At 40.8% G+C, this 288,358-nt stretch overlaps 13 protein-coding genes and 1 non-coding gene across 18 annotated transcripts in view; all 14 read right to left on the bottom strand.

Moving 5' to 3' along the window:
* cacna2d3a (calcium channel, voltage-dependent, alpha 2/delta subunit 3a) overlaps nucleotides 1-97,393 on the bottom strand; it is a 159,149-nt gene extending 61,756 nt beyond the window's left edge. The window contains exons 1-10 of one of the 2 annotated variants that reach the window (XM_074680877.1): nucleotides 96,691-97,393; nucleotides 96,304-96,385; nucleotides 63,334-63,450; nucleotides 47,068-47,127; nucleotides 25,589-25,751; nucleotides 19,147-19,278; nucleotides 17,240-17,451; nucleotides 16,142-16,216; nucleotides 8,509-8,598; nucleotides 7,885-7,998 (exon numbers count right to left, since the gene is read on the bottom strand). In XM_074680877.1, coding sequence (XP_074536978.1) covers nucleotides 7,885-7,998; nucleotides 8,509-8,598; nucleotides 16,142-16,216; nucleotides 17,240-17,451; nucleotides 19,147-19,278; nucleotides 25,589-25,751; nucleotides 47,068-47,127; nucleotides 63,334-63,450; nucleotides 96,304-96,385; nucleotides 96,691-96,806 — 1,161 coding nt within the window. In that variant the 5' untranslated portion in view covers nucleotides 96,807-97,393. The remainder of the gene's footprint in view (nucleotides 1-7,884; nucleotides 7,999-8,508; nucleotides 8,599-16,141; nucleotides 16,217-17,239; nucleotides 17,452-19,146; nucleotides 19,279-25,588; nucleotides 25,752-47,067; nucleotides 47,128-63,333; nucleotides 63,451-96,303; nucleotides 96,386-96,690) is intronic. The other variant, XM_074680879.1, reaches the window with a different exon arrangement.
* An 18,050-nt stretch (nucleotides 97,394-115,443) lies between these two features.
* atp6ap1lb (ATPase H+ transporting accessory protein 1 like b) lies at nucleotides 115,444-129,930 on the bottom strand. Its single transcript, XM_074681978.1, has 7 exons — nucleotides 129,700-129,930; nucleotides 120,644-120,681; nucleotides 119,934-120,016; nucleotides 118,499-118,737; nucleotides 118,297-118,347; nucleotides 117,898-118,141; nucleotides 115,444-117,559 (listed from the first exon to the last, which is right to left on the bottom strand). The coding sequence occupies exons 1-7, from the start codon at nucleotides 129,831-129,833 to the stop codon at nucleotides 117,323-117,325; spliced, it is 1,026 nt and encodes a 341-aa protein (XP_074538079.1). The 5' UTR covers nucleotides 129,834-129,930; the 3' UTR covers nucleotides 115,444-117,322.
* A 4,227-nt stretch (nucleotides 129,931-134,157) lies between these two features.
* On the bottom strand, nucleotides 134,158-141,853 carry b4galt3 (UDP-Gal:betaGlcNAc beta 1,4- galactosyltransferase, polypeptide 3). Its single transcript, XM_074681801.1, has 8 exons — nucleotides 141,543-141,853; nucleotides 140,858-140,950; nucleotides 140,237-140,767; nucleotides 139,921-140,156; nucleotides 139,428-139,618; nucleotides 139,122-139,244; nucleotides 138,241-138,345; nucleotides 134,158-137,317 (listed from the first exon to the last, which is right to left on the bottom strand). Exons 3-8 carry the CDS (start codon nucleotides 140,517-140,519, stop codon nucleotides 136,918-136,920), a joined length of 1,338 nt encoding a protein of 445 aa, XP_074537902.1. The 5' UTR covers nucleotides 140,520-140,767; nucleotides 140,858-140,950; nucleotides 141,543-141,853; the 3' UTR covers nucleotides 134,158-136,917.
* Nucleotides 141,854-143,293: 1,440 nt separating this feature from the next.
* On the bottom strand, nucleotides 143,294-158,027 carry bgnb (biglycan b). Its single transcript, XM_074681457.1, has 8 exons — nucleotides 157,709-158,027; nucleotides 150,233-150,492; nucleotides 147,594-147,706; nucleotides 146,805-147,018; nucleotides 146,536-146,646; nucleotides 145,648-145,741; nucleotides 144,943-145,081; nucleotides 143,294-144,846 (listed from the first exon to the last, which is right to left on the bottom strand). Exons 2-8 carry the CDS (start codon nucleotides 150,477-150,479, stop codon nucleotides 144,649-144,651), a joined length of 1,116 nt encoding a protein of 371 aa, XP_074537558.1. The 5' UTR covers nucleotides 150,480-150,492; nucleotides 157,709-158,027; the 3' UTR covers nucleotides 143,294-144,648.
* Nucleotides 158,028-163,276: 5,249 nt separating this feature from the next.
* Nucleotides 163,277-180,035, bottom strand: LOC141798816 (extracellular matrix protein 2). Its single transcript, XM_074680674.1, has 12 exons — nucleotides 180,025-180,035; nucleotides 179,010-179,042; nucleotides 178,817-178,899; nucleotides 178,150-178,307; nucleotides 177,819-178,049; nucleotides 177,502-177,733; nucleotides 177,206-177,321; nucleotides 174,687-174,819; nucleotides 174,450-174,607; nucleotides 174,178-174,317; nucleotides 166,099-166,425; nucleotides 163,277-164,730 (listed from the first exon to the last, which is right to left on the bottom strand). The coding sequence occupies exons 1-12, from the start codon at nucleotides 180,033-180,035 to the stop codon at nucleotides 164,568-164,570; spliced, it is 1,785 nt and encodes a 594-aa protein (XP_074536775.1). The 3' UTR covers nucleotides 163,277-164,567.
* A 1,314-nt stretch (nucleotides 180,036-181,349) lies between these two features.
* Nucleotides 181,350-188,900, bottom strand: tktb (transketolase b). The gene is made up of 14 exons (XM_074681898.1): nucleotides 188,583-188,900; nucleotides 186,567-186,684; nucleotides 186,364-186,477; nucleotides 186,158-186,255; nucleotides 184,938-185,129; nucleotides 184,546-184,673; nucleotides 184,245-184,441; nucleotides 183,908-184,072; nucleotides 183,496-183,652; nucleotides 183,284-183,414; nucleotides 183,106-183,189; nucleotides 182,914-183,010; nucleotides 182,634-182,753; nucleotides 181,350-182,257 (listed from the first exon to the last, which is right to left on the bottom strand). Exons 1-14 carry the CDS (start codon nucleotides 188,687-188,689, stop codon nucleotides 182,085-182,087), a joined length of 1,881 nt encoding a protein of 626 aa, XP_074537999.1. The 5' UTR covers nucleotides 188,690-188,900; the 3' UTR covers nucleotides 181,350-182,084.
* A 684-nt stretch (nucleotides 188,901-189,584) lies between these two features.
* Nucleotides 189,585-192,288, bottom strand: lrrc23 (leucine rich repeat containing 23). The gene is made up of 8 exons (XM_074681534.1): nucleotides 191,894-192,288; nucleotides 191,193-191,302; nucleotides 190,973-191,093; nucleotides 190,735-190,876; nucleotides 190,364-190,494; nucleotides 190,140-190,276; nucleotides 189,817-190,021; nucleotides 189,585-189,720 (listed from the first exon to the last, which is right to left on the bottom strand). Exons 1-8 carry the CDS (start codon nucleotides 191,978-191,980, stop codon nucleotides 189,688-189,690), a joined length of 966 nt encoding a protein of 321 aa, XP_074537635.1. The 5' UTR covers nucleotides 191,981-192,288; the 3' UTR covers nucleotides 189,585-189,687.
* A 145-nt stretch (nucleotides 192,289-192,433) lies between these two features.
* Nucleotides 192,434-201,880, bottom strand: rbm10 (RNA binding motif protein 10). 2 transcript variants are annotated; one of them, XM_074681532.1, is made up of 23 exons: nucleotides 201,744-201,880; nucleotides 201,176-201,251; nucleotides 200,556-201,087; nucleotides 200,292-200,462; nucleotides 200,137-200,206; nucleotides 198,645-198,718; nucleotides 197,632-197,718; nucleotides 197,441-197,501; nucleotides 196,804-196,962; nucleotides 196,505-196,665; nucleotides 196,214-196,311; nucleotides 195,879-195,966; nucleotides 195,569-195,770; nucleotides 195,361-195,461; nucleotides 195,182-195,263; nucleotides 194,903-194,994; nucleotides 194,624-194,815; nucleotides 194,263-194,457; nucleotides 194,051-194,107; nucleotides 193,768-193,962; nucleotides 193,574-193,621; nucleotides 193,428-193,483; nucleotides 192,434-193,206 (listed from the first exon to the last, which is right to left on the bottom strand). In XM_074681532.1, the coding sequence occupies exons 2-23, from the start codon at nucleotides 201,190-201,192 to the stop codon at nucleotides 193,116-193,118; spliced, it is 2,829 nt and encodes a 942-aa protein (XP_074537633.1). In that variant the 5' UTR covers nucleotides 201,193-201,251; nucleotides 201,744-201,880; the 3' UTR covers nucleotides 192,434-193,115. The 2 variants fall into 2 exon arrangements, with proteins under 2 accessions (XP_074537633.1, XP_074537634.1); XM_074681533.1 differs by having other exon boundaries at nucleotides 200,556-201,084.
* Nucleotides 201,881-202,088: 208 nt separating this feature from the next.
* On the bottom strand, nucleotides 202,089-205,805 carry LOC141799118 (rho-related GTP-binding protein RhoA-C-like). The gene is made up of 5 exons (XM_074681227.1): nucleotides 205,726-205,805; nucleotides 205,002-205,157; nucleotides 204,224-204,344; nucleotides 204,000-204,130; nucleotides 202,089-203,915 (listed from the first exon to the last, which is right to left on the bottom strand). The coding sequence occupies exons 2-5, from the start codon at nucleotides 205,155-205,157 to the stop codon at nucleotides 203,742-203,744; spliced, it is 582 nt and encodes a 193-aa protein (XP_074537328.1). The 5' UTR covers nucleotides 205,726-205,805; the 3' UTR covers nucleotides 202,089-203,741.
* A 311-nt stretch (nucleotides 205,806-206,116) lies between these two features.
* Nucleotides 206,117-210,831, bottom strand: usp21 (ubiquitin specific peptidase 21). The gene is made up of 12 exons (XM_074682039.1): nucleotides 210,797-210,831; nucleotides 210,010-210,390; nucleotides 209,497-209,553; nucleotides 209,281-209,398; nucleotides 209,088-209,202; nucleotides 208,800-208,919; nucleotides 208,390-208,454; nucleotides 208,118-208,305; nucleotides 207,354-207,432; nucleotides 207,154-207,261; nucleotides 206,896-207,010; nucleotides 206,117-206,736 (listed from the first exon to the last, which is right to left on the bottom strand). The coding sequence occupies exons 2-12, from the start codon at nucleotides 210,163-210,165 to the stop codon at nucleotides 206,637-206,639; spliced, it is 1,221 nt and encodes a 406-aa protein (XP_074538140.1). The 5' UTR covers nucleotides 210,166-210,390; nucleotides 210,797-210,831; the 3' UTR covers nucleotides 206,117-206,636.
* Nucleotides 210,832-211,127: 296 nt separating this feature from the next.
* Nucleotides 211,128-216,966, bottom strand: arhgef3l (Rho guanine nucleotide exchange factor (GEF) 3, like). Of its 2 annotated transcripts, none has more exons than XM_074681626.1 (13): nucleotides 216,751-216,966; nucleotides 216,475-216,520; nucleotides 216,325-216,375; nucleotides 215,721-215,777; nucleotides 215,464-215,571; nucleotides 215,223-215,381; nucleotides 214,872-214,934; nucleotides 214,682-214,778; nucleotides 214,199-214,275; nucleotides 213,755-214,012; nucleotides 212,741-212,911; nucleotides 211,972-212,161; nucleotides 211,128-211,627 (listed from the first exon to the last, which is right to left on the bottom strand). In XM_074681626.1, exons 1-13 carry the CDS (start codon nucleotides 216,786-216,788, stop codon nucleotides 211,380-211,382), a joined length of 1,563 nt encoding a protein of 520 aa, XP_074537727.1. In that variant the 5' UTR covers nucleotides 216,789-216,966; the 3' UTR covers nucleotides 211,128-211,379. The 2 variants fall into 2 exon arrangements, with proteins under 2 accessions (XP_074537727.1, XP_074537728.1); XM_074681627.1 differs by having other exon boundaries at nucleotides 216,325-216,372.
* A 444-nt stretch (nucleotides 216,967-217,410) lies between these two features.
* Nucleotides 217,411-231,874, bottom strand: uba1 (ubiquitin-like modifier activating enzyme 1). Of its 2 annotated transcripts, none has more exons than XM_074681455.1 (26): nucleotides 231,657-231,874; nucleotides 228,467-228,583; nucleotides 228,308-228,366; nucleotides 228,014-228,182; nucleotides 226,070-226,204; nucleotides 225,877-225,983; nucleotides 225,680-225,770; nucleotides 225,426-225,558; nucleotides 225,238-225,335; nucleotides 224,891-225,037; nucleotides 224,374-224,550; nucleotides 224,059-224,166; nucleotides 223,891-223,971; nucleotides 223,353-223,505; nucleotides 222,689-222,854; nucleotides 222,360-222,556; nucleotides 222,034-222,098; nucleotides 221,488-221,683; nucleotides 220,316-220,390; nucleotides 220,048-220,237; nucleotides 219,862-219,947; nucleotides 219,644-219,736; nucleotides 219,324-219,515; nucleotides 218,832-218,933; nucleotides 218,652-218,752; nucleotides 217,411-218,561 (listed from the first exon to the last, which is right to left on the bottom strand). In XM_074681455.1, exons 2-26 carry the CDS (start codon nucleotides 228,581-228,583, stop codon nucleotides 218,426-218,428), a joined length of 3,174 nt encoding a protein of 1,057 aa, XP_074537556.1. In that variant the 5' UTR covers nucleotides 231,657-231,874; the 3' UTR covers nucleotides 217,411-218,425. The 2 variants fall into 2 exon arrangements, with proteins under 2 accessions (XP_074537556.1, XP_074537557.1); XM_074681456.1 differs by lacking the exon at nucleotides 231,657-231,874 and adding an exon at nucleotides 230,014-230,232.
* On the bottom strand, nucleotides 219,046-219,164 carry LOC141800087 (small nucleolar RNA U6-53/MBII-28). Its single transcript, XR_012599292.1, has one exon. It is a non-coding gene; the product is annotated as a small nucleolar RNA U6-53/MBII-28 (small nucleolar RNA).
* A 469-nt stretch (nucleotides 231,875-232,343) lies between the features above and the next one.
* Nucleotides 232,344-283,218, bottom strand: camkvl (CaM kinase-like vesicle-associated, like). The gene is made up of 11 exons (XM_074682408.1): nucleotides 282,956-283,218; nucleotides 243,657-243,763; nucleotides 240,620-240,751; nucleotides 240,323-240,397; nucleotides 239,300-239,438; nucleotides 238,169-238,289; nucleotides 237,471-237,546; nucleotides 236,976-237,112; nucleotides 236,447-236,525; nucleotides 236,267-236,354; nucleotides 232,344-234,839 (listed from the first exon to the last, which is right to left on the bottom strand). The coding sequence occupies exons 2-11, from the start codon at nucleotides 243,749-243,751 to the stop codon at nucleotides 233,397-233,399; spliced, it is 2,385 nt and encodes a 794-aa protein (XP_074538509.1). The 5' UTR covers nucleotides 243,752-243,763; nucleotides 282,956-283,218; the 3' UTR covers nucleotides 232,344-233,396.
* Between the last annotated feature and the right edge of the window lie 5,140 nt (nucleotides 283,219-288,358).

Raw genomic sequence — 288,358 nt, 5'->3', positions numbered from 1 at the left:
AACCGCTATACGCCACAGCTGTTTCTTTGAAAAACTTTTCTTTTTTTAAAACGGAGTTATCTGCTTTTGCAAATGAACTCTTCAAATGTTAAATCGGTGCAGCTAAAGTTGAGAGCCTGAACTTGCTCACAGGCATTGCACCATAGATGTAGAAATGTCTTAACCATAGGCTGTAAAAAAAATAACTGACGTCATCTTGCTCGGCTCAACAGTGAAGTCTCCACAAAAACTGCTCCCCCTGGTGGCTGGCTGCAGTATAGGTCAAAAAATCAGGCTCTGCAGCCATTCCAGATAGGCTGTGGTCAAACTTTAAAAAATTAATACATCTCATAGAAATGTTTCTCACGTCCGATTGTTGAGGTGATTTGAAGATATTATTTGGCTGTCTTGTATTCAACTCCTCTTTTTTCTGAAAAGTTTCGTTTTCATTAGTTATAGGAGGTTAAAAACAAGGTTTTACCATGTTTAACGGTGAGTGACAGCTGCCGTTCTCGTGTATTTTTTCGGGTATTGTAAAATATGTCAGGGGGTAGAGTCAAGAAGTGATTAGACTCTTGAAAGGAAAAAAAACAATTATCATTTTTGTCAACCAGCTCCATTCAGATTCTCCCAGAATCCCTAACAGTCTCTACTGCGCAGACTCTGGCTGCACAACTGCTATAATGGCTGCGCCTGTGATGTGGGTATTTTGGCGTCAAAAGCGTACAATGGTAAATGGCCTAGCCACGCTGTCCACTTTGTATACAGTCTATGGTCTTAAAACTCCTACATAATGTATTTAGTACTTCAGCAGTTGTTGCGTTCTCCGTTGTAAGCATTATGCCTGTAAACTTACATGTGCTTTAACATCTGGAACACACATGTACATCCACGCCGCAGTGGCAGCACACTCATCGTGCTCATGTTCACATACAATATGCAGCTCCAGCCAGGTGCAGGAAAACACACTGCCTGTTATACAACCTCAGCTGATTTCAAATGTAGGTCAGCTCGAGGATTTGACCTGACGCTGCAACCACAGTATGTACTGAAGCTCTTTTAATGAATCACATTTCTCTGTGAGGACTAGGCTTCTTATTTTCCCACACAGGTCACAGCAAAGAATCCATGTTTGGGATCCTTTCATCAGCAAATATAAAAAAAAAAATCCTTTTGTTTTAACAAGAAAGCCTGAAGCTAAAGGAGAAGGCAGGATCAAATAAAATGTTTTTGAAGAGTGTGTTTGGGTGTTTTTTTGGAGGGCGATACTGTGATGAATAAGAGTCATTCTTAATGTAAATTCAAAGCAGATAACTGAAGCCTCTCTGATAACCTTGTGCCACACTCCTTGAAACTCACGGCTCATTTTATGTCTCCTCCATTAACAATTCTTTTAATCCATCTTTTGCCTTTAATGAAATTCCTTATCTTGAAGTCGGCCTCAGTTCCACTACGAGGAGGTGACCCAAAACTTTTAAATGACTAGAGCCAAGCTCTAAATTTGTCATGACAAATATTCAGCATTGGATCATTTCTAATCACTTTCTTTATACTCTAATAATAATAATTATCTGAAAATTAACTTAGTATTTTTCAACCTTGAAAGAAAATCTTATGAATGTGTAAAAATGGTGTCAGGTTCCATTAGTGATCTAACATGAAAAAGGCGGATCAGGCTCAATAAGTACCTCTGACAGTTCATGTTAGGATATTGGACAGGAGCACACTTGTAAAACCAGAATTTGCTTTTTAGCATATTCACATGGTATCCAGTCTAATTTCAGAAATTCTGGACAGCAAAAACACACATGTAATGCGATTTTTGCTAATCCAATCCACATTTATTGGTAACGAAAGGCTGATCCAATCACATTTCTACTGATGTGTCTCAGCTCTAATGTTTCACTGCTTAACCGGATTTCAAAGAGTCTTTTTCACAGCTCACAATGAGGACTTCAAACTCAGAGTGAGAATAAGAAGTGCATCAGTTTCAACAGATCTGCAGTGCGTACCATCTTCACGACACAAGCTCTGTACCACTAATGACATAATGATTTGTGATGAAGCTAAACTTCTGTTTTCTTCTTTCACTGGAACCTTTTGCCATGTTTTCGGGTACTGATGCTTACATCTAAGCCACCACCAGCAACTTCAGTGTAGCCTCACAAGTCTTATAACTTTAAGGATAGACACTCTGTCTAAAAGATTCTTTCAGCCTTAGTGCAGTTGCTTACTATGCAACTGTGCCTCAGTATGTGACGCCTTATCCCCTTTATGGGCTGAAGTACGGCAGTGTATTCTCAAGTCATCTCAAGGCAGCAATGGGAAGAGATTTCCTCCTGGTTAAACAGACACACTAATAGAAAATGACATTTAGGACAGAAAAGGTGAGAAATACCATATATACAGTGTAGAAAGTAGGTGTGAACAAGGCTGTGTGTTACCTTACATATCAATCTCCTTCAGCTGAGGGACATACATGGAGCACAGCTTGAGCTTTTTACAAACCTCCTGGTTCAAGGTAAGTCTCCTTGACAAAGACAGATGGCGATTGGCAAACCGCAAGTCCAAACATTAGTTCACACAGCAGAATTACATGATTTACACTGGCTCTAACTGCTGCTCAGTTAATGAGAACATTTGTTAACATATTGAAAAAAGTGCTACAATCAAAGTGAATCCTCAGATGTTTAAAGTTTGAACCATGAAAAGCAGTAAACCTCTGCTGGCTTTGGGGGAGAAAAAGGGATAAAACTTCTCTTTTGAATGACAGCGACAGGAGAAGATAACCATCATGCAATAGGGCTGAAGAACTTTTTCAGTGCATGTGCAGAATGAATCTGAATCTCACTGTTATGAATCTGAGCCATCCTACAAAACAGCAGCCAGATTTATCAAAATAGAAGGATACTGCATCACATGTTTCTGTCCCTGAGGCAGCTCCATGCGCCAAACGCAGACAATCTGTGAGAAGATCAAATGTCTGGGGACAGTCCAGGAGGCTGCACTCTCAGGTGGCTGAAGGAATTTGGCGCCACCACAGACAGGAAATGGTCAGCATTTTGCGTAAGGGGAGACTGCTGATTTATCTATTTATATTTGCCTTTGTTAAAAAAGGAATATTCCTACTGACGTACAAAATCTGTTTTACAAGGCAGTCCTGGAAGAGACATCAGCAAAAAAGTTTTACAAAGAGAATGCAGAACAAAAATTTAAAAAGACAAATAACCTAAAAACAAGTCTCTCACTTACACTGTTATATATACAGGGCTGAACACATTTATTGGACCACCACCTGGTGTAAGGTGTTTGACACCACTGTCCTAAATTAACAGCTTACAGTTGACTAACAAAACACTTTTTATGTTTCTGTAATGTTTAATCAACCAGGATGTTCCAGCTCTTTAATCAAAATTATAGGTTTAATGCGAAATTATAACTATTGTTGTTATCCATTGATTCTCTAATGCACTGTTCTACAAAAAAGCAGAAAAAATTAAAGAAAACTAATGTTTTTTAATGACAAACTACAGTTATTTACTTTTGTTCCTGATCAGAAAAATATGTTTGAGTTGTTGTTATTTTTGATAAATTTCTGACTTCTAAGAGAATTCTAGTTTTCTGGCTCAAATTGGGATATAGAAACATAAAATCATTAAAAAACTCCCTGCTACAGTTCTAAATGCTTGAGTTTTTGAGCACAGGGGGTTTAGTGGTCTAGGCCGTGCTCCATGGGGTTTGCCCTTGTGCAGGTAGCCTGAGTTCAAATCCAACCTGTGGCTTCTTTTTCACATGTCACTGCCCACTCTTGTAGGGATGGGTACTGAATTGGGTACTTTATCGGTACCGACCGAATTCTGTCAAAAGTGCCAGGTACCGATTCAAGTAAAATCATAAGGTACCATATTTAGGTACCTAAATGCATCTTTGTGACTGTGAGGGAGTAAAAGAGCAGGGGATTATTAATGCTGGTCATGAAAACAGCATTGGAAGGTTATATTAAAGAATAAATATGTTAAATTGAAAATATATATTTCTTTTATTATTAAACAAACTCTTATCTCATAAACACAAAAAAGTACAAAAAAAATGCCATCGTTGAGTACCAGTACCGACTGCCAGGTAACAAGCATCGGTAACGAATCGTTTCAGATGTGAAAGGTACCCATCCCTACCCTCTTGCCCTGTTTCCTACTCTATTCACTGTCCTCATATATCTGATTATATACTTAAGTAGCCCAAAAACTTAATTTAAAAAAAATAGCTGACAGGTGTTCTATATATATAAACCATACATAAACCAACAGCGATACAAGTTAGAGAACCGTTGATGAGAAGACAGGCACAACCTCACAACCCAGAAGTTTTAAAAAACACCACTGCGGACAAAAAGTGTGCCTACCCCATAGTGCGCATGGGTGGGGCACGCCACAATGTAATGTTAATTACTGAAATGTGACTTTTCCATAGTTGGCCAAGGTTCATATGGTAAAAAGTTTGGAGAGGAACATCTGTCATATAGATAATACTGACAATGAGGACTCTACCTAAACTCAGGTAATAGGGACTACAATCCTTTGTTACGGACTCAGGTTTGAACAGTGACGACTCAAGACTGGACTTGGACTTGAGTTTTGGTGATGCACACACAGGATCAAATGCCAAGTGTTCTATCAATCATTATTCCCTGCATGTTTTTGTATTATAGCTTTTTCTGTTTCACCATATCGTGCGTTGCATTATGTTTATAGCTCTGTGCTGTTCTGTTATCAAAACAACAGCCTAAATTAATAATTTGACAGCAAATAGGACCTGGAAAAAACCTGGCATAAAACCATTTTAACAAACCCTCAGACGTGAAAATAACTGACAGCTGAGCAGCCACAGTTGTTAAGCAATCTGACTGTATATTAAGACGAGTATGAAAAGGACAGTGATGAATCATGAATGCGACACAATGTGAACAACAGTAGACGACATGCTGGGCTGAACATCATTACCCGTAATTCAAGCACAGCGGGCTATGATTATAGTCTACATGTATTTGGATGCATGTGTGCGCGGAAGTATGCAATAAGTCTGTGAAGAATGTGTTTGTAGATGCATGCACTTATGAGCTGGCATGTTTATGTAGACATTAATGCAAAAGTGAAAATTTGGATGTGATGTGTAATGTGTGTCTGATAATTTCTTTGTTTTTTTGACTCAATTATTCAGATGAATTTTACACAACCTTTAGTTAGACTGAATGTTAGGGAGTTCAGGTTTATAAAAAATAAAAAAGGGGGGTTTAGGAGTTCAAAAATTCATCTCTCTGGTTTGTGTTACATTAAGTACATTACGTGTTTGAAGGTAACACTTCTACAGTTAAGACAATAAACTTCAAAAATGTTTTTTTTTCTTTCCGCAAAGTAAATTAACAGAACTCTGAGGCAATATCTCTTTGGAAACAATCACTGGTGTAACATGAAAGGCAGTCATTATGCATTTGAAGTTTTTTTTATATATATTTGTTTTAAACTTTTAACATATAGACTTGATTTCTAATGGCAGTATTTTCTTAATTGTTTCATGATTTTTTCAGCGTCAAGCTTTTTGGAAACACTTCCATCAACACAGAAATATTCTGTTACTAATTTACATTCAGTTATTCCAAAGCGTGCGTGCATTCTCAGCGGTGAAGCTCCACCGCTGTTTGGAAGGGAGGCATTACAACCCAACAGAGAAGAGAAAGAGGAACAGAGGGAGAAAGAAGGAGACTGGAGAGTGACAGAGACCGAAGACTTCTATTATCAGCAGGGTTTCTACTAAATGGAACTTTCTAGCAGCCTTGTCCCCTCTCCGCTCACTGCTGTTCAGCCTTGAGGCAGGAGTGGGGAAGGCGGTGGTGTGGGTGTGTGAGCAGTTTCAATGGGGGTCTCCAGACACACAAACACACGACAAAACAAGTGAAGCACTTATGGTGACAAATCGGCACCTATATAAAAGCATAAAAACATACACACACACTGCACATTTAAATTGGCTAATAATTCAAACCAGGAGGCAAAGTTTGTACCTAATGTGTGCTATAAGAATCACATTAACATGTATGTGTATACTGTACATGTTTAGGTTGAATGCCTCTGCTTTTACCTTTAATACGGCACTTCAATCCACAAGCTATTAAGGGTAAAGACCCTGTGGGCTTTCTTTTACAAGAGAAAATAACCCGAGAATAACCCGTTTTCTTCCCCTTCTCCTTCTCTCTCCATCTCCCCTCCCTTTTCATTTCATGCCCCTGTCAAAAGAGCACCTCAATTACCTTGCAGGACAGCAGAAGACGGCTGGGTCCTCAGAGACAGAGCCCTACTTAACTCTGTTTTAAAGCCCTCTGAAAGGACCCCCATAGTGAGTCTGTTCAATACCTTCTTCTTGTCAAAAAACGTCTTGAAAGACTCAGACAAATACATAAATCAAAACAGGTTTCTGACATGTGACAGCAAAACAAAGTATTTGAGGAAAAGCTTTTCCTTTCCAAGAGGATCTTCTTTATAAATCCACATATTTAAAAGGAGCATATCCACCACAAAAACCAAGATCCAAGAAAAAAACAGTATTATCAAACTGAATATGAAACCTCTTCAACAGACTAGTTCAGGAAATTTTCTTTCTGCATTTCTATTTCAAGATGTTACAAGATATAAAGGGTGCCTGAATTAAAAAAATTCCGCCTTTGTGGTGAGAAAAGTTTGCTCGACAAATTTCTCAGTTAATTTTTCTCACTTTATTGACTGTTTTTTTCTCTCTTCAGAAGCACATCAGGCATCAACTTTGCCTTTCAATGACTTGAAATAAGACAATTTTTCAGGTTTATCTGGCTCATATGAGGTCTAACAAAATTTTTACGAAAAGTAATAAGTCATATACAGTTCAGAAAGTGGAATAGCCGTCTTACCAAGTGCAATATCTGTTCAACATAGTCTTGCCTCGCCTTTTATTACCTCTTTATGTAAAAAGTTTTTATCTGTATCTCTGCCAAGGAGGTTATGTTTTTGGGAGAGTTTCTCTGTCTTTTTATTTGTTTGTTAGTTTGTCTGTGAACAACGAAGCTCAAAAAGTTAAAAACAGAGCTTGATGAAATTTTCTGGTAATGTCCAAAACAGAATAAGGAAAAAGTGAAAAATTTTGGAGGTGATCTGGATCACTGTTTGCATCCAGGATTTTTTAAAGGACTCTTTATCATTGTGAGATAGGGCTGTTTTCACTATATGTGTATATAACTCCACGATAAATGGTGGGATTGCTTTGTAAAACAATAAAAGACAAGGTCACCATAATTTCTGACAGATGTAAAAGTACGATCAAGATCCTGCAAATATTCTGGATACTAAGATCAGGAGTATGACATATGTACTGTGTCATCATAATTTTCAACACTGTCAGGAAACAAATTATTGTACAAACCTGCCACTAACACCAAATTGTAGCAGACAGTCTGCTGAAAGGGAGTATAACATTAAAGAAGGACTAAAGTGTTGGTGACAATCACAATGTGCTTGGTGGAGGTTTGCGCTCTCTGTTTGCCTTTCTAGTTTTATCTATTGTTATCTGGTTTAGTACTTATGGCTTATTTTGGTACCTACTGCAACTTGAGCACTTTTTCATTATATATCTATAACTTATTTTTTTTTATGACCCTTTTACACCTTATTTTCCAACTGCTGTACTATGGGAAGAGCAGTGGTAATACCAAATTTCCCCCTAGGAATAATAAAGTATTTCTGATTTTTGATGAAAAATAATAAAAGCATAAGCAATAAAGTGCATAAGCACTTGTGTGGATTACAGTTTATCCCCTCGTCTCTCGTAATGCATGAAACTACAATGAAGAAAAAATATGGTGTTTTTTTTTCAATACATTACCTTCCTTTCTGGCCAGTTGTACTTGGCAAAGATGGCATCGTACGTGTCCACTGCCCCATCCGTCACCAACATGATGGCCTGGCTGCATTCACTGCCTCTGCCAGTCTCATTGAACTGAAGAGGGAAAAAATAGGGAATTGGAGGGAAGTCAATGAAGGCGAAAAATAGTTAGAAGTTTACTTTTTTCAAAGAAAAGCACAACTGTTTATTTTCCAGTGGAGAATGTAACACATTTATATGACTCATTTGCAAATCATAAAAGGTAGCTGTGTTTTAAAAGCTAATGGAATAATAATAAACACGCATGAACACCTTCAGAGTGCATTACGCTCCCCAGAGATTACAAAGAAGAATCATTAAGCAAGATGGAGACACGTGTCATTGTAGTCAACACTTTGATGCATGTGTTGAATGTTTGATTAATTGCTCGCTCATAATGAGGAGATGTTGAACCGGTAACCTGAGTCATCAAGTGCCTTGTTTACTTGTTTCTGTGCATGATTCTGTTGATTTAGCTATTAATTACTGCAGGGCTGATTAATTTTTGTGCACGAAACGGTTTCTTTTATGTATGTGTGTATGTGGCTGTGCCTGTGTGTGTTCATGCCTGAGGGCAGCACTCACGTCACTGAGGAGATTGAAGGCTTCAGTCAGAGCTATGTCCAACATGCCGATGCCTTGAGCAAACAGCTTGTCGAGATGCTCCCTGAAATGCTGGAAAAATAAAGTAAGGGATGAAGAGAAAGGGTTAGGATCACGGTGACAGAACTGGAGGTTGTAATTGATTTTTGGAGAGAAAAAAGATAACAGTGACATCAACAATATAAAGACAATAATACAAATACCACATACACTCACTGGCCACTTGATTAGGCACACCTGTCCAACTGCTCGTTAACACAAATTTCTAATCAGCCAATCACATGGCAGCAACTCAATGCATTTAGGCTTGTAGACATGGTCAAGATGTGCTGCAGTTCAAACCGAGCATCAGAATGGGGAAGAAAGGTGATTTAAGTGACTTTGAACATGATATGGTTGTTGGTGCCAGACGGGCTGGTCTGAGTATTTCAGAAACTGCTGATCTACTGGGATTTTAACCCACAACCATCTCTAGGGTTTACAGAGAATGGTCCCAAAAAGAGAAAATATCCAGTGAGCAGCAGTTCTGTGGGTAAAAATGCCTTGTTGATACCAGAGGTCAGAGGAGAATGGACAGACTGGTTGGAGCTGATAGAAAGGCAACAGTAACTCAAATAACCACTGGTTACAACCGAGGTCTGCAGAAGAGCATCTCTGAACGCACAACGCGTCCAACCTTGAGGCAGATGGGCTACAGCAGCAGAAGACCACACCGGGTGACCCTCCTGTCAGCTAAGAACAGGAAACTGAGGCTACAATTCACACAGCAACACCAAAACTGGACAATAGAAGATTGAAAAAATGTTGCCTGGTCTGATGAGTCTGGATTTCTGCTCCACATTCGGATGGTAGGGTCAGAATTTGGCGTCAACAACATGAAAGCATGGATCCATCCTGCCTTGTATCAACACTTCAGGCTGCTGGTGGTGGTGTAATGGTGTAGGGGATATTTTCTTGGCTCACTTTGAGCCCCTTGGTACCACCTGAGCATGGTTTAAAGTCAACAACCTACCTGAGTATTGTTGCTGACCATGTCCATCCCTTTATGAGCACAGTGTACCCATCTTCTGATGGCTACTTCCAGCAGGATAACACTCCATGTCATAAAGCTGGAATCATCTCAGACTGGTTTCTTCAACATGACAATGAGTTCACTGTCCTCAAACGGCCTCCACAGTCCCCAGATCTCAATCCAATAGAGCACCTTTGGGATGTGGTGGAGTACCTTGTTGAATCAATGCCACTAAGAATTATGGCAGAGAGGGGGTCAAAACCGGGACTAGCAAGGTGTACCTAATAAAGTGGCCGGCGAGTGTATTCTATGCTTCTTTTTTTGCCAACAAATGTATGGCTATGTATGCTTATGCTTAAGTGAATCTGTTTTTAAATGTGATCATGTCACAGGGGGTATATTATCTCTGTGGCATTTAATGAAGGTTTAATGTTGTCAGCAACTTAACAGGTCTCATGTGCATGTGTCATTTATTCCAACAGCCTTGAGGGAAAACTCATTTACACACACACACACACACACACACACACACACACACACACACACACACACACACACACACACACACACACACACACACACACAGCTGGACTCTGCCCATCAAGCTATATATAGTTTCCTCGATCCAGTTGTTGGATTTTCGACCATTCTCGCTCAGCTTTGCTTCTTTTTAACTACCTTTTTACACCACTGAGGGGAATCACTGAAACCCTTAAGTCAACCTTCATCGTCACCGGCCATGCTTCTTATTTTTTGAGCACTTCTCTTGCCTCACTCGGCATTCATCTCCTCCAGTCTTGTGCTCTTTACTGATGGGAGGAGAAAAGTCTCTCAACACACAGCAGGGAGCCAAAGCAGCAGAAGGCCGTATCAAAGCTTGCTCACTTGGGGGCAAGCGCACACACACAAACTCATACACACACACGCACACACAGTGGCGTGCGCACCAGCAAAATACAAATAAATTTGTTCAAAAAACAACCTCCAGCACCCTGACAACCCCACCAAACAGTAAAAAGACACAACCTTTCCTTTGATGTGGATAAAAAGGTTAATCGGTTCCAACAAAAGGCCGTACCCTGGAGCACAGCAAACTTTACCCAGTGTGTGTGTGCGTGCGTGTGTGAGAAACCTTGTGTGTGTGTTAAGATGAAAGTGATTTGTCTCAGCACAGCAGGCTGCGATCAATCCCTGGTGCAGCTGTGTACTTAAATGGCACAATTCAGAAAGTGTGCACATGTGTGAGTGTGGGTGCAGCGCTAAATTTGGCCAACTTTTAACCTTTTGTTCTGTACCACAACTCTCTGATATGTACCCCTGACATCAGACTTTTTATTGCTGAAGATACCTTTTATACTTGGAAATTATCAGAGCAGCCAGCTTAATGAAACTCAAACTGCAGCTTTTTGAAGCCTGAGGTTTTGATTTTATGGTGGGTTTTTAATCGCAGCACGGAACCAGGTGCAATTCTGATAAATGCACTAAAGAGAGAAAGGGAGAAAAAAGTTTGTTTTCTAAGACGACTAATGAGTACTGTGTAAGGACGTTAGTGTGTTTGGCTTGATTCAGCATAAAATTAACAGATATTTGGAGAATCCCATGTTTCTAAGTGAGATCTAAGCCTCTGTGTTGCACATACTAAAAGTCCTTAATCATTGAATGAACGCCACTCTAGTTTGAATGGATTTAGAAAATTCTTGTTAAAAGTTCATCAAGGTTAGAAATGAGCATAATAAATTGAAAACTAAGTGCAGTTAGAACTTAGAAATACCTGTAACAATATTTACACCAGCATTAATGATCAGATTTAGTGTGTTCCTATGTACGTAGCTGTTGCCTGAATTATTGAATGTCAGTTAATTCTTTCTGCCTGGTCTGAGGCTAGGCTTACATTAGAAAACTTTCAGAGCTTTATGAGGTTTAAAATTGTGGGAGACCACACATATTAAGACTGTTGGCACTGATTTTTGACATTGGATCACACACACTGAACCTATCCTAAAGAGCAGCTGTCCACACTCAGCATCTGGAGCACCAATCCCATGGAAATAAATCTCAAAGGAGCTCATGTGAGAAAACATGACTCAAGAAGTTAATCTTAGATATCAAAAAAATATGTATAAACATCAGCAAGGCTTCTACACAGTTGAATGCTTGGATAAATAATCAGTTATGACCAAGCAGCAACCTCTGGTCTGAAGAATAATGACTGTGTGAAAGCGTACAAGCTGTACTTCTTCCAGATTACAGCTTGGGTCTGAATAGAAAAAACAGCTTGGATTTTATTAACAATTTCTCTATCTATAAAAGAGTTTTGACTACATGAGGACACAGCTGACTTGATTGACAGAAGGGCAAACTGTAGCTTTCTCATCCAAACTCAAATAAAACTAGTTTGCAGTTTTGCATTTCAAATGTAGCTCCTATCGACAATAGGCTTCAAAACTCTACTTCAGAAACAAATGGGTGATGTCACAGAAACAACATCCCATTATTATACAGTCTATGGTTACCCCAAATCAGGTCATGCATCCATGAACACTTAAAGCAAATTGAGACCTAAACTTGGCTCAAAGTTCTAGTGTATAGCCCAGGGGTGGGCAAACTTTTTGTTTCGGGCACCACAATGGGTTCTAACATTTGACAAAGGGGCCGGACCAGGAGTAGATGGATGGAGTGCTTTAGTAACTATCAGGGTATCATTCATTCATTCCATATTCGTTTTAGAATCCAAAATCGGAAAACGGATAACGACTTGTTGTTCAATTTTTTATTTTCAAATCAAAAATCAGAAAACACATAACAGTCTATTTTTTGCTGTTTTGATTTTGTTTTGAAATTAAAATTAGAATATGAGTGAGAGAATGGAATTATAATGGGATTTTTAATCCATGTATGGTTCGTTCTTTTGTTATTCTGTTTCAAAACAAAATCTAAAAAAATAAAAAAAACTGACTTGTTTTTTTGTTTTTCTGTTTTAAAACCAAAATGGAAAAATGGAACTACAGAAAAACAGAAAAACAGAAAAATGTGTTTTTTCTGTCCTGGTTTTAAAGTGAAAGAAAAAAACAAAAAATAATTAAAGATTGTGTCAAAATTCTTTGTGTGATATTTTGATATTAAATGTGAACTCTCTATATAGAAAACATCAGAATTACAGGGAAAATAAAACATTAACAAGGTTTATTCATTTAAATTTTTCAAGTTCGGCGGGCCGGATTAAAATGTTTAATGGGCCACATGTGGCACCCGGGCCATAATTTGCCCATGCCTGGTATAGCCAGTCTAATCTTGTTTGATGGAGATAATGTTAAAATTATACTTTTTTTCTTGTTTTTCAAGATCTAAGATAAGTGTATCCTAGGTCTGCTTCCTCCTTATCTCCTCACCTATACTGTAAGGAAAAGTGAAGGAACTCATGGTCTTGGCAAAAAAGATCTTTCAAGTTTGCTGCCCCCTCTAGCAGTAACAATCTACAGAAAGACCTAAAACTTTGCAAACTGGGCTCTCTGGATGCTTTTCAACAGATCCTTAATGATTTGGTGGCAGATTCATCTGTCTGCAGATGTCCTTTCTGATGTAAGATGTTTTGAATTCTGGAGGTATTTGTCATATTTCCTTGTGGTGTTGGGTGTAGGAGGTAAAAATTGAACTGTGCTACTTCTGTCTTGGCCAGGACACACTTGGAAAATAAATTTTAATCTCCATTAGTCTTATTCCAGGTTAAATAAAGGTTAAATAAAAATAAATAAGTAAAAACTCAAAGGGTAGCTTGGAACTGCTGCACATGCAGGTAAGACTTAGACAAGATGAATTACATTTCCTCTATCGTTTGAGAATTAACCTGGTGTTGTAAAAGACCCTGGCTTCATTTACAAGTGCAGACTACCTAACCGTCTTACACTGTCTGACCTACACAACATTTAACTACCATCTAAAATGAAACACAAAGCTACACATGTGCACACACACTTAGAAATAAACACATATTAAAGTGAGCACAGACAAGTGCACACTTAGATCTCCAGCACTTACATGTGCTGAATGGAAAGTACTCCATTCACTCACAGAGAAATAGCTATGTCCCAACTGTGGCCTGGATTAGAGATAATAGTGGTTATTGAATTTAAAATTGAAATCTTTGATGAGACTGTGAGGAACTCGGATGAGATGGAAATCTAATTGGGTACCTGGAAATGAACTGTTCCCTCACACAGGTGACTCAGAGAGCAAGATGAGGATCAAACACACACAGCATGAGCAAGAATAAGCCATTCTTTAAAAAAAGAGACTTGAATAATAACCTATGATGTATTCAAGCATATAAACAAAGTCAAAAGTGCAAACACTACCACATTTAGAAAAATCCAAACTTTAAAAAAGAGCTTCACAAAATTAGCATAAAAGAGGGGGAATAATGTTTTTATGATACTTTAACGTACGCAGAGTAATGCGTGATGTCCACATTTAAGTGCCTGACCTCTACAAGTTTTACAAACTGTCTCAACTGGTGACCAACTGGCAAGGAATTTGGCAGACAGTCTGAAGGCAGGACCTCGGTGAAGAAAAGGACTACAAAGGTCTGGAAGGGTCATTTCACTCCATGCTACTGGAGTTTCATCATTTACATTCATTATCAAAAACAAATTGTGGAGCACAGTAGGGCTAGACAATTAATTGGATTTTAATCGTGATTTCAATTTTGCCATCTGACAATCATAAAAACAATATAATTGAAGAAAAACAATTAATATGCCACACAGTGTAGATGTATGCAAGTTTCTGTGCTTCATAGCTCTTTTGTGTTCCATGTGCAGCCACAGCGAGTGTGTGTAACTTCTGTGTATCAATAATACTGTATGTGCCACTTGCTGGTTCTTTAAAGTTGTGTTTAAATCAGTACTAAAGTTTTTGAATAAATGAATGATTGTGTATATTAATCATGATTTCAATATCACTTAAAATAATCGGGATTCTTATTTTTACCATAATCGCCCAGCCGCAGAGCACAGGTGACACAACTTTGGAAGGAAGTGATGCCAAAACTCTAAGAGCTCCCCCCGGTGAGAGGCAACCTACCAGTATTAAGTGAAAATGCCTTCCCCCACTGTTAATACAGATTAAACATAGGGCAATCTAGAAGAGTAAAATACATTTTTGTTGAGAGGTTTAGTTTTGATATGTTATTCCTCAGATCTGTTAAACTCTGTACAATCTGTAGAGTTATTTTCTTCTTTCCAGAGATGTCTGGAGACTTATCTGTTCAGGGAACACTTAGGCCCTTAATCTGACCCTTCTCCTCCTAGCTGGTTGCTAGGCGCCGCCCTGTTGGCTATAGCTGCCTTTTGCAGTAGCTCTCTCTTCTTTATCCATTTGTTGTAATTTTTTCGTCGCTTTTTTCGTCATCATTGTATTTGGAGTGGATCATTACTTTGTATGGCTCATTTGTTGGTCATGGACACCAAACTTTTTTTGGCTTCAGTGATATTTTTACTACTTTTTTTCCTGTGTTTGTCTGGAGATCCTACATGTAACCATGGCTGCATTGTTTACATGTGAACTCAGCTGTTAGCAGCCTGTAGCATGTCACTGCTAACCTGTGTAAGCCCTGATGTCTTCCCACAAGGTGAGGAGAAGGAGGTGAGGACGACGTGCTGGTTCTCAGGTGTGAGCTATGAAGTGACGACATGGTCCTGTATTTCCATCCATTGTTATTGGGAGCGAAAGATCTCTCTCCAATAAGATGGACGAGCTAGCTGTGCTACCTCAGCAACAGAGGGAATACCAGAATGCAGAGTAGCATCATGCTATTCACAGACATGGCTAACGCTGCTGCTGTCACTTCATTTTCGTTGTACTTGTTACAATGACAATTAAGTTCTATTCTATTCTATTCTATTCTATTCTATTCTATTCTATTCTATTCTATTCTATTCTATTCTATTCTTTGTCTTCAGGGGTAGAATGAGTCAGAAGTTCTCAGACCTATGTCTTATTGAATATTTGTCACTGATCACTGAATGTTGTTGAAGGTTGAGCTATATTTTAGCAACGATTAATTGTGGTTAGTTATGGCTTCATTATTCTACATCCACACAATAAAATCTTCTTGCACGTAACGGCAGCACATGCAGCCAAATAATTTGTTGTTTGTTGCACAAACCAAGATTTTCCATTCTGTTTATGCTTGTGTTGTACGCCACTTTGGACCAAAGTGTGTGAAACTGTAGAACTGTTGAGCTGTGGTAAAGCCCCGGCTCCTGCAGCAATCTTAACTGTATAACCACCATCCATTGTTTTTTTCTCTTTCAAACTAACAGCAACAAAAGCCTCTGTAGAAACTGTAGCAATCTGGAATAGAGTTTCCAGACACCCTTTACAGTCTTTGATGTGAATGTTGATGTAGTGTCCCAGAATCAGCTCCTTCCCTGAGTTTTCTGCCTAAACACACATTCCTCAGTTTTTTCCCCCTTACAACAACCTTTCCTTTGCAACCTCTGAACCTGACCATAATGTCCATTACGTACATTATATACAGTATCTCAGTGTTTGTAAGAGGAGAAACACAAACAGGCAGATAGAGACAGGACTGGGGAAACTTACATCTTTGTTGGTAACATCTGCTTGGACCAGCGTTCCATTGAGACATGGCTCCACATAATGCAGCTCCTCATTGTACTGAAAAAATACAAATCAAATAATTAAGTCTGTCCCTTTATTTGGGCTTGGATGTCTGATCTTATGTTTGTGAATGCTAAACTGAATATTTTAGAGACTTCACTCATCTTGATGAAAAGCACACATGCACATTGCTCACACTACGCGGCACACAATGTACCCGCTGCCTGCTATTTTGTGATAATACTCGCTTCGCTTTTTAATGCATGAGTTCGAATTAGACTTCAAAGTTCAAGAAAAAGAATGGAAGTGTGTTCCTCCAGAGGCAGCATTTTTTTTTTATGTGCAAGTTTTTACCCAAGCAGACATGTGCACTAACTGTGAAAGAGTTTTCTTAGACTTCCTCGAGTTTGCTCTCCTTGCAGATTCTCGAGACACATTTAATGACAACTTTACACAACTGTGTGTCTTTTATCGGAAAAACTCCTTCATGAATATAGACGGTGAAGCAGAGAAGTTGTACAAATTAACAGAAGAAAGAAGAAACAGTTGAGTCAAAGTGACACATCTGCTGAAAGAGTGTTTGGTGAAAACAATATGTTTCCGCCTGATTGCTTAAATCCTCCTTTTCTTTACTTTTCAAAAGAATAATTTTCAAAATAACATGATTAGGGTATCAAATGATAATGAAGACTTTGTTGTGTAGAGAAAGAGGATGGAGGCTGGCAAAGTGACTAGCTACGTTTTGATGTGAAATATCATCAGACACACACAAATCTGAGCACGCACACACAAGCTTGTGGAGTTTCATCAGACTGAGTTGCGATAACAATGGTTTTGGTGCCTGAGGCGGGCTCCAATCACAACTGTCGCTTTTGCAATTCAAATCTTCATTCAGCTAAGTGCTAATTGGTTGTGAGCGTGACAGGAGAGAAAGCTGATTCGTTTCAGCGTTTCCTCTGATCTGAGGAGGCGAGGATGTGGAAGTGTGTGTTTGTGTTTGTGTGTGTGTGGAAGTGTGTGCGTGTGAGGTTAAGTATGTTATGTACCCCCCCAGCTGTGTTCACATCTGCACGGACTCACAGCGATTATGTTAAAAAAGTCGTCGTCTCCAAGAGTGTCCAGTATGGAGGAGACAGTCTGCCTGGCGATGGTCAGCCTGAGGCCTTTCATGCTGCCACTCACATCCACCAGGATGACCACGTCCTTTGGAGAGGTGGCAGCCTGGATGTACCACTTCCTGTTACGGCAGTCAAAAGCAATGACCCCATGTTCATCTGGCTTCCATTTGATCCCTTGAGAAGAGAAATTTTGTAGCAAAAGTCAAGAAAAATGGTTGAATTAAAGGAAAACATTCTTTAACTTGAAAAAATATGTGAAGTTTTAGGTGATAATTCTCCTTGAAGGGGCTGTGAGGAGTTTTCTAAATGATCATGCAAAAGTCTCTATTGTACATATATGCCTGATTGTAATTCACACTTTAAAATGAAATTATCAGCACCAATATTACAGGCTACAGGTTATTTCAAAATGTTTTTTAGCCTCCCCATAGGGTCGAGCAGGACCAGATTGATTTACAGTGCATCTAAGTCTCCATGACAACACTATGCCAACTGATGCAGTTTAGAAGTGAGAAGATAGATCTGGGGTTTTCTCTGCTGAAAACAATTTATATGACTAATTTTGTAGTGATGGTGGACACAGGATGAACTGTCAGACAGAAAAAGGGCGGAAGGGCAGAAGAAAGTTAAACAAGACAGTGATACAGCCTGAGCTAAAGGCTAATTAGATTTTAGCTCGAGCTGTATCACTCTATAACACAGAGGCTAAAATGTTTGTGATAACTTTCATTCCAACCCGCAGTCAGCAGTTATTCTGCAGTGGTCTGTTCAAACTTGAGAGTCTATCAATAAAATGAAGAGTGAGGTTTCGTTAGCTCTGCTTGGTAGATGACTGGCAGAACATAGATAACTAGGGTTCACTAACGTTACACATTATGGGCATGTCTCAGAGCACTGGGCTGCTGATAGCACTACATATAGCTGGCTACTACAACATTTGCTTCATGTCACATTTCAAACCATGTCGCTACTTAACTGTTCTTGAACAAAAAATATTGTTTCAATCCCATCTCAAGAACAAACACACACCTCACTAAAAGTAATTTACGAAAGTGTGTGTGAGACTCCATGCCAGGAGGTGGCGAGGCAGTCCAATTGAAACGGATCCTCCTCAAAGCATCTTTAATTACAACAAAGCTAACTTCTGCACCTAGTTCTTGTAGATTCAAGTTTTGTGCTGTCAACCAAGTAAAGTTTAAGAGGTGTGCTCAGAGGAGGAATTCTAAATATTAAACGGGATCCTCCTTGTCTAGACACTTTGCATTAATCCAATTGATACTGAATAATTCTTGAGACTCTGTTTTCATGTGGGATATTTCTTTCGAAATGTGGTTAACTTGGAGGTATACAAAAGAAGGAATTTAGTTTTAATCTTAAAGTCTTTATGCTGCAATAACTTTGGAGGTGCCCAGGTCAGAAAATATACAATGGACAGTGGAGCAGGACTTATGATAGGCAGAGCTGCACAGACTCTCATGTCCAGAGGACGACTGAGAATTTTGATATCAAACACAAAATTAAAACACCACTATGCAGGTTCAAGAGGCCAAAGATAAAAATATGAAAGGGAAAAAGTCTTTTAATTTATTTTCTTGTGATATATAGAGTATGTAACCCATTCCCTACATTACTTTACCCTCTGTAATTATAGATCGTCTGTTCTCATTCACTCCTCTCCACCTGAAAATGTGATTTTTATCCATACACCTTTCACTCTCACTCACCTTGTTCCCCTCTAACACCCACCTTTCTCTTCTTCTCCTGCGTCACCCTGTTAGCCACCAGTAGCCAACTGTCAGCGACTCAAAATAACCATACACCCCTCTCTCTGCTTTATGAAGAAGACCTCCTCATGAGAAACACACTCACCTGGATACTGCCTGAAGAAGCCTTTAGCACTGCCGAAGTACTGCCATATGAGTGATGGGTCTCTCTCAAAGTTGTCCACGAACACTTTGTTCAAGGCCTCTGACCAGTAAACTCCATTGACTATGGCGGAGTCTGTAAGTTCAAAGTAAAAGAAGGGAAGACAAGCATGAAAAAGAAAGAAAAACAACACAGAGACAAAAAAACATGATTAAAATAAAATGTTAAATTGTGAACTGTAAAGACTGGGATGTATGCCACTGTTTGTAAATTATTTTTATTAAATGTCTTATTAGACTTTTTATGAGCCATGTTCACCTGACAAAAAACATCTTAATTACAGTGGTTTCTTCTGTCTGCCTTTGCATTATTATTTTGTTATCATGTGTCAAACAACACCCATATGCTCTTAGCTTCAGCTTACACTTTCATCCAGTGTGATATGATAAACTAAAAACTGGTTCCCATGATATCCACTCACTTTAGATTCATCTTCGATTTATAGACTGAGAGCATCATGAATGTAAGTGGTTAGCCACCAGACAGCTTAGCTCATTTTAGCTGCCAGCTACCTCGATTTGGTTTTGTTAAGAAGCAGGGCGGGGGGGAGCTGGAAGCAGAAAGAGATGAACCGGCAGACAGACACTTTGTACAGTAAGACACGTACACAAAAGCCTTTAGGGAGAGATAAAAAAGAGAGCCAGGAAGGCAGGCTGAAAATGACTGCAGGACAGTCAGACAGACAAGTACCTAATGGACAGAGAGAAAGAAAAGCAGATAACAGATTTCCCATCATCCCCTATGCTGGCATCATTGTTCTGCTGTCAACAGCCATGCCAATAAGCCATGATTGAATTAGCCTCTGGAAGCTAGCACACTAAAGCCCCCTCTCGATAGTAAACACCCATCCACCTCGATGGAGTAGAAGCTGGATTTGATCCAGCCTCCATTTACACAACAATACGGTCACTTCTGGAGCAGTTTGAGAGTCTATTACAGTCTCAACTCGTCATGATGAGGGAGAGAGTACGGGCGCTACTTTCCCCCTAAGCTGTCATTTCAATTCATCTCAACTAATGCACTCCATGATTCAATCTGATCAAAAGAGCTCACATGGTTCTATAAATGCACACATGAGTGTGGACTCAGATTAAGAAGTGGAGCTGTAGGTTCCCCTCTGCACCCTTCAATGAGAGGGGATTTCAATGAGAGCAGAGAGGAGGCTTCCCCTTTCTCAGAGAGCACTAGAGAGCACATCATAAGTGTGCGGACATTAGAGTGTATCGACTTGCTGTGAATGAGTACATGGCTTCACTGCATCCCTGTTACATGTTTCTGTCATGTAGTCTTATTAAGTGTGATGGTGTGGCTTGTGTTGTGAGTTTGGAAGATGGATGTTTGGCGTGGTGAGTTCCTCCTGCGATTAATCTCCACAGGCATGCGGCTCTCTGCTATCATGGACTTAGCCCCTAATTCATCACTGCTGCCACCAAACCATTTATGAAGTGCACAGGAAACAGCCAGCTCTTCAGCAGCATGACAAACAGGTTCAGGTGACAGCACCCAGCTCGTAGTGGAAGCTGAAGGGTGCATAGGGTGAGCCCAATGGAGATAAAAAAAACACCATGGGAATGAACACCTTCAAAAAAAGGATGAACCATTCCTTTATTTCGTTGGCAAGCAACGCAATATTAAAAGGGCTGTGAGGACTGGACTGGAAAAGCTAGTGTTTTTCAAGGGTAAAGACTCCGTTTCCCATGAGCATTTGCATCCACTGTTGCGAGGAAGTGACTCGTACCAAGGCGTGCATTTGTTTTAAAGAAAATTAATAGAGAGCAGATCTTTTTATTAGGGCTGGGCAACGATTAAAACTTTTAATTGTAATTAATCGCATGATTTCCCTGATTAATCATAATTAATCGCATTGTAAAAGTGCCATAATGTCTGTCATGCAAACACCAAATCAGTACTTGTTGTACAGTAATAGTTAAATCACATATTTACAAAATGTAAATACAAAATTAAAGCTTATTGCCACTGTCAGGACGTTAAAGTGATACTCCAGGATGGAACAAGTTGGGTCCTATCACAAGGTTTAGGGCAGAAATTACCCCTACAGTAGTGTTTTTGTGCAGCAGAAGCCCAGGGCGCTCACACCAAACACCCCTCCCTGCTCCTCTGCCGGTTTTCTATGCATTCAGAAGGGGCCATATTTTACTTGACCAAAATCACAAATAAATGGACTCCCACCGAAAAACTCTGATATCGGTCTGCATTCACGCTTTATTTAGAGAATTTTCAGCACGTTACTTTCACACAAAAACACCGCTAAATAAGGCTCTAGTTCTCATCGTGTCTCTTCGTCCTGGCAGACTACCTGCGTTTGTTTATATCTGGCACGCCGCACGCACGGACTGATACACCAAGCGGCGAGCGCCTTTAAGTTCCATGGCGTTGCCCCTCTTTTCCATGCTTGTTTTGGTTACTCATCGTGTTTTTTCGCCAATTTCACTTCCGGTTCCACCGCGGTCAGCAACAGACATTTACAAAATAAAAGCATGTGAGCAACATGCACTAATGTGCGATAAAATATTCAACGGCGTTAATAGATTGACAGGTTAACGCGAAAATAACGCGTTAACTTGCCCAGCACTACTTTTTATCACTTCTTGTCTTCTTATTCGAAACAACTTTTAACCAGATACAAAGTGAAGGGGAAAATGTATTTATCAGTTATGTAGAGCTATTGTTTGAAATGTGGCGACAAGCAAATTTTGTAAACTTTGTGTATACCAGAGATTAGTGGTATGCCATAGCTAATGCAACTCACAGCCCACTGCTGTAGGACGTGGCAATAACTTGTGACATTAGTGAATCCTGTCTATATCCTACCAAAGCTCATCTACCAACTCCAACCTCACCCAACAGAGCTAGCATAACTTCACTCTTCATTTAACTGATAGACTCACAAGTTTCAGCCCACTGCAGGATAACTGCTGACTGTGGGTTGGAATTAACATCATCACAAACTGCTTAGCCTGTATTTTAGCATTTAGGCTGTATTTTAGCATTTAGGCTGTATTTTAGCAATTTAGCCCAAATTTTAGCCTTTAGCCTGCATTTTAGCATTTAGCCCATGTTTTAGCCTTCAGCCTGTATTTTAGCATTTAGCCTGTATTTTAGCATCTAGCCCGTAGATAAGCCTTTAGCCTGTTTTCAAACATTTAGCCTGTATTTTAGCCTTTAGCCTTTGCACTATCACTCTCCTGTTTTGCTTTAATCTGCTCTTCTGTCCTTTACTGTCAGACAGCTCAGTTCCAGTGTCCTCCATCAGCAGAGAAAAACACAGATCACTCTTCTCACTGCTAAACTTTGCCAGCCGGTGTGGTGTTGTTATGGGGACCTTTGACGTGCAGTAAATTAATTCAGCCCTGTCCAACCTGAACAGGAAGCTGAGGAATATTATTTAGAAAAAAAACTTTTTTGGTGCCAATATTCCATTATAAGTTGTGGATTATGATAAGGCAAATGTTTAAAGATGATACTATTTTTCAGGATCCCTTAAAAAGTCCTTACTGTCCCTTTAATACATCGGTTTACCGTCTTGATATAACTGAATGTTTTAACAGCAGCAAATTGTTGCTCATCCAACACTCTTAAGATATGACCAACAAACTTTATTTTAACATCTATCTAGAATTTCAAATCAAAGCATAGCATGTCTGTCCACCTTTGCCCTTTATCTAAAGATGAATCTTTTAATTTCTATTTTTTTTCTGTTTATGGGGCTTTTTTTAACCTCTTAATAATCCCAGATCTGGCTAATTTTTAGATTGTGAAAAGGCTTATTTTAAAATCCAGTTCTATAATAATATTTAACCTGAGCACAAAGCCCTGCAGGAGTCAGAGAGATGCAAGAGGAGCACATTGATTAACAAGTCAAGAGTGAGAAAATGTTGTTTTAATCGTATCACCTACACCTGAAGCAACACACTCACACACAAACAAGCTGCACACTCTTGTTTCTGATTTAGCAGAACAGGTTTTGTTTTCTGAACACCTGCAAACCTCTCGGCTGATTGTGCTCTATTAAAAGGCATACAAACTCAATGCAAATTCATTACTAAGAGAGCGATTTTAAAATGTCCCCAAAAGTCTTTGAAAGAACCATTCACAAACTGTTTTCTTCCCCTTAAGCCTCTCTCTCAGTCTCCTCTCACTGAACTGTGATTCTTTGCCCACCAACGAGCTGCCTGCGGTCCCAGCCGACACATCAACGTTATCAGTAGCAGCGAACAAAGCCTGCAGATCTAAAACCCTTACAGTGCTCTCCCTCTCTCATCCCCCAGCCTTTCTCTATGTGTGTGTGTGTGTGAGTAGGAGTGTATGTGTGTGTAATTCTACTCATTTGCCTGTGAATCAAATCAAAATTACTCTTCCTCTCCGTGTATCGGCCTGCCAGTCTGCCAGCCTCACTCTCCTGGCTCTTCCATTCAATTTCTTCCCATTTCAATCTCTCTCCTCCTGTCACTCTCACTTGCTTCTTCTCCTTTTTTCCACCTCACTGTAATTAATCTGTTGCTCAGACCTTCCATCAGTCTGACTTAACCTACTTTCTTTCTCATTTACTCCCTCCCTCCTCTTCTCTCCTCTCCCCTCTCTCCCTCCATATAATTTCTTTGCCTGTGGTAGATGGACTAAGCCGACATGACATTCCCTGTGTCCACTGAGCTTTGTACAAGGCCATGGCTTCACTGGGTTGGACTTGAGTGGATGTAAAATTGGCTAAATGTCTTATTATTTAACAGCTAATTAAGCCAGTGTGTAGTGGGGATGGTGGAGAGGGGTACAGTTAATGAAGTCAAATCCTGTGTGTGTGTGTGGTGTGTGTGTGTGTGTGTGTGTGTGTGTGTGTGTGTGTGTGTGTGTGTGTGTGTGTGTGTGTGTGTGTGTGTGTGTGTGTGTGTGGATGCAGCTGGACATCCATGTGGTCACATGTACTTAATCTGCATCTTAAAAAGCAGGGCTCCAATTAACAAAATAATTGAGCGGTGTAAACAAGACTTTTTTATCCTTCTGGTATTTTTCAAATCATGTTTAGCAATATGCAGCTTTAACATAACTGTAACATATTAAAGACACTGAGTGTGATAAAAACTCTGTTTCCAATGAGCACCATCACCCACTATCCACTTCAGGAAGTGAATCTTGGTGAGGCGTGCATTTGTTTTGGAAGTAAATCCATTCCAATGATTGCCCCTTTTTAAGTTATTTCTTATCTTATTTTATTTTTTATTTTTTTTTAGCCTTTACCAGAGAGGATAGGATGGTAGATAGAGTCAGAAACAGGGTGACAGTGGGAAATGACGTGCGGGAAACAGGCTGCAGACCGACTCTAACCTGGGCCACTCTCTTGAGGGTGAACCTCATGGGGCGCAACCTAGACCACTAGCATCTGCACCCCTGATGATCATTTTTTTAAAACTACTTTTCTTCAAATATATAAAAGAAGAACTATTTCAACTACTCCTCAACTCCTCACAGAGCCTTAAAGCTATTTCATTCAAGACACACAGTTAATTCGGTTGGTCATCTAAAGAATTGCTGTTACGTAAATTCAAGTCTTTGTTTATGCTTTGAAAATAAATTGGCAGTTTTTCAATGTGTGATTGGAAAGTATCCAATCACATCTTCAGCTGTGTCTGGGCTAGCAAAATGGTAGGATTTTTTTTTTCAAGGGGAAGAAACAAAAAACAAATAATCTTTGTTTTTTCACTCCTAGAATTGCTGATAAACACAAAAGAATGTCACTGTTTCCTGGCCTTTTTTCTATCTTGCTGAAGAATTTCTGACCAGGTAATCAAGAAAAAGCTTCTCTTTTTGTCTTTGTGGCCAGTCAAACCTTTGTGACAGGGATCTTGATCACAACGGGTTACTATCTAAAAAAACACCTGACTGTTTAAAAATGGATGACACGGCAGCTCTCCAAAAGTGACGCCAATTATTAAGCTCTCCTAGAGGCTGGCAGCAGTTCATTTCAGTCGTTAACTGATGGGTCATTGGTTGAAGAGGAAAAAGTTTTGTCAATCAAGTTTTCTAATATCAAAAGCTAATATTTTATGCTTATTTAGTTGTCTGTGTGATCTGTTGGGAAACGTAGCCCTTTGCTGAGAGAAAACATTACAAAAAAACAAAAGTCTTGAATTTTTCAAGCCTACTGAAGAATGTGCTAAGCTAGGGAGGGTGCCAATATGAGGTACCTTTGATGTTTTATCAGTAATTCAAACATGTGGTTAGCAATAGGAGCAGAATGTCCCAGCTGGAAATCATTCAATCATTCTGAACTTGCTTTTTTACAACTTGAGGACGTGTACAGTCTTTCTTTCATGAGAAAACAAGACTTTTTTCCCACTGTTTTTGGCCATAGGATAATGAGGAAACTCACCTTTGTTGTACATGTTGGTTGGCACCTGCACCACGCTGAGGCTCAGGTTGACTGACAGGTTGTTAAAGTGGTCGTTTGGCTGCAGAAGGAATTCTCCTCCCAGCTCCACACTGTTCCCTTCCTCATCCACCTCATTGATCAGCACTGCATTGAAGTATTCATACTGGATATAAAAAGAAAGAGACAAAGGGATGGAAAAAAGACAGAGATGCGGTTTTATGTACAATTAAACACACTTTTGTTTCATTCAGAGTCCTTCGCCTCAGTCTCCATGTGTTTGGCTTGCTGATTTATTGCTGAATAGAACGACTGGGTCACTTAAGTGCTGAGTCAGAGTTGAGTTGGCGTACTGAGGTAACCTGAATCCCTGGATCATCCTGGTCGTGCATGTTGTTACAGTGGAAAGCTGCTGAGTTGACAAATCCGCCCCTTAGCTCCAGCTCTGCCTTCCTAGCTCGATGCTGCATGTGGTGCTCTGCCACTACTGTATTTTTAGTGCTGCGCATACTGGGGAGACTATTAATAAATCATAGAGCTAGATAAATATAGAGCACATGGCTCACTGCAACACAAAGGGCCTGTAGTCTGAGGAACCACACAGCGGCAGCAGACCCTGCAAAGGCTGATGCGGACTCCACAACAAAGATGTTTTTGAAGCAACTGAAAAGCAAACTTATCTAGAAATAAAGCCATCCTATTTTGTAAGTTTAAATGTTTAATTACAACAAATACCTAAAAATGTGAGTGATTTTTATTCAAGCTTCACCAGAGGAACTTAGGACTTTTAACCCTCTGGCCTCCAACCTGGCATTTTGTGGCCACGTCACGTTCTCTTTTACGACCATTTTAGCTGCTGGGCTGAAATGTTTCCAAGAATCTGTATTGATGTTCCAATTCTATTTTTTCAACTTCAGTGCCAAAAATATGTTCAAAAAAATATAGTACATTTGAAATACTACCTTTTTTCATGAATGTGTCCACTTGTGCCCCATGTATGCTCATTAAAAACCATGTTTCCATTTCTTGTTTTTGCGGTACAAAATCATAAAATTTAGATGAATTTGCTTTTGTTATAAACTCAACACTTAAAAATTGTAGTTTCTACTTTATTTAACCAACTCATGTCATTAATTCATTTTTGGTCAAAGGAGCAATTTCATGTAATGTTGTTAGTTTTCAGCTGGGGGGTTCGATGGCTTGCTGCACTTCAATGGGGAAAATCAATGGCACAATTTTGACCGAGGTGTGAACTGATGGATGCCAAGCAAATATTTGTGTATGTTTTTTTGTATGAAATTGCAATACATGCTGCATTACAATGCAGACTGACTTCATTTTATTTTTTTATTTTTTTTGTTTCTGAGATAAAATTGGCTTTGATGTACATGTTGAAAGAAGAGAAGATGCTTTGTTCTTTTGTCAAAGATCGAGAAACTGAGGAGAGAGAAAAAAAACTCTGGTCCTGTTTATAAACATGTTTATTCAGGTGCAGCCAGTGTTTAGGTTATAAAGAGGTCTGGCAGCTACTAGATCACTTCTTTCACTCACAAGACCACAAGAAGGTTGTATTCACTGCATCAATCACTAGAAAAAGTGATGTGAAGATGAACACGAAGGAACGATATCCTCTCCTGACGATTGAATTAATGCTTTTCTCCTTTCATACAAACAGCTTTGTGTGATCTAACATGGGTTTAAAGGGTTACAATTCTGGATTCAAATGAAATTTTAGTTTTAATGACAAAGACTGGAACATATTTTTAAAAAATCAAGTGGTGAAAGTGAACAAATATTTTGAAATTTAATTTTGTGCATTTTTACTGCACAAAAGATGAAAATTCATTTTAATCAGTGTTGCTGTTAATTACAGATTATTTACACAAGAATTAATGGTGGCATTGAGAATATATAAAAATCTGAACTTTGAGGGGTTTTGTCCAACAGGTGCGTTGTGCAAACTAAGTGGCATTTGAATAGTTAAAAAATGAAAAGTTGTGGATATTTCATACTTTATGACAAGCACAGATGTTGGTTCAAAAATTATGCAGTAAAGGTAGCAAAACAACATTAAAAAAATCCCCAAAATATTCTGGGTCTCTCTGTAGGCAGTCATTTTTTTGCCAGAATCATAAAGAACAGGTGGTGTTATTTTAAAGGGCCAGTGGGTTCAAAGGTCACCCTCTGATTTTTGTCAAAAGTGGAGATGTTTTCTCATGTACAATCTCTCCATTCATTTGTACTGTTACGGCCTGGTCTCTTATGTGTGCTGCTGAGTGTGTTTTTGCGTGTGTGTGTGCGCGCCAGGGGTGTGGGGGTTTTTTCCCCCTCTTTCGAGGCTGCCAGGTGGTGCGGGTGATTTGGGTTTACTTGGCATCCACCAATAAGGAGCAGAGCTCGAACAGAGGGAGAAGATTTCTAAAAGCTGGCTGGTGTTTCAGTCGGGGGCGGCTGACCTGCTGTGGCCTGTCACCCGAAAGTCTCGCCTGTGCTCGGCTCTTTAGTGGAGACCGTTGTGGTTTTGTTAGAGAGGTTATCCCAAAGATCAGTTGTTAGTAAAGTTTGATTTGTTACAAAGTTGTAAACCTTAGTTGTATTCTTCCTTCAACCATTTATTTCATTAAGCATTCCTAATTTACCTTTAACACCTGGTTTATGTTACTTCCTGTACCGCCATAAGAGCTGTGGTTGTAACATGTTCATACTTGAGCTTTAATATAGTTTGCAGCTACATCACAAACTAAGTCGACAGATTTTAACTTGAACTAAAAACCTCCCTTTAATTTAATTTTAAATTGGTGATGTAATTTCTAACTTAAACACTATTTCAATCATGTTGGCAGTTAAAATACCTGATGTTAAGAATTATTGAAAAAAAGGGAAAAAAAACACCTTAACTTCTATCTTAAATAGAAATATATTTTACTGGTTGTACTGTTACTGGCAGAGGCAGCAGCAGCAGCAGTGGTTCAATGCCTTGCACAGGTGAGCGTTGGTGATTACATGGCTTAAGGCCACATTGATTTCTCTTGTAATGGCCAAGAGAATAGGATTTGAAAAAGGCCTCTGAGGAGAATGAATTGCCATTCTCAAGAGTCCAATACAAAGCCTTGGTACATGTGTTATCATTCAGAGAGGGACACACTGTCTGGACCCTTTTTTAAGAGACTGACAAGACTGTGGGAGAAAGTAAAGGGTTGATCTGCACCGAGAGAAAAGCAGACGCATTTAAAAGACATCACATCTTAAATATGCATTATCAAACCCAAACACAGCTCTCAGATGTTGGGCATATCTCATTGTCTATTCAAGCAACAGTAACCTTCATGTGGGCAAAATCTTTCCAGTTTCTCCCGAGGAACATCATCATTCCCTCAGCCCAGTGCAGAACACAGATAAAGCCATCAATTAGGCTGGCAAACACACAGCCTATCTGTGTAATTAATCAGCCCTGATTAGGCCTATTAGCCCTTTATCAAGGGGAACACTGCCATTTCAAGGTGAGCCGTATTGCATATTTCTACCTTTATTTTCCCTTCTCTTGTTCTCCTGACTCTGTTTACTTCTGTTGGGCCACAAAACTTCAGACATGTTTTCAAAAGGAGAGTCCTTTAAGCTTTTTGAGAAGTGTGATAAAAGCAAGCTACTTTAAATTCTTAAAACTCAGCAGGTTCGGGGAAGCCAAAGGGTGCTGAGCCCTGGTGGAGCCACTATTCAAACAACTGAAAACCTTTCATATTATGCCACTCGGGGTAGGACAGGGTTTCTTCAGTCAGCATTTAGCTGCCAGTGCCACTACATTAGTATGCCACTCACTCTTAGGTCTTGACCCACAAATTGTGAAAATCAGATCTACATTGACCTTTACAATGTTTGGGATATAGCAGCCATTGTCTGCGAGCTGTGCGGTACTTATTTGTCCAGTGTAACAGGATGAACAGAATCCAAATGAGCTGACTTTGACAAGGACTTTTTTATTTGAGTTATGCTGTGATGCTTTATGGAATAATATTAACCTTGTGCTTTTAAAGATGGATGGAAAAATGAGCAACAAAGAAAAGCCTTTACGAAACAAACCTGTAAGGTCAGCTCTGAGAAGAAAACTCAGTGGAAGGACGTGAGCATTTATTTATGCCTCTTTTTAAAAACAAAAAGTTAGTGCTGGATGTTTGAATGGCATAAAGCAGGAAATTCACAACAGACAGAAACAAATAGAAGTGACAGAAAGCATCAAGATGAGGGTGAGAAATCTCTTCTGTTGATGTGACCGATCTTTAATTCTACCGTATAAAGATCAAATAAAGACTCAGCTATATCTTTAAGCCAAAATACAGCACTTTATGATTTTTTTGTGTAGTTCTTTCAACATTTGTTTTGGATAAATGGCTCCAAGTGACATTATTCAGCCCTTGTCTAGCACCATGCATTAGATGAAAATACTCAGCCCATCCAAAATAAAAGTTGCCACCGGAAAAAAAGTCACACTCTGATACTTTGTTGGACTTCTTTTAGCTTTGATTACAGCACACATTTGCTGTAGCATTGTTTGGATTAGCTTCTGCAATGTCACAAGATTTATTTTCATCCAGTGTTGCATTAATTTTTCACCGAGATCTTTCATTGATGATGGTAGAGTTTAACCACTGTCAGTCTGCAGTCAGTGAAGCTAACTGGAAAAAAAAGCTTTTAATTTTCTAGGGAGCATAAAGACTGGACTCTGGAGCAATGGAAGAAGGTCATGTGGTCTGATGAGTCCAGACTGACCCTGTTCTAGAGTGATGGGCCATCAGGGTAAGAAGAGAGGCAGATGAAGTGATCTCCCATCATGCCTAGTGTCTACTGTCCAAGCCTGTGAGGGCAGTGCTATGATCTGGGGTTGCTGCAGTTGGTCAGGTCTAGGTTCAGCAACAGTCTGAGCTCAAAGAATGAGGTCAGCTAACTACAGCTGTGTCCCAATTCAGGGACTGCAGCCTACGGAGGCTGTAGCCTTCGGAGGACCGGCCTTTGTAGGCTGTGTAGACCGCAAAGGCTGAACTGAATTGAGACGGTCTGGACTACAAAGCATTTCCTGTTTGTCACCCTTGACGTCACACAGCGCCTCCCTTACCTGTCAGGCTTACATTACTTTTGAACACGTAAACCAAAACCTAACATTTAAAACAGGATGATTTTTACTATCTTTTTATCACTTTGCATTATTTTTATTATTATTATTATTATTATTATTATTATTATCCCTATTGATAGAGTATAGAACCACCATTTACATGAGAATAAGGCAACAACGTACATTTTCAACATTTGATCAAGTGCTGGGGGGATGATAAATAAAAAAGCATAAAATACAAGCTGCTGAAATAATTTAATGTCTTTTTTTGAATTCCCTGTAAAAAAAAATAATAATAATAATAAAAAAACTCCAAGTAAGTTTTTTTCTAAAGAGAATTTACATTCAAGAACATATTTTTATATAATAATGAGAAGATTTATAAAAAAACTCTTTTTCCTCAGTATATTACTTGGAAAGAGCCCAAACAGCCGTTTTCACACAGAAAAACAAAATATTCTTTGATGTTTTAGAAACACAATCACATAGTTGTTGCCGGATATCCCTCATATCCTTTTGGAGTTCGGCCGTGTCCATCATGTTCAGCGTTCATGCGCAATAAATCTTGGGATATGTGAGGCTATGAAGGATTCACCGAACCTGTCCTTCGCGGCCCCCGAAATGGAGGACGGATTCGTCGGCCGCATTTGGAGGAGCCTCCGTAGTGGGACAGACTCCGACGCACCGTTGTGACGTAATCGGTCTTCAAATCCAGCCTGCATGGGCTGCAGCCCCTGAATTGGGACACAGCTTACATGAATATACTGAATGACCAGGTTATTCCATCAATGGACTTTTTCTTCCCTGATGGCACGGCCATATTCCAAGATGACAACGTCAGGATTCATCGGGCTCAAACTGTGAAAAAGTGGTTCAGGGAGCATAAGACATCATTTTCACACATGGATTGGCCTCCACAGAGTCCAGACCTTAACCCCATTGAGAATCTTTGGGATGCGCTAGAGAAGGCTTTTTGCAGTGGTCAGACTCTATCATCATCAATGCAACATCTTGGTGAAACATTATTGCAACATTGGATGTAAATAAATCTTCTGACGTTGCAGAAGCTTATCGAAACAATGCCACAGGAAATGTGTGTGAGGTGAGACTTAAAGAAGGCCGAAAGATGGTTCAGGAGATCAGAAGTGGTGCTGATCTGTATGAGCTCAATATTAAAACAGGCAGGTATCAGTTTAAAGTAAATAATATTCCAGGGTTTTGTTTGAAGCTTTTACTCTTTGAGCCTAAGCCTTAAGCAATTTCTGTAATACTCTTGTCAGATTAGACAAACACCTTGAGATTTCACAGATCCTGTTTGCTGTTCTGTTAAAACGGTGATCAAACCACTGTTTCCACTGACGTGAGAGACTGCCACATAAAATCTGGTGAATCTGCAGGATCAAAGACCTTTTCAATGCAAAGGTTTGCTTACGCCTGCCTCTGTTCACCTATCTGACCTCCCTCCCTCTGCCAAATACACCTCCACTTCTTGCCAAGGAGGAGCGTCTTGTCCAGAGACAGACACCTGATTATCACCTTCACAGCCACTGCAGGGCTTCGCCAGTGTGTTGTTCTGCAGGCCGAAGTCGGGAATACAAACCACACATGCAAAAAAACAAATGACAAGCTTCTGAAAACTCATCTTGTGTTTTTAACTTCTTGTGTGGATGATATTTCCTACCAATGAAATTTGAGTGAGCTGATGTGAGGGAAAAGTTCAGGAAAATTCAATGTGAGGAAGTGGAGAGGAAGGCAGGAGGATGACAGATCATGTGACTGGTGCAAACCTTGAAAAGCAAAACACAACAGGATGGATGAAAATAACTGAGGTTGAGGAAGAAGGAGCATCATTTCCGAACTTGGGGGCAAAGGTGTGTGCACATCTGTGATTTTACACAAAACACCGATAAGAATAAAAAACACTGTTGTTAGAGCTTAGATATGTGTCTACCAAGATGCATTTAACCTTCCACTGCAGATTTTACAGCTTGCTTCTGATATTATGTCTGAAGAAATATCGTGCTCCCTCCTATGATGGGAAAAACTTTACGCTCTGCAGCAACTTTGGGAAATTTTGAGCATATTTAGAAGAGGCTATGGATCCTGTTTTATTTTTCTCAGTTCATTTTTTTGCCAAAATATTGGTTGTATTTTAATCAATGAGTTCCCCGTTTCAATGAACAAAAATTACCTCCCTGTTAATGGTGTAATGAGGATAATGGAGCAACAGGAATCTGTAAAGAGCCACAAATCAGATTACCTTTGCTGTCATAGCTTAACAAATTTGAGAGCTTAAAAAAGCAAAGTCTTTCCAGAGAGTCACAGTAAATGACACTGGTCTAACATCTTGAGTGTCTCAGACCAAAGCATCTTTAAAAGCTAAGCTTAGCACAGAGTGTATGCGCTGACAAAGAACCAAACATGTGACAAAGAGGCAGAGCAAGCTGCCCCTGCTGCAGACGAGGCCTCACCGTGTCCCCTGTTCCCTTTCTGCTGTTGCCTCATTAATACCTGTCCTATCATCCCAACTCTCACTTCTCCACTCTCTCTCTTCCAGCCTGATTCATCTCTTCCCTGTTTCTGGCTCAGCCTCTCTGCTTTCATCCATTGTTCACTGTCTGTTTGCAAACCTCATCAAGCCCCTCACCACCCGCTGTCTCCTGCTGGTATTCAACTCAAATCTACACACAGCTCTCATTGGCTACCTTCAGCTCTATCTGTGAGACCAACGTTGGAGTTGCCAGGTTGTCACCATCTAGTTCTTGTTTGTATCCCACTGGCTGTGCTCCATATTTTTTTTTCCTGTCTCTTCAAAGCTGGGACACAAAATTAAACAGGTCTTAATTTTTTAACTCATCTCCCAAAACTGAAACTCTTTTTTTTTTCAAACGGAACTAAAATGTACGGTGCCCCTAAGGTGCCATGGAGGAAAAGTTATATAAAATGTGCGCACAATAAACATATTTGTGGGCATGATTTAGCTAAAATGTGTGCATGAGATACTAAAACGTGCGCACGTTTTAAGATAAAATGTGCACTCAAAATAAAGTTATTTACCACGTTTTGACTTGTCCTTGTCCTCGTCCACTACAGCTTTCATAATGACGTCAGGTGATTACAAGCACACGCAGTGGAGAGAGGAAGTGAGCTTCTTAACTTTTACTTCCACCTTGGTATGTCATACAATGGCACCTTGCTGCTCTTGCCATGAGAGATGGAATAATCCTAAGTAGGAGAACTTTGCTGCGCCTACTGAAAGATAACAGGCTCAGCTGGCAGAAGGAATACTCAGATTTGGGCCGTGTCATTGATTTCATACGGGAACAATAACAAGGTCCAGGGAAGATGCATGGATATCGGTGGATGATCACTAAGTGCCGAGAAAATGGCCTAAAAGTCAAGAAAGAAAAATTCTGACTCATACTGGCCGAGCTGGATCCAGAGGGGTCAACAATCAGACAGCGACAGAGACTGTACAGCAGACAGTACTTCTCAAAGGGACCCAATCACACTGGAACCTTTTGGTGTGTGTATTAATGGGTGTATCAGCGGCTTCTCTTGTAAAATAATTTGGCTGAATGCCTGCAAAACAAGCAGTGATCCGAGAGTGATTGGAGGCTATTTTGTCGAAGCTTCAGAGACATTAGCTAAATGTCCCAAACTTGTGCGCACTGACCGTGGCACAGAAAACGGTCTTGTGCAAGACCTGCAAATAGATTTACACACAACTCAAGGAGGCGATTTGTCCGGAGAGCGAAGCTTCTTTGCTGGGGCGAGTGCAGCAAACCAACGCATCGAGAGTTGGTGGGGCATCCTCCGCAAAGAAGGTGTCGAATATTGGATCCAGCTTCTTGGGGACTTCCGGGATAAAGGAAGCTTTGATGGAGGTTTAGTGGACAAGGCCATACTCCAGCTGTGCGTAACTCTCACCCTGTTTCCATCCCTATCCACTGTCCTATCCACTCCAATTAAAGGCATGAAAAGTCAAAAGAAAAAAAAACAAACTTAATTTGTACATGTGTGTATATTGGGCAAACACCAGTGGGGAGACACACAAACACGCACACACTAAGAGCCAAATTGTACAATGACAAAACCAAAGCAGGAACCCACAGAGACTAATGACTCGATGCACAGAAACAATTAGAGCTGTGCAGATGCTGTGGCTCTGTGCTCCGAGCAAGTATCTAAAAGAGAGTTAAAGAAAAGGAGAAACGCCACCGGAGGCACGAGCTGTTAAAAGTACACTGAGTATAAAGTCAAATGAAAAAAAAAAGCAAAACAAACAACAGTTAATGAGTCTGCTAATAGACTTATTTAAATTCACAGCATGTGGGCTTTAATTTTGATTAAAATCGCACCCATCAGCTTTTGAGTTTGAACAGTGTGGGAGTGAGAGTGGGAGCGTGAGGAGATGCAGGGGGCAGATCGTGGAGTGCGTGTGTGTTTGTGTGTGCAGCTGTGCATCCTCCCAAGCGTTATTTTGTGGCTGTCTGTGTGTGTGTGAGTGTACAGTACTGTGTGGAAATGTGTGTGTTGAGTAAGTCAATTATGGCGCTCCAGCATTACAGTGAAGGAGTGCCCGGTGCCACTAATGCAGTCCCTGATCATGATGTTAACAACCTGATCTTTAACGCTGCAGTGCATTACGCTGAGAGATCGCACATGTTCTATCAGCACCCACTCACTCAGTGTGCTGCAGACAGAGAGGAGAGGGTGAGGACGGGTTACAGGAGGTAAACACTGGAGCATGTTTCAGTTCCCTGTTGCAAAACAGAAACTAGACAGGTTTATCTCAGCACGATGCACCAATCAGTCATCATAGGTTCTGTTTTGTTAGTACCATTTTAATAACACCCTGTGCTTTGGTTTGTTTATGGAATTAGTAATTACTGTGAGGACAACAAATTAATTTACACAGTTATCACATGGAAGCAGCTAAGGTCACAGAAAGGTGCTTTTTACTTGTTGTAAATTGATTTACATGTTGTCTAAATGACTTACAGCGGAAACAAAGACTTATTATTTCGGGTGAAGTTTTTGTATGCATAAGTTCAACTGCAAAATAGTAACATGGTACATGCTAAATATCTATATAGAAAAAATAAACTGATAACTTTGGGGGGAAAAAAAGATAAATACTTTTATTTGTTTTCTTTTCCAAGCAAAATTCAAATATTTCCCATAGTTCTGCTTTTGACAAGCCTCCAGAGGGCTGGCCAATGAGAAGGAAGGGGGTTTGTGGAGTAGAGAGCCTTAAAGGGACAGCAACATTGTTTCAGACAGAGGCTTACATGAGGTTTTTCTAACACATCAGTGTGGACAAAGTAGGTTTTTGTTTCTGTTTGAGTTGATTTCAGAGCCCACTGTGAAAAAAGGGCACCTGCTACCTGCTATTCCCTTGTTGATCTTATATGTGTAAGTAATGTTTTCTTATTAAAGGAAAAAAAAAGTCCTGTTGTTTTTGTTTAACAGTTAAATACATTGTTATATTAGAATATTTGCTGCAGAAAAAGTTGTATGTATGTTGTAAGTATGTGTTTTCTGGTTGACTGGAAATATCTACGACATAGACATTGCATGTGTGTTTGCTAATGGTCTTGTTTTTTTCTGTTTGGGGTTCTACAGTAAATTTCAGTCTGTTTTAAAACCACCCTAAAAAATCATCATAGCAGCTTTACTACAGCTGCTTTCTCCTTTTTTTGAACTTAAACTTGTTTAAAGTTCTGTTCAATGAACTAAGTCTTTATAAGTTCATCTCTATAAGTTTAAGAGTAACAGTAATTTAAAATGTTGATTTCTTATCCTTACTGTGCTTTTGATTTTTCAACCCACCTGTTTTTTTATTGTTTTATTTTACTGCCTTTTGTAAAGAACTTTGTTGAATTATTTTGAAATTTATTAAAATGTGAATTATTTTGTGTTATTTGTTTCAAAGTTGAACTGCTGATTAATCCATTCTATCCCCAGTAGCTATTTCTTTGTGTAGGAGTGTTGAGTAAAATGGGTGAAGTAGTGTATTAAACTGAGGCACATGTTTAACTCTTCTGTTCCCTGCAATCACTATTTGAGTGGCTGTTTTTCTCCACACTGATTTCAAGCCCTTGTAAAAACTGACTAAGAGACAATTATTGAAAGAGTTCCATAATATAATCGACTGAAGTGTGTCTCATTTAAGAAAGTTATTTTAAGTGTTTGTGTCTGTGTGTGTTCACTGCCATCGCCTACATAAAGTAGTTCGAACGGTGATTTAGTAACAACACGCTTTGAAGACGCACAACACATTACCCCATAAATCAAGACAAGAATAGAGAAAGATTCAAATTTGCCCTTTGAGGAGGTACTTATACGCACACATGCTTACACACAAACATCCACAATCCTCCTGTTGATTTTCATAAAGACTCTCATTGCAAAGAACACAACAGTGAGTCAACGTCCTCCAGGGGAAAGAGAGAGAACGAGGAGTCAGAGAGGAGGCCAAATGTGATGCAGTGGGTTGACCGTGACGCTCCACCCTCCGGTGTTCACTTTTAACTCTCATCGCCACTTCAGCCCCCCTTTTTTCCTTTTTTTATTCAGCATCCTCCCCACGCTCTTTCTCCATGGTGGGGGGAAAAAGCAAGGAAGGGGAGCACTTCCAGAGAGTGGAAATGTGACTGGAAAACATCCGCGGGGCACGGATACAGGTAATCAGTGAGCAAATATGACGGTACATTGAGTAAATAACTGGGAGGACAGGCCAAGTTGGGGTTCATAAACCGCACTTAAAATCCTTCGTCATACATTTCATACTTCATGCACACCCACTCTGAGGAAAACACGACTAAAATCTATAGCAGCAACCCAAGGCTATAACGCTCACACCTTTGAACAATTCTGAGGCAGCAGTGAAGAAAATTGAATTAAACCGTTTCATTACAGGGTTGTTTTTAACATATCGCAATTAATACCTCGTTGATACTTAATGGAATTAAAATGTGAGTGTGCAGAAAGTAACACTACATATGCTAGTTAAAAGTTAAATGCTGTTTAGGCGCTGGTGCTTACTGTCCAGGAGTAATTAATAATTCATTTGATAATCAGGTATTTGTATTTTCAGGCTCTCTGTAGACACATGACTGAGTTGTGATGACACTGGGTTGAGACTAACTTGCTCCCTCAGTTGTCTTATTGGAGCTTATGCATTGATTGTGTAAAATTCACGAGTTCAGGCTCAACAGTTTGTTTGCTGTTGAACCTTTTGAAGTTAAAGTAATATCTGCTTGTCTTCCCACTTTTCTTAAAAGTGCAGTGTTTGTTCTCTAGGTTTGCAGCAGTGAGAGGAACTTCTACTACTTTCTTTCATCCACAAACTATTGATTTTAGTTTGCTTTGATACTGTTAGGGCGAATTTAAAGGCTAGACATACAGCTACTCATTTCATATGATATTTGTGAGATTCTAGTTGAGGTATTTTCAGCCAGACCTGCAGCAGGCTTGTTCTCGGAAAAGGTGCTTGTGAGAGAGGTCAGAGGTGAGTTTGTCAGCAGCGAAAAACAATACTCCAAACCTTTGCCAAAACGTTCCACCCTGATAGGAGAGTACAGGAAATCTCATGCCGTGACCAGTGGTACTTTGGCTGGAGCCAAACTATCCCCATAGTGACGAGTTGGCAAAAACAGACACATGATGACGTCACTGAAACCTTCCATAAAGATACATGTTTGAAGCTGAGGGGAGTCTGTCCGTCCATCTACCATGATTGCTGTGTTTCGAGCTGTGTGACTTCAATAAAACCCGCAAAGGCTGCCAAGTTGATTCTGTCGTCTCGTCATTAATATATGTGTATTTGCATCTGGGAAATCCTTAACAATACACGCTCATCAAGAATTCTATAGGCATGGTGCATTAAAAATAATAAATGAGTGTTTGGGGACCTGTTTCTTTTTCTTCAAAGAATTCTTTCATTCTGAAACTATTTCTTTCAAAGAAGCTTCACAGAGGCTTGTCGCCACACTGTTTGGAGGCGACACCCTATCTCTCTGTTGGAAACCTTTTTGAGGCCTTTACCGTGAAATGCTTTGAGTCTGGAGATGTAATGCAGGTGAGACGTCCTATGCATTTGGAGAAGGTAGAAGTGGTGTGGACTGTCTAAGACATCTGAGCATTATACGTTGGTCGGTCAAGGCCAACTTTTGAAGAAATGACTTTTGAAATATAAATCCCATCTCTGCATGGAAGGCTCTAGATGTGATGGGCAGTAAAGCAGAGGATGCCTTGGCTCACATGCTTAAGGTCAAATAAATTTTGCAGGTTATACAAGAGGCAAATTGGCAAATCAACAAGCATGCCGACACCTCTTTGCACTCTATGATATTACCTTAGAGAGAGGGGTACAAGAACAAAAGAGGGGGAGGAAAAAAAGATTAGGCCTTTCTCTCTCGTTGCTCCCTTCAGACTGGGGCTACAAATTTAGTCAAAATCAAGCCTGGCAATTGCTGGTTTGTCTCCAACCTCCAAGGAAGGATTTGGCTGCAGAGGGCATGGGAGACTGCTCTCCGCTTTCCTATTTACAGTACGCGAGCATTGCGGGTAAAAGAGCAAGGGAGGAAAATCGCAGCAGATTACTGTGCCAATTTCACATGGAAGCAGAGGAGCTCTGGAAAGGATAGATAAGGAAATTCCTATCAAACTGCTGCCAGCCAAATATGTATCCGGTGGCAAAAAAAAACACACAAACATTTTATAATAAACCCCGAATACTGATGGAGGAGGTTTCACCCTACAGCACAGATGTGGTATTTTTAGCACAGCCGCCGATAATTACCATCTATTCGGCATGTTCTGCAGTAAAGGGCGCCATTAGAAATGCCACCAAAGCAGCAGTATAAACACAAACACATGCACACAGGTGGAAAAGTGCCCACACACATTTATCTGAACATTAATATTTATGCCCGGAAACATCAACAAGAAATCAACAGCAGTTCGTGATCATGACAGAACAATGGTATTTTATGCTCAGGGAACTCCAAATACAAAAGGACCAGGAAAATTAATGACGGCAACAAAATTTATCAAGAGGTCCTGAAAAACCTGCCTGGCTAAGGATGAATACTAACTCACAAACATGACAACAAATTTGGTACTCATTGGTAGCAGAAGTTGGAAAAGGTTCGTGAGAGTTAACAGGGAGGATCCCTTACTAAAAATCTGATGGAGATCCTGATGTCACTCATTTGTCTCCCAGTGTTTTCATCTCTGGGAGACCCAGTGTCCACATATGTGAACATAACATTTCTGCCTCTCAGACTCGTGGTACTTCATTGTTTAAAACTTTGACCAATTAGCCACATTTAGGAACACTGCCCACATCATCTTTTGGTGAAATCACAACATTACACTCATTTTAGCGAAAAAAAAACCAAAAACAATCTGTTTAGGTACAATAACACTACTGCTCATTAACACAAAATTCTAATCAGCCAATCACATGGTAGCAACTTCAGCAACTTTGCATTTAGGCTTGTAGACATGGCCGAGACTGCAGTTCAAACCGAGCATCAGAATGAGGAAGAAAGGTGATTTAAGAGACTTTGAATGTGGCATGGTTGTTGGTGCCAGATGGGCTGGTCTGAGCATTTCAGAAACTGCTGATCTACTGGGATTTTAACGCACAACCATCTCTAGGGTTTACAGAGAATGGTCCAAAAGAGAAAATATCCAGTGAGCGGCAGTTCAGTGGGCAAAAATACCTTGTTGATGCCAGAGGTTAGGTTCTTTGGTGGTGGTGTAATGGTGGGGGGATATTTTCTTGGCACACTTTGGGCCCCTTGGTACCAACTGAGTATGGTTTAAAGTCCACAGCCTACCTGAGTATTGTTGCTGACCATGTCCATCCCTTTATGAGCACAGTGTACCCATCTTCTGATGGCTACTTCCAGCAGGATAACGCCCCATGTCATAAAGCTGGAATCATCTCAGACTGCTTTCTTCAACATGACAATGAGTTCAATGTACTCAATGGCCTCCACAGTCCCCAGATCTCAATCCTATAGAGCACCTTTGGGATGTGGTGGAACAGGAGATTCTCATCATGGATGTTCAGCCGATAAATCTGCAGCAACTGTGTGATGCTGTCATGTCAATATGGACCAAACTCTCTGAGGAATGTTTCCAGTACCTTGTTGAATCTATGCCACAAAGGATTAAGGCAGGTCTGAAGGCTAAAGGGGGTCCAACCTGGTACTAGCAAGGTGTACCTAGTAAAGTGGTCAGTGAGTGTATTTTTTATTTTATTTTTTTTATATTCCTCAAAGACCTTGAACAAAGAAAGTGTGAATTTTCTAAGAGAAACTTGTGGATGTGTGGCCTGCATCATTCACAGCTTAAATCCCTCATTATATTAATTTATGGTTAAAGCAGATGCCAAAACCATTTAATGCAAGCTAGAATCTACATGTCACAAGCATATCACACTATTTCTCCCTCTCTCTACTCCTTTTCCTAACCTTGCCCTCTGTCTTCTGTGTATTCAAACCCACACTTTAGTGCAATACACTTCTAGGTGTGCTAATATAATGATAGTTTGATATGAACCATGTCCTGGACATCATGAAACTCTACATTACATCCTCACAATCAGTCATCATCACTTCTGTGCTGCAGCTGTCATTAAAGCTGAAACAAAAGGACACCAACTTCACTGGGCTCATCTCGTCGCCGCCAAGTAATTACTGGCATAAAGTACCGCTGAGAGCCCACACAGTGTGGCTGCCCCTCAAGCAGCATATGAGAAATCACAGATACACACAGACAAGCATCTACAAGTGATACACTGATGCAGATACACAAACATATGTCCACAGTAATATGACAAACTGCTGTAATACATATACCCTTTCTCAATACAAGTAGGTATCTTTAAAGGGTGATTCGTTAATACGCGACTCGAGGAATTTTGCCATGAAATCTTGCACTTCTCTGCATTGGCTGATCTCCTGGTGTATCTGTTGCTTCAGCTGTGTGTGCTGGATTTCAGTCTAAATTTGGAGCTCTTACTGTTCAGGCAGAGCTGTGAGTTTTGACAGGCACACTTGATGATTCACCGGAGCTTGATCTGTATGAAAAGTACTGCAGCTTCAAAACATCAAAAACAACTATGACTACACAAAATGTTCTCAGAGGATTAAACTGCTCATCATTTGATGAGCCCATCACTCCCTGATTGATAGGTTTAGTATTTAGTATTTAGTCAAAATAAAAATCATAAAATCACATCACAAGCAATGTGAAAATGAAATAATTAAAGTATTGGGTTTCAAGTTGTGCCTTAGATTTTATTATAACTTTACTCTAGATCTGTACATACAGAAACACAAACACATTAGCTCAACGTGGGCTCACACTGCAGTACATCCCAACACTTCAGTTGGCATCAAATCATCTTTAGTTCACATTCATACTTTATAGGGGTGGGTTCCTTTCACAATCAAAGTCATACGGTATCAATGCCCAGTACCTGGCGACTGGTATCAGTACTCAGCAGTACCAATTTTCAGAACTCTTTTGTGTTAATAAATATCAGTTTGTTATCTCGACCTAGAAGGTTATGTTTTTGTGAGAGTTTGTCTGTTTGTCTGTGAACAACATAACTCAACTAATGACTGGATCTTGGTAAAGTTTTCAGGAAATGTTCAAAATGGGATAAGAAAAAAATGATTAAATTTTGGAGGAGATCTGGATCACCATCTGGATCCAGGATTTTTTTAAGGATTCTCTATCATTGTGAGATAGGGCCGTTTTCACCATATGTGTATATAATTCCACGATAAATGGTCGGATTGCTTTGCAAAACAATACAAGACAAGGTCATCGTAATTTCTGACAGATGTAAGAGTACAATCTGGATCCTGGCAATATTCTGGATACTAAGATCGGGAATATGAAATATGTACTACGTCAACATAATTTTCAACACTGTCAGGTAACAAATTATCATACAAACCTGCAACTAACACCAAATTGTAGCAGACAGTCTGCTGAAAGGGAGTATAACATTAAAGTAGGACTAAAGTGTTGGTGAAAATCACAATACGCTTGGTGGAGGTCTGAGCTCTCTGAGTGCTCTTCTAGTTTAATGATGAATCTCAAAGTTTTCAATTAAACATAGAAATTTCTCATTGTCCAACCTTCAATGTTGTGTTCATGTCCAGCATGGAAAATGGTCCGCTCTTCCACTCCCACACAGTCACAAGGAAGCATTTAGGTAATTGAAACATGGTACCGTTTGATTTACGTGTATCCGTACTCGGTACTACAGACGGTATTTGGCCTGTACCTTTAAAAGTACCTAATTCATTACCCATCCCTAATACGTTACAATATTCTGCACACTCACACAGCAAATATTCAAGCACACCATTGGTGGTTAGACCACGTATTTCCTGGACAGCAAATGTGACAAGTAGGGCACTTCCAAGACGACCAATAAACTTCTAAAACTTTGACATGAAGTGACTGATTTGCACATAGGAAAAGTCATACACATCATCAGTCTGAGTCATTGTGTTTCATCACTGTTGCTCACCTGTATACAGAAACAAAAGCACATCCGTTTAACGTGGCTGCATACTGCAGTACATCACGGTCTACTGAATGACGAATGTGCACCCACACATACTCAAGACGTCTGAGCTGCCACAGAATGCCTGTGTGAGCACTGCTCATTTTAACCACCAATAAACCACTGAAATGTTACTGATGTCTTAGTACATGAATAATTGTCATTTAACAAGTAAAAGAGATGATATACATAAAATAACAAAAACAAGAGAGTGAAGGGGTGTCTGTGTACAGGTACGTGTTTTACTTTATGCGCCGCACATTGGCAATGTTTGATTATTTGGTTTTTTTTTTTTTTTCATACAAAAGGTGAAACACAATTTTTTTTCTGATCATAGACAGTTCAGGTTATCTAGTGTATGTTTATAAAATTGAAGCATGTGGAGTGTTGAGTGGTTTGCCAAAAAAATAGAAAAGAAGCTAAGAGGTTCAATGAGAGGCAGATCCAGAGCCAGACAGCAGCCAGTGGTTGAATTTAGTAATTGATCCTTTCTTAATGATCCATGACAGCAGAAAACGTCTGGGCATTCACTGTAATGCCTTTGAGAGCTGACAGAGTAAACACACACACATTGCCACAGGCAGAGACACAGGCACATATAACACACATACATGTAACACACACCACAGAGTTTATAAGTAGTTTAGCAGCAAATACTTCCAAGTCGGCTTAGCATCATATTTCCTCTTTAAAACTCAACTTTCTGTTGCTGCTCCTCCTACTTCCATAAACTCTGTTCTGAGATGTGCACGATGTGCAGCAGACTTAGACGGAGCATCACAAGTGCACTCTCCCTCTCTGTCTTTCTCGTTGGCACACACACACACACACACACACACACACACACACACACACACACACACACACACACACACACACACACACACACACACACACACACACACACACACACACACACAAACGCAGATACACACCATATAAAGCTGCACTCTAAAAATTAAAGCTGCTCAAATGGATTTGAGGCAGAACCAGCGAGCAGAGGCTGGGTTTGGGGGTGTGTATGCAGATATGATTAGCTGAATGCATTTCCTGAAGTCTGCAGAACTGAAGTGGAAGTCACAGGGAATAGTTTAGAATTTGTTTACTTCTCAGTAGGAATTTGACGGCAATATAATCCCTTAAATAATTCATGATTTATAATTCAGACTTGAATGTGGAGTCAAAAGTTTAACCCAAACTGTTAAAGAGCGGTTTAGTTTTATTTCACATGGAAAACACTAACACCAGCGACTTTTATTAAAAATATTATATACAACACTGGCATCTGTCAATGAGAAAAGGTGGGAAAAAAACAAATTTTACCATCTCTTACACATATCAGAGGGGACAACAGCAGAGCTCAAACTGATCTGAGCTATTTGAAATGATAAATGTGGCCTCTGTGATTATTTCTTCACCCTTTGTTGGCTCCGTCTTTCCTTTAATGCATGAATTGCTTTGTCATACTTTGTGTTTGTTCTAATTTTGTGTAATAAGTTGAATGTCTTTTCCTTTTGTTTTAGGCCTTTTGTAACTATACATGTTATGTATTTTCTTTTGTATTAACTGTATTTTAAAACTTAATGATTACATTTTAGTCTGCCTATTTGACAACTGGCCAGGGATACAGCTGGAAATTAGCCGTTAAGGCAAAATCTGCCTCTTTTACTGTATAGTGAATTAAAGGGAACTGTCCATAAAACAATGAACAAATAAACTAAACTAAATAAATGATAAATAATAGCTGATTAATAGCAGCACTTCCAATTTCTTGAGGAAGGTCTATCAGTGGGCTTGCAGCAGATCCTGTATTTCTATATTAGTGGGTGGATCCCATACCTGTTCAGATCACACAAAACTGCGCGAAAGCTGAATACACTGAGAACTCATCGCTGCTCATCGGGTTCTGCAGGAACCAGATGTACTACATGTAAACCATAGACTGCATAAAATATGGATGTTGTCTCGCCGACGTCACCGGTCTGTTTCTGAAGTGAAAAACGGCCGTGGCAAGGGCTTCGTGTACAGCTATAGGGCACCTGTCAGTCACGTGACCCTGAGCTGTGCCTCTGGTTGGGCGAGCTCATGATCTTATAATATCCTCTGAACAGCCAAGTCAGAAAACAATTTACCCCCGTACAGTGTGTGTGGATAGTAAAGTTAGCGAGTCAGACGAGAGACATTTTTTGAACCAGGCTGTAAAAGGTTAACTTCTGCTGTAAAAACAGCTTTTTTTGGCTTGGTGTGTATGTGACTTCTGGTACTGAAGCCAGCCTCAAGCAGACACTTGAGAAGCAGCAGATTTGAGCACTTCAGCATTGTCTCATATTCTTAGACCAGAAGTTGCAGCTTGATGTAAACACTGTATTGTCTGTGTTGTCCCGGTGATAGAAGTGAAATTTGAAGGTTTTCTAAATAATGGCCACTGAATTTTAGATTTAACACATTTTAGTGAAGAGTTTTACAAAGCATATGATTCAAGTAAAAAAAACTTCTTTGCACCATTTAAAATCCAGTATCTGTAGAAAAGGTATCATTCATTTCATTGATTTTGTTAAGATTGCAGAAATCTCTCAACAATCTGAGTCTTTATGTCTCCCATTGTTGCTAGTTTTATTTGGGGAAAAGGTATGTATAGAGATATGGCATTGCTTTTGGTATTTTCTTGACCTTTACCCAAAAGTCTTTAAACTGACCTGACTTGACCACAACATAAAGTCTTCTTTTATCACCTCTTTTACTTATTTGATTCTTTTATTCTTGAGATTTCAGCCAATATATGTATGGATTATTTTATCTTTCAGTATTGCTTTTTTGTACTGTGTAAAAAGCTCAGTGTAATAATCACAGCAGCAAGATGACTTTACCAGAGCAGCAGCAAATGCCAAAGTTAAACTTCCTTCAACTTGAAGTCAGTGGAAAGTGCTGCATTTTGGATAATTTGAGGCCGATCTTGATGTGACTGACTGTTTAAGTTGTCACTCCCTTTTCATAAGAAGTAGCATCTTGCTTCCTCTTTACTTTCAGCTTTGGTAAAACTCTTCTTCTTATATTTGAACAGCTGCTGGAAAACTCAAACAATTTTTGAAAATTTCAAACTGTGGTCCGTCTTGAGCTAAGAAATGATATTATGTTCCAAGACCTTCAAAAACTCTCTGTTGTGCTATGTGCTAAAAGCTACTTAAACACTCTGAGTAAGAAACCATTTTTCCAACAACAATTTATTATTATTTGTCAACATTTTCGTATGAATGTGAATTTATATCAGTGAAACATTTGCAGACAAATACACACATCGATGAATGAATTCCAAGAAAAGTGGAGTTACACACTTTTAAAGGACTGCAGGCTGAGTTGAGTGGTACAAAACTCCTTTTCCTTCTCTACAGTGGTTCACAAAAGGAAAGGTTCTTCGCACATCTTTTTTTTTAGGACAGGTGCGTTGGAGGTCCAGGTATACTGTAAAACAATTTTAAAGAAAACACCCGCACACCGTCCGACTTGCAAAAAATAAATATAGTTTAATTCTATAATTTGTTTTGCCTGATGAAGGTCTAGGACCCAAATGTTGCAGAATTAGACTATATTCATTTTTTGCAAGTCAGACGGTGTGCGGGTGTTTCCTTCTCTACAGTGGAGCATGGGTATCTCAGGGATAAATTGTTTTCATCAGGATTTCTTTAACCCCAGGGAAAAAGCATGCTGATTGTGATTGTGTTTGTGTGCTTAAAGTAAAATGTAGGCAGGACGTAGAGGTGTGACACATACCTGTAGGTTTGGGTCCTCCTCATGCTGTAGGTGAGCCTCCTCTGCTGCCTCCACCAGCCTCTAGAGGAGGAGACGAAAGGGACAGGGAGGGGACAAGTGAATCGATTAGTGGGCGATAAATAACAGGCAGAAAAACGTCTATCCACACACACACAGAACACACACAGACCATTGACAGTAGGAAAAATGGACGTCATCTCGTTTGGCCTGAAGTGAGGTCCCCACAAAAACTGCCCCCTCCTGGTGGCTCGCTGCAGTCTAGGTAAAAACTCTGTCTCCCCAGTCATTCCAGATGAGTGGTAGTCAAACTTTACATATTAAATACACCTTGTATAAATGTTTCTCACGTCCATATTCTGTTGGGATATGAAGATTTTATTTTGCTACATTATAATCCATTCCTTTTTTTCTGAAAAAGTTTCTTTTTCATTAGTTGTAAGATGTCAAAACTGAGATTTTAACCACATTTAAGGATGATTGACAGCTGCCAATCTTGCGTGTTTTTCACAGGAATAGTAAAATACTTCAGAAAGTAGAGCCAAGAAAAGATTGGACTTCCAAAAGAAAAGAAAATTCAACCGACTCCACTTAGATACTCTACAGCGCAGACTCTGGCTGCACAATGACGGTGCCTCTGACGGGGGTTAGAGCCAGAGCCATGCCGTCCACTCTACATACAGTCTATGACACAAACGCAGACAGAGAACACAGACAGACATGTAGCTATCTCATGAAAAGAGGCTGATTTCCTAAATGGTTCAGCAGCAGAGGTAATGATTGCCTCAGGTTTTTTGGACACGACCACAACAAACTCTATCATCACTTCATGCTGTTTCACACATGCACACTGACTGACACACAAAAAGAAACATACACACACTGCCATCACCCACTCACTGGTTTTGTCTGCAGTGTGTGCCCGGAGGGTGGGAAGAAATCGCTTTTTATACAAAGCGGGCAGCATGCCACTGTCTGCATTCGAAGATCATCATGATGAAATGGAACTTGCGTAGTCCTTATTTGATTATTTAAGGCTATTGTCATTAATTTACAATGTATGGATGATTTCCTTGAGACATGCCATTTATCAACTGGATTATCATAACTATGAGACATTTTTCAAGAAGTCTTTTTATATAAAGGAATATAAAGTAAAAGGTTTCTTTTGGTGTGCACAGAACATTTTTTTCATCTGTTGCTTGAAGGGACTGGCAGATCTGAAATTATTATCAGCTCTAATTCAAACCAATCATTTATGACATTATAGACTACAACAATAAAATGGACAAACTAGATCAAAAATTGATTTATTGTAAAAGCAAGTCAGAAATAAGTTGGTAACAATCGTTCAGTTATTCAAAATTCCCAGTAGTCATTACATGAGTATCAGTATATCATCAGCAGACCAATCAAGTTGTCATTGATGATCTTTCTTACTTGTGGTTTAAGAAATTTATAGAGTGATAAGAATAAAATATCTGCATTGTACAAGACATCATCCTTCAAGTGCTTCTCACTAAGGTTATCACATGCACCGAGTGCTCCATATGAAATGATTGTAAAAACAGCAAACTGTGATGTGCTGTGTGATGTGCTGGGTGTGTTAATAAGTGAGAGTGCATATGTATCAGACACAGTTGATAGTCTTTTGTCCTAAGGGGAGATTTGTTTTCTCCGCTCGTACATTTCCACACAGAAACATAAAGATTTACGTAACACACTGTGCATACACATGGTCACACACACACTTAACCCCCTCGCTCGAGGCCATCTTTACTTATATATGCACTTACACAGATAATACAAGAGTCAACAATGCCATTAAAGCGACCACGCCAGAGGGAGAAAAGCTCCTCTCATTGTGAGCTCTGCTCTATTTTCAAGTTTTCTATTTGCAACCAGAAAGAAGACCGTGAAGACTGGAATGAATTGATCAGCGTCATGTATTTGTAAAGCACTTTTAATGAGGAATGTCCCGATCCAGTTATTCTATTTAATATCTGCTGTTATCAAGCCCTGATCCTAAACTTTGGTTTGCAGAGATAAACTTTCCTAAAGAGGTAAGAAAGTAAAGCTGCAGACTTTTTGTTTTGTGTTTTGACAAGAGTGGATTAAGATAATAATAGCTAAAATATGTCTAGAGCTTATTAATTCCCCTCCAGCTAAGTCCATTTATTTTACATGCTCTCTTGTATGAGGCCCTGTAAACTTGTGTGCATGCACCATGTTTGAATCTGAGGCTGCACTAAACCCAACTCTCACGAGACGGTGCAGGACCATGAAACCCAAATATGAGACGCAAACTATCTCATGTGCTTTTACCCTTTCACTGAAATGTTTATTATGCCTCAAACAGGATTACAACTTTGTCTGACTTGAATCGTCTGAAACTCAAAAATAAAGGAATCTGTCTCAGCAAAGCCAGGGGACAAACATCCGTGTGTGAAACTAAGTGTCAGAACGGCAAGACATAGCATGGTTAATGAAGAAGGCATAAACCTGTGTCTCACCTTCTTCTGAGAACTTTTGGACGCTGTCTCTGTGGATTTTTATCTGTACCTTTAAAGGCAAGAAACAGCGTCGCAGCCTTTCCTCTTTTTTCACTTCCTAGTTTGATCATAGACTGTATCATAAAAGGATGTAGTCTCCCGGTTGTCGCCCGTCTTTTTCTAAGACGGACTTTTGAAGCGAAATGGTTAGCATGGCCATATTGGAAGGGATGTGGGCTTTGAGTTTCCACACTAAGAGCTAAAGGGTGCCCAAGCTATGTCTCTGATTGGATGGACTTGCAATCTTAATATCTTCTAAACTGCTGGGTTTAAAAAAAGTTCCCCCCGAACATTGTGTGCTGATCGTGATTTTTTTTGTTTTGTTTTTGCTTTCTTAAACTGTACATCCTTGGAGAGCTAGGATGCTGTAAAGCAGATGTTGTTGCTGTAATGTGTCTGGTTGTGCATGTGTTCTGTAATAAAGCTAAGTGTGACTGTACTGAACTTGTTAATATTGTCTCATCCACTTTACAATGTTGGGCAAACTCAGAGTACGTGGTTACACTGACACGTTAGTGTTAGGTGGCAAATTCTGCTAAATGACAACCGATGTGATTTGTCTAAAATGCCAATCACCTAACAGTTAGATGATGCAAAGATCTAATGTGATGGGATACTTGGGATTGGGATTGGGACATCCCTACCACCCACAATAAAGTAGCCTAAATCGCTGTGCTTAGGGAAATAAATAAATAATGAAAACAAAGTAAAATAAAGTAAGTCACAACAAAATGAATGTAAAATGAAGGGGCCGAGTACACAGCCCTGAGGGGCTCCAATGTTGGTGATAATGGCTGAAGACGCAGCTGAAGACACAGGTCTGCCTGTGGTGTCACAGGAAGAATTGGGAACTTGCTCAATAAATTACAGTTAAAGCGCTGACTGAATAAAACTTGGATGAAATGTCTCCTGTTCCAGATGCACTATTGACGTTGGTTGGAGCCAGAGTCTGTACAGTTTCTAGTATCACAGTGACACTTTGCCTGTACAGCCATTAAACATTAAAAAACCCTCCGCACGCAGAGCCCCTAGATTATCATTTGTCAACAGACCTGTCAATCATGGCATTATACTTCCTTTATAATAGCTTTAAAGAACTACTTTAAACCAACTTCTTACCCCATCCTTTTAAAGATAAAGACAAAACATAAATCAGAATTTTAAGAACTAGCATTACTGACTGAAACAGTGTTTTAATAAAAAAAACGATTTGATCTATTTTTGTTTTTTGTTAGAATGTTTGACTCATGTTTTATCTGTTAACTTAAATTAGGTGACCTTTATGACAGATACTACAGTCAGCCAGAAGGAGGAAATCCAAACATTTTGGCTGCCTTTTTATATTTCTGTGATGTCAATCCAGCTTTTTTAAACATTATTTTTTTTAATTAATAATGACTCACCACAGAAGCTTTCAATCGAGGCCAGAGGTGAGGAATGTGATAAAGGTTTCTGAGCATTGAATATCAGCCCTAGTCTCAGAAATCACTCACTCAAACACACAAACACAAACACTCCTTTCGTCTTCCAGCTGCGATGCCTACGATACGTTCTCACAGCGAGTCACTCCTCTCATTCACAGCTGGCCCTGGTGGCTATAAGTTTTGGTAATGCACTTCCATTTCCATTCAAATGGCTTTACCTGTAAACTACAGCAATCAGCCAGCTTATTTCAGCTGAGCCCTGTGTGTGGTTGTGTGTGTGTGTGTGTCACTGCTGCTGCTGTGTGTGCAGTCAGGCTGTTTTGGAAGTGAGCACTGTAATCTAGAGCCTGGACAATCATTTTCTTCACCATAGCAACACACCTGGCCACTGCATATTGTTGCATATCATTCTGTGCTTTATTCCTTTCAGCTATCAATTCTTGTGGACAATCTTTCTTCCTCAGACGGACAGATCCTCCAGTGTTCTTGCTGCTATGGACTTCTCTGTAATTTTTTTTCCTATTTATTTATTTTTTAATCATAATAAGCAACCTTTATGTAAATGTGAGAGCACATTGCTCAGTGCATCAGGGCATCCTGATGTTGCCCCTGAAAAAAAAATGCTGGGTGAACCTGCTGAAAAGAACGCTTTAGGAACAAACAAAGATAAGGATGTTGGAATAAAAGGAGGATAAGAGAAGAATGAAAGAATAACACTCTCTAAAGGTCTTAACGCTTAGCCTCACACTCCCTGCGAAAATGTCAGGCGCTTCCTGTGAAGCATGTGTCGATGGAAACACACTTTCAGCTTTTGTTTGTGAGTGATGGTGCGGGCTTGTGTGTGCACATGGGAGTGTTAATGGTTTTCTCAACTGACACATGTTAAGATTTTAGACCTTTGACCTTTTCTGTTGAGCAGGATTTTTTTTGAAGATGCCAGTCATTTAAAAGAAGAGTATTAAAGTGTATCAGTATATGTTAGATAAAATCTGCAGTCTGTCATTTAGTTTTAAAATATGCATCGCATCACACACTGAAAATAATAATTCACCATCTAATGCACTCTTCTGAATGTTTTAACACCTTCCATTTCACTTGTAAAGTTATCTATTCTGGCATACATTTCATAAAGAGGGCCTTATTTTGCATGAGCTGAGGCTCTGAGTATAAATGATTCACATTAAAATAAAGTGTTTTTCCGTTGAGAAAACAGGTTACTGACAAATCACTCCTGTGAATTTCAATGAGAGCATATAACCGAGACTAGCCTTTTAAGTGTTGCCTGTGAGTCTGCTTCGTTGCTGCAAGTGTACAAGAATGTGTGTAATAACTATCTGAAAGTGTTTGTGTCTGGAATAAAACTCAAATGAGCCTGCCATGTCTTTTTTATCAATAGGTGGTCCTGCCAGAGTGTATGATGCAGTTTAAAAAGGGAGAGGAAATTACTTTTTCTTCCTAAAGACGCTCTGTCGAGAACCCTGGCTTGGGACGTGATGACAGCAATAATTAAACTGACACAGTCAGAGAGGCAGGCCCTTTTGTCTTCCTGGAAACACTCGCACTCATACATACAAGCCTTCACTGCAGCTGACAGGGGAGAAGCTGAACCCATAGAGTTAACAAGGCTCACCGTGGTGTCTGGATTTGAGGCGTAAGATGACGAGTGTGATTACTGCTCCCTGATGTGTTTCTGCAGGTTTCTGTCATCACTACAGAGCTTTGATTTTTTTTTTAGCAGAGACCTGAGGTAGTCAGAAACTGCTTTGCTTCAGGTCAGCCTTGATTGTTTCTTAATTCCCTCAAGCTCATTTGATGTGCTAATTTGTTTCGAACCAGAATCAAACAGAAAGAAATGAGGTTCTGGGTTAACAAGCTCTAATCTAGCCGCTGTTGCTTTGCTAGGACTTTCAAATACTCTAAAGCTGTCAAGTTTTCTAAGGTGATACAAACATTATCAGGATGAAGAAGCCAGTAGTAACAGACAAATGTTAAAATGGTCGAGTTGATAGGGTTGCAAAGGGGTGGAAAATTTCCAGTAAATTTACATAAACTCTCGATGAGAAGTTTAGCTTTGGAAATTTGAAAATTCTCTGACTTGTTTTATCAAAACTTACTTGCCTTTTTGTTGCTTTCGGCTGATGCCTTGAATGATCTTGTGCTGAAGGCATCATGCATAGTGGATTAAGGGAGCGTGTTCTCAATATCCCTGCTTTCAGCAATGTGCTATGTAATAATAATAATAATAATAATATATTTTATTTCAAGGTGCCTTTCAAGACACCCAAGGACGCCATAGAAAAACATAGTTCAAAAGCATTTAAACAAAAGTTAGAACAAGAAAAATGAAAAAAAGTTCAGAAGAAATAGATTGAAAGGATACGATGGATGGAGAACAGTCAGGTTGAGTGGGCCATGCCGAATAGATGGTTTTTAGGCAAGATTTGAAAACAGTCAGTGAGTCAATGTCATGGATATCTGGTGGGAGGGAGTTCCACAGACGGGAAGGAGAGCGACTGAAGGCTCTGAATCCCATGGTGGACAATCAGGCTGGGGTGATGTTGAGGCTGAGGGAGGATGAAGATCTGGGAGTGAGGTATTCCACTGAACTTGCATTAAATGTGGTTGTTTTAGCTCAAATTATGCTACAATATACTTTGTAGCTAGAGATGCACCGATCCAACTTTTTTGGTTTCGTTACTAATACCGATACCTGGGCTTTGGGTATTGACCGATACCAATATTGATCCGATACTAGAGTTAAATAATAACCTGCATGCTCAACTGTGGGTAATTATTTTTGGTAAAAGGCAAAAAAATGAGTAAATGGAATTACTGAAGTTAATATTTGTTCAACAACAAAATATAAAAATGTTTTCCAGCAAGTTTGGTAAAAAACATGCTTCAGAATGTGCAGAAATTAATGTTCAATTATAATATTTTTTACCCTGTAGACTGGTAATTCAGTAAAATCAAAGAAAATGCATCAGAGGTACCATTCCAAATCAAGTATCCAAGAGCGCTGGTAAAAAATAAAAGCAAAGAGCTGTTTGCCTGGATCTGCACCATGATGACTAATCCAGCTTTGAGGGGCACCAATCCACTGATACCCGAGACCTGGACCAGGTATCAGTGCATCCCTATTTGTAGCATAATTTGTGCCGGTTTTTCGGCATTTTGAGGTGTATCGGAATCTGCCTTTTTTTTTCAATCCAACAGCCGATAAGAATTCAATTTAAAACTGTGTTATTTTGATTTTAATGCAGTCATGCCTCTCTGTATGAAGCCACTACTTCGTCTTCCTAATTGTCCCACCCACAGCACCATACCTTAAGTATCTTGAAACAAAGATAAGTGAAAGATAAAACAACGTTTTAGTTGGACTAAAATTTTGAAAAACTCTATTTACTGAAAACTTTAGGTAGAAAATTTGTTCTTGTTTTCAAGTTTTCATTTAACTTCATAAAAAAGATAAGGCATTTAAAGGAAGTTAAGTGTTGGAGTTTGTATTATTCAAAACACGACACCAATATTTTTCCGTTTACCACAAAAAAATACTGACTCCAAATTTTGGTAATCGGCCTCCTTGGCTACCAATAATTGGTATCGGTATCACCCTGAAAAAAACATCGGCCTCCCTCTACGTGTCCCGGCTATTCTAAAATTCTTGACTATGAATTCCAGGTTTGCTTCCATAAATTTCTGTTCATTTCCATAAATTCCTGGAAATTCTCTAATTTTTGCAACCCTATCAAAGAAACATCCACCACCAGTGGGAGCTGGTCTGCCATGAAAGCAGGTGTGTTGGGCTCAAATGGAAACCAAATCCCATCCCACACTGAAATTATGACCAATACAGGTCAACAGATTCAATATTAGAATGTTAAATGTGTTAAATGGTAAATGGACCAATCAAAGAGCTTTTATCTCTGAAGTCTAATTCACGCAAAATTTATACACTGAAGGCATTGGCGTCTAAGTGAAGAGCGCATCAGTATTAACTAATGTTGCTCACACACCGATTCACAGCAGACTGGGGTTCAGTGTGTTGCCCAAGGAGGCTCAGGCAGGTGGATGGTGGGACCTGGGATCGAGCGCTTAAAAGAAAACAGAAAAACACGATGGAAAATTTCACTTTGGAGGAAATGGTGTCAGCACAAGACATCTGTGTCTTTTGCAGATGAGCAATTTTAGATTCATAGGCTGAGAGAAATATTTTGGTTTAGAGGGTTTAATCATCTTTTCTTCTGTCTGGTTTGAACCCAGTCTGTATCAGCCTGAAAAAAATTATCTCTTTCTAGTCTCTGCTCATTCTCTAGTAAAAGGCAAAGCAATGTCTTCCCCCTCAATCAACTTAATTTCCAATTCTATTTCATCATTTTTCAGCCTGCCCCCTTCCTCACGCCCAGTCCATTTTTCTGACATTTGCACTCATCTACCCGCTTTCATTAGCCGACATCCTGTGATTATGATTTGCCTGACAAAGGCTTCAGCTTGTTTACACTTTCAAAAGTTCATAAACGATCCCCCTCATTTGGCTGTCAGCTTGATTGGCCCATTGTTCCTGCGTGGTACTGGCTCAGCAGAGGATTTCCTGATGATAGGAGCCCCTGACCTTCACAAACGCCTTTTCATTGTGACTGCAACACCAAAGCCGTGATAGTTGGCAAAAGCTGTCATCTACAACTGAGTAATGCCACTGGCTGCCGTCAGAGCAGCAGGAGGGAGGTGGATGCAGGGTCACATGCATTATTGACTGCGAGCGGAAGTCTTGGATTCTTTTTTAGCAGTGCATTAAGGCTTGCCTCGGCACATTCCCTGCACCAAAGGGAGGTGAGGGCAGTGGCCTGAATCTAAATGTTCTCCCAAGGTAGCAAAGAATAAGATCACAGATCTAAATAGACTTCTCCCCTGAATCAAAAAAAATTCTGGGAGATGATCATTTGTTTCAACTTTGCATTTGGCTAAAATGTTCTTTCCTTTTGGATAAGGATTTGGTGTAGGACACCCTCAGAAAAATCAAGTGCTCATGTATTAAGCTTGTTCCTGCATGGCCACATGTACTGTTGTTCCTCAGTTTTAAGATGAAATGCAAACTAAGCCCTGGCCTACTGGATCAGGGCAGGTCCTACGGGTCTTAGCTCTGCCAGAGTCCAAATCCATCGAGACCCAGGCAAGGCTGGGCAGGATTAGCTTGGGTCAGCCCATCAATAGCACATGGGGACAGCAATTAATATTGTCAAAGCAGTGGGAGAAGAGTTGCAGCATCAACAAAATAGAAAAAGTGCTCTGTGACACTTTGCTTCCTCTGTTTTGCACATTTAGATTGGGCACGAGCCAAGCAGACAGAGCATTGGTGGAGAGACGGATACAAAAGGAAAGTGAAAGAGAGAGGTAAAGGAAAAAAGTGAGGGGAGGAGTGTGCTTTGATAAGTCAAGTCCCAATAATCAATACTCGACAAGTTGTGAGCAGATCTGCTGACTGAAAGGGAATCTGAAGTACCCCATCCAGAAGTCCCCACCCTCTCATTTTTCTCTGATCCCCTTTTTTACACTTTTATTCCACACTCTCACTGAACTTTAGACTCCTCTTTTTTGACATTTACCTTCCCTATCTTCCTACACATACATCTCCATTTAATCAATCACCCTCACTGTGGCTGAAAAAAAAACAGAGAGACGGAGAAAGAAGAGGCTGTTGCTGTCTTGATCTTCACTGCCTGTGTCTGCTCTGTCATTAGGAGCCATCACTCTGAAAAGACTCTCACACAGAGACACACACTGAAGTGGCAATGAGCTGAGACCGAGGACAGCCAGTGAAATGAGGGGAATGAGGGGAGCAGAGCTGTGAGCTCAGCGTGACTGTGCGGTAGTGTCAGTTAAGACAGGAGGACGGGGGACCACCGTTGTATTCCTCGTCAGAAGTAACAGACATGCAACTGTAATAAAGAGACTCTTGGATTGGACAGTTACGCTTTCATTGCAGAAGAAAGGTAAAAAATGACAGATGAAATATCACATAATAAGATAAAATATCACATTATAAGAAAAAACATCACTAATAGAAAAAACGATGGAACTAATCATACAGTGAAAAGTGCCCTCAAAGTCATAAAAACGGGAAAACATCAGGCCAATGTAGGCACAGATGTAGTCACAGCAACATCAACCATTGGTTTCTGAAGAGGTATTTATGAAACTCATTGGTGGAAGTCATCATATTCCAAATGCTGACTCACTTAACCTCTGGTCAAACTAACAACAGATTAGGTCTGTGGTTCCTAGGGATGGGTACCTTTCACATCTGAAACAATACAGTACCGATGTCCAGTGCCTGGCAATCAGTATCAATACTCAACAATACTAACTTTGGTACTTTTGTGTGTGTTTTTGTATTTAAAAGATAATAATTTGTTTAATCATAAAATTTCAAAGTTTTCACTTTAACATATTTATTTGTCAATACAGGTGGTCCTCGAGTTACAAACAAGTTAAGAATGAGTTCCGTTCCTACGACGCGTCATAACCCCAAATTCCCCATAAGCCAGATTTTAACCCTAAATACCCCTAAGCCTCTAAATAACTATCTAAATACATGTATTATACTTCATATTCACAGGAAAACAGTAGAGACAATTAAAATAGACATTTCAGCTCAAGTGAAATAAATATATAACGTAATAGACAATCTACACTATGACGCGACTCGAGACACAGTGGAGGATGCTGATGACCGCGTAGCACTGCGTAACTGTGTATTCATACACACTCCGCGCCAAACAGAGCAGCGTAACTTCGAAACCTTTCTCTATTTTCTTACATACATATATTAACTGGTGTAGTAAAGTCGAAACGAGGTAGGTCAAGAACCACAGAAGTCAAGGACCTCCAGTATATTATCTTGTAATGCTGTGTTCATGTTCAGTATGGAAAGTTGTCTACTCTTCCACTCCCTTATACTCACAAGGATGTGTTTAGGTACCTAAACATGATATTGTTTGATTTTACGTGAATCTGTACCTATTTTTTTTTTTTTTTTGCAGCGCCCCCTTTTTGAAGGTAAAATTATATGCATGCCCCCTTGTCCCTGCTGCTGCACATTAACTTTTCCTTTGCAAGAAAACACTAACTAAAAACTAGAAACTAAAAAAAAAATTTTTTTTGTTAAACTTGAAGTACCAGAAGTAGCGGCACAGCATGTAAATTGTTCCTGTTCATTTGTTCCTTTCAACTTATTTTCTTAAGTTTGCCTCTGCACAAAATATCAAAATATCCACCTCCTGAGAATCAACAATAACATGAACATTTTATCTGCCAAAATAACATTAACTGTACGACCTCAACTTACTGACTAACTGAGACAGTTGTAACTCTTGTAGTTAAAATATTACTCATTTAATAATAGAACAAGTGAATATTCTGATTCTGAACTGTGCGCTGTCTGTGTGGTTTCAATTTCTTTTTTTTGAGGGGGGCATATTACTTTGGCCAAAACTGGGGTTAAAATGTGTACACTGACATTTCTCCCTCAGCCAGACATTTTCATGCTTTTTCTGAATGTGCTCAGAATTTACAGACTGCAAAGTTATCATTTTATTAACTACAGTAATGACCCCCCACACACACACATACACACACATACACACACATACACAAACACAATCGTTTTATCTTAATTTGAATCCTCTTCAGCAGGTGAGATGTGCCACAACACTGAAGAGCTCTCTGTTTAATATTCTCTCTGCATTCAAACAAATGAAAATTAAAGATCATAAGAGGTTTTGCTTGCAGAGGCATTCGACATCAAGTGCTGTGTGCGCCTTTTATTTTGAACATACACTCATGCAGACTTCCTGCCTGCACTACACTGGTAATCATGTTGGGGCTACAGAGGCATAGCTGCCACAGGTAAATGATATCAGCAGGTACAGAGCATGCAGACACCGAATGCCATTACAGGAGAAACAGCCCTAGCAGCAAGGCATCCACTCTGCTTTGAAGTGCATTTGTCACATGAAACACAGCCGTGCTTGACTTCAAAGAGGGCATTACAATAGCTCCACGCCTTTCAACTTTGATAACAACACGAACACACTGTTTCTTTAACCGACGGCTGTTGCCACCATTTTGTCAGCAAGCCAGCGGACAAAACTTTCTTCAAGAGAGATAGGAGGTGAGCAGAGGAAAGGAAAGGAAAAAAGAGGAAAGGAAATAGGGAAGAGAAGGAGCTGCTAGACGATTATTGTAGCCCATTATCTTAGATGCTGATGAAAATAATAGCAATTAAAACACCGGCGACAAACTAAGAGGCTTACTTAGTCTGGGAATAAGCAGAAAAATACACATCAGAAGGACACCCAAATACACACACACACACACACACACACACCACACTGTCCTTTGCACTAGTTAATATTAAACATTGTTTTCCAACCTTATCTGCATTATTGAAGTTGCAATTCAATTAGCTGAAGCAGCTGGAAAGAAAAATAACTCCAGCCAAAAGTTTCATTTTCTGTCAGACAAGTTGGCTCAGCCAGAAAAATAAATTTGTATAATGTGACGATGATGAGGGAGAGTAGATACAGCTGTGAACTCAATCAAACACCACCTGTAAACATAATAACACACAAAAAAACTCTAAAACATGCAAAAACAACTCACACCAAACAGGCCAAAGCTTGAATCCCATGAATTAAGCATGTTTTCATACATTATCATCATCCTCTTTCCAAATTGCTGTCAAAATGACAGCGCAAACCTTCTCTCAGTCAAACGCGCCTAAAAGGATTACATCAGCGGGTCTACACATATTTATATGTACAGGTGCACCCTTTAACAGCAGCAGAGCCCGTGTCTCCCTGCAGGTGTGGCGAGCGATAAAGAGGGAGAATCAACGTGGAGACGAGGAGATAAAACCGCACTGACGGACAGGGGAGGGCGTCTGCACGGAAATTGAATCGCTCAAGCGCCGCGTATACTTTGGCAAAAGGCAGAAAGATGGGAAGAGGCGGAGGAGGAGGGGAGAGGGGACAGACAGACAAAGGAGCAAGGATGATAGGAAAGGCAGCGGGACAGCAGAGTAAGGAGACGGATGAGAGTTTAGGTATTAAAAGCAAAGAGAGATGGAGAAGGAGAGGGGAACAAGCTCATGGAAGCTGCCATTGTATGTTTAAAACTAACAATTTATCACAAAGCCAGACTGTCAGTGTTGAAAATGAGAAAGGTGGCAGTGAAGTGCTGGCAACTGCCCAGGGTTGAATTCTTGGTGGATGTGTGCAGGAGGCTTTTATTTTCCCGTCCTCTGCTTTCCATAAAGGCTTTCATCCAAAACTCCATCAGCCAGGTGGCCTGTGTGCCTCCCAATACACCCCTATCACCTGTACTCCACACACATAACAGCAACACACGGGCACACAAACCCCTAAAGATCAATAATCACCAGGCATCAAGCTGCTCAGAGGAAGATACTAGCTAAGTGAGTTAGACCCTCCAGGGGTTTAACACACACCAACACACACACACACGAAATGTGACTCCAATTAATCTAATCTCAATGACCAAGAACAACCAAACTGATGACAACATCAACAGATGAGCCATGTAAACATCGCATACTAAACTGCTTCTTCCTGTGTTGTGCATGTGTAAAAGCTTTCAAAGTGAATATAACCCTCCAGAGTGGGCACGCTCATACAATCCAACCAAGTAAAGGTATCATGCAAAAGTGTAACAACATATGCAAAAGTAATGCTCTTGCACAGAAGTGGTTTGTCACTGTCTGTGCACCTCTCTTTCTCTCTCTTGCTTTCCTTTCAGCTTGTATCCCTGGACCAGACTCTCAGAGAGAAATCCAATTTCTGTTAACAGCACCATGTTGTCCTGATAGGATCTATCACCTGGAGCTAGAGCTGCAGCCAGAGAGGCAGAGCATGGCGGAGCCATCCTGAACTGCACCTGTTACAACACTGACAACACACACACACATTCATGGCCTCACAGGCATGACCCCACAGTTATGGAGTCATAAGTGTTCATACTATACACAACAGCAGCCGGTCACTTTGCTGAATGGAGCTGTGGGAGTAAGCAGCTGAAGAAAGCAGGATTTTAAAAGGACAGAAAACCATCCACCACTTTTTGGTACCTCTAGCTTTGCCTCTTCAAAAGGGAGCAGGATACAAATATCCATATGGCAATATCCCCTGTACTTTGACCTGTGATAAAATAATAACATTTCAATGCTTAATATTAGGGCTTGGCAACGATTAAAACTTTTAATTGTATTTAATCGTATGATTTCCCTGATTAATCATAATTAATCGCATTGTGAAAATGCCATAACATCTGTCATGCAAACACTAAATCAGTACTTGTTAAACAGTAATAGTTAAATCACATATTTAGTGCAAATCAAATTTAAAAAATGTAAATACAAAATTAAAGCTTATTGCCACTGTCACACTTTAAAGTGATACTCCGGGATGGAACAAGTTGGGTCCTATCACAAGGTTTAGGGCAGACATTACCCCTACAGCAGTGTTTTTTGTGCAGCAGAAGCCCAGGGCCCTCACACCAAACACCCCTCCCTGCTCCTCTGCTGGTTTCCTCTGCACTCAGACGGGGCCATATTTTACTTGACCAAAAACACGAATAAACGGACTCCCACCGAAAAACTCTGATATCAGTCTGCATTCAAGCTTTATTTAGAGAATTTTCAGCGTGTTACTTTCACACAAAAACACCGCTGAATAAGGCTCTAGTTCTTATCGTGTCTCTTTGTCCTGGCAGACTACCTGCACCTGTTTATATCTGGCACGCCGTGCGCGCGGACTGATACACTAAGCGGCGAGGGCCTTTAATTTCCGTGTTGTCCCTCTTCTCCATGCTTGTTTTGGTTACTCATCGTGTTTTTCCGCCAATTTCACTTCCGGTTTCACCGCGGTCAGCAACAGACATTTACAAAATAAAAGCATGTGAGCAACATGCACTAATGTGCGATAAAATATTTAACGGCTTTAATAGATTGACAGGTTAACGCGAAAATAACGCGTTAACTTGCCCAGCACCACCTAATATCAATATTTTTGTTAAAATACAAACATATATTTTAGGTAAGTTTGAAGTACAATACGACTTCTGCACCTACACAGCAGTAGATGGCGCCCAAGAGATACTTCGCTGTATGTTGCCCATAAACCGTATTATAAATACAATCTCAAAGTATATTCAAAACATTTTATTCCTAAACTTGATAATGTGATTTTTGATGCTGTAATAATCAATGCTTTCTCTCTTTTCTTGGGTCAGTTAGTCTAAAATCATTTGAAGTTTAATTTACAGTGTACCAGACTGTTAAACTGATAAACTAATAAACATAGCCATGTTTTGCGCAATATTATTTTATTTATGAGTAACATTGTTGACACCAAGTGACATTTGTCAGTTTCATCAACTGACCACGTCTTTTGCCCAACGATTTCTTTGCAACATTAGTTAAATCTCACAGTAATTTCAGTGACAAACTCGATGCACTTTATGTTTTCAAGTTAAGTGTTTGTATAAAACACTACATCTGACTTTAATCATTTCAACCACAATGAAACAGAAAAGTTATTTCCAATCAAATAGTTAACTGTGTAGAATATCGCAACATATCACAATATTGTGATATTGCGATCTTATTTTATTGTGACCCGGGTATCCTGATCCATATCATATCGTGACCTTTCTTGCCAATACTCACCCCTACCACATGTTATTTCCTCAGTCTTGAGTACAAGTAGACGTTTTCACTGGATATGATGACTCTTTGGATTTGTGGGTATTGCATTCACAGATCGGGTTAGATCAACCCTGATAAACATGCCTGCTCAATTTTGGTCTTGAAGTGAGTTTGTATGGTATAATCTGATATTTGGTTTTTGCAGATTGATAAAACAGATACTACAGCCTCCCCGTCTGTGACCACACCTACAACCTTTTACCACACATATCTCCATCAAGCACACAGCGAACTGAGGATGTGTTTGTTGTAATGTAACACCACCGCACATCTTCAGACATCTAATCTGGTCAGCAAAGTGGTCAGAAATAAATACTTTCCTGGGAGAGGCTCATTCTGTTCTTTTTTTCATTTGTAGAACCTACCACAAACTGATTTGTAAATCTGTCTATCCTTTATTATTTCAGGGTTTTCTGTAAGAGTTTCTTTGTATTTTACTGTTTTGGTGTGAGTTTAAAGGGAAGGCTGTTGTTTATGTGACGGTAGTAAAGATGGAAGTTTAAATAGGTACCTTCATTGCCTGGGCTTTCTTGTGAAACATCTCCTCCATGTCCTCTGCCAGCCTCTTCACCAGCCGCAGCCCGTCAATCTCTTCCACTCGCACTGCTCGCTCAAACTCCTTGTATTTCTGAAAGCAAACCACAGGTACATGTTAGCAGAAAACAAACACTGACACAGTTCAATCACTTTATGATGTATACAACTCTACATGCAGCAAATATTATTTGTTTTTTTATTATTACACATCATATGAGTGGTGATTTACACAAACTTATGAGGACTAACTGTGGTTATATCTAGGGACAGAGCCAGGATTCCAATTTTGTGTGGTCCTTAAATTACAAAAGCAGATTCGTTTTTTTTTTTATCCTTTGATAATTGCTAAGATTTTAGTGCATCAGACAGCAATGGCTCTCATTATATTGGCCAAACAGTAGTGCTTCAACACTTCAATGGGATGTGCCGCCTCAACTTTCTAAGTATTATAGGCTGTAAGAGCAGCAACATCAACCACAGTTAAACAAAAGACAAAAATCTACAGTCTTACCCAAAATCATTCTCTAGTCCTACGGGTATAACATGAGGCTGACTGAGTCACAACTTTTTTACCAACAGGTTATAAAACTTGGCTCATTTTATAAAGACAGGGCATCTAATAACAACAACACATGAGCGAGTGAGAAGGTTACCAAATTTTACAATTTTCCTTTTTAAAAAAAGGATTTTTTCAAAGAAAAGTTTGAGGTTGGCCAGAAAGTGGGTGGACTTCGGACTGTTGGGCCCACCCATGACGCCGCCCCTACTTATATCATTATCCAAAAAGAAATCCAGATGAGCTGGCATCAGAAGGCATTACACATTAAAGTGATACTCCAGGATGAAACAAGTTGGGTCCTATCACAAGGTTTAGGGCAGAAATTACCCCTACAGCAGTGTTTTTGTGCAGCAGAAGCCCAAAGCGCTCGCACCAAACACCCCCTCCCTGCCGGTTTCCTCTGCACTCAGACGGGGCCATATTTTACTTGACCAAAAACACAAATAAACGGACTCCCACCAAAACTCTGATATCGGTCTGCATTCACGCTTTATTCAGAGAATTTTCAGCGCGTTACTTTCACACAAAAACACAGCTAAATACGCTCTAGTTCTCATCGTGTCGTGAAACGGCGCTACCTCCGCTGCAGAGCCACAGCTGGCCAAAGGCGCTCGCCCCTTAGTGTATCAGTCCGCACGCGCCACGTGCCAGATGTAAACAAACGCAGGTAGTCTGCCAGGACGAAGAGACACAATGAGAACTAGAGCCTTATTTAGCAGTGTTTTTGTGTGAAAGTAACGCCCTGAAAATTCTCTAAATAAAGCGTGAATGCAGACCGATATCAGATTTCTTCGGTGGGAGTCCATTTATGTGTTTTTGGTCGAGTAAAATATGGCCCCATCTGAGTGCAGAGGAAACCGGCAGACGAGCAGGAAGGGGGTCTTTAGTGCGTGCGCCCTGGGCTTCTGCTGCACAAAAACACTGCTGTAGGGGTAATTTCTGCCCTAAACCTTGTGATAGGACCCAACTTGTTCCATCCTGGAGTATCACTTTAATGTAACAAACTGACAGGTGATATGAGATACAGCAGTGTTTGGAGGCTGATACATGAAGAAGAAAATGTCATCAGACCCTGACAGTGACGTGGCAGCCAACATCAATGCTGCAGTGATTTTTTACATTCCCATTCACGCCCTCACTTCATTAAGCCCAATTCACACAGGGAGCGCTTCGCCTGGAGTGCCAGTGCCACGAGTGTACCCTGGCACACAGGACCTGTGTTTATAGCGTAGCACAGCAGAGAGACGGCAGGAGCAGTGGGCTCAGTATAGAGTGAATAACACATAAATAAAAGGTCACAGTGCCGTTCTGTGGTTGAATCATTGCTCATTTGGTTATCATTCTGTGATTTTGTTTGAAGCCGGTTTTAATGTGTTCAAATCTAAAGATCTAGTCTACAATGCTGTGCCGTTCCCGTGGACTGTATAATTTATGGACGTAGTCTCTGTAATGTCACCCACTTGTCTCTGATACAGAGATTTGGAGCCAACATTGGGCAGGGGGCATATTGGTAAGGCTGAACTCAACAAAGCTTTGTTCAAGTTTGTATAAAGAGGCAAGTCTCTAGCTCCTTCGCAGACAGTTACAGAGTGCCCATCTGTCAGTGAAGTCAGAAGAAAGGGAAGAAAATCAAACCTCCATACAGGGAAATGAGGTTTTTAGATTCACTGAGTTGTCTGATCTGGAGCAGCAGGAGGAGACTTGATCGGTCGGGCCAATTAATCGGGCCGATCATGCCTGTCACCGATTAATCAACATCAGCCAAAATATAGCCGATTATAGAAATTTTTGCTCCACTGAGATTCTGTGGCTCCTGCTCCTGTGTGTTGGGCTGCACACTGCCCGAGTGCCCGCCCTCACCGTCCACCATTATCTAATGTAAGACTCAAGAATGGCGTTTTAATATTGAGTTAGTTGCTTTTTTGAGAGATAAACAGAGATAAATGGTACTGTTATTTCACACATCCACCATTATCTAATGGAAGACTATAATACGGCGTTTTAACGTCGCCTAAGTTGCTCATTGTGTGTTTACAGTTTGCCTTTTTTTCACTTACTATGTTTAAAGATTGACTTCTTTGATTTAATAGTGTTCTGTCTCTGTCTTAAATCATATGGGTGTTATAATAGTTTGTGTTTATATACAGTATATATCCTGTGTACATCAATGAATTTATTATATATATCAGCCCATATATCGGATATCAGTCGATATATCAGATATTGGTCGATATACCGGATATCGTGTTTTTTTTGCCCCCAGTATCGGTATCGGCATGGGCCCCAAAAATCCCATATCGGTCGGGCTTTAGAGGAGACTGCAGTGAGTGAGGAGGACCGTCTGTGTTTTGGATAGTGGAGGGACTAACACACGCTGACCATTGAGGAGATCAAAACACGGTTTAACCTCAGATTCTCAATCTCCAGAAAAGTCATAAGAATTGTCGTCTTGAAAATTCTTGCCAGAGGGGTCTGAAAAGTCATTAAATGTAGTGACAAAGTCCCTAAGTTGGCAACACTCAGTTGTGGTTTTATCCTCCACTTTCTTACCGCCGTCATCAAAGCTCATACTGAATCTAAAGTGTTTTCAGACAGCAGAACGACACAACACCACAGGTACATCCTCCAACTCTGTCTTCTCTGCTCGTCATGTACACAACACACACACTTCCCCACAAAGTGTCCTGCTGTACTCCTTCGCCTCGAGTTGTGCATTTGTATGACCGGAGCTACGTACTCGCGTCAAACTGAGTAGGAAAATGAAGAAATAAGAAAAAACCCAAACTGAATGAAGCACACGTGCCCTGAACTGAGTGAGGAAAACTGAACAGTTCTGTTTTTTTCATAAACCGCTCCATCCGTAGTCTGGCATTCATTTTGGAAATCATGGACGCTGACCCCTCCACACTAAAGTAAAGAGCTTGTCCTCAGCACATGGTTCAAAAGCTGGCACCCACGACGGCGTGAGGACGCTTTAGTGCCATGGCATGGGCAGCTCACATATCTGGGGATGGCACTGTTGGTGCTGAACAATTTATACAGAATAAACATGAAGACAAGCATAAGAAGCAGCTTTATCAGAGATCCAGAAGGGGGAGAAGCTTAAAAGTTACTTTTTCAAAGTAATCTACATGGAGAGGAAACCATCAGCTCAGCCAAGAGAATTATCAGCCACCTCTGAGTTTTACCAACCGCACATTATTACATGGATGACACACAGCTGCCCTCAGTGTCTGCACAACATTAAATCACATTATTCTGTTTGAAACCAATGCCAGGCAGCTTAGCTTAACCAGCGCCTTAACCCGGGACAGTGACATTAAGTCTCGCTAATTCCACACCCATACATGCCCCACACACACACACACACACATACACACTCACACACATATGCAAGCTGATCTTAGCAAGTGGGTATACTCGTGGAGAGAGAAATAAATAAAAAGAGGAAGAAAGAAAACCATTTTTGGAATCGTTGCAAAGCTGCAGGCGGCTGTGTTTCACTCTAGGGGGATTTAACAGAAGATTACCGCCATATCAAATAGCATGCCCTCTCTAATGTTATGCCAACCTGCTGAGACGCATGCTCTTAGCTGCTCCTGTACAGCAACACACGAGGAGCAGGGCGCGAGAGGACGGGGAGAGGGAGATCACTGTGGGAGGAGGAACGGGGACAGATACAGACACTCAGACAGCAGCTTTTGGATTTAAGCAATCATCTGAAGAACGGCAGGACATCGTCAGAGAGGGAGGAACATTTTCTGCTCCAGTCACAAACTTATGATAAGGGAGAATTCTGTAGCTGAGTTATTTATTTCATTTTTTTAACTCTGACTTTTGATCGTAATGTTAGAATAAAAGGTACACTGCTTTCTTCACTTGAGTGTTTAAGACAATACAGCCTTTCTTGCATTTCTTTCATCCCAGATAAAAGAGAAAGTCAAACAGATAAAAAGAGAAAAAGAGGTGAAAAGATAAAGGGAGGCAAAGAGCAAACACTGTGTGGGTGCAAAGAGATTCAAGAGATGCAAAAACAGGTGGGAAGAGAAAAAAGGGAGTGTGAAGGGGAAATTTACTGTGGGGGTGAAAATGAGACCAAATAGGATGATGGATGAATAGAAAGAGCATGCAAAGATGATGTAGAGGGGATTTCAGAGTGTAAGATGCTGTGTGTGTGTGTTTGCAGAGCTGCAGGTGGGAAAAACAAAGAGATGAAGGTTTTAATACTCTTGCATTCAGCTTAATATTTCAGGCCGTACATAAGAAGCAGAACGATTGTACAAGGCAATAGATTAACGTCAGATCTGTTGATTACTGCATGCATCATCGCAAGCAACCAATTATCAGGAGTTCAAGGGCCAGAGCCCGCAGGTACAAACTCACTGTGAAGCCAAAATGAGTGTGTAGAGCTCAGGAAAAGACTCAAATAAGAGCTGAGGTTAAAGGATTGACTTTTTTTTGATAGCAATTAAAGTGATTAGAGGGAAGAGGGACTGATTCATCAAGGTACTTTTTTGAAGAGATGAGTGTCCAAAACTGAGTGAGTGAATATGCGGCAAAGTGGAAAAGTTTTTCAACCAGGAGAAGCCAAAGGGAGAGACTCAAGAGTCGAATCAGAAAAAAGCCACAGACAGTCAGAGGCTCGTATAGAAAACACTCTCTGTGTCTTCTTATTCTCCATATCACAGCATCAAGACTCTGTTCCCAGCCACAACGCGGAGCCGTATGTGTGTCTTTGAAATGATGCCGATGTGGTGCCTTCACTGCCAGTTTCATTTGAATGATGCAGCTAAACAGTTTGGAGAATCAGAATTCTCCTAAAAATCCAGAGCAGCTGTCCAAAGAAAGGGTCTGTTTGGCAGAGATCAAAAATACACACACAAGGAAAAGGAAACTGAAAAAAAGAAAGGCAAAAGCATGGTAAGTGAGAGACAGACCAAAGAAAGGAAGAAAGAAAGGACAATGACAGAATTAAAAAAAACAATATTTCAAGAGAGGGGGAGCAGAATGAAGCTTGATATCATTTTGATTGAGAAATACTTCTGTAGCTCTCTGATGCCTTAAAATCTAACCTGATTTTATGAAAACCAGAGTCTCCCTCATTAATTTCAGCCTCATATAGCCTCCTCTGTAGCCAATCAAAGTGACTTGCTGATGACTCAGAAACCAAATCACAGCAACCAGAACCATACAAAAATCTTAGCAGTAATCCCACTGGCTGTCTGACAACTGCAGTTCATCAGAGAGAGAGCAAACCCAGGTTTTCGGAGGCGTTTGGCTCTTTAAAGGCCGGTCAGTGGTGGCTCAAACCTGAACTGGATCGACTGGTTTGGCTTCATCAATTCTTTAGACTTTCTGTCTTCAGTGCAACCGTTTCCCGTCTGCTTTCCCTGCTTCTTTCTCTTCTTTTCCCCTGCACCCACTTCTTTTCTAATTATAAAAATGAATGGGCTGACTTCATGGACACAGTCATAGCTAAGAATTATTCTCTCTAATGACAGTTTCTAAGTCTTTTCTATTGAATCCAGTATATTTTTGTCTACGGCTCCACTAAATCCTCGTCCATGAAACTGGCACAGAACTGACAGCTAATTCAACATGGCAGAAGGAAAGCAGTTTGTGCCCACGGCTGAATCAAAGTGTTTATGTGTTTGCAATCACGTCTGTGTGGTCGGTGAAAGGCTAGGAGAGGTCCAGCTGACCACGGGCTGTCCGCAGCGCTGTGTTCACTCAGGCTGACCACGGCAGAGCAAGCCTAATTAGCCTGAAGCTATCCTCCCTCACATCACATCATCCTCACATGGGGGCCAACTTTCATAGATCCAGGACCTCCATTTCTCTGGAGAATACTTCTGCAACCTCAACAGCAACATGGCAGAGCAGAAAAGAAGACAGCCAGGGGATCCTGCTGGCTGCTACAGTGTGGGCTCCCCATGAAGGAATCAAGGAATTGTCTACTAGTTAGAATTAGTCTGTCTTCATAATGGTCTGTTCTAGCAATTGAGGCTTGTTCACTTATCTTTCATTTAAAATCTAATTTAAAATTTAAAATCTTCCCAAACATTTTTGTTCAACTTGCCCTGTCTTCCAACAATGAAGTATTCTTTTTACTGACGCTCACAGGTGTCATGAACACTAGCCAGAATGCAGGTTGTGAATATAGCCTGGGAAGAACAGCTTGTGGCTGGCTAGTGTATAGTTTTTGAGGCCCCTTCTTTTCCATTACAACACATAAAGCATGGGTAAAACTAGAAATTTCAAAAGGATATCAAACTTTTTTTTTTCCCAAACATGGATTCTGTTAGAGCCATTAGCTCTTATAACGCTGAGGACAGACAGGTTTTTGATAGGGATGCACGATATTGGATTTTTGCCGATATCCGATATGCCGATATATTGAAACCCCTTTAGGCCGATACCGATACCGATACCGATACCGATAATCACAAGTTTGTTTTTTTCACTGTAAAGAGAGCTAAGTCTATCATGTCTTGGAATTTATATGTTACTCTTATTGTGACCGTCTCATTTGTTTAAGAAACACACATAAAACAAGACAAATTTGATTTTACCATAAATAAGAAATGTATTATTTTTTCAAACTCAAGACATTCAGTATTGAAATACAGGAAAATAATTTCTTTAAATCACATGAACTTTAAATGTACAATGCATTTTTAAACATAACCAAGTTGCATTTGATTATTTTAGAGCTACTGTAACAACCTGGTGACAGACACAGAGCTCTGCAGTGCAAATAAATGAAGTGCTACATTTTATTTAAGGAGCTTATTTTTCAGATGGAAAATAATAATAATCCTAACTGAATAGCACCTTATCGGCTGTGCCTATCGGCAAAAATTTTCATATCTGCCGATACCGATAAACGTGTTTTTAAGCTTTTATCAGCCGATACAGATATTGTGCCGATAATATCGTGCATCCCTAGTTTTTGATGATTAAAAAACTTGAAATGGCCAAAATGAAAATTCTTGGCCGAAACTGTAAATGAGGGTGAGAGAAAACATGCAGAGAACAACACGAAAGTTGTTAATATAAGATTAAGTGAATGAATATTTACCCACAGACAACCTAACAGACAGCTAATGGCGAGAACAAAGGATTAACACACAGTGCAATATGTCACCGCTCATTGAGTCAGTATTTTGGCTTCATCTCCCAGATTGGGGCATATAGGTGAGCCGTCCATGTGGCATACAGTCAATGGTTCAGTTTTTTAACTTTTCTTTGTAACAGCTGGTTGACTGTTGGTAGATGGGTAATTCTACCCTCGTCTATTTTTTTATCTATTATTATTATTACTTATGTTAGCAACATGTTGGTTAACAATGGGGCTATGATTTTAGTTCTGGTTAGCATGCTAAATTGTCAGGCCAAACAGCACAGATATTTTGATACTGGATCCTGTCCAGCAAACCTCCCAAAGGCAGTGGAGTAGGTGAGAGCACTCAGAGGTTACCTGTTAGCTGCATAAAAACTCAGACCATGGGTGGAGGTGGTGATAGCAGCAGTGTTAAAAGATGTGACGATTGTTCTGTTAGGAATGGGTACCTTTCACATTTGTTATGGCGAACCTGGCAATCAGTATTGGTACTCCATGGTACCAACTTTTGGTACTTTTGTGTGTTTATGTGACAATTAATACTAATATTTTAATAGTAAATTCTACAAGTTTTCAATTTTACAGATGTATTATTTAATATATAACCTTGCAATGCTGTGTTCATGTCCAGTAGGAAAAACTGCCTATTCTTTCACTCTCTCACTGTCACAAGGATACGTTTAGGTACCTAAACATGGTACCTTTTGACTTTGCGTGAATAAGTACTCGGTACTACAGACAGAATTCAGTCTGTACCTGTAAGGGTACTGAATTCGGTACCATCCCTACATCACATTTATTTCTTTTGGTGTGTCAGAAGAATAAGAAAGGATTGACATTATCTGCACATTATCAGTATCAGCCGATATAGGCTAAATAATAAAATAATGGATATCAACCAACACACCAAATTCCACTGGTATATTAATGGGCTGAAGCAGCATATATTTTTTGCACTTTTTTGTTTTTGTTTGCACAGTCCAGATGGAGTAGGCCCATATTTGGCTCCAGTTTTACGTTAAACCTGGATTTGAGAAGCAGTCTTACTTTAGGCACATTTACCATTTACCAGCGTAAACGATTTTATTCAATTTGGGTTTAATTGCTGTACAACTGTACTTTGACATGTTCCCTGTGAACAGAGGTTATGTTTACTGTCAATTATGAAATTGGCCAAAGTTGCCCTGGTTGTGGGTATTATGACTTTCTCAGGAAGAGCATCATCCAGCTTTCAAGCAAGATTAATCTTTTGGATTTTTTTTTTTTTTCAAATCAATTGTCATAAATAAATATACATTTTCAGGCATTAACTTTTTCTTACTTTGCACAAGAAATTAATATTGCATAACAAATGTGACACAATAAGTATTACATATTACATGTTAGTATTAAGTATTACAAAGATGTAATACAATATGCTACTTCCAATACAGAGGAGAGTTCATAATCTCTGTAGTTATGTGCACAGAAAAAATTATCTGTATCGACAAATTGCATCAGCAATAATACATTACTGCTGAACGCAAACTGATGCAGGATAAATGGAACTTTTTAAAAAAAATGTAAAAAAGAATCATTTTAAATTAATTAAAGTAGGGATGCGGGATATTATCGGCACAATATCGGTACTCGGCTGATAAAAGCTTAAAAACACGTTTATTGGTATCGGCAGATATGAAGTTTTCTGCTGATAGTCACAGCCGATAAGGTGCTATTCAGTTAGGATTATTATTAATTTCCATCTGAAAAATAAGCTCCTTGAATAAAATGTAGCACTTCATTTATTTGCACTGCAGAGCTCTGTGTCTGTCACCAGGTTGTTACAGTAGCTCTAAAATAATCAAATGCAACTTGGTTATGTTTAAAAATGCATTGTACATTTAAAGTTCATGTGATCCAAATAAATTATTTTCCTGTATTTCAATACTGAATGTCTTGAGTTTTAAAAAATACATTTCTTATTTATGGTAAAATCAAATGTTTTTTGTCTTGTTTTATGTGTGTTTCTTAAACAAATAAGACCTTCACAATAAGAGTAACATATAAATTCCAGTACAGGACAGACTTAGCTTTCTTTACAGTGAAAAAAACAAACAAACTTGTGATTATCGGTATCGGCCAAAAGGGGTTTCGATATATCGGCATATCGGATATCGGCAAAAATCCAATATCCTGCATCCCTAAATTAAAGTAATTTTATTTATCAGTGTCATTTGCAAACTTGATTGTGTCTGAAATTAATAGCAGCAATAAGCTCCATGTCAAGGTTTTGTCACAACCTGTCAGGCTTCCAACCATCCATTACCCCTTATTTATCCCTGTAGTTGATCGAAAGCAGATTTGGAGGGAATATTATAAACATATATATTACAAATTTAGTACTTCTTTTCAAATATATTTCTTCCTTTGCACATACATGTCGGGCTACCAAAGCTAACAAATGCAGGCTCAGCTGTGAAGGGGAAGACAGAGACCAGCAGTGGTGACACATATTGTACGGTCTGGTGAAACCCAATCCCTCTTTTTCTCTCCTCCCTCACCCCTCTGCTGTGCTGCATCACATGAATGAGTTGATGCAGCTAATCTCTCTCCTACACAGAGCGCTGTGGCTGTGGGACGACAACCAGAGGCTAAAAGCTTCAGATCCAGGCTGCTGTTTAGCAAACAAAAACGGACAAATGCAAGCTCACATTTACACTCGCAAACTCAATTATCAGGAAAGTTAAAGCTAATCATAGAGGAGGAAAGTTATATATGGAGTATTTTCCATAGACAACAGTTCAAGTGGGCTTTGTTTCTCTTTGTGTGCATCTGTTGATCAGTCTTTACTAGGGAGCATTTAAGTGAAGCTTGGATGACATATTTCTGCATTTGTAAGTATCTTTGTACCATCGTTTCCTTTGGGTTTGACAATAAAGTGATTAATGAAGAGGAGAAACTTCATTTCACACCAAGACTGAACCCCAATCCCCCAAATCCCAGCTCATTTTACGCACCACCAGAGCCCACTTTTTCCTTGGCCCACTCTCACACAATCTCACAGCTGTTTGAATCCCCTCACACTGCTGCTCTGTCTCTCTCAAACACACACATCACCGGGTTCTTCAGGCACAGACCAAAAAAGTATTGTGTTTTTATTTCCGTCCAAAATGTATGAGAGAAAAACTGCAAAGCGACAAAATTTGATTCATACTTTACTCCTAAAATCATGAAACAAGCAATTCAAAAGTTAATGACTAGAAGAGAAAAATAAATGGGGTCATTGATTTAGTTAGCTTTTCTCCGGCACACTTGATGAAACTAAACAGTCACAGGAGAAAGCAGAGTCAAAGGCTTGAGCCAGAAAGCAAAGTGTTCTCTCCTTCATTTAAAGAGTGAGTGTTATAGTTCCCTGACTCATTTACAACAAGAAGCCTCCATTGTTGTGTCTGCCTTTGCCTGTTCGCAAAGCAGAGGGTCCAGTTTGATGTACAAAAAAAGACTCAGCACAGACGTTAGAGAGTGTTTGCGTGTGTTTGTGATAGAGAGACATCACAGGCACACAAAGAGCGATAAGTCAATCAAAAAGAAGTGTCTCTGATGTGCTGAGACCCTGGAATGAGGCACCTGTGGGACGCACCTGGCATGCATAAAAACCTTTAAAGCAAAAAAAAAAAAAAAAAAAAAAAAAAAAAAAACAATTTGCATTTGAAGTGGATGACAACCAAGAACAACCGAGAGCAGGAAAATGATATTTGATGCACAATTCAGTACCCACTGATCAATACCAAGATAAATCAACTGACAACTTTATGTGCCTGAATAAACTGTAGTAAAACATAGTATGGCAGAAAATCGTCGTGAGCTATAACAAATGGCTTTTAACAGTAAATTTCACACAGGAGACAGTTTATTTTAGAAATCACAGGATGTAACTGACAGAAGTAAGGCAATTAAACTGCTGCTTTCAATAGAAAAAAATGAGGCTGGTCAGGGTTTAAGTAAACCAAACCAGAAATAACATATTATTTCTGCTAAATTCTTCCCAATCAGGGAAGAGAGGTGCAGCAGAAGTGACAAGCAGACATGACGTCAGCAGACTTTTGTACTTGTCAGCGTTCCTTTGATTCATAAGTTAACTTCACAAAAACAGAAGCAGTCGTCTAACACCATTGTCACAGCTGTTTCTTGTGTTCCTGTAGTTGTTTGTCTATTTTTTTTCAGCAGCGGCCCACATAAGCCACGTCATACCGTGGCTTGATGTGGATTGGTCTGTGGTGAGTGTGTCAATCTGAACAGTCGTCCAATCACCAGCTGCTGATTTTTTTGAAGGTCCCACCTCTGAAACAAAATCCGAAGAGCTGCTACCCAGATGGCCTAGTGAAATATTACCGTGGCGGATATATGAAACTGTCCGTCTGGTGTGTCAGGTTAATGTGAAGAGGGGGTGGTCTTATAATTGGGGTCTAACCATTGACACATGCTGATAGTTGTCCCGGGTCACTTTGCGACCGCAGCAGCAGAGAGTTGCAGCTTTTGTAGGGACAGAGACCTCACCGTGACCGATGATCTGTCAATCACAGCAGAGATGCAGTGATGGGAGATATGAGCTGAGAAATGGAAAGGTGCAGTGACTGCCCAGAGCAAAGTGGACCAAAAGTTGGGCAAGTTAACAGACAGCTGAAGCTGGGTTATGATGCTACTTAAGAGATCATGATGGTCTGTGCAGCAGATACGAAACAACTGTCAGGCAGAAAAAAGTAAGGAGTTACTGAGTGTAATGTCCAAAGATCGTACATCCAAAAAGACTGTCTAAAAAAGCATGAACGGTAAAAGAAAAGCTTATTGTGGTCCACAAAGCGGCCGTTTCCAAGAAACTGACAGTAGGGTGTGTGAGTTTATTGATAAGGCATGCCCAGTACCAGAGCTTTCGTCAGAATTGCATTTGAAAACAAGATCTCATTGGTTGTATTTGGAGCCAAAAATGAAAGCGGTCTCTGATGATTATTTCAAAGATTTTCACAAAGTTAGTTTTGGTTATCAGAGTCTTTTTCTGAAGATTGGTCTTGAAAAGAGGGAGGTAGTCCTATATCCGGGTCAATAAGGTACTTTTTCCTGTATTGCTGAACATTCATCTCTATCAAAGGTGTTCGGTGCCCAGTAGTACCTCACACTTCTGTCACATCCACACCTGGCAAATTTCATGATTTCTCAACTTAAGACCAGCCAAATATGGAAACTGTTTGTTTTTGCCACGGTGTCAACAGGTGAAACAGGCTTTTTGCATTGCAAAATCAGAAATGGAAGTGTTTTCTTTTCTTATTCCTAGTGAAAAAAAAACTGACTCATTAGAATTTACATGAGACAAACTTCATTTCCTTGAAATAAAAATGCCCTATCACAAAAAACATGTGCTATGCTGGTAGAGCCTTGTGGTTTATGTTGCATGCCTCAAGAGGCATCCCAGGTTTGAGTCCAACCTGTGGCACCTTTCCTGTATGTCCCCTAACACTTTCAAAATTTTTCCTGCTTTATCTACCATCCTGTCTTCTCCCAAGAAAGGCATAAAATGCCCAAAACTTGACAAAGAAAAGATGATTTTTCTGTTAAATCTTTATATTTTTGACATCTCTTTAGAGTGTTGCTTTCGTCTTTGAATTTCATAAAATAAGACAATTGTATAGTGGATGTGGCTCATACTAAGTTTAATAAGTTCTTTGTCAAAAAATAAGACATTGTGCTTAGATATCAGTTTTTGTACAGGGTGTGCAGCACTCTGAGACGAGGTAAAGGGTCTTGATTCTCTCTGTAGCCAGAGTAAACTGTAGAGAAATAACAGATCAGTGCTATGGAGTACTGACCAATCACAATCAAGTATTTAAGATAACCCTGTGATGGTAGACGACCCTGTTTTATGGCTCAATTTGGGAGTTAACTCAGAGAGGATTTTTAAAGTGTCACTGATAGTTTACTTTGTAAGTATTTATATCTACCATCATTACACATCATGGTGCTGATGATGTCGCTACAAGGAGTGAGAATATTTTCATCCGTTCTGTCAAAACCGTGTGGTGAAATATATAAAACATCATCTCAGTGATGAACCTTGACAAATCTTGTTGCATAATCCCAACACAAAATCTTCCATTCAGGAAGTCATTTCTCTCTGAGCTCTGGCTTTGTGTGTGAACTTCACTGGTTAGTGTTCTCCAGTGCCAGCCACATCCTTGTGTCTGCAGAGTGAAGGTTTTTATTCTCTCAAAACATGTTCAGGGGAACAAATGTCTTGCAGTGTCATCGTTTCACATAAAGGGCCACAGATTCCCCAAAGCCATGTTTGTAATTACAGACAACCTGTCAGAGGGAGGACGAGAGGAGCAGAGGTGTGGAGATGAGACACCAGAGAGGTGCTGAGGAGGGAGACAGAGGAGAGGTAGCACCCAGGGGCTTCACGTGGCTGAAGTTAATTCTGCTTTCTGCCAAAATGTCACCAGGCCAGTACTCATATGTATAATGAGGAAAAGAAACAGAATAAGGGTGAGGTACTGCCTGAAACAACTACTCTCTGACTGATCTTGTACTCTGCTGAATGAGAAACACTCAGGATGTGATGCTCGGGTGAGAGGACAGCAGCATCAGCCCAAATCCACAACTGGAAACCACAGCTGGATCACAGAATCTCCCAGGAACGCCAAACTCATGCCATGCCCTCCTCTTTTCATGCCCTCCTGTTGTATGCCAGCCGACAAATTGTTCCCTCAAAAGAAGAGCGCTGGCCGGAGATGAAGTGGAACAATTAATTTCACGCTTGTCCTCCCAGCCTCAAAAGCATGTTGGTCTGAGTCCCGTATCTGGTGGTATGGAGACACTCCCCATGGATTGTAAAACACACACACACAGACACACACACGCTGGAAAATACAGACACACTCCGACAAAATGTAAATCAAACACTTAGCGTGACTGCTAATCACATCACCGTAAAAACAAGACATCTTCAACCTCAAGGATCATAAACTCTGCTGGCCTGTCCAGCCACACCTTCATCGCTGCTCCATTCACTACGGCGCAATCTATCAGCGGGTGCTGGATATAGTATTGATCATAACGCAGGGTGTCTCATGAACAGATCAATGCTTACTGAATGGATGGGGAGGACCGTGAGAACACATGCGCGCACACAAAATTTTGACAGACCACTCAATCATAGCACTACAAGAAGGCAAGTCCAGGAAATAGACTGTGCCATAAAAAGTGAGAAGGGAAGTGTTATTGTGGCATCGGATTTGCTTGACAGAGGATGGTTAAGGTGAAGCAATCAAAAAAAGGGAAGATTCCTCCTCCAATTTGTGCTCATGAGAGTTTCTGCTAAAGAAAAGTTGATTTCACCTGACTTCTTGCAGCAAAATTCAAAAGTTTGTCTGTAACTGTAGGACTATTCTGAGAAACTTCAACAGTATTATTAAAAGGATCGTTGAAAGATAACTTAATCCCGCCTTGTGTCAAGCATAATAACTATCTCTGGGATCTGTTTTGTCTCGGCTGTTGATTGATCAGCACTCCACAAAAGCGCTGATGGATAACAACAGCTAAGTAATGACCCTCCCAGTCTTTCTCTATCATCCCTGTTACATGCTGCTTTCCTCATTCCTCACGCTGTTGACAGCAGTGACAGCAGCTGTAAATCTGTTGTCATCAGATAAGCTACAATCAAAGGTGACTGTTGTAGAGAGTAAATAGTTTCACTTACAAGTGAATGTGGAACTTAGCAGGGAGTGTGGAAGTTAATAAAAATATATTCATCATTTTCAGGGAGAGGAAGCTTTTCAATAACACACCTACTCCACCACATAAAGACGACAACTGACTGTTCAGCTGCAATGAAAGGATTTTTAAAGTGACAGCAATTAAACATTTACATCTCTTCGTTTGAGCCTTGAAGGTTTTTTTTTGAAGTGTTAAGTATGGGCCATGTTGGAAGAGGCTAGTCACAGCTCTAACAGAGAAGCAAAGTCATGTACTTATGCAGACAGGGCACCTAGGTATTTAGTAAGGCTGGGACGATAGGCTATTGTCGCGATTTGATTCTATCACAATTTTTTGGGATGCTGATTCGATTTAAATTGCTATTCTTTGATGTTTACAATTTTTGCAATTTTTAATGTGCTTTTTTAATAACAGACCATGTGAAGAAGTTAAATGATTATGACAAAGTCTACAGACTATATCTGGATATTTCCCCATAGGATGCACATAACATCAAAAAGCACATTAAAAAATGATTTTTTGACAAAGAATCACAATTTTGATATTGCCTAACAAAAAATCCAAATATATATATATATATATATAGAGAGAGAGATTTTTTTTTTCTCCCACCCGTAGTGTTTGGGCAACATTAGTCATTCAAAACCTGAAGCTACAGCGCATATGTAAAGCTTTTTTTAAAGGCCCTGTGAAGACTTCCCAGTGGGCGTTAATTGCTGCATCATCTGTAGTGTTTTTCTGGGTTAAGACTTTGTTTCCCATGAGCACCATCACCCACTGCCCCAGGTGTTAAGATATGAGTCATGCCAAGGCATGACTCACATCTTACAGGATTCACCTTACAGGATTCTTCAACCTTCACACATTTAGAGACCACACACTTGATGATTACAAAAGACGGATCCCACAAGATCTCTGTCTTCTGATCTTACAATGTGCAAACCACACACACTAACCAGTTCTTCAGCAGAGTATCAGCTTCTCCACACTAAATATTCCAAATCTTGCATAGTAAAATGTGACTTAAGTATAAACATGACAGACAAACCAGGAGAAGCAATGATGGCTGTTTTAGGCCACTTACATTTTGAAAAAAAAAAACAAAAAAAAAAAACACACAAAATAGAAAAATGATTATGGACAAAGTTGTGGAGACAGCGGGGATATGGGCTGTATGAATAACAATGAAAGCTGAAGGTGAGTAAAGTCCTTACAAGTATGGAATTCTTACTTCCTCTTCGGTCAGCCAGCTGAGTCAGCTCGCGTCGAGATTGGCTTTGCTCCAGTACACATAACATTACACGCTGTACCTGCTCAGCTCCTCTTGGGGCGTCCCACACACTACAGGGTTTTTAGTCACAATTATTAAAGGGGACATATCGTGCTGATTCCTGATTTAATACTTACATATAATATAATAAATTTGAAAACAAGACCTTTCACCCCCTGAATTTTCAAAAAATGAGATATTGTATTTTTTCTGATATCCTAGAACGAGATTTGATGCCTCTGAAAATAGATCATTGACATTTGGCTTTGAGATTTCGACCGTCGTGACGACACGAGGATCCTTTCTTTTTATTGGAGTAATCTGATAAAGCAGCTCCTCCTCTGTGATGTCAGTTAGTCACAAAACCGCCTCCGAGGGATACACCCACCAAGAGCCGAGTATAAATAAAGCTCCCTACTAGCTCTGGCTAACTTGACTGAGTACTGAATGCAGGGACTCTGCTCTGCTGAGCAGCTCGGCTTTACATGGTGAATTAGCAGTTAAAACACTGTAGTTTTAGCAGACGTCGTAATACTTGAGAGACTGTGATATTTGCATGCTTGTTCTGACATGCACTGTGAACCTGGACCACAATAATGCGATGGTAATAACATAGTGACGAACTGACGGTAGAGGCGATCTTAAGACTACACTTTCAGCATGATGGATAAAACAGACAGAGAAAAGTGAAGGAGCAGGATGGAGCCCTGTTGTAAAAATAGTTTATTGGTGAAGTCTGCCTATATTTCCACGTATAAACTATACATGTTACAGTACCAGTTTGACTCACCACACTGAAGTGTCCTGAGATGATCTGTGTCCAGGTGGATTTTCTTCCTCCTGAGCTGCAGAACCGTCTGGGTCTGACTCGGGGTCCAATGCAAAAGGACGTATCCTACACTCTGCCATTTTATTAGTGCTATCAATGCCTTACGGTGAAGTTTTGGCAAACAGCAAACTCGCTCAGTCTGCTCCATTCAACGTGGCGATTTTGTAAATACTGCCATGCTGCAAAAACCGCCCCCTGGCTCTACCCCCTCCGCCCCTCTGATAGAACTGACCAATCAGAGCACAAAGGGCTGTGACGTTGCGAGGTTACTGGAGGTCATTCTCAAAACAGAGCGTTTCAACAAGATCTTCAGAATGGCCTAAACTGAGGTTATTGAGAACGCTATTGTGGGGCAATGAAGGAACTAAATGACTTGTACTGAGGGCAGAAATGCTTTACAGGTGTCCTAGTCTGGCATAGTGAAAAGGAGAAACAAGCATGATATGTCCCCTTTAAACATGTTCATTATCTCCGATCTCTCAATTTGAGGCCTTCCGAGTGGCTCTGACCAGACAAAATTACTCTTAACACACCCCACACCACAGGAAAATCACACACAGTGTCAGTTGCAGACATCAGACAATCGGGCTTCTGATGGCTTTGATCGTCAGAGGGAGATCGGGACAAAAATCAGCCCGATTATCCGATAGTGTGTACACACCATGGGATATTTTTAAAAAGAAAAAAAAACTGGCACTCTACAAGGCTTACATTATAAAAACTGGGATCTAAGCAAGTGTTAACACCTTTTTTCAGGAAAAAAAAAACTTGTATCAGACTCAACATGAACAACAATCACCTGACAAGTCCAAACGAACATATAAATCAAAAGTCCAAAATAAAGCCTAAAATGCTTGAAGTGAGTGGCAACATTTTCTGTGAAAAATAACATGAAACAATATAATTTCCCTCTGTGTGTATCAGTCTCAGTGTTACAGCCCACTTTGAGCTTAAACGGGTGAAAAGAGCATCTTGTGAACTAAATTTTACGCAGATTTCTTGGGTCAGTTTTTGTCACTTAATAAAACAGGACTACTGAGAACTGTTTAACCCTTCACAAGCCATGCTGCAAGGAAGTATGCAAACCACTTTCACACCTCAACCATTTCACTCAACTCCACTCATCCACCCACAGCTCATAACCGTGGTGTGTGTGTGTGTGTGTGTGTGTATGGGAAAGTGCTTCTACAGTGATCGAGTGTTTAAAGGCTGCCTGAGGGCTATTGAGAGGAACAGTGAAATAACAGCTGTACACACACACACACACACACACACACACACACACGCACACACACACACACACACACACAAACACACACACAAACACACACACACACACAGAAGGCCCTTATGGCATAGCTGGTGGCCACACTCAGGAGTTTGTCCCAGGGTGCACTGCGTCTGTTGGGTATGCACCATTGCCCCTCAGAGTGGGTGCCAAATCCCTGCTCTGTTTAATGACCGCCATCTTTCAATGTCCTCGCATGCCTCGCCATCATGGTGTGCCCCCCACCTACACATACACACACAAACACACACACACATATAAACTTTTAAAGGGATGAGCCTGACATTGTGTAAGCCAGCGTGAGAAGTTATCTCCACTAAAAGCAGACTTTTTCTTTCAGAAGTTAAGAAGCTGGAACAGGAAGTCGCCTCCCTCTACTTATTCTTTCGTGCAGCTATAATTCACCTTTAAAAACATAATAGCACCAAGAGCAGGTCTAATCTGTTCACTCAGAACTGATTAATAGTCCACACTCTATCTGTGGTTGCCTGCATTCAGTTGGTTTTAGCAGAGTTGTGGAAAACATTTTTCATGCTTAGCAGCACGCACAATGCAGCCCGCTGCTTCCCCATTCCCCTCCATACATTCTCACAGCCTCAAATTGATTCCAGCAGCAGCCAGCGTGAAAGTGGAAGGAGAGAGCAAAACTGTAGTGGCGGCTGTAGTATAAAGCTAAAATTCATCCTCGCAAGCAGAGATTTATTACGGGAAGTTACACTTTTTGGGGACGCAATTTCATTTAAGTTTCCTTGGAGACCTCACAAAAGAAATGGAGTACTTTTGAGATCTGCAGAACATTCATAAGGAGACTCCGTGAAGTTGAGCTAAACTTATTAGCACAATAAGATCCAGACAATAGCAGAACATTAAACAGAAAGTAAAAATGTAACTTTTTTAAAGAACATTTTGAAGCTTTGCATCAACCTAAAAACCTCTCACCGGACGGGTCAGTTTGGCTAAAAAGTAAAAAAGTGTGTGATGTAGAGAGCAGCCCTCAGCTCATCTCCCTGTTTGGTCCATTGCTGTGTCATTCACCACAGCAGGGAATTATTTTGCTTATACCTGGCACTGCTAGTATCAACAACATTTCCTTGTTAAATTATTATCTAACAGCGAACTCATATTTCATTTTGAATGCCGTGGAAATTAGGGATGGGAATTTACAGTATTTCCTGTATTCAAATACTTTAAATATATAATGAACAAATAGTCAAATACACACAGATTATGTTTGTTTTTTTAACCGTAAACAAAAATAGGGTCCATTGGACACAGACCTCCCATACATCTTTTTTTCCACTCATGTGCAGCGTGGTGGTGGTTTGTGTTCTGGCTTGACAAACGCCATCAGCTCTCTGAGGCCTTCACCTATGGGAACATATCTCCAGCTACTGTTTTGGCTATCAGTAGAATAATCTTCTCCGCTCTGGTTTCATCACGATGACATGTGCTAACAGTGCTAGCAACTGACCTGATGTGAGACTGTCTGTCTCCGCTGTTTTCTCCTTGAGCTTTGAGGGCATGTGGTAAAGCATTTTATGGCGTGCAAGTTTAACGCCACACATCTTTCACTGCATGTTAACTTCATTGCTTTTGTCGAAGCACTTCCAGGCATCCATTTTCTTGACTGACATGTTGCAGGTGTAGCAGACGGTCCTGTATTTGTTTTGCTTTTGGTGTAATAAAATGTTCCTAAAGAGCTGCTGAAGCTGCTGTAATACAGTTGTTTTTGCTGAAACCTGGTTTGGTGGCCTGAGAAGTTAGAAGTTTGCAGCCCGTTTATAATTTTTCAACCTTGTATCTTCAGTTAGGTGAAGAAAAAAAGCTGGGTCACACATGTAAGCTGTATGTGTTCAAATTATGTCACCAAAAGCAGTGCTTGCACAGATGTGCGAATACAAAAGTTTTACTTGACTAATGGGGTCAACTGTGAGTACTGGAGTGCCCATCCCTGGTGGAAAGAATTATGGGATATGCTGGGCCACCAAGGATATGCCTGTTGTGTCCTTAGTAAACCCAAAAAAGTAAGACACACTTGTTGGCCACATTTTGAGGATCCTGCATTGTGTGAGAGCCTTCAATGAATGCTGCGACATGTTCAGTCTTCAAATGCAGCCTCTGAATGGAGACACATCGTATGGGTCGATAACTAATGACAATCTCAAAACTAAGAAATAAAAAATGGAAAAATAGCCAGAAAATACAGTTTTGCTTTGAGAGGGAATCACTGATGGTGAAATCTCCATTTGCTGCTGCTACAAACACCATGAAGTTTAATTAAGTTAAACAGTCAGACAGCGCCCTCTGCTGTTGAAAAAGAAAAAGCCTGTTTCATTATTCATTCCACCGATTTAAACTGTTCCATATGTGACACCATCATATTTTTTGAGCTGGGCGTTGTGTTTTATAGAGAAGTGATGGTATGATCTCAAACCAAGCGCAACATTTGTTAACAGCTTAAACTGTGTGAAAACTTTTAAGGAGATATTACACACTAGGTTGATAAGATGTTATAATGATCTCAATGTCGATTTTGTTCTGCACAGGATCATTCGCCTGAGATTCAAGACTTGTGAATGTAAGGAGTGAAAGCTACCGGTTCTTTTACAGATGGTTTGTTTTGAGTACTTTTTTATTTTGTTTTATTATTGGAATGGCTTTGATACAATACCATGAAAAGATCCATTTTTTTTATTAACCTTGAATAATCAGTCTAACCAAGACCATGTGCCAACAGCTTGAATCCAACTTCCAAGACATCCAATTGATTAAAAAGAAAGCAAAGTCAGATCTGGAGTAACTAACAACACATTCAGACAAACAACCAAAACAAAAACCAGCGATGTTTTTTTTTTTAGAAATGCGATTGACTGATCAATTTCACAAACCGTGTTGTTATTGTCATCTGGGTCACAGACATCAACATGACACTGACAGTAATTATGATGAAGTTAAAAGCTGCATGAGATCAAAAATGTCCTCCTGTTGTGTTTTGACTTGATGTAGAGCTGTTACTCTCCTCTCAGTATCTGTCTTTGTAACTGCACATCCTAACAACACTATGTAATCAATACAGCTTAGCATTGATCCGTACTGATCCTCTGTGTCTAAGTGATCATCCGTCACTTACTCAGTGCTCAGGATCACCACAGTGTCATCCACACATTAGCCAACAAAGCTTGAACAGACACTCAAAGGAGATTTAAAAAAAAGGAAGGAATAAATGCTGATGGATTAAGAAAATGTGCTGTGGTGTGTGTAAAGTGGGAATGCATCCCTCCATGTTGTCTTTAAAAGTGTGTGTGAGCAAGTGCAGGTGAAGGTCACTGAGGGGAGGGGTCACTGCTGTCCCTCTCAGCTGGGTTTTGGCAGTCTGTGTGAAGTGTCGTGCAAAAGGGGCGCAGTGCAGGGCTCAATACAGCTAGCCAAAGCAAGTGTGTGTGTGTGTGTGTGTGTGTGTGTGTGTGTGTGTGTGTGTGTGTGTGTGTGTGTGTGTGTGTGTGTGTGTGTGTGTGTGTGTGTGTGTGTGTGTGAGAAAGTTGGCAGACTTGATGCAGAGGAAGACAGGGTGACTTGGGACACGCATTGAGGGCGTCCAAGAGTGCAGCGAGTGCACAGCATCGTGCGAGGCCAGCGAAACCTTTTTTTTTCTTTTTGAAGGTTTAGGCACCAACACTCAGCATGTCCCAGGATCCCCTTCCATGTATTCTTCAGCGCCCTAGCTGCATCCTATCCATTATTCAGGCAGAGGGATGGAAGGAGAGGAGGAGAAACTTAGAGAGGAGATTAGAGAGGGTGGGCACAATTTGGGGGAGGCACAACAGCGCAAAAACATCTGGGTGATAATGTTGACAGGGGATGAATTGACACAGAGGCTGAAGGTAAGAAAGTGAAAATAAAGTGAAGAAAAATGAAGGAAAAAATAATAATTTTGAGAATAAACTGGGATTATGGAAGCACGCAGAGGTTCAGGACATATTTAATATCCGTGATTGATGGATCGGCTCCTGTGACCTGACTTCTGTTCAGTGTTTTACTCTGCGTTAGCCATCTTTACAGTCTAGTCTGGACCCAGACAAGCTGCAGGATGATTGATGTGGACAGCACCAAGTCACAGACAGTCCTTCACACAATACCGCACACGTTAATGTGCTTAATAGTACCAGACCCACCCCTTTTGCAAGTTGCTGAATGTTTACTCTCTGCATGCAGGCGAGTCTGGAGCACATCAGGAGAACAATCTGTCATAATTACAGAAATCTGTGAGAGAGAGTGTGTGTGTGTGTGTGTGTGTGTGTCTGTGTTAAAGCTTGAACGTGAGTGTGTTAAAGTCCGATGCAGCCACAGTAAGATGCTCTTTATCTGCAGGCCAACAGAAGCAGAGACAGACCTGAGCAGCCGATGACAGATGACAATGGATATTTATCTTCAGTGTTTGCATTTATCATCCAAACAGCACAGCGCAGACACACACTTTCTGTGTGTGCATGTCTTCTTAAAGTTCACAAAGAGGGAAGAAAAATGCACTTCCTTACAAGCACGAATTAGCCACTAAATTGAACGCTTTTCTGGCTTGCAATCGGACTTAGAGGGGATGAATCAAAGAGGTGAGCCGCACTACAAATCATCAAAAGACACTTGATTTTCTAAGCCCACAAACACAGCATCAGCAGTTGTGCTCTTTAAGAATTTAAGTTCTTTAATCCGGTAGCAAAGGGGCCGCGCTCCCTGCTCCTGAGCCCTTCACAGCAAAGGCGGGGTGTTTGATTCACAGTGGCTTTTCTCATGCTTTTCTCACCAACAAAGCACTAATTACAGTATGAGTGAGTGGCTGTGTTGGCTAAAGCTGGCCTGTGAGAACATGAAAGGAGAGCAGCACAGGCTGCAAACTCCCTCCTGCAAACGCTGTAATTAACTCTGTGACACTACATCCCTCCTTCGTTTCCCCTCTTTCTCTGCTCTTACAAACACACATCTCTCTTTCTCTCTCCTCCTCAATGTGTAGCTCAGGAAATAAATTTAGCGACATCATGCTCTTGGTCAATGAAGAAGGAGCAAGGGGCGGGAGCAGGAAGCCGGAGAAGAGATGGGAGGGTGTAAGGGGAGGTTAGGGGGAAGAGGGACAGTCGTCAGTACACACCCCTCCACCACCCCACCTCATCGTCAGCCGTGCTGAACCGAACCTGACAGCTATTCAATTTTCCCAAAGCTAAATCTAATCTGCAGCCGTCTCCCCCGCACTGACACACTGTTACACTGGAACGCCTCAGCCATCACACACCCCTGGCAGCAGATTGGCACCATCACACGTACTTTCCCTCTACACTTCCTCACACACACACACACAGACACAACCTGACATACACAAATGTGATTCATAGGGCAAGAAAGGCAAATAGGGGGCAACGAACGACAAAAGTAAAACTACTTTTCAGATGAGTCTTACAAAAAGTGAATTTAAGATTTAAAAGGACTGAAAGCTCTGATTTGTTTCAACTCACAGACAGAAAATGGAGCTGAAACAAGGATTTCAGAAACATCAAGAGCATCTACATTTTCTTTGGACTCTCCCAAAACAGCCTACAGAACAATCCTAAGACCAAAACTTTCAGTCGGCAGCATGCATGACTGATTGTTCCCTGTTTCCCCAGAAACCCTGAATGAAAGCAGAAAACTCTGCAGTATCGTAGAGATTCATCAAAACTAACAGCCTGAATCTCAAGGAACAGAATGAACCTGTGTTCAGGTCTTATGTGAATAAAAAAAAGACAAAGAAAAGAGGGTGCACCAGACAAAGGTAACAAAAGACACCCTGGCAGCGGACAAAAGGCTCAAACAGAGTATTAAAGAGATGCTGGATGATGAATGAATGTTGATATCTCAAAGCAAGTACGTGAACTCAGGTCAGACATGTAAAACTTTTCAGCTGTGATAAAAGAAGAATGAAATGCTGTGAAAGAAGTTTCCTCCAAAAAACATCTAAGGAAATTGTTGTGTTGATTCCAATTTTTTTTTTGAGCATCTCTTTAAAAATCAGGATTTATGTATCTCTAATCTGTTTTTCCATATCCCTGGAGTAAAATAAGGTAATCCCATCCCTGGCAAGACTCAATACCAGACAATTGGACTCGAGTCATAGAGACTCGACTTGAGTCGGACTCGAGTCGCAAATTTGACGACTCGCAACTTGACTCGACTTGAGGGTAAAAAACTTGAGACTCGACTTGACTTGAGACAAGCTGACTCAGACGACTTGTAGCATGTAGCTGATTTATTGTGACAAACACTGGTCATATATTCTAAAATAAAAATAATCTAACAGGCGCTTAATTACTGTTTACCCCAGAACTCAGATTTTCTTTCTGGGAACTCTGACATCCGAGTACAAATTAAAAGCACCATAAAATGGCGACTTCCCTGTTGCATCTTCTGCTGCACCAAAAGTAGAGCAGTTTGCATTTAAAAAATTCCACTCAAATGGAAAAAGACGGAGCGCACAATGCAGGATATACAACGCTTAAATTAACGAAAAAGGGGGAACAACGTCCAATTGTATACGCCATTTAAAGACTGTACATGAAGCCAAACAGGTGACACCAAGCTGACACTATTAGAAGTGTGTGCGCGTGTGCATGTGTATGTTGGTGATATGTTCGTCGATCGTGTTTTGAACATTGTTGTTAATAAGACAAACGATTTCACTCACCACTGTTACGAACATTGATATGGGCTACTGTAGCCTGTGTGACTGCATCAATAATATCCATATACGTAACAAGCCCCCGTCATCCAACACTTAATCACTCTTCATAACAAACATCCAGTCGTGACTCGTCAGCAGAGGAAATAACTCCCACGCTAAACCCTTATTCCTTCTCATTTAGCCTCCGATTAGTTTTTCCTCGAGCTATAGCTGCATTAAGTCCACTCTGTTATTCTTTTGGAACGAGGACAAAGGACCCTAAGCCAGCTAAACAAATGCACGTGGCCAGGCACTATAGGCAGATCAATTTGTGCCTGATGATAAATGACATATTAAAATATAAAATATAAAAACATACATGTCAAGATTATTTTGTGTTTTTTTTTCTTTTTAAAAGCAATAGGCTTGTAGTAGGCACTAGACATTACATTAATGGTGTCACTACTAGCCACTACTTTGACATCCCTTAAATGAATGGCCCTTTATTTTAAGTTATATCTATTTTAAGCTCCTGTTCTGTGCTGTTTGCACTTTGTTTGCACTGGTAAATTTTTTGCCTTTGTAAAAGTAGCTTCCTTATATCTATAAAAAAAAATCACTTTAAATGTGGCAAATATTCAAATTAAACATTTTTTTGTGTCAAACATGAAATTTCTTTAATGTAATGTAGCCTAGCCGTTGCCATCTACCTAGGTCTAAATAATCAAACATGTAATGGATAAATATATATCTTTTAAGATCTATGCTGGTTTAATCCATGCAGAGTTGAAGAATAATCTGCATACTTTTTGACATTTACTTTAGGAAGATAAGGGTTCTCTCTTCAAGATATAAACCTGAGATATAACCTGTGACTCGACTCGGCAACCTTGTGACTTGAGTCGACTTGAATTGAAACCTTGTGACTCAACTCGACTTGACTTGACAACCTCTGTGACTCGACTTGACTTGACTTGCCCACAACAGAAAAACTTGAGACTTGCTCGAGACTTGGACCAAATGACTTGAGACTTGCTTGGGACTCGGATCGGAGGGACTCGTACAATTGTCTGCTCAATACCTCTTTGCAAAGTTGGACACTCTAAATTTGTTCTAAAACTAGAAAAATTTGCAACCAAAACTTCCATAAGAAACTTATGTTTGCATCAATTTGGAGACCTTGTGTGGACAAAGATTTGCTGCTTATTAAATGTGGAACAAAAGTTGTTAAAGTAGTACGCACTTCATTAGTCTTGACTGACTCTGACATCAGTTAAAGACATAATAAATAACAGCATTGCGATGATCAGGCTTTATGCTGATGGTCTAGTTAACTTTTGCACGTCATAGAGAGAAATCAACTGTAATTTCAGTCAGTGTTGTAACCAGCTAAACCTCCCTCTCAAGAGCGTGAAGGTTTTTAAAATAACTTAAATAAATGTTAATTTAACTGCAACATTGTCATAAGAAATTTTTAAAAGGGTCATTTGTTTTAGAAACAAGAGGCGGTTGAACTTCTCTGATTTCTTTTTGACAAGTATGATAAACACACAACGTTCCTGAATAAGAAAAAGAAATGTTAAATCAAATTAAAACTTAAAGTGCTGTTTAATTAGAGTCCTCTGAGGATAAAACCTCAAACTGAGGCTCTGCACGCAGCATGACTCATTCCTCAACTGTTGTCATCCAAATATGTAATTAATTTTAAATGAACGTGAAAAACTGAAATGCATTATCGCTTTCACTTCAAAATTAGATAATTAGTCACGCTCTTAAATCTGGTTGGTGTGACTAAAATACATATTCAGAACCAAAATAGATCCTCTTTTCTGTCATAAAATAGACCAACGTGAAACTGCTTTTGGTAGAATTCTGACATGATGTGTCTGTAAAAATACTCTCATGGAGAACAGGACACAGTGCTGCCGGGGGTGACACACTAAACAAAGTGTGGGACAAAATTCACAAATCTTCCCTGTTCCCATGATCCTCTGAGAACCAGTGGGATTATATGGAGATATGTTTTTTTGAGAGGTGACATGAACATTCAGTTCATTTTTCCGCCTTGATTATAGCATTCTGCAAAATAAGTTTGGACGTTAAAGTTTTGCTTTTCAGAGTTGAAACTTTTAACTCTAACTTAACAGATTAGGAGATATTAAGACCAGGAGTTTGCCCGTAACCAGAGGCGTAGCTCACATGATTGACAGGTCTGGCACCCTGTAGCTGTTAATCAAGAGGCTGAAAGCCCGCCTCTTGAGTCAGCATTGACAATATGGCCCCCGTCGTCAAATGGCTCCATTACTCTGTATCAGGAACAGACAGGTAACGGTACAGAGACTATGTATTAGGGGTGGGCGATATAGACTCGAGATTATGTCACGATATTTTAATGAAATTTGGGATAACGATATTTATGATGATATGGGGGGGAAAAAAACGAACAAATTACTATTAGCGGTTGCTGCTTCTGAATAACAGCATTTTTATTGCACACACAGTATGAAAGCCTCTTTTCCAATCATTTACAACTACTACACACTACACTTGAAATGTAAACATAGTCAGTAGGTCAGATCCAGAGAACATCTGACATTTTGGAGGACGAAAAGTTAATCTTGCTGGTGAAAAACTTCATAATTCTATACGACACAACACATCCTTTCTATAAGGACACCAACAAAAAGGAGAAGGCATGGACTGAAGTAGCTGGAGTTTTAGGAGGGCCAAATGAGCTAAACATGCTAATTAATTACCATGAAAGTACTTTGTCATGGGTGGGATTCCTGCAGGAACATGTGGTTCTCCTCTGATCTTGTGATCTTGGGTATCCAGCTGCTATGGACGCTATCCTACACTGTGCTGCTCATCCAGAGACACGTCCAGTATGAATCGGCACGCTGCCAAAATTTGCAGGAATGCGCTGCGCAGCGTTCACACTTTATGTGTGAATTAGGGGTAATGCTGATACTGGGTTCGGATGTTCGACACATCCATCGTAGAGGCAAAAAAATTCACAAATACAAAGGTATCTTTCACGTCCTCCTCATGTGTTTTCATAGCCTGGTTGTTTTTGGTCATGTGTTTCAGCTTTAGGTGGTGAAACATGTTTGTGGTGTTGCCCCCCTTTGCGGTAATAGTTCTCCTCCACATTTGCTGCATGTCTGAACTTTGGTCAGGTAAACCACCTCCACATCACTTAGGTAGCTCCTCTTTTAGGCACTAAATCCTCATGTGAGGACGAAGTTGATGCTGCCGTGCTACTTTTGCTCTCAGCCATTGTTGTTTTGTACACAGCAGGGTGTGTCAAACATCAGTGTATCTCTGCACTGTTAATATCTGGAAATGACAAATTTACATGGTCAAAAAAATTATACTGGTGTTATCGTAGATGATGTGATATGGCACACCCCTACTATGTCCATAAATTATACAGTGACTTGACCACAGTAAAAGCGCCCCCTAGCTGAAGAAGGAAATACCATGTTTATATGTCAAAGCTAAAACTTTGAATCGTATGCTATTTTTTTTTTTATAAATGATTTGGAATCCTAAACCGGAAGTCATGAGCGCGTTTTATTTATCACTCTTAGTCATGAATTCAGATTTTGGTCGGTTTATTCAACATTGTTTGAAATCTTAAAGTTCAAATTAGTTTTGTTTTGTATTGAAAATCTTTGAGTTGAATCACTTGTGAGCTTCACTCATTATTAAGAATGTTTCACTCGTTACTTTGAATCTTAGCTTGGAAACTTAAGCAAAGTTTATCATCATGTGAGGGCCTGTTCATAGCTGCAACTTTAATTCTGGTCTGTTATTTGAAACTGCTGCTTTATTCAAAGAACCTCTGCACTTTGTCTTCTTTGGCTCAAACTTAAAAAAAAAACATCCTCTGCAGACAAGTCAGTGTCCTGCTGTTATGAAGCAGAATGGTAAGCCACCACTCTCACGCACAGCGCTCTGACACACACTTCCCTTCCCCACCCCAGTAAATCGATTCCAGCATACACCTGTCACACATCATTACACCTTCCTATCATCCTCTGCTCTATATGCACCTCTGACTGTGAGAGATTTGGAGTCTGTGTATGACTGAGTGTGCCTTAACTAGGTATGCAAACTTAACACACATACACCTGCTGCCTGCCTGTCCCCCTCAGGACCTGCTTCTGCGTTTCAAAACAGAAAATCAGACGTCCGGGGTCAACTTTCAGACTTTCAGCTGTGATGCTCCCACAGAAACATCATTCCTCTTATGACTTCTATTACAAGATGCTTCAAGTTATATTCTAAGTGGAATAATGCCCCCTACCTGTATTCCAGAGAGCCATAACGTCAGTGAGGTGAAAACTCGTCCAGCCATCCACACAAACACACACACACACACACACAGACGCACACAGAGCCATAACAGCAAGGCTGGCTCATATAGACAGGTTGCTCAATGATACATGAAATTAAAGATTTTAACAGAATAGCAGTGGAGAGGGTAAAACACACAGAGCTAATTCCAACTATCAGTGGGAGACGTCTAATGTGTCTCAACCACAGGGCTTCATTCCTTCCTATGAGCGTGCGAGAGTGTATGTACATCACTATTTTACAAGCACACTACATGTTTGCATTTAATTGCAGCTCCAGTGATGAAAATACAGTTAGCATTTGAGTTGGGTAACAATTTAAAGACACTATTGATCCCCGCTTCCTTCTTCTGCAGGGATACACACAAGTGGACACACACAAACACACACACACACACTTATGACCTGACTGGTATAACCTTGAAACAGGAGCTGTTTCCGATGGATACAGGAAGCAGGCCACAGCATGCAAAGGACAGGAGTAGAAAGAGGACGGGGGGATGGAGGAATGATGGTCCAACAAAACTGGTCCAACTGGTGCAATACTGTTCAGGAAACACTAAATCTGCATACTGAATAAAAAATAAATAAAATAAAACTAGGCCCTTAAAAAGATTTTGAATTATGTCTCTGGAAATATTAACAAATCTGATTATTCAATATTAAAATGATGAAAAATCTCTCAGCCCTTGGACCTTTTGGAAATTAAGTTTAGTAAAACTGCAACACAATGATTTCACTGAGGCTTTAAAGTCACAAATCTGCTCAATCTGATGCTGCAAACTGTTCTCCTTCTTGCTGAAATAACTCAAAATTACTACATCACTAAATAATCTTCAAATAAATAAAACTAATCTGCTAATGTCTCAGGATTAGGGCTGTGAATCAATTCAAATGGAGTCAATTAACAGCATGATTTTATGTTGATAATTACGATTTACCACATATCTGCACTGTTTTCATGACTCTTCTTTTTTTTTTTTCCCTGTGGATGATTTCATTCAAAATCAAATCATGCATCAAATTATAGCTGAGTTTACCACAAATGGAGTTTCATATTTAGACTGTGACATTTGGACATGGAGCAACAGCATGAGCAACATTAGGAATGAGACTTCAAAACCATTAAAACCTGATGAGCGCTTTGCTTTTATGCCCTGATGCTACTTCTGTGGTTTTGTTCGCTGAATCCACGTCAGGCAGCTCTCACACGATACTTGTTTCTGTGTCTCCACTCTGAGTGTTTACGGCAAGAGACACAGATATTTAATTAAGTTTAAGCAGAGGAATGCATCTAAAAGAAATAAAAGGGAGAAATGTGTTTTGTATGAGCTATACTCCATGTTTTGGTGTGACGGTACAAAATATTTTTTCCAAATATTCTGCAACACCTGTGCATTCAAAGAAATCCTCCTCATTGCCGGATGACTCAGGCGAACTTGTGTATGTTTGTGTACGTGTGTGTGTATGATTGATAGACAGGGATGTTTTTTCCAGGGGAGTTTTGTTACGCTGGGGTCAGAGAGTTAACTGAAGAGAGACTGAGTCCATCTGTCCCCTGCCCAGGGGAAACACACACACAAACACAAACACACATGCCTGGGTCCTTTCTCTTCAGCACCATCCTCCTCCTCTCTCAGTGTGCATCCTTATTCTTTCAGCCCATTTAAAAGCATATGTGCCCTCAGGGGAGCTGTGGTCCCTCCTCAGCTTTTCTGGACAGGAGTTACCAGGCTGTTCCAGATCCACACTGAAGCACAGCAAACAGGACACCCCGTCCATGTGAGCTTTAAAACATTAAACCTCACATCTGGGGAAATCCTTGTGATCTTGCAACACGCCAGTTGGGTGTGAAAGATGCACTTTTCCAACAAAAGAGGTCTCCATTCTTTTTCTTCGCTCAATTAACCCTGCGGCCTTCATTTGCATTTCATAAAGAGGTCGTCGCTTCGTGGGAGGGTTATCTGCTTTTTGGAGGCAGAAAAAGATGAGAAGGGGGAACAGTTTTTATCCTGTTAGAGAGATAACACCGTAGCTCTGGCTTCTGAGCTCTTGATGAAATCCACGCCATAGGCCCCTGTGTGTTTCTGTGGGTGTGCATGTGAATATGCACCCTCTAGTCGCGTGCGTCCGTATCTTTCTACGCAAGCCGGTTTGTGCGGGAGTCTGTGTCAGGTCCTGGTTGCGTGTCACATCACATCTCTAATGCGGCTTGTGTGACACCTGCAGGCACACCACAGTTGGTGTCTGCAAACCACCAGAGCCCAGAGCACAACATTTTGTGTATGCACCCGCTGGGAGGTTAGCATCAGCCTGGCCTTTCTCCATCCGCCATCCATTAGCAACTTTTAACTCATGCTTCATCAACTGACCCTCCATTAGGAAAATTTGCATTCCATCACACTCAATTCTTGCATTAATAAGAGAATTCAGAGTGGAAACGGACAAAATAAGGGGTTGTTAGACATGTGAGGAACATACAGTTAAAAAAGCACTTCCCAGAGTGTGTGTAAGTGTGTGTGTGTGAGTATCTGTAAGAGTGCTTTACAATTGGACAGCCATTTAAAAGGCACACATTCAGAATAAGCTTTTAAATCTGTGCCTACCTAGTCGACATGCATTACTGATTTTGAAGTGGCTAAAAAGTGCAGGTCCTGCAGAGTGAGAGATGAAGAGTGACATTTCTCTCAACTCTGAAAAATAACTCAGCAGCAGTCATTTCCTCTCATAAGCCTGTCTTTTGCATCCGCACTGCAATTTTGAAAGTCTCTCAAAAGGGTATATTCACACGTTTAAATAAACTGTTGCTTTACCCATGGTATCAAATCATTTCAGCGTCGCAAAAAAGTGTAAAAATGTGTGTGTCAAAGTGTGTACTTTCACAGCAGGCTGGTTAAAAAAAATCTTTTTAAAAACACAGATTTCAAGTACAGGAGAGCTTTTTTTTCTCTCCTCTCCTTTCCTCTCCTCTACGAAATATTTTTTGAGAGTCAAACCACCCACATGAGAACTCAGTTCCAGTTGGGTTTTGTGGGCATTTAAATGGTATTTAAACTGTTTGGACAGTTGACAGTAAAACTGCTCACCTTCTGCAGCAGCTGGGAGCCTGAGTACTTTGCAGAGATGGACTTCATCTCCCCACCAAACGCAGAAGCCCAGAGCTTCACCCTGCAGACATCACACAGACAGGGGGGAAATCAACCTCCAGGTACAGCTCAGCGGATTACAGAGTGACTTATTGGTTATGTTCAAAGATGGTTTTTGAGATATCTGAAAGAGCAATAATCTCATAGTTTCTTCTTTGAATGAGGGGAAAAGTAAAGAGCCACGATGAAACGCACTAATTATCAGCAGTCAGAATAGTTAAAGTCTTCCAAGTTTTTCTGTGACACCCACGCAGAACTGCGGACTCTGTATTTACAAAGTTCAGGTTTGAAACTTGGAGATTCAAACATTACGCATCGTGTACTTACACAGACGGAGGGATGCTTTGGTGGGTTCCTCCCACCCCAGTGATCCTGGAGCTCAGAGTTGAGAAAAGTAGAAGAAAGCACACGCTGGAGAGCACACAGCTCCGATCCACCTGCATCTTGTGCGAAAAATACCCTCCTCACGCGCGCAGTGCGAGTTTTGGGCTTATGCTGCCACCGTGAATTTTCCCCACCGGGAAATCCAGAATCGAGACTGAAACGGTGGGAATAAAAAGTCACCTGTGCTGGCTGACTAAGTCATTCATGGTAATGTGTTGGAAAAACAGCAGGTTCCTCCTCAGCTGTGTGACTTCTCCAAAGTACCGCTGCGTGGTCCCGCTCACCGGTGCGACGTTCACGGCTCAGCTGCTCGGTGAAAAGTCGGACTCGAACCCTCCGGCGGAGAAAGTCCGCCCGGTAGTCGCCTCGGATTTGTCAGACCTCACCCACCGACGGCACGGAGAGGAGGTTCAGTGGGGGAACGGGGAGAAGATCAGACGATGCCGCGCAGGAGAGCACGCCTACTCCTCGCGGGTGATGCGACTAGCCTCCTCTCTCACACCCTCCCTCCCTCCTGTCCTCACTTTCTCTCCTCCTCACACAAGGAGCTGAGGATAGGCTACTGAGGATGCTGTTATTGTTGTTCTTGAATTACGCCACACTTCTGCTTCTCTCTCCCTCTTTCCCCCCACTTATGGGCTACAATAGTTAGCCTTTAGCTTTCATGTCGGATCAAGTCATGCCCTGTATTCCCAGTCCACTGAAGCAGGAGCCACAGCCAAAGTGCTGACAAAAGACAGAAAAGAGAGGGAAAGAGAAGAGAAAGGGAGTGTAAATTGGAGGAGGGAGAGGAAGGCTAGATGATAAGTCAGTTATGCTGCGTAAAAGCATGTCAATGAAATGCACTTTGTGATGTGGCACTGGCAGTGTGTGGGCATATTATGGGCTGTGAAAGAGGATGAGAGGCTCCAGGCGAGGACCCCATGCGATGGATCGCCTTTCACAAAGAGCTGGAAGGATCCTGGGAAAACACTGGAAGGGATCAACATGGGCTGAATAGATTATCTCTATACTGCAGTGCAAGTGGTGCCAGGTTGATGACAGGCCCAACCCAAAGTCATCAATAGTCTTGTCAAGTCAACAAAACATTGGTCGACCTGTTGTGAGAGTCTCAATGCAAGCACAGTGTCAAAAAAACAAAGGGGTTCACTAATTGCAAAATGAGAAGGTAAAATGTGTTTGTATTCAGCGTAAATTGGGCTATTTTCTTTTATCTTTATCTAGTTTTCAGTCAAGCCAAAAAAGAAGAGTGGAACACATTTTACATGTGACAAACTGCCCTAAGCTGATAATAATTTCACCATCCGGTCTCTACAACAGGAGTTTGACTCAGTGTGAGGCTCTGTAAATGCTGGTTTCTCTGTGGTTCTAACTTTTATTAATGTGTCAGCAGAAGAAAAAGCAAGAAAAGTGAAAAATATGCTGTGATTATTGCTGGAGTACACAAACGTGTCAACATAGTTTAGCAATATTCAAAAACTTCCAAGTGAAATAGACAACTTTTATGGTGTTTACCTTCTTTTTTCTGCCTCAGCATGTTTCTGCTGTATCTGCTGTTGCCTGTTGGCAGCCAGACGAAATGATGAAAGGACTGCAGAGTCAACTACTAGTTGAACATCATTTCTCCTGAGGTAAAGAGGTGACATGCAGCAAATATTCTGCATGTAGACGATTTGCCTCTGGGAATCCACAAAACCGGAAAAAAAATATCAGCACTGGCAGATGGGGTGTTGTTTTTATCACACTGAACACGAGGTTTCATTACTGACAGGACTATGTGGTTTGAAAACACTTGGAGGATGAATGGCTAAGTTAGAGCCAATTTTGAACAAATATCTTTGCAGTCTGAGAGAGTATGCAACCTTCAGTTTAGGGTGTTGTAGGTAGAGAGAATTATTTATATCCTCTGACTTTACTCTAACATTTAGGCTTCAATTTGTGGTAATTGTCTTCTGCTCGAGTATAACAGAGTTTTCACAAAGAGGGTAGGTCATACAGTAGCCTACCAATGCTGGATGTTCATAGTAAACATGCAGATCTTCAAAGTGATACATATTTATATGTTGAAAGATCCATGAATACATAAATAAACTGCTCAATGAAATCTCTTGTAAAACTGGCACTCGTAAGATCTCTTTACGAGACTCGCTGAAACTATGAGGTCATCACTTTAACATCTTCTAACTGGTTCATGGTATACTCATATATATATATATATATATATATATATATATATATATATATATATATATATATATATATATATATATATATATATATATATATATATATATATATAAATATATTTATATATATACTTAAATATTCTTTCCGTTGCTAGGCGCTGCCCAAGTAGATGCCTGTTGCAGCAGCTCTCTCTTCTTTGTCCGTTTCTTGTAATTTTTTCGTCTCTTTTTCATAATCTTTGTATTTGGAGTGGATCATCACTTTGTATGGTTCATTGTTGGTCACGGACACCAAACTTTTTGTGACTTCAGCGATATTTTTTACTACTTTTCTCCTGTGTTTGTCTGGAGATCCTACATGTAACCATGGCTGCATTGTTTACATGCAGGAGGAGGAGGAGGAGGTGAGGACGATGTGCTGGTTCTCGGATGTGAGCTGGGAGGTGACGACGTGGACCTGTCCTTTCATCCATCGTTGCTGGGAACGTGGGATCTAGCCCTGGGGAATGGACAAGCTAGCCATGCTGGCCCAGCAGCATCGTGCTGTTCACGGACATGGCTGACGGAGTTGACATTGGACGCTGGTTTCACATTGGAGGAGCTTCGCCTGCTGTGAGCAGACAGGATCCAGGAGACAGAGACTGAACAGACTGCGGGGAGGCTCAGTCCTGGACCCTGTGGAGGTGGAGGCTGGCTGGGCTGGAGAGTGGTGGACGAGTGGTGGACGGGATGTCGTCATCTATTTTCTTATGGACCTTTTTGCACTTTCTATACTCTTTCTTACTTTTGTTTTCTTAAATGCTGCAGTGACTCCTGAATTTCTCCTCGGGGATAAATAAAGTATTTTCTATTCTATTCTATTCTACTGGAGGGGCAGACCTGAAACACAAATATCTCCCCATAACTCTTCCACCAACAAGCCTCCAGAGGGCTAGCCAATCAGAGAGGAGGGGGTTTGTGGAGCAGGAAGTCTTATGCCCTGTTTACACAACAACACTTCATCTGAAAACACTAAAACAAAGTGAAAAAAATCTGCATTTACACGGAAAAGCAGAGGGACTAAAAAACCCTGTAGTAAGCAGGCCTGTAGTTGGCGCTATAACTGTCTTGTCCGGAAGCCACTTTTGGGAGATTTCCACCTAAGTAGAGTTGAGCTGATCATCTGGTGTATTGGGGAATACTAAGTTAAAAAGTGGAGCAACAGATGCACATTTTGTATGAAGACAGTCAGCAGATACAGCAGATTGAGCAGCACAAGCACAAGCGGTAGTTCGTGACGATCGTAACACGATACCGTTGTCTTGTTGTATGCGCTTGCGCAAAGCAAAGTGAGACGTCAGAGTTTCCACTGAAAACGGGGACTTACTGTTTACACGGCAACTGTGTCAGCAGCATTTCAGAAAAATCCCACTCTGGAGGCCGTTTTTAAAAGGTGGGCTGAAACGCTGTTTCCGTGTAAACACGAGGCTGAAACGTGACAAGACTTTTGTTTTTCACCCTAAAACCATTGTCATGTGAACGGCCCTTAAAGAGACAGTGTCTGAAAGGTTTATAAATCTTACAAAGCTACTATGAGGTAGAAACAGTATAATGCCGAAATAAATCATTAAAACACCCTCTTTTAATAAAAAGCCATTGTAAAAAGTAAAGTCCTACAGTTCTACAGTTTCATTTTGCAGACGCTTCAGTCCAAAGCGAATTACAACACAATCAAGAATTTAGACAGAAGGAAACCCTAGTTAGTGCGACAATGGTGCTACAAGGCATGCGCTGCAGACCATCCTCTTCTGTATTTATCTAAGAGCAAACCTTTGTGTGTTGCTAATTTTCTACATATACAACATATTTTTTTAGCATACCGACCCCTTACTTCTTATCTACACCCTTGGCTTTGTATTACATTCCCAGTGGATTGTCCAGATTTTAATGAACTACCCGTCTAATGACTCAACTAGTTTGTAAACCTGAAACATAAAAACACACAAAACTCAAAATTAACTTAAGTAACTTCATCTTCATCTGGAAACAAACATTCCTCCACAAACACACAAAAAAAAACCCACTCACCGACATATCCCAGTTCTGAAGATCAATCTAACGCAAAATGAAACTTATCATTAGCAGATGGCGAAAACCACACTCATGCATATAGCACATGATCACAGATGTAAATTAGAACATCAAAGAACTATGTAAGTTATATGTGTTATCATGCAAGTCACACGAGACCCATCACATCATCCCATTAGTCCCTTGTGATCCTCTTTTTATCGTTATAACAGCTTGTAACAATGTCCCAAGACAAAGCTAGTTTGAGAATAACACACCCCTGATAAAACCTATAGAAATAAAACACGTCATTTAGGGTTACTTGCAGGAACCTTGCACTGCATTAAATCAAATGATGGATTCAAGCACACAAGGTGGAGTCATGTCCCAAGAGATTTTGTAGATGGATGAGGGTTGAGGGAAGAAGCTAAAGTCTGGATTAGCAAGGGATTTCTACACAGTATAGTCAACCTTGAAACCAGCGCTTAGCATGCAGATCCCACTGAGGTGAAGGTTTTTAAACTGGATGGGCAAGACCTGAAGGAAGACTTGGGGACGTAAACAAAACAATGCATTAATAAATCACTTGTGTTAATATATTCATAAAGTCCTGCACAGACACAGTTCATGTGAAAAGTGTAGAGGAGAATTAGTCATGGGTCACATCAGAGGGAAAAAAACAAAACATCAAAGGCTAATGACCCAGTACTCTTCTCCATCTTCACACGCCCACAACCCCTCTTGTTTCTCCTCTAACCCTCCATTTCACCCGTTTTCAGGGCAGTAATCACACTTCATTTTGGAGAGCACAGTATACCTCAGCTGGTAGTAGCTGGGCCCTATCAACCATGACAAAAAAATAATATACGGTATCAATGGGATGAACTTTCTTTTCCATCCAATGGGGACAGCTTTCAGTTTGCTTTTTCCACTTCCGTAAAACCTACAGTTTTTATACATGACAAAAATCTTTTTCGAAACTCACTTCATCATGCTAAGTGTGCTTAAATTTAAAGAATAAATGAGTCAGAAAATGTAGAGGAAATGAGCTACTAATTGTAAGATGTAACTGTAGATTAACGGTAGATTTCCTTATTCTAAGAAAGTAAGACTCTGTGATCTTGTTCCTAAAATGTGCTTGTCTTTAGTATTAGAGGTTACCTAAATCTAAGAGGAACAGGTAGATCACACATGTAGAAATATTTAGATGTCTATCCATGACCTCTCTTCACTGTCTGTGTGTAGTTTGTTATAATCCCAATGTGACGTGAACTCACCTGTAGTTTCTCTAAGTAACAGCAAAAGATGTCAGTGTGTATTGCAGTTTTTTTCTTGGTTTCAGTTTTGGACAGGAAAGGTTAACATTCATTCACCTTCTATTTATACAAACAATGATTCCAGGAATCAAAGCTGACATAGGAAAATACTTTTATTCTTCTTCTTCTTTTTATTATTACTATTATTATTATTATTATTATTATTATTATTATTATTATTATTTATTTATTTATTTATTTATTTATTTATTTATTTATTCATTTATCTGTTTTTAAACTTTAACAGACTTTATTGTCATTCAGTATACAGCAGGAGTATCAGGACAAAAATTTGTTCCCATTGGCCCCAGTTTTCCAGTACACAGATACAGTGCAAGAAGGAGTATCAAGGTGCTAAAGTAACAAGGTGTAATGGTGTAATGGGTGCAGCAGGTAATAGTAAGGATCATTAAAGAAAAATGTGGCAGTTGTGTAGTTGTGGTGGCCGATGAGAGAAGAATTAGCAGCAGTGGACATATGTAAAGTAGCAGAGAGTATGTACAATAACAATGAAAGACGAACTAAATAAATGTTAGCTGGTAATAGAAAGTGCAACAGCAGTGGAGTGTACAATGATAAATAGGCAGTAGTGGAAGAACAGTTTGAACATCTCTTAAGTCTAAGATGATATCAGGCATGGAACCATCAAAAAAAAAAAAAAAAACCCTTCGTTGTGGCTGGCCAGCCTCTGGAGGCCTGTCAGTGCAGAGCTATGGTCGGGCCTTGGTGTTTAAGCCCCACCCATCCAATGTGTGATGAACCAGTTAGGAGCTCATTCTGTGATGACCTCATCATTTCGTGAGAACAGACTATTTTAGGAACAGAACAGTTTCCTGACAGATTCAGGGACTTCTACAACATGTGAACATGTAGCATTTTAAAATCTGCACATCCAGCGTTATTAGTTTATACCCATGTTTAAATTATGGGATACCACAACACCTCCTCTTTTATCATCCTGGTCATGATTCCTTCCCTGTTGTTCCTGGTTTTAATCGAGCTATTTTTCAGTTGCATCAAGGTCAAAACATGTCAAAACAGAATAAAGGACATGTGGAAAAACAGGCACTGTGTTGGAATCATACACTGGATATGCTGATAACTCAACGGTTTTACAGAATTGGTTGTCTCACAGTCATAAAGTTTTTGAACAGACTTGCATGTTGTACTGCTTTATACATAACTCCACCTTTAGCCATGACCTTAGCACCAAACATTTCCAAACTATGACAACTTTCAAATTAAAGTTATTTTAACAAAATAATAGATCTTTTCTGTTCCTGTAAACTGTCAAGTCACTCATCGTCTATTTGAAGTTAAAAATCATGAAATGCCATCGTCAGCTTTTATGCTTGGATAAACTCCAGAGACAAAGTATCTGTCCAGGCTGGTCTGTATTAGAAGACGGGAGCACAGAGATTGGTTTCCATGTGTGAGCATCCGTGTTCTTATCCACAAACACAGTGATGGTCTAAGTCCCATTAGAGCATAGGAATTTTCAAAGCACACTATAAATAATTCTTTGTTACTACGCCCAGAATTCACCTTGCTCCCAAAATACTTCCCTTAATTCAATTAATAATGAGATGCCAAAGACTTTTCCTCCATCAGCACCGGCAGAGAAACAGACGATGAGGTGTGTTTGATGAGATGGAACACGGCTTGCAGTCTGCGGAAGATGCATCGTCATGGATCAAAATATCCATCCCATGCAGGATTCATGGCTTCTGAGAACAAGGACAAACGGCAGCAAGCTTTGCCAAGATGAACAGCAGGGGGCGGTGGAAGCCTCAATGTGATGGAGGTGAGCTTATCCCCTGTGTGTCACCTTTGAAATCAGGACGGGGAAAATAAATGATTACTGGGCTGTCCTCCTTTACTGGCAACTGTGTCCTTGAACCAAACATTTGATCTGTGATGTTGGCAGGAGCTGTGATTGTACACGGAAGTTCTTTGAAAAGAAATGTTAAAGCAGATGGAAAGTGAACAAAAGGCTTTTTTTGGGAGAATCATTTTCAATAGTATCAGTCAGAACACACTGGGCTAGATTGAATAGCTGATTAAAAAGCCGTCACTCAGAGATTTGCTTGGACTCTTGAGAGATTCCTCTGGTGCTGGTGAAAGGTAGCCTAATTTTTTAAAGGCTGGCACCACTTCTTCACAAAAATTGCCGAGGATGTTTTGATGCCAATTCAATGCGTATTTTAAAGGAGAGAAAGTTTTTCCGCACACGATAACGTTCAGTTAAAGTGCAGAAGCTGCTCATTATTTTTTTACATGAAATCCAACATTCACACCTCAGCAATGTGTAACTACCTTATACATCAAAAGAATGAGAATATTCTAGATTCTAAAGCAAAAAGTAGCTCCCCCTTCCTCCTCGATATAGGGAACGGGGGACTATCAATAAAAGCTAATGTTCCCATTTTCCCTCAAACTTTCACCTGAGATTATCTGCACAGCTGGTCAAAGGCAGAGCCAGGATGCAGTGAGCAGCTGCTGCAGGGCTCCAAGCCCTCCAGGGGTATACCATACACTTAAATTCTTCTACTTGGGTTTTTAAATAATTGAAGCATTTGAATTAATAATCTTTTTTTTAATATGTATGTTTGCACTTTTGTGAACTTCACTAAACATATTGTTTTGCATTGAAGTCATGCAGCGGTGACAGAGGCACTTACTTAGACGACTCTGCAATAACTTTACTCTTTTACTCTCAACATAGGGACTTTAGGTGAAGATAAAGACCCAGCAGGTGAAGGTCTGGACTTAAGTCAGACAAGCATCCTGGTTTCCTTTTGTAGGAAGAATGCACTTCATTATTTCCCAATCATGTTCAGCTTACTGCAGCGTGTGCAGGAAAAAACGGTCCTTGAGGAGGGAAAAATGGAATGCAAACTGATATCCTGGCTCCCATCAGTGGAAATCTGACGATGATTTATCAAGCTGTGAACAGTTAGTTGCATACAAGTGCAGCTAAAAGTTTGTCCTGGTTTACACACTGCAAAATTTGCTTGATGCTGCTCAAAAAGACAGTTTGTGTTTGGGTTTCCAAATCACCTGGAACGCATTACCTATCATCGATCTGACATTCTTAAAAGTAGGTTTCTTCTGCTCGTGAGGACCAAGCTCACACGTTGAACTTTTACAAACCTGCACCATGCTGTTTCAGAAAACTTAAGATTCATTAACTGTGGGGAAATTCAAAAAACTGCTGTTCATTTTTTACATTCATACTTCTTAAGTGAGCCCTGGTGAAGCCTCTACTTCAGGTGTAGGCAACCTAGAGCACAGGTGCCATAGCTGGCATGTAAGGCTGTTTATGTTGGCACACAAGAGTAATTACTACGAGGCTAGGGATGGGTACCGAATTAGGTCCTTTTAAAGGTACCGACCAAATACTGTCAAAAGTACCGGGTACAGATTTATGTAAAATCAAAAAGTACCATGTTTAGGTACCTAAATGCATCCTTGTGACTGTGAGGGAGTGGAAGAGTAGGCAATTTTCCATACTGGACATGAAAACAGCATTGCAAGGTTATATATTAAATAAGAAATACGTTATATTGAAGAAATATATATTTAATTGTTAAACAAATTGATATTTTTTACCACATACAATCAAAAAAGTACCAGGCATTGGTACCATATTGTTTCAATTGTGAAAGGTACCCATCCCTTAATGAGGCAGTGGACAAAATAAATAAATAGTAAAACTATTGTGTTGTATTCTATTTAGCACTTAACAAGAAATTAAGCACACTATAAATGTTCGAATTTAACAATTTAACATAAAATAAATTTAAATCATGATGTTACAAGAACGGGAATGTGTCTTGCAAGTGCGTCACCGAATATTTCTTGGGACAACAGTCTGCTAGCTTGCAATGGCCTCCATTTAGCGGCATTATCAAGGCAAACAAACCAAGCACCAGTCATTCTTTTCAACATAGCTTGACAAGGTAGTATGGATCTATTGCCAGAGATGGCCGAAGATCAAGCTTTATGCACCCTTTGCTGGGAAAATGTGGTATGTAGGACATCAAGTGGGCAGAGTCTTTTTGAGACCAAAGACAAAAAACAGTGTCGGCAAAGTATGTGAAACAAAGCAACACATTGAAAACTTTCTGTATTGATAAAAACCAGGCAACCAGAGGAGGTTATACCATTTCTCTCTGCATAGCTACACATGGAAAACCATTTAAAGAGACTTTCCTATCGACTGTCAATGATTTTATTAAAGAACTTAGTCTTGGCACTTTGGGCATGAGTGTATCTAAAAGTGTCAGGAGTCATGGAAAAGGTTTCCACTGCTGCTCTACTTACTATTTACAATGAAACTGAGACTCATCAGAAACAGATGGACAGTTGCTCTTCTGTGAAATTTAATTAAACAAGAATTGATCCATTTATTTTTACAGTGTAAATGTTTCTGCAGTTTTGATCTGCACCCACAGTCACTTCTTAAAATACTATCTGGACTATGTCAGGTGTGAAAAATACTGTCATACTGCATACCACACCCATTATATCAACCAAAATGACTAAAAACTGAGCATCAAATTGAGATTTAGAAAAAAAGCTGATGAGTTCTGCGATTGTACAAACTTTAACTTCCCTGTAGCTAGGGATGGGCGAGTATCAGTATAAAGCCGATACCAGCCTTTTTTCAAGGTGTCGGTACTCATGAAGGCTGCAGGTACCAACAGCAGGCACTCTAGGCCAGGGGTGGCCAACCAGTCAGAGACAAAGAACCACAAAAATGACCGTGGTACTACAAAGAGCCACATCACACACAGGGTCTTACAAACACACTTCCTCTCACACATCAACGAAATGACATAAAATGAAAATCAATACATTTCCAATTTTCAAAGCGAGATTTATTGTGTTTGTTAGAGTGTTTAAATTCGTACTAGAGAATAGAAACTGAAACTTAAGTATCAATCTGTTCACCCAAACATTGATCAACACTGATCCCAACATTGGCATTAGTATACCAATATTTTAGATTGATTGACACACCACTATTATTAACTATATTTTTTTATGAATGGATTGAAGAGCTGCACGCTGAAAGGTAAAGAGCCACATACTGCTCCCGAGCCGCAGGTTGGCCACCCCTGCTCTAGGCCATAAAATCTTACATCAAGCAAGTCCTCCTCACCACTAGATGCTGCTAATTGCTGCAGTTTAACACCACGGCAAATGTGCATCAGGTCCTGTTCAGACAACATGAATGCACCAGGGAGAGTGAACAGTTAAACTGTTTTATTCTGCACTTCACTTTATTTTAAAAAAAAAATACATAAACTCTGACAGTTTTTTGTTTTATTGTGCACTTTTAATATATATTTTTTTATATTACCAAAAAAATTGTTAACTCAGAGAGAGTTGTTAGTGTTTTATTTTTGACTTAAAGGCAGGGTGACTGTGCTGTCTTTGATCAAAATGATCTGTCACTGTTGATTGAAATTTTATGTATAAAAAGTACTAGTAGTATCAGCACTCGGTATCGGTGAGTACTCAAGAGGGAGTACTCGTACTAGAATCTAGGTATGTCCCGATATTACATTTTCACTTCCGATACTATATCGATACTGCAGCATTGACTATTGGCCGACACCAATATTAATCCGATACGATATCAGCATTAAACATGCATACTTTTATTACTTATTTTGTCGTATGTCTGTCATGTTACAAAAGGCTTGATTAAGTGATATTATTCAAACAAAGAACAGTAATCAGCAACAGTAGGTATGAGGAAAAACTGACCCATTTATTATTAACCAATGGCTAACAGAAGTTTTAACATTAAACATAAAAAATACTTGTAATTAAATAAAATAAAGAATAAATTAGAAGACCCAGAAAATAACCTAAATAAATCAAATAAAAACAGCAGAAGTGGAGTCTGGAATGGACTGCTTATATCGGAGATTTTAGATGCATTCCGATATGATACCAATATTTGATTTTTTGCTGATATCGGACCGATATCCGATATTAATATCGGACTAAGACATCTCTACTAGAATCGGTCTGAAAAAAAGTGGTATCAAACATCCCTACCTGTAACAACGCAGGTAAGTCTTAAAACATCATCGTTACTGTTCCAATCAGTTTAATCATCAAGTTGAGGAAAGTTAAGTCAAACACAGCAGTTTAAAGGTGAGTAGGTGCAGACCTATCTGAGTCTAAAATCTGCAGTTGTCCAACAAGCAGTCAAAACATAAAGAAAGAAACAGCTTGTTCAGCTAAAACAAAAAGAAAAGAGTTGGAAATAAAGTGAAAAAACATCCTATGAAGAAGAAGGAGAAAAGGAGGAGGGAGCGAGGAATGAGAGCTCCTGGCGCCTTTGAAAGGGCACCAGAGATTAATTTGTCACTGAAAAGAATCTGCAGAATGGGATGCATATTAGTGAACATAATTGTCTTTAAGAGCAATTTTACAGCAGTCAGTTTCTTTGCGAGGAGATAAGAATCAGAAGTTAAAGCCATTTATGAAAGGGAAATTAGCTGATGGGAGACTGCAGGTCCCATTGTGACCGGGGTAACAGCAGTGTTAATGACCCTCTGTGTAGCAGTTAACAAAAGAACATCATGAAACCAAGAAATACAGCCGTGTTCAGGGTAATGTCATCTTTGTGATTCCAAAAGTATTTTCTTGTGTGTTCAGACTGGAGTATCACCTTTTGGCTGTGCAGGAAGAGAGGTGTTTGGAGACTGATCTCACCCACACTGACCTTTACGTGTACTGTAAAGGCAACCAGATAGAATTCCCAACCACCAAACTGTGCAGCAGCTACAAGAACCGCAATTAGCTGAGTAATTAGGTCATATATCAAAACAAAGAAGCACTTGGGCGAGGAGGGACGGAGATGGTTGGAGAGGAGATGAAAGAGGCATGAGGGGAAGAGGGTTGGACAGAGTTTAACTAAGAAAAAGAGGGGAAACAAGGACGGCTGAGGAGACGAGGAAAAAAAAACAATCGAATGGGAGTGCACGGTGTAAGGATGACACAGCCTGAGACTGGAGGAGACAGGAGGAAGCCATGTGCTCTTAAAAGGCCAAAGCATTAATGAAAGAAAGAAGATGGTGCGACAGAGAGACAGGCCAGTAAATTGAAAGCAACTGGAGCACGGTGTGACAGAGGTAGAGAAAGAGGCCATATAATTTGATGCTCAGAGTGTGTCTTGTTAGCAATAAGTGGGGTGTCACTCTAATGTCAAATCAGCATAGGTCTAAATGATTTTGGTTTTGGAGGAAATGGATTACAGCGGTGGATTATTTGGCTGTTGCACTGATTACTACACAGATATCCTGCATATCATTTGACTAAGTGAGGACTGCACTAACACCAACTACGTGTTAACACTCTTACAGCTGTCTCCAACCATGAACAAATGATTTATTGTTTTTTTTGGGCTTCTGTGTCTTCACTGAGAGCAAATGACAGTGAATTCAGAGGTTGCTATCTAATGTGAAGCAAACCAGGTAAACATCCAGCAAGCAGGGACTGTGCACTGTATCTGTGTAAGATTTATGCACAGACACACATCTTTTTAACTGACACTAATGCTAAAAGCACGATGACAACATGCATAATTAAAGGCACTCCTCCTAAAAATAGACGGGGAGGAATGAGAGAGAACAGGAACAGGAGATGAGTGAGAAATCGGAGAAAGACAGAGGGGAGTTCTGGAGGGATGAGGGGATGTCTGACTTTTATATTATGAGTAAACTTGTCAATTTTCCTGTCTATCTTCAAACAAACAGAGTGAAATGACTTGAGCAGCTGCCTGATTGTCTGAAAGTAAGAACTTGATGGGAGATGTGGCTTCATTATGAGGAGAAATAACAGGCAGCCGGCTAAGACGTCTGTCATATTTGCATTATTTTGGGCAGCAGATTAAAAATGAAGCTAAAGCACTCTAAATTCACAACATGTTCAAATTGCTTTGCCCAGAGCATGCCATCCCATTTTACATTCCCCAGCCACTTCAATTAAAGAAAAACACCTTGCTGTTACAAGTCCTCTCCTTACCCCCATTATTTTCTGTCTAGCCTTTATTTTTCTCCTCTCGTCCTCTCTCCCATCATCAGCTTATTTCAGATATGCAATCTCCTTTTTATCTTTTTCTTCTGTCTTGTTGGCTGTGCCTCAGTGCACCTTATTAAAATGTATATTTTCAAATCATTCTTCAAAGGCGAACTGTTTGCTGAAAGAACCACAGCCATGCCCCGTGTTACAGGAAATTACAGCGAGACTGAGCACAAGCAGATAGCCCACCTCTCTCTTTCTTGCTGTCTGGTTTCTCTGCACTCGTCTGACAACATTATGCTGCTCAGCTGCAAATCAAGAGACCACACTCTGTTTACTCCAGTCATTACAGAAGATAATCCATTGTTTTGTCACATTTTGAAATGCTGCCAAAGCACAAGAACATATTTTCAACCTTTTTATGAGGCCAAACATATGTTTCTGTGTCATTCAGTCTGTATGGCAAGACAAAAACAAGTTACACGTATTCATAAAACAGCCCACACATTTTCAAACAAAATGACTGAACTCCAGTAGAGAAGCACTCAGGGAGACTCCTCTGAGCCACCCTTGCACTGTTTATTTGTGTAGTCTAGGCTGTCTTGTTGATAACCAGCTCATTTGCAATGATAACATACCCAAGAGGCTAAAACCAGGCTGTTCACTGCGGCTCTGCTGATAGAGGATGAGGAGCTTGGAAGCTGTGATTGGCTTGACTCTGAGCTTCAATTAACAGTCAACTCAGCGAGTCCACATGTACATCAAAGTGCACCATTGGGCCGAATCAATGATTGGCAGCACCAAATAATCCCCAGCAACTGGAGGGCTGAGCAATATTATCTCTCAGCTGTTTACAACAGTGGTCCCACCAAACAAGGAGAGAAAAAAGAGAAAGTGAAGAAGCGCAGGGGTTACAAGAGGTGGCAGCAAGAAGGAGAAGATTAAAGTCTTTTCCTCAGTCAGGATTGCTTTAAACTCCATGCTGTCATCCGGGCCCAGGCCACTTGTCTAAAAGCATGTGAACATGTATCCCCGAAAAGGTCCAGCTTTTACCCACCTTACATGCTGTCCTGTCCTGTCCTTCCCATCCCTTGTGCTCCCAGAATGCAAAGCAGCTTAGACAGTGGGACCCCGTGACAGTTTGGCTGCAACAAAGGAGTTGTGCGGAGAACCCTGCGGGCCTGTGCTTTCTGGCTGGAAGCTTTACATATAAAACAGGCGGGCCTATCTGTCTCGGCACAGGCTGCAGCCACAAAGTCCGAATCCCCAGCTTGGAACACTCCGAGGATCCTCGCTCTAGAGTTCTGCACAGGGAGAGATTAACAACAAACACTAAATATGACTCTTCTCCCCGTGTCTTGGACGGAGAGAAAATTATGGACCACTGAGGAAAGTTTGGTCTCACAAATATCTCCATCCTCACCGTCGACACCAAGAATCTTTGCCCCTGTTAATCAAAGCTGTTCCTGAACCTTCTTCTTCACTCTATCAGTCTCTTTAATCTGTTCCTTTTATGATGCTATCATGCTGCTATGATCCCAGTTAACTTTTACAGCAGTTGGTCACAGACACTGACAATGGTACCCCACAAAACACAACTACTCTATTTACAACTTAGTCTCTGAATTTGCTCTTATAATTGGTCACAGTGGGTGCAGTTCTTAATGAATAATCATTAATTTATTAGGATTTTCAGCACATACTGTGGTAGTAAGAAAGGACCAGGTCAATACTGCCATCTAGAGCGTGCTAAGTGGAGGTACAATATTTATGCATATAGTATCGGGATTGTGTACAATTGTGATGCACAGTTTTACTTTTTTGAGGCACGTTTTCTACCAAAAGTTAGTGGAGAAATTAACTTTTCTTGGCCAATCCACCACATAAAATTTTGCACCATGTGTTTGTCTATATTTTGGATGGCTTTGAATTGAATCTGAACCAAAGTGCCACTAAAGTAATACTTCTTCTTCTTTCTTTTTTTTTTTATTTTTTTCTTAACTTTACTCTTATTAAAAGGAATCTGAAATTTGTAACCACGTGTGAGAGAATAGTTGCAATGTCAGCAAATAAGAACACGGAATACACTGATAAATAACACTATCCTGATCTCTAGTGGACGCATGGTAAAATTACATCTAATTTTTTCCATCTTTTAGAATCGTACAAGTTAATACAGCAGAAAATGCACTTCTGTGCCAGTAATCAATGTCTGTTTGCAATTACACGTCCACAAAAAGGGATAACAGTGATCTTAATTCAATTGAGTTGGCATTCTTCTTTTATTTTTATTCTGAATACATGATGCAGCTGTATTTAAATGTTGATCCTGAAATCTCTCGTTTACCCCTCTGAGGAAGTCCTCCTGGCTAGGTCTGTTGCCACATGCTAGCAAATACAAAAGACCATTCTGTCTGTAGTTCTCGAGCTACATAACTTGGGGAAACCCTAGGATTTTTTTTTATTTATTTTTTTTATATATATATATTTGTTTATTTTTGCACCTTTAATTGAGAAGATGGGCAAAAAACTAGATAGCTGGCTTTTACGAGATCTTTCATTATATGGTCGAGTTTTGTCAAAAAGTGAAGGTTTATCACGGCTCATATATGGTGCCCTGTTGCTGGACATTCCCCAAGCCTTGATCAAACAAATTGACTCTAAGTTATTTGATTTCATTTGGAGGAACAAACCTCACTATTTAAAAAAGTAAATCCTGTGTAACCAATACTCTCATGGTGGTCTTAATGTTCTTGATTTCAACACTTCGAATACTACCTTAAAGGTTAAATGGTTAAAAAATTATATCCTAGGCAAGAACAAAATGTGGTTTATTATTCCAAATCTGATCTGTAAAAGTGTGGGTGGTATTGAATTTTTGTTAAAATGTGATTTTGACTTAAACAAAATCCCCATCCAGCTATCTAATTTTCATTAACAAGTGTTTTTGGCATGGATGATGGCCTACAAACATAACTTCTCTCCCCACAAATATATAATTTGGAACAACAGATATATCAAAAACAAGAATAAATCTATATACTTTGATGGCGGGTTGAGGGGTGATATCTTGATGGTGACACAATTGCTGGACAAAAATGGACATTTGTTGTCCTATACAGAATTCTTAAGAAAATATGGAATTCCAGTCACTACTAACGAATATGCTGTTGTCTTTGATGCAATAGCGTCAGGGATTTTTGAGACTGGTTGCAGGATGTGATTCCCTAGATAGTGTCATTCAGTCTTTACCTGCACCAACGTGAGGAGCTTTGACCTCACGAACAAGAAGTGTAATAGTAATCATATTAGAAATCTCTGTCAGGAAAAATCAATTCCGTCCGCTAAGGCTTTTTGGGAAGCAAAAGTTCAAAATATCAATTGGAAATTGGTGTGGAATATAAATAAAAAACATTGTGTCACCAACAAGATAAGAGAAGTATCCTTTAAAATTGTTCATAGGATTTATCCAGTTATAAAAGTACTCTCCAGATTCAGAGATATAGATGAAATGTGTGTGTTTTGTAAATCTGAGCCCGAAACTGTGATTCACCTGTTTTATGAATGTCCTTGTGTAAAGCTGCTCTGGATAGAGGTGGAAAGGTTTATGACAGATCAATTTGGAATCAGCGTCCACTTAAATGTGAAGGACATTATTTTATATTTCAACAGCAGCACTAGATACAAAGAGACTTTTCTTTTAAACCTTATTGTACTACTTGGGAAATACCACATACATAAATCCAGATGGGCTGAAAAAATCCCACGCTTAAACTGAAAATTGATTATTACTTTGGGACTCTGACAGGACTTAATAATCAAAAGGCAATTAAAACATTGCAGGTATGTGAAGCCTTAAATTACGTGTATGATTTATGAACTCCTAGTTTGATACCCCTGCGCTGGGTTTGTCTCTCTGCTGCGTTATGTGTACATATGTTGTGTGTTGTGTTGTGTGCTGTGTTGTGTATGTTAAAATAAACCCTTGGATTGTTTGCCTAGACTAACTACACTCGGCTGTAGCATCTCGGAATAGAAGAACTACGGTCTGCCATGCTAGTTTTTAAAGTTTACAGATAATCTCATGATATAAATTAGTTCTTATTAAAAATTGAGCAAATTTTACCAAGAATATCAATATTTATAGGTAGTTAACCACTTTTTACCTGTAGTTGTATCCCATGTTTTGGCGTGCACACGCACTTCCGGTCTGCGTCAGCTGAGATGCAAGCTTAACAGCCTGCATTTGTATCCAAAAACAACCAACATGAGTCAGTCAGGGTTACAAAACAGGCACAATTATTGTCAGAATTCAGGGGATAGCAGAACATTTCGTTTTCAGTTATAATTCTTGAGGGAGACGCTACCACAACCACATTACTGCTCGGTTTTAGTTGCAGGGACTGTTGATAACCACTAGATGTCAGAGTAGAACACAATGTGGTCTCACAGGAGTGAGTGACTGTGAAAGACTGACAAAACTGATCTGATCTGTAGTCTCAAACATTTAAATTGGGCTTGAAGACGCTGTCTTTAAACAACTTTGAATCCAATTCAGATACATTTCCTCATGTTAAAAAAAAAAATCCAAACTCCTTGATTAAAATATTGTTGGAGGATTTCCGACTCATTGGCATTTTAACCCGCATGGAGTTCCAGCCAAGCTTAGATCACCTTCACGGTAAGTTATCATTAAAATATGTCTGCTATCTCTTCGCCAGGAGCATGTGCTGCACGACAGTGGGTCCTGGAAATGGCATGTTATATGACTAAGAGAGATGATACTGAGTCTTTGGTTTGAGATCAAACTGCCAAGTTTGGAAAGCATGTTGGTAGACTATGACGTATGAAACTATGACTGGATAAGTGCCGGCAGGTTAACTGTTCTGGTAAGAGGCACTGACATTTCAAGTCTGAGAGGTGAGAGGACAGAGCAGATGGCTCTCAGAGGGGGGACACAGAGCTGGCTGAAGTGGTTACATTAGGCAGGTTTGGCTCTGGTTTTCTTTTACTTACTGAAAAAAACAACCTTAAAAAATGTGGGATTCATGTGTTCCTTCCTGCAGTACAATACATCCCATTAACAAACACAATACTCCTTTTCCTCTGAATATCATTTATTGTTCAATCTACATCAGTCGGTTCTTGGACAAACCGCCTCCACTCATTTCATAGTTTGTAGGATACATTTATGACCAAAGAACACATTTCACACTGCTACAGATTGACAGAACTGCCATATCGAATGTTAAGATATCTATTTACTGTCATGCTGAGTGTTTTTATCAGTAGTAATGACTTACTGATGCTGTTACTGCTGCTAGTGTGGCTTCTGGCATAATAATGGCATCTATAAGTCCCAATGGGTGGACGGCATTCCATAGTATTGTCCTTCTATGGTAGGAATTTGTACTGTAATTTACAGTTAGATGAAACTGGACCATACATTGTCTGGCCCAGGTTAAAACAAATAGACAGACAGTGTAGTACATTAATACTTTGTAGAAAAAATCATATGCATTGATACTTTCACCAATCCTCATAGAACAATGTCTTACTTGTACCTATGTTTATTAGTTGTGCAATATTTGAAGATAGTAAACAGCTATGATCGTATAGAGATCTTAATGGTATCTACAGCTTTGAATATCCTTTTGGTTATGAGGATTAGCATAGTCATCCTGTACCTAATAGTATTTTATGATTACACTGTATATAAAAAAAGATCTCCGCAGAGTGACACTTCTGTACATGTATGTGTTTTTGTTTTGTACATAGCTGAAACGGTTAGCTCTCATTTTCACATTGTCTCACTCTGTCTCTCACCATATTTTATGGCAACTCCTCTGAAGCTTCACTTTGGCAGTCAAACCCAGTGGTGTAGCTGGAGAACCCATGGCCTCCCGTTGTCCCAACACTTGACTCTCAGAGAGACAAGTCATCGCAAGACCCGCATTCCTGCCATGCCCTCGGACGGGCAGTCATGTGCAGCATAGTTCCTTGTATAAGTCTTTGATAGTTTGTTTGTTAGTGCTTTCGCAGCTAACCAATGTTGTGCTAGTTTGTAGAACCCCTTTGTCTGGCTGGTCTGTAAAAAGGCCGTTTCACAGTTAAGTCCCAAGCAGCAGTCTTATTCAGGGGCGGGGTGAGAGACGCCAGAGGCTCTGAAGGGCCAGAAGTGCAAGCGAGTCCATTCACTCCAGCCAGATGCTAGCCCAGTGGTTCCCAATATTTTCTCTTTTTTTTTTTTGCTCCAAAGCTTTTCAAGCTCCTTCTACTGTGCTCCGTGGTTTTTGTTTTCAGCTGCAACTCATGCAAGACCCTCTTAATTTCTTTTTATCAGGAAACACTGTGCTAGCCAAGATAGACCTGCCTTTTTTAGCATGCAGCTAATACGGCTATTTCAGCTATGAAGCTGGCCGTTTGAAGCGTATATTTCTTGCAGCAGTATTAGACAAAGTACACTGTAATGAAAGCTGAAAAGACAATGTGTGATGGACGCTTGTAATTTGACACTTGAGAGCAGTGTAATACATACATATTATCAGGAGCATCTAATGTTAGCTGTATTAGCTACAAGTGCTAGTCTTTTGTGGTTTTAATGGCTGACTGGGGTAAAGGCCTGGAAATGCTGTTGCCCCTCAGGGCCCTGTGGCGATACTTGACCTTTGACATCTCTCGAGGAGGGGCTTGAACATCCAAAGGCCTTATTATAAATATGGATGCCAAGATGCAGATCAATGAGGAAAGAAGAAAAAGTATCCAACCAAAGTCTGTGTTTGCTTAAAGTAGTTAAGACTTAAAAGGTTTTCATAAGAACAGGCAAAGTTGTCTTTTGTTGAACAAATATTCTGTGGAGGATACTTTTTTACTCTTGTCATCACTTGCAGTCCCCTCATCTTTGCTTCACAGACTTCTCTCTCCTTCTCTTCTGTCTGTCTCTTTCTCCCCCTGTTGTCCTCCTGCTTTTCTTTTCCTTCACAGGCTGTTTTTGTCAGGCAATTCTGCCTCCGGACTGCGGGGGAAGTAGACGGTGGCTTTGTGCTCCTCATAGCGGTCGATGTGCTTGAGGTGTACCACCATATGCAGGGCGTAGGCTAAGACTAGGAGCAGGATCAGAGAGGTCACCAGACCCATCAGGATGGCCGGCGTCAGGAAAGTGGCACAGTCACTGGCCGACGCAAACTTATCCGACTGCACATTGAAGGCCTGGATCTGAAAGGGCACAGAGAAGGCGGAAAGATGAGATTAGGTTGAAGTAAAGAGGACAACTGGCTCTTATTGGGCTTACCAAGCACAGAGACACAGGGCAGATGGACAGGTTGAGAAAGCCTAGCAGATGGCTAAACAGAGTGTGCAGACAGATTGACAGGCTGCCAAACAGACGGTAAACAGACAGACAGAGAGACAGACAGCCAAACAGAAGGAACACAAAAGGAAATGGCTGGCTAACATACAGAGACATGCACATATAAAGGACACAGAGAGAATAGACAATGAAACCACAGTGAATGTACACAAGAAAGGCTGCGGCCCATTGTGCGATAGTGTACCTGGAAATCAGTGAAAGTGATGTGCCAGTTAGCGGATGTGTCAGTGTGGGAGCTGGGCACTAGCAGGGTGTCATATTTGTGCAGGCTGCTGACGTGCTGGCAATGGTAGGATGAAGTGGCAGGAGCGTAGACCTCACTGGCGTTGAACGTAGCTTCCTGCGTCCAGTTGTAGTGAATGTGAACGCTGTCTAGTGTGAACCAGTTTTGACCAGCTGCCTCATAAAAGGTGTTGGACATTTGAAGCCTGGCAGAGGAGACAGCGTTAGATGCACACACAGTTCACACACATGTTTACTGAATATTCTGTTGTTATGATAAAATACTTTAAATAATAAATGATTTTATATATTTTCATTTATTTATTTATATTTATATATGATAAGCACAAATTAGACTTACCTAATTACTAGACCTCGCAAATCCTCCACATCACCAAACCTTAATGAAAGCCTATAGAAAAACAAAACAACAAAACCTGTGATTTGATAGATTAACCCAGAGAAATTCTCAACTGATTGTAGTTAATATTCGTCATTTATATAATATATACATTCAACTTGAAGTGTACTTTTGACCTTCTGTGCTAACACACTGAACTTACGTGGCTTTCTCTTTGGTGCAGACGGAGCCTTTAGTGTCTACAGGTGAGTTGGGGTTGAACACCCTCTCAGTTAGGTCGATAAAGGTATGGTTCCTATACCGGATTGCCAGGCGCTTTGCCTTAAACAGAATGCAGGTCTTCCCATTATAAGACACGCTTAGCGGGCCATAAGGCCCCATCAGAGACTGCAGCAGCTTCCTCTTACTGTGAGACATCCCTGCATGATGCCATTTAAAAGGCTGTAAACAGACAGAGACAGGGACTTAGTGAAGGAGAAATAAAGAACTTGTGGTTATCTAACAAAGACAGGGCATACATAGTGTTGCATTCTGTTGCTGACTTAATTTTTTTTTATACAAAGAAATCTCACAAACTGTGCCATATTCCAGCAAACCTCTCTTGCCAAAACAAAAAGTGCACTGGTGATGTCTCACCAGCTGTTAATCACCAGGAAGTTGACCTCACAATGAAGCAAAACTGCATTAAAACCTGTCGACTTAAAATAGTGTCATACGAGTAAACTAGCGTGCAGCTAAACTGGGACAAAGCAAGAGAGACAACTTTCAAGTAATCCAGTGTTAGATTCTATCAACCATCCAGTCTGCTTCTACAACATATGATAGTTTAATCTGCACTGTTGAATTATACCACACAAAGGATCCAAACTAAGTTTAAATTGGTGCTTTTCCTGCCAGCCCCCCCCCCCTTTAGCACACCATAAAATCTTTAGCCATTCATTTTGACCATGAACTGCCTCAGAATATTTCTGTTTTTTAATTTGTTTGAATTTCAAACAAGGAGACAGCTTTTTTTATCTTCTCTCTGAAACTCAAGAGCTTTCTAAATTTGCATAAAAGTGTTGTAGCTGACTGCATTTTTGCTCTGTGTAGATACAAACAGCCCCCTCCAGCTCTCTAATCTCTGTGCTCAAAGGGCATATCTCACTGGAGAGAATTTGGGCTAATCCAGCACTATTTTACAAGAAACGTACAGCTGCTATGAAGCGTATTGCGAGTTGATACTTTTGTAAAAGCTATTAATTATTCAAACTGCAGAGTTCGACTTACGTGGGATGATAACTTCAGCAAAATTTTTAGGTTGGAATACTGACTATTTTGGTTAAAGAGAGGATATTGCATGGAGTTACTTAATCTCTATGAAACAGATGTAACTGTGCCTGGATGCATCAGCTGGTTCAGCATAATAAGGTGAATTTTCCATCCCAGTTGATCCTGTATGTGTGTGCGGCAAGTATGTTTAACCTCAGGTGAATGTGAGACCAACAGTAATCCCACAACCAAGGTCAAGCAGTACAGCTGAGTGCTCTGTTTGTTAGTGTGAATCTCAGTGTCAGTGAGTGTGTGTATGTTTGTGCAGATAAAGATAGGAGCCAAGTGCATGGTGGATACAGTTAGGGAACAAAGCGTGTGTGTACCTGCAGTATTCTCCTAAGAGGGTTTTCATCTTCAGGCGTCAAAATAACCTCTTCACTCTGTAATCCGTACCCACCATCTTGACCTGAAAACACAAACATACATACATTAAATACTGCACCATGAAAGATTATATCAGTGTACATTTAAGCTGATTACAATGCTGCATTGCAGATTGCAACATTATCATGAAGTTCAGCTCATTCCACACACACATACAACCACACACACACACGCACAAAAGCACAACTAGATTCTGCATACACCTCAGTGCTCAGGCTCTTCTCTATTTCCAGTTGTTTTGCGTCATCACAGTGACTCATCAGCAGTTTATTTCCCGGTTAAGGTTGCATTATTCAGTGTTTACAAATACTCCTTATCTTGTTCCAGCAACATATTATTTGCTGCCATATAAATTAAAGGAACATCTCCATCTTTTTGTCTGCCTTTTCGTCAAAGGGCCTAAATATAGCCACTCACACACACACACACGGACGCAAGCACGCACATCCTGCCACTAAGGTGTTTGCATCACACACACACACACACGCCACACTTCAAAATCTGTTTGTGTTAAAATGTGCCTAAGATGTCTCCAGCATTACGAGTGAAAAGCAGTTGTCAGGAGCATCTACCCAGCACATCAGCATCAAAATGACCCTGGCAGGTTTGATTGAATCAGGCCTGGTGTCACACCACATTTGTTACTTACTTGATGTGACTCTTGTTGCTTGTTTGGGGTTCACTTTGCTGTGGAAAAAGAGAGAAGACAAAAAACTGCTGTGATTGCAGGAAGGAAAGAAAACAGTGAAGGTTCTTTCTTAAATCATGTAGAGGATGCTTTTATAGAATTATCCCCTCAAGATGAATTTATCTTGTTTTATGCTAAAGCAGCAAACGCAGGTACCAAGAAAAAACCCTTTATCAAAATGGTCATATTTAGGGACATTCATAGTTGCCACATTAATTGTCAAAGACTGACAAAATACACAGAATGTTAATGTCTGCTTCATTTGAAATATTTAAACATTTTTATTTTAGTTTTCTAATGTGCACTTTATAGGGATGCAACAATCCAACTTTTGTGGTTGCAATACCGATACCAGTACCTGGGCTTTGGTATCGACTGATACCAATCAGATACTAGTGTATCTTATCCCCTACTGTGGGATAAGACTGGTAGTGTTTTGGGGGAAAAGGCAAAAATAAGTATATGTAATCACTTACATTAATATATATTCAAATTATGAAATATTTAAATGTTTAACATCAAAACAATTCTTCAGAATGTACACAAGTTCTTTTCAAATGTAAACTTTTATACCCTGTTGACTGGTAATGCAGCAATTAACAAAGCAAGTGCGTCAGAGGCAGCATTTCAAATCAAGTAGCAAAGAGCGCTGGTATAAAAAAAGGAGAAAAAAAAGGCATACAGCTGTTAGATCTCTTCCCACTGATACAGATACAGCTTTGAGGTCACCGATACACCAATAACCAATACCACCGATCACTATCAGTGCATCCCTGGTTATTTAAAAAAATTAACCATTGGAAACCACAGTACCTTCACATAGAATTTGGACTTCTTTTGCCTGTGTAAATTACATCCCCACAGTGCATCAGTGATCATTTAATCAAGTTGAAAGTTTAGTTTCATATTTCGAATTTTCTCTGAAGGTTTTTTTTTTTTTTTTTGTAAGACAAATGGTCACTACGTTAGTTCTTTCTAATATTTTCAATTCCCCTGACATAACATGCAACACTCACTGATAATATAAAGAGGCTCTTAAAAGCCATCTGTAACAAAGTGTTATTAAAGAAATGATACTTTTATATAAAATTTAAAAATAGTTTTTAATGTACAACTAACTTTGATTCATATAACCCATTAAATCATTTGTTAAAAGGCACGGGACTGCACCCTGCACAGATTCAGAATACTCTGACCATAGAAATTTCTACCCACAGATTTCTCCAGTAAATGTTTTTTTTTTCTTTTCTTTTTTTGCAGTATTCCAGTCTTTGTTTGGTGTGTTAAATGTCTGATTCTTAGTGTTGGGCTGACCTACATAGTGCACAAAGGGCAGATGATGGACCATTTTCTTCTTCCACGTGTTCTAGCCGTCGTCCTCTCGGTCTAACCCATCCCAGGACTTCTTAAAGCTAATCCTGATCCTTTTTAACCGCCTAATCAGAGGCGTAATGCTCTAGCAATGAGCTTAGTTAGCGGTGCTGACATGGACAGTTTTGCTTGTTGTGGTGGTCAATCCAGAGTTTTGACTGTCTTCCTCTGTACTGATCTTGGCGGTTGGCTCGCTAATCTCCACACAATAGCTACTTATAATGGGCTTGTTGAAGATAAATCCTAAGATCTGTGTGAGCAAGCACGACAACTGCCTTTGTGAGACATCAGCATGTATTACTCCAGTCTGTTTGTTTCATTCACTTTAGGAAATGCAGCACAACAAAAGCTGCTGTCTGGGTGGCCTTCATCTGAGATTGATACTGTTTGTTTTCTGTAATCGAGTTGAAGAGCTGTGCTGTGGTAGGAAAAGGGGAAACAGAGGTTAAGACTGAACATGAAGCCTATACAAAATTTAAAAAGGCAAAGGGCAGGCAGGAGTTCAATTGCTCTATGCAGACTAATACCTCATTTCTACTTGTATAACATATGACCTGTGTCTGTACATAATCAGATATTGGGTTTTGTTTTTGTATGCATGAAAACCTGTTAAAAATTGTTATAACCACAGTTTTTCCTGATTACTGATAAGTAAATAAAACAATCTGAATGTATAACTGTATTAGCAGTTTGAAATCTCTCACATTCACAATGTCTTATAAAAAAGCATTATTTTTAATCATACAAACTCACTTGGCAACCAGCAAAGCTAGCTGATTGTTGATAATGGCCTGTAAGCTAGTAAGCAGCCTATTAGCTTAGCTAGCACATTAGCTCACTATCACAGTGTGTCTCCAAAACAGGTATAAGTTTAATTACTTTAAAACACTTGGGGCAACAATATTACAGATAGGGATGGGTACCTAATTAGGTACTTTTATAGGTACCGACCGAATTCTGTCAAAAGTACCGGGTATCGATTCACATAAAACCAAAAGGTACCATGTTTAGGTACCTAAATGCATCCTTGTGACTGTGAGGGAGTGGAAGAGTAGAAGATTTTCCATGCTGAACATGAACACTGCATTGCAAGGTTATAATTTGAAGAATAAATTTGTTAAATTGATTTTTTTTATATTTCATTATAAAACAAATTGATATTTTTTATCACATAAACACAAAAAAAGTACCGATACTTGGTACCCTTGAGTACCGGTACCGATTGCCAGGTACCGGGCATCGGTACCGTATTGTTTCAAATGTGAAAGGTACACATCCCTAATTACAGAGAGGAATTTTAAAGGCACACCAAATATCTCTCAGACTCTGATAGTAATGAATAGACCTATGTGAACTAATGTGAACCTGAAACAGTTTAAAGTATCTAAGGCAAAATTGAAAATTCTAGCTGCTCAAAGCTCTTGTTTTTAGGTTATCAATCGTGATCATTTCAGCGCCCTCTGCAGACAGAGCAGTACCCTTTTTTTGTTAGCTGGTCTTGCCCTTCCATTGCTCACTGCCCATTTGTGCGCAGTGTTTATTGAACTTTAAAAAAAGGCAATCAAACGTATCACCCCGAGAATGTTTGTCATGGGAAATCTAAAAGAAAAGGCTGTTTCTGTAGGATGATGCTGATTTCTTTATCTTTCATTAATAATAAAAACTAAGGCAGTTATAATGGAGAAAAAAATATGTTTGTTCAATATTTTTCTTTTCTGCTAATGTGGCTCAAAGTGAGTCATAAGTATCATTATGTTCTGTTTTATAACCACTGACTTACTCTTATGGCAGCTTTTTGATGCAAAGTTGCTGGTTGCATTGCCGTTTTAATGCCATAATTTTTGGTTAGGGGATGCAGCCATTTTGCCATGTCCTATTTTCCATGATGTGACAGGAGTATGGGGCTTTCATGCTCAAAATCTCAGACCGTTGGAGTGGATCTTTGCCAGATTCAAGAAGATGATGTATCACGTCACTGTGACATTTTCGCTGATTGGCTCAAGGGCTGTATTGTTGGCTTGTTCATCCGTGCCATTTATGGATGCCTTGCACAAAATCTCTGACACAGCTGTCAACTCCATTTTTTTCATATTAATTGGAATTTAGCATCTTTTATGGGAACTTTCTGAACGTTTTGAAATTCAACTTATATTTATTCAATGGTCTGAAGACATAAACATTGTGAGCAAACGTGAGGTACTAGGAGGTCCTGCATCTGATAGGTTTAGGGTAGGCTGCCAGACATATCACTCCCAGCCGTCTGCAGCAGTTATCCACCCATCTGCTGCTGTTTCCACCTGGGTAATATTATTTAGTTTAGTGCCAAATGGATTAGGATTAACAGTAAGCACAGGCCAGGTCTGTTTGGAGCCCAAATATGGAGGGACGTAGTCCCTGAATGAGATGAAAGGATTAAGGCATGATGTCATAGCTGACAGTGCTCTGGACAGTTCAAGTGCTAATTGATATATCTGAACTAACCCTTCCCACTCTGGATTCCTGCATACCTGTCCTATGATTGTGACAAACAGAAAAGTTTGATGGCACTGGATTAAATTAGCGTGACTCTTATCCAGTCATAAATAAAATCTTTGATCTATATTCTTTGAATTTAGACATTGGATTCCTTTGTTTTTTAAACTAGTATTCAGTATTGGCTTATTGTTACAACATCCTCCCCTTTGTAGCCATTGATTGTTTTTACTGAGATTTCTGTTTGGTAAAAGTACAAAGTGTTCTCAGCGAGCGAGTAAGACAAAGAAGGAGGTATGAAAAAGATGCTGTCATCCACGGGATCAGATTCTGCAGTAAGAGAAGCTGATGGTATGCAATAGTAGATGCAGGCTTCTGTTGCGTTGTACAGCATTGATTTTGACTGATCACCTAATGCACAGCTGTAGAGTAATCAGGCAGGGTTTCCCCATTAAACACTAATGAAATGAGTGCAGACTCTGTGCTGCTAAACAATTAATGATGGATGCATGATATTGTCTGCAGAGTTTAAGCACCTATGTGATTAACAGGGAGCTCCCATGCTGTGCCTTCCTGTGTACGAGCTCCACAACCCACATTCTGGTGCGTTTGTCCAGGTCAGCATAATAATCTGCTAAATTGGACTTCCTGGGACAGCAGTGTGTGTTTGTGTCCGTGTTAACACTCAAACTCACATCCAGACAATCCAGTGAGCCGACTTTTATGTAACGTCTGCTCCCATTGTTTAATGGGTAACAAAATGACAGTTTACTAAATATTTAGATTTACCCAGGTGGATGCTGGGTAAGCATATTGTGTATAAAAGAGCTGCAGAAAGCACTACAGCTTTGGCAGCTGGCAGCAGTGACTGAAACCTCAGTAGCATAAAAGTTACTTGGCTGCTGCTCACCTATCAACTGCACTGATATGTGAAATTGGATTTCTCTTAAAGCAACAAAAAGATTCACAAACATCCCCACAAACATCTATTTTTTATTTTTTTCTGATCAACATTATCTTTAAGTTACTAAAATGTGCACAGCTACATTCATCCCGTGTCACTGTAATCAGGCTGCATTTGCACCACAGCCCATCCCAAATGCTGGTGAATAAGCATTCCTTCCTCTGCACCTTCCCAGGCCTCATCTGGCCAAAAGGAGCCAGAGGAGTCAGTGCAAGCATGAGTGTGTGAGTGCTAACTAAAGCCCAGCCGTTTATTCCTGTGCCAGTTTCGCGAGGTCAGCAACCCAGGACTGCTGCGGCCCCGTCATTGGTTCAAGCCTGTCACACGGTGCCTTGGTGCTGAACAGGCCCTTTATATAATCAAAGCCATGCCAGAGCCACTCCTTGGCTCACCATGCTCTCTCTGCATATATTCTTCTTAAAAATGTGGGCATGCTTGTTTACAAATGGTGTCTCTTTAAAGTAATGGATCAAAGTCATCCTGGATGTTGAATTTTAGTCTAATATGATTACAACTACCCTTGTTAACGTCCCAGACTGCCTTCAAATATTAACTAATGGCAATCGTTTATACTATTCATGGTATGAGAATCAATATAAATTGGCTGGACCTCGTTATTCAAGACAGTGAATGGATGGCTGTTTATCGTCCGTCATCTGTGACGGTGTTGCTGCGCAGAGAGAAGGTGTGGTTCCTGCACTCTAAACTTGTAAACAAATCCTCTTCGCCTCTGCTACCACAGAGTGCAGAGCCACTGCACTCAGACTCTCAGTACACCACGTCCAAGCCTCGGCATACTACTACATGAACACAGGGCATAAAAAATAATTGAGTTTTTTAATTTGAGACAATAGAAAAGTATTTTTCTTTAGTTGATTGTGTTTTTTAAATATTCCTGCAGGTTGAAACAAGAAAAAGGTTAATTTGGAGAGTATTTTTTTACATAAAACCACAGTCATTGTACTTATCAATAGTGTGATCTACTCCACTGATGTGTCCCTGTGCTCATGTTTCCTTACATCATGCTTACTTGTAATTCAGACTCAGCTGTATTAGTATTTCTCAGCAAACAGATTGAAGTTCTCATGTGAAGTAACAATCTTAGAGAGTATCATTTTGGGAGGTGTCTTGGTTGTATTTTCTAATTCCCTTCATTAATGGAACTGAACGGTTGGCTTAGTTATTGCATCTCTGGTGAGGCAGGTAAACGTGTTCTTATCCCACGCTCTGCAGGTGCTAGCCTATTAATAGATTTATTAGTGCAGATTAAGCTCTGTGAGTTTACTAAGATGCTGCTCAGAGCCCTGCTGCCATTCCAGAGAAGCTTCAGCGTGTCTGACCTCAGGTCAAGTGCTCGAGTTGTCTGAATCTTTCTTTTCCTCTGAGATCAGATGCATCAGTAGTGGTTTGTGCACCCTAAGATAACCACAGTCAGACAGGGAATAGCACACTTGTTTCTAATCATTATTATTTCCTTTCCACTTGATCTCTTCTCTCTGCTTTTTTTCCTGTAAACATTTCATAAAGCAATACTCCCACAGTAGCCGTCTTTTGACCCACTAAGCTTTCTTTGTAAGAGGATCACTCATCAATCGTCTACTGGAAATCCAACACTAGACCTCAAATCTGTCTATATTTGGCTCTTTTTGTCTGTGTTTAATGGTTTTAAGGTGTTTAAATAAGCGCATAGGTCGACTGCACACAGTGACTAACAAAGCTACAAAGTGTTAGACATACACTTGACCCTGTGTCACTATCTCACACTGCTTTTAACAGAGACAAATATGTTTGAATTGAAGCGTCTTGTGATCTTGTTTGTGGCTTTAAGAAAATCTTTTGCTGATCCTTTAACACATTACGAGTTTTAGTGTGAAGACCTCTTTAAGTTTTTAAAAAGGATGTCACTGCCTGTTGTCTTGGGGAGTATTTAAATAGTTTCCAAGACAACAGATAAAATACTGGGTATTTATAATGGTAAAAGTGTTTGAGAAAAATTAAATAAATGACTACTTGCTTTTAATTGGTGAATGAGATTTTATCCCTGTTTATTAAAAAAAAAAAAAGTTTGTAAAAATTGGTTTTGGTATTTTGCCTGGATTTCTAGACTTTTCCCCTGGATTTATTTGCTTTGACTGGCATGTTTTGAAGCGTTACATCAAAAGCTGTGTGTGTCACTATGTTATCCAGTAATCCTGGCCCTTGAAACTTCGCCATCGAGGCTTTTGAATATTCATGCAACTCATTACAACATTTGTAAACAGCTTTGCATAATATCCATTTTATTTTTGTTGCTGTTCAACAGAGTCTTATATAAAAACGAAAGATCACCACAACCTCAAAATTTTGTTTTTCATTTGAAAACAGCTTTAAACTCCAGCTGTAAAACCTGATTCCCTCTCTGTCCTGTTGATAGTCTCAGGACGGGTGATTGAAGAGGGCATTTCCAAAATGACAAGTTAGACTTAGGGCTCCTAATCTCTGCCCTTTTTTGGATCATGTTCCTATTCATCAGCAGAAAAGTGTTACGCTATGATAGTTTTATAAATATTACAACCACACAGATTATAACAGTTACATAAAATGTGTTTTTCATGACCTCTTGAGCTGCAACTTTTTGGTTTTTAACCTGGCCAAATTTTCCTGGAAAGACATTTAAGTACTTCTAACAGATTTCCTAGAAGGCAGTTGGGTAACACTGAATGGAGGTATTAGGCAGAGAAATACATAACTGAACTTTCAGCGCTCTCTGACTTCTATTTTTAAGATTTTTGCACAGCCTTTAGCTCTTAATGTTTGTCCAGTTCCATTTGCTGTCAGAGCACAGCACGTCACTCACCAAAGAGCCACATTCTCTAACATCTTCCTGCCGTTATCTTCCCCTGATAGCATGTTTATTGGCACCAGAGGCTTGTAACTCACTTGTACCTTTCCTTCTGCGTGATGTGCACCCAGCAAGGCCTCTGAAATGAAAGGCTGCTCTTATATAACAGCATCTTGGAGTGTGTCAGAGCTGAGAACAGGCGCCGTGACTGGGGACTGCAACTGTTACATTGCAGAGTTACGTGCAAAGTTTGATCCAGGGGATATGGGCTGGAAGCTCCCCAGAGAAATTACCGTAGCCATTCTGTGTCGGAGAGACTGCGGTGAAAAGTTAAGATACAGATCTGTCAGGGGTCTGCCAACATGAGATTGAGCTGGAATTGAGAGAAATCCTCTGAGACTTTGTATATTGAATTGTAAATCCAAGCTATCTGTGTCCTACACACAGATATGATTGTTAGTGTAATAAATGACAGCACGGCAGTTTCAGTCCGTCATTCTTCGCTGTAATAGACTGTCATGAAAGTGCCACAACAAGCGAATTGTTTGACAGTGATTAAGGGACATGGTGTCAGATACTGCAGCACATTATAGCTCTGAACCATTTGCCCTATGGAGGTTGTGTGAGCTGCCATGCATGGCACAGTTTCAAGAGCTTTACATGGCTTTGGCACAGTATCACTGCTCTTTGCCCTGGTGTCTCTGTAAGCAGGCAGAAACGGGTGCTAAGTTAAAGGTCCTGGCTGCATGCGCTGTCCTGTCCCCCTGTGACACTGCTGTGAGCACCTCCAGGTTTGAGCTCTGAATATTTTATCCAGATTTGACCTGCAGGACTGCATGTGCATTATGCAGACATGGACGGCTAGAATTCCCTTTCTTCTCCCTCCCTCTCTCAATGACTGCATCAGTAAACAGACCCCAGCAGACCATCCCTGATGCATCCTCTCCTCTCCTCTCCTCCACGTCCCATCCTTGTTTACCTTACCTCATACCTTCTCCTTCCCTTACCCCTCTCCTTCCCCTCTCCCTCCCTGCTCCTCTCCTGCAGGCCCTCTGCCCCAGCCTCATTCGGCTCCCTCCTGCCAGACCAACACTACCGTATAGAGACAACAGCCCCATCCATGATCGATGAGCAGCGTCTGATGCAGTCCCCAACACTGAGACAAACAAAGCCTTGTAGCTCAGCCCTCAGTCTGATACACCAACGCTGCCTGCATTCACTGCTCACGCTACAGCCAAGGTGAGATGAGAGGAAGAAGAAAGGGAGGAAAGAAAGACCCTCAGAGAACACATCAGCATCCCAGCATCCCTGCCTGCATCTCCCCTCACCCATCCCCCCTCCTCCTCCTCCTCCTCTACACCCCATTTCTACTGTGAAGAGAATTTTTACCTTCGGTCCAGGATTTCAGGCACTTCGTCATAGGTGAGTCCCACCTGCAACTCTTCCTCCATTAAGGAGAGCCCAGGCCGGCTGAGGGCAGACAGCAAGGCGAGGGAGCAGAGGAGGAATGCGTGTGCAGCCATTGAGACAATGAAAGGAGACTGCCGCTGGTTGAGCTCCGCTTCATAATCTGCTCTCCTAGCATTGCCTGACTCCCAGCTCCTTCTAACTGGCAGCAGCAGCGGCCAATCAGCAGAGAGCAGAGACGATCAGCGTGCGTCACTGGCCCCCCCCTCCCTCCTCTTCTTCTCTCCTCTTCTCCTCTCCCTCCCACCCTACTCCCTTCTCTGTCATCCTCCCTCTGCTTCTCTCACTCCGCTCACCCTCCTCATTCACTCCTGCGCTCTCTCCATCGTCTCCTACATGCACATGTAGCCGCAGGCCAGCCCTAAGTATAGACGGTGGAGCTTTTTTTTTGTCAACATCATCATCATACCTATGTTACCTACAAACAGTATGAGTATACACATGTCTACGCACAGCAACACACGTAGCCTCAGACGCCGTGGCACACTGCCTGGACACACAAGCAGACGGCCTCTCTCAGACACACACCTCTGTGGAAAATCACCTGGGAAAGTCAAGGTCAGATTGTGCAGATGGATAGGAAGATATTGACATGACTTTAGGTGGCAGCAAAAAAAAGAGCCATGACTGTGTGACCTAGATCTCCAGCCCGCTGCCACAAAAGCAGAATTAATTCACTTGATCTATGTGTTGTTGTGAGCACTGAGAGGGCCCGCGGCTGAGGAAATTGTCCACTGAGGCTGCAAATATGGATGACAGGAACAGCTGAGCAGCCGTGGGATGAGACGGGAACGAGAGCCCAACCCTGATGACCCTGACGGCTGATCCCGTTTCCTTCTCATTATTTAGCCCCCCATGCGTGTGATGCCTCAGGATCTTGATACATCCTCTCAGATCCTTTTTTGCCCCCATATCAGATGATTTGATGATTTTTAGAGCAGAACACCCAGAGTGGTTATATAACTAAATGTTTTGACCTACTATCATGGATATTCACATGGATGTATGGCGGTGATTCACTCTGAGAGAGTAACTGCAGAAATAAAGTCTCTACAGTTCCTTCTGTCATTTCTTTGTCATGATCAAGAAAAAACACTTCCTCCTCAAACACCTTTAATCTTTTTTAATTAGAAAAATAACTTTTCAAAAACATGTTTTGCACTACTTTCCAACCTGACTTGTTTTTTTGGGTTAGGTTTTTGTGTCTGGAAATAGATGCAGGATTTGAGAATTATTCCCATTTTTATAGATAAATCAGACAGAATTTCCTTTTTGCATACCATATGAAGTAATTTCATACACAAAATACACATTTATTGAGACAATAAGGTTGTAAAAATAGGTCAAAGTGTTTTTCTTTTACAATTTTCACCTTTTTGTATTGTGTTGTCTGCCCCAAAGTAGTAAAAATGTGTATCATATCATGTTGTATCATGTCATATCATATCATACAGAATCATATCATATTGTATCAAATCATAATGTATCATATCGTATTGTATGGTATATCATTTTATCATATTGTATAGTATCATATCATACTTTATCATATCATATCATATATTATATATCATATCATATATCATATCATATATCATATCATATCATACCATATCATATATCATATCATATCATATCATATATCAAGTCATATATTGTATCACATATTGTATCATATATCGCATCATTTCATATCATATTATATCCTAAAGTGTATCGTTATATCATATTGTAAAGTGTATCGTTATATCATATCGTATCATATCTTATCTTATATCATATCATATCATATTGTAAAGTGTATCGTTATATCATATACCGTATCATATCGTATCATTTATCATACTGTGTAGTAATCATTATATTCTATCATATTATATCATATCATACCATATATTGTATCATATATCATTATTATCAGTATATCATTAGATCAGATCGTACTTGACCATATAATATCATATTGTATGGTATCATATTGTCATATCATGTTGTCATATCATGTTGTCATATCATTTCATATCATTGCCCATAACATATTTATCACATCTTGTCTTGTTTTGTACATTATTAAAATATCTTGCATTTAACAGCAGAGTTTTATATTTTATCACATTGTGATTATTTGTATCATACAATGCACTGCATCAGTTTGTATTGTGTGACTGTATTGAATCAAACTATAGTACATTAGATTACGATATGGAACCGTACCATATTGTTTTATTCCATATCAAAACATCTTTATTGTATGTTATTGTTTTAATCAGAGTAAGAATTTATATTATTTTATTGTATTGTATTAACATGAATTGTACCTTGACAGAAAAAATACTACACATCATAGTGCATGATATTGTATCATATTGTGTTGTATGTTATTGTATGATAGTTCCATTTTTTATGATGCCTTACTCATTGTATTGTGTTGTACTTTGTCTTATTGTATGGCATTGTATGGTATCACATTGTATCATATTGTACTGTTTTGTAGTATATTGTAAGGTGAGACAGGGTGTGGTAAAGTATCGTATCGTAATCTCATCTCATATTGTACTGTAAACTGTCATATCATATGGGGTCATACTGGATGATATATGGTTATGTATGGTATAGTAGTTTGGTCATTGTGTAATTTTTTATTTACTGTTGTATCATATATAACTGCCAAGAGTAACATATTGTGTTGTTTTATTCTATAATCTGTTTATATTGCATCACATTGATTTAGATGGTTAAGTTTTGTGTCATACATATCAAATTCCCAATGTGTTGCCCTGTTGTATCACAACATCTTTCTTGGTTTTGAAATAATGTTTTTGAAAATCAATACAATGCTTGCCCACTTCCAAAATATGCTTTTGTAATTTTCACCTTCCTGTGCGACACATTTATTCTATAACATATTGAATGTTAAACACTGTCATCTTAACAGGCAACTGTCTCCTCTCCCCTCGTGTCATTCTTTGCATCTATTTTTGTGTGACGAAGTACCACAGTTATAATGAGACTCCCTGTGCAGTCATTCGTAGAATATCAGTCTGTCTGCATGTGTTTGTGTGTTTGCTAAGAGGGCGTAAGTATTGCTGAGGGTGTGAGAGGTCAGCCATGTCATGTAGGCCACACAGTAACTTGAGGTGACTAAAGGCTGCCTCAGCCCTCTGCGTCTGCCTGCCGCGCTCACTGCAGCAGGCCAGTGTGTCAGTCCGCTGGAGGGACGGAGCAAAGTAACCTGTCACCGCTGCCACGGCAGAGGGACAGCGTCACAGAAAAATGTTCAGGTGTGATGTTGTAACGTTATTGAGTCATAACATCCCAACAAGAGATGTAAATAAGAAGTCATAAGGTTTCAGAAGTCAGTTTATTTCTACTTAAATGTTTTTTTGAACACTCCTCCATTTATTGCACGTCTTTTTAAGCCCACACAATGCTCTATGTTCAGGGGGAAGTAGTGTTTTATGTTTTTAATCCTTTTTAGTTTGGAGTGATTCAGGTCTGAATTTTATCTATGTATCTGTTACCTTTCTTTGTTTGATTTGTGTACTTTGACATCAAGCGGATTTTAAATATTGATTTCTCACTTATTTCTGTGTAGGTTGTGATATTTTCCTGTGTTTAGCGGTGTGGTGTGTGGGACAGGTGCAAACCTTGAAATTTAAGTCCAGAAGTGAATTCATGCTATATAAATAAATATGGAAGAATACTTTACTTGAAATCAGCCTTGTTCTTTATTAAATGAAAATGTCACTCGTAATGATAACACTGTCTTGTTAAAGTTAAAAGTTGCAGCGTTTTGCGAGGGCTGTAGCACTGCTGAAAGTATCAGCTGTTTAAACTCTATGGTCCCATGTGAGGCTGGAGTCGATGCAGGAGTTGTTCTGTGATTGGTTATAAGGTGCTCTCTTTTTGGCCACCCAGTTCCTGGGTTTTTGTTGTCTCTCTCCTGGTGAGTCATGCAGCGTTTTAGATTATGAAACAGATCGAACATACAGCGCTGGGGGTTACTGTCTATTTATAGGTATGATCTCATATCCAACTTTTTAATCCTGCTCTTTATGCCCACATAGAACAGCGAAGCCTGCAACACACAGGGTGATGTAACAGGTTTGCTCTGTTTTAGATCACTCTTATGTGTTGATGATGATATATTAATCTGCCAGCGAGCATGAGCATCTGATCTCTGCAGCGTTGCATATGTAGCAGCATTAATCAAAATGCTGAAGCTTGTGTTCATTAAGAGGCCTGGGGTGTTGTGGGGGAGTAAGTGCATCACTGGGAGTATTTAAATGTATTTATAGTAGGGTGTTTATTTAAGTGTCTCCACAGACCCAGATGTAAGGAATTACATAAACCTGTTAAGTTCAGACAGAGAACATGGGAAGTAACACTTTTTGATGATGACTTTTTATTGATAGACATTTGCTTTCTGTCATAACACTGTCAACCAAAGCAGGCTGCTGTTGCCTTTTTTAAAGACCTCGCTCACGAACACGCAGGACACACACTCACACTCTCTCACTCTCACTCTCATCTCAAGAACAAGGTCAGTAAATAAGGCGACCTAGGAAAACCACAGGTACATTGCGTTGCATTATGCAATCAGGCTTTTTCATAATAAACAGTGAAATGTTATAGATATGTTTCATTTTAATGAGCACAAAAAAACATCTGGTATGTTAATGGACAAAACTACCATGTGATATAATGACCTCTTTAAATAAAAAGTCTTACCAAGAAATCCAGAGCCTTTTTACTAAATTTTCATTCAACTATACCGTAGATATTTCCAACACTTGACCTTTATAAAAACTAGCCTATTTATTAAATATAGAACAATCTCCAGGTATGCACAGTTTGCTGATTAATCTGAGATTACATAATGTCCTTCAAAGCTTTCAGTGTGTCACTGCATTATGTCACACAGGCATCATCACAGGCAATAAGATAAATGGAGGATATATTATCTATTGTTTTGCAACTAAACTCTAATGTAGTTTAAAGCTAGGAAATTAGGCCTCGTTACATCTCAGTGTGTCGACATAATCTGTTTGTACTGCACTCTTTGTGGTGTTATCTGCTCATATATAAACATAGACTCCTTCTATAAAACTAGACCCATTCGTAAAACACTAAAAATGTAAGTTTTTGGTTCCATTTACCAGGAAAATTAGGAGAGAGTTGCTCTACACCTTTAAGTTCAGCTGGATCAATCATGTGATTCATCCAACACAAGAAACCATCCAAACAGAGCAATGCAAAGATTTGATTGGCTGAAACCTGTGAATGGCCAACGTTAATATTTAACATTCAAGTCACAACACTGCAGTTTCATTCAGTCCTTGGTTCCTCCTGGCTGACGCTATGCCAGACTGAGCCACTTGAGGGCGCTCACATGTCACACAGAAGAATGTCTTCAATCCTCCTACCCACACACACAAACACGCACACACAGTAGTATGAGGCACAATGTTAACATAAGGAACATGGAGATAAATACTGATGACGGTGGAAACCTCTACAGCAGTAGAAGTTTTAGTTTAGCTCTATCAGTGAGTCAATAAATAAATCCATAAATTAAATACATTCAACCTCAACACATGAGCGATACATTACCTGCAGTTATAATAAAACACAGTCCCAAAATGAGTCTTACTGAACTTTAAGCTGATTAATATTACAATTAACCATTTCCAAAGTCAAATAGCAGCAAAATAATCCTAAACTTAAAGAGTTCTCAGAATAAAGTCCCTGTCCTCTAAAGAAGCTCATCCCTTTACGAAAGGTAAACAAAGATGACGACCTGAACCGTACATTCCACACGGCTGATATGGAAAACAAACAGGATCGAAGAGATGCAGTGGCTTTGACTACAGAGAGAAAAGATGATAGTTGATTTGTTTACACGAGTAACCTACATGCACGTCCTAATTTGGGCAGGCCTAAAAGTAAAACTATTTAATCCTCTGCCTAGCACGCATTCCCTTTCCTCGTGTCCAGAAGCTTCATCCAGCAGAAAATGAACAAGGACAGGGAGACGCTTGTTCCTATCCGTTGTTGGATTAACCTTTTATAATATACCAAAATACTCATTCTGAGGATCTCAGGCTGTCTAGCCGACCTAGCTCTACACACAGTGCTTTATTGTCACTATTAGTAATTTTTGGAGAGGGCACTGGTAGATGTGCAGCCATGTGCCCACAATATTGTCTGCAGGTTTTCTTTTTCTGACTCTATTCTAAAAGAAAAATAGTAAAATACAGATATTATCAGAAGCACAGGTCTATCCATGTATCAAGAGTATAGTCGAGCTAGACAACAACTATCATGCCACGTTTATGTAAAGATAGTCATATTTCCTCACTTTGTTATGAGTGTATGTTTGGATACATAGTTATCTTCCCGTTTGATTTGATTGTCTAGAAACTAAATGTCAGAGAGGCACCAGACTGTAAGGGAGGGGGACAAACCAGTAAAGAAATAAATAAAGAAGTCTCTGGATATAAATATAAACTCTAGAATTGTCTGATAACTATGTTGACTCGACTCGGTCAGCGCTAGTTCGATGCACACAAATATAAAACGGCAGTCCTGGAACAAATCATTGGTTTTTGTCTAGGATCAGCTGGAGACTCCCTGCTTTTCTAACATCTGCAGGAGAAGAGAAAAGGAACCCCAGATCAGCGTCTAAAAGCAACTCTACCAGTCTATAAAATGCGCATTAAAAGAGAAGGCACGGAAACACAAACCCACTGTGGAGTGGGACGGACTGACAGCAGCAGTTTTTCTGAAGCAAACTGGATGAAGCTGCAGGTCTGCCGAGTGACGGCAGATGAGTTGCTTACAGTTTGTCTGGAAAAGAGCAGAGATTTATATGTGTGCTGTCTCATTTTCATCTAGCTGGTTCAGACCTCTGCTTGGATTTGACTGAGTCCTGCACCCCTGTTGTCTTGGCTCCGAAGCGGAAGACTCGTGTCAGTCAGTCAGTCAGTCAAACCAGAGTCACATTCAGTGGATGATAAACCAAGAGATGACTCAGTGGTGTTGCTAAATGCACCCCTGTAGTAGCTTCTCTTCCATCCATTGCATAACCTGCAGTGAGCACAAAGAGCTGGTGTATTTGAGTCCCAACGCTGTTTTACGCTACAGATGTGATGCCGCCCCTTTTTTATGCACCTCATCATTCTTCTTCACACCTGCCTTCTCCTGTGTCGTTTGATTTTCTGCCTTTGACTGAGCGGGTTCTGTCTTGTCACCAGCAGACTTGGGCGCAGTCACATTCGCCGCCTCGGCGTCTCTGTTCTCTTGCCTCTGATCCTGTTTGGCTGGGCTCCCGCTCTTGCTGCTGATGCTACGTTGGTGGACCAGGGTTGTTGCTTTCACAGGGATAGGTGCTTTCGCCAGAGGCAGACGGGGATCTTCTCCAATGTTGACAGTGAGGTTGGTGTAGAGAGGCTCGAGCTCTCTGGAAAGCAGCTCGTAGGTCAGAGAGTTGAGGCCATCGGAGCGCCAGTTAAGTCTAGTCCTTTTGAGGAGGTCGAATCTAGACAGGTGAAAATAGAATTGCAGGTTTGGGTTTGTTTTTGGGGTTTTGGAGGAAACAATTTAACATCCCAGGTGTGTTGGTTCATTTAAGATGAAGACGACAACTTATGAGGAAACTGTCAGATTAGCTTTGGCAGTCCTAAATCAATCTGCTAAGGGCTTTTGTAAGAAGTCACCAAGAAATTACTTTTTCATGTGTGACCTATAAAACCTAAACCTGTAATTTAATGACTCCAGTTTTTGGAAATACATCTACAAGACACATAAGATGAGATGTAAAAGTTCTGGGAAGTGTTTCCCAACTACAGCTAACCTTGATTTAAAGCTAGGCTAAAAACCTGCTAGCTTTTGCTGTATATTTAATGTGTAGATTTGATAGTGACTTTATTCTCCCCCTGTAATCCTCTGCAAGAACTCTGACAAGTGTACCCTCAAAATGTCAAATATCTTTGCCGTGGCAAAAGGCAATATGGTATAATAAGGTATTCCCAATGCAAAACCACTTCTCTCTAATTTATGTGAATTTGTCTTGTGGCTTTGCAGCAAATTTACAGGGACTGGTTTTTATAATGAAGAAAATCTTTCTGGATCATCATGGGCATGAAAAAAGAAATGTTCTTTTTAAATTGGAAAACAAATGAGAATGCTGCCTGAGGCAGCAGAAATAGTTGGCTCAGTGGAGCGAGCAGAGAAAAATGCCAACATCACACAAAGCAGAGTGTCTACAGAAATGAAACTGCCATCTTTGTTAAAACTCAACATGACAAGGAAAGAGGGAAATAAAACAGAAGAAAGCATTATTCAGAATTTCTATCCGGGGTTGAAGCCGTTCAAACCACAAAATATAAAGATGCAAAGTAACGGCACATGTTTAAAAAAAAATCTCAAAATCCCTATGAGATGTATTTTTTTCCTTCCTACCTGCGTGGGTTTTGCTCATTTCCTCTGTCTCCTTTATGCTTGATCATCTTGTAATGACCAATGGCCACTGGGGGGCGCAAAATCTTCATACCAGACAGGCGCACTCTGGACAGACAGCACAGCAGGGTCAACAGGAACAGCAGATCCTCATTTAGAGACGAACTGAATCTCTGAATCTCAGAGTGAGGATAATATTACATCTACACAGCCTTGCACTTCACTCTATTTCCTATCATTCACAGCAGCAGAAAGAGAACATCTAGTCTCCTAGAGATAAATTTAAAGGCAGGAAACAAAAAAAGGAAACATAGAATTGTGGGTGACGTATGAGAATAACACACGTTTATGGCCTATAGGCGGTGGAAAACACTGTGGTTCCCTCTTTCCAGCTCTGGTGCTGCTGGCCCACCCCAGCTATCACAGAAATGGTGCATGTTGTGGATGTCCAGTATATGGTATTTATTTTAAGTTGTAAACCAGAGCAGGCCAGAGAGAGGAGAGAGGGCACCACAGCGCAGAAAGGAGATGAGCCTGTAGACTCTCACACACGCAGCCCAGCCCAAATCTGAAGCTACTCTGTGTGAACATACTCACTCAGCACACTGCGAGAGATACACAGCAAAGCCACAGAAGAGGGAGGAGAAGTGGAGATGAAAGGTGATGTTAAGAGATGTGAAATGAAAATCAAAGAAAAAGAAAACATGTGGCATGGAAACTGTAAACATAAACGAAAAAGATGAATGAGTGGAGCAAAAGTACAAAAAGCAGAAAGGCTGAAATAGCCGTGCACATAGTTCTGATACTGAGCACACGTGTAAACACACACAGTTAACTCAGTCATTATGTGGGACATGGGCCTCTGCCTCTTTCACCATCCTCACCTTGCAGCGATGTCATCATCCTCTCCACCCCAACCCCAGTACTGGTTAGGGAAGCCGTTCATCTTCATATACTGGTCTGGTGTCACCGCAGACACCCCACCAAAATACTGTGGGTATGGCAGCCTAGGGAGGACACATCACCAATTTACAAGACAGCACAAAAGATTTATATAGAAACGCCACGTTCACACACACACAGACACACACACACACACACACACACACACACACAGACACACACAGACACACACACACACACACACACACACACACACACACACACACACACCAGGCTGTTTCTTATACCTGTATCTGAACTTGTCCATGGCCACAGACAGGTGTGTGGGGAACTGCTTGTGGCAGGTGTAGATGTTGTGGTCGTTCTCAGGCAGCAGGTCGACGTCGTGCAGGAAGATGCAGCTCCAGTCTTCATCTCTGAGGGCTTCACGCACCCCAACGTTCAGCAGCTTAGCTCGGTTAAAAGTACCGTTCCCCCACTTGAAAGGTGAGACACAGAGACAGAAATGTTCTCATTCTTCAAAAAACACAGCGCAGGGACAACAGTTTGATGAATTATTGAAACAGATGTTTTCTTTGAGATGCTCAAGCTGATTAAGAGGCCAACAATCTCTGATCTAATCATCTATTAGCCAAGATCATATTTCACCTACTTAGTAACCAAGAGATGCATTTAGAGGCACAAAAACAGGAAATGCGCCCGTGCTTTCAGCTTGTTTGTCTTTGTTATAAAACAGCCTGGGTTGTAAGCTGCATAAAACACGCTCACACATGGCCTGACCTGCTGTACGATGTAGATACTGTAGTGGATTTGCTGTCTTTGCAGGAAGGGGTGCAGGTGATAGAGGAGGGCACGTAGGTGAGTCTGCCGATTTCGATATGGCACCACAATCGCTGTGTGGTGGTGGGGTTCACAGTCTGGAGGCCGGTAGCGTCCACCTGGAGACACTAATGGATTCCTCTGTCTGATCTCCTCCAGAGACAGAGGAGACGATAGATGGACTGACACAGGTCCCACTGGAAGGAAAGGAAAAAGAAAGTCTTACTTACTTGTGTTAAGTATTTCAGTACATATCGAACAACTCCCGCTCCCTTACCCAGCAGAGGGGAAGGGATCTGGCAGTCCTTCAGTGGTGGTCCTGTAGCGGGGGATCCAGTGCCGGAATTACGAGGTGGGGGAGGCGGGGCTCCCAGATGACTGAGGTTTGTATAGACGTCGTGAGGTCGAGAGTAATCAAACTCTGGCTCAGTGGTGTGCACTAAAACAGACACCAAGCCTCTGAAGCCCCCAAGGGAGAAGTAGAGGACAAAGGCAAACTGGAAGCCCACCAGCAAAGCCAGTGTGCACGGGGAGTCCAAAGAGCGCCCACAGCACGCCATAATAAAGACAGATATTGGAGGTATTCGATGTGGGGAAAAAAGACGGAGGGAGGAAACAGGAGCGTTTCAGGGATGAGAGGATAACAGAGAGAAGAGGGAAATGAGTAAGGAGAGGCAGAAGGAAAGGAGGGGAAGGAGGCAGCACTGAGGTCAGGCTCAGGCGTGCAGGAGAGGGATGTCCATCTTTAGGAGAGGATTGTAGTGGTGGTGAAGCTCAGTTAGCACTGCCATCACCTCCTGACCACAGACTGTGTAGAGAATAAAAACAAGAAAATTACAAGTTGATTAAATTAACTGATGTGTATCGATAAACATTGAATACTGAAGAATTAAGTTACCTGGTTTTGTAGGGGTCTAATTATAGCCTGTGTTGAACCAGGAAGCGCTCACTCCACTCTGTCCTCCTCTTCCTCCTATCATCATCAAGCTTTCTATAAAATTAATAATATAAAAACAGAATGATAAATAAAGCAGCAGCAAATCTGTATTGGTAGCAGTCTACTGTAAGCTAAAATAAGCAGGGGTATGACAAGCAGCTACAAAGAAATAGCTTCTTTATTTAGACTGGTGCCATTTCAATGTGGAGCTTATGGAGAGCTGGTGCCTGCATGTTTGTAAATCAAAATATCACTGTTTTTTGAGAAAATATTCAGTTTCATAGCTTACTATGAAAGGTTTTGTGCAGCTGAATGCATGGGAAGAGCTTGTTGTATAATTTACCTAAACTGGAAACGAGAATTTGCCGTTAATTTTCAAAATAGATAAGCGTGTGCAGAAACAGTGTTATCAGTAGCCTACAGATAGCCTCCGGTGCAGGTGATTAGCTTATCTGCATCTATCGACGGGCCTGTGTGAGCACCCAAACACACTGTTAGCGGAACAAAACCTGGAATATTTCAGTAACAATATTAGACAAAACACCCCTTTAACCATCCTCCTGTCGAACATCATGGCTGTTTCTTTATTAGCCCTTTTTTGTAAATTAAAGTCTTCATGTAAGCCGTGCAGCACCAGCCGACTCACCAGCACATCCCTGCGACACTTCAAATCCAGCCCCCGGCTTCCTCTCATGGTCGACGGGCCCGCAGCCACCGAGGAGACGCGATGGACCAAAAGATACCAGTTTTTTTGCCTCCTGATGCTGGTTGCTTTTCCTCCTCCTCCTCCCCTTTCTCCTCCTCCACCACCAGCTCCTAATCTCTCATCCGAGGCGAAATCTCTCCGTAGCTGCTTAGAGACCGCTGCAAACGCTTTCACACGCAAGAGCATCGCCGCATATCGGTCCAGTGTCAACACAGGCAAGTGCTCTCTGCCTCATCAGCTGTCAGTGTGGCGGATGTTCAGAGGCGCTGCGGCGCACCGCGGTGACGACGACACAAGCGGTTCATTCAAACCAGCTCAAGGGAGAGGTCGATTTCTGACACTGGTAAACGACTGAAATTTGAATTACTAATGAACCAGATAAAATAAAATAGGTTTGGTAACTTATGTGACACACGTATTCAAGTTTAAGAGGCTAAAGCTACACAGCTTTTAAACCCAGTTTACCATCACCTTGTTAACTGATGGAGCTCAGAAAAGGGCTTGACATTAGCACCGGCCAACCGGCCAAATGCTGGTGGATTTCGGCAGTGGCTGGTAACACCACCGCTCCCACTGGCCACTTTGGCAGGTTCAATTTGATCTCAAACATGGAGCAGAGAGACAAGCAAAAAGATGACTCTGATGATGAAAGATCTGAGGAAATTTAATTTACCTCTCCTTCATTGTCATTCTCATAAAAAAAAGAAATGATTTTCTGATTACAATCGTTAATAAATATTTAAGCAGACAGTGTCTCTTGCTGAGTTTTTATCAGTTCAATCCCCTTTACCATTTTATTATAAGCAATAACAAACTACTATTTAATTACTACGTCTTAATAGACTGCATATTTTCATATGAAAGAAGCACAATGTTACACACAACTTTATCAGAGCTGAATACCTGATTAAGGACCTGTGGATTTTAACATTGGTGTAGTCTTGTTTTGAGTGTGCATAGGGGTCATTTACATTTAAAGAGGTTGTAAATCTTTTTTAACTAAACTTTAGCATGTCATCATCGGCTTTAATCATATTGAACATAATTATCCAACAACAAATTGTGGCCAGTGAAAATACTGAGTGGCTAGTAACTCAGGGATACCACTAGCCACAGTGGCTGGTGAGCAAAAAAGTTAATGTCAAGCCCTGATCATGATATTAAAATTTTCCCCAGGGTGTTATATTTTTCATTGTGAAATCAAAATAATGATTTAATTTGAATATTAACAGGATACAGTGGGCCTCAAAGACTCATGGTGAAGTCTTGTGGATTTCAACCCTTCTCTTCCATCTGTTATGATTTGACCTATTAGAGCTGTAGCTGGTATAGTGCTTGGGCTCAGGGAACTGAGAGGTTGAAGTGACAATTATGACAGTGGGGTAAGAAAAAAAATACTGGAAAGATGGATCTATATAATCTGCAGACAGTTCATTTTTATCATTTTTAACAATGAAGAAAAGTATTTATAAAGTATTTTAAGCAGCACAAGTGTGCAAAAGCACCACTTCAACCTAAAAAAAATGTGTGAACGTATTCCTTTTCCAAAGAAATCAGATGGAAAAGTTCCAACCAAAACCCACTCGTGGGATTCACGTTTACAAATAGAATTCAAATGGAGAAATTACAGATTTTTATTGTTCAAGATGTCAGCTGATTTAAGATTTGAGACATTTTGATGCCTCCTCATAAACTGTTGTCCCATCAGCATACAAGTATTATAAACCACCCTCTTTTACAATTCCTTAAATTATTCAAAGAATCAGTTTTTATTTGTGGATGTTTGCGAGCTTCTTGTGTTTGCATCATTAACTGTAGACTCAAACTTTCTCTATACAAGTGATTTTTTTTCTTTATTTCTCACACAGCATTCAACCTAAGGGCATCATTTGTTCTCTGGCTTTATGCAGCAGACTAAAGAAAAAGTCTTAATTCATATGCAGCAGTAGCTGGTCAGATTAGAGAACAGAGACAGAGTACTTAAAAGGCTAAAACAGACCCACATAGGTTTACTAATGTAAACAGACTACCCCTCCAATAACCCTGAAGCAGAGAAAGCATAACTGAAAATTTGTGCAAAACAATGCAACAACACTACTTTAGTTTGTAGCACTATGTAAACACACTGTCTTCATTGTGTCTAAGCGATGCAGTCGTGTTTTTTTCTCTCTAACTGGGGCAAACCCCCACTAACTCAGTGTCCCCTCAAGGAATACTGCATTAAAGTATCATACAGGCAGCAAAGTATTAGTACAGGCACAGACAGAATCCTTACACAGGCACGCTGGTGGTTCAGTTTCTTCAGATCAATCAAGAAAAAAGATGTCCAGCACTGATGAGGGGAATTTAAACACATGTACATATTGCAGTTTTAATCAATCAACTGTCATGGTATATACAAATGTTTCCAAAATGCAAAAAAATGTATTATTGATTCAATGTGTTATACCATCTTGATGTCTGAAAATGAATTGGCTTCAAATCTGTGAGTAGTTTGTTTAAAAAAGTGAATGAAATCACAGTTTGAGGGCCAAATAGGCACAATGTGACACACCTCTCAGATGAACACAAATAAAGTCATACAAAGCACCTTTTTATGTATATATAAAAATCTATAATGCACTGTTTCTCTATCATCTTACTTGTTATCTGACATATGTTATTAAAAAATAATGACTTCTATCAAGTAAAGCGCTATGTGTGTAAAAAATATGGAATGAAATGCTTCACAAGTTTCCATCACTCGTTTTTCTGTGGATTATAGGCTGGAGGAAAACATTCTTTTCAGACAGTCTCGTCTGTTTGATCCATTTCTGATGACACAACGTACAAAGACTTTAACATTTCAAGAATGTGGAAAAACTCAGGTGAAGTACTGCAAGCGCTTAGCTTTCCATTCCCTTCAAGTCACGTGATTGTAAAATTCACTTCTCTTCCTTTTTCATCAGTCCCACTCAGGCTATATCCAAAACTCTCTCTCTCGGGTTTTATTAATTATTTAAATTATCTCCCCCCTCCAACACTCCTGCCCCGTCACTCTCTGTCTTTACTTTTTGTAGTTGCCGAACTGAATTGCCAGACGGTCGCTGACGCAGCGGAAAGTTGCAGGCTGCACCTCCCAGTAGTTGACGGGATTACCAAACAGGCTGATGCCGTTATAGAATGTCCTCTTCATCCCAAATCCTCGAGGGCAGAAGTCGTCCACAGCCACCTGGTTGATGTTGTTGGAGTGAAGATACACCACCTGGGAAGCAGGAGAAGTTGAACAGTGAGAAGAGCAGCAATTGCAAAATGACTAAATGTCACACATACACACACAACAAAATATAATGAGACTTACTTGCAAGTATTTCATTTCTGGGAGGCCTTTGGGAACACGAGTAAGACGATTGTTGTCCAGATGCAGCTCTCTCAGCCTGGGGAGGAAGGACAGGCTGCCGTTCTCGATGTTACGAATATGGTTGAAGCCAAGGCCCAACCTGGAAAAAGTGAGGAAAAGAGGGAGACCTGAAATAGGCCACTGCACGGTACATTAAGTTCCTAAACTAAACTGCAAATTCCATGATAAATGTGTTTGTAAGAAAGGAATATTAAAGCTGGTGAGATTTAGCTCCAAAGTAGCTTGGCAGCAATCCTGTGACCGCACATTATTCCTCAAGAGGTGTTAAAAGATGATAAACTTAGACTGGAGTGTAAAAAAGGAACAGAGGAGAGAAAAGGGGGTCTGTGCTTTTTCTATGAGAAGTTATGAAGTCTGCTGTGGGGATGATAAGAAAGGTACACATCAGGAGGATGATAGATGATGGTGGGGACTGTTATTTTGTCTGGAGTGTGAAGCCCACACATGCAGTTATCCTGCTGCTTTTTAGTGATTTATCATTGTAATTCATATTATAACCCCTGAGGGGCACTGCTGACTTGGGATGTACTTCTTTAAAAACCAAAAGATAATCTGTCAGAAATATGTAAGAAAACTTCCCCAGGCTACAAGAAATGAGTTATAGCTAGAAATGACTATAATGAGGATTTGTGAAACGTGCTTTACCTGTACAGGTTTTTGTAGCGGCTCAGGTCCTCGAGCTCAACAGCCTGGATCTGGTTGTGGTCCAGGTGAAGCTCATGGAGACTGTCTGGGAGATCTGAAAGTCAAACACAACATCTGTAAGACTTCACTTTAGGGTAATTTACAGTGAATAATACTTTTGTTTTCCTGTCCTTTGTTGACAAGTCAACTCATGTCTTTCTCATGGATTCCTAAAGGAGTAGTTCAACATTTTCTGCTGACTTTTTGTGATGCTGGAAAACCATCATCACTGGGAAGCAGAAAGAGTTTGCTCACTTTAACCGTCCTCAGCGAGGGGCTGTGTCTGGATAAACTCTCCTGTCGACGCAGCTGCTTTTTATTGACAAGTATCCAGTTTTATGTTTTTTTATGCAGGTGCTGGCTGAAGTAAGGCTCAGCCAGGCACAAGAACTTCTTGAATAGACACCTAAAATATGTGTTGCAGTTCAGCCGTAGAGCACCTGTCGGTTAGTCTGCAGCATCATGCAGTAAAATATTTATATCTTATTTATATTATGATGCATGTTTGGTTAAAGTTAAATGTGAGTTGTGGTTAACTAGCAGCACTAACTCTAACTCATTGGTGCTTTGCTCCTAATTGATGATTTAAAATTTTTAAAACCACTTTATAATTCAAACGTCAGATCAGAAAACCTTGCTGTAGGGAAACTACAGCAAATATGTGGGTAAACAGTTTCAGTTGAAGCTAATTGGCTGCTTGTTTCATATCTAACATCTGGACCTGAAGATGATGTCAAAGTGGATCAGAAATTCACAAAGATGCTGAACTACTCCATCCAGCTCAATTAGATATCAGTGTTATGTTTTCTGAATATGTTTGTCATTTTTCCTGAACAGGTGAGTCGTTACCTTTTGGCACTCCTGTCAGTTTGGCCTCTGATATACGCAGATAGTTCAGTTTCAGTCCCTTGAAAGCACCAGGCTCGAAACCGCTGTTCTGGATGGGGTTTGCTCCCATTTCTGCAAGATGAAGCAGATTTTTGTGGCATGAAATAAACACAGTGTCTCTAATCTTCAAACTGAAATGCCAAGGCTGTGCAGAGGCAAAGGCAGTGGCGATCACCACATTATAGGAGCTTCGATGTGATGGATTTGATGAAGTCATCAGCGTTTCTGACCTATGCAGTTCATGCTGCCCAATCCTGCAAAAGTCCCAGCTGCCACCTTTTTGATGCGGTTCTCGTGGATCCTCATCTCAACCAAGGAGGGAGGCAAGTTCTTGGGGATGGTGGTGAGCAGATTTTTGGAGAAGTAAAGCTTCTGCAAGTGCTTCAGAGGCGCAAATGTCCTGGGGTGGACTTTAGAAATATGGTTATTCCTCAGAGACAGACCCTGAAAGAAAAAGTGAGGAAAAATTCAACATCCTCTTATTTTATTACATTTGAAAACATAACAACTGTGTGTGTTTGTTATTGCATCCTCTTTCTGTACTGAATGAGTTTGACTGAAATAAAACAGATCCGCAAAACACAAAGTGTCTGTTCACCTGCGCCGGATGAAAAATGGAGACAGACGTAAGCTAACACAAACAGCCCTCAATAGGGGTGTTGTTGTCTAATGTCATGTCTGAGTTTCCGCAGCTGCCAGACTTAATATTGCTCTTGGTCAGCGCTCTTGAATGCAGGTCAAGAGCGAGAAAAGCCTTTCTGACTAAGTGAGGCGAGGATGTGAGCTTGAATACTCCCTTTTGGCTCCAGGCTCTAACTTAATACAATTAAAGCTCTCAGAGCGCTGGGCAGTGGATGGTGAAAAAAGAAAGGAAATAAACCTCCAGAGGAAACGCGGAGTCATAATGATATTTCACACTACTTCAGCCAATACAAGCTGAGCTAACACATCTTTAAGAGGTGCTGATTTAATGCTGAGAGGGACATTAGAAGTGTGTCCGGAGAGCGTGGGTCTCTTACGTATAGGTTAGTGAGGCCTTTGAAGTCATTCTCCTTCAGCTCGGTGATACGGTTGTTCTGCAGGTCGAGGAACTTGGTGTCCAAAGGAATATTCTTCGGCACCTCGGTCAGACCTGAAGAAAAGGAAATATACTCCATTAAAAGCCTGCAAGGGTGACTGTGAACCAACACCCTGAATGGGAACACTTTAGGATATCTTCGTCACACATAGACTTTGGAAAATAAATAGTCAGTGTGTGTTTTAAAACCGTCATCGAGGTCTAAAAATCGACCAAAATACACTCCCACACAGTGTCAAATGAGCACTGTGGGCCTCCACATCTATTATTTTAATGAGAGGTGGATGTAGACACAACTGTGGAGGTCACACAGAGACGTCAAAGCGGCGCATAACCATGCTGGTTTGTCACTGACGAGAACACACACGCACACACACATTCCCCTGCACAGATGGGGACACCAAATGTTTTCCATCTGGTTTCTGTTAGACAGAAGTCACAAAGGATGTTCGTTAAACACCACAGGCAAAATCTCACATTAAATGAAGGGAGTGTGGCACAACATGAACACTTACTGTACAAACAGAGGAACACAACCTGTGTGTTAAAGTGTGAGGTGGAGATGACATTAAAGTTTTACAGCTTAACCGAAAGGCCAGTTTGTAAGCTGGTGATAATTTTGAAACAAAAGCTACAGATGGGTTGGGCACCAAGAATCCACCTGCATTGTTCCACTTTCCCTGAAAAAGTGACTCAGCACTCGTACCAACGCAGAAACCAGAGCTCATTAACGACACCACATCACAGAGCCACGTGGACCAGTGTATTTGATGTGGTCGCTGGAGCAGACAGGCCACTGTAAGCCAGTCCTGAAACCTCATCTGGACTGCGACCATGATGCAACCAGAACCGCCGGTGAGGGAGAGAGCGCCAGCTGTCCCACTGGGAATCAGTTTGCCACCAAACCACATCTGACCCACAGGACTCTACCCAGAGCTGTCCATCCTGAGTTAAGTTTGGATATATGGCTTTGGCTCTAATGGGCCACACCCTCCGTGCCACCACACAGGATCAGACCCTGAGCAACTCGCTGTGACACGGTGTCCCAACCACGACCGTACAGTGGCATTTAGGCCAGATTTTGCCTTCAGGGAGCAGCTATAAATGAAGTTAAGTTGTAGATGAAAGGTTTAATCTTGAGTTTTAAAATTATAAACTCCACTCTCTATCATCTCCTTGATTTCCTCCTCTCAGTAATAAGTTTTTACAGCTGCTGTGAGAGCTGCAGGATGCCACCAGGTGCATTCATGTGGTAGGAAACATTCACCTGGCGGCCAACAGCTGCAGCTTTCCACATGCATCCTGCCAGTTTTCAAATTTGTACCCCTGTGGCACACATGAAAAGATACCTGCAAAAACATCCACCCACACCCCTGATTATCTGAATCCCTTAACCCGCTTAAACTCCACAACCACAGCACTTCAACCATAACGCCACAAATCTTAAAGCCTGTACCACAAACTGAGAAAAGTAGCACCCTCTGTAACCCCAGCGCCCCTCAACGCGTACACCCAACATAATGCAGGGATGTTCACTGAGGGGAGACAGACGCCACCGCTGAAATACATCTGTTCTAAATAAGCACTTGACATGGCGGAAATTATATGCTTCCACTTTTATCCGCAGCAGTATGACCAGAGACAGTAAATATATAGAGCTTGTAAAATGATGATTCAACAAAACCGATATGTCTAAACACAGACAGCCTATTAGAGTTATACAGGCGGTGTGATGTCGATCCATGAATTTGACTGGATCTCCGTTTATTTTGGTCCTGTAGAAACAGGTGAAGGTAAAAGATGCACTTCTCACATCCACACAGCTGAGGAATTAAAGCCTCTGTTTGAGGCTAAAATAAAAGTCTAAAAACATTGACAAAAGTTTAAACTTTTATCGCATCCTTGTCTACACGAAATAAGCTTTTCTTGTGTTTTCAATTAAGTTACCATTTTATCTAGAATTTGAACCCAAGTGAAAAAAAAGTATGCTTATAATCTTTACTTCCTCATCCTGACACTAAAAAAAGCAGCCACATAAACTACATCTGCTACTTTTAATCCTTCCCTTCATCTCAAAACCTCTTCAAACTCACTCATTCATCCCTCCATCCTGCCTTCCTGTTTTGGGTTTCTATTAAACATCCTGCCCATGTCCCAGACTGACATGAAACAGCTCCTTAAAGACAGTTTGGAAACTATTAACTTTTCATCCCTTCTATTAAACACTCCCTCTGTTTGTCTGCTACTGTATCTTCCTCTCCCACCTCCATTCTCGTGAGTTGTATATCTTTCTAGTTAACTCCCCTCTGCTAAACTTTATCCACACCTAAAATCAGGAACACAAAATCCCTCAAAAGCATGCCTTCCCCAGTCAAAACACACCGGCATTATCTCAAGACAGAGAGGAATTCCTCACTAACCAAAGGAGGGGCTTTGTTCCCCTGAGCTGTGGGAGCCAGGCAAGGATTGGGTCATGCTCGCTTACTCCACTCATTTGCTTCCCTGTCAGAACCTTCAGACACACACACAACCACACACACACTTTAAAATGATGACAAAGCATCACACACTCTCACTGACCGAGGTCAGAGCACTGGACGACCCGGAGCTGACAGTGGCAGCCGAAGGGGCACATGTGTACGTCAGGGGGGAAGATCTCCTCCACAGCCGAGCCTTCTTCCTCGTCCCTCATCATCATCATCTTGTCGCTGTCCATACTGTCCATGGCAAAATCCCAGAAGCCTCTCTGCTCGAAGGGTAGGGCTGATGAGTGAGGGAGCAGGCGGGCCACGCAGATCAACAACAGGAAGCAACAATGTGGTAACATCTTGAATGCAAACCTGAGAACACAAGGAGGACAGCTCTGTTTAATCAGTTATAGATGCAAATCACCAATCAGCTGGTGGGCAGTATGAGCAAAGCTAAAAAAAAGTTGTATAAAAAACTGCATTATTATAGGTTACACTGATTTTAGTCAAAAAAGGACTTGCTTCATTTTCCCATGTGTAAGTCATTTGGGCCACTGTGGTATATTTTCCTTTATGAGCCAGCTTATATTTCCCCACATTTAACTCTGCTATGCAAAGGTTTTTAACATCCTGTCCTCCTTATGTCGGGTGTGTGACTGTTATGAGCCTTAAAACACTGTAAAAAAAAATAAAAAAAAAAGGAAATCTTATCAATTGTTTTTGTCTAGTTTTCAGTAGAAAATACCTTTTTAGACTTAATATGAGCCACATTCACCAGACCAGTCCAGAAAAATGTCTTGTTTCAGGTTATTTAAAGACAAAAATGAGGTCTGAATTTCATGTAACATGTAAGAAAAAACCTGTCAATGGAAAAAGAGGAAGGTTTCTTGTTTTAAGACATTATTCTAGTTTTAAGCAAATGCCATTGGCAGATTGTTTTTAGTTGTTTCAAGTGCTTCAGACCTCATTTTTGTCTTTGATTAAATAAAAAAGAAAGATATTTTCCAGACTGACCAGTTGAATGTGACTCATATCAAGTAAAATGAGAAAATTTTACTCCAAATACAACAAAAAAAACTTCATAAGATTTCAGTTTTTTTGCAGTGAAGTTCCACCTTAACAATCATTTAGTATGATTTCTGTTTGATAAACAGCACATTTCTTATGACATGTGAAACAAAGGTCATGAAAGGTCATAATCCTGAGTGGACTTAGCCTCTGGTTTTATAATAAGTCATTGGATATGTCTTAAACCTGCGCTACCTCTGGTGAGCTGAAGGGTTAACCAAAGCAGTCATCTTTGCTATAAAAAAAAATGATTAAGTGTAAAAAAAAAAAAAAAAAAAAAAAAAAAATGCAGTTCCTCCAGTGGCCACCAGATGCTGGCTCCAAAAGTCAAGTCACCTCCCTTAAACACAATATTAAAATGCATATTCCTATAGTAAGATTTCACACGATTACTAAGAAATTATTTAGGCATCAACAGCTTATTTCTTTGCTTACAAAACTGTAATGAGGGTCAGTTTAGGAGCAAAACAAAACAAAAATAAGAATATATTTTTCTTTTTTATATAGGAAACAGTCAAATGGTTGTAAAGAAGAACAAAAGAAAATTGTGAAGAAAATTGCATGAAACCAGTCAAAAATTGATCCAGCCTCTTAACTGATGGAACAGTTTTACTCTCTCTGAACTGCTAGTTTTAAAATTTCCTAAATTTACTGTGATGTTCATCTTGACAACAATCATGTTTTTAAAGTAAATCCCAGGTAATGATGCAGGGACAACCTGCAGTTAATGCCACAACCTTGGCCTGCTGTCAGCAAGCTCAGAGATGTAAGAAAGCTTTAATACGATCATTTAAATGCGTATGATCTGTTACCAAAGAACTAAGATGGTAATGCTAGAATATTTAAAAAAAAAAAAAAAAAAAAAAAAGGGGGGGGGGGGGGGTCACATTTCTATGACCCTCCCGTCATTTAAACTGTCATTTATAGGTCCACAGGACAAGAGCAGGATTTAAGCTCCCAGCAAACTGTGACTTCCTGACAGGTCATTCTGGCCAGGTGCATGATGAACAAGTGTACGCTGGTGGTCGGTGATAATTGACATTGGTATATTATGAAATGGTCTGCCTCTTCTCAAACCCAAACCATGCAGCTCAAACCACAACTCCCTGACAGGCTGAGCAGGAGCTGCAGGCCTGTGAGGAGGAGAAATGGACTCATTCCCCCGAGGGAAACTTTCCAGGACTTAACTGTGGGAAAGAGAGTCACTTAAACCGCAAGTGACAAAATGTCACTGTCTGCTTCCTGCACACCCCAGGAGAGTGAGGAGAGTGAGGCCCTCCACATCGGCCAATCAGATAGTGTTGAGACCATCACCTCAGCGCTGGAAAACTTTATTCCTGCAGTCGAGCTTTCACACAAAGCCACCATTCATTTGGAGGAAAAACTGGCTGCGGGAGCGTGTCTGTGGGAGCGTGGCTGTGTGAACGTACATGTGCCTGCATGTCATGAAACACAGACTCCATGATGTCATAGCTGCTAATTGAGGTCACCAGACATTCGAGCAAGTGTGTGTGTGTGTGTTTGTTTTCCCTCTTAATCCTCCATGCACTGACCTGACTCACACTTCAGCCACTCAACCCAATATCTCATTCTTAGAAAAACAAATTATGAGCGGGCTAATTGATCGTTACAGCAGGAAGCTGTGACCCTATAACCTGCGGCTAATCTTATGAACTACAGCCCATTTCTACACTGGACCCAGGGGTGACCTAAAACCCTGTAATCTCTAACCTTGTGTTAAATCCTTCTGTGACTCCAGCTCCATAATCCTGCAGCTACAAGATCTTGATGCCAACATTTAGCCTGCAAACAGAATTTCCAGGGAAGTTAAAGGATCCTGGAGGAGCAGTATTGTGGTTTTCATTGGGGAAGAAAGCAACTCTTGGCTGCCAGTGTTAACAGGACCTGGACATGGATACAAGGAGAAGAACGAATAACAAATACAAGAAGGGAAGGGGAATTTTGTGGGAGGAGAAACTAACAGTAGATCCTTCAGAGAGCCACAATTCACTTTGTACCCTGGGATATTTCTAGTTGCACTTACTGTTCACAAGGCTTTAGATGGTTTAAAGGGAGGGTGCAAAAATAAAGTTTTAGGGTCTTTTTAATGCCAAAGGAAATGCTTCTCATTCCACAATCCATGAAAAATGTTCCCTAAACAGATGCTGATCCTTTAAATTACAAACGTAGAGCCTAAACAACAACACAGAGAAGTCCCGGTATGTGAGCAGAGGCTGTTCATCTCAGCATGTGGGGGATGATCTTTTCAGTTCAACTTTGACACTGCTCAACACGTGGAAAATGTTCAGGATCATAAAAGCATTAAAAAAGTCTTTCTCCGAGGTTGTTTTGATGTGTTGCTTATGCAATCCAGTGCAATTCCAGGGTGTCTGTGCGCTACTCAGTGATACTCAAGTCTTATTTTTCAGGGGATTTAAAATCAGTTTAACAAAGAGCCCATGCACACAGTGGACCCGGCCTGGGAGCATAAAGAACTGGCCCCTGCAGCATCTGCATTTTGCTCTCTGCAACAAAAATAGCCGTCAAATTATACCATTTTGCACAGAAGAAAAAACACCACTGGCCTTGGCTTGGCCAGAAGAATGCAGCCAAAAGGACACAGCGAGGGCATATATAGTCAGCATCACACAATGACACGCAAACACACAAATGAGCTGGACATACACAGAGGACACCACCACCACCAGGCTTATTTATACACCTACAATTTCTGCAAATTGTGCTCTGCGACAATATGGGAGGTAGACATTCATCGTAAATCTAAAAATGTGGCACCAATGCTCTAATCTGTGGAGCCATTTTTTGCCGGTCAGACCAGTGATCTGTCAGACGGCTGTAGAGATGTGGCAAAGGATGGAGATGATGCTAAAAAAAAAAAAATTAAAAAGAAGGAGACAGGAAGAGTGGCAGACTGTCGTCATCCTGGAAAAGCTTGTAAGGCTTCTTTAAACACAACCTGTTGATAAGACTGAACTATATCCCACAATAAAGCAGTCTACACGGCCACAACAACCACTTTTATCAGAGCCTGATGTGTGTGTGTGTGTGTCTGTGTGTTTAAAATCCTGTCCTCTCCTACAGTAGAGCTGTCACACATCCGGTCTGAGACAAAGACAAACAAGGGCTCAGATCCTAATTGCTGTTTCCTTGGCTGCACACATGTGCCAAGAGTGGTTTAGAGGACGGCTGGACAGGCCATGACCCAGTGATGCTGCTGGTTTGGACTAACTGACGATGATCTGTCAGCTTTTATATGACTCTTAGCCACGTCACCTATGATCAGTGCTCTGCCTCGCTAATGGTCCAAAAAAAAAAGCGAAATTCATGCAGGTCAAAAACACATCCTACCTTTTCTGAGAGCAAGACAAGACTGATGCCTGTTCTTTGAAAATGTGATGTTCATCAAGCATATTTAGGTAGGTTGTTCTTGTTTACACTCATTCAGGCCTTACTGAAGCTCATTCTACTGCAAATTAAATCTGAAATGTATCAGATGAAGTTTTAAGACCTCTCTAGCGAACAAAAAACACAGGAGGAAATTCCCATTTGTTGTCAAAGGTGTGTTGGCTCAGGCTCTCTCTCTCACACACAAACACACACTCATAATGAACCCCCAAAGGTAGTTAAATCTGTCAAAGCAGGCACCAGAAGACAGACACCTTTGTGACAGACTAAATTCCAGTGGTTTACTTTTTCAACTCAAGGTGAAAAAAAAGAGACAGTAAAAAAGACAACAGTCTGAGATGGATGTACGGATAAATAGATGCCAACTGAGAATCCAAAGCTGTGGTGTTCCTGAACGCACCATCTGGTGACAATCAACCCAAGAGCATCAGTTGTTTGAGTTTCCCACAGTCGTTGTTGGAGATTAGCTTTACATTTCCTATATGCTCTATCCATCAAGTGCTGGGTGCCTGTCAGGCCTCACATCGACTGCAATTACTTTGATGTGGGGAGAGTTCTCACGAGGTGGCCTTCGTCCTTGTCAAGCTAAACAAACGTATGTTTAAGCTATAAGCTCTTTGGGTTGCCAAGAATAATTGAGCCCCAAAGAAACAACTCTCAAGTTTGTCTCCCACGACCACAGGCGAGAAGGCACCACTTTAGCCTCCCATGCAACTGTCAGTTCCTCTTTAATACTATGAAGAGCTGAAATCTCTCCTCCATGGAGAAAGTTGGCTTTTAACAGCATTGAAAACATTGCTTTGCTCAATATTGAACCATTTTGCATCCCTGTAAACCCACAAAATGCATCATGGCTGGGGTTATCAATCAAGGCATAAAGTGCTGGCTCATTTGACTTTGTCTGCGTAAGAGCAGCAGCTTTGCTCCTTGGTCTGTGCTGGCAGACTGTCAGCAGAGCTAAGGTGGGGCACAGAGCTCAACAAGTGTGCCAGCTGGCGCCACATCGCTGGTGTATTGGCTGCCGCCACGTCAACACTCAGCTCTCATTAACTGAACATGGTCCTTCAAAGAGATCAAGGTGCTGACAGGGTGCAAAATTTCTGAACCGTCTGAGATTGTGTGGCAGAGGATGAATTCAATTTTCACTCAACTTTTTTTTTGTTTTCATCCATGACAAAAAGTTTAGTTTTAAGTTTCTTTCTCAAAGCCTCAGTGCTTTTCTGAGTAGGATTTACATTTTTATAAACTCTAAGACCTAAAGTAGCCCAATGTTCAGATCACATAAAGGTTTGTTTGCTGTAAAGTAAGTGACCCAAATGAACACCCACAAACACACACTGAATTGTGCGTTTTGTTCTCAAAATCCAAAACCCACCATCATATTGATCTGGTCATTTTCCTGACCCTCATTTCCTTATGCCATGTCTCCTTCCCTCCACACACATGAACACACACAGACTGGCACATGCACACAAACACACACAAACTCATGTTGATGCTAGGCGGGTCCGGTAGGAGGACTCGGGTGGAGTTAACTGCCCCAGCCGCTGTAATTTGGTGACTGCTATCCCTAAAAAAAGGAACTGTTTGGCAGCTTCTCTGTTGCCGCCAAGCTTGGATGTGGTGGCAAGCTGCTCCACTGTGCAGAGACAAGGGCCTAGCCAGAGAAACACAGACAGTAGAGAAATACAGGAAGACAAAAAAAGGGAGAAATCAGTCAACAGCAGGGGGACAGCTGACTCGAGCGTCCATGCCTGTGGGCAGAGGAGCCTCATTCAAAGTATGTGGACTATTCCAGGGTCTGATCCAGTTATAAGTGGGCTGTGAATAGAGACTGGAACAATGGAAGCTTTTTTAGGGGTAAAACTGAACAATCAGCAGATTTTATTGTCAAAACTAATACACAAAGCTCTTGAGCACAAAGTGAACTGAAGTTTGGGATCATTTAACCACTGGTTTTGAAGAAAGAGTATTAGATTTAAAAAAAGATAGGGTAGAAAAAAAGCACTCTGAGGAGAAAGTAAGCCACAAGGGAAGTGTGACATCAAATCAACGAAGCATTCACCACAGAGACTGCTGCAGACAGGCAGAGCAGACAGTCTAGCAGGTGCGTGGTGGTCAGACCACTGGCCTGCTAATAGGCACCCAGGCTGTACTGTCAGGAAACAGACTGATTCAGTCCATCATTTTGGCTCCACAGCTAAGCACTGCTTTGTTTGTCTTTGTACAGTAAGCTTACACCACTACTAATGTAGCATGAGACGTCATCAGCTCCAGGAGTGAACGTGACCACAGATGAGTCTTTCCAGGACTGCACACTTGTTTGTATCTTTGTGCCAAAATAAGAGGAGAAGAGAAGTAAGCTATAATCACCATCCAGCGCTGTAAAGTCCCCTCATCACATTTTAATCAGGACACTGAGTACACAGAGGAGAAATTTGAGGGTTGTGCTGGCTAATGTATGCCAAACTGGGTGACTTGATTGGCACCTTTCACTGCAATTATTCTCCCCCCAAAAGAGGAGGATGCAGGAGCAGAATAAAGTAAGCCCCTTTAACTGCTTTGTGCTGCATTCAAGGTCTTAGGATGGAGTCAGAATTCAAAGATTCGAGGGGTCACTGAGAGGAAAGAAGAAGAAACTTCATTATCATATCGTCCACTAATGACTGCTCTTTTTGAGGAGATATTGGTGACTCACTGCGCCATCTAGTGGATCTCTGAAGTAAGAGCCGTTAGGAAAGGAAGCGTCAGGAGCGTCACACAACAAGTCGCACTTGATTGACATTAACATACGGGTATTTTCTGTTTTAACGATAACAGCGAGAAGCTGAACATCAATTGATATTTTGTTCTGCTTACAAATTTATATTTCTTAACATATTGATTATAAAACAGACACGTTTTTGTAGTTAAAATACAGCAGGTGAATTTAAAATATAAATGTCTTGACATCACTTGTTCAAAGTCACATTAACTTTAAAATACCTGTTGCAAGCCCTGCGTCTGAAAGGTAACGTCAGGTGTGAATCAGTCCCGGAGGGGGAATTATAGCTTCCTAAAATTGCAAAGCCAATCAATTAATCAATCTCCCTACCTTGTCTGACGGAAACAGGTATTAATTCCGAATTCCAAAAAAATAAAAAATAAAAAAGTAAAAAAAAATAAAAATGAAAATAAAAAATAGGCTATTGATGCTCGATGGCAGTTTTTCCCCTCAGTGCGTCAGATTATCCTGGAGTTAATTTATGAAACAGTTGTTCAACAGTTTCATCACATTGAGGGATTTTTGCAGTATTTCCCCGCGCCCCTCTTGACATCCAGCAGCAGCTCCTCCGCCTGCACGCTGTGCCACAGCGTTACGAACCGTGTCAGGGCACCGTGTGTGCTCCTCTCAGTCCAGACCGAGGAAATGACTGAGGAGAACAAGGGGGGTCAGGCCCATGAAGCTGACAAGCCAGCCTCCTTTCTCCCCTTTTTTGGATGAGGGAAGCAGGAGGAGGAGGAGGAAGAGGAAGAGGAGGAGGAGGGAGGCCTGAATGAAGTTATTTTGTGCCATTATGGCAGCTGGCACAAAAAATTATAATAAAAAAACGCTTGCACTCTAAAGAAGAAAGGGAAGGTAAAAGAAACACTGTACTCTGCTTGAACTTTGAGACTGAGGTCTGTAATTAATTGCCTTTGGTAATTAAAATGAAACACAGTCATTTTAACACTGCCACTTAAAACACAAGTCAGAACCTGGTATTGTCTGAAATTTCTCAGACTTCCAGATTAAGACAATGAGAGGTGATTGTGCTCTTTTATGAAATATAAAATTAAAGAATTACAATAGTGTGTCTCCACACTCCTTTATTTTTTCCATTTTTGTCTTTGTCCTTTTTGGTTTTGTCCCATTCCAGCCCAAACCCGACAGTTTTATGCACCTCTAATGTTACAAACGATTCCAATATGGACATATTACCACAATCAGCTCCTAATGTGGTCTAAAAAGTGGTATCAAACATGGCTGAGCATGCCGCAAAAAGCAAAGAATATAGCAGCTCTAGATATCAGCTAATGATTAAGTTCAAGAGGTGGAACCAGTGTCTGGCAGGAGAAAAATGGCATTAGGCACAAGATTTGTATTGCCTTAGCTGAGTCATGGTTAATTTGAGTCGTATGAATCAACACTATACCATCCACACATTGCTGGTTAACACATTTTTCTCTGATTAGTACTTGGAGAGCACTCAGACCCCACCAAAACCACGTGGAGAAAGTATTTCTAGGAGTGTGTTTATAAACATATGATTTTGTGTCTTCTCAGGCGCTTCTTCAATATTTATGGCAGGATGAAGTGTTTTCTCTCTTAATAACTGATCTCCTCCACATATCTCCAGCACCCAGAGAGAGGCAGTTTGGCTATGTGGGAACTGTCTCCACCTCATGGGAAGCTGGCCACTCGCAGAGATTTGCAGTCATCACATTATCCATGAGCTTTTTTTTTTTTCAGGACTACAAGCCTCAAATCAAAGTCAATGTCATCTTCACACACATCACAGCAGAAGAAGACTGACTATATTATCTGTATGTTTGTCAGTGAAAAGGCTTTCTGCAGCCTCCACATTAGTGCTGAAGCTTCACAGACCAGATCAATGCCCTGCAGGGATGTTGGCAGGGCACAGAGTTTTGATAAAGGTCTTTGTACATAACATTCCTCATTTCTCCGCTTCCTCTCTCTCGTTTTGTAGATCCAGTCTTTCTCTCTGTTTCTCACTCTTCATTTCCCTGTCTGCTTGCCTCTCTTTCTCTGCCTCTCACTGTGGTTTACTTGATTATGGTGTTGGTCTGTAGCTCGAGGGCTTGGCATCCAAATTAAACTCTTTTTGTCCTACCAGTGTACAGCTAACGTGTCTCCAGAGATTAGCGCACCCACTTGTTAGCTCTTGCGTGGGTGCTGCCATGGAGTGAGTGTGTGTGGAGGAGAGAGAGGAGTATTCACCATATTCACACAGTGGCTATTTTCCTCTCCGGTGCAGAAACACAAATGTTTTTAATGTAGTTCTGTTCTCCAGGTTTCAGAATCCTATCATTACCTGCAAATCTTTTGTTAGCAATCAGCCAGTCCCAGGTTAGTTTCACTTCCAGCTTACCTATATTTTTCTGGGCCAACATGCTGTTAGCCAATTAGCACTGCTGTTTGGTGTTAATTGCAGTGCACATTAAATACCTTTTAGTCTTTTGTCACATAAGACTACTTTACCTGTGTCACATGCTAAGAGGGGTACCTTATTGTGTCACATTGTTCACTAGCAGGGACTAGCATACATAGGTAAGCAGACCTTTTTGACGGCTCTATTTGGGTTAGGAGTGCAGGGTTGCCCTTCCTTTTCTCAAAATGAATTTAAGTGACCTCTGCATACCCTTCAAAGCTGATTTTTGTTTGACCTCTGGATGGCCTTTCGGTCATTAAAATGTTTAAGTGTAACCTCTTCATTCCCTTAATTAGTTTAAATGTTTTGAAGTAACCCCTGGATGCCATTAATTTTTTTAAATGCTTACAAGTGACCTCTGAGTGTCCTTTGAAGGAGACTGAATGTTATGAAAATTGTGAGGACTGGACACCCTTTCAAGCAATAAAATGTTGAAAACAAAATGAAACAAACAAACAAAAAGAGCCCTATGGATATCATTCTTGTGTATTAACCCTTTACAACAACAACAAAAAAAAACCTAGGAGCCCTTCCAGTCAATAGAATACCTCTGGGAATGCCAATGGGCTCTATGCACGCATCACTTCCACCCTGTCATGAGGATGTTTGTGCGGTTCTGGTGGCTGAAGAAACATCAGAAAGTGACAGTAGACAGAGATACATTAAGAAGATGTTTGCTTGAGTTGCTTTATGTGTCTGTCGATGACATATGAAGAACTATGCAGGTATATAGCACAACACCAGGCACCAACTTGAATAAAGGCTTCAAATTGCACGTTTTCATGACTTTACCACTTAAGGTAATTTGTAGGGATGGCCAGATACCGATACCAGGTATCGGTATCGGGCCAATACCAGCCTTTTTTCAATGTATTGGTACTTGAGAAGGCTGCAGATACCAGCAGCAGATACTCTAGGCAAAAAAATCTTACGTCGAGCAAGTCCTCCTCGTCACTAGTTGCTGCTAATTGTTGCGGTTTAACACCACTGCAAATGTGTGTCAGGTCCTTTCACAGACAATATGAATGAACCAGGAAGAGTTAACAGTTAAACTTTTTTATTTTGCACTTTGGTTTACTTTAAAAAATACTTAAAATCTGACAGTTGATAGTTTTTTTGTGCACGTTTAATATATATATTCTTAATATTGATCAAAAAAGTTCTAAAGTCAGAGAGAGTTGTTTGTGTTTTATTTGGACTTAATGGCAGAGTGACTGTCTTTGATCAAAATGACCTGTCACTGTTAATTGAAATTTTATGTATCAAAAGTACTAGTAGTATTGGTACTCTGTATCGGTGAGTACTCAAGAAGGAGTACTCGTACTTGTATCTGTCTGCATAAAAAGTGGTATCGAACATCCCTAGTAATTTGCTAACACTAGCTAGCCTGAGCTAGAAGCCTTGCTTAATCATGTCTATACATCTCTCTCTTCATGTGTTTGTACTATCATTAAAGTACAAGGTAAACACAGGGCTACAAATGAGATGTCTGTGAGAGCCCACCAATACATTACTCTCTCTTAAAAGAGATTCCTATTTGATACATTTAGCATGTTAAACATCTCTTAATAAATCAAAAATGGTATAAAAATGTATCGTTAACTTGAAACAAGGAAAACTGCATCGATATGCTAGCTGTTAGCACACATTGCTATAACTTGAGTTTTACAGTAGAATTTCAACTTTTATCACTGAACACACAAACAAATGTATATTTCTCTCACACAAGACATTCCTATTCAGTACATTCAACGTGTGATACGGGCCACAATTAAAACAGAAACATAAATATCAACATAAACACCAGGAAATGACAAAAATGCACAGTTTTGGATGTTTGGAAGAGGAGAATTCATTGGTATCATACGGACTACATTCTTTTTACCTCTTCATCTCTTTGTTTCAAATAACCCCAAACCGTATTAAAGGTTTGAAATGTGGTTCCCCTTTCAGATGATGATCAGCTCAGAATAATTTGTCAGTTCCTTTATTTGTATGATCTGCAGACCTTGAACACAACAGTACAACTTATCATAACATTTTGATCCCCACCCTGAGCGTGACTCAATAGTAAAAACATGGCCACTGTGTGAAAATGGTGAGTTGTTGAGCAGAGTGCTGATCCTATATTGCTAGTTTTGGAATCCAGCTCTATGAATGTTTACTTGATAGTCATTAATAATGTTGGATATCACATCAGGGATGTTGGCTGAGGAGATACTCATCCTGCATGCAGCAGTAAGCACATTCTTGTTGACCCCAAATAGTTGACCCTTTCACACTGCAACTCAATCTCATGTTGTCGCAAACATCAGTCTTCTCTCGGCTATCTTCACTTTATGTGCTTGTTTCTGACAGGAAAGTTGAGAAAAAGGGATTCTTTGGCTGCCTTTCTCTGTGTGCTCACTGTGCTTTTATTTTATCAGCCAGCAATCCCCCAGTCCTCCAATAACAAACACAGGAAGCTGCTGTCGCCGGGTAGAAAGGACAGAGCATGGGAGAAGAAAAGCAATGCTTGGCTCTATGGTCAACAGGCTCTGGCCTCAGCTCGACGGGATGCGAAACATCTGTTGGGCGTGATGAGATGTTGGTTTAACAGTTTAGTCGTGTCACACGCAATGTGACGGGCGACGCTGAAGTGGCAAGCCTGTCAAATTTAAAAGCACCCCATGTGATAAGCTTTGCATGGAGGGAAGCTTTAAGGATTTAAGATCAAAGCTGAGGCATCCATCTGTGCAAAACTACAAAGATGGAAAACTGCAGACAGAGAGCTGACGCACTTTGGGTTTTTTCAGCAAAGCTCTCGGCTCTGCCTGTACGTGTAGGAGCTGCAGTATAAAGGGAATGTGTAGTTTCTTAGACAGTAATGTGCTGTTTATAAAATGACTGTACAATTATGGAGACTGCACCACATGCGCAAGACTGAAAGCAGAAATCTAACATGTGATTACATGCCCAGGCTGAGCGAGTGAAAACTCTGTGTGTATTTGAGTGTATCCATTCTGAATATTCAGACTTTGCATGCACTCTGTTTTCATAATCCTGTTATCTTTGTCATCTGTTTGCCTCTGAATAACCCAGCCCCACTCTCTCCCCTATTAACTCTGCCTCCCTTCCTCTTGCTTGTAACCCTAGTGTTTGCAGGGGACCTTCTGGTCTTCATTTAGAGCTGCAGAAACACGGCTCTCTGCTGAAAACCTATACCAGGAGCCACACAGCAAGTGCACGTCCAGTAAATAACAACTTCATACACTTTGACCGATCCACATTTTATGATTTTATTTATATCAGTTACTCTTTTGACATCATCAAATGTTTGGTCAGGTGTCTGAATCAGACAGCAAAACAGATATCCTGTCAATTCCTGTACTTTATTTTAATAATAATAATAAAAGCTGATAAGATTAAAAAAAAAAAGAGTAGTTGCTTTAGAGAAAACAAAACAAAGTGCAACTTGGTTTGTGCTTTTTTTTCTGCTCTGGCTGTGTGATGTTTTTTACCAAGACCACTTTATTGGTCCCCAGTCCAGAAATGTTCAGGGCAAGGCTCTTATTCACGTCACAGACTTTAAAGCATCTCCAAAGGGGCCCAGATTGTAGATATGTGGGGACAATGAAGAATGGGGCTTTGTTAGCTGTTTTTGTCTTTAACTGTGCAGGAGGAGATGACAGAGGAAAAGGCTGAGGGATGTGGACAAACAGCAGAGGACAGACTGTGAGATAGAGGAGGTGGATACAGAAGAAAAGAGGAAAAGAGAACATTAAGATCCTAGAAGTCACTGTCTGTGAGGTTGGCGGGATCCCAAAGCTCCTGTGGCTTTTGATCCCGGACGGGAAGTGTGTGGAAATGTGCCCCAGCTCTGCCATTCCTCTGTCTCTGCTTTAAATCTCCTTTCAACCAAGTCTTATTGGATTCAACCGGACATGAACTGCAGCACCTATCATCTTTCACTAACCACCTTTGACTCTTTCTTAAAATAATTTCTTTATTGATTTTTACAGTTAGCTTTCACTGTGTCCCTTACCAGTGTGTTCCTCCCATATTTTCCATTTTTTCTGCTGCTAACCCAAATAATGGTTGCTCTACTCCTCTCACGCACACAAATACCTGCACCCCAATAACTGCACAATTTTACAGAAACTGACGTCACCTTTTACATGTTTGGAGGCCCTGACTGCAGGCCCCAGACCACAGGCCCAGAGGAACTCTTTATATTTCTCTGCGTGGCTGGTGGTGGATGTTTATGTTGGAGGTCGTCTGGTTATAGGGAACCTGCATGATGTTTATATTTCCCTTCCTAATGGGGCCCTTAAGTTCACACTGTGTCACCAGAAATGTTCACTCCCTCTCAGGGACCGCCACGCTGCAGGGCAAAAATTAAATAGCCCCATGACCCCTTTGGTATCTGAGTCACATCTAATTTACCTGTCTTATATCCACCTGTCCTTCCGCAAACACTTAAAGCAGTTGGAGCTGCAGTATGCAAATCTTCTTCTGGGCTACCAAGAGTATTTGATATGATTAGTTTGAGCTTTTCTCATATACAATTTTACAAACAGAAGCGTGTTTGTTCGTCAATAAAAATAGATGAAGAAAAGAGGTGTGTTTTTTTAGCTGATAAAATGATTGACTTAGTAAACTACATGATACTGAAAAACCCCAGACAGAAATAAGTGGCTGTATGTCATGGTTATACACATGTGTGTTCTGTGGGTATGTTTCTGTTCATGTATGTCTGTCCCACAATGTGGTCTATCTGCCTTAAGACTTCTGTGGGTAGAGGACGAGGCCCTGAGCGTCAGAGAGACAGGAGAAAGCATTGGCCGGAATCCTTTCCACATCCAGCAAATTGTTTTCCAAGTGGACTGAAGCCAGAGTAGATCCAGAGTTACGGGGATGGCACACCCCCCACTGCCTCACAAACCTGCAAACACAACACATACAGAGTGTCAAACGAAGACCAACAACAGAGTCTGCACCCTTGGGGATCCAATAACATTTTTTTCTATAGAGTCAATGCCAGGATTCACATTTGGGTTTAAGGATGGATTTTTAAAGAGGGGGTGTTGAGCTTTTGAAGTTGTTTGAAATTATATAATGCTTCAAAAAATTACATTTTTTTCACACCACTGTTTTGGAAAAGCCTAATTTCAGCCTCTGTCTGAAATGCTTTGTTTTATCTGCTGCCTCTTTCAGGCTCCCTGCTCTACAACCCCCATCTCTCTGATTGGCCAGCCCTTTGGAGGCCTGTCAGGGGCAGAGCTAAAGGCAGACTTTGGTGTTTGAGGGCCCGTCCTTTTAATGCGTCATGAAACAGTTAAGAGATCTTGATGTGATGACCACATAATTTTCAACATGATTTCAAGCCTTTGTGAAGATCTCGCAAAGATCTTGAGAAAGTCTCATGAAGATCTTGTGAAGATCTTGATCTAGTACTATTCTTTAGAACAAACTGACAGATTCAGGGATTTCTACAATTGAATATGAGGCATTTCAAAATAAGTGCATGTTTGGTATGAACATCAAGAATCAAGATATATCCTCGCTTCTTTTTTTTTGTTAGTGTTGTAATAATAAGAATATCAAGAAAAGCACTCAGAGAGCGCAGACCTCCGCCAAGCACATTTTGAACACTTTAGTCCTACTTTAATGTTATACTCCCTTTCAGCAGACTGTCTGCTACAATTTGGTGTTAGTTGCAGATCTGTATGATAATTTGTTACCTGAGAGTGTTAAAAATTGTTATAACTCAGTACAAATTTCATATTCTGGATCTTAGTGTCCAGAATATTGGCAGGATCTGGATCGTGCTTTTACATCTGTCAGAAATGATGGTGACCTTGTCTTGTATTGTTTTACAAAACAATTCGACCATTTATCGTGGAGTTATATACACATATAGTGAAAACGGCCCTATCTCACAATGATAAAGAATCCTTTAAAAAAAATCTGGATCCAGACGGTGATCTGGATCACCTCCAAAATTTAATTATTTCTTCTTGATCCCATTTTGAGCTTTTCCTGAAAATTTCATAAATCCATTCATTACTTTTTGAGTTACGTTGTTCACAGACTAGCAAACAGACAAACTCTCCCACAAACATAACCTCCATGGTGGAGGTAATAATTTAGTAATCATGCCATTAGAAATTAGCATTCATTTTGGCCTCTGACCATGTTGTATCAGTTTGAGGTGCTTTGGTCTGCAGTGATACCGTGTTTGAGCAAACAGGATCCACAATCTGGAACTGTGCATTAATAGTATCAAGAAATTGTTGTGTCAACTTCCTACCTGATCTGGTTGTTGTCTAGTCTGAGCGCCTGTAGGTTCTTGAACTGTCGCACACTTGGAGGAACCTCTTTGAGACGATTGTTGTCCAACAGGAGCTCACTCAGTGATAGGTATGTCCCAACAAATGAAACTCTCTCCGTCCCCTCATTGCTCAAGGCATTGTGGGATAGACCAAGGAACTGCAGACCAGGCTTCAAGCGCCGGAACACGAGGGCTGGGATGTGACTGATGCTGTTGTGTTGGAGGTCAAGTTTACGGAGAGGGCGAGGCAGGTTCATGGGGACTGTGGTGAATTGGTTGTAGGACAGATCCAAGGCTTCCAGCGACCTGAAAAACAGGGTAAAGAATCATGAATCTCTTTCAGATATCTCAAAGAAGGAGTTAAAATGAAGCTTTGGAGTCCATCGTTTCACAGCCACCACAAGAACTAACTTGCTGTAGATGGGATGCCAATTTTGGTCAAGATTAAAATATACCAACAACTTTTTGAGGCCAGGCCATGAAAGGTTAGTTCAATAATTTTGTTGATCCAATGACTTTTCTTGCAGAATAACACTAATTTAATGATCCTATCATAATCTGCTTGCCAGACAAGCACAACATTTGTGTCCAAAAGGGTAACAAAGCAATGTATCCTGATGACTTTGGTAAGATGTCGCCTTTATTCGCGCTAACATAAGGATGAGCATTGTTGTTGGATGGAAATATTTCCAAAAATGTTTGATGGATGACCTTTGACATTACTGTTTATGTACCTGTCAGGAAGAATTGTGGCAACTTTCTTTCCTTCCTTGAAAGAAACTCTGCAAGTAGAAGGTCAACATGTGTAACTTATCCTGTAAATTATTGACTGGGAGGCCATTTGACTCATGTGCTTGGAACAGAAGGTGATCTGAAGACTTAAGCCATCTCTAATATCTCTAACACATTAAGTGGATTGGTTTAATGAAATGTCACAACATCTCGTACATGGATTGTCCACTCACTTGCACACTTTTTAGAACTGCAACAACTTTGTCAGTCCCTTGAGTTTTCTTCTATCCATGCATGTCCCATTATTGGGTTTATAGGAGAGTGACTAACAGATCAAACCCTTTCCCATCAGCCTTAGCTTTACTCTGTAGTTGGTGCCAACCTGTAGACACGTCAAGCTTAAATTGTAAAGTATTGTAAAGTCTCTTCACATCGGTTGCTAACTTTGCTGATGTTTTATATAACTCCAGATTTAATAGGATGATGGATGCCTATTTCCTCCCCTACTCCAAGGCTTTTCCCTGCACATCTTGTGTTTTATAGTTACCGGACTCCTACAAAGCAGGAGTGCAGAATGGGAGGGTAGACTGTGGGGGATAAATGGGCAGCAGCAGGAGGGAAAAACTTAATGGGGCTTGGGGGGTACGATGTAAGAAAGCATGGCAAATTGAGTGAAAAGTTTTGCCTGATTGGAGGATAAGAGAGATGAAAATGTTTGTTTTTTTTCCAGGCTGGAATGGACTGCACTGGAAGGAGTGCTAGATTTTGGGGGGGTTCTGAGGAAAAAATGTAATACAGGGGTTCAGTGTTTTTGTTACAAAATCCTGCACAGCTGTTGTGAGTTTACAGAACTGCTCCCAGCAGGAGAAGAACCTCATTTCCTGTCCTGCCGCCATTCATAGAACCCACTCGACAGAAAATGGGCCTGAACCAATGACCACACAGAAATGGGGACCAGTGAGGAGACTTTTCCTGGCATCTGTCTGACTGATGTTCAGAGCATCAATATTTCTGCTTCTCATAAAGGTGACTACATTATCTCCCTGCCCTTGAAGTTTATTATGTGCTTTGGTTTTGAGGGAAAAAGGGCAGGGATCATGGTTTCTTTGAGTTAGATTATGGGTAACAATGAAAGATGAGTCAAATACCACGGTTAAAATGAATCAAAACTGTGGTACATATGGTAAATATTTGACCATTTTCCAGTATTGACCAGTATTTTCTTTATACAATGTAATGACACAAATCACAATAACACTAGCCGACATATTTCAGGCTTTCTTTTAACCTACAATTGATATAAGTCACAGGATTTTTCTGATGGTTAAACCCTCTTATATTTATATCACATCTCTGTGTTCCAGTTCAGACCAGTTGTGCGCTGCTAATTTGTATTCTAAATCTTTGCCAGGAAGCTCAGCAGCAGTCCGCCGCTGCTCGGAGCTCCACATGGTATTAATGAGAGGAGGGACACACAGTCCTCTCTTCTCTGAGTCTTCGTCCCTCTACACGCACCACCCGCTGGCACCTACACACAGACACATACACTACCTCATACGCAAGCTATGATAGGAAAGCGTGATGTTGAGAAGAGACTAACAAATAAAAGAAAATGCAACTTTCTGTATGAATTCATGATTTTTACTCTTCGGACAAAAACTGCTCTTTCTTTCCAGTATTCATTCATTAATATTTTTTATCAGTATTCATGCAGCTAACATATCACCCACATAACCAAATGTGCTAATGTGCACAAATTTGTATGTTGGAGTCTTCTACACACATATCCAGGAGAAATCAATCTGAAAGTCTACTCCTCTTTTGGGTGTTTGGTTAAAATGAGAACCAGCTCACAGAGGGAGGCCCATTCCTCTCACCCTAACTCACTCAGGTGTAGAAGCACAATATATACTGTCAAACTGTGCACTGCCAGAGCTGCTCATGCAAAGGGGAGAAAAAAAAATCTGTCAGTCAAGCTTTGGTTTCCTAACCACGACACATGATGCAGCCAGGCAGAGCAGCTGTGACCAGCCGGCCTGAAAGGTTTAAAATCAGACTTTAAAACTTGTAATGATAGATGGATGATGGCAGCACATGGCTTCAACTACAAATGTCGGTAACGTGCAAGCTTCTGTGTGCAGCTGATTTCTGGGAGCGATTTGAGCCACTTGTCACATCTGCTGAGACCAGACTGCAGCACATTTGGATTCACTCAAATATAGAATATGGCTTTAATCATTAACAGACGGGGACTGTGAGCGCATACTTCTGAATGCATGCTGTGCAGATACTGTAAGAATGTATGCATGGTATACTTTTTCAACTAAAACACATTTTGTTAATGGAGAGAAGAGTTTTAAATCAGAACCAAAAAAGACTTGAGAGGTCTTCTTTGGGCATCTGTAATGCTTTCCACAGCTGCTTAGTGTTTGTACGTGGTGGTGTGTGCATGTGATTTTGTTTTCTTATTTATGCAAGCAGATAACAAAAACACTGTGTGCTTATTTAATAAAATAAGACAACACTTCTTTATGACTTGGTTCATATTGCTTCAAGTGCAGCTTTTCTGGAAAGAAAGAAATCTCTTTAATTTAGCAGCAGAACAATCTGCAGTGTTAAGCAATATGTCATCCAGAAACTCCAGATAATGATCATGTTCCCAATAAAAATGTTTGATGGCACTTAATAAAACTGCAATTGGAAACACATCACCGTATTGTTAGGGACTTTTGGAGTGAGTCACGTGTATTGCAGATTTAATCTGTGGGAGCAAATTCACATTTGTCTTGGTCTGTCAGTGAACATTCAGAGCTTGGAGTCAGGTCTGCTTGCAGGCAGCTCTGATATGCTCACTCTTTAGTTTTGATTAACTGCAGGATGAGCAGATGTGAAGGAATTTAAGGATGTGATTTGAGTGACAAGTTCCTGAAAAGCCAGTATGATTGTGTGTGCATTTTAAGTTCTTAGTGCCTTGCATTAAATAATTTAAGCATTCATATGTTAATTTTTTTAAACAATCATTTTTCATCTCAATCAACAAAAAAAGTGTTCTGTGATTTTTTTATTTGTTTTTGACAGGAGGGGAATGACCAGAGGTTTAGCCAGGGGTGATCTGGTAGGTCATTCCTAGTGCCGTCCCAAAATCTGAAACCATAACTGGCTTAAGTAGGACAAACTGGCAGCTTTCAGCTGAGGAAATGAAACTGTTGCAAAAAGGCCAAAAGATGCAGTTCATCACGTGTCCACAGGAGGCTTGATAAGTACCAGAAACAATGAAAACACTCATTCACAAAACCCCATCTTTCCACAAAACCAAATATCTTTGCAGCATTTCGGTCTTAACAGCTCATTTTACAAACAATGTATGGGGTGACTTTTTTGAAAGATATCACAGGTACCAAAAGGCTTAAGGCCCCCCTCAATTTTGCTTCTTTACTAGGTGGACTGAAGTTATGTTGAATCAGCCTTTACAATATAGCACATGTTGACGATAGTCTTCAAAACTGTGCCTTAGAAACAGATGGATGATGTCACAGAGACTATGTTTATGTATTAAACAGTCTATGGGTAAGATCTATGTTAAAATCAGTTATCAGGGTTGGGCCAGCCACACACTAAATGGCTTTTGGATCGTAACCAGTTAAAAAAAAAAAGAAGAAAAAAGTCAATTCAGAGTAATTTTAGCATGACAATCTTGAGATCACAAATACTGCGATTCCATTAGACAGCTACACCACACACTAAACATTTGAGTGAATGGCTCTGTAGACGTGACATCTGACAGATGCTCATGAGATTAAATTTGATCACCTAGTTTTTGGATGATCAATGTCGTCAGCTCGCTGTCTTAGTGTGTGCTCTGCAGCCACAAAAAAGGCAAAGGACAGGAGTAAGAAGTGGCACAAACTGGTCTTCTTCTTTTCTAATTTCACACCTAAATTTGGGTAAACATTTGGTTACATTCCCAGCCATGCTTGTGAGCTTAAACAATTAGCAGACAACACTTCCCAGCTTGCTCCTCTCATTGGTTATGGCATTCATTATGTCAGGGGCAGTCTGACCAGGAACCATAATTATTAACATGTTTTAAGTTTATGACTTCAGGCTAGGCATGCTCCCCTACATTTGGGGTGAAATATAATAACAATAATTGAACTGCCACCTAACTCTTGGGCATAATTGGGACAAATAATTGGTTAATCTAGCCCCCCAAGCAGTCACGCCCCCTCACGGCGATCACTGGAGGAGGCAAATTTGGCTCAAAATCTGGCTAAAAATGTTTGAGTGTTTTGCCAGTCTGCTGTTGCAACAGGCTATTGTTAGGTGTCTTTGTAACTTAAAATGGCACATTTAATTTAACAGTTCTTCAAAGCATGACCTAGGAAATTCATTTTCAATTCTAGTCTTTGAGGAATTATATTTTTGGTATAACGCATTAATATTAGTAGTTAGATAAATAACTATAAAGCAATTTGCACCCCAGTCAAAAGGTCTGAATACGCCCCACTACAATATTTCCCATGAACCTTTTCTTATTAGTCATCTAAATTAAAACTATCTGCCAACAGTGCTGTTCTATGTTAGGTAAGTATAATCATTGTAGCTGGGAGTCATTAGTTGAACCTGCTGTCCAAATGTTCAAACCTAATAACAGAGACGTAAACACTGGCTAGAGACATTTCTGGGATTAATAAAATGGATAAAAAAATTGGATGTGAAATTAAATCTTGTTTATTCTGACCGTGGATAAGATGTTTTAACAAGGTAGATAGTGAGGTAAGGAGCTGGCACTGAGTCTCTTCAGGTTTGGAAAGATCCCAGGTCCAGTCCGCCCTCCCCAGCTTCTTGTAACCTCCCCCAGTCTCTGCACAGTAGCCTCCAATCACTGAAACTCCCACTGGACTCACCAACTACTCTGACTACATGACATGGAGCAGAAGCAGTCCACTAATCAGAGCCAGCATGCTACACTTTGTTTTAATATGAAGCAGTTTACTTTTTATTCTGTTTTCCCATTTTTATCAATCCCTCTTTGTCCATTTCTCCACACACCACTGCAGATTTTACATGATTATTACTTTTCTCCATGACTACGTCAAGGTGGATGTAATTACAAAAGGCTTCAGACCAACATATTATCCAGGTTCAGGAAGGAGGAAGGAGTCTTGTTTCAGACCTCTGCCCTGAAGGGTTCAGCTCCCGCCGTGTAGGGGAGCTTAAGTTCAAGTTGAATTTGTTCTCGCTATGGTGTCTATGCATTGCTGAGGAAGGTTTTTAAAATAGAAAAGCTGCTAATAATCCAGCCGTGCCGATGGGAAGAGTGCTGCTACTGCCACTAATGAGGTCAAGTGTCAGGAGTCAAATACATCAGAGTCAGAGGTCAAAAGAAGGCTCGGAGTGCAACCGTAGTGTATTTCCTCTGTTTGAGGCTTCTTCAAAAACTGTCTTTTATCAAAATTAACTTCATGCTGCTAATAATTAACAATATACAATAATATTATTAATAATTCTGTCACGCAGTGAAATCCTGAATCTCTCAGACTGTACTCTCCTGTCTTTCTTGTGTTCTTCAGTATTTCCCTTTCTCAGTTTTCCTTGAAGCCACCACCGTGGTTCACAAGGATCCCAGGGAGCAAAGAAAAACCCACTGGAATTCACTATATTTAAACAACTCACACTCACACATGCACAGACTCACACACACACATTACAGACATTCACACACATGCAGACACACAGTTGCCCTCAAGCTGTCCCTCACACGCCCGCTCTTCTAAGCAAACAATGTCAGCTGTCAAAACCTCTTTGATATGTTGATGCATGCTACGTGTGAGTATGTACGAGAACGAAAAAATAAGAAAATGTGAAACAGTCTCCTGGTGAATCAGAGCATAAAGCTAAGACTTTTAAAGTCAGAAACAATAAAAAGACTCAGCTTAACCAGTGATGACAGGGGAAAAAAACCTTACCACGACAAAATCAACACATCTTTTAAAATTCCTTTGAGTGCTTCAACCTCATTACAAATTTCTGCTTCAATAAAAAGATGAATTTCCAAATTTTAGGGAACTTGAGTCTGCCCTCTGGTGGCAAAAAGATGAACTGAAGAACATGCAGATTTTTGTTTTAAAGCACTTCCTGGTTGGCTGGTTAGCCAGATAGATGGATAGATGAATGGATGACAGAATAATAGATAAAGGGAGGGAGGCACACATGATTGAACAGAAAATAGGACAAATAAGTGAAGGGATGGCTTGGTTATTGAAAAAAGTCTTGAGTAAATGGATGGATGGATGGATAAATGGATGGATGGATGGATGAATGGATGGATGGATGAATAAATGGATCGGCGACTAATTGAGTGGCTGGATAGATGGATGAATGGATGGATGGATCGAGATGGATGGATGGATGGATGGATGGATGGATGGATGGATGGACGGATGAATAAATGGATGGGCAACTAATTGAGTGGCTGGATAGATGGATGAATGGACTGATGGATGGATGGATGAACAGATGGATGAATGTATGGATGGATGGTTGGATGGATGGATAGATGGATGGGTGGATGGATGGATGGATGGATGGATGGATGGATGGATGGATGGATGGATGGATGGATGGATGGATGGATAAACCAAAGAACAGATGGATGAATGGACGGATGGATGGATGGATGGATTGATGGATGATGGATAAGTGGATGAATGAATGGACAAATGAGTGGATGGATGGATGGATGGATGGATGGATGGATGGATGGATGGATGGATGGATGGATGGATGGACGGATGGATGGATGGACGAATGAACAGATGGATGGATGGATAGATGGATGGTTGGTTGGATGGATAGATGGATGGATGGATGGATGGATGGATGGATGGATGGATGGATGGATGGACGAATGAACAGATGGATGGATGGATAGATGGATGGTTGGTTGGATGGATAGATGGATGGATGGATGGATGGATGGATGGATGGATGGATGGATGGATAGATGGATGGATGGATGGATGAACAGATGGATGAATATACGGATGGATGGATGGATGGATGGATGGATGGATGGATGGATGGATGGATGGATGGATGGATGGATGGATGGATGAGTGGATGATGGATGGATGGATGGATGGATGGATGGATGGATGGATGGATGGATGGATGGATGGATGGATGAGTGGATGATGGATGGATGGATGGATGGATGGATGGATGGATGGATGGATGGATGGATGATGGATGGATGGATGGATGGATGGATGATGGATGGATGGATGGATGATGGATGAATTGATGGATGGATGTTGGACTTACTTGAGGTAGCTCAAGGCGTTTGATTCAATGCGTTGCTCATGCAGCAGGTTGTGATTCAGGTCCAGCACTCTCAAATGAACACAGTGCCTCAGCGCCTCTGATGTTACCTCAACAATCTGATTTTCATTCATCTCCAGCTCCTGTGTAGAAATAAAACCCCAGACAAGACAAAAAAGAGCAAATGAAAAACCTTTTTGTTTTCACATTAGCATTAATAAGCAGCACTTTGGATGACTCTTGACCTCTTTATGGATGACGTTAAATTAATGCACCTGAAGAGAAGGAGGAAGGCCCAGTGGGAGGGAACGGAAGCGGTTGTTGTCCAGCTGGAGCTCCACAAGTCTTTCCAGTGGTTTGAAGGCAAGAGGTGAAACGCTGCCTTCGTGCAGTATATTCCCCTCAAGCTCCAGATTCAACAGATTTATTAACCCTGAAAGAGATTATTTTTAGATTTCAGACGTAATTTCATACAATATAACACTTATTCATGGACAAGGATCAAATCTTACCTTGGAAAGAGTGAGGTGAGAGTGTAGTGATCTTGTTTCTGTTCATCTTGAGCTCCTCTAGAGATGAAGGCAGAGCTGGGACCCCTGTTAGCTGGTTGTCATCCAGGTTCAGCTTCTTCAGAAAAGTCAACTCCTTCAGAAGTGCAGCATAATAATAAGAAAAATCAAGTACACAGTATGGATACATGTTTCTACTACCAGAAGTTGACCTTTTAGATTTGCTGAATGCACAAAATTAGAGAATGCCAGATCTCTCTGATGTGATCTATCATGTTATAATTCAAGTGAGCTACTTTTTGAGACACTTAAATGAAAGCTAGAGAAACTAATTTGTGAAAAGTAAAAGCAGTGGACTGAGCTGTGTGCAGCATCCATCAAACCAGTCTATCAACCCTCTGTTATTACTGAAAGTTGAGCAGAAAGAGAGGAAAATCTTCTTCTATAAATAACTTCCTTTTATTTTCCACACCATTGGCTGCAGCTTTCTTCCAAAAGGTCCATCATACCAGTCCTGTGCGAACATGCCAATGGTTGGGAGTAATGATTGGTCCCAGTCTGGTCAGGATCTGAGATTGGTGTGTGGTCATTTAGAGGTTAGCCCAGGAGGTTATTCTTAGAAAGGATTAGTTAATGCGACTTCTGTGCTCTTTTATTACAGTAATGATACAGGATTCAGCCAGCTTTTTTATCTTAATTAGACGCAAAGTAACTTATAAAACTTCTTGTAAATCACAATCTCACTCCTGCACATGTTGCAGGCTGCTGATTCGTCTCAACCTGTAGTTCTTTGGAGCAGATATCATACCCATTTTATACATGATCATATAAACCCTGCATTGGATATAAAACGGTTACAGCTGCAGTTTGAAACTCTTAGTTTAGTGTAGTGTAGTGTAGTGGATGTTGCCTCCTACTGGAAAAGAAAGTAAAAACTCTGCAATAAAGCATTAGCACCATCTGCAGGCAGTAATAATTCCTACAGTTTAAACTCCACTGTATTGTGTCAGTGTGTCTGAGATGCCACTTACATTAGTCATGTTTGTCAAAAATCAAACATCAGGTTTAAGTTATAATTTATTACTTATGAATAAATACTTTAACCCTCATGTATAATAAAAGTTAAATCACCCTTTTATAACTGTAAATAACACATGCTTTTATTGTTTGTCAGTCAGTTAGAACTCAGTAAACAAAATGCTAATTGTTGTTTGTTATCTTTGCACCCTCTGGCTCTGCCACGCCTACATTGTTTATTTTAGGAAAATAAAGTCTTATCATCACTGTCCCCTCATTTTCCACCTGTACAAGAGGATAACACAGCACTGGTGTCATCTTAAAATGTGTTTTCACTAAAGTCACTGAGTATATGGTGTAGAATAAGAATATAGGGGGTACTTAAAAGCAACAGTACATACACACACATTGAAAAATATAACTATAGTAAGGATTACAGATAATTAAGTAATTATCAGTGGTTTGAAAAAGTCAAGAAGACACAGTCTCAGGAGGACAGGGGTTCCCAAACTTTATAGCCCATGACCCCCAAAATAGTGGCGCCAAAGACCAGCTCTGGGAAAACACCAATAGGCCAAACCAAAAGCAGAAAAACATGAAAAAAAAAGATACTTAATTTAGTTTTATTTTATCTTAGCCGTAAAGCACTTTGAATTGCCTTGTGTATGAATTGTGCACTACAAATAAACTTGCATGTCTCACCTTGCCTAATTTATAAGTAGAAAATTAGACTGGCTAAATTTATTTGTCATCTTTGTTCTGGTTTAGTCACCTTGAAGCTCTTGAAACAGAAAAGAAATGTGGAAAGCAGATCAAAAATGTTCTGTTTTACATTTTCTGGTTTAATACAGAATTTAGCATCTATTTTTTGTTGAAATTTTTTGAAATAATGGATAAAACATGTGATTAAAAATACTTTATGATTTTGGAAGGCTTTTCGTGACCCCCCCCCCAAACCCCACTTTGAGAAACCACTGTTCTTTGGTACAGTTGCACGGTGTTTACTGTGAATTTCTGGAGGAGCAATTTAAAACTCTGGTTAAGATGAATTGTTCAATAAAGCAAATTGGATTAAAGTACAATTACTATTAACTTAAAATAAAGCAAACCATGTAACCAATCAGAACACACAAGTCAAGTAATTAAGTAGTGTCTAAGGTGGCCTTTACAGCACTGCATCACATGCTTCTTTTTTATTTCCTAATTTTGTGTGTGTGTGTGTGTGTGTGTGTGTGTGTGTGTGTGTGTGTGTGTGTGTGTGTGTGTGTGTGTGTGTGTGCGTGTGTGTAACATATGAAACATACAATAGCTGTCACAGGAAGTTAAAAAACAAGAACAGGTATTCCTCAAAAAGACACACATTACCAGCATAGTTAAAAATTAAGATCAGTAGTGTATTGGTTTTATCTAATTTCATATTTGAGAGGCATATGGAGTGAGAAGCAGACTACTTGAATTTTGATTGCTATAAACTGATAATGTGCAAACAGAGCCTTGTTACTCACAGTCAAGGAGTTTTGGCTGAATGACTCATCATTCAGTTGGTTTTTGCTCAAGTCCAATGTGTCCAGGATCGGCAGACCAGAAAAAGCTTGTGGAGCAATGCCTCGAATGTTGTTCTCTTTGAAAATAAATTGTAAGCTATGAATATTACAGTGTTTACGGTATCAGTAATACTTTAACACACACACACACACACACACACACACACACACACACACACACACACACACACACACACACACACACACACACACACACACACACACACACACACACACACACACACACACACACACACCTGCAACGTCCAGCTTTGTGGCCTCCTGGTTGTTGATGATTGGCAGATGAGTCATGCCGAGGCCCCTGCAGCTGATCTCTCGGTTTGCAGTCTGACATTCCCTGAGAGGGGACTCTGTGGAGCTGAAGTACGATTCTGTTTGATTACTGGGAGCATCAGTTGCCTCCACTTCCTCCTCTTCTTCCTCCTCCTCTTCCTCTTCTTCTTCCTCCTCTTCCTCTTCTTCCTCTTCCTGGCAATGAAAGTTAAAACATGGTATTTGACAGAAAGTTGTCTTAAGTTAGTCATTCAACTAAAAAAAATATATTAAATTGAACCTCCTCCTCCTCCTCTTCTTCTTCTTCTTCATCTTCGTCATCATCATCATCATCATCGTCGTCGTCATCATCATCATCATCGTCGTCTTCTTCCTCCTCTTTAGCTTTCCCTTCATCCATCAGCCTTCGTTTTTCAGCATGAAGTTCCTTCAGCACAGCCATGAGAGTGCTGGTTTCCAGCTCCACTCTCCCACGTCTCCTCCAGCCCATCAAGGGTCGCCCTAACCCCGCCTGGAAGAAGCAGGAGATGAACATGATGATCCAGCAAAACAGTTTCAGCCTGGGTTAGGACATTGATGCAGACATTTTTAATTTAAATCATGTGTCATACTATTCTGTATGCAATGGCCTCCACTGTTTCTGCATGTTTCCTCTTCCCCCAGGTGCCTCTTCTTCTTCTTCTCCTACCAGCCTCTTCCTTCCTCAGATCAAAGCCTTGGTTATCTCTTTCTTTTTTTGCTTCTATGTGGAGCCACTCATTCTTGCCCTCTTCATTGCAAATCACAGAGAAAAAAGGCATTCAAGTTATGTATGTACCAAAAGCACACAGTATTTTTGGTGATAGGAACTTAATTGAAAGGGCAAAAAAGTTTCCCAAGCCAATTGTTGACTGAGTTCTCAAAACCCTGCAAAAATTAGAGACTGGTTTGTTAAAAAAAATGAATGAAAACAAACAAAACAAAGCAAAGAATGAGAAAAAGGAACATCTTTTAAACAGGTTTAAACTTTTCTCTGCTTTTGCACATAAAACATTTTCACACAAATATAACCCAGAAATTCCCAGTACTGCAAGGCCTATCCCAAAAGCACCTGTACTTTATAAGAAGCCCCCTGTTTAGGGGTTTCTGAAGGATAAAGTCTCCATGGGGAAAACACAATATTTGTTAAGTTCCTAGTTTCAGATAAAAGCTCCTGCTCCTGGTAACAGCTAAATAAAGACAAGGCTTTCTAAAAGCCACAAACATTTGGACAGAGTTTAAAAGACAAAAAGAACTTACCTGCAGGAAGAGTTGTGCTTGAACCATTTGGATCTGTCGAGGCTGCTACAGACGAATGAGCTGCTGGTGTGTCTGTTTCATGACTTACAGGCAAAGTTTCCAATTTTCCATTCATGTCATACCAGTGATTAATGCAATGTCCTGAAAAGACACTACAATAAAGACAAATGAGCATGAACCATGTCCATGGTACCTGCATGGCTGGATTTTAGTCCAATTTAATCCGCTTCAGTTGGAGAGATGAGTCCAAAGCTTTGAGATCCTCAGAGCTGAAGCAAAGAACAAGGAGAAATCCACAGAAAGCAGAGCTGGTTATGTCATAAGGGAGAAACTGCAAGTAGCAATCAACGTGAAAGTTTACACAAGAGGATCTCCAGGAAACCAGAAAACTTGAGTTCATGAGACACGAAGTAAAAGCTGTGGTGCAGAGTCTGATGTGAGTCAGCTAAGAGCAAAACTAAACTATATCAGACATGCCCCCAACTAAGAGAGCAGAGCAAGAGGGTGGGCAAGAATATCCTGATGGTGGAGGTGGAGGGGTAACATCACCCCCCAAACTCTCACATTGTCCCTAAAGGTCCTTGCTCATCTTACCATGAAATACACGGACCCGCCCTGCTCCTGCTTGTCTCCACATGGTTTCATAACTGTCTGCTAAATTTAAAGCAGTATAATACAAGGATTAGAAAACAGAAGAAAACAGTACGTAAACTGTAATAGAGTCTAGTTGAACAATTTAGTCTGTGTTGACACATAAATTTAGGACCAAATGTGACATTTTTTTCTCTTAACAAGATCCAACCAATCCTGAGGAACTCCAGCAAAAGACAGGGGTTACGAGACAGTTCAGGTCAAAGAGTCAACCATGTTTGGCCAAGATCCACTAGCATCTATGTATGAAATCAAACACGACCTCCGAGAAATGAACAATGAACCTGTCTTTATATTGTGTACATATATTCTGCCTGAGCAAGATGCTTAAACATGTACTCTGGAGTGTGTGGGCATCACACTCTCCGCCAAGCCAAGCAGGTGCCACTGGCTGAGTGTTGAGCCAAACTGGGATTTTCACTGTGGGGTGAAACATGCTGACAGCTCCTCTTTATTTGCTTATAAATCAGACATATGCATGCAAAAACAAAAAAGTCAAAATGTGTGTCCATGTTTTCATTTACCAAGCAGCAGCACCTCTGATTTACAAGACACACCATGTGAGCATTGCTAATCACATTTAAATCAAATTTAAGTTTTTTTTTTTTTTTTTTTGCATGTTGAGTTTATCCTGTTGAGTCAGGCACAAGCAGCACATTTCAGACATTTTCCAAATGGCACACTGGACAATTTAACACTAAACACTGAAACATTCAGGCCCTGATGTGCTCTTCCAGTGTAAATAGTGATGTGTCCAGAGACTATTCATTTCAACGTTGACAGGAACATGCAGTAATCCACTGACCACAGTCAGCCCCTTCCTAAACCTCAGTCAGACACCACCCTGGATTACCAGTTTCCACTGCCCTAAATGGTGCAGGAGCATCCTGCATAAATACACAACCTTTCCTCAGGTCCATGATAGCATGGCTATCCGTTCTCAGAATAAGATGTCCCAGACAGAATAACTACTGACAGCTTTGTATTTGGCATGTACCTGTAAATAAACCACACGTGGAAAAACAAAGAAAACAGAATGAAGTCTGCAGTCACGTTGAAACTTAGTCACGTAGGTCCAACGAGGTGCCCTAACGACAAGCTAAAGTCGGCATGATAACGGTTTTTTCTCTCGCTAGTTTACGTTTAGTTAGCCGTGTTAGCATGTTGAAAATGAAACATACCAAATGTTCCAGCTAAGACAAGTGTTTCAATGAAAAACGACAAACTTTAAATCACAGTAATGGCAAATATTTTACTTAAAACAACAGGACTCATTTTCAAGGGCGACAGTACGCAGATATACGACACAAAAAAAGTTACTTTGACATCTCACAAATAGAAAGGTAAATGTAAGTTATTAGCTATCAGTTTGGTGCAAGTCTGTCTTAATAAAAGTGTGGTGCCTTTCAAAAGTCAGACCATGACCTGACTAGGCCAGGCTAACTTGGTGATAGAAAGCGGGCTCATATTTACTAAAACTGCTGGATTGGGGACACGTTACCGTCAACCAAAGGGTTACTGATTTATTTCTGCTGAGTTTATGTCACGATATGTGCTGTTTGGAGCAGTTTGTCAGGGCAGGACTCCTTGCATTACCCTTTCTTTCACAAATTAAGAAAATCCCAATGCTCCTACGTAAAATAAACAATATTACCACACTGATTAAAGACAATGGATTCATGCATCCCCACACCAAGATCACAAGGTCCCTTCCTGTGGGCACCAGAGCACCGGCACAAAAAACAACAAGCAATTAAAAAGTTCCGGCAATATTTTAGTCCGGTGTCGACCATAGACAAGGCCATCTGCACTCCCAGCCACAACTTTATTCAGGTTGAATATCAAAAGAAATAAAAGAAAAAAAAATCACAGACAATAGCATTTGGTCAATTATTTTAATTAAGCACAACACAGCTACAACAGGGTGACCCTGAGCACCAGCAGTGTGTGATACCAGTGTGGTCAAGAGTCACCAAAGGAATGCTTCACCTGTTCATAACTAAACTCTCACACTGGTCTGAGGAAACTGTTCTCGATCACAGCCAAATGCTGGAAGCTGTGAGTGAAAACACCTAAACAAGATGATCTAGTACATAAGATTCATGGCTAACAGTAACAGTGTTTCTTAGAAAAAGACTGATGAGCATTAGTGAAGTGAGAAGACATGGTGTATGCTTGTTAGGAATGTTAAAAATAAATCATGGGTGGAATGAGGAACCGAGTCCATGGCCTGACAGTACACAGTGGACCATAACCTAGATGGACACCTGGTAACATGATCCACAATCTATAAGTGCAGTGTTTTAGTGATTTTAGCTGGGGCACTCTTCAACAACAGGATTGGTGGGGGGGGAAAAAGAATGCTACAGATTCCATGAGGAGGAGAATGTGAACAAAGCGCTGAAGAATAGCACTACAAGCTTTAGGCGCACTGCACTTCTATTGTGATATTTCTCTCTGTGATTGAAATAAGAGAAGAACACAGCACTCAAGTGATGCCACAAGATGGCAAAGAACCAGAGAAGTTAACTGGTCTTCATGTGTTCATGTCAGGTAGCTGCACAGAGGACAGAAAGGTGGATGCAACAGAGCAGGAGGCAGGGGTCAAGGACCATCCTTAGTTTGCAAAGGTCTGACGCACAGCATTAGCAATGTGTTTGGCGCTGATGCCAAAGAGGTCGAGAAGCTCTTGGGGCTTTCCACTGCGGGGAACACCGCTCACTGCCAGCCGGGTAACAACAATACCAGGCTCCCTGCCCACTGCTGACAGTACTGCCTCACCAAGACCACCTGGGAAGAGGAGAGAGATACCATTAGAGGAACCTGTGGAGATTTGCAATGAAGAGCAACCGCCAATCAGTTCAATTCAATGTGCAAAATGACAGAGAGGGAGCTCTTTCACACAAGCCTTAGATTTTTTTTTCCTCTTTAATGGGAATATTTACAACCAGGAAACATCTCTTAAAATTCCACTTAAGATAGGGTACACACACAAAAAAAAACCAAAAAAAAAAACCCCACCACATTAGTTCATTTGGGAATTTTGTCCCTCGTGTTGGACAGTCTCAAACTCTGAATCCCTCACACACTATTGGCAAACACATTCATGACCCAGTCTTGCAGCATAAAAGTGATGGACCAAAAAAGGGGAGAATGGAATACTCACCCTCCTTGTAGTGGTCCTCAACAGTGATGATCTGACCCCCTGTCGCTCTGGCACTTTCCATAATGGTAGCTGCATCCAGGGGCTTGATTGTGAATGGGTCAATGACACGGATGTTCTTGCCTACAAAAGTTTATAATCAAAAGACATCTATTAAGTGATGCCAAACACAAGAGCTGCTAATTACTCAATTTTCCGATTTACCAAAAAGATTCTGGATGGAAATCATGGATTGTGAAAGTCAATACCCATTTCTAGCCACTAGATGGCAATGTGAGTTTACCTTCACTGGCCAGCATGTCAGCTGCAGCCAAGGCCTCATGAAGTGTAACACCAGCACCAATCACAGTGACGTGATCCTTAGCAGACTGGCGCACCACCTATAAGTAAAGGTATTTATTTGTAAGTATGTATTATTTTTATTGTAAACAGATTCTACGACAAAAGATAATAAAGCGATGGGATCAGTTATTACCTTGGCTACACCCACTTCAAACTTCTCATCTGGGGAGTAAAGGACTGCAGTGTCTGGTCTGCTGGTGCGAATGAAACAAATACCCTACAAAGAGGCAGATTGAAACATGAGGATTTTGACAGTCTTTTTCAGTCAATATGTCTTACTGGAAACCCCAGTAATTGGGCTCTCTTCTGACCTGTGTATTAGCTGAAAGCTCCACAGCTCTCTCAGTGGACACTGCATCACTAGGGTAAAACACAGTGCATGTTGGGATAGCACGGAACATGGCCAAGTCTTCCAAAGCCATCTGAGAGGGACCGTCCTCACCTAGAGGCAGCATGAAGTCAGTCAGTGACACTCACTCAGTCTGCTTTATTGTAACAAGTGTTTCTTCAGCAGAAAGCTTACCAATGGAGACCCCACAGTGGGAACCCACAAGGTTGACATTCGTCTGGGAGATGGCTCCCATACGGATCTGGTCGTAGGCTCTGGACAAGAAGGCAGCAAATGTGCTTGCAAATGCAACTGTGCGGTCACGAGCAGCACAACCAATTGCCACGCCTACCTGCAATGACATCAGCATCAGAGGACAGTGTTCATAACAGCAGAAGCTCACGTAAAGTAGACATAGGCAGCAGTCAGAGGAGGGGATTATCAAGCTAGAGAATGAATAGTAACAGATTAGACAAAATTGGAGCAGATTATGGTAGAAGAGAGTGTGAACTGAGCCAAGTTCATCCCTCTTTCATAAGGTGGAGTTAGTTATGTTTTTTTAACACAGTAAAAGTTTATTAGACTCAAACATAAAGATGTCACTTACCATGTTCTGTTCAGCAATGAAGCATTCAATGTAGCGATCAGGGAAAGCTTTCTTGAAGGTCTCTGAGAAGGTGGAGTTTTTGGTGTCTCCATCAAGGGCCACCACTCTCTGGCTTGACTGACCCAGCTTTGCCAGTGCAACACCGTATGCGCGCCTAGTAGCCATCTAACAGAGTAAGTAGGAAAAAAAAACAGATGCAAACAAAAGGGTGGCTTTATATAAATATATAATGAGATATATTAGTTTTTTACATTTATGTAAATACATTTCAAAAGACAAACAATCCATCTGCATTCGTTTTATTATTACTAATGATTACATTGTCCCCAAACTGTACCTTATCTCCCTTTTTGTATGCTGGGGGTGAAGGCAGCAGGATTGGGCTGAGGTCTGCAGGTGCTGTGTCATCTTTAGGCAGCTCAGGGCACAGGGTCTTGTTGGGGACCTGGATCTGAGCTGAAAGGTCATTCAGGATGTCATCCACCCTGTCTTTGGGGATGGGCTTTCCATGCCAGTTATCAAGATCCTCAATATCTACAAGCAAGGATGGAAAAGGGTTCAGTAATATAACTCACTGAAAGAATGTGCATTTCTAAGAGAACATTTACTGTAAAAACAAAACAAAACGATCTACATACTTTTAAGACCTTTGCCCTTGAATGTCTTTGCTACAATGCAAGTTGGTTTGCCTTTGACCTGCTGAGCCTGCCAGAAAGCTTTGCACAGTTCCTCCACATCATGCCCATCCACAACATACGTGTTCCACCTGTGCAAAAAAAATGCTCAACATTAACATTCCACCACACTCTAAGACAAATATTAACTCAAAACACAGGGGCGTTTTAACTACTGAACACATAGGTTAAATATCACATGAATTAACCAGTGGTGACAAGCAGAGCTGAACTAAGAAAGACGTGCCAAATGAGGGTAGAGAAAAACTACCAGGGTATACATCAGTTTCTAAATTAGTTTATTTTTTTCTCACATTTCTGGACAAAAAAAGGGGGAAGGAAAAGTGTGTACGAACCCAAAGGCTTCACAGCGCTTGCGGTATGTCTCCATGTCGTGCTTCAGGGGTGCCGCCTCACTCTGGCCAAGTCTGTTGACATCCATGATAGCCACCAAATTGTCCAACTGATAGTAGGAGGCGAAGGCCATGGCCTCCCACACGGAGCCCTCTGAACATTCTCCATCACCCAACATGCAGTACACACGGTAACTATGGTACAATGTAGGAAAGAGTAAAAGGCAACATTAGAACTAAACATGTTGAGGAATACATTTTTTCAAAAACACTTTGGATTATCTGCTAAAGAGAGAGTTAAGACTTTTTGCTCATTTTGCTCATGTGTATTTATTAAAAACACAGGTAATGATTTGCTTTCACTGCAGTCATGACCATCACTTGTTAGTATTAATCTTGCTCAGGTCTAGTACCTTTACTGACAACCAAACCGGCTTATTCACTGGTATAGATATTCTATATCATATACGCACATAATTTAGTCAGATACGCACAGATTCTGAATTCCAAATTGAACATAACCACCAACAAGGAATATCTTTGACAATGAAAAAAAAAAGGAAACTCCTCAACGTTCTGAATAATCTGACCATCACAATTTATAACCTTCCAAATATTTTTTCTTTGCAACAGATTTTATTATGAACTATTACAAACATTGGCTATCCATGTGACTCCTATCAGTTACGACGACATCTTTCCTTGAAAAATGTATTGGCATAAATGTTAACTTCTAAAATGGACAGTAGGAAGTTTTCCTGTGAAATAGCTATAGAGTGCTTGCAAAAAAAGAGGAGGAATTAAGCAAAACCTTGTGTGAAATTTGCAGCCCCAATTTCAGCTCCATAGTGCAACACCTTTTGACAACATCACAGGCTCATGTCTGGAAGTGATTTAACCCAATTACAACTACACTAGTACAGGTTTATCCATTAAAAAGATTACAGTACATCAAGGCTGCTTTACAACAAAGCAGTTCCCTGCTTACCAGTCAAGGCATTATACACTTGGTAAACAAACTTTGTTGAAACAATGCTGAGTCAACAACTTAATATACCCTTACACAAGACAAACAGTCTATTTGGTGAATAGACGGACAACCCCTCCCCTTAAGTTATCTTTATACACAGGAAAACTATCAAATTATGAGTACTGCCGAGTGAAGAATGGATGCACGAGTATGTTTCACAAGCTGGATTGATTATCTCTGTGAAACAGTTCACCTGGATTTGTCAAAGTGTTTGCCAGTGTAAGCCATCCCACAAGCAGCCCCAAGGCCCTGTCCCAGAGATCCTGTAGCTACGTCAACAAACTGCAGTTTCTGGGGAACAAGAAAGAGAAATTAACAGTTTTAGGATGTAAAATGTGACCTGAACAACATGTTCCTCCTGTTGTGAAGGAACAAACAGCAGAGGAACGCTTAACTTACTGGTGTGGGGTGGCCCTCCAGGTCACAGTCAATCTTGCGCAGGTTAAGCAGATCAGACTCTTTCACATAACCCGCCTCAGCCCAGGCAGCATACAGGACAGGTGCAGCATGGCCCTGGAGACACAGGGAGAGGAGTCTTAGGATAACGCCGTCAACGTGTAAAATGTAAAATCTCTCAGAAACAGAATGAGGACAACCCTGACCTTTGAGAGGACAAAGCGGTCGTTGCACTGGTTACGAGGGTCATCTGCTTTGTAGCGCATGGTGTGGAAGAAGAGCACAGACATGAGCTCTGCTGCACTGCAGCATGACGTGGGGTGACTGAGGAGAGAAAGAAAGGAGACATTGTTCATAAAAATTAAAGCCGATTTTTAAGAAAAGAAAAGAATGTCACACCGTGCACTTGCAGGAAGCTTATGTTTAGTTCAACAAAAACAACCCCTGAATACGATCAGTCACTCCAGTAGTCATTCAAGCAATGAGAAAACTTCCATTCTGATGGGGTTAGGATTATTAATCATACCAAAAGACTGGTAATCTTTAACATCAACAAACCAGTTAGATTATCACACCTAATAATTTGTAAGAGAGAAGCTGCCTTGTGAAACTGTTAGTTGCTGTAATGTGGTAAAACTACTGTGGACATGTTTGGAAATCCTTCATTACTCAACAGCATCTCAGCTTCCCTACGAGAGTTAAATTACAGAAAGGTAACATTTCATACATGCTTGAAACACACAGTTATCTGATAAAAACATTCATTGTGGCCATGGGTGCATTCAAAAGACAAAACCAGGTTGCTCTGTTTACCCCTTTTCCTTATGTTGAGAGATAACCTGCTGGGAAATAAATTCATAAAACTCAAAACAAAAAAAAAATCAGACAGATACTCGTGTGTACGACTCCAAATCAGTGAAATAATGAGGAACTTCATGTAGTGAGAGTTGTGTCAAAACTAGACACCCTTTATTGGAAGTGACAATGGTATCAGATCATCAGGTAACTGATAGAGGGCACAAGGAAGAGAATTCACCTATTTCCTTGTTGGATGACAAGGAAATGGCAAAAACAGGTTTATCAACTAACCTACTTTGTTTGGAAGTTGCCTAAGGCGACAATTAAGCAATACCGGCTTTCTTGGAGGAAGTCGAGCAAATTTACACAAAGTGGGATGAAGAAGAACAATTCACATGTAATGTATGGGACTGATGAAGGCCAGATTCTATTGAACTTGTGATTCCTAAATGCTTATTTTAACAAATGGTTTATTTTTCATATGTCTGCTGTGAAACAAAATGTGAAAATGAAAAAATATAAAATTAAAAGCAATTACCTTCAAAACTATGTATTAAATGCTGACAACTCCCCATCTGTTAACACTTTTTTTTTTTTTGAAACACCTCCACATCAACAAATGTGCGGTTAATTTTTTCATACATGTGTTGCCTTGGTTTTACTCCATCATAATCCTTACAGACTACTAAAGTAGTAGTAATAGTTACACCCTTCAACAATAAACCTATTCATCTGCTATCTCTGGACCGGTTTCAGGTTTTAGTGTCATTTCCTTCAAGGAGGAGGAAGAAGTCAGGTTGCCAAGCCTGGCAGTAAAGATGAGGCAATACCGCAGGTGCAGTTTGGCTGTTCAGTTTGGTACTTCAGGAATACTGAGTGCAAGTCGAAGATAGCAGATCTATCTAGCATCTTGGGATGCTGCTGCAACTTTAAACAGACGCATCAAGCTGACCTCGAGGTTGAACCTCTCTCTCCTGATCATGTGATTTCATGATAAACAGATGAAACAGGCCGGTGCTAATACCTTACATTCTTCATTCAACTGTAGAAAACTGATTAGAGAGCATCAACTCGAGGCTAGCGAACATGAAAAGTACAGTTAACACAACAATGGTCACAAAGGCCAATATTTTTTTAGTTTTCATTTGTGTTTCGACATGTGGTTAGCATATGGAAGTTTGAACTTCGTCTGAGACTACACCAAACTGAAATTAAAACTGCAATTTAAATATTTACCCTGTGGCTGTCAGCACAGGCTACGCTCTCCACCGCGTGAGGATAATCAGGAGCACGTGCATCCGGGCCCCGCAGGTATAACGTGCGTCTACTGGTTTATGCTAACATTACATAATACAGAATACTGCGTTCCCATCTGCCCCCACTCATATTGTAACTGGATTGAAAAATGACTTTTATCAACTCACCCAGAGTTGGAGGCGCATGTTGCCTTGATGGAGTTGATCCTGAGCTTGTTAGCTACGTCTTTCAGCCCCTGCAGGGTCTTCTCGTCGGGTTTGTGGTAGCTAGCCATGATTTCTCGGTTGTTTCTGGTAAACCGCGTCGGCGTGAAGAGTTGAGATGAGTTAAAGTATTGCTTCCCGGTTTGTTAGCGGAATGCCGCTCTGTGTTGCTGCGGTGCTAGCTGCTCAGTGCAAGTACAACCGAGGAGGAGGACGGCGAGAGAGGAGGGAGACTTATGTCTGCTCTAACAGCCACTCCCACCTAATCCAATCATTGGAAGAGCAGTTATGGTGCAAGTTGCACAGGAGAAGCGACTTTCACAATATTTCTAGACTGTGTAAACTCTGGTATGAGGTCGCTTTGTGTTTATCGTTTCCTCTTTACAGAAACATGCCAGCTGCCCTGAAACAGGAAAGCAGTCTCATTGATTTGATGATGAATTTCATCAAAGTTGATAGAGTTGCCATCACATTGGAGACTCGATAAAATGTATTTTTTCGTCTGAAGACGCTGACGTGTAATAATATGAATAAATGTAGGTGTTATTCCCACTTCAGACCACAAATGTTAACCTTAAAAAATTGTGAAAAGAAATACAGCGGACATATTTAACTTCTACTTATCGTGTGTCTCGGTTTTCCAGATTCTCAGTGCATGTCACTGTCGCTTTAAAGCTGAAGCTGGACGGCTGCCAACAGGGAAATAGAGGCAGAATTTGCCCTCTCATCCTTACTCAGCGTGGAACACAGGCTTGTTATGTCTGCTACAACGGGTTCAAATAATCCCTCATTACTTATTTATTAATCACCGAAACACTGCTTTGTGAAATACTTGTATTTGAAGTCGTCAATAAACACACTTTTAAATTTTCATTGCTAGGAGTTAAAAAAAAGTAAAGAATAAAAAAGGCACTGGAACTTATTGCTGTACAAATAAATGGATAAGGCCAAGCATTTCATAGAAAGTTTTTTTAATAACATACAATACTTTTTACATAAGCAGAATCACACCATGCATTTCTTTTCGAGGAAGTAAAGAACTTCCTCATTTTGGTCATGGTTGCAAATCTTACAGCCCAGGTATTTCCTCTTCTTTAAGTTCCTGTAATGACATAAATGCCAGAAGAACAATACAACAAGGAACAGATTTTCACTTGTCCATTGCCACAGAAAGAAATAAGATGTTCCTTGGTTTTACCTTGATTCTCTCCAAGGCCTCAGCCCTCTCCTCATGGGAGACAGGATCTTTATCCAGCCGATCCAGATGTGGCAAAAGAATCAGGACGCTGAGGCGGTAGTCTGTCATTTCCATCAGAGGATTGTCAGAAAGGACCAAAGCTTTCAGAGTTTTTGACACATGGCTTAGAGAGTCAAGAGCTTTCTGGTCTGAGATTGCATTTCCTCTAAGGGAAAGAAGACAGAAAATGTATTTAACATGTATCATATACATAGAATGAGGTGATCTGATGACAGGGAATTTATCATGGCACTGATCTGTCCTGTTGTGATGTAGCTGTGTACCTGACATTTAGGTATCGGAGACACTTCATGTTGGAGCTGAGGCCTTCTAGAGTCTCAAGCTGGTTGTCTCGCAGATGAAGAGTGATGAGGTGCTCTAATCTATCTAAACCCTTCAGATGTTTTATTGCATTTTGAGCCTGAATGGTGGAGAGAACTTATAGTTTCAGGTGTTACATTTTCAGGGTTGTTACTCTGATCAAGTGTTCTTTTCCAGACCATATTACCAGATATAAATGCTGCAGGTTGGGAAGGCTGATGCCGTCTGTGGTGTCCAGTTGATTCCCTCTCAGCTCCAGAGTTACCAAGTTGGTATACAAGCCACTTTGCAAGCCATTCATTCTCTGAATACCATTACCTGCCAGGGATATTTGACATTTTTGATCAAGTCTGCTGATGGTCAGAGTTTGTCATATCAAAAATTGAATAGCAAAACATGTGAATAGACTTCTCTCAGACTTTTGGAAATAAACCATTTGTATGTTTTGTCATTTTTCTACTATCAAAATGTAATTAATTGAAGAACTATTACTCAGTTGACATCATTTTTTTGAAACTCAAAATCATGTCAGTCTTATAAAACAAAACACAGACTAACCTGTCAAATTGAGGCTCTCCAAGGCTGGCCCAACCAGACCAACCACATCTGTCAGTCGGTTTCCTGCCATACTTAGCCACTGGAGATAGGGCAACTGGGTGAAAGGCTGCCCTTCAAAGCTCACTACTGCATTATTGTCCACCTACAGAGGACAGTGAAGTCAATATTTACCATCAGTGAGACCAAGTGATACTGACAGATGTCCTTTTCTAATTTAACTCAGAAAAAAGATTCTTGCCTTCAGCCAGAGGAGCTGGGTCAGAGATACCAGGGGAGAAAGATCCGTGAGGTGGTTGTTTGATAAATCCAGAAAACGTATGTGAATATAATTGCTGATTGCAGCAATGTCATGCAGTCCGCTGAGGGGTACAGTGGTGGAAAAGTGGAAATAGAATTACATCAGATTGATTGACATCCTGTAGTAGTTCATGCCTTTCATGTACTTTCTGCAACCTCACTTGTCTTTCAGATCCAGTCGAATAAAAGCGTGTCCAAGGCCGTTTCCTGTTCGACACAGCAATGACAGACTCTGACTGATGGTTTCTGGAGTCAAACTGCAAACCTGTATCTGTAAGAAGAAAGACATCAAAAGGAATATGCTTGTTGAGGGTGTGAGCTCACATAAAGACTCTATACCTATCAATTTAATTCATTCCCTGGAAATAAACTAATGCAAAACAGCTAATTCAAATAACTATCCCAAGTGTTTTTGAGTCAACCTTTAGGTGGAATACACAGCTAAGGAATTCTGCCTCCAGGCTTTGAACAGTTACTTTACCAGTTGTAACATGGTAAAACATGACTGAGCAGTAGTAATGTATGGATGTTCATCTGTAGAAATGCAAATCATAGGCTACTTTCACTTTAACAAATACCTCTCTGAAGACCTAGGGCCTTTTTTGGGCCATCTTGTGAAATGAAGCTGAGGGGAGGATCCAAGATAGTAAATAGATAGTCCAAGAAGTCAATTGCATTACCTGTCAAGGGTTTGAAATTGAATCTATTGTCACAAAAAGATGCTATGACTAAGGTTAAACTGCTGAGAAACTAAAACGACATCCTGGGGGGCTTGTGTCGTATTTTCTCTTGGTAACAGTAGACCATGCATAGTTAATCTAAAGACATGTTTCGTCGGATGATCTTGCACAGTGAAAGTTACCTTCTCATCCTCCTCGACTCCTTCTTGTTGAGCTTCTTCGTCTCCCTCTAAATCCGAAAAAACAATATCCTCATCCAGGTCAGACATCCTGGCAGATTTTAAAAAACGAGCACTTGAAGGCTGGGATGTGGTCAGTTAGTCTAACACTAGGTTGACTGAGTTTACAGAGCTAACGTTAGCCAGGCTGTTAAAAGGATTTCAGCGCTGCAGCGTAACAGTAAAACAACAAAACCACATCAATACCAATTTTAATATAAGCCTACTTTGCAAACTAGAAAGTATGAAGTATCATTAAAAGTTAGTGTTGACTGGTTTAAGAAGCTGACGAGTTTGTCTAACGTCCACACAAGCGTAAACCAGGACCCGTGCTTGTCGTTGCCATGGGAACTTCACAGCCCTCGCATGGATACCGATTGCTACAAGTTGTTGCACTAAGGCCCCCACAACCAGTTTCCTCTTTTGACACCACAGATATGCAAAAACACCTTTAGAAATTGTACGTGCAAATGTTGAAATAAATCGTTTATGCATACTTCCTTGCCCATAAAAGACAAACATCGTGAACAATGATGAAAAATTGTTATTCTGAATTCATTTACATGAGCTTAATGAAACACAGTGACATTTCTGATCAATTGAAATTATTGGAAAAGAAATAATTTGCAGATACAACTATACTTTACAATGAGAACTTGTACCTGCAGAATGAGAGTTTTTCATCTACACACTAGTGTTAGTGCTGCCTTTTTCAGTTCATTAGGGCACAGTCTCTTCCTTCAGGTTTATACAGTTCATGCCCAGAGCGGTCATTCACTGAATGACACGGCACAAAGCTTTGAAATTAAGATCCATGGTGCATAGACAGTAATATTAGAAAACCCCATTCACTGCATTAAAATTCTATACTAAGCCTTAATTTTCTCAAAGCAAATGATTCCTAACCACATTAAACTTGTTTATCACATACAAACTCTAGAGCAAGTCAAAACTGCATCATTCAGGAAGAAAGCAAAAAAAAGTGCATTCTGTGCAATATCCTGTAACACACAGGCACAGGATCAGTTCATATGAGTGTATTACCACCTTTGAGGTAATTGTGATGACAGACCAAACAAAGCTGATTTATCTATAGGTATCTATGTGATGTTAATGGTGAAGATTTGTGTGTCAGGCTTTGTTCTTGTCCTGTTTGGGTCAGGAAGTTTGGATAACAGGATGAGGTTCACTCCACTTGCATATTGCGCAATAGAAGACCCTTTTTCACGCCTCCCTGAAGCATCCTGGCGCCAAGACTGGTTCCACTGATTCCATCACTACAGAGGAAAAGAGAATAAACACTGGCTTTACATGTTAACAAAAACTAAACAAAAGCAGTCCCATCTATCATTTAATGTGGTCAAAAAGGAAAAAAATGACCTTAACAGTAGAGGAGGAAAAACACATGTTGGAAAAAATACTTTATCATTTTCACACATCTAACACCAACTATTAAATTCACACAAACTGCAAGGTGATGTTCTTAACTGGGTCTTACATGGGGCTGAACTTCCTCCTCTTAGGATCTGGGGGCTCAGGACCATCTGTAAGTCTCTGCAAGAAAAAAAGTGGGATATAAAATTGATATGAGCTGTATCTAATCATGAATCCACATAATTACCCTACGTCAAGTTGTCAACTTGCCTCTTTGCCTGCAACTTCCTGCTGGACTCTCCTCTGCTCCAAGTTTTGCTGAGAGAAGGTGGAGAAGGAAGAATATAGGGTGAGTTATTGGTGAATGTCATATTTTTACACCAATCATAAACAGATCACAGAGAAATCTACTCTCAGTGCTTCTGTGAAAATGTTAGCAGGCTATTTTTGGACTGTGTTAGCACCTTGTGCAGCTCAGAAAGCTGCTGATGCCTGATAAGGGCCTCCTTGCTTGGAAACTGCCTCCTACACAGCAGACAGGCAAGTTTGACCCAGTCTGTCATTCTCCCTTCCTTCTCGTCTTTATCTCCACCTTCTTCTTCACTGTCAGTTTCTCCACTGTAGGCTGGGACCAGACCCTGCTGCTGAGGTGGGGAGCGCTGAAAAGTTAGATATAACTAGTTATTATCGACAAACAGACATAATGCAGTGATTTAGAATGACAACCTGCTAAACCCATGGACTCACCTCTGTACTTTGTCTAATCTGGTCCAGGAAAATCTGAGGTCGCTCAGACAGTGCCCCCTGCAGGACAGAAAAGGAAAGTACAGACAATGTGTAATAAGCAGGACAGGAGCAAGTCCAAAGATTGATGAAAATTCTTCTTGTTTATTCCTAATCCTGCTCCTCAAGGGCACCATTGTGTCTGGAGCAAAGCAGTTTATAGAGGTTTCACTTACCTTTTTCTCAAGAACAGCATAGCCTGCATCCGCACTTGCAGATTCTCTGCGGTCATCCAAGCGACTGTGGCCAGGTGTCCTGGTGAAACCAGGTGGTAAAGCTGTGGAGCCCACGGCAGGGGAAGAAGACACAGACCGCATGTTCTCCTTCTGTCTGTTGAGACTCTTAGCCCAGCGCTCCATATCTTTGGCAATCTAGAGATATGAACACCAAGTCAGGCAACATTCTGAATAATTCCTCAGGGAAGACTTTCATTTTAATAAGCCATAGTTCAGAGGCTTAGCATTGTGCAAGACAACTTGATACTTCTTGATACCAAAGTAAAACCTAGAAGTATCAGAGTTATCCATTGTAGACTACCTGTTGAGCAGTTTTATTTCTGGGTTTGTCTTTTTTCTCCTTGCTGCCAGGAGAAGCAAAAGGAGAGTCTGAAAGGGCGGCACCAACGTCGGTAGCAGCACCTTCACTGTTGGATTGCCCAGCAGCAGGAATGTAGGTTTGCTTCTCCCCATCCCAGTACATGTAGTGCTGAGTGTGAGGGTTGTAGTAGTACTGCGAAGAAAAGGAGGACACACAACCCAAATGAAATGCTGTTTATTTTTACCTATAACACTTACACATGGTTACTTAAGTCTTTACCTGGGAGGTTGGGTCATAGTATAGACCTGTGAGTGGGTCGTAGTAGTACCCTGAGCTTTCATCATACTGATATGTGGATACATCTGGAACAGCTAGAGTCAAACACACCAAACAGATCCTTAAGGGGCAGATATTCATTTAAACCTTGAGAATCATTTTTCAAACACATTTAGATAATCAAAGCTCTACGAGACATTTTCTTACATACATTATTCAAAAAGAAAACTCAACCACACAAATCACTCAACCTGTGAGAATACAAGTGACACAAAGTCTTACGATATTGTTGTAGCTCTTGTTCAGTGCCTGGGGTGGCAGGTTGGCTTGGCGTAGCTGGTTGTGGTTTTCCCACTATCTCAACCTGAGATTCAAAAACGTTTGAACACCAGTACAGTCAGGATATGCAGAAACACAAGAGCCCATGAGATGAGAATTAAAAGGAAGCAAAAATAATGTACCTGTGTGACTGGAGTGGTGGTTGCTGTGGTTATGAGGGTAGTCTGTGTTTTGGTGAGGGGGGGCACTGATCTTGACGTCACTGCATCAGCTGGAATGGAAGCTGCACAGGTGGCAAGTTTTGACAGTTTTTTTCTCACAGTTATATAAATCCTATATTCATAATTCTACCCATCCAAACACCAACACGTATATAGATGTGACACCAACCTGTGGCTGCGCCTGTGTAAGCCCCCATCAGAGCTGCTCCTGGACTGGGCAAAGCAGTAACTCTGACATCTGCCTGGGCTTTAAAAGTTGTGCTATCCAGCCCGGTGAATTCATTTCCATCCTGACTGTACGTCACAGCTGCCCCCTGTTGGTACACTACTGAATCTATACTCTGGCCTCCAACTGATCCGTTCTGAGCTGTCTGGAAATTCAAAATATTTTCAAACATCATATGAAACAAAAACAGTGGTATTTGACTATATTCATACAGTCTAAAATGAAAGCTTTGTAGTTCATTTCGAAAGGTTACCTGTGTTACAGCCCACTGTGCAGCAGCTATAGCAGTGCTGGCCACTGTAGCAGCACTTACTCTGCTGCCATCCGTCAGGAACACATCACTGGTATCGAAAGAGAAAGAGACCATTTTTTTAAGAGGTGCCTGGTTACTTTTATTTACAACAGTTATTCTTGTCATAGTAAAACAGAACGCTCAATGTTATCTTTAGGGCTCCAGTTTCTGTTTGATTATCTCATCTAAAACTGATTCAGCTGGTTTGAAGCCACAATAACACTCTTATTGGAAAACAAAAACATTTGTATGTTTGGGTTTTCTTTGTTGCAGCGTTAGGGGGTGGGAGTGCTAACCGTTTGGAGCCTTTGGCAAACTCCACCACAATAGTCTTCCCATCAATAGAGAGAGCTGGCTGAAGAGCCTGCAAGATCTGGAGCAGCTGAGATGCCTCCTGTTGATAAAACAAACGGAGACCTCTGAGTCTGTGTGGGAGACATTGTATGTAAGCACTGGAGTGTGGGAGAAACTTCATCTGTAAACAAACATTACGAAATGTTTTCGTTTGGATATCAATGTTTTACATTTGTTCTGTTTATTTATCTGGCACTTGTGCATGCGTGTGTTTGCTTCATGAGCTTTCTCACCACGATGGTAGAGAGCTGGAGAAAGGCGAAGCCCCTGTTGAGATGTGTGTGCTTGTCTTTGATGAGGCGAACATTGGAAGGGGAGAGGGTAGCAAATGGGGCCAAAGCAGATAAAATGGCATCCAATGAAGTATGTGGACCCAGGTTTCTGAGTATTAGAGCTGGTTTTCAAGAGGATGACACAGCATATGAACATTAAACATTCTATTAAACACAGACACAGGTTACTGTAGTAAAATTAAGCATAGTAGAGTCCTTTCTATTCTATGGGAATGGGGCTTTAAAAAAAAGGAACTCACTGTCATTGGCAACATCCGCCTGCTGTGCAGCCTGTCCTGGGTTGACAGTGGGTCCAGAGGAGTGGTAGGGTGCAGGCAACGGCAATAAGCCCTGGGTGCCCTCCTTTTGAAGACTGATGGGTAAATCCCTTTGGAGCTGGGGCAACTTAAGCTCAGCCTCTGGGAAATGACAACATGCCATTAATTTACATTCATATCTATTTATAGGGGTGGAAAAAAAAAGAAAATCGAATCATCAGGATTTTTTTTTTAAAATATCAAAATCGGGATTCTTTGTTGAAAAGTCTTTTTTTTTTTTTTCAAATTTGGATTTGAAAAAATGTGTCACTTTTCTCCATCAGAGGGTTAAATGTTTCTCTGACTCACGTGATGTGCATTTTATGGTAAAATATGGCTCCTTGTATAGTCAGTAGACATTGTCATTATCATTTAACTTTTTCTCATGGCCTGGTGCTAAAAAAGCAAACCAAAAATCACAAAAATAATAAATATTGAAGAATCGCAATTTAAATCAGATCCGCAACCCCAAAATTGTAATAGAATTAAAGTGCAGGAATAGCACGTTGTACCAGCCCTATCAATTTCATATGGAAACAGAGCTTGTTTACTGTAAGATTACAGAAGTTTAGTACTTTACCTGATTTAGGCACACTGCATTTGAAGCATTTCTCTCTCCTTTTAAAGTTTTGCACCCCACACTGTTGAAACATTAAAAGACCAACTATTACATTGTTGTTGTTTTTTTAAAGCAAGCTTATATACAGTTTCTGATATACAGCTTCAGAATTCCACATATTCACACAGTGCAAACACATTTGCCCACACAACCTTATTGCAGAGCCAGTCCTCATTGGCACGCGGTTTTGGGTCGCTGTAGTGCATTGACACTCTTTGTCCCAGAATCAACAGCACTCCCTGAAAAGAGAGAAAGAAAGAGAGAGAAAGAGAGAGGGGGAACAAAGAATGATAATCAGACATAATTGGGCCACACATGCCAGAGAAAGGCCTCATCTCACAAGAGATGAGAGCGAGAGGAAGGGGAGAAGAAGAGAGAGGAGGACAGAGAGAAAGAGCAGAATTGAGGCTGAAAGAAAAAGGACACCAGAGAATTGCAACCTTCAGCTTTAGGAAACTGGGACGGACTGAGGATGGTGTATGTGTAGTCTTTGGGGTGTCCATTTTTAAGGACACAGCATGTTTGTTCAATTGTGTCATCCCTCCCCCCTTAAGGGGAAACCTTTTCACAGTTTTCCACACATCCCTTCCCACTGTCACCACCTTTGCCCCCTAATATATAACCACTCCACTAAAAATGTAACAAATAATGTAAAAATGAATGTGAAGAATTCTATTGCTTCTGAGAGAATGTAGGATAGTCCATGTGAGGAATTATGTTTAACAAAAACTGTCGAACTACTGGAGACATGGTTCTGTAAACTTAGGACAAAGAGTGAGAACATGTCACTGAAGAGACGGGACTCAAAGAGAAGCTTGTATCAGACAAATGATATGCAAATGTGACTGGGAGGGCCCAGGTATGAGAACTATGTCGTTGGGCCCCTGACAGATGAATGTCAGCATGACATAACATGAATTTTGCTTGCTGTGGATTTCTGTGTGGGAAGAAAACGTGGATTTCCCTCAAAAGGATCGAGACTTACCTACCTACCTGCTTCAGAGATGGAAATGTATGTCTCATCTCTGCATGTCTATGCCATACTGGAATGCATCATGTGCACATGACAGGGCTTGAAGTGACTGTACTCCTGTCCTGATATGAACCCACTCACCCTACTGTATGTGTGTACATGTGTATGTGTGTCTGTGTAAGGGAGAGTGACCTGGTTGGTCTCCATCCAGCGGGTGGCCTCCTGTATGACATTAAACTCGACGAAGGCGAATCCTCGGCTCTGACCTGGACACCGCCCAGCGCCATGGTAACCGAACAACAACAACAACAACATAACAACAACGCAGTAGGGGGTTAGTGCTTCATTTCCAGAGGAGAGAGACCCTGTATCAGCACTAATAAAATCAGGCATTGCTTCCTCTCTCCCTTGGGAATAATAACACTTTGACAGCCAGTTTAAGAGCTGCTGTCAAATTCTCTTCAAGGGTGGGAGGACGCAATGTCAAGTATCTCCACAGGGTCAGGGAAAGAGGGACAGAGGGGGGTTCCTACCCACTCATTAGTATAAGCTCTGAGGCTTTAAATGATGAAGCACCCAGCCAGAAAACACACACACACACACACACACACACACACACACACACACACACACACACACACACACACACACACGCACACAGGCACACAGTCATACACATGCACGCCAAACTTGGTTACTCTGAGAGTCAGAGTACAGTCAGAACTATGTAGCACTGTGGTTTAAGGTCTCCACTTTAATGCTCCAAATCCTTTCCATGCATTATGAAAAGTTAGAGACCAAAATTTGATTTATAATATTTTAAAAACACAGTGTGCAGGATCTGATGGAGTGTGATCACAGAAGTCCATCATTCAAACAGAGAAACAGTGATGTAGGGGTGAAAGAGACAGGCAGTGCCGGGGGACTGCAAGTATGCCTGAGTCAGATAGGCTCACTTAACAGACAACCAGCAAGTTAGCAGAGAAGGTGGCCAGTGAGAAAATGACCCTGATAGGAAACCTTTGGAAAAGCTTTTCTGTATGGATGACGCACACACACAGACACACAGACACACACACACACACCTCAACAGTCACAAGTTCAAAAATAGCAACAATGACAAACACTTTCAGACAAATCCTGCTTCTTCGTCTCATCTAAGTTGACACTGTTAGTTCGTGAGCACTGTTCATCTACTCAGACAGATTTCGCTTGGAGATAGATGAGGGCTGAATTAAGAAGAGGAATGGACAGTAAATGAGCCAAGGTGGAAAAGGAAAAGCAAATGTGGTAAAGGTGTGTCACCTAAGACTGTGTTCATGCATTCTTTTCTTGAAGAAACATATTCAGAGGACTCTCTCCTTTGAAGCATTCATGAATGTTTTGTTGCCCTGTGAGCACTGGAAAGACTTAAGACTCCAGAGGATCAAAGAACCAAAGCAACAATCAAAGCAGAAGCCCATATAGTAGTCTGCAAATGTGTGATATTTGCATTAGCAAAAAATTAAAATGATGGAAAAAAAGACATTAGCAGAGAAAGCAGGAAAAGGTGCTACAACTATTGAGAACTCAAGAAAAGACTGACAAGGGGAGAGCAATGGAAATAAAGAAAGAGCTGGTATTGAATGAGTGGGACATTCAGGGAGAGGAAAGAACTAAAAAAAGGCAATGGACTAAAGCTCACCTGAAGATTTGTTCCTCATTAGGCGAACCTCCCTTGGCTGGATCCCCTGTTCCTGAAGCTGCGCTCGGATCTACGCACAAAGAGACATTCAAGGTTTTTGAGCAAAAAAAACACACACACACACACACACACGCGTTACTGTCATTTTAACCCACCTCATTGGCAGTGGCATTGGGTGGCAGCATGCGAAGCATTATGATGTTGCTTGGCCTCTGGTTGTGGTCTAGATCTGCACGGTAATCCTGGTCCTTTTGATCCAACTCTTCGAGAGAAGCATCTAAACCAGCACTTCCACAACTGTGCTCCTCTGCCCCCGATGAAAAAGCCTGCATTTGAGAATTCACACATTAGCAGAACATGCTAACAAGAAGATAAAACTGCAGCAGCTCTATGAGAAAACACAGTTTGTTATGACTCACTCTTCGCTTCACGGCCCCACGAGAGTACCTGTCCTCCTCCCTCTGTCTTATTGCGCTGTATTCCATCTGTTCTCCACGTCCCCAGGTGCCATCCCTACTCCCTGAAGGAGAGGCACAGTTCTCAGAAAAGCCTCTTCCACCTTTCCCCCGACCTCTTTCCTGTAGCCCAGTGCGTGACTGCTCAAATTCCCGCCGGGATTCTTCCTCCTCTCTCTGGATCAAAGGAAGGGCTTGATCAGGCTGTGCTTGCAGACAAGGAGGCCACTGGGGCCCCTTCCCGTCTCTCCTGATGTCCCCTCGGCCTTCTCTCAGGTGAAACCCTGCACGGTTTTTGGGGCAGCCAGGGGAGAAGTCATGACCACCTAGAGCTTGCTCCTCCTGAAGGTATGGACTGTCCTCCTCTGATCCGACATCGTATCCTGTTGTTGTCTCCTCATCCTCTTGACCATAACCTCTGTAGTCCATGTCCCGAAAGTTGTGATCATTGTGGGTGTTGCCATAGCGACCTGTGCGATCACCTCGCCCACCCCTGCTGTCCATGAGGGGAAGCAGCGAGGGTCCTGTCAGACACTTTCACTCTTTAGAAAAGATGAATTGTGCGAAATGAACATTGAACTCACCTTCGCTCATAGTCCATGCTGATTTACGGACACTGGTCCTGGTCTGACTTTTATTCCTGATATAGCATTGGATTACCTGGAATCACATTTAAATGTGATGATGAAATACTATGACCAGGACTTCTTTAAACTTTGTAGAGCAGATGTACATGTGCATGGCCTTGTATAAACCCAGAGTTAACTCAAAAGCCAGTACTTTGCTGATTATTAGCCCAGAGGCAGACAGCAGCATCTTGCCAGTAAACGCTGTATTCATATATACTCAAAGACTTTTAACAACTTGAAAATGTCACTTTTTAGACACCATTTTGAGTACTTCTCTTCAAAAGGAACTCCCAAAGAGTGACACAAGGCTTCAACGATAATGCATGTGCAATGCACAAGCACAAACTTACATCACAAACAGAGGTAGTCTACAATGACGTACGACGATCAGCTCACTTAGCAGCCAAGCTAACTATGCTTGCCTGACGTCGGCTAGCTCGAAAGGGCACGAGCCGTCTCCAAACGGTTGTCAGCCTTTGCAAACACAACTGCAGTTTTTCTGTGAAATAGGACCGACACTTACCCCTGCCGAATGCAACTAACGACAGTCCTTTGTATGTCACGTTGTAGACAAGGTTTAATCCGTATTTTATTTTCTCTCAAGGAGCCAAGTGTATTTTTTTCAGAGAACCAAGTGTAAAATGGCCACAGCTAGACATTTCAAAGTGGGCGGGATCAGTACCTGACTCTGAAATTTGATTGGTGTTTGGCAGAGGAAAACATTTGTGACGAGGTTGATTGGACGAGACAACCCTAAACTGGTTGCCCCATTGAGGGATGAACTAGAACACTGGAGATAGATAACCTGTCTCGCTAAAAACATAAAAATACAAAAGAATGACATATCTTGAACAGGTTATGAATGTTTTATTAAGGACAAAAAAGGAAATTAATGCCAGAAGTATAACAAAGACTGATGTAATCATAAATGAATAAATGGATCCAAGAAACACATAAATACCTTACAACAGAAAACCCCAATGTCTTTATTTGAAAAAAAGAGGAAGAAAGAAATCCAGAAATCCTAATAAGTCACAGTACAAAAAAAGAGAAAGGTAAATGAAAACTGCTTTAGCAGCCCACCCCAAAACTGTCCAGCCATGCACCCTAAGGTTGACCTCTAGTTAATAAAACAAAACAGTTCTAGTTAGAATTTATCATTTAACTGACATGAGCTGATCATAACAGCAGGATTAAGTAAAATGATTAAAATATGCTAAGAAAATTAGAGACACCAACAATAAAGTTATAGAACAATAATGACAATTTCATTTCAAGGGGAGATTGGGAAGATTGCAAAAAAAGGCAAACTTGAAACACACAATAATAACATGTCCTTACAAGGCCTTGTAAGACATACAGTACATAATGGACATTATAGTAATAATATAAGCCTATTATCTAAAGAAAGAATATTCAACTTATCAACTACACCACTCGTGATTTGACCCACTGATTAACACAATCGAATGAATCTCTAGTACACAAAAAAGGTCCTACAAAGTCATAATATGTTTAACCTGATTGTGCCTCTATGTATAGTACAATGTCTTCCAGTAAAGTGAAGGTTTCTATGTCACTCTGAGTAGCTGTTAATTCCATTACCCACCTGAGCCATAAAATGTGGCTGTCAGGGGTAACTTTGGCATGGAAACAAGGAGTTAGGTCAGTGACGCAGAAGGCCTTTCCATGCATACAGTACATAGACACTTGTTAATACACACCCACACAAAGTAACACACATTCACTGCATGCAGACCTGCACTGGAGAAAACAAACCACCATACAGTTGCACACACTCATACTCACACCCGCACACACTCTTAAGTACAGGTAAGTAATTCAGTATGGGAAAAACATCTCATACAATCTAGTTTAGGCATACCCCTGCATAGCGCCTGAGTCAGAATATGAGCCTGAAGGAGCCAAGTCAATGACAGGGAGAAAGCATTCACAAATGTGATGTTGGACACAACAAATGACAAAAGAATACCCAATCTGAAATTATGAATCCCAACCCCACAACTTAGTCTTCTTGACCCATGCTCTCAAGGCACTACATGTAGGCGATACTGTGTAAAATCCACTTAGACATGGTCTTAATTCAAACCTATTTTACATTTATGTATTTCATCTGCTTTTCTACCCAATGTTCCCATCATCTTTGGCCCAGTAATGACCGTTTATAGCTTAATTCTAATCATGGCACAATGTAACAAGTTCACATCTACTCAACTTCGAATCACCCCCACCAACTGCCCTAGAGATTTTCAGATCTAAAAGTGTTTTATAAAAGCAAGCGAAACGTTATGTAGCCCAATGAAGAGACCAAGGATTGACGTGTAGAAGCCTATCAAATTACTAAAGTTCTGCTGTAATCTGCTGGAGATAACTGGGTGATCACAAATTGAGCATCTGAAAAACTTTTCTGGGCCCTCCCCAATATTCTCCCCTTTTTCAAATCTCAATGGAAGCTGCCCTCTCATCTGTGCTTGATGGCAGCTCCTTGGTCTCCTAGAGCCTATAACAGAAGACAAGTCGACTTCTTGCCACGTTTCTTGGCCTGCAGTGCTGCCCTAGTTGCCATCTCAAAGACTTCCCTTACACCATCTTTGGTTTTGGCAGAGCACTCCTGGTAGCCGTAAGCTGAGATGCGGTTTGCCATTTCTTTGCCATCTTCACCTTTAACTGGCTCCTAAAAACCCACATGGGAGAAAATGTTAACATTTGGAATTCACACACAAACATGGACAGTTCTGAACCAAAGACAAAAACTGACCTGTTTCATTTTGGCGAGCTCTCGTCTGGTGTGCTCATCATTGCGGAGGTCTTTTTTATTGCCTACCAGGATGATTGGAACATTTGGACAAAAGTGTTTCACTTCAGGGGTCCATTTTTCAGGAATATTTTCTACATTGAGAGGAGGGGAGAATACGGTAATTAGTTAAACATAACAATATGACCACCCAAAGAACAACTGTGCGAGCGTAACAAAGACAATACCTAAACTGTCAGGGCTGTCTACAGAAAAGCACATAAGAATAACATCAGTGTCAGGGTAGGACAGTGGTCGCAGTCTGTCGTAGTCTTCCTGACCTGCTGTATCCCAAAGTGCTAGCTCAACCTAAGAAGAGAAAGAGAAAGTTACATGTGAGGACAGATGCTGGAAAAAATATTATGTGGGGGACTGGATGTTATTGTCATCATTTTTCAGAAACATTGTAAAGCAAAAACTCAATAACTATGCTGCTGGTGGTGAAGAGAGAAATACATCTACAAACGTAACACTTAGCAAAAAATGGGTCATGGGGAATTCATTCAACTGTTTCAACAATGTACTGACTTGTTTTAAATAATAGTTTTTCCATCAAAATGACAAATTTCAAATGTGCTTTAAGTCCAAACTTGTATCACTGGTACAAAACACATAATATCCAGTACCAACGTGAATGCTCCCCCAGCCACCGGAAAAATTAAACATGATATTTAATGATCACAAAGGGGTGAAAAAATAATAAGTGACATTTTACAGATTTTTACACTTTGAATAAAGTAACTGTTTGATTTTTACAATGCAGTTAATGGTTTGTTACAGCCATACTTGACAGCGTACCAATATGAGACATCAGAATTATGCTGTGTTATTGTCAATTTTGTTTTGTTTACTTTTCCAGCGCACAAGAAAAATGTTTTAGGCTCTTCAGATCTAAGTATATCAAGCTTTATCTATGAAACAATTTTCATACATGAAAAAGTATATCTAGAGAGTTCTATGACTCACCTGTTTCCCATCCACCTCAATGTCTGCCACATAGTTCTCAAACACAGTGGGGACATAGACTTCTGGGAACTGGTCTTTACTGAAGACGATAAGCAGGCAAGTTTTTCCACATGCACCATCCCCAACTATCACCAACTTCTTTCTGATAGCAGCCATCTGTGAAGAGAAAAAATGCAAAACATGTTTCACGTTATAACTAACTATCATATCTTGCTATACCACTTACCTATAGACAAGCACTAATGTTAAAAAAAAAAAAAACACTCACATTTGAAGCTGTGGATCGCTATAACTTTCCCTTCGCTGAAATATCACATTAGAAATAACGTAACCACTTTTCACACCGCTGAAAACACCGGCAGTCCGGCCTCTCAGATTTAAGTTTCTCGCACAGTACGCTGAACACCGAGTTTAATGTAAACTTGATGGCAAGTCTGACAAACAGGGAATCTACCTCGAAGGTACAGGCTGTAAACATTTAACATTTCCGTGCTGCGTTCCCATTCCTACCGAAACGCTGAGCAGATCAGTCGGGCCTGTCAAACCACCTAACATTAGCTTGGTTTAGCACGAAAGCTAACAGGGTTTACGTGGTTAGAACTTGTGTCATTCAATGTTTTCTTTCTGAAACCTTAACTACAACACTCAATACGCTTATGTAAACTTTGAGTTAACGAAACAAGCCCCGGCTCAAAGTTAAAAAGCAACCAAAATGAAAGATTACCGCTTGATGTTTCTGTGTCCGCCTTTCTCCTCTTCCTGACCGACTGGAAAACTCCGCCCACAGCTAATACGCATGCGCACACTCACTGCATTTGTCAGATGCTGAACGTTCAGTTAAAAATGCGCCTTGTAAATTAATTTGTTGAAGAATTTATCCGTCTTTTTAACAAATAAGGTATTATTTTAATAAGTTTTATAATTCATAAAGTAGAAAAAATAAAACAATATAACTTGTTATTGTTTTTATTATTATTATTATTATTATTATTATTGACTAAAGTATAGACAAAACAACCAACATGTGGTTTCGTCCATATGTACAGTGGCAGAAGAAATTGATGTAAAAAAAAAAAAATAAAATAAACATACATAATAAATAAATATTAAAGAGCCCACTGTGATCTTTTATGATTCAGAGTTATGACCATCTAAAGGAGTGTTTGCATACTAAGACAGTATAAAGATATATAGCAACAGATTATTAGCTTCAAATTCAATTTTCTTTCCTCAAAGCTGTTACTACAAATGTAGTGAGAGAACTTGCGTAACAAGAGTTGTGACAGGGTTCTTCAAGACAAGACAGATTTCTGCTTATGTTTTTATGGTTCATCTCTGCGCCATGTGCATTTACAGCCCTCACTCCAGCCGAGGACCAGGGCACAGGGGTCCATCTGAACTGTTTCAACTCTCACACTGAGTCCCTTCAAAGCTTCTTTATGATTTAGGAGGGTCACTCATCTCTTAGCCCCCTTAAAGTTAGTAAGCATTCCCTCTTCTCCTCCCCCTTGAAGTTTATTCAAGGTAATGAGATTGAGAAGTTCACAGATGCCAGCACTGCTCCTCTTATTTGTTTCTATGGACACTGGAGGTAAAGTTGCTCTGATTGGTTCTCCGGCTCAGCCAGTCTGAGGTCTACTTCCTGACTGTGGTTGTGGTGGTGCTGTTGCTGCGCTGGTAGAACAGCACATAGGCTTGATTGGTCTGAAGCTGGTTCTCTGAGACTGGAGTCACACTGTAGGAGGGCAGAAGTGGGTTCATGTTAATATATGAGAAAAACAACACAGATTAAAAAATCTGTCCAAAGATGCTGAAGACTCTATAGAAGATGGTCTGTAAGGTTGCTGGGATTTATGCATTGAACAGACAGATTTGAGTAAAGAATGAGTCTCACCTTGAGTCATTGTAAAAGCACCAGCCATTCTCGTCTGAGCAGCAAGCTGTGTAGTGGCCCATGTTTACTGTTCCAGCATGATTACATATTGCATATAGATTATAAAGAACAGGGCCTGTAGGGATAAACAAGATATAATGACTTAATTCTTCAATTTGAGTATGTTTAATTAATCTATTTATTGGAAAAAAAAACAGGATTAATGAACCTCTACATTTCAAACACAATCTAACCCAAAGAAAAGTTTAGTTATGTTACCACAGTCCAAAGGCCCATAGGGTCCGAGGTCCAGGTTTGTGAGCGGGAAAGACACATAAGTTGTGCTTTTACTGATCGACCAGCGTGATGTTGTGAATCGATTCAGATCTGATGGGGACTGTTAAGCTCAATAACTTTCTTCACAAAAATATGTTCATGTCATTATAAAGTCCTGAATTAAGAGTTGCGACCAAGGATACGGATCACAATAACCTGGGGGAACCTCTGGATGGACAGGCGCTTGGTGCACTCTGTATGCCTGTTACACCTCTCACACATCTGAAACACACAAATAAAAAAGGCATTCAAAACTTACTCAAAACTATGAATAAAAATGTGTTTTACTTCTATTAACTTTTAAAAAATATAACTCTTAAAAATCTGTTTATGTTACGTTTTTTTTCTGTTCTCTGAAAACTAAAACTTAGGTCTTCCACAAACTTCCAGAACATCTCTCGGTGGAGAAGTTGTATTATGAAAATAACAGTAGGTATAGCTTTGAGCTTAAAAGACCCAAATAATAAGTGTCAGTTAAGAAACTTACTTTTAAGTTGTGCGTTGATTTACAACACTGTGTGTATACAGACAGTAAATTTCTTGCTTTATTATGCGCTACCTAATGTTTCGGGCCAATTTGACATTTTGTTTTGGATTTGGGAGGACACCACTAAGCTAGCTTTGTCTTTCTCAATCTTACTGCCTGTTTATAATTCCCTTTCCCTGTGATGTTTGTTGGTCTCATTTTGAAAAGACCAGTGAGAAATGTAAATGTTAACTGGCTACATTTTTGGTGTCAGCAGCATGAACTGACTTTATATTTACTCCTCAAAAACAACAAAAATGTAATGAGTTAATTTTTCTAAACTAAAAGTTAAAGTCAGGGGTTGACAAAGTCTTTTGATCCAAATGGTTCCCAGGTTACCACTCCACTTGATGCATTATCATCCAGTGGTTTTTCACTTACCGGTGAATTCTCCTTGTCTAGTTTCTCCTCCTGGGAGAAGAGGTCCAGGCACTGCCTCAGTGTCACCTCCCCTGATGAGCTCTTCTTAGGGATAGGCAGCGACAGATCACAGAAAACGTCGAAAGTGTTGGAGTAGTGGGAGCACACGGAACAATGCAGCGAGCTCCGCAGCTGACCTGAGAACAGATCTGAGAGGAGGATGGCAGGAATGATGAATAGTTTCCTTTATTAGACAGATAAGAGTGATAGATCACAACGATTGCTCTCCTTACCAACTATTCTGCTGTCATCTCTCTCCAGGTGCTTCTTCCACATGGCAGCTGCTTCTTCTGAAATCCTGGGAGGAGGTAAAGAGGGGGACACATTTTCAAGAATATAACGTAAGACCGTATTATTTTTAGTTATTTTTTTTTAATATGTGAGGAGAATTATCATTCTCCTCTGTCAGACAGTGTCAAAGTAAATGTGATGCTAGCTTTTGCAGGGGCTGGGAACATATTCAGACTGTACTGTTTGTATGCAATGAATAAAAAAATGGAATCGATCATTTCTCAAACTTAAAATTTGTACAATTTTTAGTACATGATGCAATATTGTTTGTTTTTTACTCTGCTTCATGAATTCACTGTGCCATGGTTAAGCTTGTATTGCAGTCTTAGAAATACACAGTCTTACTGCTCACCTAAATCTGGCATATTTCTGTTCAGGTTCCTTCCCTGTTCGTCGAACATACGGCCTGCGGTTGATTTCTGTGTGCAGCTTGTCCAGTAAAAACCTGAGAAACTCCTGCGCATCCTGTTGACTGAAGACAAAGACAGAGAAACACATTTCTTTCCATCACTGTTAAAAGCAGCTGTTTCCTCACAATCCTCAACTTATAAGCATAAACAGTTTTCAGTGCTGAATGCTCAGATGGAAGATGAACTGCATGATTTGTAAAGAGTCTGTAAAACACAATCTTCAGTCTCACCTGTAACCGCTGAAGTAAGGCACTGCATCTTTAAAAATACTATAAAACTTGCGTGGATTCACAACAGTGTCTCCTTCATTCACATCCCAGAGGCCTGACAGCACCTGGGAGAAAGCTGGGCACAGAGAAACAAGAAGCATTAAGAAAAGATTTTTTTGAAAATTCAGTACTTGGGAAGGGGAAGCAAGAGTACCTTCCATGAGCTTTGCCTCCTCTTTTGAGAATTTCTCGTGCCTGTAGGACTTTAAGATGCAGTAGTCTCGTAGGCCACATGTGTGAGACAAACATTGAACGACTGCATTCAGGAAGCACTAGGTTAGAAGATAAATAAAAGAGACGTTGAGCTTGATTAAGCAAAAAAGAGGCACAAGAAGTATCTCAAACTCTTCCTGAATGATGTGACACTTACAGTGTTTCCAATGTTTCTAAGGCCAACTCTTCCACTCCCCACTGTGAGCTGCTCTTTCTGAAAAATAAAAACAGAAAGCTATTCACACTTTCTACATGCTAGTTACATGACAGAGCATAGCAGTGACTTGTATCTGTATATCCATATAGTGTAGCGCTTGCATGCCCTCCTATTTGACCCCTGGTATGAACGACATGTTACTGTCTGTCTGATTTAACCCCTTCATGTCAGAGTGTGTACTGCAAAGGTGGGACAGATTTAGCCTTCTTATCCCATTAACATAACAAGAGAGGCTAAAAAGAGGTCAGCTCCAAGCCCTCATCCTATTAGAGCCCAGGGAGTGCTGACAGGTGTTTAAACACGTGTGTCAGTGTATACTTTCCATTGATTCCTTTACACAATATCTGTGACTGTGTTCATGCTAGTTTCATGAGTTTCCCTACATTAAGAGAAACCATGCAATCCTGATGGCTGAGTTGTCAGTTAAAGATACTATGACTGTGTTTTTCCCACCTCTGTGTCAGTAACCAGAAGCAGGCCCATCAGTGATGTGTAGAGGACGGACTGGGAGATGTCTGCCGTCTCTCTTTGCAGGCCTTTTTGAGACACCAGGGTTCGACACAAGGCCTCACAGGAGGGCTCAATGTTGACGCCGCTGGCTCCGGGCATCCTGTTTCACCAGTAAACCTCGAATGCGTAAAGCCTCCAAAAGGCTTCCCAAAGGAGGAAAAACCACGTGGTTCAGGAGCACAGTTTCTTTACATGCAGGGTCAAAGGTGAGCGAAAAGTGGTGGCGGAGCGTCAAGGTCCTCTTTTGTTAATTAAGGTGTGAAGCAGATGATTGAGTTTTATCCCTCTGTTTCCTGGGAAAATGCTGAAAGACGTCATTCACAGCTGAGGGAGAAAAAACAGGATTACTTTGTGAATGAGCATCCCTTTCAGGTAAATCCTGGTCTTGAATAGATCGAGTTGATCCACTCTGGCTCACTTTCCGCTCTCACGTAATTACAGCATGCAGAGCAGCACAGAAAGTCAAGGTCTGGCAGAAACCTCAGTGAATTCGCAAATTTAACAAAGCATGCCTTTAAAGTTTGGCTGATCCGAAACCCAGGTGTACCACCCCTAAAACTCAAAAACAGAGCATGCTAATCTTACAACCAAGTTCTGTTCTGAGATACAAGCTCATTTTTTGTTGCAGTTTCATGCAGATGGAAGAAATCTTGCAAACAAATGTAGTTTACACATAAAAACCTTACAAAATAAGTAACACTAATGGATAAACAACGTGTTTTTGACTCACCTGATCACTCGGTCACTCTATCTGTGGACAAACTGTCCCCACAGAACTGCTCCCATCACCTGCTGAGCTGTTAAAAATGCATAAGGGGACATCTACTGTTACACCGTGCGACTGTATGCTAGGACTGAAAGTCTACCTCTCCTTCTCTTTCCTGCGCTGTCACCAGTGTCAGAGACAGAGAGAGGCAGAGAGGGGGGGGGAAGGTGAGGGTGAGAAAGAGTGGGAGGATAAGCATCACTAATCTTGTCTTTTTTAAATCTTGTTGGCTATACTTAGATTTGTCTTTGTGTGCTTTGCCAAAAGTGCCCACAACAAACTTTTGAGTGTCAGTTTATTAAAAAAAGAACAATACAGAAACAATGAAAACAAGTTCACTTCTCACATTCAGTAATACTGTTCAGACTGTGTAACATTCTTCACCACAATCACACTGTCCCATCAACCAAGACAACAACAGGAAGCCAGCCATGATGCAAATTCAACCATCAAAAATCTTTGTCAAAAAGTTCATTTTTTGATTTCAACAAAGTCACTGTACAGATTTTCAGCCACTCCAGAGGTCTCCTGGTGTTCAGTCTCACATTCAGCGGCTTGTGTGGTCCGCCATCTCTGTGTCGGAGCTGAGGCTGAGCTCGGCTATGTGATACAGGGCGGGGTCAGGGTGCAGCGAGAGCTGCGACTGACTGGTGTGAGCCGTCCTGTCCCTGGACTGGACGATGGCCTGCCGCAGACAGCTGATCCACTGCTGCTTGCTGAAGGAGTCGTTGGCTTGCAGGCAGTAGGGGTGAGCTTTGGAGCGCCCTCTGCTGCTCACACGGAAACAGTTTTTCACTGGGGAAATGGAGAGAGAGGAGAGATGGGGGAAAGGATGTTACAGCAGATGTTAGGTTTTAGTGGAGTGGAGCAGCACTTTTCCCCTCTGTTTTTTTTTTTTTCATTTTATCTATATTTACACTACTTATCCTTTTTTAAACAGGAATCTTCAAACACAAGCCAACTTAATGGAAAATGAACAACATTGTATGACGAGCTTAACTCTCAGATGCAAAATGAATACTTTTCAAACATTTTTATGGTTCAACCCATGAAAAACCAATAACTCATTGAAAACTATCCACAGGGTCCATTTCATTTAGCAGCTGTTAGGACACAAATTTGTGGTGTCTTGATCTTACCTTTATCGTTACCAGTGAAAGCTCCCCTGAAAGAGCCCCCTCCAGCAGCCTCTCCATCAGGGATCTCCTCCAGATTTATCAGGGCGTTGGGCAAAGGCTGTCTGTATACGTTAAACACTTGACCTCCATCTTTGTCCTCCCCTGGCCTGGACAGCACCAGCGCAAGCTCAAACAGGAAGACATGCAGTCGCTGTAGGAAGACACAAATGTAAGTACGACATCTGTTTGAGCCTCTGAGGTCTGGGAGGTGCTTTAGAGTTACTCTGGCCAAAGGTCTTTTTAAAAAAACTTTTACACCAAACGCTACCACCATTTTAAATATGACGAAGTGACAAATCCACAAAATGACCTGAACTGTGTTTTATTTATTTAACTCAATCTTGTTTTACTTCTACTTATATTGTGTCTTATATATGTTTTTATGTATGACATTTTTTGTACCTCAGAGATGTCTATCTCTTGTTTTGGTGAGCCAAAGCCAGCTTTGGTGGACAACAAAGACATATTCTATTCTATTCTATTCTATTCTATTCTATTCTATTCTATTCTATTCTATTCTATTCTATTCTATCTTCAAATGAATAATCATTCAGATGTTATTGTTACACCTCTAGTAAAATCATCACATGAAGAAAAACTATATAGAAATAGAATTAACAGCAAATAATTAGTACAAAATGCACTTTGAATATGATATAAGAAGTGCTTATTAATGTGTTCGTAGCCAAACTGAGCATGTCTGCAGTCAAACAGAACATGGAGCAGCTACCTGGCCTTTGTTGTTCTTCAGCTCCCCATGGCAGTACAGAAAACGGGACTGCTGGATCTCTGGTAGTCTCTGACTCTCATCCAGGTAACTCAGAGCCCGTCGGTAGAACTGACACTCGGCCTCTCCTGTCTTCTTGTTCACCTCTCCCACGATGCTCTGAATCAGCTCCAGCTACACATGACAATAATAATCCTGCATCAGTGCATAACTACTATCATCATTTTGGGAAAAAGGAAATGTCCCCTGAAAACTGAGAACTCAGCAGATGAAACAGAAACTCTGTGCAGGATCATGAATAGGAGAGTTGGGTACATATGCACTGTGTGAAGTCTGATGCCGTCTGCATGATATACGCACACTGATGGATTTAATAACTAAGGAAAACTAGAAGGTGGTTTTAGGCAGCCTTTATGAACCTAATACTCAATCCTTATACAGTATTGATTGTAATTTGATAAGGTAAATGTATTTTACTGACCAAAGTGTTTTGAAAAACCTAGGAATCAGATGGACACATTTTTTAATTTTCATGCCTCTGACAGAATAAAAAAGACCGACCATCCACAAGCTTTTTAAATCATTGATAAGTTGCAATGAAGATTTTTTTTCTGCAGATGGAAAATTTAGTATGAATTAATAAAGGAGGCACTGTTAACCATGCATGGGATATGTACAAGACAGCATTAGTGTGCATACTGTTACCTTCACAACATGGTTTCCTGTGACAGTGCTGAGGCCCCCCTTTAACTCTGTGTGTATTTTTTATGGAAGTGGTAACAAACATACCCTGTACAGTTTCAAGATATCCTCAAACAAACATGTTCCTCGACCCACGCTCGTACATTTAACATCAATGTTTGGATACTGGGTCAAATCTGACCTGAAACATGTCAGGGTTAAGGCTGGGGTACCCTAAGGGTCAATGTTCAGATTCTGCATTGTCCTACATCAGTGTTTCTGTGACGTCACACTAACTTCTGGACACGTGAAGGATGATAAAAGACACCAACTCACAGCATCAGGTAACGTGTCCTCGTCCGGGTGCTCTGGAGGCGTGCACTTCTGGATCTCTTTTAGCAGCAGCGGGTATTTGACCAAACGACTTCTGGGAAGATCCAGAAAGTTCCACAGGTCCAGTTTTCTGCTGAATGAGGACTCCTGACACAGGCGCAGGAAACGCTCCACTCTTTTCTCATTCTTTTTCTGGTCCAGCAGAGCTTTAGCCCAAACCTGGTTACAGCAGTAAGTAACATAGGCCTCCAGGCAAGGAAACTGCAAGAAGAGGAGGAGGAGGAGAGGTTACAACAAAAACGAGAAACTCAAAGTCTGATAAAAGCAGAGAGAGCACAGTCTAAACTCTGTGACACTGGTTTAAAGAGGAACAAAACAGAGAAGATACAGGAAGTGGAGCAAGGAGGGTTGTGCCCTTTTTCACTTTGTTTCCATGGAGATACTCACCCAGTTCATCAGAGTCGGCCCCACCTCACCGACTGTTTTCTCTGATCCTCTCAGACGCTCCAGACGACTCAAGAGATCTGGATAAATCAAATAAACAAAGACGTGGACATTTTATTGATTTTTGATAAATAAATAAATAAATAAAAGTTTTACATCAACTTGAAGACAAAATATCACATTCAACTTCTCAACTTCAAAGAAAACATCTGAAAACGCACACTCTGTGACAAGAAGCAAACAGTAGGCAATGAGTGAACCCTCCCCTTACCCTATTTTTGGTGAGAGCGTTTTTAAAACAGAAAACCATTTTTTAAAAATAGCTTCTACTTTGCTCTCAAAAAAAAAAAAACCCTCTAAGCACAGAAAGATGTAGAGAAAAAAACACAGAGAGGGGCATATCTCTGCAGCAGTGTGTGTGTGTGTGTGTGTGAGGAGAAGGCTCTGAGATCAGCTGGGTGAAGAGTTGGCAGAGAGGTGCTTCACCTTCATGGAGAGGAATGAGAGAGTCCAGTGTACCAAAGATTTGTCCGCGCTCACTTTCTGTCAGGATGTCCAACTTCAGCATGGGCTCATAGTACACCTACAAAGCAATATGAAGGATTGAATCAATGTAGGAGACCAAAGACGTTAGTGTGCTCTTCAATAAAGTATTTATGGTAAGATGCTTTTATACCTTTCTGACCAGCATGAGGTCATCAATGAGTTGTCTCTCCCCCTGAGTTAGCTCGTAGATCACCTGCAGGACACAAACACCAACGTGAGGATGAAACGTGCAAAAACACATTCTTGCACACAGCGTGAATTACACAGCATGAGTTTCACAGCTGATTGTTCAATAAAGGAAGTTGAGTCTAAAGTGCCAGCTCACATCCTCTTTCACAGTCAGAGCTGCTTCACAGAAATAAAGCGCTGGCATTGTTAAGCCCTGCCCACACTGCCACCACCTTCCCAAAGCTTGACCTACATACCCCCTTAAATAGGACACACTTTGTTTTGACTCATCTAAACATGCTGTCCTTCACACCTCTTGCCGTTTGATTTCCTTTGCAGTGAGGTCATGACTCTCCACGGTGTCACTCCAGCACTGGCTGTTGCGCCGGCGTGGAAACGACGAGGCCTTGGTGCGGGAGCGCAGGGGGGCTGGAGGTAAAGGTCTGGCCTCAGTGCGAAAACTGATAGACCTCTGTGAAAAAAGCAGAGCAGTCAGACTCGGGCATGGAAAAGAGGCATTCGCAGCTCATTGTGTGTGACAGCAGGTGTGTTACCGAAATAGACTGTCCGATGCGTTTCAGAGCAGGGGTCTTCACTGGTGTTATGACTCCTGTTAGGCTGTTGGACTTAGCCACTGGTTTGACCCTTTTATTACTTGGCTCCTGGGGTGAAATCACATATTTAAGTCAGGATCTGAGTTTGGTTAAGATAACTGAGCCACATGCATATGGAGGTTATCTCTCTACTGATTGGTGCACAGTGCTGCACAGGACTTCAAAACACATCTGGCACCTCTGGAGCAGGTGCATACCTCTGAGTCCTTCATGTGCTCAGGCATCGTTTCCCCCTCCTCATCTTCCTCTTCATCCTTGTAACACAGAACAGGTCACGAAACAGAATACAGGACAGGTTAACAGAGAGCGAGGAAAGTGAAGGCAGATATGGAGCAGGCTGTGATGTTGCATGGTGCAGATGTCTCATTTCCTGTGTGACACTTTCAAAGAGGAAGGAGGGTGAAATTGTGCCTCTGTAGTAAAATACAAGATGTCTGCCATTTTTTTTTTTTGCCTTGATAACCACATCAGCTGTATGCTCAGTGCAGCCTCAGGAAGAGGTGTTTAAATACCTCCACTTAAACCTTTTTTTGAGCTAAGGGTTGTAGTAAAATTTCATGCAGACTTTTAGGAAGTGACTGGCTGAGATGTGGCAGCGTTATATAAATAGATTTCAAAGTTTGTGTGCTCAGAGCTTTTGCAGCTGCAGTGAAAATCCTCTCGTCAGCTCTGCACTGAGATCTGTGGTCACAAAGGTAAGGTTGACTAACTTCCGCTAGTTACACAAAGAGAGCATGAGAGTGGAGGCTGAAGAAGCAGCAATGCAACAGTTTTTTGGTGTCTTTCAGATTTTACACTCACCTCTGTGATTCTGATGACGGGCTCAGGGGTCGAGTCTTGCTTTCTCTTCTTCTAAAAACAGAAGTTCACTTGTAATTTTGTAGTTTTTGAGAGGACATCACTGAGGTTTTAGCAGAAAAATAAAGAGACAAGGTTTGAGGCTTTGCATACCCCTGCATGGTCACAGAGAACTTGTCCTTTTTCAGGTACTGATGACCTACAAAGGAGCAAAACAACCAAAACTTGAGTTTACAGAGAGCTTGACCATGTTTGCCTTTACCACAGCAGATTTTAGGACTTACGTTGATCAGATGCATTTTTAACCAGAGTACTTCATATTATCGCCAGGTACAATTCTAAAAACTCCTGTCAGTTTCAGCCTTTAAAGTTGAGCACATAACAACGAAAGACGGAGAGACAGAAGGTCAAATGTAAAAGGTATCATACCAGGAAGTCTTTGGTTCACCACTCTCCTCCACTTCCATCTTGTCTTTTTCTTCAGAGCATTTTTAAACACTCTTCACATTCTCAAAATGAGAAAGGTCGTCAGGTTCCAGCTTCACACTGACTTCTGTTTCAGTAACACACAGCAAGTTTTAGTCAGAGCTCAGTGTGCTTCTTCCTCCTCTCGTTCTTCCTCATCTCACAATCGACCACATCCTTTTGAGTTGCACATACTCATGTATCCGCTGTTCTACGGGAGGAGGGCTCAACACTCAACTTCTACAACAAAACTATTGAAATGACAGTAAAGTGGTAGATTATGCATCTCAAGCATCAACACAAGATTAAGTCGGCATAAATCTTAAAACATCAGCAAAGTGTCGATAAAGATCCCTGTTCTTCTCTCTTATTCTCTGAAATAGAAGATAATGTTTTTCATCTCAAGTTGTCAGGTAGGCGTTGAGCTGATTCGGGCTCTGCTTCCCGGATGTGCTTTAAAATGAAACTTCTGAGAAAGCCACAAGCAGGTCAAAGAGGAAAATAACAAGAATATCAGACCTGTTAAAACTGCACTTAAAGTTCTGTCAGAAGTGATTAACTTGGCTCAGTAATAGACATTTACAGCGACGATCATCATGAAAGAAAAACAAACAAATGGAGGACTGTTTTTACATGTTTATTTCACTATCACACTAAGTGCTCCCATTTCAAGATACATCTCATTGCCTTGTTCTTAAACTGTGATGTCTTTTGGAGTTAAAGTAGAAAGAATACAGTTTATGATCTAGAAGGTGTGTGTGTGTGCCAAAACCCTGTTCACCCCCCAATCCCCCCAAAATAAAGCACAAATTAACAAAACACATGAAATGGAGAGAAAACTGATGTCATGTGCGAGAGCCCCCTCCTCAGCCACAGGGTGCTGGATGAGGTGGGTATGAATGAGGGCACCTTGATCCAGTGACGCTGGTTCCAGACTCTCAGGTGACTTTCCAGTCAGGAGAGGCTATAAACTCAGGGTTGGCTAAAACTCGGGTGTTTCTACGGCTTTAAATTTGGGGTCTCAGCCGGAGTAAGAGGCAGTGAAATGACCAGGGGGCACAATGGATTCTTAATGGATGTGAGAATATTCAGGGATTCTTGGCTGATCTTCTTAATGAGGTGCATCTTTGAAATAAAAAACAGTGATGTGGGACAAGGTCTATGGGATAAGAGCCAAAAGGAGGAAGAGAGCACGTAGTTTCAGAGAGTGTGGATTAAAGGTCCCTTCTTGAGCGCTGAAGGCATTTAAGGGTACAGGGTTTTTTGGGGGGGAATGCCAAGATAACACTAAGGCTTAGATTTTACTCAGCTGAGAGGTTCTGCTACTCAGAAACACCAAGAGGTCCAGTTTACATGCTCCCTTCTTCCAGTGATGCCTCTGTTCCCACAGCCGAGCACCATCTGGATCCCTAACACATACAGGTATCCTTAAATCAGCTTACAGGGGCTATGTACACTCAGGCACAGGTTTACACAAACCACAGGCCTTAAAAAAACTGATTGATCCAGCTGAGCTGACCTGGATCAACTCACCCACCCCAAACCCTCCCACCCCACCTCAACTCCTCAACTGGAACACCCCTCCCCAGGTCTCCCCCTGCAATCTCCACCCTCTCCTTGGGTGGCTCCAGTGCGGGGCTCAGCGGATGGTGTATCTGACATAGGGCACTTCCACATCCTCGTCTGACAGGTCGTTACAGCAGAGCTCAAACACCAGTGCTTTCACGTGCTTGCCCAGCTTCTTTTTAGACACCTTCGTGACAATCTCCGTCATACTGTTGAACACAGAAGAAACATTTGGTTTGAAAAGGAATAAAAACACTCATCATAGAAAAGTGTTCATTTTTTTAAATTATAATACTCACGGCAGGTCCAGTCTTTCTTTGAGTTTGGCAGCAGGCATGAAGAATGAGTAGAGCATGGACACTCCCTGAGAAAGCATGGTGATCTCCAACTTATGCTCATTCTGACAAAAGACAGAGGGAAAAGTGACAAACTTGTCCAAAATAAGGAGAAAATGTAGTAAAAATGTCAGTTGAACGTACTTTGAAGTAATCCAGGAACTGCCGGAGTGTCATTTCCTCCCCGTTAGGTTGCAAACCTGTCACCTCAAAGCGATCCCACAATGACCATTCGATCTCATAGTACTGCAAAAACAAAGATCAAGGATTCAGGGGAGCATCCAAATGACAGAACATATCTGACCTTTCCTTTCATGTATTTTGTTGAATCACAGCTTTGTCCATGTTTATTTTATTTTCTCCTCAGCACACACTGATACCATCAGTGTGAGAAGGTGAGTTGAACTCACTTACACCCAGACAGATGAACCATCTGCCTGGTGCATCAGTATTAGCATGGCTGGATCATCATTGGAGCAGAGAAAGCTAAATGCTACGTTATGGTAGCTTTCAAAAATCACCCATGACAGCTTGTATTTTATCAATGGTAAAAATTCTCCTTGAATTTATTTTTCCTGTTTAAGCAGCTCAAGGGTTGAGTAAACAAATAGTGGGAATAAAAGTGCAAGTGCCAACCTTGTGTTTGGGAGCAGCGATGGGCTCAGAGAAGGCGAAGAAAGGCAGGGCCAGGTTCATGAAGCCGTTTTTGAATGACTCCAGTTTCTTGTGTCCTTGGACAATTTTGATGAGCTCCAGGCACACCAGGCCAACCACAGCTGCTGTGGTAGTGGCGATGGCAGGAATGATCTTGCCTGCTATCAGTTTGCTCTGATTTGGAATGAAAGACAAGAGATATTCAAAGAAGTGAAACTAGCAGCCAGAGAAAAGCCTGGAAGTTGGAGGTTTAATATTTTTGTTGTTAACTTAAAAAAGCCAATAAATAAAACGTGCCCCACCTTGTGCCTGTCTGCAGGAGGAATGTCATAGTTCTCTGCCCGCAAGTTGGATGCTGCTACGATAAAGTCCATGTGGAAGTTTGTGTCATCATCCTGGTAACAAAAGATCCACAGTTAAAAGATCAGAGCTACAATTACTGCAGGATGAAGATGAATTAAAGCCCTGACGCATAACTGAAGCATTTAGAAAACCACAGTTAAGAAGAAAGGGCGAGTACCTTCTCAAAGTCAATGGGGCAGAGTTTAAACTGGGAGGACTCAGGAGACGGCAGCTGGACTTTTAACTCTTCCAGTCTGGAGTCATCTACAAATAAAACAGGTCATTCAAATGTGGATCTCATGGCGTCAAGGAGGAGCAGCTGAACTTGTAAAACCATGATCAACACGAACAACTCTTAACTTACCAACAGAGGAATTGCTGTTCTGCAGGTCCTGGTCAGACACGTGGATTTTAACCCCTGAGCGAGGAGTGAATACTGGCACCTTGACCTCCTGTAAGATCTTGATCACACCAGCACGATCAGTGCTGCCCTCTATGCCGTACGACTGAGCATACAGGTTTGCTCCAGCCATAATATAGTCCATGTGCAGCTCCTACAGGAAATCAACAGTGTTATTATCTGAGGCTGGTAGAAAGTGGTGCTTACATAAAGGAAGTTTACTTCAACTCACGTTGCTAGTGCTGAATTCTAATGGGTGGGGACACCTCTTTGGGCCAGACCAGAAGGGGGCGCCAGAGCTGGTGAGCTGAAAGAGATTATGGATGTGCTGTTATTAAGAGCCACAAGCAAAACTTTAAAATTCATCCATGTTAGTTTTGAATGAAAGACTATTACACTCCTTGATTGTTCGGGTAGACAACAGCAGTGAAATGACAGATTAGGAGAGATGTACAAAATGCAAAGAACAAAGCCTCTGTGGTGATTTATGCTGTACCGTACTGATGCTTCCTATTTAAAGCCTTTCACATACAGGAGTAAGCTCTGACTTGACTACAGGTAACTTAACATGTCCATGTTAATTCCAGCAGAAGATCAAGACACAGTACACAACTGCAGCCCCCTCATACAATGTAAATTCGAGTTGTAGAAGCTTAAGTATGAGCAGGTCTGGGTGCAAAACCCATTTCCTTAAAGAATTCCAACTTGTTGAGGATAAATTTTACAAATTAATTTCCTCCACCGCTTCTCTTTGACTCTCAAAGATCACATCCACTCCTTTTGTTTACCTCCTACGCAACGACAGACATCGTGTGGCTGCTAGTGCTAATGAGGAATCTGCTCCCTGAAAAGGTCACAGTGAGTGCCACAGGTCCATCAGTCTGAGGGTGGTTTGTTTTTGCAGCATCAGAAAAACAAATCACGGGCTGCTGCAAAGTTTGTTTATGGGCGGTTCCAACTAAAGCCAGCACCATGACCAATTTACTTAAACATCTCAAACAACAGCATGCAAGCCAGTACGAGTGTCACACAAAGAGATACAAACAACTGTAGAAGCTAACCATCACTACCTGAAAAAGCAGTCTACATCATTTATGACAAGGCAGGTTTGTCAGTTGGAGATCTTACATGAACCAGAGCAGATTCACAAGTTCATGCATGCTATGTCCTAAAACCTACTAATTACATTGTTAAACAATTTCCATGCACATCTTGATGTTAGACAACTGAAACCTTAAGAGTCATGACAGATGGACAGAATACAAAGCAAGATACTAGATGCTGAAATAGAATCCAGAAAAATCAATGAATGCAAAGGAAAGTTTGGCATCTTGCCTGGATGAAAACAGGTGAAAAAGCAAACGAGGAGCTTAAAATTCATCATGCTGTCAACTGTGCGTTTACCTGATCTGGGGGGAAGTTGTGCAGAAGCTGGCGGATGTTGTTGCTGTACTGGACCTGCCAGTGGTTGCGTGCCCAGGCTACACAGGCAGCCCAGTTGTGGGGACAGTCTGTGACAAGACTCTTGTAAACAGCGTCCAGCACCTCCACAGGCTGAGCTCCAGGAAGCTTCAGAGTACGCTCCATGAACTTTGGATCTCTGCAGAGATATAATCATAAACTTTACAAACTGGTTATAAACATATGATGGGCTTCCAAATTGTTAATCTGCCACCAGCGACAGTACTACTACTACTACTACTACTGTTTGTTGCACTAGAAAATAAAACCACTTGATATTAAAGATTTTACAGACTCATGGAGTCATTTGACATTTATTAGTAAAAGATTTTCAGGTAAAACTGTCGCATACAGAAGTCTTTATAAGCTTTTAAATGCAGAAAAATATTATTTGATTTTTTTTTTAAAATAACTGTGGTGATTATTTTAAGAAGGTCATAAAAAACTGTGAGCTAGTAGCTGTGTTGATGATAACAAAAGTGAACTCACGTGAGGTACTGCATGGCGTTCTCTGGTGGCTGTTTGAAAACACCCTCAAACTCATCCCGGGCCCACTGGAAGGACAGTGTTCAGAAAAGATCGTTAGAACACACATTTAGAGGGCAGTGTTTGTGTGTATCTGACAAATTAAACATTTTCCAAAACCTATTCAAGAATGCTTTGTGATAAATTTCCACTTGAAGTGGCCAGTGTGATTCAGAGAGGGGATTATCATCTCATGGATTGCGGCTGAGTTTGATGGTTAAACGAGTATGTCATTTATTACGCAAAAGCATTATTCACACAAAACATAAGCTGAAATGAATCAAACTTACCTGCAGTGTGTGTTCAATGGCATTTGGGAAGTTTTTGAGAGTGCAGATGGGGATGGACTTCTCAGGTGGATCTTGGCTGGAGCTGTATGACTCTGTGAGGAAGGGGATCACAACCTGGACGTTGCCTTTGGTGCCCAGAGTACCAGACTCCAGTAAAGGTTTACGGTAATACACACACCTCCGATCCATGTACATACCTTAACATGGAATACACAGTAAGCAGCTTAAAACAAAGTCGATGGCAATTACAAAACTTGACAGAACTTGATTTTCAAAGAGCTAAACATCTGAAAAAAACTCTTTAGATGAATGAAATTGCCGACACTTACGTGCATCAACGTTATCCAGTGCATTGGCCACCCCATCAAGGCTTTCAAAGAAGTCGTCGTCATAGATCCTCTCTGTGTCAGGGCCCACTCTGTTCTGGTGACCGGTGATCCTGATGGAGGGGTTCATCTGCTTCACTGCAGCAGCAGCAGTGTCACTCTTCATTTTCTGTTGCAGCATTCACACCAAATTATTCAAACTGGGCAAATACCAACATATGCACAGCAACTGAACCAAAGATGCATGCAATAAAAAAATATATTTAATATTGAACACAACAAAGTGATTACACCTGACAGCACATAACACAGCTGTGTGTTATCCCAGAGTTAGCCCAGGTAAACAATACAACATTACACTGTACAAATTCCAATCTGCTCTCTGAAGGGTCACTTTACTTCATTTATCACCACATTAAATAACACACACTCTAATACATCAACTCTAAACCGGTGAGACCCAAGCAATGCCGTTTCCATCATCTTTTACACTGTAATATCCCCACTCATCAGCAGAGGTCAGATGAAGAGTAGTTGGAATGAACACGAAATGTAAAAGGAGTGTAGATAGGAAATGATAAATTCAGTTCACCAAGAAATGGACAAATGATGCGTCACTTCATAACCCCTAAAACAGAAAAAGTCTGAAGCACATAAGGAAACGTACCGTGACGTCTGAGGGTCTGAAGAGGAACTGTCTGTTGAGGTTGGACTTCTCGATGGTGTCCATGTCTGTCACAATGACCTCACCCTCGCCGCCCGCCAGGCCAATCATGGCAAAGTTTTTCAGCAGTTCACAGCCAATTGCACCAGCTCCAACCTGGAATGGCAAAAAAAAATAACATAATAATATAATAATAATCAGTAACACTGCCAACATCAACATTCTAAAAAATCAGATCGTCTGTTCACTTTGGTCAGCACTGAAGGGTGATACCTTCCTGTTTAATATGCCTGTCAAAATGGATGGCATCATGACAGAAAAGTGCTGACAAATAACACACACTTTTTTTTAAAATCATCTGTCCCTCCCACTCTCCAAAAGTCCACTTTAGTGTTTGTCTTTGGCTCAATTTGAGTTTTACTCTCAATGGAATTTGTTGACAACATAAAAAACAATGATAGAGGATCACTCAGCCTATCCTTCCCATCTCTCATAGTAACAGGATGCAAAAAAAAAGGACGTTTTCTATTGGCCGACTCACCAGGAAGTAGCGCTGCTTGGCAAGCATGTCCTGTAGCTTGGTGCCAAACACAGCAATCTGTCCATCGTATCGGCTGTTCCTCTGTAAAAGGTAACAGAACAGGTCAAACACATCATTTTTCAACATGAAATGCATCACTCGTCAGTATGAGTGCATAAATAATCTTACCGGGGCACACTCTTCCTCAGTTAACATTACTCCTTCCTCCTCAGCCAGGCACTCCAGGGCATCAAAGTACAGCCACTGTGTAATCGGCATAAACTTGCCTGTGCATGCCTAGAACAGCACAGATTATTAATATTCTGAAGAATTATACAAGATACATCATTATAAAAACCTATGTGGGTTGACGGGTTACTGCAGTACATGTCCAGACATGTCTACTCCCTCTCTTCCTTAGCATCAAGTATGACTAAGATATAGGTATATAGAAATTCAATCTTAAAGACAACTGACTTCAAAGGTGACTTCTGAATGGCCTACCTTCATCACTTCCTGTGCAGCCAGACCCCCAATGAAGGCATTGACAGGGGCCAGGTCACCAGCAGCAAGATATGACACTTTTTTGATGAGAGCTTCATCCAACTGCTCCACCTTGGCTGAACCGGTCTGGGCAGAGTTCACTTCTTTGGCCAAAGCCAAAAACTCATCACCATCAGTCTGGAAAACATATTGATCAGCGTTTAATTACAAACTGCAAAATAACCCGCTGTCCATACACATTTGGCGTACAGGTTGCCATGCAGTACTCCAATGCGACTGGATGAACACTTTTTCCATGATTCTATTTTTGCATTGAGTGAGAAGGCTGAATAATGTGACTTCATTTAGTTGCAGTTTGTTTTTTTCTCTTAGGCAACAACAGTCAAATCTAATGACACCTGACTGGTAAAGAGACTGAGGGTTTAATAAAAATGAAGTTAAGAATCGAGCTACATCACAAATTGTTTGTTTCTTGCAGCAAAAGTGCTAATTTAACTTAATGTTACAGGTGTTTCACCTGACTCCAAGGTGACGGAAGGTGGTTGTGTTTCTTCTGGAAGGCGTGGATAGCCTGGAAGCCCACATGCAGTTGCCCTGGACGATCAAACTTGGCAAAGTCTGTCATGAGGAACTCTGGCTCAGCCATGGAAGAAGAGATGGATTTCTGCAAAAAGTAAAACGAAATATTGAGGATAAAACTATCTCATGGTGGGACTAATAACAAATAACCTGATGGTGCTGTCATGAGGTTTGCCGTTTGAGCATCACTGGCAGATGGGCTTCAAATTGGGAGTACTGTATTGTAAGAGACATACTGCCATGTCAGCCTGACATTATTTGATGGGGAAAATGGCTTCTACTTACAAAAGAAACCTTCTTGGGCATCTTGACCTGGGAGACGATTCCTCCTCTTACATAGTCGGTAAAGCCAGCTGTGTCACAAATGCTGAAGGTGTAGGGGCCTGGACAGAAAATGTTACGTTCATATGACACAGTCATAACCAGGAGGAGGAAAGAAGTCTGTCATTCTCCTAAATAAAAAACAGCCTTACCCAGAACTTTAATTTCCACTGGCTGGCAGCCATTAAGCTCTGTCATACCCTGAACCTCTGTGAAGGTTACATAGTCTCCACTCTCAAAGCCATGACGAGCCTCATCCAGACACGTCACAACCCCTGGATTGTCCTGCAGAAAATAAAAACAGTATGCATTGTTTAGTGTTGCACAGAGAGGTTTTCAGGCTGCATCTACTTATTCTTCAAAAGCTGCAGGCAGTCAGACTTATGTCCTCAGCCAAGTGACAAACCTTTGTGATCATAGAAATCATGGCACTCAAAGGCTGCTCTCCATTGGTGTCGTAAACAATCATCTCCTCACCAAAGTCACAGAAGAGCTGGCTACAAAATAGAATATAGGAACAAGACTATTAGACTATTATCAAATGGATAAAATGTACAAATTCCAAGGAATCCAGTGGATCAACTTGAGGTGTTTGAGCCTTACCCAAACAGACCACGAGTGTCTGCAACAACCAGCTTGATTCCTTTGCTGTGGCAGAAGTCTCCGATTTGCTGCTGCTCGTCCAGAGCCGAGTTAGTCAGCACTACCACCTGAGTCACAAGACACAAATTTGATCATTTCTGTTTTTGGTTCTCTATGCCAAATGACTGGAGCACGAGCGTCCGTCCACTTATACCTGGAACTTGGTCATGTAGTCTTCAGTGAGTGCTCCGGTGTAGGCAGTCACAGGAACATAGTTGTTGAGTTCAGCCAAACGAGGCTGACTCACCTCTGCTCTGTTCTTTCCCAGGTCCTCCTCCCGGAGGTAAAACTACAAATACAAAAATAAACAGACTGTCAGAACTCATTTGAAACTGACTTAATGAAAATTATTTAGCCAGTTAAGGTGGATTTGTGCCAGAAGGTGAAACAAAGGGAAAGAGAACCACACTGAGACACAATCTGTTGACAGGTAAAAATAATATCCAGCCATGAAAAGGCTGTCGGGTTATTTTTTTAGTCCTTTTAGGGAAAGAATCATTAAAATTTGGCAATCCTTTCATCTTCTCCTTTAATTGGTTTTCAGATTTTATTCTTCTCAGATGATCTTTAGATAAGAGGGACAAAAAATGTAATCACGTGGTCTCAGCTGACCAGACATTTGTTCTCTTTATCAGCTACGTGTTTTATTGTTCTACTACAGGAAAAACAAACCATAAGGATTGCGATCAGCAAATATTCAACATAGGCAGTATGGTTCAGTTTGAGGGACCATTGGTTTGCACAGAATTCAGAGTAACCATGAACCACATCTTACAAGCAAGGACTGATGTTTATGACCATTAAAATCAACATCAAGTTTTCACAGCACCTATTTTCAGACATGACCTTGTTGTCTATGGGCCTCCTCCTATAAGACAACTCATGTGCAATAAGTACCAATATACATAAATAAGAACTGAGAAGGTACACTGGGGCAAATGCCAGACATGAAAATAGAAGAGAGAGCACGAGGTTAAGCTCTGGCTCGCTCATCACAGATCCAGCTCTCCTTATCATCACAAACTTTTCATTTGAAAGGGGTCAGAGGCATCATCATCATATTCAATTTTTACAATGAGTCAACCATGAGTTACAGTGAGCATGTTTATATCAATGTGTCACATGTGACCTTTCACAAACATGAAGAGCAGATGGAGGTTGTTTTTTTTATAAAGGCTGAACCGACAGGAACATTTGAAAAGGTTAATAGATAAAAACATAATTCAGACAAGGATCAACACTGCCTTAACAAGTTTAGACTGAAGATGTGTTTTTCATTATAACTGGAGAACACATTTCATTAAAGTATCTCCCATCTACTCACTGAAACTGATTTATTCTTGCAGCATGTGTGTGACAGTTTTTAATACAGCTGTTTCACACTGTATTCTTCTGGTGTCAGAAGAAAATGTGAAAACTTTACGCTTTTTTTTTTTAACATAAATTCATAAAAGATGACAAAGTATGCTGCTAGCCTCTTGCCCTTTCCCCTCTTATGATCTGTCCAGAGAGCTCCATGATCGAGCAAACCTGTTGATACCATCTTGAACATGACCTGCCATGGGGCAGGTTAACTTAAGGCATTGGATTAGAAAAAGATTTAACTCTGTAACAAGTACAGCTCCTTCATAGTAAACCCAAAGTTAACACTTACGTTAGCTTGCTAACCCAATCTTGCTTCTCAGTACGCCCCCGAACCATCTATCCATGCCTTTATCTGCCTTAGAAATCAGAAATCAGGGACCCAGACGGATAACTGAAAAGAAGCTCCCTATGGAAATGATGTCCTACAACAGGCTTTGGCTCTTGTATGATTATGACCCAGGAAGAGGCCACCCACTGATAAATCTGGGTCAGTCCATGGTGAGCAAGGGTGGGGGTGGCAGCAGCACTCTTTTTGGATGGCAACAGTATAACACCAGTGACTCAGATTAAGGATACATCACAGATAAAGGCCTCCTGCACTTTGGAATCAGGCTTAAAGACGATGGGTTTAGAGATGAATTTCCTCACAGGATGAGGGAACTACTGCCTTTTTAACTGAATACTAAACATTACGCTTCCGTTACAAAGTGGGAATATGGCTGCTTCTACACACCTGAGAGGAGAGGTCTCTCCATTCTGCAACTCCTTGGTCATGAACAGTAACACTTCTGACTCCCCCGAGGATGACATTCTTGGCAATCTCCACTCCAAGGCCTCTCATGCCAGAGATGAGGACATTGGAGTTTTGCATGCGCTTCATAGCATCATGGCCCAACACGTAACTAAAGAAGAAAAAAAAATGTTTAGCTAAAACATTAGATATATTACTACATGCAAATCAAAGAGGGAAGGAATATCACATTCTTTTTCTACAGCAGGTGAATAATTCAGAGATTTTCAAACTTACAGTTGTCTGGAGTACAGGCCTTCATCAATCTCAGCATCATTGCCATTCTTAGCCATGCCCTGAGTAGATACAAGAGGGGTTGCCATCAGTTTTTTGAATCCTTTTTTGCCCAAAGTGTACTGTGTGTATCAGAGTGAGATTTTGTACATGGTTACTAACGTTGGCCGGTGTGTGGGATAGATCAGTTCTGACAGAGTTAGAGGAGGAGCAGTGGGATCCCGTCTTCGTCTCTGTTCCTGACAAGCGACGCTTCTTGGACAGCGGCGAGCTGGACATCTGTGCATCAACATATATGGGTTAAAAACTGTTAATATTAACCACAAAGAGCTTTTTTTTTATTTTAAAACAATGTGCCCATCACTAGGTCATTGATTCAGAGGAACATTACACTAAAAATGTTAATATATGTAGGGTTCAAAATCAATTAAAAAAATCAATGGCAAGGGTCAAAGTGTTTCTTTCCCATTTTTTGTTTTCAGAACTGCTTCAACGCTGTCTGCATCATTAGTATCTAAGGTAAATGCCACCCAATCCCCCTCGTGTTGAAGAGAGGATTTCTAGTCCAGGGAGCAGCTGGGCTGGCTACATGCCAAACACAAATCTGTTAGAAAACGAACTGAGCCTAGGAAGAGACATGAATAGCAGCATTATCAGTTCTTTTCATGCTCAGAGACAGCACTGGCTTGTTTATGTTCTTCTATTGTTCATTATACCGGTGTTTAAGGACGGCCAACCTCGTTTCAACAAAAAGAGCTGAATCATTAAAACTTCACTGCGGTAAAGTGACACCTCACAGTGACTCGCAGGTGTGGACACACCTCAAAATAACTACTGGACTTGGACTCCCAACAAAGATGGATAAGGGCGTTGAGTAGCAAAAAGAATATGCGAAAACCCAAGTACATTATGTTGTCAGAATAATCCGGCCGGTCCCGGTTACTTCAGGAAGTGAAACAGGCCGCAGTCTCTCAAACACACTCCCAGCGCACGGCAAACACGGGCAGTTTCCGCATCTAATGCAGCAGGATTACCTCCAATACGTGAAGCTGAACGTTAACAACCTTTCCCACGGCTTCAAATAATGTTTGGCCAAGTCGCATTCGGTTAATCTCTCTAATGGGGCTGTCGTTTCATTGTAACATGAACGGTTGCTGTTCGCCGAAAATGAAAATAAATGCACATAGCATGATACAGCAAAGCATTTAGCCGCCCGGTCGGTGCTGTTACTGTACTTCACTTACAAGACCTGATACCTAGCTGCTAAACCAATTGAAAGCTTTTATCGTCCGGGGAAGGTGGATCTATTATCGGTTAAAGACACAATGGTAAACAGATTGACTACAAAGTGTGGCACTAATCAGATAAAGTGATTTGGCATGAGGACACAGACGGAACATTCATAAGTTAAAAGCAAGAAGACAGCAGTCTGCCACCCTCTCCATTAGCGGCTCGGCCTAGGCCTGCATTTCCCCTAGTGCGGAACACAACTTTACAAGCTAGCTGCTGAAGCTATAATGCAACCTGCTTACAAAAGACAGCAACCGGTTTATTTTGACAGCTAGCTACCTTAGCTCCTCTACCGGTACGGTTTACTGTTTCAACGCCCTAAAACATCCAGCATCCAACTTTAGCACTGAACAAATGCATTTTGAGGAATGAAAGACTAGCCATTAAGACTCGTGCTCCATTGATATCTCTTTTCTTACCAATAATCCTTCTCGGTCCCTTCCCAATGCGAACCCGCTCCTCTCCCGCAGTGTCTAGATATCACAATTAACGACGGGAATAAATTGGACGAATAGAACAAAGTAAAGAAACGCGATGCGGGATTAGGTGGGTCTACACTATATTGTCGAGTCACTGGGTCTCTTCTATGTAATTGCGCTGCTGGCTTTGCGACTGCAGACGGGAACAAAACCAAAATGGCAGATGAGGAGAAAGGGGCGGAGGAGCTGTGACGCAGAGGCTAAAATATTCAACAGGAAAGAGCGGCTGTGATGGTGCTGTTCATCCAGGCCCGTCGCTTATTGGTCGTTACAGAGGCCAACGCGCTTTTGTCCCGCCCCTGCAACCAGAGCACGCATGCCATGTATATTACTGTACAATAAACTGCAGGACCTCAAGCAGTTGATGAAAGAAACATCTTGCGGGTCTATTCAAAAACCCGGACCATGAACACTAAAGGCGAAAATGCAACGTGGGAGCGCAGACCATTTGGTGTTGTATTCATGGCTAAAGAAAGCGACCAATACAGCAGGAAAACTACAGATAGCAACATCTTTGTCTGGGAGATGGGTTTTTGTCTCGCTGTGGAACAGAGTAGCACACACAAAACATGCCACAATAGAAGAAAGCGGAAAACCATCCTTGAGAAGGGCCAGATAGTGTACCGACTAACTGAAACGAAGTGTTTGACGTTTAGAAAATGGTTTTCTTTCCGTTTTACAAATCTCCTATGAACACAGATTGTGCTGAAACGATCAGACAGGTGAACATTATTACAGGCTTCTACGTACCGCTACAGTGATGCTTAGCGTTTGGGCCCTTGGTCACATTAAGGTTAGGGGTAAGCATTCCTTGAAGAGGAGGAGTATTGGGGGAGGGGGTGCCTGGCAAATGACAAAGGCCCAGGAAATGTGGGCCGCATATTCTCGGGTACACATGTCGGGGGGGACCCCATTCTCCTGTTGTTGCTGTGAAAAATAAAAAATCTACGTTCTCCTACGTTTACTCTGAGCAATAGACGCATGGGAATTGTTCATGTTCACGTAAACATGCTGTCCAACTTAGCAAGCTATAGGGAGAACCAAGACAGTACTACGTTACTGTGGTAACATCGATGTCTTGCTATCGTACCGTTAACCAAATTCAGCTTATCAATATTGCCAGTAGGTTCGAGCAAACGCTGCGTGGTGCAGTTAGCTAATGCCCCTTTCTTAAAGGTCCCTTTAATCAATATTCGTTACCAACTAGCTTTCACGCTACCCTTAACGGTATTTATAACAGAACGCAAATTAACACAACATTCTCGTGCACATTCAACGAGCAAATGCAAATATAACGTTGTGAGTAAAGTGCTGCGTGACAGTGGTTGGATAGCAACGGTTAGCCTTTACGAACAGACGAAATGGTTGTAATATCCGACGGCGACAAACATTATCGACCACCAATAACGCAGATCAAACGACTGCGTAGTTATTGGCCTGAGTGCTGCTAGCTTTCCGGCTATCTAGCCACCCAACGACTTTTTCCTACTTGTGCCGCTATGTAAGCTAACTAGCTAACGCTAGCCAACTAGCTGGGGCTAACATTACCAAGAAGAGAGCTTACACAAGTGTACAGAACTTACCACATCCGATATTACTCGGCCTGTTCTGTAGTATTAAAATCAGCTTGTATTTAAGCAAGAAAACAAAAAACAACGTCACAACTGAACACAGCCGCTGACTGCAAACTAAAAAGTGTGTCAGGGTGGCGGGCTCTGTGTGAGTTTTTCCGCTGGACGGCTGCCTGCCCGGCTATTCCCGAACCGTTTCCCCTCACTCTATTTCAGTTGAAAGCAAAGCAAAGCAGCAACATGTGCACGTTACAGGAACATCCATCACTCCTGACCAGAGGGTGCACCGAAAAGTGACCGTGAGTTATTAAATCTTAGAAGAACTTTCTATTTGTTATCAACGCTGAACTAAAGCCGAAACAATATAAGATGTCAGATATTGTATGTTTTTTTCTCGGCTAAATTGTATTCTAATTACCTGAAACCATGAGAAATTTCCTCACCCCCGCGCCTCCGCAAGAATGGACCTATCCGAATTTCACGCAAGGTTAGATGGGACTTGTAGGCACGGTGTGTGAGAATAGAATGTATTGTCAATACAATCTGTGGAAAACATTAGTAAGGTTTTTTGTTAGATTTTTAGAAACGTTCTGTTTATTCATTCCCATCATGGAAAATACCCAATAACAAACCATTTCTTTTTACCTTAGATTGAAAACATATAAAACAAAAGAACTCCACGTCTTGTTTAACTTTTATTGAAAGACTTGCAAACAGCACAGTTAACACAGGACAGAAAAGTGGATGTCTTGACTTGTTTGGGATAACAGCACAGAATCTGGTATTACATAGATCCAAAAGCATGACAAACTTCAGGAGGACTTTTGTTTAAACATCTCAAAAAAGGAGAAATGTAGACAGCACTGTCCACATGACAGTGCCAAGCTGATGTGATTACAAAGTAGGAAGAGGGGGCAACATTTGGGTCACTTTGGAAAAAACAAGAAAATGGGTGCAAGTATTTGGGTGCATGTATTATTGAGAAGCCTTTGTACAGTATCCTTTATTTAAAGATTTCCCATAGCTCTCCAGCAGATGTGAAGGACATCACAAGACTTTAAATTGCAGTTCAAGTTTAAATACTCTACATGATAACCCTTCTTAACTACCAGTAGCTTGATCATTTCAGTTTTGTTGTATTCTGTACAACTGTGACTGCAAGATTTCCCTTTTGCAGCCTTGCTTTACAAGATGCATAGCTACATAAATAAAAATGAGCAGACTGTACTGAAATGGGAAGAGCTGATTTTAAAAAAGTTCATGTCAGTTTGGATGTGAGGCAGCTAACAACATGGGAGAAAAAGAGCAAGAATAAGGAGCCCATCTGCTGTATTATATACAGTTGAGAAGAATAACGCAAATCATAACACTTCCTCAGCTGTTAACTCTCACCATTAGCTGAGAGCTTTACCACACTCTTCTCGCTTGTGATATTTATAATTAGCAGGTTGTGTGGAGGATGTGTGGTAAGCAGCCATGCACACAATCTGGGTTTCAGATGCAAACACACCTCTGAGTACTTGTTTTATAGCTGGAATAAAGTCCACAAAATCCCATAAGCTCCAGTCATGTGTGTATTTGATAAGGAGAGTTGTCTTCATTCAGATTCTCAACAGAAAGCAAAACTTAACACTGCGTGGTTGCATTTCTCCTGGTGAAAGGGTGAATGATATTTCTGGGTGAGACACAGTCTCTAGACCCTTAATTTTAAACTATAAAATGTTCAGTGTTGTTGTATCATTCATTCCTGCTTCATAGCCCCCGGCCCATCCCAGCTCTCGGTGACTGGGTGGAGCGAACAACATCCCTCTGTACATCCCTGTCATCCTGTTCTCCTGCAGCCTGGGGTGAGGATTGTGTTGGAGGGGATGGTGGGGGATAAGAGGGGGGAGGAATGGAAAGGCGAGGAAGAGATGGCAGTGCAGGCCTGGGAGAGGTCGGAAGAGGCGGTGGAGTGGCTGAAGTTGCGGTTGTGGGGTGCTGTGAAGAGCGAGCTCGGGAACTGGCAGGGGAGGCGTGGGTGCTCCGTGCACGTGGTGGTTCAATGGGGCAGTCGCTGATTTGCTCCAGAAGTGAGGGCATGTCTCCTTCAATCTTCTCCAGCACAGCGACCATTTGCTTTTCTATCTGTTCGATCACACTGTCCATTTGCCAGTCACTTGTTGTGCTGCTCCCACCCCCTGGATGATGCAACCCAGTCCCATACATCCCTAACCCTGTTCCACCTGTATACAGGGAACTGTATGGACTCCCGTACCCTCCTGCTATCCCCATCCCTATTTCTGGATTGTATGGTGTAGCATGACGGCCTAAACTGGCAGAGCTGCCAACTGTATAACAAGCCTGTCCTGTTGGGGGACCTACTCTTGCTGTGCTAAACTCAGCGCTGTACCTGTCTGTCCTCCTGGCCTCTCTATCCCTTCTATTCATGGGACTACCATCTTCCCTTAACCTAACTCCCAGCCCTACATCTGCCCCAGCTACAGGTCCTATAGCTGGAGTGACGGCTGCTACCACTGACCTCTCTGCCACAGCCTCTGGTACTTGTGTCTGACACCAGCTTCCGTCAGTGTCATCTTTCTGCATCCCTGGCCTCTTATCTGGTGATGCAGTCGCAGCAGCAGAGCTTGCAAGTTGAGGACCTTGGAGTGTTGCAGCTATCTTGCGTTTGGGATCAAGGGAAGGGGATGAGGTTTTTTTCTCTGAAGAACTCTCAGATGTCTTCATGGGGGATGGTTTGGACTCTGGAGCAACTTTATTCTGACCCAAATTGGCTGCCATTTTTCTTGCGCCATCACCTGCTGCTTTCTTTGCACTAACTTTGCCAGGCTCCTCCTGTGGGAGCTTGGGAGCTGCATTTGCCTGCTGATAGAGAGGTTGCTGCATATCTGGTGGTGAAGTTGCTGCACTTTGACCTATGCTTGTCCTAATTTCATCCTGTTTTTCCCCAACCTTACTCCTAACATCATCCTGGTCCAAACCTGCTGGTGTGCTTTCAACAGTAACCTCTAAAGACACACTACTTGATGTCACCCCTCCATCACTTGTCCCTTTGTCTCCCTCATCACTTGTCCCCTGTGACACGCCACCTTCACCATCTCCTACCTCTTCACCCCCCTGAACATCAGCTGAACTGTCAATCAGTGCCTCTGAGTTCTTCAGGCGTTGCATGAAGGTGGTGACGCGGATCGCTTTCTGTAAAACAAACAGATGCACAGAAAGAGGAAAGACAGCACAGTAAAATTAATTAGATTCTTTTTCTATTAGGCAACCCAACACTGACTTGTTTCCCTAAAAGGAAAAAGAACATGATTCTGTGGCTGATTATGGCAAAGCATAAAAGATAAGCTTCTAAGACATGACGAAAAAGCCCATCGAGGCACCACCATACTAAGCGCTGAGATGTGACTGGTTTGATGTGGACAGTGCAGTAAGATTAGTGCTGGTTGTTGACTTCCAGGAGGCTTTGACAAATCAAACCCTGGTTTAAATCAATCTCAAGTCTCATTCTCCCCAAGCCTCTACTTGTTTACTGAAAAACACAGAGAACAGATCAGTGTAAATCTTTTTGTTCGCTCTTACACACATCTGACTCCCTTGATATTCAAACAACAAAAGAGCAAGGGGAAATGTATGAGCTTAGATGTTGTTTCCAAACCAGGGTGTAAGTTCTCTGGAAGCGGAAAGCCATTGGGCACAGAAATGTTACAGAATTCAGCTTAACTGCGCAGCTTCTCCTTGGCTTCAAGTATGGCTTGAATGTAATACGTTGGTACAGTATGGGGCGATGAGCCAGGATTCACGTAAGAGGGATGACACAGGGCATTAGAGTTTAAAGAACTGTCATTCAACAGTCCGCAGTGGCCTATATCTCACATATCCTTTCTGTTACTCCCTCTCCTTATCTACACAAATATAACAACTGCATAAGCAATGAGCACCCTCCTAACTTGCAGGTTATTGTGTTGTTTAAATCAATCTGGATACAAAGACGTGTGCAGATGAGGAGCAAGAAAGGTGCAGATTGGGCCACTTTGAACATCTGGATCTAATCCTATAAAGAAAAGTGGGGCAGAGTGGATGGATCTCTTCTAGGACAGGCAGAGTGACAGTGGGCAAGAACAGGGCTGATGGGAAGAGTTTCACCAGTGCAGACATGATCAATGCATCTCAAGGCTGACGGTGGTTAACAGGAAGTGCTCATGGTTGGTTGATTGTCAGCCTCTTCTAAACTGGAGAGGATGTACAGCCATCAAGAGATGTTTTTTGTTATTAACTCATGTCTGACTGAGAGTGAAGCTCTGCCCATGCTCTGTCCTTCCACTCTCCCTCACAATGAACTACAATACCTTCAACTCCTGGGAACCACATGGGGAAAGAAAGAAGAGGGTTATAACTGTTGCCACCTCTACCTTCTTGGGTTTATTGCATTCACCACTCCAAGGACATTTTCATTTTATCATCAAGTTATATGGACATTTAATACACATCTTTGCACATTTGCTCACTGGGCATTGAATAGCTCACTATGGATCAATCTTCAACAATTTCCAATCATTTTCTATGCTATGAAATCACAAACTTTATTCACAGCTGCAGGGGGAATAAAAATGAACCCTTACCCTCCATTTGGCCTTTGCAAAATTCTTTTCAAACTGAGCACACACTCCATCCTTCAGGTTCTTCTCCGATGCACCGTTCCCAGCAATCCTGGCACAGGTGACAGTAAGTATGCAAAGTGATTGCAAACCCAGTAGAGTGCTTAAATCTTTGTATTGATACAATTTTGTGACCGAACCTACCATTCATGCCAAAGAGCATCCTGTGCAGTGATTCTCAGCATCTGGTCCACCTCCATGAGCCGACAGACAAGCTCCTTAGCTGAGAGATCAGCAGCAAAGAAGAAAAGGGACTATTTAAAGAGAGAGCGCCAATCCACATTTTCTGAATCATTTATAATTTATAACGACTGAATGCTCAGTTGTCAGTCATTTCCTGCTTTTTAAGATGCAAAATGTCCGCAATGCCCCTGTTGTATTTAAAATGCAAAATGTATGATATCTTTGTGCATCATGTTGCCACGTCTTGTGAATTAAAAAAAACAATCTTTATTTCAAAAATTGCAGCTAGAAAGATTGATCATTGTGGAAGCTATCATAAGAAAGATGACAGCAGGATCAATCACTTGAATTCTATGACTCAAAATAATTAGATAAATTTTAAATTTAAAGAACAAGCCCATACACATCTCTTTTCCCCATACCTCCATGACATTATGCTGGTGGACTTCTAACTGTGTATTTAGTGCCATCACGTGGCTGAGATGTGTACCTGCAGGTGAAATATCATCCCAGTATGGAGAATCGAACTCAAAGTCCCCGGCAACAATACGACAGAAGATGATACGATTGTGCAGATCTGTGTTCTCCTCTTCTGTCTCATCATAAAAAGGAGGGTTCCCCGATAACCTGCAGAGACAAGAACACAAACAAAAAGACAAATCAAGGAGAGTTATTTAAAATTACAGAGCAAGTAACTCCTAAGAAATAGAATGATAGCTTGAGTTTAGTTTTACACAAACAACAGATCAATCTGGGAGTTTTCTTGCATATCAATGAGCATAAAACTTGAAATTGGAAGCAAGTAAATGTCAGTAATCAAAGTGTCAAGAAACTGGAATAAGTTTTTGACTCCTCAAATAACTCTTGGAAATAGAATGAGTTATAAAACAAACAAAGCAATTATTCAGCCGAGCTTTTATATGCAGCAGTTTGTATTGTTCTTGGTATTGAATTAGAGCCCTTTACATTATTGATGGAGACTCACAGTATGAACATAATGACACCCACAGCCCAGCAGTCCACTGGGCGACCATACCGGTGACGAGCCACCACCTCAGGAGCTGATAGACAGGAGAAAAAAAGAGCACACACAGAGCAAGATTAGAGAAAGAGAGCTGTGCATGGCTTGGATTTTCATTTATAAACCATCACAGCACATTCATAATTCTTCCCTGCATCAACACCAGCTCCCCTTTTTCACCCGCTCTGCTTCTCATTCCTTTCCTGTCAGGGCCTCTGTTCCCTTCTCTTATTTATTTGTCTAATTACTCAGCTCAGCATTATGAATAACTGTCCTGACCTCTCGCTGGAAAGAACCGGGACAAAGCGCAGCTCTGCACTCCGAGCTGCCCTCGCACAAACCTCAAGAGAGGAGCGAGACAGCACACGGGAGATCAGTGAATATGAAAAGGGAGGAGTGGGAGGAGAGGGAGAGAAAGGAGCTTTCAATTCTGCGTATGTGTTTCACAGGGTTTCATGACTGTTTCTTTATTATAACAGTCATCCCCTGACATATGATCTTCAAAAGAAAAAGGAGGTAAAGAAATCAAAAGGTAAAGTATGCTCCTGGGCTTGTACTCACATCAAATGGTAAACCTAATGGAAGGACGTGGAGTTGGATGACAGAGGAATTTAAAGACATAAAGGTGTTTATAAAACAGAACCAAAATAGGAGTATCTTACCCAAGTACTCTGGTGTTCCACAGGGCTCTGTGATGGGCCCATTCTCAAACCTCGACAGGTAGAAGTCTCGCAGCACTACTTTGTTGTGGTTGTTTTCTGTATAGTACATCAGGTTTTCCAGCTAAATAAAAAGCAAAAGAGCAAAAGGGTTTTCCTATGAATACACGCAACTTAGTCCAACACTATGCTATTGCATTTGACAATGTTTGTTAGACAAACAGTATCAGCTAATAAAGAAGGCAAGTAAGTCTTGATTGTTGCTGTCATACTTTAAAACAGACATGAGAAGACATCTAATAATCCTTTCTTACATGTGTGGCTTATGATGGTGTTGTGGTTTGAACCATTGCTTACTGGGGATAAAGATGATGAATATTTCTATGTGAGCTGTGCAGTAAATGCATCTAAATGCTTTCATATATTTGTATTTCTTGTGTACTTGGTTGACTGTAATGACTTTAAAGTTATGCTAGGTTAAAAACTGTTTGATACCAGAGACTCAACAAACAAAATTTGATTCCATCTCTTTGCAAAAAAAGACTGTTCAAAGTAAAGACTGATCTCCTTGAGTAGAGGAAATATGTGTTTCTTTATGAGTAACTGCATTCTTGCAATGACTAGAAAATGTGATTTTCATTCAGTTTCATGAGCTCAGAGGATATGGATCCCACACCACTTGGAAAGAAGATCCCTGTCTCCACCATTAGAGGGAGTGTCAAGCCCAAGAGATGCTGTAACAGCATCCTAATAGCTTGATAATGAGGGACAAAGCTATGAATCAAGACTGTATATGCATGCACCACTAGAGATTGTGTTAAGCAATAAAGACAGAGTATACTCCCCTGCTAAAACTGTTATCAAACATTGAGTCATTAAGTGAGATGCTAATGTATGCATAGCTCTTATTGCTCCGCAGAGGTTCTGCAGCCTATATACGAGAAATTACCTTCTTGGGTGTGACAGAGATGAAGTCATCTCACTTTAAAATTTTTATTGTTCTTATTTCTCTCTGTCTCTTTAGAGTAAAGTTGCAAGCCTTTGGATACTGTTTGATCTTAACTGCTCTGGCTTTGCTCGTACACCTGCCACAGAGCAGGGAGAGGGAAACCTCTATTGCAACTGAGTGTGTACCTTCAAGTTCCTGTGAACTATGTTGAGGGAGTGTAAGTACGCCACAGCTTCCAGGACTTGTCTGATGACATTGGAGGCATCTCTCTCTGTGTAATTCCCTTGGTCCAGAATCCAGTCAAATACATCTCCTCCTGTTGCTCTGCATGCATACCATCATACACGCACATACACACAGGCAAACACACAAACACATAAGTGAGAGGATATCATTGCACATATTGCAGAGTACACTAATAAAAATAGATGCAAGTTTCTAGGACTGTTAACCACATGTTGCACCACAATTATTCACTTAAAGCTTCCAGTAACACGTTTACCAAAAGCCCTCTGCTCTACTCATTTCGTCCATTAGCAAAGCAATCTGCCTCTACGAGCCTCGAGCCAGCTCTCCTGAGCAATTAAAAGTTAGACTATCGGTCATTACTCTAACAGACTTGGTGCCGGAACCTGTGTAAACGATGGGTGTGATAAACACATATCGCCCGCAGCAGGAGAACTATTGCCTGGGCAGACGTGTGAGCTGTGAACAGACACCAACACATAAACAGACTGATGCACTCTGCAACCAATTTGAACGCAGGCTGTCTCCCTCTGAAAATCAGCAACAGAAGGGGAATATTTCGTCCACTCAGCTCCAATCAGTTTTATCGCTTTCAGATAAAGTTGCAAATGTTGAAAATGGCATCTGGATTGGTTACTGCCCTTCTGTATCGATCCTGAACTCTCAGTAGAGATCCTGTTATGGCAAAGTGGTGCTTCAGGAGCACGGAGTAATGTTGAGTGTTACATGTTACTAAGAGCAAATATCTCATAAAATCTAACACCTTCCGCTGTTGCCGAGGGGAGGAACAGAGCACACAGTAATAATGAGGGAGAGTAAGCTCCAGCGGATGGATTGGTGTGTGTTAAAAATATGATGACACATGGCCTAAATATTTATGACACACACATAAATTAAAGTACACATTGTGGAGAAGCTACACTGGTTTAGACAAGTAGTTTAATCAAAGAAGACACACTCACAGCTCCTGGATGATGAAGTATTCTTTCCGGGTCTCAAATGTGTCTATCAGCTGAAGGATGTTTGGATGGTTGACTCTGAAATGGAAAAGCAACAAGGGTCACATCCTGAAAAGCTAAGGGTCTCACATTTCATTGAATGATGCTAACCACTGAAAAGCCATGTGCACAAAGATGTTACACCTGAGACGTCAGCATTGTGCAGGGTTATTAGATGTGTTTGAACAAGAATACAAGTAAAACATTCTCTTATTCAACCCTCAACCATGCATTCATCCGTGCAACTGACTGACTGCGTACAATTTAAGGATCATGATCTCGTTCTTGGCAGCTTTGCGGACTTTCCTGCCGTCTTTCTTGAGGAATTTCTTGCAGACAAACACCTTGTCTGTCTGTCGGTCCTTCGCAAGGCAGAGCTCGCAGAACTCCTTCCTACGCAGAGAGAGAAAGGAATAGAAAGACAGACAAACAAAAACGCACAAAAGGTGAATAAAACGTTAGTTAGAGCACAAAAAACTGTTCAGCTGAGACACAGTACAATATTAAAATGTGTGTATATGTGTGTGTGTGTGAGAGTGAGGGGAGGGGGGAAGATGTATTCTGTTTTGATGAAAGACTGTGAAAGGATTTAATAGGGTTGAGACACAGTGGATTGAATAAAAAGGCCATAAAAAACAGATCTGAAATGAGTCTATTGCAGCCATTGGCTGGGCATCAAGAGCCTTTGAGGCGTGTAGTCCTCTCATAAATGGATTTTAAGACACTCTGAGATGCAAAATTAAACTACCATTCACATTAAAATTTTCATGCTCAATAAATAAAAACAGACATTTTGATGATGCTTTCTGTTTCTCCCTTTCCTTTTCCTTCTTTCTACTCTGGCTTTTTTTATTGTTCCCTGACTTTTTATCAGCCTTTTATTCATTTTCCTTTAGTCCGTTTCTTTTCCTCTGTCTTTCTGTCTTTTAATATATTTTCCACCTTCCCTTAGTATATATTTCTTTCTTTTGTTCATCCATCCTTTTGTCTTTCTTTCTTTCTTTCCTTTACATGCCTTTTTTTTTTTTTTTTTTACATATTTCTTTCTAAGTTATTTGTCTTTTTCATGTCAGTCTTTGTTTTTATTTTTTCTCTTTGTGCCATTCTTTTTCTTCTCCCTTTTTTTCCTTACTTGCCTTGTTCTTTCTGTCCCTTTTCTGTTCTCTTTTATGCTTTCCATCTGTTTATTCTTTCTTTCTTTCTTTCTTTCTTTCTTTCTTTCTTTAGATTTTGTTTGTTTTATTCTTTCCTCTTTCTTTCCTATTCTGTCCCTCTCTTTCTTTGTATCTTCCTTTTTCATTCTGTCTTCTCTTATACTATTTATTTATACTATTTATTTATTTATTTATTTATTTATTTATTTATTTATTTATTTATTTATTTATTTATTTATGTGTTTATTTATTTTTCCCGACTGCTTAGAAGCTTTTTTGAAAACAGGGCCCATTTTTGTCTAAACACTAAAAACAATTCACACAACCTTACACTTAAGTAGCACAATACCTCAGATCCTTTGCAAAAAGAAACACATTTGTAAAATATATTCACAAATCTCTTAAGAAACACATTTTACCATATGAACACACACACACACACACACACACACACACACACACACACACACACACACACACACACACACACACACACACACACGTTTCATATGACTTAATTCTGTTTGAACCAGTTGCACACAGCCATTGCCAACCTAAAACACTTTTAGTATTTCCACTTCTTCCAGTGGAGAACACAGAGAAAGTGCAAATATCCAGTAAATTCATCAAATACTAAACAAGATCGAGCTGCAGACTGATATAAATCATTTCTCTCCATCTACCCAAATCAGTCAACATGGTAACTTTGAGAATCACAACAAAACGTCCCTGTGCCAGTTTTTATGCTTGAACAGTAAAAGGCATAACACTGTAATCTCAGCATAAAATACTGTATCCAGCACAGGTTATAATTACAGTAAAAAGAAAAAAGCTGGTTTGACCCTCTCTGAATTCCACTCAGAAGACTCTTGATAAAGTTGTTTCATTTGAACCTAAAGTCTTCTAATAAAAGATCCTACTGTAAGTCTGCTAAGATTTGGCTGAACTCTTGGTCCAGTCACCCTCAAACCCTTCTTTGTGGTGTGCCCTCTCACCTTCACTCTTCTTCTGACTCCTTCCATTTTCGTTGAAGACAGGTAAACACACCTCCTGCATTTTTATAGTGCTTTAATCTGATTGGTGTGTCTACATTTAATCATGTGTTTGTGCACCTGCAGGCTGTGTTAACCAATTGGCTCGTAGGTGTGGTAGTGTGACAGTCAGAGCTTTGGGATTGGTTGGCAGTGACATCATGATATACTTCTGTGTCAAGTGTAAACAAGTGTGTTCAGGGTTTTTTCCAAATCACTCATTGCATTGTTCTGTAAAAAGCGGGAAGCGGACATTGGGCTTGTACTGGTGCAGACCTGGGCTGATGTTTTGTTCCTTTAGTGTAATAATATTGATTTTAGTGTTTAAGCACTCCAGAAACTTTATTCTCTTTCTTTTGTTTTGCTGTCTGTCTGTTTTTTATTCTTTTCTCCTTTTAATTTTTTAACCTTACTGTTTTAAGAGTTTATATATATATATATATATAAATATATATATATGAATATGCACGTGTGTGTGTGTGTGTGTGTGTGCGCGTGTGTGTGTTAAAGAGAGAAAGACAGAGAATGTGTGTATGTTTGCGTTATATAAAAGATGAGCAGAAATCTCTCAGGCCAGATGTTGCCATATGGCCTCTCACACTGATTGGTGTTTTGTGTGTGTGTGTGTGTGTGTGTGTGTGTGTGTGTGTGTGTGTGTGTGTGTGTGTGTGTGTGTGTGTGTGTGTGTGTGTGTGTGTGTGTGTGTGTGTGTGTGCGTGTGTGTGTGTGTGTGTGTGTGTGTGTGTGTGTGTGCGTGTGTGTGTGTGTGTATAAATCTGTCAATGAGATGTCTTTCAGCGAGAAAAGGAGTCAGCTGCTGTTCACAAAGTAGGACTGTAAATTTCAAAGCTCTGTGAAAATGAAAATATGTCATTGTGTCTTGTGATCTCATCAGGAATGCACTGACAATGTAACGTGACTAAAAAGTCTGTTAGACACCAGCCTCTTCTTCTTCTCACTCAGTGAAACAGTTTGAGATGCCAAACCAAATGTCCAGGGAAATGGATTTGACTCAATTTGAAATAATTCATGAAGTGAACGGAGACCACTTGCGGTCATGGAATGTGCTTATAAATTGTTCATGTTGAATGCATGAAGCTTTATGTTACTCACGCTCTGAGGACCTGTCCAATCTCATACTTGTCTGTGACATCAGACATGCTATCGTAAGACCGCCCATCTCGCAGGGCAAGGCACCCAAATGGCATGACGGCATTCACCTGTGAAGAACACCAAGAGGAAGCAGAGTGTAAAAAATGACATCCTCATGGGGACTGGAAAATGAAGTTTTCTCAATGGAGATCAATAAAGTATTTCTCCTTTTAAGTCAGGAAAAAAGCATTTCAATCATTGCACCACTGAAGAGGGAAGGAAAAGATGAATCAATTGATGACACCTTTAGGTAACACACAGATAAAGGGATCTTGGAGCAGCATGGACAGGCATGTTAAAGAGAAAAAGAGGTACTGATGAAACATAATGAAAGTCCACAGTGGTTCATGTAGAGCACAGAGGAAGGGCTGCCACTATTAGCTTTAGAAATAAACAGAACACTGGAGGACTACAGATACAGCCAAGTCAACTCATGAACGAATCTGGATACTAACGCTTCTGGCTGCCTGGTTGCATGCCAGCCTTGTCAACAGATACTAAGCTACCCACTAAGCTTCTCTCCACTCTACTAAAGTCTGCAGATTCTGCACGTCTGTCAAGTTCAAGCCAAACTTTATTCATAAAGGGCACTGTCCCTTCGTCCCCAGAGCAGATGGTGTGTTCTGCAATCACTTGAGACTCCAGTTACATCCAGAGCCTGTGGTTTAATGACAGGAAAATTTGATTTTTTTCAGTTTGCAGTCCACATCTGTATGTGGGCATGTCTGTACTGGATCACGAGTTCATAACCTTTTCACAAAAAAAAAAAAGAGAAAAGATTTGTCTGTAATCTCATAGTAACTCCCTTTGTAATCTGAAGACAACATTCACTGCTGTGATTACGTATGTTATATATGTAGCGTTACATTCTTCCTCATGGCCGCCCTAGAATAGCATGTGACCCCACATGAGGTCCCAAACGCCCAGGTAGAAAATTCAAGGATCCAGATAGTGAATCAGCAATCGATAAACCATCTGAGCACAGTCCTCAGGCAATCCTCACCCACATCCTTTATCACTCCATCCACTGTAGGAGACACATTCCCTGGAAGCTTCTGCCATCTATCCTCCAGAATCCTTCTCCTCCTCTAAGTACCTGACAAAAAACCTCAAACCCTGCTGGATCATTCTTTCCTATTGTTTTTTTCCTTGACAGCTCTTTATAGTGCAGATTTCAACCTACTGTTTATCTTCTGTCTCTGTGGGGGCTTGAGACCTCATCGAAGCAAATCCGTGAAATTGACCAAGTCAGGAATTATGTGATAGGAGGGAATTGGGCATTTGAGAGAGAGCGTTGATGAATGTGAGTGTGTGTGTGAGTGTGTGTGTTGAGTAAAGACAGAAGGAAAGAGAGAGGGGATAAGAAAAATGGAGAGAACTGAGTTCAAACTGGAAAACAAAAGAAATCTTCTGCAATTTGCGGGTGCCAATTTGGGATTAAGGAGTAACTATCAGTGATGTCACATCTCTTTTTTCTCTCTATCTGTGTGTGTGCTTCAGCTCTACTATAGAGGCGGGGCTGGAGAGTGCTGTGTAATCCCAGTGCTGGCCCTAATCTCTAATCTGTACCCCTAATCCAGAGTGCTTGGATGCACTGTATGTGTGTCTATGTGTGCACGTATGTGTTTCCAAGCAAAGTGCAAAGGTGGATGTGAAACTGTCACATGTGCAGATAGGAGTCTGCGCAGGAGCGTGCATGTTCCTGTGCACACGTGTGTTTGTATGTGCATTCCTATGTGAGGCCTGGGGGAATTTAGCGCTGGATTGAAAAGGCCTTGTTTTGCAAGAAGATTATGTAAGCACAACATCACTCCCAGGATGGTGAAGGTGATGTTGCAAATGGTGCACAGGAAAAGAGCATCCCAACCAAAGTACAGCAACAACCGATGAGCACTGAATGAAATCCATGCCAATAAAGGTGAGCAGAAATATGCACAATAATTTTTAAAATTGTTCATTTTTGAGCGCTGTAATTCACTCAATCTCTGTTTTTACCTGCTGTGAACTCAGCCCCTGCTGGCCACCACAGCCTCTCTAACCTCAAAGAGACACGGCTCATAGTTGCCAGTGTTACACCTGTGGTTATGGGTGGATAAAAGCTCAACACAGACCACAGCTGATTTAAAAACATCAGCAGTGATCTTGGACCAGTGTTAGGCTGGAGCTGCTGGGCACGCCTTAGATAACAGTGATTCAAACTCAGCTGTGTGCAAACCTTCCCCCAGCAGCCAGCGTTGAAACTTGATTTAAAACTTTCTTCTTCAATCTCTCAGTTTTAGGGTGGACATCATTTTGTCCTCTCTTTCAGAAATATGTTCACCCTTCTCTTTTCCGGGATTGTTACTCAGAAATCCGATGACATTACAAGCACCATACCTCAGTGCACTGAGTCAGTGCAAACCTCAAGGTTGACAGAGAGTAGGAGGCGATATGGGAAGATATGAGAAGAAAGGAGATGTAAAGGGAAAGAGTGGAAAAAGATGGCAGATAAGGAAAGAGGTGAGAAACACTGGGAACAGAAAGGTACACCGTGACTAAGTGGAAAGGTGGAGGGAGAAAATAGTGTACATGAGAACAAAGTGTAAAGCACAGAACTGCAGAGGCAGGAAGAGAGTACCTCTCAACCTCACAGCTTCACAACTCTTTGTGTGTGTGTGTGTGTGTGTGTGTGTGTGTGTGTGTGTGTGTGTGTGTGTGTGTGTGTGTGTGTGTGTTTCACACGGGTGAAAATGTGTGTTTGTGGATTTGGATGCACGGAGGAAAGTGGCGACAGGCTGTGTGTGATAATGTGGTTTGTGACTCATGTTTCTGAGCGTATGGAGGGCTGTCCCCAAAGAAAGACATGACTTCAAGGCACACTGAGAGGCCAACCTCTCTGCAACACAAATTCACAAAGAAACACCTTCTACAGGTGAGTAAAGGTGAATGTGGGAAATACAGTAAGAGTGGAAATGCAGTGCAACAGTTTGTTGCTTTGACAGCAAACCTCCAAAAACTGTCTGTCTTCAAACATGGGCTACAAATGGATTCTGCACTTATGCAATGTAATCCCTTCCTGCTATTAGATCGTTTTTCAGCTAAATTCACAATAATCTGCACACTCATACCACGCAGAGATGATGGAGCATCCTGTGTCATGTTTGTACCTTACTTCATTTATCCTCATTGTTGGTCCAAGATGAAACTGTCATTGATCGATCAGGTAATTTGACCCTGAGTGTATTGTTGTCCGAGATGATGAAGTATCCCTCCTACAGAAGATGTGCCACTTTTGGTGCCATACAAAATCATTTCAGGGTGAACACTTGAGAAAAAAACCTACACTTTTCAAGGGGTCGTGTAGGTACTTTCACATCCATGTACACATCCCCTTCTGGGTCACACACACAAACACAAACTAGCAACTATGGGGAATGTAGTCTCATCAATCTAATGAGTATGTTTTTGGACTGTGGGAGTGAGGCAGAGAACCAGCGCGTGCACAGGGAGAACCTATAAGCAGAAATGCACCTGTTCAGTTGAGATTTAAAACTGAGATCAATAAGAGAGCTAAATTTTATTTGTTGTGTAAGGGGAGCTTTAGCGCCCTCTTGGCTTTTTATGGGACAAACAGTAAGGATAGTGGATGTTTTGTCTGGCATCCATCTGCAGATGTGTAAAATGAAAGAGATAAGTTTTCTTAGATTTTTGTTCGATTTAAGCTTCAAGGGAGGATCTTTATAGAATAGAATAGAATAGAATAGAATAGAATAGAATAGAATAGAATAGAATAGAATAGAACTTTATTGTCATTGTAACAAGTACAACGAAATTGAAGTCACAGCAGCAATCAAGAAAACAAAAGTAAGAAAGTGTATAGAAATTGCAAAAAGGCCCATAAGAAAATAGATGATGACAGCTTGTTCATCATTGTCCAGTTCAGCCAGCCTCCACCTCCACAGGGTCCAGGACTGAGCTTCTTCAGCAGTCTGTTCACTCTCTGTCTCCTGCATCCTGTCTGCTCACAGCAGGTGAAGCTCTTCCAATGTGGCGTTGGTGTCTGATGTTAGCTCCGTTAGCCATGTCTGTGAATAGCATGATGCTACTCTGCCCTCTGGTATTCCCTCTGTTGATGGGTTAGCACAGCTAGCTCGTCCATCTTATTGGAGATAGATCTTACGTTCCCAATAACGATGGATGGAAGGACAGGTCCATGTCGTCACTTCTTAACTCACACCTGAGAACCAGCACGTCGTCCTCACCTCCTTCTCCTCACCTTGTGGGAAGACATCAGGTCTTACACCAGTTAGCAATGACATGCTACAGGCTGCAAACAGCTGAGTTCACATGTAAACAATGCACAATGTGTATACGCAATGATGAAAAAAAATCACTAAATCGGTTAAAGTTTGTCTCTTTCATTGCGAAATGGTTAGTTTTGATCCTCAACTCAGATTCTCATCTAATCCCACACATAAAGTAGCAGGTGTGTGTGCTTAAAAATCTGATGATGCCCACACTATAGTTTAAAGAAAAAACAAAACAAGAATGCGTCTCAATTTATTTTTTTATCTCACAAACTCTGCATTCAAATATGTTAAAGTATGTGTACCCTTATGAATATGGATTGAATTATACCAAGCAATAACATATGCAGAATTGTTGGGGATTGCATGGCTTGATGCACGTCTTACACATGACTTTGAAATGCACACAGGAACACGCAGGTACAGGTGTGAAGGCACACTAAGACATCACACTTCTTTTCAGCACCTTAGCTCAAATTGCTTGTGCACGTCTCTGCATCTAGAGTGTCTGTGTGCTTGTTCACAAGTGCTGTGCGCACGGCTCCAAAATGAATCAAATGGAAGAGAATCTCTTTTTATCAGCTCAGAAGGGAAGTGTTTCAGAGGTTCTCAGCGTCAAGGTTATTCTGAGAAAATCTGCTATTTGCTGGCACTCGTCTCCTCCACCATTCGATCCTATTAAGACTGAGCTCAGTCCAGCAAGAAAGGAAATGCTCATCACCACATGCATATAGATTCAGAATGACATATTGAAGAGATGCAGTCTCTAACAGAGGGTCTATGTTGTGTGTGAGAGGCTGCCGGGACTTGTTCGTACCTTAATGAAAGCTGAATGTAAGACCCACTGTATGTTACGTAAATATTTCAATGACTTCTGTTGAAAGCCCTCCTTTCAGAGTCTGTTGTCAGTCAAGTTCTTGGAAGTGTCAGTGTGTCCTTGTCATACAGATGCAGCACAGCGAGGCCTCCAAATCAACAACACCGTCATTATTGTCATCAAATCCTGCTATCTGCACAGTGTGATTAAGTGATGCTAGATCGGCTTTGTAAAAAGGTGACACTAGATCCACGGTACGATAAGATAAACAACAACATTCAGACCTAAGTGTGTGTTCGGGTGAGTGGGTATGTGTGTGTGTGTGTGTCAGTGTTTGCCTCAGGAGAAAAGTCAAAGCAGCAGACGGTCTGTGGCTGACCTCAGGTTTCTTCTGCCCGTGCAAACATGAGATGACAGGCCTCACATGTTAGTCTCCATGAAAGCTCTGACCATCTGACATAAACACACAGACTTCCACAGGAATGTACGGTTTTCACATTCACATTTATGTGCATGCACTGCCTGGTGCAGATCAGTATACCGTGAGAGTGCCCTAATGTGACAGAGGAGCATATCCGTCCCTGATTAGCATTAGCATGTCACCATGGATCATTTTCACATGTGGCCTTTTTCTTCTAATATCACAAACAGAATGGAAAGCCTTAGATACTGGTTACGCTTTACAATTTTGTGGTCGTTTGGGCTAGTTGTGTCTAGGCCAGGGGTGGTCAACCTGCGGCTTGTGAGTCACGTGTGGCTCTTTGCCTCTTGAAGTGTGGTAGATAGATAGATAGATAGATAGATAGATAGATAGATAGATAGATAGATAGATAGATAGATAGATAGATAGATAGATAGATAGATAGATAGATAGATGGATAGAACTTTGTCTCTTCTGCAGTAAAAACAAAAAAATGTCTTTGACATGGCTCCAAGAACGAATTCAAACACACAAACACAACAAATCTTGCTTTAAAAACTAGAAATGTATTGATTTTCATTTTTTGTCATTTTGCTTATGTGTGAGACGAAGTGTGTTTGTTAAACCTTGTGTGTGATTTGGCTCTTTGTAGTACCACGGTAATTTTTGTGGCCCTTGGTCTCTGACTGGTTGGCCACCCCTGGTCTAGGCTAATTGTAAGATCACACAACATTCACTATCGAACACTGTTGTGGGTTCAGGATGAAAGTAAGAAGGCTCAGCAGAACTGAAATCCAAAGGTTTAATCTGGCAATGATACAACATGAGGGGCATACAGACACCTGTGGCACTAACTGTTACACTAATGCAAAGATAAACAGAGAACGGTAGATTCCCAACATTAAAGCCACTTATCTCACACACTTACCTCTCAAAGTGTGTGTGTGTGCTGGCAAGTAAACCAAGGGGATACATTCAAGAGACACATGTAAGACCTTTTATTATGTCCCACAAGCCCTCTTGGGGTAATTTAGGCCCATAATTATCATCAGGTTTCCAGACTTAAACAAGATTAGCCATAACAAAAACAACAACCCCATACTCCCCTTTTACCTAAAGTCATTTCTTTTTTTTTTCGTGCAAGCCAGTGTGACTCTTCATCTGTGCATAACCAGACATGACAGATGCAGCCTGTTCCATATTGATCAGTCAAGACCATCCGTGGTTTGCTTGACTTAACACAAAAATATGAAAGCAGACAAAATCGACTCTTTCCACAGCAAGAAACTCATCAGAGGAAATTTCATTGGAATCACAGCCTTACCAAAGAATTGCACTGGGTGTAATTAGGAAATAATAACCCAATGAATATTCCAGGGGAAGCTTAATGCACCTTAATGTTCTCATTTATATCATTTTAGCTGACAAAACTTATTTCCAGTATAAATATAATGGTGTTAAACAGGAATCAGTGAGCCACTTCTGACTGAGCTTATTGCCTGCGTTCACGAGTGTGTGTTTGATATGAGGCAGAGCATGTAGCAGCCTGAGGTTGGTCCCAGGCCTTATCAGGATGCTGTGACGTGAAAGTGGGACAAATAAAAGAGTTGTGAGGACATGACTGAGTACACAAGAGACAAGATCTGAGGGGGATGTTGAGGAGATGCAGATGAAGGGCCAATTATCAGCATTACTGCGCTTGTTAAAACCAAGTGTGGGACAAGAAATCAGCGTGAATGGATTACCATTCTAAATACACACACTCTTACATTTAACAGGAAGTATTAAGACTCAGGCAAGTGAGGAAACAATCTACTGGGTATATGTTAGCCGACACAAATACGCAGTCGTATTCTTTACATTTTCTTCTTCCTGTAAGTTTCCAGCACAGGGTCGCTCCTCTGAACTTGTCACAAACACTAATTCCCTAATTGCTCACAGAGCAGCCCTCATCTGAGGCCTGTGTGTGCTTTGTGTGTTGGTGTGTGAAAGGGACAGACGCAGTAAAGTGTGTGTGTGTAACTGCAAGGCAAACACAAGGCCAGAAAGAGGCTTAATAAGGAAACGCTCTAATGAAAATTCATCACATCTGCCCATTTCTGAGAGGAAGAGGAGGATGAAGCCATATGCAGACCCATGGTAGACACATAAAAATCCAGCTCCACTTGCACAGAATATGATTATACAGTTTCAGACTCATGTTTCTCACAACTTCACACCACTTCTTTCCTCACCTTTCACTGTCTCCCTGCTCCCTCGCCCTCCTGTGCGTCCTCTGTTTCCTGTCCCCTCATTAGGAGAGTGGATTCGTGCAGGTCTTGCACAGTAAGTGCGTCCTTAGGGAAAAGGGGGCCAAGGAGTACCTTATCTTTTTGTTTGCCACACGTGTATATGTGTGCATGTGTGTACATGTGTGTGTGTCTGCAGCTTACGTAGAATGATGCAATGTCTGGCTGACAGGCTTGCTGTTTCTGAGACTAGAATAGCTCGAGGCGAGACCGGCAGGCACACACGTACACACTGCATGTATACACAATATGCAGAGTGAATGATGGATAGTGTATGTGCTGTGTGTGTGTGTGTGTGTGTCCCTATGTGTGTAGTAACTTTTGACTTAACTAAAAGATATGGGAATAAGTTGGATAAACACTTAAAAAAGGCACATACAGAGGAAGGCACTATAACTTACTCTCTGAGTTCTGCGAAATTCAAATGAGAAAATCAGAGCTCTGCATGAAAGAAAGCATGAGGAGGAGGAGGAGGTGTGGGGAGAAAGTGATTGTGGGGTGAGTCGGGTAATCTAAGTGAGGAGAAAAGGAAGACAATCATAAATATATTATGTAAATCTATTGCATAAAGCATGCATACGCTTTTTTGTTTAGAGCATTTCTCTCTGGTAAATGCGTGAAAATATTTATGAACAAAAACACACGCCTGCTTTCTTTCTGTACTTCAGATCAATCTTCTAAGCCACTTCCTGCTGCTTTGCTCTTGTCCACAGAGTGAGGATCAGATTGGAGGACAGGACTGCCAACGGTTGCTGCCTTTGGAAATGTCCAAATGAAATACAAAACTACACAACTTTCAATCTTGATTTATCTGATCCAAAAACTGGAATCAAAGCACACTATAATGTATTGTTTTTCATAAAATTGTCTTGTAAGACTTCATATTAGCCACACTTATCTAATAAGTCTGATTAATTGTCCTATTAAAAAAAATAGCCTGAATTGTATTTAGAAAGAACTTTTCTTGCATGTTTCTTGAGTGAACACATTATTCTTACTTAAAGGAAAATGAAAAGTAAATTTTCCTGGATCCACATTGTTGGTTAACCTGACCCACTTTTAAGCCACTTAGTTTCAGAAAATCCCAGTGTCTCTCTGGCGTCCTCCCCCCTGGCGCTGTAGATGTGAGTACTGCTGGTCTCAGTCATGTGGGTACACTTGCTTTAGAGTTGCACCATCCAAGTTTGTACAGTATACAGACATTCAACAATATGAAGCCCTAAATGTATGATCCAACTTTAAAAGATATACTTCAAAAGACACCCTAAATAGGCGGTATTTTGCTGTATTTTTAGGCTCTGTCCTGTCCCTCTGGTACCCCCACCGCAGCTTTACATGATATGCAGTTAAAAAAAAGTCTTTTGTCATTCTCAGACTGGTGTTTTTGAACACCCTTTTTTCAGCTTCTGTTATGAACATTTTGTTTTAACCGCTGTCTCCTTAAAGCTCCACACTCCACAAACCTCCTTCCCTCTGATTGGCCAGACCTCTGGAGGCCTGCTGGGGGCAGAGAAATGGGCAAATTCATAAATGTTTGAACCCCACCTCACAGAACCCTATGACCTCATGATTTTAGCATATACTTTATATCCATGTTTAAAATACGGGATGGCATTAAAGCCTCCCTTTAAACACTTGTCTATGAAACCGACCATTGCCAGAATGACATGAAAAGATCAGACAAAAAGTTAGCCTGGTCTGGATGAAATTTTCAGAAAAGATTTAAAATGGGATAAGGGAGAAGTGACTAAATTTTGGAAGCGATTGGGAAAAAAAAAAAAAGACAAGGTCAAAATAATTTCTGACAGATGTTAAAGTACAATCCTGTCAATATTCTGGATACTAAGATCCAGAATATGAAAAATGTACTGGTTTATCATAATTTTCATCACTGTCAGGTAACAAATTATAGTACAAACCTGCAACTAACACCAAATTGTAGCAGACAGTTTGCTGAAAGGGAGTATAACATTTAAGTAGGACTTAAGTGCTCTGAGTGCTTTTCTAGTTCAACATGCACTGACTCACCACTGAGAAATACTATGTCTATATCTAGCAAATTAAGGTCTAAAACATATGTACGTGTCTACTTTGCTCTTCACACCACCAAAATCAAAGTTTGAATAACCTTTCTCTGCGGGCTGAAATAATGAAGATTAAAGAACCAGTTAATGAGGCCATTTAAAAAGGAAAGAGTGGGAGACAGAGCAAAGCAGAAGCAGGTGAGAAAAGTAATATTGTGGCATTAGAACCACTAAGTGGTGAGACACAAAACCTCAGAAAAAAAGTTTTTACTGAAACCAGTTTGCTTCACTCTGGACCATCCTGGTCCCACCACAGACGCAGTCAGTTAACAGGGATTCATCTGGAGCAAGTGGGAAGGGGAGCAGCAGGGATCAAGGCTTAGTCAGCAAAGTTTGCAAATGACAAAGAAGCTACTGTAAGATAAATTTAAGAAGATCTTAATCAAATTTCAAACCTAACTGAAAAAACAGTAGAGATCGAGCACAGCATGCATGATGTGTGGTGGCATTGTCCGATGTGTGAAACTGAGAGATACCAAGGTTCTCTGACTAACTCATCCTGTTTTTCTCACAAAATATCAACTTTATGAACTCAGACATTTGCTACTCTTGTCTCACAAATTTGCAACTCTCATCATCTCCGATTACTCTTCTATTTGTTTCCCATTATCCAGTAATGTTGGATTGTGAGTGAATAGATGCTCAACCACACCCTGAAATACAAGACAGAACACTTTAGAAATCGTTTCTTATCGTTTCATCTAAACCAAGCATAAAGTCCTTTGTGCAATTCCACCGAGCCGAGGCAAAAAAATGAACTTAAGCTAAGAAGATTTCAGATGACTGTGAAAGTACAGCAGCCACAGACTTCCTATGTCTTACACTTCCTCCACAAATATTCACATCTACCCGTATTAGTCCAGTACACAGAGGTAGTGCAATAAAAGGTGCACTGATTTTTTTAATTCAGGGGGGGACAGGAAGTTTATCCAGTAACATACTGAAGCTATTGCACCAAACTGTTCACCACTGTACAGGTGTAACATCTACTGGGCTGACATCCTGTAAATGAAAAGCACTAATCATTTTTGGGCTCATGGTCCCTCAGAGAATTGTGTGATTCTGCCCGAAGCAAGAGAAACAGTAAATACTGTCAGCCAGGGCTGGACTTAATTAAATTAATGGGTCAGTATTGTTTATAGACTCGTGTAACCCCGTATGTGTGATAGCACAGCTCTCTGTGTGCAGATGGATTCTTGACTGATCTTTTTTCAAAGGTTTAGGTCTGGCTGAAGCCTCGTGGGCCTCGTTTGCAGGACAAATTCGGCAGTACAGCCCCGTTTCCATCAAGAAGTCCAGTTTGGATCAGTACGGTTTGGTAGAGCCAGTATAGACTGGTAAAGCCTGATCCTGTGTGTGTTTCCACAGCCAAACCTTGGTAATAAATTATCTCTTAATATAAAAAAAAAAAACTAAATTCATGGATTTTGGAAGTCAAAATGACATACATGGGGGTATTACAATTAAGATTAGTAATGTTGACATTGAGAGAGTTTTCTAACTGAAATTTCTCGGGGTTGTGATTGATTGTAAATTAACATGGAAACAGCATATAGACTATATTAAAGGTACAATCTCAAAGTCTATGGCAATTTTTCCAAAATCTATATATGTTTTGAATTATAAGGCATCAAAAAAATCTATTATTCATCAGTTCAAGCTGAAAGGTTATTAATGTATACATGCCGTTTTTTGTATAGTTGTTAACAAAAAAGATCTTGACCAAAAGAAAAAAAAAATTGTATTCACTTATTGTTCCCTACATGTTTTACTGTGAAGAATTGTGGGGATCTACATATAAAACAAACATAAACTCATTTCAATTGTTGTTTTACAAGAGTTTGACACATTATCAATAAGACAGATGATTATACACACACTGACCCTTTAGTTTTTAATTCACATATAATGAAATATTCTGACTTGTTTTATTTTTTAAAAAATTGTCATAATTTTAACCGCAAAACTAAATTCAAAACTAAATTCAAAACTAAATTCACTTCCAGGTCCTATTCAAAAGTTCTTTTAAATCCGAGAGACCTAATATGATTTAAGGGGTGTTTGAAAGTTTTTTGTGCAAAAAGCCAAGAAAGGTTTAAAAGTAGATATGTTTCTATGGTTTGGAACAATGCAAATATAACCTTGAAAAATTGTATTTCATTTTAGAAAAATGGTTTGTAAAGTTATTTTTGAAAATCACAAATGTTGATAGTGTGACGATGTGGATAATGTTGATTTTCTATAATTTCTTTTTTTTTGGTAGCTTAATTGAGCTCACTTTGTTAAAAATGTTGGCTAGGCTTAGATAAGTATCCTGCTTCTGCCTATGCCTTCTCAGTCAATACTTAATACAAGAACTATTTTTTTTCCTCAAAAAATTTGATTTGTGTAAAATGGTTTTCCTGTGAAAAAAAAATGTATCATGTATAAAGACTGAATAAATCTTACTACTACTACTACTACAAACTGTGTAGCGTGGAAGCTGAGTGCTGATTGTTACATAATCGAGTGACGCCATAGCAGTGTGACACAGTGTACCCTGCAAATAAATCCAACAATGAAGACAAACGCAGAGCAGTAAACCAAGAGCCATGATGGAAGACATCCAGGGATTCGCCTTCTTTGTCATTCTTTCCACTAATCAATGGTCTGCAGTGTTGTAGCTCCACCTTTTGAAATCAGATCAGTTTAGTCTGGCACCCGAACAGGAGGAGCTTCCGCTTGTCGGAAACAGGGCTTTATTCCACTTCTGAAATTGCTAACTTAACTGAGGAGTAACCAAGTGGCAACCTCAGGTCTAAGAATATGAGACAATGCTGAAGTGCTAAAATCTGCTGTTTCTTGAGTGTTCGCTTGAGGCTGGCTCTGGAAGTAGCGGAAGTCACATACACACCAAGCCAAAAAAAAGCCATTTTTAAAGCAGATATTAACCTATTTACAGCCTGGTTCAAAAAAACGTCTGGGGGTGAATTATTTTCTAGGATATTAAGGTCGCGAGGCCCCCCAATAAGAGGCACAGCTGAGGGTCATGTGACCGACAGGCGCCCTAAAGCTGTAGGCGAAGCCCTTGCCTCTACCAATATGGCCACGATGTGCTTCATTTTCCGTTTCAGAAACAGACGGGTGACGTAGGCAAGACTACATCCATGTTTTATACAGTCTATGGGAGTAACACTTTAAATTTTCTAATAAGTGTTCACGTCTCCGACCTTCTTGTAGTTTTTCTTTTGATATCTCTTCCTGGATTCACTTTGGCTGCAGTCTGCTCTGGTCTGAAGACACAACATCTCTTGCATGTCTGTCCATTTGGGGCCCAAGGGTCTGCCCTTTGTGGCTCCTCCTGAGGGTGCTGCATGAGGTGCAAATGGTTAATCTCCTTGAGGAAAATTGTGATTGGGAATTTTTGGACTGTATAAAAAAAATGACTTGACTTGACTCGGGATGTTTGTAGAGTAGCGCTGTCAGTGTGAGAAACAGGGACAGTAAGAGAAAACACATGATGTTACCTGACAGAGCTTTACTCATTCTGTTGACTATATGGTGCTACCTTTTTCTGTGAAGTGTCCTGAAGTGTGGGGACAGCAGAGCCACTTTTACATATCTCTTTTTGGTGGCTCTGAATTGTGTATATTCAGCATTAAAACAAAACCAAAACTGTTGTTTTGCACTTCGCTCATGCATGTACATTAGGGAAAAATAGACTTCATGTGAAAAGTTTGTGGTGCAGAAAAAATTGCCATGCCAGGCAGACAGGGCCGCGCCGCACATGGCTCACGGGTCGAACATAAAAACCACTGAATTAAACGGCTCTGTCACACGCACACCTCACAGAATGCAACATGAACGCTTTTGGCAGACATGAGAGAGGACAGAGAGGAGGAGGAAACACGGCTAATGTTTTAGAAGTGTGAGAGTGTATAAAACATTCAGAGGACGAGTAATACACGGGGGACACGCTGTGGAAAGCTGAGGGCTGTTTCTACCTATGTATGTGTGTGTGTGTGTGTGTGTGTGTGTGTGTGTGTGTGTGTGTGTGTGTGTGTGTTTGTAACCAGGGGGGTCAGTGAAGGGAAGAATCTTTGTCAAGTGGTTTCCGCCTCAGAAACGTGCTGCACAGGAAGAGTGTACACACAAACACACATACACACACACACACACACACACAGTCACACACACCGTCACACACAGTCACACACACACACACACACACACACACACACACACACACACACACACACACACACACACACACACACACACACACACACACACAAGGGGGAGCGCAGAGGATCAATGACTTCAAATGCAGCTCCCTTCCGGGCCTGCTGTTTTATCTCTGTGTGTGTGTGTGTGTGTGTGTGTGTGTGTGTGTGTGTGTGTGTGTGTGTGTGTGTGTGTGTGTGTGTGTGTGTGTGTGTGTGTGTTTCTGTGTGAGGGTACCACTTAATCTTACACTTAATCTACTTTTAGATGACTGAGAAACACTCATGTGAAGTGAGAACTCTCTGACTCTCCGTCTCACACACACACACACACACACACACAAACACACACACACACACACACACACACACACACACACACACACACACACACACACATACACACACACACACATAAACACACACACAAACATGCATGCATGTGTTTAAACACTGGTCTCATTGTTGAATTCACACTCTCAGGGGAATAAATTAAACAGGATAAAAACTTCTTTCCTGGCATGCATTACCGTGTGTGTGTGTGTGTGTGTGTGTGTGTGTGTGTGTGTGTGTGTGTGTGTGTGTGTGTGTGTGTGTGTGTGTGTGTGTGTTCCGATATGGATTCAAGTATCTCCACTGATCATACTGCATTAACTCACCCCTTTCTGTGGCCGAACCCCCTCACAAACACCCATACTACAATTCTCATACCCACTCTGTACCCCAGTCTTGGCGAACACACACACACACACACACACACACACACACACACACACATACAGTCACACACACACACACACAGTCACACACACCGTCACACACAGTCACACACACCGTCACACAAGCATGCAGACTAATACAGATACAAATGTATTCTCAATCCCACACACACACAAGCTTTTCACAGTCTGTCATTCAACCCTCTAGCACTGTATCTACCCAGCTGAAGCTCTCAAGTAATCAGCAACAAAAAGAACTCAGCCATTCCTTCACCTCCACCTCATCTCAAACCTCCCATCTCCTTTTTTTTACTGTTACACCTCTGCTCACCGAGATCACAAATGTCACCTGAGATAAAGCACCTTAATGCCAAACACTTTTCATTTTTTACTGTTCCTGCTCATTCCTCAACACCTGTCAGTCAATCCCTTCCTTCCTGAAGCTGAGGAAAACCTCAGTGGATACGCTCCTCAGCCGGGAGTGTGGAAGACAACATGTTGTAAGCCTGTCGTTAGTTCCATCGACTGAAATGTAGGGGGAAAAAAACACAACAAAAAAATCAAAGATGATGCGCTCAAAGCTGCATCCTGGTGACTCGGTCTTTGTTGTAAGAAACCGCACAAACAGATCATCAGCTGTTTCTGATGCTTTTGTTTTTGCTGCTACCTGTTGAATGACCTACAAATGTAGATGTTCTGGTAACATTTCAGCGGGATGAGGGCTCAGTTTATCATATTGTAGGTGCTGAATTTGTGACTAAAACTCCTTTTTTGTGTCAGTTGATCTGCTTCCACAAATAAAACTGAATAGCTGAAAAATATGTTTTGATTTTGATGAAGTCATTCATGTGAACACCATTTTTTTAATAGCTTTATTGAGCTCAAACCCAAGGCCGACCTATGATTTAATTTACAAAGTGTGAGTATTTTCACTTGATGGCACCTCTACAACAGTACAGCTTCTCTTTTCTTTCATTAGTATTTGGCTGCTCATTAAAATTTCCCTCGGAGGTGTCCTTGAATTTACGAAAGAAGGATGATTATCTTTTGCCTGTCACATCTGCACTTCTCTGACACCTGCAGGTCCTACACACACACGTGCAAACACACTTTTGTTCTAAAAAAAGGAGCCAGGAGCATCACAGGGACGTAGGACACAGCTGTTAGCATTACACACACACATACCCGTATACGCACACATGTCGGCTTTTAAGTACCAGTCAGATGACTGTAGGTGCTAAAAATGACTTCTGGTGCCAAGCAAAGTGTCAAGCAGGTGCAAAAAGCCAAATTAAAAGCATTTATTCAGGGTAATCATACCAGTCACTGTACTATCATGGATCTTAGTGCCTCTGTTCCAGCACCTCTGCCTGCTCAAGCATGAGTTTTAGGATAAAAATGAGGTCATTTAGTCTCATGGGAAAGTTACAGTGTGAAAGGCAGAGAGAAGGGAGAACAAACACACTAAAGACTGAAAAAAAAGAAAAAATACCGGATAAGTGCTTTCATAAGCTTAGGTCAGTTCAGGCTCGCCAGAAGCACACATAAGTAATCACACACAGATGGTGTCTCCTCACACGTACAGAGGTTGTTAAATTACTTTCCAACCATGGTTTCACACTCACGGTCAACTTATGGCTCCGACTCATCAAGGATTTCAATTCCTGACGCTTCATCTAGGAAGTCATGGACTGATTCGGTCCGTGGCAGAAACTAACATGAGTCAAATGGATTCTTAATGTCCATCTGAAGTGAGAGGAACCTTTGGAAGTTTTCATCGCTGTATACTTTCGTGATAGCACACAAAGGATATACATAGATATACAGTGGGGAAAATAAGTATTGAATGCGCCAACTTTTTTCTCATCACATTTGTTTCCAAAGTTGCAATTCAAACAAAATATCTACCGGACATTGGTATTAACTCAAATAATCCACACATGAAAAGAAATCACAACGTTCAGGTCCATAGATAACGATCATGTGGAATTAAGTGCGATAACACAGGAAAAAAGTATTGAACACGCTAACTGAGACTCATCTAATACTAAGTGGAAAGCCTTTGTTTGCAATGACAGCTTCCAGACGCTTCTTGTATGTTTTAACTAATTGCTAACACTGCTCAGGTGTGATTTTGGCCGATTCCTCTGAACAGATTGTCTTTAAACCTTGAATATTCTTTGGTGCTCTCTGGTGAACCCTTTTCTTTAGTTCTTTCCACAAATGTTCAATTGGATTTAAGTCAGGTGATTGACTAGGCCATTCTAACAGATTGATTTTCTGCTTTTGAAACCGTCTGAGAGTCATACTTTTTTATTTTCTTAACATACAGATAATGTGTTCATAAAAAATATTTTAAAACTACAGTTATTTTTTTTACCCCATTGGCAGAAATTCAGGAGTAATTTTTTCTTATTTATCTTGAAATGAGACATTTATCTGGACTCATCTGGGGAATATGCCTCACATTAAGTCTAATATGACAATATTAAGTATCATAAGAAATAAACACCTAGAAATCAGTTTTTGGACTTCCACTCTTCAGCAACTCTTATAAATCCCCACAGAAGTCACTGTTGATCTGCTTAATATAATATTAAATCCAGTATGGCTGTTATTCCCATTTTAGGAAGTATTTTCTTACGTTCATTACGTTCCAGTTGGAAAGTGTCAACTTGGGGCCTCTGGTCTAACTTGATTTTTCCATTTATCCTTTTGTACTCATGTTGCACAACAAACAATGCTTCATCTTGTCAAATAGAAGTTAAAATCTACTGTCTGTGTTTAAATGTGCAATATAAGTGCCCACTATCCTATCCTCATGGGAAGGTCTTGAAGCTAATGCTCTGTGATTTTGCTTCAGAGAAGTGGGACAACATTTTGATGCTGCTTGATGGGTACACTCCAGATATAGTCTGCATCTCTGATTACTCACATGTCAACAAAAAATGCAAGGCATTACAATTTCACTGTCTACACACACAGTAGGTTGTGTGTTATCTGCCTGCAGCTGTTGCAGACGCCGATACACTCTAGACTGTTGTGTAGATCAACAGTATGCTTTGTGCATTATCAATCTCTGTATAAAATATCGACCATGTTCTCCAGTGGGGCGTACTTTAAAATGTCTCCGACTCCAAATACCAATGGTCTGTTTTGTACACAAAAATCAGTCACAGCTGATGAAAGGGAAGAAGAAGAGAGAAAATAGAAGTAAAGCAATTGTAGTTGGTTGGTTGGACACCTGTTCTCAGTATTTCTTTAATGCTTTAGGAAAAATTTTAGCAGTGCTCATGCACACAGCCTCAGAGGCATTACAAAACACACAGGCAGGAACCAAGCTCTGACTAACAATGATGATAAAATGAAGAATCTAATTTTGAGACCAAATGCACGTTATTAAAACTCTGGGGGGCTGAATCTTGAGGACAGGCACACACACACACACACACACACACACACACACACACACACACACACACACACACACACACACACACACACACACACACACACAAACACTTAAGCTCCCAAATAGACTCATTCTGCACACTACATAAATAATTCATAGTTGGGTAAGAGTCCCATGCAATCTTCATTGATGCACTGACTCATTTTACATTAGGGATGCAACCAATGAAAATTTACTTTGGCTGAGAAATTGTTGGGGAAAACATATCTGATTATGTACACTGTGGCGAGCTGATGATTCCTGTTGTGCTGATCTCTGCATAAAATGTACTTTAGTTGAGCAGATGTCACAGCAAAGACGCTAAACTAACCTGAACATTTATAACATCAACAGAGTTTTCATTTCCCTCCGATACAATGCTTTGGTTTGGAAGCTCTAGACTTCCAGACACAGACTAAAAGACCAGGATTGTGTTCCAGGGTTCAGGCAATCATAAAGATTCATTTTTTGGGGGGAATAGACTTTGTGTTCCTGTTATTTTCTTTAAATTCTTTTTTATTTTTACAAGGACAAAAAGAAGCGCCCTTATACTAAGGCCCCGTTTACATGACGCCAAAAACGGTCGATTTCGCAAACATTTTGTTGCATTTTGGCCTTCCGTTTAGACGAGACCACGTTGCGTTTTCAGTGAAAACGCAAACTTTTGAAAACGCTCCCCAGAGTGGAAAGATCTGAATCCGCTCCTCCATCCAGCTTCGTGTAAACACAGAGCGGAGCGTCTCAGGGTGAAACGCTGACGTCACCGCATGCACACTCGCAGTTTCAGTTGAAGGCTCCGCGCTCAGCCACATTTCCAGTTGAGCCAGTAGGTGGCGGTAATACGCGTTATGGTTGGATTGCCGACTGTCTCCCACAACAAAACGGCAGAAAAAGAAAGAACAGAAGAGGAGACTTCTCCTCCTGGAGTCGTATGTACGCGGATCGTTTTCACGCCGTCCTCATGTAAACGCGGGTGGCTTTTGAAAACGCAAAGGAAGAATCATTGCGGGAGTCTCCGTGTAAACAGGGCCTAAAAACTACTTAAGGTGCATGGCCAAACAAGGCTATACCAATCAGCTTTGGTTGGAAAACAGTCAATATGAATATGTGTGGTGCTCTGTGAATGGTAAGGCCTTTTCACAGTTGTTGAAGTCGTCACTTGATCAGCAAGTGAAAAAACGACAATCAGGAACTGTGAGTAAATTCTGTGTTAAAAGCAGAGTTTCCTCAAGCTTCAGGCTGGCAGCAGAAACACCGGACACCACATACACCCCCAGCTTAAAAAGCCGATGCTTACAGCAAAAGTAAAAATGTTTGGAGCCTGTTTTTTTTTTTTTGTTTTGTTTGTTTTACCTCATCCTAACCTGAACAAAAGCTGGTTAAGTCAAGCTTCTTCAATATGGCACCCACTGACAATGGGCTTTAAAACTCTATGTCAGAGGAAAGTAAGTGACCTTTCATATACAGAATACTGGCAATGACCTGGTTGAGCACGGCCATGTTAACACCAATAACTATGGGTGGGAGAAGAAATCAAAAATCTAAATCAGGATTTTTTGTTTGACAATATCAAAAATGGGATTCTATGTCAAAAATTGATTTTCTTTTTTCAAATTCAAATTCTTTATTTCAGTCTTTGTTTAAAGACTGGGTTGGAAAAAAGTTAGCATTTCCTCCAGCAGAGGGTGAAATGTTTCTCTCTGACTCACGTGATGTGCATTTTACGGGAAAACATGGCTTCAGATATAGTCTGTAGACATTATCATCATCATTTAACTTTTCCCCCATGGTCTGGTGTTAAAAAAGCAAACTAAAAATCATCGCAATTTAAATCAAATTGGCACCCTAAAAATCGTAACAGATTTGAATCACGCCCTACCAATAACCCTTTTGAAAAACAAGAAATCCCCTCTAGGTTACTCCTTTTCTGACCTAAATATTTGTTTGTGTGTTCACCTATGAGGATATCCCCATCAAAAGGAACAATAATTAAATTTAATCTAATTTGTGTTCTGCCCTTGTTCTGTTTGCAAAGAATCTTGGTCTTTAGAGTACAGGAAGTCCACGCAGGAAGACAAAGTGGAAATGATGTGCATTACATGACATTCTCCGTGCGTCAAGATTTTGTCTGTGCATCGCTCTTTTGATCGCTGTACCATGTACAAAGGAATAACCCTGTTTGCTCATGTAAGCGCATGTAATCCGAATGTTTCAGAAACCACAATATTGACCTTAACCTGGATACTGACTGCATTAAAGCGTTGGCTTGTGTTTTTTCTTGTCTCTGCGTGTTTCCCTTCTGTGTGATTGCCCTCATTGTCTTCACCTGCATCATTAGTCTCATCTGTGTTTAATTTCTCCTGTGTCTATTTACTTTCTGTGTTTCTTGCCCTCTGTATCACTTCATTGTCTGTTTGCTGGTCTTCTTGTCTCCGCAGCACGTTTTTTGCTCCTGTGTTATCAAGTGTTTTCAGAACTGTAGAATTTTGTTTGTGGTTTTTAAGTTCATCTGCAATTTGGTCCTCCCACTTCTCGTGTTTTTCCTTTTGAAATTGTGACACAAATAATAAGGCAGATCGGGTGTGCATGTCAAACAGCCAATGGCCTTCAAAACAAAATACGCTGTCAAAACCAGATTGTATTTAGCCTGAATACAACAACAAACCAGCATAATAGGCACAGCCAGGCCAGGAGTCAACAGCCCAACATGAATGAGGAAAGGCTCATGATTGGGATGGGAAGCATGGGAACTCTTTGGTTTGTAACTCAAGCTGTCTGCCGGACTGAACACATGTAAGTGTCACACGTTGGCCTTTGTGTTGTGTATGCATTTATCTGCCTTGTGGGTTTTTCTTGTGTTTATTTGAGTCATTAACAGGGTGTCCGCCAGGTCTTAAAAAGTATTAAAAGTTGATAAATCAATTGTGGGGAAATTAAGGCCCTTAAAAAGTATTAAAAAGTCTTAATCGAAATGTTATGAGGTATTAATATTTATTGGTATTCAAGCTTTGGCTCCAAACAAATCCATGGATATTTATTTTCCTCCTTGTGACTGTTACAAACTAACCTGACACGCCTCAGACAGACAGCTCCATATATCCGCGACCGCCACAGAAATAGTCCATCTGGTTCGAAAATGTTTTCAGGGTCTGAACCTTCAAAAATAACCACACCTGGAGATTGGACGATCATTTTGCTCGTCACACTCATCACAGACCAGCGTGAGGATCTGGAAAAAGCTTTAGCGTCTCAAAATATTTCTCTTTAGATTATAAGAGTTTCTCAAGCCTCCTGAGAAAATTTCTCCGACTTTTGATGACCTGGGATTTTGGATTCTTACGATTTAGAGAAAGCTTCCCCTGATCGCAGTTGTTTTGGAACAAATTTTCTTTGTTAAAATCTCATTTTTACTGGATACAATGCGATGAGATAAGTTACTTATTAATACAGTTACGTAGAGCAGTTATTTGAGACGTGACAAAAAGCAAAGTTGTAATTTTGTGAAGTGGGCTAAACGTAGCGTTAGCAGCCCAACATATCCGTAGGCTAATGTGACAACAAACTCAGTTCATACAGTAGTTTAGTAGCCATCCGTATGTATTTTATGCAAGTTGGCCTTAAATAACTGTTACTTGCTGTGGTAATGGGAATGTCCATTAACCTGCCTTTAGTTTCATTTATACTTTCAAGCTTTATTCCTTCTCAGCTTATCTAATTTATGTTAAAATGAAAACTACAACCATCAAAGATTGGTTGCTAGCAGCAGCTTAAAGTCGCGGTGAGGTCTTAAGACTTTTTGAAAGGTTTTTAAAAAGTCTTAAAAAGGTATTGAATTTAACCTCAGGATTTCAGCATGTACCCTGATTAATTATCCGCCGTGTGTTCTCAGTGATCCTTGTCTTAGGCGTTCTCCATCGTGATTTCAAGTCTTCACTGTTTCCTGTTTTACTTTTGGTTTTTGCTCTCTGTGTTTCTGGTTTAGCTTAACCTCCTGCCCTTGTGTTTCCCTCCTCTCTTGACTGCCCCTCATGAGTTTCACCTGGGTTGGTTCACCCTTTGTCTATTCAGACCATGTCCACACATGGCAGGGTATCAGGGAAACCGCATATATTTTCACGTATTTACACCCATCATCCACACAAAACCACAGTTTTATAGCACTAAAAACAATGTTTTATGAAAAAAGTGAGGATTTTGTAAAACTCCGGTTTTGTCGTACTGGCCATCCCCCTGAAGTGTCTGCCCAGTGTGGGCGGACACTCGAGTCCCTCTGGCCTTATCCACCTACCCAGACTGGTGTTTCCCACTGACTGTTTGAATTGCTTGAACTCTTTCTTGTTGCCTCTTGAAGAGACTGACCCAAAGTTAGGTTGAGTCAGATATGCCAACGCAGCTGCTGCTCACTTCAGATTTCATTGTGATGTCACCGAGACCTTTGTTTTCTAAAGTCAACAAGTCCAACATTATGCAAGCATTCGGGCCTCCTGAGCCAGTTTTCAGAGGGGAATGGCTGCTGTCTGATCACAGTGAATATGCTCTGTTATACCCAAACACAGCGGCACAGGATAGCATAGCCAAACAGACAGGGTATTGATTACAAGGTACCTAATCCTGTTAAGGTGCCTATAACTCTAATGCATTCCTGTAAATGTCATTAAGGAGGATGTAAGAAAATAGAAACGTGTTTTAAAGAATATAAAGGGGAGAGCAAAGAGGTTTCCATCTGACTGAGAGGAAGTAAGAGGGAGAAAGTAAAATAAGAAATGAAGAGTAAGCACTGTAGCCTGACAAAGAGGAAAAATAAGATTGAGATGAGGATGACAAAAAAGAGGGGGAAATGAGAGAGAGAGGTACGAGCGTGGAAGATGACAGTTGTGAAGAGCATGAGGGAATGAAAGCGAGAAGACATCCGTGAGAAAGTCAGTAGTACGTGTATGTGTGCTCGGAGGAGGGAAAAAAAGTGCTTTTGTGAAATATTCAGTGTGATAGAAGACTGATAGAAGTAAAATCCCCTCCCTGGAGGAAGGGAGTGAAAGAGAAAGAAAAAGAAGAGGAAGAGCGAGGAGGAGGAGCAGGGAAGAGGAGGAGAATGGAGCAGTGATTGAAGTCTTGGATAAGAGTCATAAGGCTGGAGACCATTTCAACAGAGAGGTCTCAGCTGTACAGCTCCATGTAGAACTGTCAAGGCCCTCTCTATTTTTAAACAGTGAGTGGGTACACCTTATAGCATCCACAGTACACCTGTGGAGCTTCCTCAGGGTGAGGGTATATAAAGACTCCTAATGGGATGCTGTTTCAGGAATGACAGACGTCTCTTATCATTGAATACTAACTAGATCTGGTCCTGGAATGTACATAATCTTCCCAAGGGCATGATTTCTCTAAGATTTAAAGTGAGTAAGTAAGTAAGAAAAAACATCTACAGATGGTTTCTTCACTTCTTCATGGCTTGAATTCCTCAGAGAATTGGACATTAAAAACAACAGGATTTATTTGACTTAATCAGTGCATTAAGATAATTTCTGTACGAAGCATTTCTTTATCGTCCAGTAACAGGGATTTTTTAAAATAAAAATGTGTCCTCAATCTTTTCACCTGCAGGTCAAATAGTACACCCCCTTTGCCATACCACTATCTGTGGCAGCTAACTCCAATGCTAACGTTAGTTTAATAAACTCCTCATGGTTTTTTAAGCGGGGTGACGATTTTATAAAAAGACAAAACGAGTCCTAAAAGACATACCATGCATTTCACAACATGTAAAGGAGTGTATGTGGGATTTCGTAGCTCCTCACCTCACTGTTGAGCTCCCCAGCTCGTCATTGATGATCCCAACATGTTTGCGTTCTAAGTACTGGACCATTACGGCTGTACTGCTGTGCCATCTGAGGTCATTTTTGTCAATTAAAACGCTGTGTGCTTTTACTCAGCGTGAAATAATCCCAAACTCTGGAAGTTTTTTGGACGCACAGCTTCTCTGCCTCTGCCATTATTCAAGCGTTTACTTGTTTCCTTCACCTGCAGGCTTAGCTTCTCCTCCGCCACGCTGATCTGTTTACATGTGACGCATACAGCCCTGAAGCCCAGGTAATCTACTCTCGAGTCCAGTAGGTGGCGGTAATGCACCTTCAGCTAGTTGCCAACTGCTAAATAATCCGACACAAAAGAAGAAGACAACCAAACTGAAGACAAACTAATACAGTAATGACTCAGCACAGTGCATCGACTATGGAAAAACGATGTTGACGCTTTTACTAATCAGTTTTTAACGGTTTTATCGATTTTGGCGTTGCAGCCCTAAAAATAACCACAATGCTTAAAGGGATAGTTCAGTTCTTTTTTTTAAGTGGGGTTGTATGAGCTCTATGTGACCACTAAGGACATTAGATACAGTAGAAAGATGTCTCCTCTCCCTCAGTAAGACACAAACTGTAATTGATGGTGACGAGGAAATAGACGCTAACAGGGTACGTCCGCGGATGTTTCCTCTGTATTCCTTTCAGTCTCCATCTGTAGCAGCTCTTCTTCTGTGTGCTCCGGTTCATACAGGTATCCTTTTGGTTCCAGAGTGAATGAAACTTCATCGTCGCTGTCATAGTCACTCATTTTGAATTTCCTACGCTGCCTCACAATCCTTAGAGTACAAACAAAAGAATTACGATACTTGATCAAACTTACACAAAGCTACAACCGGCGCTCGAAGCATAGCTTGTTTACATTCCCTACAGCTGAAAGGAGGAGGGGGGACGGAGCGCACTAGCGCTGCGCGTAAGGACACATGAGTTAGTTAGGTCCAGATAAATGTTTATATTTCCGAAGACTTAATGCACTTAAAAAATATTTTATGTAGCGTACTCTTAAACTGTGGTATTACTTTTGATTTTAGTTCTTGTAGGCAGAGAAAATTGCCTTTGAATTTGGTACGGTCTCTCCCTGTTAGCGCCTATTTCCTCGTCACCGGCGATTAAAGTTTGTGTCTAACTGAGGGAGAAGAGACACCTTTCTACTGTATCTAATGTCCTTAGTGGTCACATAGAGCTCATACAACCCCACTTCAAAAAAACTGAACTATCCCTTTAACCAGCATAGACAGAACATTGACCTACAGGAGGTACTGTAAACTGTTGTTAACTCTGCTAACTCCATCACACCTTGTATATTTAATTAACATTATTTATCCGCTCAAAGAGGATCCCATGCTCAGAAGTGGATCTGGCTTGATTTTAACTTTTTTTGCACCTTTAGAATTATTGGTTTCTGTTTTTTAATTCCCATCAGATTTCAGTTGATTAAACGTGATATCCTGTCAGCACTTTTAGCATTAACAATAAAGCAGCATTCAGAAAGTGAGAACAGAGGGTTACAAGTAGATGTGTAATCTATTGTGAAAAGAGAATTTACTGGCAGAAAAACTTTGAACAAAACCAGGCAGGTTGGTGGGCGGGCAAGTCTAAAATACATGAACCAAAAAATCCCAAAAGTAAAGCACAAAACTATCAACAAAGCAAAGTAATGAGGCAGATTAACAATATCAACTGGCACTTCAACAATAGGAATGGAGGAGTGAAGTGGAGACAGGTGGGGGTGGGGGCTGAAGCAGGTGTGTAGTTAAAAAAAAAGCAGAGGTGTACTTGCTGAATGATTTCACATGACACTGCTTTAAAGAAAGAAGAAAAATGAATGTGAGCACTGTGTTTTTAAGCACAGCCAAAATCTGTCTGAAGCAGCCAAAGACCCACAGGCCTGTCAATCAAACGAGCTGCTCTCTTTTAAGCTCAATGTGTTTAGTAAGCAATGTTGACATATTGTAGAATAATTACTGACACCCTACTTTATGTGTGAACCTTTGATTTAATCTTGTCTTGGAACACTCATCTTGTGGATATCAGAGGCACTGTATCAGATGTTGCCTCCACAATGCTTCCAACATTCAGCCTTATAGGGATTTGTTGCAAAATAAAGGTTTAAATATGGCCCCTTTTCATTAAACTCTGAGACTGACTGCATTTACTCTACAATCAGTGCCACATTTTTAAAAACCACATTCATATCTATATATATATCTATATATTTATACAGGCAGGCTTACACAGAGGAACACACACACCAAAAGGCTCTATAAATACTGTGTGGAGGTAATGTTCATCGTGTAAAGTAGGCGGATTAACTGGAACCAGGTCAGAGCAAAGGCAGAGCATGCTCCAGCTTTTTTTTTTTCCCATTTAGCTGCCTTTTTCTCTTTCTATCACTTCCCTGACTCTCCCTTTTTTGTGATAAAGCAGACTGGAATGGTTATCTCCATTCACCTCTCAAAATCCTGCTCCCTCCCTGACACAAAGTCTCTGAATTCCCTGTACTGGGCTTCTTTGCAGACGCAAGCAAAGAGACCACCTGTCACTGTTTCTGAGGGGCTTCAAATTGAGAGAGCGGATTACCCATGAAGCACGCTGATAAATTCAATTACCCAACAACTTGGGCTTACTAGTGTTTAGTCAGGTATAACATATTAAACGGAAAGGGAATTTTACTGCAATAGGAGCGCTGACAAAGCACACAACCGACTGCAACATTTGGAGGTTGTGGGTTGAAGTTGGATGACACCAATTTGTCATCAACAAAACTCTGAATTTATGACCATCCAGCTACAGTACTGCACAAGATAACAGTTTTCTTCTGTTACATGATGCTCAGACATTTATTCTGTCTTCTAAGCATTTTTAGATCCTTCATAGGGTGCCTCGGCAGGGCGGGTACTGTGTGTACAAGCATATGGCTTGAATGTAGAGAATGGGTGAAGGAGTGACTCAATAACACCAAGATATAATATCCTAGCTGCCATACCTTTAAGCAGCACTTGTGTTTTGATGGTAGCTTCAAGCATTCACGCTATCAGTGGGATATATCTCTTAAAGAATAGAAAAAAATAAGCAGGGTGGAGAGGAGTTAGTTAAAGAAAGGACTGAGGGCTGAATGGTGAAGACATCCAGAAGCAATTGCTGTATTCCAGGAAAAGGAGCCAGACTTTTATTACTTCAGCTAGAGACAGCAAAAGAAAGCACTTGAATGAGGAAATCTTTTGTCTCTAACTAGTTAAGTATTAAACTCATCCATCCTGAAAAAGAAAGGAGGGAATACGGGAGGATAAAGATGAGAGCGAGAGACACAGAGATGGAGAAAATGGGTGTCTGCTCAGTACTCATCTTTCACCTGTAGCTAGCAGAGATCTTGGCTTGCATAATGCAATGTGAGAATAAAGCCTCCTTTATGACCAGCTGAGCCAATAAATCCGGATCAGTTGTGACCTCTTTTTCTCTCCCTCCTCGCTGAATGTCTTTGCTTCAGAGCGATTCCTATTTCTGTCGTGGCTTGCTGAAGCAGTGTCACAAAAGCAAAGAGTCCTTTTCCGTGACTATCCATGCGTTGAGCCAAAATAGGAGACACTTGACACTTTTCCTGCTGGGGTGGTGGAAAAATGTGTTCGGAATATACCTTATTTTCCCCAGTATGTTTAATAGCCCGTGTCTGTCTCCCTCTACACAAACCGTTCCCTCTGGTCCCTCACATAATTGTTTTCAATTACAAAGTGCTGTGCTGCAGCTGTCCTTTGCTTGCATTAGCTCTCTAGCTATTCAGGAGAGAGGCTAGCAGGAGATGAGGGGTAGTAGTTTTGGCAGCCGTGGTTACGATCGGATGGGGAGCCACAGTTGACGGACAAATGAAGCAGTGGCTTGTTGGATCCATCTTTACAACAGCTTGGGGTGTTACATAAGGCATGATGTAGCCTGGGCTGGTGGAGAAGGAACAAATGATAAATCCCAATGACGAACATAATGAGCAAGCAATAAGAGACTGCTACTCATAATAATGGCTTGTGTACCAAAGTTATAATTACTTTAATCCTTCTATTTTTATCTCCATCAGTGTAACAGTAGAAGGATTACACTCGTTTCTGTGTGTACTAATTCATGTTTTTCTTTGCATCATTCCTGTCGCTGACCGTTTTAAGTCCTTGTAGTACACTGGCCCAGATTCTAGCCCACTTTCACCACTTCTTCTCTTTTTCGCTGAAGTCTACAAAACAGTGAGCCAAGACAGAAATGTGCTCCCTCCTGTCTGGACCAGCATGAAAAAGAACCCCAATTAACAGGTGAGAGCACTTAGATAGTACAAAATTGGGCCAGGTGGAGTATGTTAGAGTTTGCTGCCGTCCTCCAGAGGGCCATTTGGAGGAGGGGAGACTACGTCATACTGTCTCCCCTCTCTGTTCCTGATTTCTCTTTCACAAAAGGCCACTGCAGTCATTCACCCAACTGTCTAATGACGGAGATAAATAAGAGCATGTGGAGAAATGATGATAAGATAGATGGCATGAGAGGAAAGGAAAAGGTGACAGAAACAGAAGCAATGAGATTAAGCATCAGGAAAAGCGGAAGGAAAGGGGGAGAATGAGACAGAGGACGAGAGGAAGAGGAGATGGAGAAATGACAGATGGGGACATAAAGACATGGAAGACAGCTTACACAGACTCTGGTAATGAATGTCGTTTTAATTAAGTACTCTTTCTGTCTCTCCATCTTCATTGCTCTTTTCCTTTCTTATCTATCTTCTCCTTCCTTGTTTCTCTGACTCTCTGATGTGTCTCTTTTCTCCAAACCAAAGAGCAACTGTTGAAGGACCTAATAACTAAATTATTGAGTATTTTTTACACCTCTTATAATTGTATAATGAAGAATTTCAGCTAAATGTAAAATCTCAGGGCAAAAGCAAATTTTAAAGGAAAAGTCAGCTCAATCGTTTTATTGTTCAACTGTTTTCTAACACTTTATTAAATGTAACTAAGGTATACTGCAATCACCTGGGGTGAAATGAATAGACTTTCTGAATTGAAATGACAGCCACATATGTCTGAACGTACACCCAAAAGAAAAATGAAAAATCAGGGTGTTATTTATTCCCCAGCTTTGACCTTTCAAAAGTGGAAAGAAAGCAATACTATGAGGGTTTCTGTGACATTTGCTTTCTGTGATTCCTCGTGAATGATGTAAACATATCCATTTTTTTTCTTGTTAGCATATGGAGCTGGGACTTTTTAATTCAAAACAGTTCAACAAAGACCCGTCTCGTACCCGGGCTTGATGTTGAGCTCTGCTAATGAAGATTTCATGAGTTTCATTCCTCCCTTGCCGTGCTGTGCTGCTACACGTTGCTTGTTAATCATTGGTAGAATTTTGTAGAGGTTGATTCATTGCTTTAATCAGACTTTGTAGTTTTGTGGTTTCATCTAAGCCCTGCTATTTATTGTCCCAGTGCAACAGTACAAGAAAAAAAAAAACGTTTTGTGCGTGTGTGTTTGTGTGTGTGTGTGTGTGTGTGTGTGTGTGTGTGTGTGTGTGTGTGTGTGTGTGTGTGTGTGTGTGTGTGTGTGTGTGTGTGTGTGTGTGTTTGTGTGTGTTAGTGTACACCAGAGCTGCTGACGTCTGTGTGTTATTGTAGTAACACATGCTGAGGTCCTCTCATTACCTCTGCCAGTAAAGTTGCTTGGTGCATGTGCTCTTTCTGTCTTTGACTCTGTCTGAAAAATATTTCAAAAAGTTACAAGTAAATTTGGCAGGGAATTGATGAGCATATCTCTGGCCTGAGGATCAGATGATAAATTTTGGCAGTGACCTGGATCTGGGATTCCTGCCATTGTAAATGTTTTGTTGTTTTTGTAGCTTTAACTGTAGCTAATATTATCTTATGTAATATACTGGGGGAGTCCAACAAGAGTTTGGCATCAAACTGTCTGACTTAATATGGCATTGCTTTCAGCTATAATAAAGTTACTATATTGGCTGCTCTTTGTGCTGCTGGGGAAGCCAAGCTACACTGTAGGCTTAAAAGCTAATGTGTTATGTATGTCTACTGTTAGCAGGTGGGCAGTCGCTATTTGATTTTTTTAAAAGTACGGCAATGGCTGCCAAAACACTCACTGGGTATACAGTTTCTTTTCTGTATAAGCTGGATCAGTCAGGTTAGCCAAAACAATACATGGAGCTAACTGCTAGCTAGGTGCTACCATTAACTTCTGGTTGCTGTGTTGTTTAGCCCAAAAGTTTTAGCTTCAACTAGCAATCATGCTAGCCTTACTTTCTGCTTCCATCATCCAAGTAAGTGTGAAGGGAGAAAACGGAAATGATAACCATGGGGGAAAAGCTCAGTTTGTCTGACTACTGATATTAAGTATTTCACAACAGAGTGACAAAGAAAATCTGATTGTCTATAATTAAAACCCAGGCAATGTAGCACAGTAGCATTATTTAGCTTCATTGACATGTTTAAACTTTATTTATTTATTTAAGACCTCTGCCAAGGAGGTCACGTTTTTGGGAGAGTTTGTCTGTTTGTCTGTGAACAACATAACTCAAAAAGCACGTTTTTAAAGGATTCTTTATCATTGTGAGATAGGGCCATTTTCACCATATGTGCATATAACTCCACGATAAATGGTCAGATTGCTTTGCAAAACAATACAAGTCTTGGTCACCACAATTTCTGACAGATGTAAAAGTACGATCCAGATCCTGGCAATATATTGGATACTAAGATCCAGAATATGAAAAATGTACTGGGTCATCATAATTTTCAACACTGTCAGGAAACAAATTATCGTACAAACCTGCAACTAACACCAAATTGTAGCAGACAGTCTGCTGAAAGGAGGTATAACATTAAAGTAGGACTAAAGTGTTGTGTGACAATCACAATATGCTTGGTGGAGGTTTGCGCTCTCTGAGTGCTTTTCTAGTTTATTTATTTTAATCATACAAAACTTGTTTAACAACCAGCATGGGTCACTAGTCACAAACTGATGGTTTGCTAAGCCAATACAATGTCATGCCAACTTAGTTATAACTCATTGCTAAAAAGAGTCCATTCACCAAATGGAAACCTCTGCAGTGCTTAAAACTGCAGTTCCTCCATGGTCCACCTGTGGCTAGCTCCAGGACCATTAGAAGTTTCATTCACATACATCCAAAAGGGCTCATTCTAACAATTTGGGGGGATTTAATTATTTTTGTCATTTTCGTATATTATAGTTGTGTGATTGTTTGATTTGTATCCTGTGAGAGAAGGGGCAGATACAGTAAGAGTTTTTCTTGTTTCTGCTTCTTTCCATTCAGTTTTAGGGATCTTTTATTTTTTCTTTGTATCGATTTTTATTTATAAAAGAAAAAGAATGAAATAAATACAATAAATAGAATTTAAAAAACAAACAAACAAAAAACTCCTGAAAAAGTCCTGAATTTCACATAATTACAGGCTCAGCCGACCTGACTGACGGGCACACTGTAGCAGTTCACAAAGCGGCTGAAAACTGGCCTTAACTCCACCTCTGTGCCTCTTGTCAGATTGACTGAAAGTTAGTTTAAGACACCATATCGAAAAATGGCAACAGCTGGCAATGGGTTCAAGACTCTGAAACTTACTGGTGACATCAGACTGTGTCTATAGTCAATGGTTATTGCTCGTAAGACAGCTTATGTTTCAGTAACTGTCAAAGTGCTATCTGGAAACTTACTGCTAAGATGTCTACAATCATAAATATCATAACTTAAGATTGTGACATGACAATGGGTTTCAATATTCACCCTGGAGCTCTTGAATAGAATATTTGTGATTAACAATTTATAACAATTAAACAAATTAAAAAATCTGTCTTAAATGGTGTAATTTGACTATGACTGTGCTGATAAGTAGTTTTTATGAACTACACATTGACACACTGATTTCTTGACTATTCACATTCAATATGTTTTTTTTCTTTAAGGTAGAATTCTTCCCCAGAAGATGATGACAGTCAGATCAATAGATCAAACAAGTTAAATCCCTTGCCAAACCATGATGTACAGTAGGATGAATTTAATATTTGCAAGTCTGGATGAAGGCTAGCTTAGGCTATCACTCACAGTGGTGTGACAGTGCCTATGAATCAGATCCACAGTTACGAGTTGCCTTGGCTCTTATTTATTGATATGAAGTCATTGAAGGGTGTTTACTGAGTGGTTCAATCACTGCAGCATGAAACCTTGAACTCTATATGATAGCAACCAATGAGTGTCTTTAGCTTGAAACACAATGGCAGTCAGTTGTCTTCAGAAAAATAACCATCTCTCAGAGAGGACGTTCAGTGTGAGTGCAGGGTACGACTGCTTGGAAATGAGAAGATAAGAAACTGTGGTTGAGCCCTCTGCTGTTTTGATTAAAGTAAACTGACTTTGATTTAAATGATGGAAATAAAATGCACCAATCTTTCAACTTGATATATTTTATGACACTATAAATTCCTCTTGCCTGTGTAACTGTGAAAAGGTCAGTGTGGAGCTCCTGAGAATGTTTTGTCCTAAGTTAAGTCAATCCTTTATTTTAATTTTGACTATGCTTTTCCATCTAACATTAGTGAGTACATATTTTGAGTTTTCACTTAAAAAGGTTTAATTACTCTGTGTTTTGATGTGTTGGAGTGAGACTTGTTTTATTCTGGTTTTCCTTTTACCCAATCATTTTCCTTTTAGGGCGGAGCCAAGGTGTGCTTTTAAAAAGAGCAGCCAGCCGTTGACTGGGTGACTGTGTGGCTGCTTCACTTTACTTGCTTTGATTGATTTCTTTGACATTTTTGATCAATAAAACAGCTGCCTCATTAAGTCCTGACCGCTGACCTCTCTATGCTGTTTTTTAACCTTTCTTGGCTGCATCCCGTGTTTAAAAAGGACAGAGAAATCTCCTTTTTGGTGGATTTACAAGGAGTAACTCCACAGTAGGTAACAGCTGCTATGAGGAAATGCATCTTAGTAAGACTTCAGTGTGTACTTTATATTTTTCCCATAGAAATAAAACTTTGTAGTGACCAATCATTGTAATTTGGAGTCACACATTGAATATTTAAAGTGAATGAATGAATTTGTTTGGCACTGCATGTTTCCAAAAGTTGTATTTCCATAAAAGCGCCTTCTTCTCACATATTCAGGGTTGATCTTGCATTTATGCCCAAGAACGTGTAAACCTCTACTACACAGATATCTAGATCATCGTCTCCCTCACTCTGTGTTATAAATATACTTGATGACAGATTGAGACAGAAAGCACATTGGGGGGTTCAACGGGGGACAGAGGGCTCAGCTGGAGGAGACAGCAAGCAGATGAGATGGGAGTGTGTGAGAGCAAAGAGGCAGAAGATGAGCAAGGAGGGCAGGACATGAGAAACCTCTGGCACCAAAGTCAGTTAGGGGAAAAAAAAAACAAACATATGCTGCGTGTGCAGTTTATCCTCAAGCTCATCCTTATGTAACATAGGTGGCATGTGTGCGGAAATAAACAAGAAGCATTTGATTTTTTTCACTCTCGCTCCGCTGCCTCCACTGTCTAACCGCTACATTTTGTGCTCCTGTGCTGCCTTACCACACATTTTTCTTTTATTCAGCTTGGCTAATGTTGGCAAATCTCTGTCTCCAAGTCCCCGAGGCACATAAGGATCATTACCGGCCACCAAATATTGTGGCAGAGAGCTTATATCACGTTACAGAGAGTTTGAGAAGTTACATTGACCAATCCTGGCTGCAGATTTAGCAGCCGAATCTCTGTTGGAAACAATCACGTCAGACCACACACACAACATCCATTTTCCCTCAGCTATGATGATATATCATGACATCGTAATGGGGTATTGATGCTCGCATTGCAGCGTCCACATAAACCCCGTTATCAGGTTTCATATTGATGGAACCATAAACCTGTAAATGTGGCTTTTATTGACAAAGTCTGGCCAAATTTTCTGCACCCTTTCTCTCCAGCATTGACCAATCTATTCAATAAGCAATATCAAAGTTATTTATGTTTCTTTTGTTCTTGATTTTCTATTTTAAAAAGTACATTTCCTTCAACCTCTCACTTCAGACTGCAGTGAGTCAACTCTGAGAAATATGTGGGCTGATCAATACTGCAACTGTAGGACACTATTACTGTAAGTATGGTCCTCCTTTCCACCATGCTCACTCCTTCTTCTGCTTTTTCCATTATGAAAGCATTTAAGATCTTAATTTGGATTGGATTTCTGTTGTTAAGACGACATTCATCAGCCTTGATGAAGCATTCAGCGATCAATAGAAGTTACGCCGGAAGGCTGGCGGAAGCAGTCAGAGATCACTCTTCCATTTAATTGAGTTAAAACCATGAAAGTGTGGAGACATGTCAGTGATCATGGATTATTTTATCATAAAACTGTGTCAGCATTTTATTATTTACAACCCCGGTGGTTCATTAAAACCGTGTAAAAGTAAGAAGCAAGTCAGCAGAATAGTCTACCTCCTGTGCTTAGACTGAATAAATTTATCTGCATCTGCATCTCCCTCTGCTCAAAACTGACAAATAAAAGATATTACGTGATACATAATCATGACTTTCTCCCATTCAGAAATATATTCAAAAAAATTTGAATGTTTGTGAAACTTTTCTCTCATTTGAAGAGGGTTCTGTTAAAATATGCACACCTATGATGTCACCCATGAAACAGCTAGCTGTAAATCAGACAAGAGGGTCAAAGTAAGTAGGGGTGACCAGGGACAGTTGTAACTAACATTTTTTGACATTTCTGTCTCTAACTTTGAGCTCTTTTAACCTGGTGTTGTCAAATTGCTATCCAAAGTAGTTTCAAGTGTCTGCTATTGAATGATCTAGAAAATGTCAACACAAACAGAAAACACATGTCCCAAAAACAAGGAGTGAACTGTTACAGCTGACCCCATGGTCCAAGTCAGCTGTAACATACCTTTGGGTGAAATGTAACATGATGAAATAAGGACCATGATAATGACTTAAAATATTGAAAGCTTATTGTTTTTTCCTCAAAACTTTTAAAGGTCCCATATTCTGCTCCTTTTCTGCAGTTTAATATAGATCATCGATGTCTCCATGAAATGGTAGTAACATGTTTTGGTCCAAAAAGCCAATAAATCAAGCACAGCAGCATTGTTTCCAGGCTCTCGTAGCCCCTCTGTTCAGAACGGTCTGATTTAGTGGGCGTGACCTTCATATGTAAATGAGCCACCACTGATACTGCCCCGCTCTTCAGCATCACTGAGAGCGGCGCCACAAGCTCCACGAGTGCACAATGTTTAGAAAACAGCGAAGCTCGTTTACTGTAACATTACAGGCTACAACAACAGGCTAACAGCAGCTAAAGTTAGCAACTGGAAGCTAACACAGAGACAGGGGGGACACTGAGGAAAAGATCTTACATCTGCTCCACAGCACACAGCATTTAAAATACTCACATTTCCAGGGTCCGAGGTTTGTTGGTGGATGGTTGGTAATGCGCCTGGATTCAGGACCAGTCTATTTGCTAGCTCTCTGTTGTACTGTCCAAAGTTGGAAAAGTAGTCAGCCATGAGGTGACTAGCACACACATGCACAGTTTTACTGAGTGTAGCTGGAACATTTCCTTGATAAATGAACTCTAGCCAGTTAGTCTTGACTTCTTCTGAGATGGGAAGCTTGTGCATGGAACTATGTGGCTGTTTACAGCCAAAAACAGAGCAGTGATGGCTCTTCAACTTTGGCATTCTCCTCCCCGTTGCTGGAGAGATTTCTCTCCAGCAGCAGGGAGGGGAGTGGGCGGGGAGGAGGTGCGGGGGTATCTGCTCCAGTGGACCAATCAGGTCAGACTTGCTCCTGATTGGTCAAAAAAGCGAATCGTGGATGTCGGCAAATCCCCAAATTCCAAACAGCTCGTTTTAGGTCAGGATTTTACATTCACAAGCACTACTAAGTACAGGTTTTGTCATTGAATATCACATTTTGTGGGCTGGGAGGAAAGCCAAAGACCAACAAATTTCATCAAAAGACTTAATAAAGTGATTTTTGCATAAAATGGGACCTTTAAACAGAATTGCTGTGGCTCTGCAGAGAAAAAGGACTCAAACCTAAAACGCCAAATGTATCTTATCTGATTCAGGAGTTTCCCACTAAAGGCAGCTGATGTTGTATGTATTGTATCCTCACACTATTATTCAGTGAAATCATTTGTACATTTCTTATTTTTAAGAAGTTATGGTAAGAATAACATTTAAACTGTCACTCACTTTTTAAAAAATAAGTATTTTCTGCATTGAAATAATGTATATTCACTAAAAACCTTAGTACAAGGTTGTCAAAACTGCCCAATTTATCAAATGTGACACAAAAAATATATCATAAGCAAAATGATTAGCAATGAGCTAGCTTGGCTTACAGGTAACATCTGAAACATTATGACAAAATCTGAAAGAACGATTGCTAAACAGACACATAAGTAACAAGGTGTATATTTGATAAGTTCAACTGTGTAACCACAAAATAGTTTGAACAAAAAATAAATATGTAACTTTTTTTTAAACTCGAAATTATGTTTTCCCTCTCAAATGTGGCTGTGTCTGACTACGAGCGCTACACATGTGGACTAAGGACTGAACTGTTCATGAGTGTTCAGAGTGAATCAGGAGATTCATAATTTGTTCCTGATTGGAGCAATTACAAGTCTTACAACTGTCCCAGTCTCCCGTGGCTACCAGAGAGGGAAAGTACTGGAGATTTTAGCCTCAGATATTGATAATCAATCAAACAGTACACTAAGACAACAATAATATAGAGTTTGTTAAAATTAAATTTACTGGTTTCTTTAAGACAACCATTTAATAACACACTCTGATAGTCATTTTCTCCCTCCAGACCTTCATCCCAAAAATCTGTCATACACATAAACCTGAGCAAATATTTAAAGGCTAGCTGAGGTTAAATAAGGTCATAAGCAAGCAAATTCAACCGCGACTCAAATGTTTGTCCAACAAAAATGAGAGGTTACATGCCCACATATCCAATCATACAGATTTTACACAATTTGTATATCAGAGCTCATATATCACCTTGTGATTCTCAAACCCATCCCTTCATCTGTATCCTGTTTTATCCTCTAAATGTTTCTGCTGCCGCGTGAGTGCACATGTGAGGTCAGTGGGCTGAAAATCTCCAAAATGATCTCAGATTTTTTAAAGGGCTGCAAACTCAACTGTGTGGATGAAGGTTAAAACCTGAATCTGGTCCCTGATGTTGTGTTTTTTCCTCCAAAATTCACAACACGCTGGCGACCACAACACGTCGAGCACATGTGCAAACACACCTGAACACACTCACAGAGCATATCCCTCAAACCATCTTTGTTTGAATATCTGCTCTGTATGCTGGATTATACCAGCTATCTGGCTGGTCCAGGACAAATCCACAGATGAGGGCATCTTTTTTTTTTTTGATGTGAACAGTACACAACAGACAGTAGTACCACACAACAGAGAGGCACACAAATGATTTGAGAGCCTTTTGTCCTTAAGGCTGTGGGTTTTTTCTACTAACTCCAAATGAGGTCTCGAGAGAGGAGTTCAAACATGAAAAACTGCAGCTTACAGGTCGATTTTAAGGACAGCGGATAGATAGATAGATAGATAGATAGATAGATAGATAGATAGATAGATAGATAGATAGATAGATAGATAGAAGCGAAATGTTGTCTTATCCCACCCTGTTACATAAAATCAAGTTTTTCCCCTCCATCTGTGGCTTAAAGCAAGTGTTGTGGGAAATTGAGAGCAGCGATCACAACTCAAATGACATGAATATGTGAGCGACCACTTTTTTTTCCTCCTTTTTTTCCTTGTCTGCCCCCCTTTTGTCATCCCCAGCCTCTTTCTCTCCATCACTTTGCTCCCTCTCTTGGTTCAGCAGCCTCCTTTCGTCTCTCTCTGGGGTGCTGTGGTGTAGTGGCCGACAGTGGATTCTTTCTTTTTTTTTTTTTTCCTGTGATGTTTTTCTGCGCTCCTCCTTTATCAAATTGCACACACACTCATACGAAACAAGTTAATGAGGCCAGCAGGGGGTGGACTCTGCTTTCATTGCAAAAATGAAGTATGATACACTATCCACTGCAGCTCTAATAGACAGTAAATCCATTTTAGTGTGTTAGTGCAGAATAATTCAAACATTTTCTTCTGCAGCCACCAAAGCAGAACTCTAAACATGCAGCATACAACGCATGCATTAAAAGCAAACATTTACCTACAGCCTTACTTTGAGCATTAGAGCTCATTACGCTGGTAGTTATTTCAAAAGCCCACTTAAAAAGCTTACAGCAGCCTTGGTTCAACAGAAGCCTGCAGTCAATATGCTGACCCAGTATGGAAAGTAAAGTTGCCAATGCTTCTGTACTGTCTGATGCATAATTAACAAGTGAATAAGTTGAAATTCTGAAGCTGTGTGCAGCTTCACAGCATCAGGCGCTGAGGGGAAAAGGTGTGAGGAGGAAATCTTTGCTTTTCCTTTAAAGGGACTCTTAAACTAAAGCAGAGGAAGTCAGTAACTGTTGGAATAACTTCTCAGATCAGGAGGTCTACCTCAAACCGACCAACTCAAAATAGAAAAAGAAAAGTGCTCGTTTTAAGGTTTGAAAAGTGTGAGGTTTTAGAGTGAGTGGCTGCCAAAATAAAAGCATCAATTCTGCCAGCATCATACCATTACACACTGTGAGAAGATAACATCAAAGTACCTCAAGTTCGATAAAATCGCTCCTTTGTTAACAAAACCAAAGATGAGGCCAAATGTGATTTGATTCTTAGTTTAGGATGAACAAATCAACAAGTCCGTTTCTACTCATAACAGATGACATTTCCTCTAACTTTCTCTTGGCACGGTGGGCAGACACACACTTAACTCTGGAGGATCTGTGCCAGTTGGAGATATTCACTGCAGCTGTTTTACGCGCGCTGTCCACGGCACAGCGCGCCTCACCATCAGCCCGGCACAGAACACAGAACACACCGCCTTTCCTCTATCTCTTCATCAGCTGCTTTCTACCGCCAGCAGGGATTGCATCGAGTTGTAAGAGCGAAATTAATTCACCACGCCTTCAGTTTTGCAGCATATCCAGCCTTACCTTGAGTTGTTCCGGCTTGGAGAAGTGTGGGTGCTTGTGTCTGCGGCCCCCCTATCCAAAACTCTGGTCCTAGTTGGTACCTGGTCGAGCGTCGACGGAAGAAAAAAAAAACACCAACTGATTCTTTGTTGATGCACAAAGCGTCAGAGGGAGGTGAACTAAGCGCAGCTCCTGCTCTGGCACGACTGTCTGTTCCTCGGTGAGAATTAGTTTGCTTGTTTCTGACTGCCGCCCTCCCTCCCACTCACTCTCACTCACTCACTCACTGTCTCCCACCCAGGAGAAATAAATAATCTTTCATCTCTCTTCTCTCTCCCCTCGATGTCTCTTTAGCTCTCTCCCTCTCGCGCGCGCTCTCTCTGTGCCGAGCAGGTGGGCATCTTTGAATAATGTGAGATCATTATTAAAGGTTGCTGGAGGCCTGTATGTGCCCTCCACCCCCCTCCTCAAAAACCCCGCATGTTTTTTTTTGTGCTTTAATAGAACTGAGCGACTGTCTGTAAGAGGAGTTGCTCCGGCTGCTTTATGTGTGTGCGCTGGCAACGGATTGGGAGTGGTCCGGGATTAAACCCTGGGATTATACCTCAACATTCATCATTTCATCTCACACACACTGGAAAGCGCACACTTCTGCCGGACAATGACATCAGCCTTTGGCAGGCACAGACAAACACAGATTCATGTGGGTAGGGATGGAGAGAAAGAAGAGAGATGAAATAATGATAAATGAAAAGAAGGGAGAGGAAACCTTTCACCTCTTGGATTCACAAAAATCTGCAGCTTCTTGTGAAATCCATCAGACTACGAGCAGAGCGCGCGGGGCGCAGAGGGTCAGCGGGGTGAGGCACTGCCAGCGTAAATGTGCACTTGTGCAAATGCATGCTGCCCCGTGCGCGCGCGCGTACACACACACACACACACACACACACACACACACACACACACACACACGCACACACACACACACACACACACACACAGAGCAAAGTCGGTGTATGTGTGTCTGCATACTGACAGATGGCTACTGTAATGACGCAGGAACTAACTACTGGGTTTCTATGTGTCTCTGAGGTTGCATGCCTGTGCACATGGTTGTTAGTGGCTTGTGTGTACAAGTGTGTGTGTGTGTGTGTGTGTGGGGGGGGGGGGGGGGGTGAGGAGTAGGAGGAGGAGGAGGAGGAGGAGAGAAAGAACAAGTTGAGTTCGGTGCTGAAGAAACACATCTTTTTTGTTCTTGCTGCCTTTTACTGAAAACACACTATCACCCACACACCCACATATACACAAATAAAAACACACACCTGCACACACACTGTGGCATGATGGTTTCTCCCTTTTTGTCCAGGTGCTTACAGTCTGTTCCCACAGACATTCACAAGAGACCTTGAGTCTGCTGCAGCTTCCATTTGCTGAAATACAGTCTCACAAAGGTGTGTGTGTGTTTGTGTGTGTGTGTTTTAGTGTATTTCTCTGTGTGTCAGGAGGGAAACTGAAAAAAAGCAAAGGAATAATAAAACGATCATTATGAACTCTCATCAGGCACGGTTGCTGGCTTCTTTCTAACCTTCATGTTTCATGTTTAGCAATCACCGCTGCTTATTCTGACCAGTCCTGCTCACCGTGTGTGTGTGTGTGTGTGTGTGTGTGTGTGTGTGTGTGTGTGTGTGTGTGTGTGTGTGTGTGTGTGTGTGTGTGTGTGTATGTGTGTCAGTGTAGTCAAGTTCTGGAAACTACAGTTCCAAAAATTACCATAAAGTTGGACTTACAGTGACACTGTCAAAATAATACTATAATTAGGCTGCACAACCGTTTGCATTATACTGTCAGGTGTTCCTGCTCTTCTGGCAGCCTCCTGGATATTTGACAGCTGGAAGGAATATTTGAATTTTTTTGCCAATATACCACCATGAAAATAAAATCTCAGCTCAAAATCAACAATCCAGTAACACACACAGGAAATTATTCTTGGCATGTTTACTGAATAGATCTAGTGATGTTTTGGTGTTTACCTCTTAGTGTCACAGAAATGAGACCATGTGACAAGTTTAGTGACCATCTCCCTTTGGTTGAACTTCTAACTGAACAAAAACAATCACAGTTACACACAATGAAATCATGAGAAATGTTTTTTGAACATTACTTAAAGATTTTTGTTTGTTTGTTTGTTTGTTTGTTTCCAAATAAACTCATTATTAAAAAAACAAACAAACAAACAAAAAAACTTCCTATTCAAAGTAACAGGTAGCTTGTTTTGGGGTCCAGACATGAAATGTGTCAATAGTGAACCAAGGACAAGGACTCAAATGCAGACTGAGAAACATGATAAGGTCTGTTTGATCTCAAGCAGGTCTTTGGTCCATAGGAAGAAAGTTAAAGAAGCACGGGTGAAGAGGTAAAGTTTAAGGAACAAAAAAGAGCAAACCAGACACACTGTCAACTAGAATAAAGATGAACCAGGACAAGAGGAGAGGGTCAAAGAGACTTGACGGTTGAAGACTACTAAACATAGAGACGCATCAGAAATGCTGACTCCGCTCCACGCTCAGCTGTTTTAGAAAGTGATAAAAAAGTTGGAGTTAAGACAGGTTCTCAGCCACCTGGCAATGCACTCACCTGTCTGTCAAACCAGGCACAACCCTAATTATGGTTTTGACAAATGAAGCCAGAGCAGGAGTCCAAATGACTCTGTGTTGTGCAGCGTCAACTTGAAGCTGCATACAGCAAAGCATCCTTGTTAGGGCCCATATTAAAACTTTCATTCTTACCGCATGGTCAAACATGTTTATACATGTTTCACTCAGCCAAGTGGACACACTGTAACTGGATGGCTTCAGGCTAACTGTAACTCAACCTCTATGCTGGTGTCTGGGCAGAGTCTGCATGGAACGCCTCCTTAGAGCGCAGCCAGTGCCATTAATGAAACAATCTCTCCATGTTTTAAATACTGTCAATGAAATAATGCATAACTTTAAAGGGCCTGTGAGGAGTTTCTAAGTGATCTTGAAAAAGTCTCCTTTCTAGATATATGCCTGACTGTAGTCCACTCCTTAAAATGAGATTATCAGTGCCCGTATTGCTGGTTACATGTTATTTTAAATTGCTACTTCTTAGCCTCCAGGACTGGATTGATTTACTGCACATCTAGGTCTCTATGACAACACCACGCTGGCTGACAAATTTTAGTAGTAAAAAGAGATAAAACACAGAGATCTGTGTTTTTCTCTGCTGAAAATGATTTCTGTGATTAATTTTGTAGGGATGGTGGACACAGGAGCCTAACTGTCAGACAGAAAAAGGACAAAAGAGCAGAAGAAAGCTAAACAGGAGAGTGATACAGCCCCGAGCTAAAGGCTAATTAGCTAATTAGCCTAAACTGTTTGTGTTAATGTTCATTCCAACCCACAGTCAGCAGTTATTCTGCAGTGGTCTGTTCAAACTTGAGAGTCCATCAATAAAATGTAGAGTGAGGTTACGTTAGCTCTGCTTGGTAGATGACTGGCAGGACACAACTAACCAGGATTTACTAACTTTACACATTACGGGTGCTAAATATAGATGGCTACTAAACTACTTACAAACTGACAGTGTTTACTTGTTGTCATGTTAGCCCAGAGATACGTTGGAGCACTGGGCTGCTGATAGCGCTACATGTAGCCAGCAACTATAACATTTATTTGTTGTCACGTTTAAAACCGTAGCGCTACATAACTGTACTGTTAAGTTGTCTTGGACAAAGAAAATTTGTTTTGATCTGATCTCCATGTAATTCCAAAACACACTCACATCTTGCTAAAAGTTATGTCTTTACATCAGTGTGCGTGAGACTCTGGGCCAGAAGGCGGCAAGATCCTCCTCATAGCATCTTTAAGTCTCAAAGCTCCTGTGAATGATTTTAGCTAGTAATGAAAAGGTCTGACACAAATGTCAATGCCTCTTTATGATCTACAAAAAAAAAAAATCGAGACCATCAGCAAAAAGACTGACTCCACCGTTAAAAGCTCCAGTGGCAGGATTAAGGCACCTGTTACACTGTTTTAAAAATGGCGGGCATCATACTAACGCATACAGCTAAAGACCAATGAAAAGGGATAGGGGTTTCTCCAGGAAGTTCCTCGAACATGAAACATTCTGCACCTGCCTCACTTTCATGGTGTAATTAGTTGTTTGGCCAATTTTTGGCAGCTGTGCATCCAACGGCCAAATGGTCCATTCCATAACGGTATGCTATCAGTCATGTTCGGCCAGGATCACTTTCATGTAGGTCATGGCTCAGAGATACCTTACAATCACAGAACGCTATTGTAGATATATTTTTCCTTTTTATAGGAGATGGAGGCACAGTCTCTAAATTTATATCGGTTTTATGAATGAGACACAAAGTAAGTTTAAAAACAAAGTGTACCTGGGGAATTTTTTGCTTGTATTTGGAAGATAATGATGTTACAGCTCCTGCAACAACCGCCCTAAGTCTCGTCAATAACTTAGTAGGATGCAGGTGGCAGGTGGCCATTGCTGGACGCCACAGAGGCATGAGATGACCGTTGTGTGTCATTATGAATCACCCTCATGAGTCACTGTATTTGTAATCAGTGACCTTCACCTCTGTGAGTGCATCAAACTACACTGGAGAACACACTCCCTGTTAGCAGCCCTCTGCTGCTGGACAAAGCCTGTTTTTCTAATGAGACGGACAGAGAGGTCAACTGAATTGTGCCATAAAAGCAAAGCAAGCTGCACAGCTGTTTGGATAAAAGTGAAATTCATTGTAGCTTTGAGAAGTCAGCGCATACATCCTCTTTGCCAAATGTGGCAGTCGGAGCTGACAGGCTTCAAGGCCAGCAGCCATGAGGAAGGCGCTCTGGCTCTCCCTCAGTCACTGTTTCACTCGCAGAGTTTTATCTGTGCTCCTTTGCTTTCTCTGCTTGCACACTTGGCCCTCTTTAGTGAGCATTTGTTTGTTTATGAGTTGGATATCAGCTGTTATAAACCTCGCAGCCTTGAAATAAATTTCAATAATTATCATCTCGACTCGAGCACGCTCCTTTGTGTGTTCATGTGTTCTTGCCTTTATGAGCAGGCCTGGCTCACTCTGAGACGACTTTACAAGCTGATTTAAATGCTTCTAATTGTTGTGCATACACAGGGTAATGCTTTGGTGGATGGGTTTACATGCAAATTTTCTCCATAGAGGCTTAATTTAGAATTAAATCTCTAACAGCTCCCAATCTGGCCTTCCAGCGTATATTTCAAATTTGGCATCAAGTAATATAATGCTATTAGGGGCTGTGACCATCTACAGCTCGCACTCATGAACCTCTTTATTGCTGCAACATGTGTGGGAATGCATTCACAAACAGGCGCAGAGGCACTCACTCACCATGTGTTTTACTGGATTGTCTCCCA

Source organism: Halichoeres trimaculatus, unplaced genomic scaffold (genome assembly GCF_033239565.1).
Source record: "Halichoeres trimaculatus isolate MK-OKI-2021-1 unplaced genomic scaffold, fHalTri1.1 fHalTri1_scaffold_11, whole genome shotgun sequence".
Classification (NCBI taxonomy): domain Eukaryota; kingdom Metazoa; phylum Chordata; class Actinopteri; order Labriformes; family Labridae; genus Halichoeres; species Halichoeres trimaculatus.
This window is presented reverse-complemented; position numbering and strand designations above follow the sequence as displayed.

Coding starts and splice junctions, on each gene's coding strand:
- tktb (XM_074681898.1), bottom strand. CDS start 188,689: ATGGCTAGCTACCACAAACCCGACGAGAAGACCCTGCAGGGGCTGAAA. Junction 186,256..186,363: donor TGGAGGGCCACCCCACACCA/GTAAGTTAAGCG, acceptor CTTGTTCCCCAG/AAACTGCAGTTTGTTGACGT. Junction 183,653..183,907: donor TCATTGCTGAACAGAACATG/GTAAGTGACATC, acceptor ATGTCATTGCAG/GTAGGCGTGGCAATTGGTTG.
- camkvl (XM_074682408.1), bottom strand. CDS start 243,751: ATGCCATTTGGGTGCCTTGCCCTGCGAGATGGGCGGTCTTACGATAGC. Junction 240,398..240,619: donor GAGATCATGATCCTTAAATT/GTACGCAGTCAG, acceptor TTTCCATTTCAG/AGTCAACCATCCAAACATCC. Junction 236,526..236,975: donor GGATGATATTTCACCTGCAG/GTACACATCTCA, acceptor CTGATCTCTCAG/CTAAGGAGCTTGTCTGTCGG.
- usp21 (XM_074682039.1), bottom strand. CDS start 210,165: ATGCCCGGAGCCAGCGGCGTCAACATTGAGCCCTCCTGTGAGGCCTTG. Junction 209,554..210,009: donor TTCTGGTTACTGACACAGAG/GTGGGAAAAACA, acceptor TTTATTTTTCAG/AAAGAGCAGCTCACAGTGGG. Junction 208,455..208,799: donor CAGAAATATGCCAGATTTAG/GTGAGCAGTAAG, acceptor ACCTCCTCCCAG/GATTTCAGAAGAAGCAGCTG.
- b4galt3 (XM_074681801.1), bottom strand. CDS start 140,519: ATGGCGTGCTGTGGGCGCTCTTTGGACTCCCCGTGCACACTGGCTTTG. Junction 139,619..139,920: donor GTATCTACATCGTACAGCAG/GTCAGGCCATGT, acceptor TCACCTTTCAAG/TGGGGGAACGGTACTTTTAA. Junction 138,346..139,121: donor GATGATGACATCGCTGCAAG/GTGAGGATGGTG, acceptor CTGTCTGTCCAG/AGTGCGCCTGTCTGGTATGA.
- bgnb (XM_074681457.1), bottom strand. CDS start 150,479: ATGTTACCACATTGTTGCTTCCTGTTGTTGATCTGCGTGGCCCGCCTG. Junction 146,647..146,804: donor GGGCAGCATGAACTGCATAG/GTCAGAAACGCT, acceptor TTCATCTTGCAG/AAATGGGAGCAAACCCCATC. Junction 145,742..146,535: donor ACTGACAGGAGTGCCAAAAG/GTAACGACTCAC, acceptor TTTGACTTTCAG/ATCTCCCAGACAGTCTCCAT.
- LOC141799118 (XM_074681227.1), bottom strand. CDS start 205,157: ATGGCTGCTATCAGAAAGAAGTTGGTGATAGTTGGGGATGGTGCATGT. Junction 204,131..204,223: donor AGACAGCCCTGACAGTTTAG/GTATTGTCTTTG, acceptor CTCTCAATGTAG/AAAATATTCCTGAAAAATGG. Junction 203,916..203,999: donor AGCTCGCCAAAATGAAACAG/GTCAGTTTTTGT, acceptor GTGGGTTTTTAG/GAGCCAGTTAAAGGTGAAGA.
- lrrc23 (XM_074681534.1), bottom strand. CDS start 191,980: ATGTCTGACCTGGATGAGGATATTGTTTTTTCGGATTTAGAGGGAGAC. Junction 190,877..190,972: donor CCCAGCTCCTCTGGCTGAAG/GCAAGAATCTTT, acceptor TGTCCTCTGTAG/GTGGACAATAATGCAGTAGT. Junction 190,495..190,734: donor GGAGAGCCTCAATTTGACAG/GTTAGTCTGTGT, acceptor TATCCCTGGCAG/GTAATGGTATTCAGAGAATG.
- atp6ap1lb (XM_074681978.1), bottom strand. CDS start 129,833: ATGGCTGCACACGCATTCCTCCTCTGCTCCCTCGCCTTGCTGTCTGCC. Junction 118,348..118,498: donor TGCACCAAAGAGAAAGCCAC/GTAAGTTCAGTG, acceptor GTTTTTCTATAG/GCTTTCATTAAGGTTTGGTG. Junction 117,560..117,897: donor TCACTTTCACTGATTTCCAG/GTACACTATCGC, acceptor GTGCCCTTTCAG/ATCCAGGCCTTCAATGTGCA.
- uba1 (XM_074681455.1), bottom strand. CDS start 228,583: ATGTCCAGCTCGCCGCTGTCCAAGAAGCGTCGCTTGTCAGGAACAGAG. Junction 225,559..225,679: donor TGATTTCTATGATCACAAAG/GTTTGTCACTTG, acceptor TATTTTCTGCAG/GACAATCCAGGGGTTGTGAC. Junction 224,551..224,890: donor TTCCGTCACCTTGGAGTCAG/GTGAAACACCTG, acceptor TATGTTTTCCAG/ACTGATGGTGATGAGTTTTT.
- LOC141798816 (XM_074680674.1), bottom strand. Junction 178,900..179,009: donor ACTAAAATCCAGCCATGCAG/GTACCATGGACA, acceptor TTTGCCTGTAAG/TCATGAAACAGACACACCAG. Junction 174,608..174,686: donor CTCACCTCACTCTTTCCAAG/GTAAGATTTGAT, acceptor AATCTCTTTCAG/GGTTAATAAATCTGTTGAAT.
- rbm10 (XM_074681532.1), bottom strand. Junction 193,963..194,050: donor AGATTAGACAAAGTACAGAG/GTGAGTCCATGG, acceptor CTAACTTTTCAG/CGCTCCCCACCTCAGCAGCA. Junction 193,622..193,767: donor AGCTTTCTGAGCTGCACAAG/GTGCTAACACAG, acceptor ACCTTCTCTCAG/CAAAACTTGGAGCAGAGGAG.
- arhgef3l (XM_074681626.1), bottom strand. CDS start 216,788: ATGGAAGTGGAGGAGAGTGGTGAACCAAAGACTTCCTG. Junction 214,779..214,871: donor ACCTCATGCTGGTCAGAAAG/GTATAAAAGCAT, acceptor ATTGCTTTGTAG/GTGTACTATGAGCCCATGCT. Junction 212,912..213,754: donor AGGACACGTTACCTGATGCT/GTGAGTTGGTGT, acceptor TGTCATGTGTAG/CTGGAGCTGATTCAGAGCAT.